The following is a 237,823-nucleotide window of genomic DNA, read 5'->3' on the forward strand; positions in this document are numbered from 1 at the left end:
TGGTTTCTTGCTGTTTACAATTATCTCTATCTATCATGAACTTGGCCCAGTAGTTACACAGGAAATATTTTTTTTTAAATTTACTTAAATTTACAAAATTTATGGGGCTATATAGGGCAATAACCCCTTGAAGGGTCAATTGACAGTTTTGGTAATGTGACTTATTTGTAGGTCTTTCTTTGCTGTACATTATTGTTGTTTACAGGTTATCCCTATCTATAGTACTTTTCAAGATAATAACCAACAAGAATGTGTCCTAAGTACACGGATGCCCCACTCGCACTCATTTTCCTTGTTCAATGGACCGTGAAATTGGGTAGAAAATCTAATTTGGCATTAAAATTAGAAAGATCATACGATATGGAACATGTGTACTAAGTTTCAAGTTGTTAGGTCTTCAGCTTCATCAAAAACTACCTTGACCAAAAACCTTAACCTGGATCGGGACGAACGAACGGACGAACGGTGGCACAGACTAGAAAACATAATGCCCCTCTACTATCGTAGGTGGGGCATAAAAACAGCAAAATATCCTTACAAATACCAATTCATGGAATAGCAACTCAACAACGGGATATCCTATTCATCTGACTATATCAGGGCAGATTGACAAGACCTGATTAACATGTCAGATTAGTTATTATCCCTTCGTAAATTTTGTGGACGCCATCACGAGTTGGTTGACCGTTATAGAATAACCGTTTCACAAATGATATCGGATATGTTCCTTACGTCGTAACTACAATCCCCTTCCCTTTCATGAATTTGACCTACCGAATTAGACTATTTACCGGATTTGTAATCACATAAGCAACACGTCGGGTGATGCATGTGGAGCAGGATCTGCTTACCCTTCCGGAGCACCTGAGATCACCCCTAGGTTTTGGTGGGGTTCGTGTTGTTTATTCTTTAGTTTTCTATGTTGTGTCATGTGTACTATTGTTTTTCTGTTTGTCTTTTTCATTTTTAGCCATGGCGTTGTCAGTTTGTTTTAGATTTATGAGTTTGACTGTCCCTTTGGTATCTTTCGTCCCTCTTTTAGTTTTTAAAGCTTTTGTTATAAAGGACAATAACTCCTTAAGAAGTCAACTGACAATTTTGGTCACGTAAACTTATTTGTAGATCTTACTTTGCTGAACATCATTTCTGTTTACAATATTCCAAATAAAAACCAAAAAAGTCAAGCCATCTGTAGAATTCTCACTATAAAAATGCTTGTTTGCTCAGATGATGACTTCAATTAAAACTCAGTTTTGTATAGATCAGACGGTTAATTTTCCTGTTTGAATGGTTTAACATCGTTTGATGTGTTTGGACTTTTGATTTTGCCTTTTGATTTTGGATTTTCCTTTTTGAATTTTCCTCGGAGTTCGGTATTTTTGTGTTTTTACTTTTTAACACTAGTAATTTACTTGGATGGAGAGTTGTCTCATTGGCATTATTATCACATCTTCCTATATCTATTGGAACCGATACGATTATCGGTGTCTTAACTCGCTAGCGACATGTTACGCCCTATGTTGTGTTCAATATCGTAGCAGCTACATATATTTTTAAAGGGGTAAGTCGGTTTTGGACAACTGAACGTGTAGCTAGTCTTGCTGCTATCTAGATCTATTTAGCAGCTTTGCTAGATACGATATTGAACGCAAACCTGGGAAAATCTATTTCATTTGATATTTTTCAGATGGTGTCCTATCTCGATTGTGACTTTTAGACTGAGCGTGCACTCGCATATTATTATATTCAAATAAATACTACTTTTACGGTAATTTTTATATCATATTTAACAGAAGTCCAAAATAAAATCCCTTAACGTTCCTTATAAAAGCCAATTTCTTACAAACGGAAAACAATATAACATAATGAGTTTGCTCATTTCTTTTGTTTGTTGTTTATGAACTAGAATGTTCTTGAAAAAAAGACCTTTCAAGAAGCATTTAAATATCATTATCTTTTGACAAAGTTTGAATAAAGAATAATATGAATATAATTACAAATTTCGCTAAATTCATTTATGAAAGTGTGAAAACAATTACGAACTTGAAAAACTGATTACATCAAGTGTGTTGTTAGCGAAAACAAGTGATTTTTTTTACTATTTTTACTTTTGTAGCTAAATGTTCTACTCGCATGTCGTCATACTTGTTTATCAATCAAATAGTAACTATCAAAATACTGGATTCCAAGTTACAATCAAAAAGGGAAAATCCTTAAAAACTGATTATTCAAAGGTTATACAATATAATTAAAAAACTATAATATCAAATTTAAAATCGAACTAACTATTATTTTCTCATACAAACAATGTATGCACATTCACAGCTTTACACACTGTCGATACCTGTATCTTTTCACTGCACAAGGGCATGTATTTATTCTGACTGGGAATGACGTCTTTACATAAAAACTGTTGGAAGTTTGATGTGGACTCATTAATATTATATTTTTAGATGCAAGATTTTATAAGTTGTTATCGGGTATGAACAACCTGTCAGTATCTGCGATTAGTGGCTTTGTAGATGTGAGGACACTTTACGGATTCTGTACTCGTTATTTCTTTCAAAACTCAACATTTTAAAATTTACAGCCTTTCTGGTGTTCTCTTATTTTTGACAAGTTCGTTTATAGTAGAAATAGATTTCTGTATGAAGTCCTTGCAAAAGGAGTAGGTCCGGTAAGGACCGGTTTTGGCCTCAAATTTCAGTTTCATCTGACGAAAGATTTTTACCACTTTTTAAACACTTAAGTGTCTATTTCATATGATTCAATTAATTTATGTAAAAGATTTTAACTTATTAAGTCACTAAAAACGATCTGATTCAAGCTCAAAAATGAAAAATCTACCAAATATGCTAAAAAATGTCACTTTTCAGATGTTTTTTGTCAAAAACGAAAGTGGCCGCATCCGTGTTCATCCTCAATCTTTATATATGTTATGTATTATCATCAAATACAACTTCGATTTCAATATTTTGGATGAACACGGATGCGGCCACTTTCGTTTTACACGGAAACCGTCTAAAATTTAAGTAAAATGCTGGAAATGTTAAGATTTCAGTAATTTAGCATGATTTAACGGTGCTAGTGCCCAATATATGTGCATTGTAATGTCAAAAACAGCCCATATTCATGTAGCAGAACCATTCTACTATCCAATAAATAACTAAAAGTTTACATTTTAACAATTTGTTTTGTAAAACGGCTATATTTTGGGGCCAAAAAGGGGTCTTACTGAACCTACTCCTTTCCTTAAAACAAGTTTAAAATAAAACAAGTACACTCATGTGTCAGTTCAAGTACACATTCTAGTTGCCCTCGGCTTTTTGTATTTCAACATTGATCAACTTTGAGTAGTCTGTGTTTTAAATTTTATTACACTAGTCTTATAAAGTCTCACTTTTTGTAAAAATCTTGAGCTTAATTTACAAGCTTAATTTCCTGACTTCATGCAGGAAATTCTTAATAAGAAAGATGAGAAGTTAGCGATACCCCTTATCTCTACTTTCCGCTATATAGATAATGTTCTTTTACTAAATAATTCAAAATTTGGTGACTATGTGGAACTCATCTATCCCATCGAACTAGAGATAAATAAACTCATCATAGATACCAGGACTAAATTTTATATATACGCCAGACGCGCGTTTCGTCTAAAAAAAGACTCATCAGTGACGCTCGAAATCAAAGAGTGTATAAAAGCCAAATAAAGTTCAAAGTTGAAGAGCATTAAGATCCAAAATTCCTAAAAGTGTTGCCAAATACAGCTAAGGTTATCTATGCCTGAGGTAGAAAAGCCTTAGTATTTCAAAAAATTCTAAATTTTGTAAACAGTTAATTTATAAATATAACATTATCAATGATAATTCATGTTAGCACACAAAAGCGCTGACTACTGGGCTTGTGATAAGGATACTACAGATACAAGTAAGTCGGCTTCATATCTTGACTAACATCTAGAAATTTACAATGAGTGACGGTTGAAAACAAAATTTCACGACAAAAGAGATGATTTCAGCTTTCTAATTGTGAACTTTTTATTTCTAAGTAGCAACTTTCCAGCAGCACCTGCAACACGACCGGTGCCATATATGGAAAAGGATCAGCTTACCCTTCCGGAGCACCCGAGATCACCCCTAGTGTTTGGAGGGGTTAGTGTTGTTTATTCTTTAGCTTTCTATGTTGTGTCATATGTATATATCACTATTGTTTATCTGTTTGTCTTTCATTTTTAGCCATGGCGTTGTCAGTTTATTTTCGATTTATGAGTTTGACTGTCCCTTTGGTATCTTTTGTCCCTTTTTAGCTCACCTGGCCCAAAGGGCCAAGTGAGCTTTTCTCATCACTTGGCGTCCGTCGTCTGTCGTCGTCCGTCGTCGTCGTTAGCATTTTACATTTGAACTTCTTCTAGCTATATATAGATAACCACTGAATGGAATGAAACCAAACATGGCATGAATGTTCCTTATGAGGTGCTAAACCAAGTGTTGTTACTTTGTAGCCGATCCATCATCCAAGATGGCCACCAGCGGGGGACTTAGTTTAACATAGGACCCTATGGGAAATGCATACAAATGACTTCTTTTAGAGAACCACTGAATGGAATTAAACCAAACATGGCATGAATGTTCCTTATGAGGTGCTGACCAAGTGTTGTTACTTTGTAGCCGATCCATCATCTAAGACGGCCGCTAGCAGGGGAATTAGTTTAACATAGGACCCTATGGGAAATGCATACAAATGACTTCTTTTAGAGAACCACTGAATGGAATGAAACCAAACATTGCATGAATGTTTCTTATGAGATGTTGACCAAGTGTTGTTACTTTGTAGCCGATCCATCATCCAAGATGGCCGCCAGCGGTGGACTAAGTTTAACATAGGACCCTATGAGAGATGCATACAAATGACTTCTTTTAGATAACCACTGAATGGAATGCAACCAAACAAGGCAAGAATGTTCCTTATGAGGTGCTGACCAAGTGTTGTTACTTTGTAGCCGATCCATCATCTAAGATGGACGCCAGCAGGGGACTTAGTTTAACATAGGACCCTATGGGAAATGCATACAAATGTCTTCTTTTAGAGAACCACTGAATGGAATGAAACCAAACATAGCATGAATGTTTCTTATCTGGTGCTGAATAAGCGTTGTTACTTTGTTGCCAAATTTTATCTTTTTTTATATGAATTCTAAAACCCAAATAGAGTCAGGTGAGCGATACAGGCTCATGAGAGCCTCTAGTTTTACAATAAAAATACAAATTTTCTCTTTAATGTATGTAACACTAGTCTGTTATAAAGACTCACTTTTTGTAAAAAAATCTAAATCTTATAACAATTTACAATAAAAATACAAATTTGCTCTTTAATGAATATTCAATTTAAAAAGGTAATTGTTATAACGTTTGCACACCTTATATCGTTGGCACTATTCATCCTGTAGTCAGTTAAACAAGCACGTCATTTTCCCCCCTCCATTTAAAGGATAAGATTTCGACATAACTTTCTTGTCGTGGCCTTCTCTTTAGTTTGTTTTTTGATCATGTAAAAAGGTCATTGTTTTTTTCTGATTGAGAAAAAAGTCTACAAATTCTATGACATAAATTGAGATGATGTTCTTTATCATGATCAGAAAATCTGTCATTTATCTTCTCAGGTACAATGTCTATTAGATATATCTGACTTATATTGGCGGAGCCGACGATTAGAATTGTGGAACGTGTATAGACTACGTTGACGTTTACATATATATATATATTAGTGATTTTTTAATTGAAATAGGTCAGTTACCAACTGCATAGTGTTGTTTTCAGGGTTGTTAAATGTAAAGTGAATGATGCACTTTAAATGTGCGTATTGTTATGCCTTTACTTTTCTGCATTGGCTAGAGGTATAAGGGGAGGGTTGAGATCTCAAACATGTTCAACCCCGCCGCTTTTTTGCGCCTCTGGCCTTTGTTAGTTTTGTATTATTTTAACTTTTAATTTCTTGTGTACAATTTTGAGTTTAGTATGGCGTTCTTTATCACTGAACTACTATATATTTGTTTAGTGGCTAGCTGAAGGACGCTTCCGGGTGCGAGAATTTCTCGTTGCATTGAGACCTGTTGGTTACCTGCTGTTGTCTGCTCTGTTGTCGGGTTGTTGTCTCTTTGGCACATTCCCCATTTCCATTCTGAATTTTACTCTCTAACAAAAGATATTTTAGGATCAACTGTTCAAATTGAATCGAGTGTGACTATGTATTTCTACATCCCGAACAACAAAACTTCAATATTTCTCATGTTTTTTCCCCTGCTGAATGAAAGAATTCCAGGTGACCATATATACATATTCGCCTAGACAACCCTGTTTTCGTGTTTACTTGTTATCAGATACCAAGAAAACCCCTAATAACCAATTTTTGGACCTGCTTGGAATTTTTAAATATACTGAATTCAGATTTTGTTACCAGTACAAAGTCATGTATTTTATGGACTATTTAATTATAGGACGATCTGGTCAGTCCATTTCCAGTTTTACTTAATTTCATTTTTATTTGTGTGAATGTAATTCCACATGAATTTTATCGAGTAACCACAACTGTTATTATTAGTTCGTCCTGTTACACTTTTATTGTATCTTATGCATTTTGTTCTTCATCATTCCTGATACTTGATATTTTTATTTGTTTTTTTTAATGAATTTTAATATGGGCATAAAAGCTTAATTTTACTCTTGGTCTTAATTCAAAAGCATTACCATTAACAAAGAAAATCAGTATTGACCTATAATGGTTGACTTTCATAAATTGTTATTTGGATGGAGAGTTGTCCTTATTGGCATTCATACCACATCTTCCTATATCTATTTAAATTGACCCCAATGGTGACCGGGGGATTGAAATATGGTCACTTGGTCTTCTCCTGACAGGCAGTAAAACGTTTACTGAAGTGGGGCGTCCGTTTGGCTGTGTGGAATGCATTTAGTTCGCAGTCACGTCCAGTCAGAATGGTGACGTTAAATCCGACGTCTCGTGTGAAAAGAGTGCCACGCTCTTTGCACGTTACGAACACTTGCAATAATTCTTTGAGGGCCCGTAGGTAGCCTGTTGCATGGCAAAATTTCTGACCCTATCCAATATACCCTATAATCTATTTAAATTGTTTCCTTATCATGCTGATCATTAATATGGATTCTTGTAATTCTGTTGTCAGTAATATACTTATAGAATATATCTTTGTAAATTGAAGGATGGTCTCATCACTGCACACACAATTTTGACTTGTTCCTAGCTCCCCCTCCCTCCCCCGAAATACTCAAAATCAAAACTGTGAAAACAAATAAACACTCATTTGTACAGCCCCCTTCCCCTCCCCTTAAAACAGACTTTTAACCATTTACTAGTGGATATTTTGTTATCGGAACTACAATATGTCGAATCTATAACACCACATCCTGCGAGTTCTGTGTTAGTTATCCTTCTAGGGATAAAAAGATGCAGGGGATATATAGGCTCTTCCCTAGTTTATGTGGGACGACAGATGGTTTTGTTGTAGTTTTGTGCCCTAAAAGCTACGAAAATGAATCGAAATGTTTCTGTTTTGTTGGGTTGTATCCTGTACTTTTGTTTGAATCAATCGTTTCTGTAAATTTCTTTTTCAAAATTTTTTATTTATTAATCACCCACAGCCTGCTTACAAAGATCCTGAAAGTTATATTTAATTGACATCTTTTTTTATATTTATCCTTATTGGTCCATCAATGTATATGCATTACGTTTTTCATCTTACGTTCAACATTTTATGTCTTCCCTTACCGCAGTGGAATTGTTCAATTTGTCATATGGTTTCTTTTTCTTTCCATGTTCTTTATCTTGGCTGTACGGGATGTATCAAGTTCGCAGTCACGCCCGGTCAGAATGAGGACGTTAAATCCGATGTCTCGTGTAAAGAGAGTGCCACGCTCTTTGTATGTTAAGATCCCTTGCAACAACTCTTTGAGGGGTCCGTTGTTTTTGTCCTGAACATGCATGAAATATTCGCAACTGGACGTTAAGCAACCAACAATCAATCAATCATCTTTAATCTCAATTTCATTTTCAACATGTTCTGTTTAAGTATCTTTTTTGATGTCATTCATACATGTATTTTCCTCTGCTACATTGTTATTACTACCGGTATCATGAATTTTCGATTGTTGAACTATTGCTTCGTAGACAGCCAATCTTGTGTGAGGATCAATAGTAAAAACAAAACGACAATGCATTAGAATTATAAATATTATAATGTCAGGAAAACCAGTTTTAAATGTGCAGCATGTTCTTGATAAGATCCTTAATCTATGTTCGTCATTAAACATCAAAACCCAGGTCTAAATGTGTCTGTAAAGTTTTGGTTCAAACATGATATGTTTTCTTTATCTCTGATTCTTACCTGACCTATTAAATATTTTGATTAATCAACATGTGGTTCGTTTGATCTCTGCTTGCCATTGGTCAAAATACAATAATGACCTAAAATTTCCCTGCTTTCCTCTGAACTTCCAATTGTTGCTTCACTAAACGTGCGTCTGGCGTATATACAAATTTTAGTCCCGGCATCTATGATGAGTTTATTTACAGCCACTGGGTTTCATTTCCCCGAGGGTATCACAATTCCAGTAGCCAGCACTTTTTGTGCTGACATGAATTGTCATTGATATGGTTATAGTTATAAATTTACCGTTTACAAATTTTATAATTTTTTGAAATACTTAGGCTTTTCTACCTCAGGCATAGATCACCGTAGCTGTATTTGGCACGACTTTTCGGAATTTTGGTCCTCAAAGCTCTTCAACTTCATAGTTTTTTTGCCTTTTTAACTTTTATGGATTCGAGCGTCACTGGTGAGTCTTTTGTAGACGAAACGCGCATCTGGCGTATATTCAAATTTTAGTCCTGGTATCTATGATGAGTTTATTTAGATGGTGTCCAAAGTTTACTAGAGAGTCGCTACCTTCCAATCCATATTACATCGTATCAGTTCTGTGTTTTTCTTAACGTATATGAATGGAGTGTTTGAAAAGAAGCAATACTGTATTCCCAATTATAAAAATAAAACCACCACACAACAGAAAAAAAATTTGTTCACATTCAGGATGCAATTAATCATTTCCTTTTCTACGTCAGAGTCCCTGAACACAGACATCCTGAACTCCGCAATAAGGAAAACCATAAATGTTTTCGAGAAATACAAACATAAAGCATGAGCACATTAAAAATAGTGAGGTTATACAGGATACAATTCAGACAATGACTGAAATTGTGAAATAATGAAGCGGATATGAAACTGACATTGCTATTAAAATTGAGAAATATGTAAGTTTTCAATGTAGCTGCTTTCGGAAAATTTGACAGTCTATTCCAGATAATATATTAGGAATGAAGACTTAAAATATGACATTTTCTATTTAAAACATGAAATTGATTATCATACTTCCTTTCACAAACTTTCTCTATAATATCAACGCACTAAAAACAATGTATGTACACAGGTGCTAAAACAAACTAAAAATTCATAGTTCTTCAATTCAATCAGTAATATTTCAGAAAATAAAAGAGAGACAATCTTTTCGATTTTCATTTATAGTATTTGTTAAATTTATTTATTGTTCAACCGTATTAATTTTACTGTTACCGTTAAATGTATGTCAAGCCTCACAGTTTTATTTTACAATTTCCATATTCTATTCCACTTTTATCATAGACGTCACATACAATTCTGTTTCCCTTTTTTTCAAATCTGTGTTCATGCCAAACTGATTTTATACAAATATATCATGCTTACAAGGGGTATTTGCCAAAAATACCGGTTGAGAGGTACAAATTTCCAGAGCCGATAGGCGAGGGAAATTTGATTACCTCGAAACCTGTTTTTTTGGCAAATACCCCTTGTAAGCATGATATAATTGTTTAATTCCATCGAATGTTCCACCTTAGTGTGTTTATTATAATCAAGTATCGTATGGAATTTCTACTTGAATGTATATTGGTTGTATACACTGCAGCTGTGCTATTTGCGCAGTTAAATTGCATTGACCGTATAATCATTTCTTATCATATTTTTATGTATAGTCACTAGGTGACCTTTTTATGATAATATGCTGGTTCTCGGCGGACTACTACACTTAGTTCATCAGTTTGAGTGAAACGTAATACTAGTGGATTCCAGTTTTATGTGACCGGTTGACAATTCATTTTCGTTGAGTTTTATTTATCACGTCATTAAAAGTACAGGTTCGCGGAATTTTTACGTCATTCAATAATGATGCTTTTCATCCTAGAATATTTCATCTGGCACCGTATATTTAGAATGACCATGAATTTGTCATATGAGAATAGAAATAATGCATTGAGTTATTTTTAGACATGGTATTCCCCTTCTGCCATGATATTTGCTAGGGTATTCCCAATCTGCCATGGTATTTGCTAGCAAATACCCCGGCACATGGAATTCCATAATGACAAATACCCCGGCAGAGAAAAGAAAATCTCAATTCATAGAAATTGGTAAAAAATACCATGTCTCTCATCCAATCAACATACAGCATTATTACATAAGGTGGAATTATGACATATATTTGCCCTAGACAAGTTTTTCAATTGTTTTAGGTGAGAAAATTTTGATAATATATAAAGGAATTTTAACTGATACCTACAGTATTGTTGTTAGTTTTGTTATTTATACTGCAATTAGTTGTGTATATTTCCTAAATATAGTAACATAGAGATGTATTTTGTATAACGTCAATTTCATCATGGAACACTTTTTCCACATTAAGGGGTACATTAAGGAATGAAAATAAGTTTGACATTTATGTTAGTTTTAGTTTAAGTTTCAATATATAAACAAAATAGGGTCAATGCCATAACAATATAAATCTTTTTGTACTCGGGAAGAGAACCTCCCCCTTCCAAAGTTTCTCTGCCTCATACAATTTGTTTTTCTTAAATTGACCTAATATTGTATATTTATTTACTTGGTGCGTCTTTATGATTCGATGAATACAATTCAGTCTTAATTGATTTTAGTAATCGTCCCTAATTAATGCTGTTAAATCATTAATAAATACAGAGGATAATGTTCATCTATATTCACGAATAAATAACAATTAACAACTAATAGAATTAGGTAGGAAAACAATGATATGGACTTGCAACTTTGTTTAAGTGTTTTTCAAATTACTTTGGTGTCTTTAACTTCAGAAATGAATGCTTGCATATATTGTGATTGTTGAAGAAATTTCTTACATATATGTCATTCAGATATAAATTTATGAATCATGTTTTAGAAAGAAAGGGCAACTTCATTAAGAAATATTGTAGTGTTTTGCGTATTCGTTTAATGCTAGATACGTTTATTAGCTCTTTGTTCATAGACTTTCAGCATATCTGAAGTGTTATCCATAATATTATTGCTACGCGTCACTAGTTCTAATATCCTGTCGTTGATGGAATATGTTCATTGTTGTTTTGGATTTGCATGTTATGTCGAATATAAGCATTTGGTTATTTGTTTGTGTGTTTCTTTGTGATAAATGTTCTTGCGTTTAATTGTGCTGTATTTCTGTCATGTAGTGTTGTCATTCTTTTCAAAATTGAAATGAAATAGGAGGTTTGGTTAGCAATCAAACCAGATTCAACCAACCATGTTTTCTTAAAATGTCGTGTACCAAGTCAGGAATATGGCAGTTGATTTACCCGGAAGTTTGTTCCCATGTATGTTGAAGTTTGTTTTGTTCCACTTCAGTGTACCTGTTGTTCATATCTCGGTTTTAGTTTGTAACCCGGATTTGGCCTCTCAGTCGGTTTATGACTTTTGAACACCAATATATTACTGTTGCCTTTATTTATATTAATGAATAGATAATTAAATGAATGTTTGTAATAAATGATGATGCAAATTTTCAAAAAGAAATATCTTTACCCACTATGTTCTTCTGTATAAAGTCGTTCCGTTAGTAACTAAAGTCTTGCGTTTCGGTTTGTCAGTCTTCTTGGAATTCCAAGCTGATCCAATGTATGTATTTTGAAATGATGTGTCTCATTTTTATTGATGTGATACTTGATCTTTGTGCTCTACTGATCAACATGTAAACAATTTCGGTTCTATTACAGCTCTATTGAAATTGATTATTGTAAGCGTCAAAATGACGACATATCAGATTTCAACATGTCTGAAGACATTCGTCTTTGAAAGTTTAATGAAAAGAAAAATGTGAAATGTATTTCTAAGCAAAACTAAATGTACTTCAATGAAGCGCCTAAAGCTTTGCTAAAAAGATCATAACAAATTGTATTTTGTATGGGAAAGCCATTTAAAGACTCAAGAAATTCAACGTTAAATTAATAAAGATTGAGAGGGCAAATCGCCAATATAAAAACATCATTAATTATTACATACATAATTTGTTGACTATGCTAAACGCATCTATCGCAGTCCTGTCATGTAATATTGTCATTTTAATGTTATATTGAACATTACTATAAAAGCGAGAGGTTTGGCATAACCAGATTTAACCAACCATTTTGTGTTGAAACGTCCTGTACTAAGTCAGGAAAAATTGCCATTGTTATATTATAGTTCGTTCCTGCGTATGTTATATTTTAATATTGTGTATTTGTTGTGTCGATGCTCCCCTCTTATATTTGATGTGTTTCCCTCAGTTTAAGTTTGTTACCCGGATTTCTTTTTTTCTCAATCAATTTATTAATTTCTATCAGCGGTATACTACTGTTGCCTTTATCAATCGAATTAGAGATAAAGGATACAGCAGATACAGTTAAGACTGTCTCACATCTTTACTTACATATAGAAATTGACAATAAGGGTCGGTTGAAAACAAAACTTAATGACAAAAGAGATAATTGTTGATGATTAGTTTAATTTATGTAGCTACATTCCAACAGCGCCTACATATGGAGTAGATATATTCTAACTGATACGATATTAACAAGTGTGTATTTCCTATCATGACTTCCTTGAAAGAGTAGAAAGAGTAGAAGCTATTAAACCAAACGTTCCAATTGTTGAAGTTGAAATCATCCATTCGTAAATTTAACGGACAACATCCAGAGATGGTTGACTGTTATAGGATATCAGTTAAAAAAAAAAATCACAACAATACTGAACTCAGAGGAAAATCAAATCGGAAAGTCCCCAATCACATTGCAAAATCGAATGACAAAACACATCAAAAACAAATGGACAAGAACTATCATATTCTTGACTTGATGATATCGGATATGTTCCTTATGTTGTAACTACTATCCCGTTCACGAATGTAATCTACCGAATAAGACTTTTAAAGGGTTCTTGATAACGTAATCAACACGAAGAGTTTCACATTTGGAGCATTGGGAAAATTCAAACGAATGAATAACGACTGTTACATTTCTCACTTCATACAAGTATTTCTAAACTGATTAAACCTGGTTTTATAGCTAGCTTAATCTCGCACTTGTATTACAATCGATATATCGCATTCGATTTCAATATTTTGCCAACAATATATGAACAGACATGGTAGTCCAAGAATGGGATACAGCAGTCACTTTGTGCTATAATTTTAATCACTAAAAAACAAACCATATGTAAAAGAAGAAGAAAAAAACCCAGACAACGCATACAAGTAAAAACGAAAGACAACAATACAAAAAAGTACAATGACACATAATCGGGATGTATAATTAAATTAAATACCAAGCCACGTGAAAAATATATTACACAAACAGACTAAACAGTAAAAGTAATAATTTACAAGAATACTATAATACATAATTAGGACGATAAACAACGTCATTACCTAAATTTATTTTGTAAGATCATCGTGTATTGTTTGTGAAGTTAATAAGGAATAGTTACCAACATGGTCTTGGCAGCTTCCCATTACTTTTTCTAGTAACAAAGGATGACACGTTTATTCACATGACTTTAGTTCATTTTCTTTCTGCTCAGACTCCTGTTACGTTTTATAAAATCTTGAGTATTAAATGTACGCTTTGAATACCAAATGTTTTGAGAAATGTATATCATATGTAGATGAAGTTGGTATATTGCTATTAAGGCGGGAGTTATTGATAAATGGCAAAATTAAAATAGTTCGTTTGTCAATGAATCTGTTACTAAAATGGTTTTTCAATTTCACATTGGGAAAAGTTGGTTGAAAAGTAAATAGTTTTGATAGAAGTCAATTCAGAGAAATATCTAGATTTGCAATTACCCAGAGTCTCTTTTGAGTTTTTTGAAACGGATACAGTGTAACGTGGTTATTTTCGACTATCTTTAGCCTCTCGTTTACACCTAGTAAAGTTCTGACTTTGGAAGAGGATATTATTCATTGAAAAACACATATTTTATTGTTTGTTGCCTTGATTGATCTTATTTATTTATTAGATTTTAACATCGGCAAACTGATCAATGTTGTCTTTTTACGTTATAATAATTTCAAATACAAATTATTTTACTGAAACTAGTGATAGGGTATACACGATGATAAGGATTATTAATAGTTATCAAAGGTACCAGGTTTATAATTTAGTACGCCAGACGCGCGTTTCGTCTACATAAGACTCATCAGTAACGCTCATATCAAAATATTTATCAAGCCAAATAAATACAAAGTTAAAGAGCGTTGAGGATCGAATGTCCCAAACAGTTGTGCAAACTACGGCTTATTAAACTATTTCTATTACAGAAAAATCGTCATTGTGAGCTTTTACGATTAAAAAATGTTTCACAACTCCGGCAGACAATACTGTAATAACTGGCCAAACGGGTGTCTTTTACTTTGCTGCCACCACCTGTGTTTACAGGTACACAGGGAACCTCAATAGACTAGAACAAGCTAGTTTAAAACAGAGAATGGTTTAAACAAGGGTGTTCTTTATATAACTAGACCAACAGGGTTAAAACACTTCTGACACATTAACTTCACTTTATATTTAACAAGAAACTCAAATAGCGAAAACAATAGGGGTAAAGAATATTCAAATACGTAATAGTCTGTGTATCTAAACGCACTTTCTATCGTGTAGTTTATAGAACAGCATGACGCTGTAAAATAGAGGCTGCACCTCTATCAACTGGAATCGCATATAAACTAACACTCAAGAAGTGGAAACTTCCAGGACAGTACCATCAGACTATTTCACAAATGAATATTATCTATCTGACAATCGAATAGTCTCTTGTCTATTCTCTCACGAGACAGTGTAGTGTCAACAACCAGAGACCAGTTGGACAACTATGGCGTATTATGTGTTTTCAGCAAGAAAAAGTAAGATAATTGTGAGCATAAAGATGTTTTATCAGTAAATTCATGAATTGTTCAGTAAACAATATTACACAGTTTTTATCTAAATTATTTGCTACAGTGTTCAATCAACTATTAAATATGCTATAACATTAAAATATATTATATCTATGCCTTCTTCTAATAAATTATACATTAAAAACAACAGTACTTTGTTATATCTAATACTATGACTTCAGCCTCCTGGAGTAAGCACAGGAAGACAACTTCAATCGCTGAGAGGGAGATTATTTAAAAAGCAGTTTAATTATTCTAGCTTCTTACAATTCCTAACCTAACAAATATTCAGGATCTACAAATATTCTCTCTGAATGCTGGAAAATCTCAGCAAACAGGATTCTTAACAAAATGTCCTTAACAAAATGAGAGGGGAATGGGGAAGGCATGTAACTTTAATCCATTTACCTCAAAGAAACAGGTTAGCAAATGAAAACTAGCCTGAATAAATAGACCAGCTATTTATATGTACATGTACAATTATCTTAAATTCATTTTTGAATCTGATCAAAGTCCTAGAATACTAAGACTTAAAGCGAACAGAAAACGTCCAAAAGTTCTAAACTGCAGTAAAACTGCTTAAACTACATGAAAATCATGAAAGAAATATGCTAAATTTCAGCTATCAACAGCATCAACTGACCACAAATCTGGCAACATCACTGTAGGTCTGACAAAGTAGGAAGAGCCCCTGACAAACAGGTGCAAGCTTTATATACCCGACGGAGCTATCGGGGTAACGAACGGTTCTTAACGGGGTAACGAACGGGTCTTAACGGGGGAACGAACGGGTAACTGGGATCGGGCCTGACAAGTACGAAAAGAATCCCCGATAGCTAGAATTAAGTACATAAAAACGTAAACAACATGTTTACGGAACATAATAATCATCTTAGTACAATTTATAATCGTAATCAATGTAGTTTTAATACAATAATCTTGTAATAATCAATCTACGGCCGCTGTAGTATTCATACACTGTTTTACGCTAGTGGTACATAAAGATCACTGAGGTTACACACAGGTCACCTTATTTGCATAATCAATACACCAAAATCATTGTGCCGGAAATGGCGACTGAAGTGAAAGTGAAAGTTTACTACAAAAGTTATCTCGTTTATACAACAATAAAAATGGTTTTACACTTGGAAAACGGATTACATAGAACACTGAAAACATAATGAATTGAATTAAAAAGGTGAGAACCGGTGTCAAACTTTAAAATAGCCAAACATCGAATCATATCCGATAACAGGTGCTTGAATGAAAATACACATGTTTTCCAAGGAATTTCACTTGGCCAAGTCATTACATTGGCTCCCTTCTTTAGTTTTCAGTGTCCTCACGAAAACACAAAACTATCGTGAATTATTATGCTCTTAGTATAAAGAAAATATAATTTCAACAATTACAAACATTAAAATTTAAAACTTCAACCTTGACTAGAATTATTTAACAATAAACAAGTTACTTGTAAGCAACAGCATTAACACACATACACAATTAATCTTTAGAAGAATACTTTGGCAAAGTACAATAAAATTACAAGATACAACTTGTAAAAATATAGCAACGCATTAACGTCACTATCAACATTTCTATAACAATATCAATATTAATTCAAAAATCTACCTATCTGAGGATTTACATTTTCATAATGTCTAATCCTACAAAACACTTAAAATACAGACTAATTAGTGTTAGATTTTTGCTAGCACTAAAAATGGCAACTATTAATACTGGACAATCTCAGTATTACAGTACCAAAACAATTACTGCAGTAATTGAAATTTAAAATACATAAAAATATATATAACAATCAATACAATTAAAACAAAAATATAATCCATCTTTTGGTTTTCTTCTGTAGGGGTCTTCGTATGCTTTGCTTCACTTTTCTGTACAAGGATACAGTTCTCCTGGGGACGAACTTCTTCTTCAGAGTGGAACAAGGACGTCTATAGGTATTGACTGGGAAAAGGGGTTTGCAGGATGTTTATGTGGAGATAGTATCTGACTTATTTCAAGTAATCGTGGTATCAAATCAAGTTCTCATCATCACAAAGTGTCGGCAGGACAAAATCTAGTAGTAAATAGAAGTTACAGCGGACAATTTCAGAGGTGAATGGTAAGCCGACAGCAAAACTAAAAGGCTAATCTGCTAATGGAGGAGGTTCAGGCTCAGGTCTCATCCTAGTTACTGATTCACTAAATGCTGGAATCTTAGGAACAGACATGGTATCTTTATGCTGATCTCGTGTAGATAATCGTCGAACACTCAAGTTTGTGGAAGTTTCATACTTAGAGTTATCTCTGACATTCACCAAATGTATAACTTTAAATCCCATTAAACGTGCAGTACCAATAACCGTGTTTCGATGTATGGTCACCTCCTTCATAAAAGGGTTTACAAGTGTAATTTTACTCATCACATGACCAGCAAGATCAACCAAACAGGTAGTAATTATTAGAGATGACTTCTCCATAAAATCAGCAGAAGGTTCTATCAAAAATTCTTGATGAGACAACCAACCGTCTAAATCTGTTTTCTCTATATATGTCTCCAAGATAAGCTCACTGTAACCGGGTACAACTTTACTGTCAGCAGCTACAACCTTTCTGACTTTACTAAATTCACCAATAAATTTAAATGGAATATTTTGTTCATTCCAATATAAAACTTGGTCAGCCAACCTTATTGCAGCAGGACCCTTTTTGCCCATCATAAGGATATCCAATCCTAGAAAAACGCTGTCACTAGAACGGGCCTGACAAGTACGAAATGAATCCCCGATAGCTAGAATTAAGTACATAAAAACATAAACAACATGTTTACGGAACATAATAATCATCTTAGTACAATTTACAATCGTAATCAGTTTTAATACAATAATCTTGTAATAATCAATCTACGGCCGCTGTAGTATTCATACACTGTTTTACGCTAGTGGTACATAAAGATCACTGAGGTTACACACAGGTCACCTTATTTGCATAAACAATACACCAAAATCATTGTGCCGGAAATGGCGACTGAATTGAAAGTAAAAGTTTACTACAAAAATTATCTCGTTTATACAACAATAAAAATGGTTTTACACTTGGAAAACGGATTACATAGAACACTGAAAACATAATGAATTGAATTAAAAAGGTGAGAACCGGTGTCAAACTTTAAAATAGCCAAACATCGAATCATAGCCGATAACAGGTGCTTGAATGAAAATACACATGTTTTCCAAGGAATTTCACTTGGCCAAGTCATTGCAATACTACATCTTAATGGTGGTTTAGGGTTACTTAGTTTAAAGATGTGTAGTAATTTCACAATAAGTCAAAATGATCGTTTTCCTACAGTCCCATAAAAATAAGTATTGTCAAGTCTACATAACGACAAACAAACACACAAAATTGACTCTTCTCAGATGAATTTTTATTGTTCTTTTTATGAGTGACAGAGTTCTCGTAATCTGATTCTCCCTATTGGTTCATAAAGAGCATTTGCTGGTCATCACCATTATTTCTATTGCAATATATCTGAATTGTGTCAGTCCTTTGCACTTGTTGTTGATTAAACCGTTGGCCCACTACTTTTTTGAGAACTCGCGCGCCGGATCGGGAATACCTACATGTACCTAATTGCCTTCAATAGCAATGTAATTTTTCAACATTCAATTATTAATGGTAACATTCTATGCAAAGCACAAAATTTCGTCATTCACATCGAAGGTTACTAAACCGTTAAACGAACTTATTGAAGGGACTGAATATATAATAAGATGTATTTTCTATTTCGTTTCAAAGTTAAATATGATGCAATCAATTTTCAAGTTATTTGCCGTTTTAATAAAAAGAGGGGCTGCATACCAAATGTTATATAGTTTTTTTTGAGAAGCAGTAAGTTACCAATGGAGCTGTATACACATGTCGAATAAACTGAGTTCTGTCAAGTTGGACATGGAATGAAGGTGCTCTTTTTTGACATATTATTAATGGTCCTTTCATTAAATTGATGTCTACTGTATACAACCACATATACTCTACAATAAAAAAAAAATTACGTAAGATGTAGAAATATGATCAGCAGTATAAGATTAACTAACATGTATTTAGACGAAACGTGCGTATGGCGTAATAAATTATAATCCTGGTACCTTTGATAACTATTTACACCACTGGGTCGATGCCACTGCTAGTTGACGTTTCGTCCCCGAGGGTACCACCAGCCCAGTAGTCACGATTTCGGAATTGACATGAATATCAATAATGTGTTCATTTTTATAAAATTTCTTGTTTACAAAACTTTAACTTTTCGAAAACTATGAAGTTTCTTATCCCAGACATAGATTTCCGTAGCCGTATTTCGCACAACTATTTTGAATTTTGAATCCTCAATGCTCTTTACTTTCGTACTTGTTTGGCTTTATAAATATTTTGATATGAGCATCAGGGATGAGTCTTGTGTAGACGAAACGTGCGTATGACGTACTAAGTTATAATCCTGGTACCTTTGATAACTATTTACTCACAGTAAAAAAAATAATAGTACATGCAGTTTAGCGTCTTTAATGATTCTATTTCCATTCCTTGAATATATTTGTCTCTTTTTTTCTAAGTTGATTGTTTAGATTATTGGATGTTTCTGTGACATTGATGCGTGTAACATTCAGGAGAAACTTTGTCAATTGAGTTATACATTTGTACTTTTTGTTTTTTTATTATTCATGACTGACATTAGAACGGGGTAATGTATCAAAAATAAAACATTGATAATATAACTGTCCTTTGTAATCTTACAAATATCGTTCATATACTGTGACATTTCATATTTTGCACAATTTGAGTGCTGTAAATTACCATATTTACTTTCATTTGATGTTTTAACAGATTTATAATAAACATGTTTTACACTGCATATTTACTTGTGGTGCTGATGTGGTTATGTTGCGTTACTGCGTTGTATATTTATAAATTAAAACTGATAAGTTTGTTATTGTTGCAGCATTGCGTTAACACTTTTCTCTTAGAATTTCTGTATTTTTTTCATATATATTCGCCATCACGATACGTAATTTAGAAATTTAAGGTGTACGTTTTTTTGGGACAGTGACATGGAAAATATATGAAGTAATTTGAGAATAAATAGAGATGAACATAGTAATTGTCAATATCGTGTTTAAGCTGTTTTGTAGGGTAATATCATAAAACATTTAAGCATCTCCTTTAGTCGTGTTATTATCAAAGATACACATCTCCGTCATTTGATGCTGTATATTAATTATTAATTATGTAGATTAAAAGATAAATATGAATAGACGGGGAGACGTTCAAGTCAGCATGTAATAATATTACATGTAATAATTTTGGGGCGGCGTCTTGAACTAAATGCACCAGCTGGTTTCTGTGTTTGAATATTTGATTACGAAAAAGGTTATATACTTAGGTACATTTTCAATGATTAGAAGTTAAAGCAACATACATATTTATATACTTGTCAATAACGAAGACTCATCAGTGACGCTCAGATCAAAATAGTTATAACGGCAAACAAGTACAAAGTTGAAGAGCATTGATGACCCAAAATTCCTAAAAGTTGTGCCAAATACGGCTAAGGTATTCTTTTCCTGGGATGAATACAAATCAATCATTTATATATATAAAATTTAGTAGCAGGAAATACTATATAATTGATATTCATGTCAACACCGAAGTGCTGACTACTGGGGTGGTGAAACCCTTGTGGACGAAACATCCACCAGCAGTGGCATCGACCCAGTGGTACAAACCTGATTTATGCTACTCTGATGTTTACAAATTCAGGTTCATGTTGACCTTGTTGCGTAGATGACTGTGTTTTCATCACAAATTATTAACAAAAAGTTGAGTTACATTGGATATGGTCACCGGTACAGAGTTTAAATCGCTAAGTATGTTCAACTATCTATTGTCTCTCTATTGGCTATGTCAAATTTATACAAATTTTGTAACCGATTTTTTGCAAGAAATTTTGAAACCTCTTTTTAACTATTTTTGGCACTATCTTGATAAAAAAAAGGGGGACAGGAAAATCAAGCTTAATTTTATTTTTTTTAAAGATCAAACGTATTTTGAATATACGTATCAAGAGCATACGAAGCCTTAAAATTTGTTCAGAGATCAGTCGTGTTTCTAAATCTTTAGTTTTTATGTTGTGTCTTCTGTGCAGTTATTTGTCTGCTTGACTTTTAAAGTTTGGCCAAAGCATTGTCAGTTTGTTTTCGATCTATAGGTTTGACTTTCCTTCTGTTATCTTCAAATTCGTCCCTCTTACATTAATAAATATATATGAGCGATCATGTCTCAATGTTTTCGATTGTAGTTTCGAGAACTCGATGTTTACAAAAAACAGTTTTTGGTCCCTGTCGATTTTTTTTTAATATTTTCTAGACTTTTTGCTAATTACAGCTTGAAATATTATGCAATTACTAGGAAATGTATTTAGATGTGTTTTTTTTGGTGTTTTGCTTGGGAACGTTCACAAATAGTAAACATCTTAATGGTCCGATTTTAAAGGAAACAATTATTTGTCAGAGAAACTACAACATATTAACTTTATAAAACAATGAAAAATGTTGCAATATGTTTTGCTAAACATTATATCTTGCTCAAATTTAAAGAAGCTGTTATATTCAGAGAGAAGAAACAAACAGTTACGACACTACATAATGTAGGGACGAAAGATACCAAAGGGACAGCCAAACTCATAAATCTAACATAATCTGACAACGCCATGGCTAAAAATGAAAAAAAAGACGACCGACAAACAATAGTACATATGACACAACATAGAAAACTAAAGAATAAACAACACGAACCCCACCAAAAACTAGGGGTGATCTCAGGTGCTCCGGAAGGGTAAGTAGATCCTGGTCCACATGTGGCACCAGTCGTGTTGCTTATGTGATAACAAAGCCGGTAAATAGTCCCACTCGGTTGGTCACATTCATAAAATCAAGAGGAATGGAGTTTACGACGTAAGGAACATATCCGATATCATTTGTGAAACGGTTATTCCCTAACAGTCAACCAACTCGTGATGGCGTCCGTAAAATATACGAAGGGATGATTTCAACTTCACCATTTGAAACTCTTGGTTAAAAAGCTTCCTTGTGACATAACATGTGCACTATTACCAAACAACTACAGAAAAATATATTGTTTCAAATTCCCATCAATTCAAAAAAGAAGGATAATAGGTGGGTGTTCAGAAGACAAAAATCTAATGAAATGAGGAAACACTATATCAATGTACTGTCTTATGTTACTGTTTATTAAAGCAATAAGTGAAAGTGTTCTTTAAAAAAAATACAAAAACGATTTAGTTTGTTACAACAATAAGTAATTAATATGGTGACTTTCATTTCAAGGGGTTTCACCTTTCGCGATAACACAGATTTTGAAGTTATATAAGTTTTAATACATTGGGGTACATGTATTAGAGATGAATTCTTGTTTGAAAAAGCGATAGCTATATACACATGTCAGTGATATTTTGATTAAAGGGGAAGGTTAGATTAAAGCATTAAAAATTTAAAGTTATAATACATCTACTGAATTAACATTTTTCAGATGCTCATTAAATGTCAGTCTGTCACACTCAATTAAGTTCTGGTATCTATCATGACTTAATTTACAACCACTGGGTCGATGTCACTGTTGGTGGAGATTCATTTTCCGTAGGGTATCACAAGCCCAGTAGTCAGCACTTTTTGTGCTGACATGAATTGTCATTGATATGGTTATATTTATAAATTTACTGTTTTACACATTTTTTAATTTTTTGAAATACTAAGGCTTTTCTACCTCAGGCATAGACCAAATTAGCTGTATTTGGCAAAACTTTTAGGAATTTCGTTCTCAATGCTCTTCAACATCGTACTTTATTTGGCCTTTTTTTTTTCTTTTTTTTTTTAACTTTTTTGGATTCGAGCGTCACTGATGTGTTTTCTGTAGACGAAACGCGTGTCTGGCGAAGATACTAAATTAGGTCCTTGTATCTATGATGAGTTGATTCACACATCATTATATATGTTTTTTAGTTTTGTCTTGCAGGTTTGCAGTAAGGGTTGAATACGGCTAAGGTATTCTTTTCCTGGGATGAATACAAATCAATCATTTAAAATTTAGTAGCAGGAAATACTATATAATTGATATTCATGTCAACACCGAAGTGCTGACTACTGGGGTGGTGAAACCCTTGTGGACGAAACATCCACCAGCAGTGGCATCGACCCAGTGGTACAAACCTGATTTATGCTACTCTGATGTTTACAAATTCAGGTTCATGTTGACCTTGTTGCGTAGATGACTGTGTTTTCATCACAAATTATTAACAAAAAGTTGAGTTACATTGGATATGGTCACCGGTACAGAGTTTAAATCGCTAAGTATGTTCAACTATCTATTGGCTCTCTATTGGCTATGTCAAATTTATACTAATTTTGTAACCGATTTTTTGCAAGAAATTTTGAAACCTCTTTTTAACTATTTTTGGCACTATCTTGATAAAAAAAAGGGGGACAGGAAAATCAAGCTTAATTTTATTTTTTTTAAAGATCAAACGTATTTTGAATATACGTATCAAGAGCATACGAAGCCTTACAATTTGTTCAGAGATCAGTCGTGTTTCTAAATCTTTAGTTTTTTTTCTTTTTTTTTTTAACTTTTTTGGATTCGAGCGTCACTGATGTGTTTTCTGTAGACGAAACGCGTGTCTGGCGAAGATACTAAATTAGGTCCTTGTATCTATGATGAGTTGATTCACACATCATTATATATGTTTTTTAGTTTTGTCTTGCAGGTTTGCAGTAAGGGTTGAAACTTCTTACATTAAGTCTAAACAGCAAAATTGACTCAATTGATATTTTAATATGAGCAACACCTGTACTAAAAATGAAATAACAAGGATGTTAATGTGTGTACAATATTGTTAAAGCTGTCGCTCGTAGTTATTGTGACCACAGTCGTTGCCTGAAATAGCCGATTTAGGTCCTTATATACTAGACAGGATGAAACTGTACTCATGCCAAGTATTTCTTTATTTGAAATAAAGATAAATTATCCACAATTTTTTTTAAAGTGCAAATTAAACAAAGGCTAATATGGGACGTTTTATATATCAGTGAAAAAGTATGTCGCATAAGGTGGATCTCAATTTGTATCCATCATGATGCTTAAAATGTGATAGAAAAAAGTAAAATCACAAAAATACTGAACTCAGAGGAAAATCAATTTGGAAAGTCCATAGTCACATGGCAAAATCAAAAAACAAAACGCATCAAAAACGAATGGACAAGAACTGTCATATTCCTGACTTGGTACAGGCATTTTCAAATGTAGAAAATGGAATAGACTTCCAAATAATTATTAAGTTTCTAGAACAATATCCCACCGCACGGTCGATCGGCTTTTTCGCAATTCTAAGGATATTCTACCCTATGAGTTAATTACCCTAGCTGTATTTGACAAATTCTTTCGAAATATTGGGTTCGCAATGTTCTTCCAACTTCGTACTTTTTTTTCTTTTTTTTTTTCTGCTTCTCAACTTATTTTGTGCGGTTTTTTTTGTTGTTGTTTTTTCTTTTCAACTTATTTAATGCAGGCAAATTCTCTTGTGTAACAAACAGAAAGTGATTTAATAGATTGTTTTAAAATACTATGATTGCTGAAGACATAACAGTTTGGTACAAATTTGTTTAGCCACAAGAATAGATGTTATGTAACTAAAGGGATGAAATAGTATGTGTTAAATCAATGAACAGTCTTTTCAAACGTTACTTTGATGTGATAGTTGTGAATTTAAGCTGTGAGAACAAACTAAAAGTGCAGTTAATTAATTTCTATTAATATGTCTTAGGTATCAAATGTAACTGGAAACAACAGTAGTACATCAATCATGTCAATAATCTCCGATGTCAATGTCTATCCTTTCAATCCTCTGGGAAGACAATTCTTATTGATAGTCAATTTCAGTGGTAAAGTAATGAATTTCAAACATCTTTTCCTATAAAAAGTAATTCAACATCCCATGATACCGCACCTATAAATTCTGGTCCTGACAGATGAAGTGTATTTTTATAGCCTTTTTTCCACCAGGACCTTCCATATTAATTTAATAGTGTAAGATATTTTATATACATGTTTCGATGTATCTATATTCTATATATATGTTAAGACCAATCACCCACGGATGCATTTCCCAGTGAAGGATATCATATTTTATCGTTTTCACTTATCATCAGTAAATTTCATGTGATTGTATTTTAATTTTGAAATTTAAAGACCTTGCTTGAGCATATGATTTACTTTTGGATGCATTGATCAATTTCTGTACTCTTTAGTATTGTCTAAAATTAACTTATTTGAGGTATTCTAGTGGTCATTGCATGAGTTTGAATCTGCAAATTTGCTTCGCCGGGATTTAAGTTCATGCACTTGAGATATCGGGACAACACGGCATGCGCTGTTTACGGCGTTCTAGACTACTTGACCACCTAGACTGAACTAAACATTAAGCTTTCGATGGCCTAGTGTTACCATTCCTATTCAGTATAATCTAAAGTTGTAACACTGTACATGACATACTAGACATGAAGTTTGAAGATTAGCTAAATATCTTTCGTAAACGATCGTAAAATGCAGTCACTGAAATATTTGTTTGAAAAGTACTTCAAACAAGACACAACTCAACTACATATCCGGTCGATTCATTAATTACATGCATGGATGAAAACAATTTATATTCATAATTTTCTAAATATCAGCAATTTTTTTAAATCACGTAATAAAATTACCAAAACCAAAGAGAAATATTTAAAAACAAATATGGAGATGGTTTAAAAATTCATATCCAAGCTCATATAAGATTCACATTTTTACAAAAAACATGTGCCGAGTCATACAGTTAGAACAATCATAAAGGTTGACATGTTGAAAAATTAGTAGTAATTAAACCAAACACCTTCCATACATTACACGCTGTTGGCCCGTTATATCGCAAGGTTATTTTTCTTTAACATGTACATCAGATGCATGATTAAAATCATTCATAAGGGTGTCACCGTCATCACTTACAAATGTATTAGCAAAATAGTGTTAGATGAGAAGACATCATATTCAGATGAAATCAATAATAAATGCAGTTTTGAATAAATCGTCAGTCAGAAATACTGTACATTTTGAATGAAAGATGACATTTGATTATACCCCCAAAAAACTGGTTGAAGTTTTAAAATCACTTTCTTCAAAAGTCAATAAAGTTCACTTAACATTCAATGTTTTATTCTAAAAAGAGGGATCGTATCTTTTACAACAAATCAATACTGTCACAACCAAGATCATTAAAGTATCCTATCATTTTTTGTACACTTTTAAAAAAATCTGCATACGTATGAATTTTGCAAAGCTTGGAAAACACTAGTAGTAAAACTATTGTAACACATAGGGCCTGAAGGTTATTAGTGAAGTTTGAATTTGATTTTGTGGTGTTTTAAAACTACTGTTTAGCACCACATTGATGCTTTTTTGTGGCAACAAGTTTTTATTGGTTGAGGAAGCTTGAAGGAAAATAGTGAAGACACTGGTCAAAAGTGTAAAATAAATCAATGTCTCCTGTATACAAACATATTCCCATCAAAAGCACAAAACAATCAATACACAAAGCCATCTCGACCAACGAATTTTCCCACTGATAATGGTATTTCTGTCGACATGACGTTATCAACATCACCATCATGGCAAGGAATAACGATGTTGGTATCATATATCAGTAAATTAGAAATAAAGAGTTTAGTATTAAATACTTTTAGCTCATTAAAACAAAAATCAATTTTACGTTTGACAGGTTTACGCCACTATTTCAACAGATCTCAATATTTTTGCAGCACAAGGCTAACTTCGGGCCACATATTTCATCCTATGATTTGATCATTGATGCATATCTCTACTTGCATCGTCATAAAATACGAAAGTTTAACACTTAAGGAGGCTCGCGGGTATAAGATTTTCCGAAAAAAAAACACTTTAATTTTACATTACAAATTTTATTCATTAGCTTTAAGTAGTTGTTACTCTATCATATGATCCAAAATATCATTCAAAAACCTAATTCGTGTTGGCCCCAGGTGACTTTTAAAATGTTGATATGATTGAAAAAGCTCCAAATTATCTCCCTTTGGTGCAAAAAGGCCATTTTTAGGCAAATTGAAATATCTTTTTTAACTTATCGGTGACCTATATTTTCTATGGTTGTTTTCGAATAAGCTGTACATAAACTAAATAATTGTAAAATTTGAGCGATTTCTGTTATTTATTTCTTTTTTTAATTCGATATTACCGATATTTCTCCTATTCGTTCAACAGAAAAAAAGGACATTAACAAAAATGTATACTTCTTTCGAAGGCAGATTGTGAGCGTAAATGAACGGTGAGCCCATTTTTTTATTCCATTTTTCTATAAAGTTTAGGATAAAGTTCGTTTATAGAAAAATATAGAGAAATCCTATATTAAATGAAAAAAATCATTTAGACCCGCGAGCCCCTTTAATTGAAGTTTTGTCATGCATTTGGTTAGTAGTGATAATAAAATATGATTAGACATAAATATCTATGTATAGGTTAATTTACAACAATACAGATTTTACGGATTTATTTTGTTTCGAGTAAAGCTGATACTATATGAAAAGAAAGATAAATCTTTCTTGATAAATTGTAATGAACAATAATAATTATTGTTTTATGTTCAAATAATGTATTTTCCCTTTTTATTGTGTACTCAATGATCGGATATTTCAATAACATACTGCAACTATTTTCATATTAATTTTACAAATATTAAAAAGAGTCAAACAAGATTAATCTTTCATATTTTTGTTAGTTGTCTAATTTCTTAGCATACATGCATGTATGTGTGTAATACTATACAATGTTGATATATCTTCCTCGCGTTATGGATGTAATTGCGTAGGGTCTTCTTGTCCTTGATTGTTCAGCAGAATACGGTTATACACAGATAAATTATGTTGACAATGCACATGTCTAGTTTGTTAATCATATATTGAGGAAAAAATATGTCACATATTCTGTTGAATCTTTTTTTCATAAACAAAAGACAACATAGAAAACCCAAAATCATATGTTCAGAAACTGCTTTTTTATTAGCTCAAGTATTTAATATTTGTACTACAATTTTTTTTCTGTATTAACGGTTTGTGTTTATTTCTTCCTTCATTTTGTCCTTTTTTTACTTCTTATTTTTTAATTTTCTTTTGCAAGTTATGTTTTGATTTTGGATGGACGTTTACAACGTCTAGGAAAAGTCGTGTCTAAAGTTGCTTTTGTTTTAAAGTTCTTTCATAAAACCCAATAGTATACTTTAACTGAACACAAGGCAACACAGAAACAAGTCAAAGGAAATTAATTGCAAAAGTTCAATTTTCAGTCCTGCAAACCTTATAGGTAACGCTTGTTTTGGGCAGTGTTTATAGACACGCATTTGTGAATTATCACCGGATTCCGACACTGTTGTAACTACTATATTACTATATCTAATAATAATAATGAGATGTATTTCAATATAGTGTTATATATTTGATCAGACATATATATATATACACAATTACATAAACAGCACAAAAAAAATTATTCAATATCCAGCCTTATGTAGACTTATGAGAAACTTGTGTACTAATATTATAATTATTCAATATCCAGCCTTATGTAGACTTATGAGAAACTTGTTTACTAATATTGCGAAAATCTAAAAGTTTAAAGAATTCACTAAACAAGTCATTTTAGTCTGTATGTGTGAAAATTCAAATTCTAAAAATCTAGAAAACAAAGAATAAAAATTTTAAACTTATCATCACACTGAGCTTAAAAATAAAAAATAAAAATAAAAAATATAATTATCACAGTTCAACTTTAAAAAAAAAGGTAAAAGGTTTATCAAAATGACTAAATTATTTGAGTTAAATCACTGTTTATAACTATAAATAGAATAATATTAAATAGTATTGCTTGATAGATTATCAGGTGCTAGATAGTTTTCGCCTCCGAAAAGATTATGAAATTGCATATATCAAAGAAGTTTATAACTTCAGAAGACATTTTTCGATAAATTTACTGTCCATATGAAGAGTATCAAAACCACCAATTAAAATTCTAGCTTTTGCAAACAATTCTAACCTAATATCCTCATATAATTGGCAAAATAACAAACAATGTTTTTCACTTTCAACATCGTTCCTATCACATAGTCAGTATAAGTATTTTATCTACTGGTGTTCGTGTTCGGGCATATTGTCCTGTCTCCATCGCCATCGGCAAAGATCCATTACTGAACAGGGAAACAGTTCGGCACAAATTTTTAGAGAGTTATAGCTTAAGGTAACGCTCAGTTTTAACGGTTGATTTGTATAAACGGTATGTCCTTAATTTATTTCCTTTTACATTGTTTTAATCGTCAAACAACTCTTGTTTGAATTTATCGTTATCAACAACATTGACACACTCCTTAATTGTTCGCATAACAGTTTTTTTTTAGATATAAATGTATCCTTAAGAAAATCAATGGCATCAAACCATAGTAGAATACAACTTGGAGTATACAGAGAGTGTCATTCAACCTGCGCTTATACATTTGCCATACAACGCACCGAGTGCTCTGCTAGCTGATGTTAATAGTTTGCGTACGTTCTTTTAACCACATGCCTACATATGTATATGATGTAGCGCTAGCATAGGTAATGTTTTGTCTGGAACAAGGAAAGTGATATTTTGAACTTTCCATTTCTAAGTAGCAACATCCCAGCAGCGCCTGCAGACGGAGTATATACCTAACACTTGATACAATATTCCCGGGCTTGTATTTCCTATCGTGCTTACCTTGATAAAGGATTGCTACTTACAAGGAAGCTAGTAACCAAGAGTTCCAAATGGTGAAGTTGAAAACATCCCTTCTTCAATTTTACGAACGCCATCACGAGTTGGTTGAACGTTTTGGAATAACCGTTTCACAGATGATATCGGATATGTCCCTTATGTCGTTACTACAATACCCTTTCCCTTTTCAAGAATGTAACCTACCGAATTAGACTATTTACATGATTTGTAATAACATAAGCAACACGACGGGTAGCACATGTGGAGCAGGATCTGCCTACCCTTCCGGAACACATGTGATCACCCCTTGTTTGTGGTGGGGTTCGTGTTGCGTAGTCTTTAGTTTTCTGTTTTGTGTCATGAATATTATTGTTTGTCTGTTTGTCCTTTTCATTTTTAGCCATGACGTTGTCAGTTCATTTTCGATTTTTTATGGGTTTGACTGTCGCTTTTGTATCTTTTGTCCCTCTTTTATTGTTATTTATTTACAGAGATGAAGAGAAAGATCACTATAAAATCCATAGCCATGTTGTTGTCAGTTTATTTTCTATCTATGAGATTAACTCTCCCTCTGGTATCTTTCGTCCCTCTTTTAAAGTTACAACGATCGATAGATGGATTTCTGAAATGCACTTCGTTACTCTTGGACAGATTAACATCAAGCTTTCACTGACTATCTAATCTGAGACAACATCCAACATGAAAATGATATTTGTATATTCTCGCAACACTTGAATGAACAGGTACATACACATGATTAAGCACACATTATAATTGATGATCTTATATTATCTACTAACATTTTTTTCTATACAATGTAAAATTGTCAAGTTAAATGTTAACTAATCGGTCGTTTAGATAAACAAATATTAAATGTATGAATTAAATGCGTAAAATTCTTTTCAGATTGCTAGGGAACATGTGTATGGTTATGTTTACCTGCAATTTATTTAATAACTATTTTTGGTTTATCAAGTTAACTTTTGCACGCAACAAAGAACATGATGTATTGACATGCATTTTAAATACTTACACAAAAGAATCGAACAATGAGAGCCACAAACGATTAAATGTCTCACTTCTAGCTTACGCAGACCAGTGATTAAAATAAAGGCTACCACCGATAAATTTAAGCCCACCTCAAATGTTGACTCGCATCTGAAAGTTGCATTACGGTTCGGGTTTCTGACTCAAATTCAAAATGTTATCCTGGTATCTATGACAAAAGTGTTCTTATTTGGTTTTTTTGTGAAGTGTCTACTTATATTTATTACCTTTTCAGCACCACAAATGGAAAATGTTATGTCAAGTAAATACAACATTCTAAAATTTGTGTTTACTATCATGATTTCCACGTTCAGCTCAGCATTTTCTATATCAGGAAATGCCTGTACCAAGATATGTATATACATAGTTGTTATTCATTCGTTTAATGGTGTTGAGCGTTTGGTTTTCTATTTGTTTAGGAACTTTCCGTTTTGAATTTTCCTCGGGGTTTAGTATTTTTGTAATTTTACTGTTTCCTTGATAGAAGAATTCTGCTAGAAAACAAGGCTTTATAGTGGTAAATATGAAGATTTCCCTTCTCAAATCTAAAGGGTTGATCTGGTTGATTTGAACCGTTATGAAAAATATGTGTCTTATGTAATATCTGTACTATGACCAACATGTGTACAACTGTTCGCACATGTGGTGTAGGATATGCTTAATCTTTCTCTTTCTCATATCGGGTTTTCGACGGTATCAATACGTAACGGAAAAGATTCTTAGAGTTGTCCATTATATAATATAAGTGATATTCCCTATTGCACAATGTAAAATGAGAACTTTTAAAAGAAAAACAATCATTTTCTCTTTATCGTAATTCATTTAATATGACATTAGCTGGTTTTGATAATGTTTAGCTGCTTAATTTAAAGAAGAAATGGGCGGCTTTTATATTTCATGATTTATTAATCTGCAAATGTAATTGTTTATATGAGTAAAGAGTGGTGTGAACAGAAATAAAACAACAACTTGATAATACGTTAATCGCAAACAAATTGTTTTTGAATATACCTGTAAATAACATGCATTACTTTTCTACATTAATTTTGAATAAATAAAAAAATCAAATAATATTATATCTGTGAAGATATTTTTTGTCTTCGGAAATATATTAAATTTGTTATCAGGTTACAAAACCAGAGAAATTGTACGACTTTATATATCTCAATTATAGTACTGTAGCTATAAAAGACATAGGCATGACAAATTATTAAACGATTCAAACGAGATATCCATCGACCTGAAATTTGTTTGTTATAGCATAAAAGTATAATGTTGGTTATTACAAATTACTTAGATGATAACTAAATATACGGCATGTACCGGTTATAAATCTTTTCAATTTAGGCCAAAGTTTGAAACATAGTAAACAATATTTTAGTCAAAATTTAAACTCTAAAAGCATCGAAGGTCGCATTTTATTGCCTCGGTGATTTGATAAAAGTTAAAAAGAATGAATTTACGTATTAAGTATAATAGATGCCATATTTGGACAATTACACTTCTCTGAGGTCAAAAGACAAATCTAACATGTAAGGGGACCTGCTACTTTTGCATAAAAAATTATACCTTTAATGGTTTTTTTTTATGTAATATTACTTTAAAACTATGTATTTGCTATTATGTTATCAAGTTTGGTATCTAGAAGCTTCAATGTCCATTCGAAATATGAAATTAATAAGGGTATAATTAGTCGAAATGAACATGAAGTTATTTTCTATTAATCGTACTTTACAACAAAGACGTGCACTGAAAAAATACATTTAAATTTTTGGTTATTATACAAAGTTAAATAAAATATCGATCAGTTAATTTTCGGAAAACCGTTAAGCTTCTGCGTAGCAAATAACAGTATATATTTGATCTAGTATACCTTTAATATCCATCCGCGTTGTATTAAATGAGCGCAATAGACAGGGAGAAATGTAACAAATGTAAGTCCAATATTTTTTTATTCGACTTTTATCAGGTCAATTTAGAGTATTTTCAAAGATACCACGCTTACAAACGTGTACGTCACACGCAAGTTAATGTATATGCATAAAAAACTACAATGTTTTTAATGAGTTTTTTTAATTTAATTTTTAGATCGATACATGTACATCTTCTTCTGTTGATAAAAGTACAATGTTTCACACTTTAGGTTTTTTTGATACTTTTTCTGTTTTATTGTACTTTAAGGAAAAGTATGAACATGTAATTTTCCCCCTTTTGACATTGGTAATCTTATAACGTATAGCGACATTCTATATAACAGTATTTGCATTTTTAACATGTATGCTAAAAAAAATAATTGAGGGCTTCAAACATGTGGTACATATACTAAGGCTAAGAGATATTGTCAAGACAATCTTGAGTCTTAGATAATTTGAATTATTCAGTAGTAGTTATTAGATTTAAAATCGATTCAAACTTCGAAAACTCTTATATCATGATTTGTGCCTATTGACTTTTAGTAAGCTGTTTTCGTGCTTTGTAACGATTTATTGCATTACGTAAGCCATTTGAAACAGATTATTTTACAATGTGTCTTTTTGTTTGGCTGTCAAACCACTGTCCCAAGTTAGGGAAAGGATTGAACGCTTTCAAACATTTTGACCCCGCCATATTTGTGATTTGCTCTTCCAAGTCGGGAGCGTTTAATCAAGTGCTCGTCGTTGGTTCATGTCTGCTGTACATTGCATTTGTTTTTATGTAAATTATATTATATAGATTAGGTCGTCAGTTTTCTGTTTTGAAAAGTCTAACATTATTCATTTGGAAATCTGTAATAGCTGACTTTAAATTATGGGTATTACACATTTTTGCAGGCTGTACAGTAACAAAGAACTGCTTATATTTTCGCCATAATAACTGTGGGGGATAGCTGTACCATTGGCAATCATGATAAATCTCCTAATATTTATACAATTTCGAAATCTTGTCATAGTATTTTACATGCAGCTTTAGTATGTCAACTTTTAAATGTTTTTAAAGAAAATCATATTCACAAGTATAGGAAAATATTGATGGCAGGCCTAGGCTGACATTTAAATAGCATGTCAATTGTAAATTATCACAAAAGAAATAATGCATTCTTTCATGTGTATATAGCAAACAAAGATAAAGTTTGAACCTGTTTTAAATTGACAATCGATTTTGGTTGCAAGTTCGGGCGCTTCAAATAGTTTGTGCATCAAAATAGAAAATGAAAAAAATATAATGCAACTGTTTGTAGGGAGCTGCAGGTTATTGATATTTAAGTCTTTTAAAAGGATAAAAATTGAATAAATTTTGCTCAGATGTTGAATGTTCCATAACAAGATGTAATTAAATTGAGAAAGGAAATGGGGAATGTGTCAAAGCGACAACAACCCGACAATAGAGCAGACAACAGCCGAAGGCCACCAATGGGTCTTCAATGTAGCGAGAAACTCCTGCACCCGCAGGCGTGCTTCAGCTGGCTCCTTAAAATTTAGTTTACTAGTACAGTGATAATGGACGTCATACTACACTCCGAATGATACACAAGAAACTTTCAAATAATATAAGTTTCAAAATTTAAAGAAAATGTGCGACTATTAAACGTGGACCTTACCGTAAGACGGGGACATGTAAGTCATTTTTTGACATGTAACCATATTACACTTTTATATTTCAAACGTTAGTAGCGTTTTTCTGGATTTACTGTAATCGAAAAGGCTTAAACCCAAGAATAGCCAAATTAATTCATGGTCAATTTTTCCTGTGGGAAACGGAATCTTTGTTTTTTTAAACACTCCTTAGCATCGACTATCAATATTGTAGATGCAATACGATAGGTGATACCGATTGTATAAACAACATATTTGTGTTTTATTATCGTATACAGCAGATGTTTAACAAATGTTTCTGATTTCCATTACATTACTAGGGATCGCAATCGTGCACAACATATATTGATAGGTGTTATTAATTGCATCAAAAACTCGTAAACATATTAATGAAAGTCGGTAATGCGGCATGTAAGTTATATCAAAATTGTAACCGGAAAATTTTAGAAACTTAAAGGAATACTATAAATTACGACGTGACGCTACCGAATAACTGCCTATTTATATGATGATAGAGCCCTCGGGTATTTATAAAAAAACCATTTAGAAATAGACAACCAATGAAGAAAAACGCAATCAAGTGCAATGCTGTTAACTACTAGACAGAATTTTTTCGGACAATTAGTTAGCGAAATTAATTTTAAGGGTCTGATATTCATATATGAAAAATGCCCAGTTATAATCTACAAAAATCAGCAAAAACTACCCTAAAATTATAACGTCTATCAATATGGTAATGAATCCAAACTTGTAATCTCAATTAATAACAAGACGTAAATAAGCGGGAGCGCAGTACCACTTTCTCAGCTGTTCAATTCTTGCTGCTAGAATTATTCTGCCACAATTAATGTGATAGTTGAAAAAAACTATATGCAATACAATTTTGAACGTGATTTATGTGTTTTACTGACAATAAGTAGTGTTTTGTTTGTTAAAATTAACTGTCAAATTAAATTAAAAGCTAAAAAAACATTCTTGAAAGTATAATTTTTTATTAAAATATAATAAAACTCATATTAAAATAGATTTATATAGACCAAATGACAAAAAAGATATGATATATCATACTTTAATGAAAGTAATTCAATATTTTAATACTTCCAACATAATTTTATTTACAAAATAGTTAAACAAATAAACTTCTAGGAAATTAAAGTAATTCAGTAAAATCGATTATAAACAGTTATATATGTCGTGTTGACATATATAGCTTCTGAGTATGAATATGTATGCATACATATTATAATATGAAGAATGAAGAGAATGTGTGTTTTTATTTTTAAACATATATGAGTTACAGCTAATTAACCACAGTAAATCTTTGGATAATAATTAATAATATAGTAATACTTTTAAAGAATGTGGACACGATACGGTTATATAAAAACCTATGAAATAAAAAGTCAAAGTCAGGCAAATTTTGGTAAATGGACAAGTACTAAATATCAAACGTAGATTCTATAAGGCATTTGAGAAACTGGAACAATTAAGTTAACATTGACTACGGAAAAAATCAAACCGAGGTCAATTTTGGATGAACGGCACATAATGTAGATCTCATCTATATAATCGTTAATTGACTGTTAGTAATTCATACGTTTTTTCCTCTTTCAGTTATTTTCAATATAAAATAAAGAGCAAAAAGAAGGATTTGACTCGATAAAAAGTCAGAGATGTTTTTCGTTTCTTTTTTTTTTTAATTTGAAATCAGACTGAATAAGATCAGAAATCATGGACAGAGTGAAGCAGATTTTATCTCTTTTTAAGAATAAGAAAAACATAGTGGCACGTGCTCCAAAACCAACCTATAGAAGGTAAGAGCGTATTCAACAGACTCTTATAATAAAACATTACCATACATTTCTTTTACAGGAAGAAAAACAGCGTTTTCGAGTACTAAACCTTATTTAGATCACCTTTAAGGAACACAATTGTGATAAGAAAAATATGGAGTAAGTATTTTAAAAATTTGTTGAACGTATGAATAGAAACATCATATAAACAAAGATAATACAACACACGGACGTTAACTATCGACATGTCTTTATACCACATCAATTTTATAGAGAAGTAGACAATGCAAAAAGAAATTGACATGTCATGGCAAAAACCTGAGCAAACTATCAAATGCTAACAAAGTCTACAAAAACTGATCCTTTAAAATTGAAAACCGAGAAACACGATCCTTAAAATAAAGCTGGAATTACCTCAGATGATCACCAATGGTTGGCAGATCGTGCTCAACATGTGGCACACAGTTCATAGCACTGAATTGCCTGCAGTTTTTAAAATCTGTCAACACATCAGAGAGACTATGCACTTTAAATCTAACATCAACATAAAATGATGAAAAGCAAAGAACTAGAAGTAAAAACTACCACTGTCAAAGTTCATTTGACTTTATCCTGCAATTTGAGTGTTCTCATATACAGAAACAGCCCTACATATATCGCTATGCTGTATCTGTATACTATACAGATATCGCTTCAAAGCTCCGCCCATTGCTGTACTGAGTATTGTATGAACCTGCGTGACCTCAGAATGTGTATTGCACTCGCATTCCAATGACGTATTGATTTCGAATTTACTTTTACTTTAACACGTTCTGTTTGTTTTCAAACATTTCTTTAAAGCAATAAGAATCACATCAATTTTCTGATAACATACACACATGAACAGCAGTCTTTTCTACGATGACAACTTTCGATTTCAAAACTTTAATGTGTATGATTGAGTAACAAAAACGACAATGTCTATTCCAGCATCAGACAATGTTTTGTTATTTGTTTTTACTGTTGAAATTAGTTGTTATGTTAAAGTAGATGATTATTCACCTTGGATGATGAATTACTGGTGACCATTCGAGATTCTTATTTTTTTGCAAAGCCGTCTTCAGCTGAATGTGTAAATATTACTATACGGGCCTCAAGGGATTTCAAAACACAAATAATATATTGAATTAATTGCAGGATAAAGACAATAACTGTTTTGTGTCTTTAGATATCAACTGTATTTTACTCGGCTCGAAACAAGTGTAGTAGCTCGCTTAAAGCTCGCATACATCTTGTTTCCTAGCCTCGTACAAATACAGATGACATCTAAATACACTAAACAGTTATTGTCTATATCTCTTTCATAACTATCAGTAGTATTCCAAAGGGAACATGTACAAAGATAATTGTTCTAATAATTGAGACATAACTTTTAAATAATCTATTATAGGCAATATAAGGTAACTCATTCTGATGAAGTTAACAGTTATCTGTTTATGTGTCAATTTGTACCAAAGACGTTTTGTATAAAACATGCAGTTCTTATTGCTCTATTCAATGGTTTAAGTCTTATCAAGAAGTATTTAGAATGTAAAATACCGTCCCTGGTTATTTTACATACATTCTTTTTAAAATTGTTAAATGATTTAATACACAAGTTTTGTATTATACCTGTCAAAGACGAGATTTAAATAAATAAAAAGCGTATTGTTCAATAGAAAAATAAAGAAGAAACTTATCATGGTCAAAAAGATATAAATAAACTTTAAATAAACAGACTTGAAAATAACGTATCCAAGGTTGACCTTAAAGTACTGTATATTTAAAACAACTCTTACAATTCAGCGCCTCTATACAATGTATTATCTCTTACTAGCTTGTGGAACAGAGCGGAATATAACAACAGGATAATTCGGATTAATTTTAGAGATGAAGAAATTATGATCACCTTAAAACCAATATCAGTCATTGTTCTTCCGATAATATTAAATATATAATGCAATAAACGTACAGAAAACATGATCTTACTCATTTTTGAATTTTTAAATATATCAACCTGTAGATATCAAATAAACATAATTTGTTTAACGTTATGTAACTAAATGATCACAATAGATCTATCTTCACCTTGAACTGGTGTACGGCCTTTAAATATGAGATAACCCATACCGTTATGTCAACTATAAAAGGCTCAGACACGTAAAATATTTAACAATTCAAACGTAGAAAATAATGGTCTAATACAATTGATGAAAACAAACTTTACAGACATCAACCAATGCTTACTCCTGAATAAGACCCCTGACTTGGGTTAGGTACATATAACATGTACCGGTGCGAGCTTGGTTGTGAACGATGAAACAAGTGAGGTCTACCTACATAACTTATTACACACTGTAAAAATTCATTGCAAATGGTTTAACTCAAAACATCGGTGAGAAGCACACAAAACCCAACTCACATAAAATGAAATGATAGACACAAAGTATTGATATAAGAATAATTGCAGCTATTAATGCTACTTGAAAACTAATTACAACCAAAAACAAGTACCTTTTCTCCAAGGCTAAAGTGTCCATTAAAATAATGTTTGGTATAATCACTTACCAATTTTCTTTTTACTGTGCCGAGATTAAGTGCTAATACATGTAAAATAACACTTAAACAACATATCATAGAAAGTTCCTTAATAAATCTTAGCTGCAAGTAGATACTGTGATGATCGGTCTTTCCGCATCCTCATGTCTTTCATTGCGCACACATACCAGTATTAGGTCACTGGACTGTGCAGCTTAAAACCACAGGCGTTGATTTTTATATATACTTTTGAAATAATTTGTTTGTAGACCTATTATTGTTAAAGTTAAAGTAACTATAGAAGATAAGAAGAAGAACAACTATGTTCCAGATTTAGACAGCACAGGTGTTCCACTTCCGTACCGGTACGATGATGAACCACAGCGTGACATATGTATAAACGCAGATGGAAATGAACAACTGTGTAGTCAGGAAAAACAGAACCATATCATTTGCAATACAGTCAAACTTATAGAAAATGAAGAGAAACAGACTGAACTACCTTCATATCCTGGACTTGTGTTGGCTGTAGTTGGAGATTCAGACAGTTTTGTTCCTCGACCCTGGAACACAGCAAAATTTACGTCGGGACTTATAGATACAGTGAATGGTGCAAATAGTACGTACTATTAAACAAATTTGGTATATCGAACAATGCACAATAGTGTGCATTAAGTTTATTAAAAACTTGGCAATAATAAATAAAGGCTCATGTTATGCCGGAATTTATTTGATGTGTTAGCATAGTTTTATTCAGACACAGTTCTTAATGCAAACATTGTAACTAAAGTATAACGTAAAAAAAAATCATGATGAATAATATTGACTCATATTCTGATAAAGACAAAATTAATCTGTTTTATACTAGTTATAAGTGTTTCAGTTTCATAATTTACACAGTACATTCTTATACAAAACAAGATACAAGTAAGAAAAGCATATTATTATATACTTTCTTTCAGAATGCTGGATTATCTATCGGGGTGGAGAAGATGGAGTCAGTTCTTACATTGACAAAGCATTCAGAATGAGTGAGCACAGTATGGATGAAGACTCGGGTTCTGAAAAGAAAGAAAATCCACTTAAGAACGAAAAATTTATTGCCATCAAACCTGTAACAGCTGACTACAAACACGATCAAGCAGTTTATAAAGTAATTTAATTATTATGTTTTTTTATCGGGTGTTTATTGAAAATGTGACACGTGACACCCTTCCGAAGCACCTGAGATCACCCCTAGTTTTTGGTGGGGTTCGTGTTGTTTATTCTTTAGTTTTCTATGTTGTGTCATATGTACTATTGTTTTTCTGTGTGTCTTTTTCATTTTTAGCCATGGCGTTGTCAGTTTGTTTTATATTTATGAGTTTGACTGTCCCTTTGGTATCTTTCGTCCCTCTTTTATAAAGCGTCAATTTGAAAAAAAAGTGTCCCGACATAAAATTGTATACAATATTAAAACTATTGAACATTTAAAGGTGATGTCACGCTTTGTAGAAGCAAATAAATGGTTATTTTAAACTAATTTATATTTGTTTGTATTAAAAGACTAGTAAGTTCAAAATTTATCTATATTTTAAAATCAATCTGTTAAACAAACAAATTTTTGTCTCGATCTCATCTTTGAATCAAACCAATCTTTTACAGTCTTAAGTGTTAAAAAACTTGACATATATTATGAGTATTCAATCGGATTAATTGATCAGCACAAATCTACTTTGCCTACGATGTGCTACTAAACATTGCAGATGTCAACAATGTATACTAATAGATTACCGTTAATTATCTCAACGAGATTGATTTTCTTTTGCTTGAGCCGGGACGGCGAAAGCGAGAATTCTAATCGATTTGAGATGATCAATGATAACCTTTTCAACGCTATTTTACTTATGACGACGTTGTTAATTTCATGTCAATTTCATTAGCAACACCACATGCCCCTTAGTTTCCAGCGATAATTTTCATATCACTTGACTATGTTTTCATTCCACTCGACTCCGCTGAGAATGAACATTATCAGTCAGTAAGATCAAAGGAAAATTTCGTAAAATAGCGATAATGTTCAGTATTGAATAAGTTTCAAATTTCAAATCGTATCGAATCGTTTTATTTGCCATAAACAGGTACATTTTGTTATAATAACTTAGTAAATTTTTCATCACTGTTGTTCTATTTTTAAGGGAGACAAAGAAAAAGGAAAGCCACTTCCACGGTGGACGTTTCTCGTCAAGCCTACATTTGACGCTTGTGAAGATGAAGATATACAGAAATATAAATGGTTTAACGAATATTCAGCCAGACTTCTTTTCTTATTGTCAAAGAAGACAACTCCCCTCTTATCAAAAAAAGAAGGAGATAAGGAACAGACAGGTGATAAGCTTGCATGTGACAACTATTGAATAGTAATATTATCACATGCTTTACTTGTAAATTATAAGACATGTATCACTTTGGTGTGGAGATTTATCCGATTTTGAGATACATACTTTGTTCCCATTGCTCACGGGAATACAGTTACCTAAATTGAACGCACGACTGTATCAATATTTCATTATTCCAAAATAGTATCTGTTCCAGAATTTGTATTAACAAATCACCTATTTTTTTTAATAACTACACATTTAATCTAAAAAAGTTGCGAACATGTTAACATGTTATAGAATGCCTTTTAATAAAAATATAAAAAATTAAAAAAAACAATTGTAGTCTTAAATAATAGGCCACATATACGCATCACAGATACCAGGGTACAATATACACAAAAAGAAAACTTCTACTTGTGACACAGACTCCAGTATCAATATTGATTACACGAGGTTTTGAACAAATACTTACTAGACACAGTTTTATATTTTCATATGATAAACAATTATTTTCAGAACTGTCAATGAAAGTTCCTGTTCTGTTGATAGTAGTAGAAGGCGATATAAGTACCATACATCAGGTGATGACCGTGTTAGAAAAAAACATTCCTGTATTACTTATTAGGGGTTCTGGTAAAGCTGCTGATTTCATAGCAGAATATCTCGCGAGCAGGTAAGTAATATAACATACCGACAATTTTAATTTATAAATGGTTTCCTACTTTTACCTTTTTAGGGACTAGCATTTAAAGTAGTGCATAAAACACACATTTGACAATTTACACACCTGAATTTAAGGTAGACAACGGAACATGTTTGTAAAGTAAAATTAAGTATCAGTTGCTACGCAAATTAATTTAGTAACATTTTTTTCGTGCTTTTCCTTGCAAGTACAAATGTACCATTAAAAATCCATTCATTTGTAATAGAGAGAAGACATATTGCGATAAATCAAATTTTAGTGTGGTAAATAAACTAACCATAGATACCAGGACTAAATGTAGTGTATACGCCAGACGCGCGTTTCGTCTACAAAAGACTCATCAGTGACGCTCGAATCCAAAAACAGTCAAAAAGGCCAAATAAAGTACGAAGTTGAAGAGCATTGAGTACCAAGATTCCTAAAAGTTTTGTCAAATACAACTAAGGTAATCTATGCCTGAGGTAGAAAAGCCTTAGTATTTCATAAAATTCAAAATTTGGTAAACATTAAATTTATAAATATAACCATATCAATGACAATTCATGTCAGCATAACAAGTGCTGACTACTGGGCTAAGTTCAATAAAAGATGAACACAGAATATTCAAAATCGAAAGACGTAAATATTGAAATTTGAGCTTACTTAATAATTTGATCAATTTTTCATTTCTTTTCCGATTTGTAGCGATACAGAATTATTGCTGAAGAGAAAAGCTCCTCTATTGTTTGGAATATATTTTAAAAAAGCAGTATTAAAATTTCTTCAAGACATTATGAAACAAATAACGAAGTATAATTACTTGGTATGTATTGTATTTTGTTGTACTTCGAATTTTTTGTATGATTGAGTAATTTGATATAGCGTTCTTTTTCTTACAATGTTTAAAACTACAGTTTTCATTATTTGAATTAGCTAAGTCAATCTTAATATATTGAATTCCTTCCTTCGTGGAGGATTGTGCCGATTAGCCAACAAAATAAAATTTAAGCGCCTTTTTACAATGGCTTCTTCCTCAAAATACAAGTAGTTTATGGAATCATTATCTGTATATAGCAGATATTTCATTGAATTATTCCATCATCCACCGAAAATGATATTATCTATAACCTCATACTTTGCTCAAGGCTGCATCTGATATTTTTTTTAAGATATTAATAGCTGCTACCGATGTTGATCAAATTGTTAATAGCTACTCCTCATATTTTTTTTAAGTTACTCATGCCTGTTCCTGATGGGTTTAGTATGGAACGCCGGAACTGTCTTATAGTGTAAATATTTAATGTGTTATGTCGCTTTGCCTTTACGTCCTGTCATTTCTTCTTTATGTTATGTGCAGATGCCTTTATGTCCTGACACGGCATCTCTGTGTTATGTCAAATTAGTAATTTGTTTGGTCAAACAAATGTATGATATGTTGTTGCTAAACTTTGTTGTGTAAAATATGCATTACATTATGCTGTAACTACTATATATTCTGTGAATACTTCGGAACTTTATGATCAACCACCTTTACATTCTCTCATATTTTATCTATGTTGTGTCTATTCTTCTTTTACGTAGGTCTGTTAATAATTGCGTCCTGTCTCAAGTGTTATTGTTATGTCAAATGTTCTAAACGTTTTGTCGTGATACACCTTTGATCTATGTAAACCTCATGATATTATAGTCTTTTTGGCGTTATGTTGTGTTTATTCAGATGTATCTCTAGTGAAAAACATAATACATCATGGTATAATTCATATGCGTTTTGCCGAAGAGTAAGGACTCTCTGTGAGCATTCATTGCGTCATGTGCAAATGCCTTTTACATTATGTGCAAACAACTAATACGTTTTGTGCAAACCTCGTTTACGTTATGTGCAAACATTGTTTACCTTATGTGCAAACATCACGTAAGTTATGTGCAAATACCTATTACATTATGTCCAAACATCTATTACGTTATATGCAAACACCTTTTACGTTATGTGCAAATACCGCTAACATTATGTGCAAACACCATGTAAGTTATGTGTAAATGCCTATTCCATTATGTCCAAACATCTATTACGTTATGTGCAAATACCTATTACTTTATGTCCAAACACATATTACGTTATGTGTAAACACCTATTACGTTATGTGCAAATACCGCTTACACCATGTGCAAACACCATGTGAGTTATTTGCAAATGCCTATTACATTATGTCCAAACATCTATTACGTTATGTGCAAAAACCTATTACGTTTTGTCCAAACACCTATTACGTTATGTGCAAATACCGCTTACATTATGTGCAAACACCATGTGAGTTATGTGCAAATGCCTATTACATTATGTCCAAACACCTATTACGTTATGTGAAAACACCTATTACGTTATGTGCAAATACCGCTTACACCATGTGCAAACACCATGTGAGTTATGTGCAAATGCCTATTACATTATGTCCAAACATCTATTACGTTATGTGCAAACACCTATTACGTTATGTGAAAACGCCTATTACGTTATGTGCAAATACCGCTTAAATTATGTGCAAACACCATGCAAGTTATGTGCAAATGCTTATTACATTATGTCCAAACATCTATTACGTTATGTGCAAACACCTATTACTTTATGTTCAAACACCTATTACGTTATGTGCTAACACCTATTACGTTCTGGTAAACGCTTTTTTGACACAGATTTAAATAAAACGCATCAATGATATGCATTTTGAAAATGAAGAAAATTCAAATTTTGACCTTTTTAACAAACTGTGGATTTTCATAATTATATTGAATGGTGTAAAAAGGCTATATACATACTATGTATTTAATTTTATTGGAAATTATTTTGCTCCACATTAAAAGTGTGCGTTATGCAAACCACATTAAAAGTTGTGCGTTATGAAATAATTATATTGAATGGTGTAAAAAGGCTATATACATACTATGTATTTAGTTTTATGGGAAATTATTTTGCTCCACATTAAAAGTGTGCGTTATGGTTTCATAACGCACACTTCAGGTGACCCGCCCCTCTTATCTGACAATTTTTTTAAAACTCACAGGGATGTTGGAAAAAATTTATCCGATTTTCGATCAGACAGGTAGACGGGTGTAACAAAAAGCTGCATTTTCTGTAAAAAAAACCCTGTTTTTTTCATATTAAAAACTGCCTTATCCTGTAATCCACAAAAATGACGCATACATATATTAATCTGAATGAAACTTTTTAAGGGTTATCAGCCTTGTTTAACCTTCACTGGCCATACTCAAAATTAAATTCCGCAACTTGAAACTCCAAATAGTGACTTTCATTTATCCGTATTTCGTCCGGTAACTTTTCGAATCGTGTCATCAAGAACGATACAAAAAAATACATAATTTAGTAAATTGTTATTGTTTTCTTCTATTATTGTTTTTTATAAGTGATGTACATATCGTTTCTTTTGTTGTCTATAAGAATAAATAGATAATTTCGTTGCTAAAATGGTCATCATAACCTAATTTTTCCTTTGAATTTCAGAAAATACTAACTATCTTTTAAAAAGGATGTGGTGTGAATGCCAATTAGACAATTTTCCACGAAATACCAAATGACATGGAAATAAATAACAATAGATCCCCTTATGGCCTCGCTTTTCGTCCTGTTTCTAAAGCTCGTACAAATAAATTTCACGTTTACCGACAAAGTACATTTATAATCAATACATTATTCCACAGTTGTTGATATGGATTTATCTATTTGTTCAATATTTCAACGAATATCGTCGTATAAATTAGAAACATAAACTTATTTTCCGAACGGAGAGTCTTAAATTCAATGAATATTACGGGATATACGGTATAAACGGTAAGCTTCGATGCGCTTAGTTATAAGCGGGAATGGTTCGATCAATATAGCTAAATACACAATTAAGCCAAATGTTCATAAAATGAATTTGCTGCACATCATTATTCTGACAAATCTTATTTAAAAAAATATAAAGTTTCATACAAATATATTCTATTGGATTTCAATGTTATCATTCTAAAATATGTTTTGTCAGTTTCTGTAAAATATTGCCATTTTTGTCGAGCCTTCGACTTTAGTCGAAAAAGCGAGACATAGCGATCCTAGATTCCGTCGTTGTCGGTGTCGTCATCGTCGTCGGCGGCGGCGTCCACAAATATTCACTTTGTGGTTAAAGCTTTTGAAATTGTAAAAACTTTCTTAAACTACCTAAATGTATACTGGATTTCTTCCAAACTTGGACAGAAGCTTGTTTATGATCATAAGATACATGTACATGTATCCTGAATTAAAATTTGTAAAAATAAAATTTAATTTTTTCCGTATTTTACTTATAAATAAACTTAGATTTTCTGCCAGGAAATAATACATTTACACTGTGAAGCAACACATTCACTCTGTGGTTAATGTTTTTAGAATTTTAATAACTTTCTTATACTCTTTTGGATTTGTACCAAACTTGGACAGACGCTTGTTTGTGATCAAAAGCTAGTATCTGGAAAGAAATTTTGTTAAGACCTGTGTTTTACTTAAGAATGGACTTCCAGTTATCATTACAGTCTGAAGTTTTTCTGTAATTTTCCTGCTACTGATTATAAATTAAGAGAGTTCACTTGTCATGTTTTGTATTATTGGAATTTTGGAACCCTGTTGTTCATCCGTTTAAAGCACCATGCAACAATTGCCAGGTAACTCCCAGTTTTCAAGAATCTTAAAATGTGCAGTATGTCATTGATACGATTCGAGCTCTCAAAATGAATCAAGATAATATAAGGACAATAAGACATTTGTAAAAAATATAAAACCCTTGTTATGTGTTGTTACTAGTTGAGAACATCTTTATGTTAAATATATGAATCAAAGCACTGAAGTACTGAACATCGGATAACCGCAAGTTCTTGTGGACAGTCACAAGCACTTGTCCCAGAAAACCAAATCACATCTCTTTACCTGAAAATGACGTTAAAGTACAGATAGATAGTTTTTTCTGCGCGTGGATGATAAATTCAACCTCATCGTAGAAGTCATAAAAATCAGTAAAGTCTGGTTTTTTTTGTTTTACATTATTTTAATATTTGTAAATTACAGTACATGTATATATAATTTTCATCCATTTGTATATCATTCTATTGCACTATATTAGTTATAGTGCTGTGCAAGTGCATGGTGGACACTCTTCTGTAATATTTCGATTTTTGTAATAGATTGCATTTGAGTTGGCATTCATATTTTCCAGCAAAACATTCAATGTCCCACGAAAGAGGAAGCAAAGACAGATAACTCTGCATGTGATATCGCAAACGTTCTTGAGATATTCTTCCGCATGCGGTAACACACTTTTTCTGTACGTGTGTATAAATATTAAAGATTTGTTTACTTTATTTATGTTTCTCTTTATTTATGTTAAAATATCTTCGTCCTCAAACAATATAATCTGAAAAGACGTATATATTATGTGTTGACCTTGTCAAAAGTCTATAATAAATAAATGTAATTTGGCGCCTCAAAAACTATATGTTATGATTATGTATGCAAGATATGGCGACCTATGAAATGCCCCGCTTGGTGCAGTTGGAAAAGAACATTACATAAATAAGGCCGTTAGTGCTCTCTTTTGAATTGTTTTGCATATTCTTTTCGGGGCCTTTTATTGTTGACTATGCGGTATGGGCTTTGTTCATTGTTGAAGGCCTTACGTTGACATAAAGTTGTTAATTTCTGCGTCATTTTGGTCTCTTGTGGAGATTTGTCTCATTGGCAATCATATCACGTCTTTTTTTTTTTTTTATATCAACTTATTTTCCGTTCACATTTTCCGTAAAGAAATGAGGTTGCATTTTGTTTTTTACATGTAGCTTTTTTTTGCTTCGAATAACAGGGCGGACCTTTTAGTTTCAGTCGACATACACGCTATCTTGAAATAATTACTTTTCACATATAAATTATGTTTGTTTGCTTCATGATGTGGCTGAAATTCAGCAACAACTATTGGCTTACATGAGATAAATATTTACAGACTGTTCTCTTCTGAGGATATTAAGCCATCAAATGCCGGAAAATTAACTGTGTGTATTACATTTCAGATCAAATGTAATTAATTCATGGTCGTTTTATTATGCATATATTACACACTGAAATTAAAAATTGAAATATCAATCATTAATACGTCTTTACTTGCATTGCTAATCTGCAATATGTAGACGTTACGAGCGATGTTCGTGTCTATAAGCGTAACATACGTTATCGCTAAAAATCGGACTTTTTTCATGGTTTAGACGCTACAAAAATACTTCTAGAATAAGTAAAGTTAATGTACCTGTCTGGTTAGGGGAGGGTTTGGACCCTGCTAACATGTTTAACCCCGCCTCACTATGTATGTATGTGCCTGTCCCTAGTCCATGTAGTCAGGAGCTCACAATTCAGTGGTTGTCGGTTGTTTGTGTGTTACATATTTGTATTTCGTTCATTTTAAATAAAATACAGCTCTTAGTTTTCCAGTTTGAATTGTTTTACATTGTCATTGCGGGGCCTCTCATAGCTGACTATGCGGCATGGGCTTTACTCATTGTTGAAGGCCGTACGGTGACCTATTATTATTAATGTCTGTGTTATTTTGGTCTCTTGTGGAGAGTTAATTGTCTCATTGGCAATCATACCACATCTTCTGCGGGACCCCAATAACGGCTTTAGTTGTTCTCGACAATTGTCGGTATGGTGGCCTTATACTTCAAATGGAATATTTATGCAGTCTTTGAAAGTACCAAACAAATAGTTTTCACAAGAATAACATGTCAGGTACGTAACTGTCAAATAAGCACCTTTCAAAGAAGAAAAAAAATTGATAAAGACTATTGATATTAGAACGATTTAAAAGATATTGTCTCACGATCTATACTCCCGAGTTCTGCCCTGTTATTCGAAGCAAAAAAAAACTACATGTAAAAAACAAAATGCACCCTCATTTCTTTACGGAAAATGTGAACGGAAATAAGTTGATAAAAAAAAAAGGAGACGTAGTATGACTGCCAATGAGACTACTCTCCACAAGAGACCAAAATGACACAGAAATTTACAATTTTAAGTCAACGAACGGCCTTCAACAATGAACAAAGCCCATACCACATAGTCAACAATAAAAGGCCCCGAAAACAATATGTAAATACAGTTACTTAGTGTCTTTCAAATGTTTTCCGCAATATTTAAAAAAAATCTACCACAGATTGTATTATTTCGTTCCCGCGAACAAAAATCTTGTCTACTTGAAAAAGCCCCCGGCTGCGTCCTAATGTCCCTTTCACGAAGTTTCGAAATATTATTTTTGAATACAAATTATATATCCGTGTTTGAAACAAATGTCGGTTTAGTAACATTCAAAACCAATTGCGTGACTTACATGTATACTGAACCGAGAATATAAAGTGATAGTACATGAAATATCCGGCAAACTTTCTACTCCGTCTACCTCTATGTCGATAAATGAAAGACACATACATAAATATCTCGTTGCGCTGAAGATAAGTTTGCAACCGTACTTTTTGGAATAGTCATGAATTATATTACAGTGCTAATATTGTATAGATAATAAGTTTTCTTTCAAACATTTAAATTGTGCATTTTGCCACTATGCACGGAACTGATGTCTAGCGAATTTGTCTTAAAGTTCTCTAAAGTAATTCAACATGTTACCCGGTCTAGTGTATTTTCGGACAAGTGTAAATTTTTTCTTAGTTTTTACAGTAATATATTTGTATCGTTTCAAAGAAACATTGGGAGCATCATCCGAAACATTTTTCGTCCGTAAATTTTAAAGAAGACTCTTTAATGCTATAAGATAGAAACGCAAACAAAAAATGCTCGTGCAATTACGCACCCAAGTTTTACTCGTTTAAATAGACAATAGACAATAGACAATATTTTATTCGCACAAACACATTTACATTAAATGGTTATGGCATACAAAATTAAGACAATAAACTTACAATAGTTAAATTGATTACAATTATATAAGAGTGACAGTGGTATTCACAGCAAAGAAGAAAAAGGCTATAAATATCAACAGTTAACACATTATTAATGTTCATGAACAATTGAAAAAAGAACACAAACAAATATTAGGTTGGCAATGCATATTAAAAGAAATACAAGTTATACAGATGTTCGTAATAAAAGACAATCATTAATATACTTTATGGTGATTTTTATAATGACTGGTAGACTGCTATTCAAAAGTACAGTCAAATGCTTAAGTGTTATAGTGGACTGCTATTTAATAAAATTGAAATTAAGATTTTTATTAATATTTTGTATATAGGTATCCCTTAATGATGTATAGCATGGACAGATTGAGAAGAAATGGTATTCATCCTCAATTTCTTGTCTGTTACAGGATAGGCAAATGCGTTTACTTCTTTCAATGTTGGTATAACGCCCTCTTTCAATTGCTAGGGAATGTGCACTTAGTTTAAATTTACTGAAAACTGATCGGTCAGTTTTGAATTTACATATATCAATATATGGGGGCCTTTTTCTAATTCTTTTAGTATGACAAAAGAAATTTAATTTTTCACATTTATTGATAGAACAATTCATAATTTGATAAACCTGGTCATAGATTCTTTGTTGGATACTATTTATGTGATATTTTTTATTTAAATTAAAAGTATCAAAAGTGAGATCACCAAAACCTAATTTATTTAACCAGTCTTTTACAATGTTAACCCATTTACTTGTTTTCTCTACATTATTATATATTTTATGGACTAAAATGTTAGGCGAGTTTACAATATGGTTTAGAAATTTTATAGCCGAAAGCTGAATTTTAAAGTACAAAGGGATTCTGTTTGTCTCAGTTAAACAGGCTACATTTGAGGTTTTGCACTGTACTCCTAAAATTTCTTTAATAAATTTAATATGTAAATGTTCAAATGGATCTGAATCTTTGAACACTTGGCTTACACCCCAAACTTCACTTCCATAAAGGGTTATTGGAACAGCTAAAGTATCAAATAATTTTTCAAGCATACTGCAGTAATTATCTAAAGAGACTGTTTTTTTAATTTTAAACCAAGCCTTTCTTCCTTTTTCCATAAGATTTTTTTTTGAATGACTTAAACTTCCTGAACAATTTATAGTTATTCCAAGGTAACAAATAGATTTAACAGTCTCAAGATGTTCTTTTTCAACTTTAAAATAATTACAGTGAGATTTTCCATTAGAATTGAATATTATAATTTTTGATTTTTGTTTGTTAACATTAAGTTTCCATAGAGAACAAAATTTAGTTAACTCATTTAGTGCATTTAGTGGGTTTCAGACAATAAAATAATGTCATCTGCATATATAATTTAACATCTCCTATAATAATTGGTTGAGTGTTTGCATGATCAAGGTCATTTACAAGGCCATTTATATAAATATTAAACAAAGTGGGGCTAAGTACATCCCCTTGTTTTACTCCACAGTTTGATATAAATTCATGGCTCATACCATTTTGAAATTTAATTCTGCATTTGTTGTCATTATACATTGATTGGATGACGTTAAAAAGCTTGCCTGGAAGTCTGTTTTGGAGTAGAATGTAGAATAAACCCTCCCTCCAGACAGTATCAAAGGCTTTTCGCAGATCTATAAATGCTGCAAAAATTTTCTTTTTTTTAGTTTTATATTTGTCTACAATAGACTTTAATGAGAAGATATGATCTGCTGTTCTAGCTTTTTTTTTAAGCCAATCTGATTTTCACTTATTAAATTATTGGTGTTAATAAACTACATTAGTCTAGTGTGTATAATTTTATTGAATAATTTTCCCAAATTAGAAGTCAATGAGATACCTCTATAATTAGAGGGGTCAGATTTGTTCCCCTTTTTATGAATTAAAGTAATCAGACTTTTGTTCCATAATTTTGGGAAGCTGATGATTTACCATTTTTAAGTGTTTTAACTGCATTTAAAATTTCAGCTGGCTGGATTTGTTTATTAAATTCGTTGTCAGAGTTGCTTGTATTTAGTGTCTTTTTTAAGGCTGTTAATTTTTCAATAATTATGTCATGGAATTTATTGTTTTGGATATTAGAAGTACTGTTCATTTTTTTAAAGTAGTTTATAAATAATTCTTGATCAAAATGGTTTTCCTCTTTTACTTCTGAAAGAGAACTTAATTTGTTAAGTAAATTCCAAAATGTCTTTGGTCTTTTTTTCATATTTAGTGAAATTTGGTCACAGATTTGACTCTTGTAACTTCTTTCTTCTTGTTTACACCTTCTTCTTAATTTAGATTTGAATGAGTAAAATGATTTAAACTTGCAAGTGTTGCACTTAATTTAAAATTTGCGAGTAAAAATAAAACATTCAATCTGTTCCGGGTTGAGGGCAACATTTATCAATATCATAGAATGATAAAAATAATCAGAAAAATCAGTAACATATAGATAAATCAATTCGTAGTTTAAAAAGTATCTCTCTATATATGTAGCACAATATATGCACCGACAATCGACTAAGGTATGCGCTTGTTCTGTGTGTTTGTATGGCACTGCGTTTTTTGTTTCGTTGACTATTCAAAACCACGCTAGGTTGCCGCGGACATTACCTTGAACAAGAACTTTCTTTAAAAAAGATATCCGACCTATTTAAATTTGAGTATATGTTTAAAACTATCATTTCGATAACCTTCAGAAGCACAATGACTTAATGATGCAGGACCTCTTTAATTAAATCTCCATCTGAATGTAACTACAAGAAATTCTATACGAAGTCTGGTTATACTAGGGCAATAATATAAAAGAATATTGTGATGACACCTAAAAAATGTATTTGTGTTCAGTATTCTTGGTCCTCGTATCTTTGTGTTTACATTCACCAAAACCCCGCGGAAATCTCACATGCGTAGGTGCGTTCTAAAAGTCATGTACGTTCGTACAACAAAGTTTACATTAAAAAAAATATAATTATCCCGAATAAACAGCTGTCATGGATGCAAAGAGCTATTGGAGAAACAATTATTTTAATAAAAATATAAATCTTTGTAAGATCTAGTTCAAATATTTATAGTTTTTTACTTGCTTTCCATCACGATATAAATAACGAGACGTGTTTTCAAACACAACCAAATCATCCACCATGAGATCATTTTGTCCAATCACAGAAAGGATTTTCTAGCATGAGTATTCTGTTGCCATAGTTAAGCGTCCTTAAGTTCAAAGGGCACAAACAGAAACTATACCGACTACGTCGGAAAAAGAATACAGCGAAGTAGTTCAGAGCTTTTTAGAAAGCTAAAACTTATAGTTTTCAAAGTGTATATCACTGATGCGTTTTGTTTTAATCTGTGTCAAAAAAGCGTTTACCAGAACGTAATAGGTGTTTGCACATAACGTAATAGGTGTTTAGACATAACGTAATAGGTGTGTGCACCTAACGTAATAGATGTTTGGACATAATGTAATAGGCATTTGCACATAACTTTCATGGTGTTTGCAAATAATGTAAGCGGTATTTGCACATAACGTAATAGTATTTGCACATAATGATGAAGTTTTTATACATAACTTAATAGGTATTTGCTGATAACGTAATATGTGTTTGCACATAAGGTAAACGATGTTTGCACATAGGGTGAACAATGTTTGCACATAAGGTAAACGAGGTTTGCACCAAACGTATTGGTTGTTTGCACATAATGTAAAAACCATTTGCACATGACGTAATGAATGCTCACAGAGAGTATCAGCTGTACGGCAAAACGCATATGAATTATACCATGATGTATTATGTTTTTCACTGGAGATACATATGTATAAACACAACATAACGCCAAAAGACTATAATATCATGAGATTTACATAGAACAAAGGTGTATCAAAACAAAACATTTAGAACATTTGACATAACAATAACACTCGAGACAGGATGCAATTATTAACTGACTTACGTAAAAGAAGAATAGACACAACATAGATAAAATATGAGAGAATGTAAAGGTGGTTGATCATAAAGTTCCGAAGTATTCACAGAATATATAGTAGTTACAGCATAATGTAATGCACATTTTACAGAACAAAGTTTAGCAATGACATATCATACAATTGTTTGACCAAACAAATTACTAATTTGACATAACACAGAGATGCCGTGTCAGGATATAAAGGCATTTGCACATAACATAAAGAAACAATAACAGGACGTAACGGCAAAGCGACAGAACACATTAAATATTTACACTATAAGACAGTTCCGGCGTTCCATAGTTTAGAGGTGATGACGACTGTCTCGGATATTTTTCTAGTTGTTTAATGCAGCTACGAAAAATGTTCCATTGCTCATCAAACATATTATTTCATTTGGTTGCTGGGTGCGTTCTCATTCTTGTCTGCATGCGATATATTTACAGTTATTCGCTGCTCATATGATTGATGTATAATAACCACCACTTTACTGTTTTCCAAAACATAATGTATCTATGCTTTCATATTTGAGCATAAACAATTACTAAGTATATCAATTCAAATCATTTTTACAGATTACTGTTTACGATATTGACGACAGCATGGAACCTAAACTAGAAGATGCTGTAGTTGAAGCAATTATCACAGGATGGTCCCTTCAAGAAATTAACGGTACCATAATAAGTATAAATGATGAAAAATAAATTGTCAACAGGAAGAAGAAAAGCATTCACTTTTAATGTTGTTACTTGTTTTATAATGTGTTGTTTTAATTTGTTTTAATTTGTGATCTTTAATATCATCAACATATAAGCCAAGAACTTATGCTGGTCGAAAAAACGTCATTTGTTTCCATGGATGAAAAGTTTCGCAACAAAAAACATACTATTTGTTTAAAATGGAGATAACAACATAGAACGTGAAATAATCTTACCTCCACATACCACTAATGTTTGAGTACACGAACTCACGAAACAACTTTTAGGAGCATCTATCGTGATTTAAAATTATATAGTTAATGATCTAAATGACTTAAGAGCTAATACACCCATTTGTTTTACATTGTATTTTGTATTGTATTTTTTTAGTTTTAATACCAAAACAAACCCAACATACAATTGACTAGTATATCATACTAGTATATTATTATCTAAAAAATTAAGGCTGATCTATGATTACATGATGTAGCAGTAATTGTGCATAATAAACTTGTTTACTATTTCGAGTCAAAAGATAATGAAGGACAGTCAGACAAAAACACCCAAGCACAGACTATCACTTCAAATGTTTTACTAAAGGGAAACAAATCATCAGGTAAGAAATTTCCAAGATTTCAACATGTTCAGATATTATGGAACACAGACAAGAGAAACAACTACGACACTTAACATTATAATTTAAAGATCATTTTATAACTTGATAAAACAAAAAAATGGGGCATTCTCCCTTTTTTTACTTTTTAAGCGCACTTCTTCAATCAATGTTGTTCAGGGATGCTTGAAACAACAAAGTTAAAAATCTAAAATATAATTCAAACGTTGAAGAGATAAAAAAAAAAAAAAAAAATTAAAAAACGCATAATCAGATATATGCAAAGGATCAAAGCTTCACATAACTGAGAACTATTCTTTAATCTTAAAATAATATCAATTTTTATATACATATATATACACAATTCCAATCACACAGAACTAATAAAAGACCCATACAACTTCATTTGGTATTACATGTTTAACACGATGGGAGTAATATGTGAAGCAAAAACACTGCAAAGTATACTGACCGACGTAAGATTTTTTTTCTTCACCTTGAGATATCTTATTTTTTTTAAAGAAAATGTGAGAAATGATTAAGGAAAGATATATAAAGTTTATAAAAAGTAACTTTATGTAAGTGTACTTTTATAGTAAACAACAAGGAGATATGGTATGATAACGATTGAATTGTTGAAAAGAGACAATTGAATAAAATCTATTAACAACAAACGGGTGGGTAAGTAAAATGATCAAATTTGCAGAATTCAATATCATAAATAGAAGAAAACATTTCATCAAATTATTTCAAAAGCATACACACTTATAATGTTATCAAATATATCACTGGAATGAATTCATAAAAAAATCCCATAGTTTTTTATATTATTTTTGTTTTGTTATCTGCGAACACATGTTGAAAAAAAATCGTTTATTCAATTTATTTGATATTTAAATTCAAAAGATCACAATATTGGAAATGGGAAGCCAGGCGAAACCATACAGACACATACTTCCTCGTCAAATGATGTAAAGATCGACAGTAAATCATACGGTTAGAAATTTCATGATTTCTTTTAGTATTAGATTATACTCAGCAATAGTTTGCTTTATTATAAATATGTTTTCGTTGCTATACATGTAGCATATATGCTTTGTTGTAATAAAGTATTCGTTCAACACGATGTGTCCTATAATTCGAGCAAATGCAGTAATCAAATTTAAGACGTTGACGATCATGGTATAACTAACTTAATATTTGTCACAATCGAGTAAAATTAAAGAGGATTTAGCCTACGACAAATAGAACAAATCTATTATCTGTGATAAAGATGTTCAAGAACGGCAAGATAAACTCGCTATGGCGATTCAAAAGGGATGCCATACACTTTTTAGCTTGAAAACCTATGATGAGATGCTTACTTGTAAGCATCTCTATATATAAACTCCTGATGGGAAAAGCAAGCTTTTGAACAACCTTTCAGACAAACGATTTGTGGTCCATATTTGTGCTCTGTAAATGATCCATTATTTTGTAAAGATATGTTTTCAGCCATCCCCTATTACAAAAATAAAACGCTCGGAAGCTGTGAAATATTTAGTTGTACGTATTATTAAAATGACAATGTTATTACGAGGAATATTGTTCAATACCGAAATGATAAAAATGTCTTTCTCAATCGCAAAAAGATTTGAAACAGTGTCTTGAAGTCAACAAAGAGGTTTTTCGTCAATAGTAAAATTTATTTAAGGCGAAGTGTACGTAATTAAACTACACAATGGATTTTTTTTAAATTTCACATACGAATTCTGCTTGTAAAATTACACCAGAATAATTGAGTATTTAACATAAAAGTACAATACATGATCCTTTCTAGATAACGAAACAAACATAACAATTTTTCAAAAACAGTTGGTGTCCGTACCAAGTACATATGTTCATAGGATAAGAATAAAACTGTTAAAATATGCAAATACACCTTGGACCTTTTACGGATTGAAAACAGTTGTTCTCGATTCAAATCTTTATTTAGTCTTGGATTGGTACGAATACATTCGTACACAATAACGTTGAACGATGTCAGTTTTACTTTGTACTAAGTCTGGTCTTCTATTTCATGTACTTATTTCTTCCACACAAATACGTGCCAGTACTGTTCGAAACACAATTGAATCCATGATTCTTCAAAGTCGTACAGTACGTTTAGACACGTAAGAACATGATTTCGTTCATTTAACTTTGAGGCTAGTGGTATTTTTCGGTCCTATTTTACAATCTTTTCCCTTTCCAACTTGGCTCGAGAACTCCAAAATATCGGACGATTCTGTATTGTCCCAGAATCTAGAGAATAAGAAAGGTCCATCTGGCGCCAATATTACGTATTGTGTTACCTGAAGAAAAATACCACTTTTGTAACTAAAATACAATGAATCCCCTTGCTGATAATAAAAGATGATTTTGATCAGCCCTGTAATAATAATAATAATAATAATAATAATAATAATGATAATAATAATAATTATAATAATAATAATAATAATAATAATAATGATAATCATTATGATAATGATAATGATAATAATAATAATAATGATAATAAAAATACATGTAGCAATGATAATAATAAAAATAGAAATAATAATAATAATAATAATAATAATAATAATAATACTACTAAAAATAGCAATGATAATAATAAAAATAGCAATAATCATAATAATTATTATATTCTTGATTGTGATAATGGCAAGTCTATATAAAAAATATTAAACTCTCGAAATTACATATATGTAGTTCAATTAACACGGTAAGCATGTAAAGGACACGGTTTTTTCCATAATTATATATAAGAATTTACAAAGTAAGCTTATCTCGACTGAATTAATTTTTTTTATATAAAACTATGTTCTTCCATAATCTTTTGAACTTTGTTTTAAATGCAATATAGAAAATTTAATCATTTTTCTACTGTTGTTTTAAAATATATCTGACAACAAAATATTAAGAAACATTTTGATCTTTGCAAATTTTAAATGCATACATAATATATCAAATTTAATTTAAAGTAAGGTCTTTCATTATTAAGGATTATTTCATTATTCTTATTATAAATAGATAAACGGAGAAAGAGTAAAAGGAGAAAAGGTCACAGGAAAAAAAGTAACAAACTAGGTATAAAAAATATTACCGATCTGAAATAAAAAAAAATAATTTGCTCAGAAATATTATTTTAATATCTTAATGATTCATAATGTCGTGTACTTTGTTGCTGGTATCAATCGGATATGGTTTCAGTCCATTTTTTGGCTCTAGAACTGGCTAACTTTCTATAAGTCATTACCTCCAAAAAATGGCTACTATTTCATAGTGGACTTATAGATGATGGATATTCATTCAGATAGAGAACTCTAATTGAAGTGTTTGCCACGGTATTTAGTTTACCATAGTTTACCTACAATTTCAGTTAACAATGTTCCAGGAGTCGTGGGACCTCTTAAAATGTACTATTATGACTTTGATTTCGAAATCTCTTTCACACCTCTGACATTAAGTTTATGAAATCATGGGTGTTTGAAATTTATCGTCTTTTTGATCCAACAGTTAATATTCATGGTAGTTATGTAGTTATATGGGACTATTACTACTCTATTGCAAGAACATCTGAAGAACCCATTTCCCAATAGTTTTTAACAAAAGTATCTTCGAAGGATTGTTTGGCATCATGTGAAGTGAACATATTTTATTTTAATTTTAAATTTTGAAGGTAGAAGTGACACTCTGTTCCGTTTGGTTTACTATAGATCCACAATGCCATCTTGTTTGACCTTTTGAAATCCTATTTTTGATTTTACATAAATACCTTGAATGCCAGTAATACCAGCAACACATACAAGAGGTTTAAATACTTATTGATATATGTTTCTACGGTACACCTTTATAAAGTCCGCAAACCTGTATTCTTCATTTAACTAATGGTCAGCAACAGAAAATGGCTATTTAACTATACCTTTATTAGTATCAAAATAACAGTAAATATATCAATTGAGGAAAGATTGAATCGAGGTCTGGTACACAAACGATAAGTATGTAAGTCTATGGTGTAAGTTATAATTTGACACAGAAACAGCAATCAGTCTGATATAAAATCAGTCACGAACAGAATACCAAGAAGAAAAAACACTAGGGAAAAACCCACTCTAATCAAATCATAAATTAAAGGCGATACCTTGCATTATGTTTGTACATTTGCTAGTCTTCATAGTTTTCATACTCATTTGTATTTTGAGTATGACCCTTGAAATTGTATATGTAAACTGAATAAATTTCACCAAAGTATATAAAGATTCTTTCATGTCTTATATACAGGTTTGATGGAACAATACCAGATAGCCTTAACACCAGGCTCTTTGTCCCTTTACTTTTACATTGCCTACCAGTATATACAGGAAAATTACAAGAATCAAAAACAGGTAATGTATGATAATGTAAATGACGATAGTATGTACACTATAACAAAAAAGAGATGGTTCTATCAGTATGTATTTCTGAATTGTAATGTTTCGAAAAGATTATTGTCTATATGGATATCTTCAGAATATACAATCAGCTCAACGCCTGATTTGTATATATTTGCGGGGAGTTATGGTACAATTCAGGAAAGAATGTTTGGGATCCAACTCAAATATAAACAAGAAATATTTCACTGCTTCATATAGTGTTCATTTTTCGTAACACACCTTCTTTGAGTTATATCCGATCCTTAACCGAAAAAGTTCGTCATTTATGCGCGCCTTTATGACGTTGCTGTTTAGATAGAGAGGATCGCCTGTATCTCTGCACTATTGTTGTTCATCAAGCGTCTTCGCAATTATGCAGGATAAACTAGAAATAATATTTTTCCGTAGGTTCTTATTCACACTTTCTTAATGACAAGCAGTGCTGATTATCAGTTCTGAAAAATTAATTTGCCGAAAACAGTATCGCAGCCTCTTTTTTTAAACCGACATGGGTGCAGAAGCGACGACATTTCTTAACGCAAATATAAGGTATGATTTATGACCGTTTTTTCGATGTATTTCCAAGCACTAAGTCCTCGCAAAAAAGTCGTTAACACTATTCCGTTGATACACTGTAAATCTCATTCAATCGTCTAGGATCACGAAGTGGTGTTCAAGGGTGAACGTAAACAAATTGTAGTGGTGTTAAAGTAGACACCGAATGCCTGATATATCGTAGTTTTATTAAGAGACTATTTTTTATGAGTTCAAATATATATTAATGTTTTCTTTTCTTACACATTAGGAACAACTGGAGTTACTCCTCTTGGAAGCAATCGTAGCCGATCGTGTTGATTATGTCTCAGCAATGATACAGAATGGTGTTAAGTTTAATCCTGCTTTCCTGGAAATTCTGTATGATGAGGTATATGTTTGTTGATTTGTACAATTTTTTCGTATCTGTCTATCTTTTTCTGTAAAACCTTTATACAAATGAGTCATATTTTATTGATTTGATTTGAACATAATGTTGACTGCTGTACACATATCGTTATCAATAAGATGGAACTGTCATATAAGTGAGACGTTAAGCTAGTTATTTTATCCACTAATTTCGTCATAAGAAAATGCCTGTACACGGCAAGGAATATGAAAGTTACTTTTCATTCGTTTTATGTGTTTGAGCTTATATTTTTGCCGTTTGATTAGGATTTTTTCATTTTTAATTGTCCTTGGAGTTTGGTTTTTTTGTTATTCTAATTTTGATGTATTTTAATTAGAATGTTTCTTTCAGACTATGATATGTCCAAGTTGTGAGGCTAAAGATTGTCGAAAAATTCATTCAATTCATTACGTGAGTATGTCTTGATCTTTTGATGCTACGTAAAACCAGTATACTTGATCGATTTATAATCATCGATGCAAACCTGGAGACGCTCAACCTGTCACCCAATTATTCAGAGTACATGCAAATGTGTGAAGTTTTATTCACCTTGATTTGTAATTTCTTAATGTATTATTCGAACTTTGATCGAATGCTTTCTATAGTTTTGTTGACTGCAAGTAATTGTTATTTTTTGACAAAAAACATGTTGTATAAACAACATATTTTTTCAATTGAGGTTCGCTCTGACATATGTATGTTATCAACATTTTTAAGTGGAACAGCACGACAGATACAACAAAAGAGCAAGAACTGCTGAAAATAATAGAACAACCAAATTCAGCTCCGTTTCTTTAATAGATTTGTGTTGCTATAAATGTTTTTTTTTCGGTAAAGGGCTGTATGAACTGATGTTTTTCAAAAATGTAGGTTTTCTTTAGCATTTATATTTTCACTACGGTTTAAACGTTCCTATTTGTCATCTCCTTTTTACCGTACTGTGACCAATAAAATAAGAGTTTTTTATATTTTAAAGAGCGCTAACTTTATACATCAATTTAATATTAACATTCATTTCAGCGTACATGCAAAAAGACATGCAAAAAGATTTGGTGTACATGCACAGAAGAATGCTCTTTAGTGAGACATGAATGTCAACGTAATGAAAACGAAAAACCATCCCATGAATATAACGTGCATGTCGAGGGCTCCAAATGTAGCTGTGTGAGACACGACCGGAAAAAAAGACTGAAATCGAATGGAAAAGATGGCAAATGCCTTGATGTCAGTAAAAGAGCAAGATATCTTTGTCAGGAACTCTTGAATCACGCGAAAGGTAAAGGAGAAATATGTGATAGTTTGATTTCAACATAAATAACACAAATGTTTAAAAGATACATGTAGTTTTCGTACACCGTTGATTTGCATTGCAATTCAGTGAAGTCTATACTAAAAATGAAACAAAACTAAAACTGTAGGAAAAAAGGCTTACCATATTTTCCTGACATTTTGTTGGCATTTTATGTTCCCTTTTAAAGTGAAGGAAGTCGAATTTCAAGTTTTTAGAATGGCTTTTTGAAATCTTTTATATGAACTTTGAGACCCGCAAAAATATTTTCTTGGATATAGAAACTATCAACAAACTCGGTAGGAAGATCGTGATTTCTTCAATTGAAGAGGTTTATAAACTACTTTGTATCACGTTTACTGGTTTTGTCCTGGTTTTAAGGGCAAGGGTTGGGATAAGGGGGAGGTAGGACGATACCAGATGGACATTCAAACTGATTGATCGAAAATAAACTGACAACGCCATGACTAAAGACGAAAAATACAAGCAGACAATTAATCGTTCACAAGACACAATATAGATTTATAAAGACAAAGTAAAACGACTACCACCATAAAAGAGGGGGTATTTTGGGAACACCGGAAGGATAAGCATATAAAACCATAGCAAAACGACCCCAATCCAAAAATGGGGATGCTCTTGGGTACACCGGAAAGGTAATCATTTTAAACTAAGAAAAAGGACCCCCACCAAAACATGGGGGTTATCTCGGGTGTTCCGGAAGGGTAAGCAGATCCTGCTCCACATGTGGCACCCGATCAATTGATGTGATTTAATTGTAACGAATATGTCATACAAAACCACTGAAATGATTGAAAAATAGCTTGAAATATAATAAAGAAATAAATCAAAAGGGTCTTTGGTCTTGCAATACTATTTCATACTAAGATTTCATTTGCTACTAAATTATTTTACTTGTTTTCTGCTTCTTCATATATTTTCAGTAAAGAAAGAAAAGCGTTCGTGCAAAGTAAAACCGAGTGATTCAGAAAGCTCAGGTAAGGAAAATTAGAAAAAATACGCGACGCACATCAATATTTAATATTTAACAAGACATACTCCTCCATGTAGACAATTGTCCTCTGTCACCTTAGATTATTTAACTTAATATAGAACTTATCCAAGCTACGATAAGTGAAAATGCTCATAAAATGTACGTAATTGATGAGGATGTTATTTAATGAATGCGCCTCATCGCTGTAACAGAACAGTAAATGTTTCAAAGTGTAGGTCAGCAAAATTTCCATGATGTTAGATTTTTCTTGATTTCAAACTCATCAATATTTAATTTGAGTAAAAACCTGAACTACATTAAAAAAAGAAAAGCATTGTACACATTTGAAGAGGATTAATATAAAAATGTTGGTACCAATTTGGCGACATATTGTAACTGTCAGATGTGCAAACACAACTGTTGGCAAATTGCTTAATAACCTCAATCAACTAATAAGCTAGAAATTCGTTGCCAAAATGATATATTGCTGTTCAATTGTAATAAATGGATTAAGCGAAAACACATTCTGGTTTCAAACCAAATCCGAGAGAAACATATCGACTAAAAGAGTAAAACAAAGGAACAACTGAAACACCGAAGTGTCCATAGAAACAAATGCGAACATACTTAGAAGAGGATTTTTTTATATATAAAAACCGCCATATTCCTGACTTGCTACAGGACATTACAATGTATAATAAAAATAAAAGCTGGTTTGAAAATGTTTGTTTGGCTAGTAAAACCTTCTGTTAGTATTAATATGGTTTAATTGCCAGCAAACCTTTCCGCTTATATAAAATGTTTGATGGTTAGAAAAACTTCCTGCTTATATAATATTGTTTTTATCGGGATTTTTTTGCATCCTAGAATTATAGATTATCGTTGATCATCTAAACGAGATTGATTTTCTCGCTTGAGCCGGTACGGCGAACGCGAGAAAAGAAATCGAGTTGAGATGACCAATGATAATCTGTTTATCGCTATTTTACCTATGACGACGTTGTTTTAAATTATGTTAATTTCATTTGCAACAGCACGTGCTTCCTTTTTTCTAGCGATAATTGTCCATCTCAAGCGAGAAGCATGGTATGAAAATTTATCACAAAAAAAGATCAAAGTAAAAATGCACAAAATAGCGATAATGAAATATATAATCAGCTGAAGGCTAAAGATATTCTTTATTTCAGATATTTATCATGATTTACTGGCTTGGGCCATATTTGGAAACAAAACAAGGCTGGCTGGAGTATTTTGGACAAAATGTTCAAGTCCACTATGTATGTTGATTACGTAGTAATCTTTATATGGCATATGCTTTTTGAATAATGGACACGATCATATTTTGACAGATATCACTGTATATGTACCCGACGATAAACATGTTTTGTTTTTAATCATGCTCAAGCACACATGAATCATGCCAAATGTGTGTCTGCACATCTTAAGCGTTTCATTGTTTTCTTTTTTTTTTATATAAAGATAGACTTAATGTTCGATTAAAGACATTCCTTTGAATTAAATATCTACTTTTGGCATTCAATAAATCTTATTGCGAAATTACTTGACCAAAGATTCATTGACTATTTTTAATAAGAACGTATTGCACTTGTCGTACTCACAAACTTCTTCGCCTCCAAAGTTTGAAATGGCAACATGACGGTTGCTACCGAAGGAGCGGAAACTGCTTTTCTTGTCGTAGTAACTTCGGGTTTACGATATAGCTCATTCATTTATTATCTGAATTGTGTACTGTTGAACTGTTTGTTCGTCTTTATATCTTTTTTCGCGATACTTGTTTTTTTTTATCGACTTCCTGTCTGCAATTGTTACATGTTCTTCTCAAATAAAACAAACACCTGTTTAATTTTACAGTAACAGCGATTATGGCGAGTAGTATTCTTAAAAACATGGCGGACAAAGTAGAATCAGCAAAAGACAGAAAACTACACGAAGAGCTAATACAGCACTCAAAGTAATTATCGTAACTATTGTTTTACAAATGACTAAGAGAGAAATATTGTAACGTAAAGGTTAAAAAGATATGTTTTCATCGACGCTTTATTTATTTAAACATCGTTATGCAAGATAACTGTTTTAAAAATCAACCTTTTACGAAAATGGGGTGGGGATCGACAAATTTATCCGTAAAGGTCATGAATTTCTATTAGCTCATCTGACCTAAGGGCCAAGTGAGCATTTCTCATCATTTGGTGTCCCTCGTCTGTTGATATCCGTTAATTTTTACAAAATTATTCTATTTAACAAAGTTTAACAAACTTGACCATAATCAGCATTGGGATATCTAGTTTAAAATGTTCCCGATGCTGCCAACCAAGATAACCGACATGGCTAAAATAGAACAAAGGGTCGAAAGCAAGTTGTGTCTTTCTTTTTGAAAAAAATAAACTGAAAAGACAAAAATGAGTCATACCAATTACTCGTTATCCTCGAGGCCCAAAACATAACAAATAGATAATAAGGTTTTGGCAGTATTTGGCCACAGCTTTATCTTGAATAAAATATAACATATATGATATATAATATGTATTTAAATTGGCAATCTTGCTCTGAAATATATTTATCAATGTCTGTATTTAATATATATGTAAATTATAATGTGGCTACCGCAAATTATGGCAGACCACTAATATAAATATATTTAAGTAATATGTCTGGTACGAGAAGTTGACTGATGAGCCCTGGTAATCAGAGGCTATCATTACTGTTCACTGAATATATGAATGTTAAATCCAGCGCAGCGAAATGTGCTCTGCCAATGTCCAACTTTTACATCTACTTTATGTTCACTAGTTGTCTCTCTCATCTCAGTACCATTAGCAGAAATAAGCTGAAATATAAACTTAAAAGCAGTATCTGGTTTCTTACTTCCATTCAGAACAAATACACATATAACACAAAATTAATTTACATTGAGAGGGTGGTGGGTTTTTTAAGAAGATTATTTTCTCGTCCAATTTTCGTCTTCTGAAACCTTGCCGTCGTATTTCGAAAAGACCAAAACGAGGTTGCGATCAAACTAATCAACACAAATGTTAAATACCCAACAGTGAACCACCACCTACCAAATTAAAATATTAGAGTTTGTACCCAATGGATAACGGGCTTTAAAATTGTAGATTTTAAATCCTTTTATCCTCGAGGCCCAAAACATAATAAATAGATAATAAGGTTTTGGCAGTATTTGGCCACAGCTTTATCTTGAATAAAATATAACATATATGATATATAATATGTATTTAAATTGGCAATCTTGCTCTGAAATATATTTATCAATGTCTGTATTTAATATATATGTAAATTATAATGTGGCTACCGCAAATTATGGCAGACCACTAATATAAATATATTTAAGTAATATGTCTGGTACGAGAAGTTGACTGATGATCCCTGGTAATCAGAGGCTATCATTACTGTTCACTGAATATATGAATGTTAAGCGTCAAACTGTCTAGTCATTTCTAATAGGAGTTATTGTCATTCAATGACAATTTTTTTAATTTGTCTTGCCCTATAAGTTATTAAAGATAAATACACTTACAAGCTTTATGTTCAGCAAGACAATATTTTCGAACAAGTAAGTATGATGGCCATTATTGTCAGTCTATTTCAAATAAGTGTTAGTGCCCTTTGATGTCGAGTTTAATCGAGTGTTAACGTTTTTGTCTTTTATCTTAAAAATTATAATAGAAAAGTTAAAACGTAAATTAGCAATATTATCAACAAGATAATATCTACATTGAAGACATTATTAATCAAATGGTCCGTCGACTTCTAATTTTTACGTTGTGCCTTATGAAATAATAAAATTACAATTATAAATCAAAAGAAACTTTATGTTACAAAACTTATCAGCACAATTTATAGAAGATAGAGAGAAACCTTTGTGCATTTCAATAACCATGTTAACTATTCTATATAAAGACTATATGTAAATTTTTATACTATTTTTAAGCAAAAAACTATTAGACTTATAATTTATAGAACAATTAAAATAATATAAATCTAAGCATACAGGTATTTGTATCTTAGATTATTTGAGGACAGAGTACTTCGTATGCAGAATACATTGTATGACGAATGTGAAGATGATGCGATGGTGCTAATGCAGCAACCAGACAGAGTATGGGGGATAAATGTATCACCAATGGCATGTGCATACGAAAACAACATGAAAGATGTAATAGGACACCCTTGCATTCAGAGACGTCTTAATAGAATATGGTACAACCACAACCCCCATGACAAATTGAAAACTGATGCAACTGCAAAAGCAGCTAAACTGACAGACTTTGGATGGGTAATATTGCTTTATTGTCACTTTCTACAGAATTTTTTGGATTGGTTAAATTGCTTTGATCGTCATTATTCGAAAATAAGTTTGATTTTTTGTTCAGAAAATCTGTGTCTGAAAATCCAACAATTTCGTTTTCCTTGATGACTTAATTAAAGCTTACTTTTATAAATAGTTAAATGTTCTTGGTCTTATTTGCCCAATTTGGTTTTTATTCGAGCGCATTATTGCTAAAAAAACAATGACAATGGGGATCAATCACCATTTATTTTTCATCTTAGAACGCCTTCTCCAGCACCACTACTGAGTATTATGTAAACAAAACATGCGTCTAGTATCATAATTTAGTTTTTGTTTTACAAGCCATATATTTCATGCAAGTTCGGGACCAGAACTAATTTACAATAAATACAATAGAGGTCCATGAAAAAGGTCAGAAAAATTAAAAATCATTATGCAAAGAGCGTGGCATTCTCTTTAAACAAGTCATGTAATGTCCCCACTCTAACAAGTTTTGGCTACGTACTTGTGCATCCCACACAACAAAAACTAGCTTCTCAAATTGACTAGTGTTTAACTGACTTACCAGGAGTGACAAATATCTATTCCCCAGTCACTCTTGTGACGTACTCCTTAAAGTTATTCTCGCAAACACATATGTCATGCACATTGAAATCTTCTTTAAGGTTTACATTTTTAAATTGCTGTTGGATATAGATACAAATTGATATTATAGATCAAACATATGAAGCATTGGACATTTTTACTATCTGGCCATGAGGTCTTGATTAAAATAATAGTTGGTTTGTTTCTATCGAACGATTGTGTTTGTGTGACGGGCTTGTACACAATATCAATAACATTAGTTTGCTACAAAGTATCTCATTACAATTATCACAAAAAAATTAGGACCAATATGTAACACTTTCTTACAATTAGTTGATACATTGTGTATCTAATCCATTTGATTGTTTGTGCACTGTAAATTTATATGGAGAATACGTAGTTTTCTTCATATTATTTTTACAAGATGCTGTGTTGATAATATTCATATCGTTTTGGGCTAAAAAAAAAAAAAAAAAAGCTTAATAAAATCAGAATTTTATATTTTTCTTTTTGTTTCAGAACTTGATCTTTTACAACGGAAAGAAAAATGCCAAAGAGGCTTGGTTTTCGCCACTAATGGTATTTGTATTCCATTACGTAAGTATTATGATTTTACGATATTTAGGAGATAACTGTATTGTATTTTAAGCTTGGCCTTCGTAAAACGTAGATTTTACTGTCGCAAATTGAGTTTACCTAGCGACGCGGAGCGGAGATAGGTAAACGGATATTTGCGACAGTAAAATCAAGTTTTACGAAGGCCAAGCTTAAAATACAATACAGTTATCTCCATTCTAATGCCACATATTAAAATAAATGTCATTTGATAAATATTTTGGCTTAAAAATGGCATAAATGAAAAAGTCCGCGAAACTGTTGCATTGTCTTTACCATCTAAACAATGTGACGTCATATGTGTACTCTGGATGTCAAACATGAATACTAAACATAATTATTTTTACTTTTCGTACGCTTCAGAATGGTTTCAATATAGACTAAAAGAAGATTTTGAGGCTCAAAATGTGAATATCTTGTTTATTTTTTGAGAAATTACATATTCCAGAATTCAAAATGGTGGCTTTCTTAGTTACGGACTGATGAACGTGGAATCTAACCCTCAAAATATTTATCAACGTCAAATGAAAATTATCGCTACAAACTAATTGCATTAGAATAATTTTTTTACATATCAGAAAGTCTGAAAATGTGTTTACTACGTTTAACCACGCCACAATATGTTTGTACCTGTCCAAAGTCAGAAACCAGTTATTGAGTGGTTGTCGTTTGTTGCTTTGTAACATACTTTTTTTCGTTAATTGTGGTGTACATAAACAAAGGTAGGCCGTTAGTTTTCTCCTTTGAAATGTTTCACATTTGTGATTTCGAAGACCTTTTTGGCGGACTATGCGTTACTGTCTTTGTTTGACATTTGGTCTCTTGTGGTGTCTTGTCTCATTGAGAATCCTACTACCACATCTCTTTATTTTTAAAAGCAAGGTTTCTAGAACCTAGACAATAAGCCATAAAATAGATAAAAAAAATGTTGTGTTTCAAATAAGATTGTTATATGTCGTGTATGTTAATTGAGATAACATTACATAAACTTTTAATCAAGTTCATGTGCTTATTACTATACATGTAGTACTGTATCTGCATATTTTTTTATGTACTAAATTATTTCAGCTTTTTGTTATGGCTGTCATTGTTGGATTCAGTGCCTTTATTCTGACGGATCTGAACATAATTGACAGTTACAAAGATATAGGAGTGTACGAATGGCTTCTGTATGGCTGGTTGGTTGCCGATATTACAGAGGAGTATTTGATACCGGTATGATTTGATATACAGCTATAAGGAAGAAGAGTAAAGGCAAATGAAATGTTAAATCACCACATAAGTCGAAAGTTGATTTTAACTACCATCTAACCCGACTCTTCTTCAATGCAATATCGATTTTAAAATTGTGCAAGGCACTTAATATTCATTCAGGTTTTAACCATATCTCAAAAGTTTCTGTTGTTTTTGTAATTGAATGAAGTTTGAGGGGGAACACTTGTTAAAATTCAGAACTGAATGGGGAATGTGTTAAAAGGACAACAATACGACAAAAGACTAGAAAACAGCCCAATGCTACCCATTGGTCTTCAATGCTGCGAGAGATCCCGCAGCCGGAGTCGGGCTTCATCTGTTGTTTGTTTTTGTTGCCGTTTTTCGTTAATTGCTATGGTTTTGTCAGTTTGTCTTCAAATATATAATTTATATTACATATCAGTGCATTCACATGTCTTTAGAATAATGAGAAGTAATTGATAATAGCCTGTAATTAACATACACGTACAGTATTATTTGAAGAGGCTGTGATAATTCGTCAATTGTATCTGTTTGTAATACTTTCTTACGTTTATTAACAATACAGTAAAGCTTTCCGTTAGAAGAATCAAATTTAACTCTTACAAATATTTTGCACTTTTTACAGCTGATTATTAGGAACCACTATTGTATAGGACGAAAACATGGCTATTGCTTCAAATTTCACAGAGCTTTCTTTAATATTTGGAATGTGTTAACCTTTATGTCATATTTGATCATTACTGCTGCAGTGTTGGTGAGAACTATTAACTCGGCTGACTTCCATAGAATGGCCCTCAGACTGTACAGTCTTGGCCTTTTCACGATGTACATGAGATTTCTTCAGTGCATGATTATTCATAACTATTTTGGTCCTAAAATAATCATGATTGGCGAAATGGTAAGTTTACAATATCAAAAGTTACAAAATGGGGCCAAAGTATAGAATGAGCGCTTAAAAGTCTTATATTAAATATAATCCTAAAAACTTAGATCTCTTGATTAGATAAAATAATAAGTGAAACTGGAAGTAACGTATATTATCACACATGTTGTACTAATATGTACGATGTTAAGGTTAGTTATTTGTCCTCGGGGGCAAATATCAATATCAGCCCTCGAAAATCAATATTGTGCTCCCGACTTTCATTTCCCTTAACGTGTCAATCAAAAACACCATCATAAACTCACAGTGATACATACTTTCGAATTTTGTCTTCAAATTTTATTTGAATTTTTGGTTGAAATCATTGAATATAATATGCTTTTTTTTCTCCAGCTGGAAAATATGTGATAAATAGATTATAACATATCATTTTTCATATTGGCTCTGGTATCAGCACTCGACTCATAGCAAACCCTCTGGCTTGATAAGGGAGTCTAGGGCCGATACCCGTGCCAAAATCGAAAATACCATTTAATAATTTATGAACAAAGTGACACTTCAACCAATTTAATATTGAAATGTACCAACCTCGAAGCAAAACTTACTTGACTGCAAAACAGTTTGGTAAAAAGTCATATATCATTTAACAAGTTACCATTTAAGAACAGAATGTAATTGAGACCTCTTAAATAAACATTTGCGTATATCAAAATAAATTGTTTAATTTTAGGAATAAACAGGCTGGTATATTTCTAACTTAACAATCATACTTTCAAACGATATCAACAATAGATAACAAAATTGTGTGTTCTATTATAAATGCATTATGTTTGATCTAAAATTATCTACAATTCTGAATTTCGTATAAAATTATGTTTCTTTCAGCTACTCGAATTGATGAAGTTTGTCTGGATTTTGATTATTTTCATGATGTGTACAGGGGTTTTGTATCATGCAAATATGTACCCAAGTCACTTCGACATGTGGTCATTGAAGGGTGTGCAATTCTGGAGAATCTGGAAAGTTATAGCTTTACCGTACTGGCAAATCTACGGAGAACTTAATCTTGAACAGCTAACAGGTAAACGGTGTATATAAATTTCGGCAACATTAATCTGGGTTTCTTTTATCAAAGACTTTATACCATTAGTCTTCTGTGTATAATTATTACTTTAAGCGAGATGTTATATGATAAAATTGATAATGGAAATGAGAAATGTGTTAAAGGGACAACAATCCGACCATAGAGCGGACAACAACCGAAGTCCGCCAAAGGGTCTTCAATGCGGCTAGAAACTTCTGCACCCATAGGCGTCCTTCAGTTGGACCTTAAACAAACATTTGTATACTAGTTGAGTGATAATGGACGTCATACTTAACTCCGAATTATACACGAGAAACTAAAATAAAAAATGATACAAGTTTAAAAAAGGCCAGATGCGCCATTACTTGGGACAGGCGCAAAAATGCGTCCGGGGTTAAACATAGTTTTTTTTAGATTTCAACCCTGTCCCTATACCTCTAGCTAATGTAGAAAAAAAAACGCACAACATTACGCACAGTAACACTCAGTTTATGAGAAGTCCGAATCCGATGTCAGATTAAGAAACAAAAGAAAATGACAATAATACATAAATAACAACAGACTACTAGCAGTTACTGACATGTCAGCTTTAGTTTTTTTTGTAAAGTTTTTTCAAAACGATGACAATTTCTTGTAGGTGACAATAATGACAATGGTACATCGTGTACTTTTATTGAGTCTGAATGGGAGGCGAATCCAGATATAGAAAGATGTGTTGAATACGACTGGGCACTGTTAATCATAGCAGCATTTTACCTTCTTGTCACCAATCTACTGTTGGTAAACCTTATAATTGCTTTATTCAGGTATGACATTATTTATTCATTGTGGTGATCTATAGTTGTTCACTTCTATGTCGCTTGTTGGAGAGCTTTCTCTTTGGCAAACAAACCACATCTTATTTAATACATATGTTGTGGGCCTCGATCATTTTGTTGTTAGGGGGACTGAGATTGACGTCACACTTTTACTTATTGCAATTTTATTTTACTACCACCGCACAACCACATATCTTGCATACGACACTACATGTAACTGTTTGCCGCAGACAAGCATAAGATAAGCAAATAGTCCCGTAAAATAACATTAACATGCTAAAATATGTCCTACATATCCGAAAACCAGAAATAATTTAAGAATTGAATGCTACTTTTTATTCTTTGGGTTGTAAAAACGTTGACCGAAGGACATTTCGTATGAAGCGCGGAAGCGCTTCATTAAAAAAATGTACGCACGGTCAACGCTTTTACAACCCTTTGAAGTTACAAAAAGAAGCATTCAATACTTATAATTAATATTTTTAGCTTTGATCATGAAAACACAAAAACACAAATTGTTTAAAATATTTTATTTAATTCACCTGTGCACCTTATTATGGGACCTCGTGTTACCATGAATGAAAAGTTTTATTGAGTGATGCGATTGCTTAAGGAATAACACATGTTGTGCAGTTAGCCAATCAGAATAGCGTATTATAATGAAATATACATCTAATGTAATTATATAACTATAATTCTGCAGTTTCTTTTTAATTTCTGTCAGTCTGTGTTTATAATACTATAATAACATACAAAATATCGTAATATTGATAAATATACAAAATGTTTATCATTTCTCTTACCGTAATTTCTGCATCTCTCTCCTTTAGTAACCAGTTTGAACAAGTGCAAGTCGACTCGGACAGACTGTGGAAATTCTGGAGATATTCAATCATTACCAAGTTCAGCACAAGGCACCCAGTACCTTTCAACTTATTGATATTCATTCCACTAAAGATCTATAGACGTTGTACACAAAAGGGTTTGTACATTTGTTACTAATTTACAATGTATATTTCTGTTCGTGAAATAAACTTTTAGTGACATGCCCGTAATTTTTTATGATGATCTGGGTCAATTATTATGTTTCCATCTCAATAAACAATTGGTATCAATTAATTAACCAATTTTTAGCTCACCTTGCCCGAAGGGCCAAGTGAGCTTTTCTCATCACTTGGCGTCCTGCGTCCGTCGTCGTCCGTCGTCGTCGTCCGTCGTCGTCCTGCGTTAACTTTTACAAAAATCTTCTCCTCTGAAACTACTGGGCCAAATTTAACCAAACTTGGCCACAATCATCATTGGGGTATCTAGTTCAAAAATTGTGTCCGGTGACCCGGTCAACCAACCAAGATGGCCGCCATGGCTAAAAATAGAACATAGGGGTAAAATGCAGTTTTTGGCTTATAACTCAAAAACCAAAGCATTTAGAGCAATCTGTCATGGGGATAAAATTGTTTATCAGGTTAAGATCTATCTGCCCTGAAATTTTAAGATGAATCTGACATTCCGTTGTTAGGTTGCTGCCCCTGAATTGGTAATTTTAAGGAAGTTTTGTTGTTTTTGGTTATTATCTTGAATATTATTTTAGATAGAGATAAACTGTAAACAGCAATAATGTTCAGCAAAGTAAGATCTACAAATAAGTCAACATGACCAAAATGGTCAGTTGACCACTTTAGGAGTTATTGCCCTTTATAGCCAATTTTTAACCATTTTTCGTAAATCTTAGTAATCTTTTAGAAAAATCTTCTCCTTTGAAACTACTGGGCAAAATTAATTGAAACTTGGCCACAATCATCATTGGGGTATCTAGTTTGAAAATTGTGTCCGATGACCTGGCCAACCAACCAAGATGGCCACCACGTCTAAAAATAGAACATAGGGGTAAAATGCAGTTTTTGGCTTATAACTCAAAAACCAAAACATTAAGAGTAAATCTGACATGAAGTAAAATTGTTGATCTGGTCAAGATCTATCTGCCCTGGAATTTTCAGATGAATTGGATTATCGGTTGTTAGGTTGCTGCCCATGAATTGGTAATTTTGAGGAAATTTTGCTGTTTTTTTTATTATCTTGAATATTATTATAGATAGTGATAAACTGTAAACAGCAATAATGTACAGCAAAGTAAGAACTAAAAATAAGTCAACATGACCAAAATAGTCAATTGACCCCCTAAGGAGTTATTGCCCTTCATAGTAAATTTTTAATAATTTTCACAAAATTTGTAGATTTTCACTAACATTTTCCACAGAAACTACTGTTATAGATAGAGATAATTGTAAGCAGCAAAAATGTTTAGTAAAGTAAGATCTACAAACACATCACCATCACCAAAACACAATTTTGTCATGAATCCATCTGTGTACAATGTTTAATATTAACATAGACCAAGGTGAGCGACACAGGCTCTTTAGAGCCTCTAGTTTTTAAAATGAACAATAACCGGTGACTGTAGCATATAAGACAGTGACCCCATGCCTTTGCTGTTTTTGTTTTTGATTTTCCTTTGTGATATATGTTTTATAAATAATCTAGATTCGTAGATTATATCATCTGATCTGTATCATGCGGAATTTAAGCAACGTTTATGTCTTTTTTTATGAAATTTGGTCGTTCACAATTTTTCATGTAACATTGTGAATGTTAAACATTAACAACACTGTTACAAGTCTGTGGTTATGTCATCACATAACATAACTTACAATAAAAAAAAAGTAAAATCACACAAATACTAACCTCCGCGGATAATTCAAAACGGAAAGTCTTCAATAAAATGGCAAAAACAAATGATAAAACAAATCAAATGAATGGACAACAACTGTCATATTCCTGACATAGTACTGGCATTGTCTTATATTTTTTTTTAACGAATTTTTATTACTATAACTGAAGATTTAATAGAATTATGATGTATTAATCTTTCGGTGCGTACTCAAAATACGCCAAAATGTATAGAAATTCAGGTGTTGATCTATAATCTTTAGGCATGTATTTTATAACAAAAACCATCCTATTGTTTGAACATCAAAATTCCCATTGACTAGATGTGGGATTGTTTTAGATTTATTACTAAACACCAGTCTGAGAACGTTCCGTTGGAATTTCTAATTCATAGCACAATTCACTGAATAGTTCTATTTTGAAGCGGGAATAAATCAATTCATCCATTTATGGAATTCTTTTTTCCCTTATTTTGTAGAAGAAAATAAAGAGAAAGTATTAGTTAAAGAACAGGAGCTGCATGCTGTCCGCTGTCTATATTACCAGGCGACAAAGAAAAAACAGTAAACATGAGAGAATTTCAAAATTTTATTGTACATGTGTTGATTACTTATTTTAAATTATTAAGCTTGTCTATATTGTAATGTAATGATGTATGTGGGTATTTTTAACAGTTCACCATGAGTCTTACTGCGAAAAAATATCTGTCAATATAACGCTTGGGTTTTTTTGTATGCACACTTGGAGTTTCCCTGCTAATGTAATATGTTATACGACGCGACGCATACATACATGTATGTAAACAGTAAACACATTGATCCTGAGAATTACTTTATTCCTGAAGGATACCAATAGCACCGTAGTAAGATCTTTAAATATTGTTTTAATTTGTACTAACTTTGTTTTTGTTTGTGATGAATTAAAATATATGCTATGCATTGTTTTAATTTTTTTTGTTTTTAAAAACCTATGAGCCTACACCGTGACCACATTATTTACTTATATATCGATACTAATTTTCTCATACTATTTATGACAGACATTCTTTCACTTAAAACAAATGATGTGCCTATGTCTTGGAAAACCTGTTGTACTTGATATTTGTAATTGGCTTTGAAATAGATACCAGTAACGGCGAGTACTCTAAGATCGTTAGTTTTGTTTCTTTTGTCTTCATTGCTTTGCATCACGGTGGGGATCTATTAGTTTCAGCAGACATACTCGTCATCTCGAAATAATAACTGATCACTGATTGTTTACTTTATGATGTGGCTGAGAATCAGCAACAGTCATTGGTGTGAATAAGATAACGAATTACAGGCTTTTCTCGTTCAGGATAAGTCATAAAAAAGACGGAAAATTAACTATGTGTATATTAGTTCCGATCAACTGGCATTAATTCTTGTTCGTTTTATTATGCATACATTGCACACTGACATTCAATATTGAAATATCAATTATCAATACGCGTTTATTTGCTTTGTCAATCTGCAATATGCACGATTTGCTTTGCTAAATATAATTCCTATTATATATACACAACGTTTTCAAAAAAACATTATCTTTATTTTATAACTTCTCCTAGTCTAAGCCTATGGACACCTCATAACGCACACTCTTAAAGTAAGTCCATTTTATATTAATCATCTATCTAAAAATACAACATGCACACGTACATGTATTACATTAATTAAGAAAAGAGCGAAGCAGTCCACAGCTTTAAGAAAGCTAAAACTTGTGTTAGTTGTGTTTGTGATTCTTGTCGATCTGAGAAGTCAAGTCAATTCAGAATAGAATTCAGGTTGTGCTGTTACACACTTTTACACACTGCCCATGGTTCGAAAGGTGATCGTTCACAAACATCTTCAAAACCGAAAGTTTCTTCATGGGACTTTCCAAAGTCAGAAGCGTGTAGTTCAGTGTGTGTGTTGTTGGTTGCTGTCCGTCTCTTTTTTTACACTTCTTTAAAAATGGTTTTTCTTTATAAATATATTCTTTAACAAATCGGACATTAATTCCAAACACCGGAGGTTAAACCACATCATATATGGGGTTCGTGTTGCTCACTTTTTAGTAATTGCTCCATTTTGTTTTTCTTTGTGCGGATTTAATTTTGGTTCCTGGTATGTTATTCGACTAATGAAGTTCATTGACTCCATATTATCTTTTAGCTCTGTTTACACCTTTTATAAGTTTCTTGATAAACTATATAAACGCTTATTCATCGTTTTCAAATTCCTACTGACCTTAAGCTTTAGATATTTATTCGCTAATTTTTGTTCTATGTTCACATGTCTTGACCGATGTGAGAGAAATATTTCACCTCACTAGTGAAAAATCCGTTCTCTGCAAATGATTGGTTGAAATTTAATTATGACGTTCAATTTTCGTGGTTTTCTTTTGAATTTTTCTCATTGTGACGTCATGAAAAATGTCGACCATGCCTGATGCCGTCACATCAAAAGTACACAACTTTCCACAAATCTTTGAAAAGGAAGGAGAAAAATCATCAGAGAAACAGATCCCACCAGTAACTCGTGTATTACGATATTTCTACAATCTCAACAGCTAAATTTGAAGAAATCAAAAAGCTCAGCAAACCTCGCGCTTGAAATATTTTAAAAAGCTATTGTGTCGAGTGGAGAAATATCGTAATAGTATACTTAGTTTTTCTCGTTTGAATACACCTTATCGCTATTTGTCCGCCATTACTGGATATCACACAGGTTCCCGTAAAATTTTGACGCCATAAAGCAAAATATCTGACGCCACAATGGAAAAGTGATTGTTGCATGCGTCAAAAGGTCAAGCGACCGGGTCGGCCGGCCGAGTAGGCTAATAGCGATAAGGCATATGGCAAAATTTGGGGTAATATGCTAATTTGCATAGCGGCCATTTTGCCTTTTCATGACGGCAGCCATTACAATAGGATTATATAAGTCCCTTAAATAAAAATACCAATATGCCAATGCCTATCTCGAATGAACAATTTGTTCGCATATAGGTGAATTGTACATGTTTTTAGGCGTCTGTCTGTATACAAATGGACATTGTTTACTCTGAAATCTTTCGGCCTTTTTAGTTTAAAAATCGGAAGCGTAGTCATAGTATATATAAGATCATATAAAATGACGGAAAATCGTAAAATAGCAAGATTCAAAACAGAAATACATATGCAAGAAGATATTGTTCATGATTTGTTCGCATATAGGGAAACACCTTGCAGGTTGAATTTTAGAGTCAAATAACTTTAAACTTACCTGCTATCCTAAGTTTTCGGCCAAATTCTTTAAAAAAAACATGATGATTTCAACCTTTCCATTTCGTAAAAAGTCAAATTTTAAGCATTTTCCCTTAGAATTACACAGCATTTTTGTAAATATCCGCCAAAGGAAGTTTTTAAATATACATTAGTTTTAGATACATGACCGAAAAGGACGTGATTATCCGCAAATCTAAAATAAATTATATTTTCAATCTTAAGCTAAGGGAGGTAATTTGATCAAAAGGGACAAAGTCACGTGGTGCAAATCATTTGAATAAAGTACCTTTGATTTTGCCATATGGTGTATTTTTGTTTTTCGTTCATTTGAAATAAGGCCGTTAGTTTTCTCGATTGAATTGTTTTACATTGTCTTATCGGGACCTTTTATAGCTGACTATGCGGTATGGGCTTAGCTAATTGTTGAAGGCCGTACGGTGACCTATAGTTGTTAATGTTTGTGTCATTTTGGTCTGTTGTGGATAGTTGTCTCAATGGCAATCATACCACATCTTCTTTTTTATAATTGTTGCAGTTGTAGAATCTATATGATTTATACGACCACATTAAACCCCAATTCTACCCATAACAATAATATAATCGATTATATATATGAAGTATTTATCAGGTTTATGCTCTTATAATATACTAGATTATGGAGTGCGTGTCCGAGCGAGAACTGCTCTAGTTCATTACTTTAGGAATGTTTATCAAAAAGTAGTATTTCAATATTCAGCCCCATTCTACTAATTGGTCAGCCATCAGTCCTACCCTGATATACACTATCTTTTTCGGGTAATTAATACTGATAGCGTTTGACATTTTCAGCCGAACAAATTTATCACTTTTACTTAACTTAATTATTGTATACTGGTTCATATTCTGGACGCCAATCTTTGCTCCTTTATTATGTAATTCACTAACAAAACAATTATGAAGCTACGAAACGGAAAAATACTAAATACTAAACTTGTTCAAAGGGTATCTACACGTCTCAATCTTCAAAATCGGTTATCTAAAAATACTACCATCGCTAACATTTTTAACAATAAAAATCGTGGTTACCCTTCTATCGATAAGTGTCATGCCAAAAAATGACTTACATGTCCCCGTCTTTCCACCAACAATACGGTAAGGTCCACGTTTAATGGTCGCACATTTTCTTTAAATTTTGAAACTGATATTACTTGAAAAACAAACAGTATTATTTATTTACTCACATGAAACAAACCGGGATGTGGTATTCAGTACGTAGGAGAAACTGGAAGATATTTATCAAAACGCACTCAAGAACATCTGTATCGTTTTAAAAGACCTAATAAATTCAAAAGTATCATTTACCAACACCTTAAGAAGCACAACCATCCTTTTAAATATTTAGCAGTTCAACCTTTAGAAGTAGTAAATAAGCAGCCTGGTGAATCGCATTCAAAGTTTGTACGATCACGGAAAATAATTGAATTAAATTGGATTAAAAAATTACAGACAGTTTACCCTCTCGGTCTTAATGATAATATCATGGGAATTGGTAATATATCTAGAACCAATTCCGTTAACATTTTGGATATTGTTTCTAAAACTGTTCGTAAAAACCGTTCTCACGGTTGTAGAACAAATCGAAATCAAAGAAAATTTCGGGCCAATCATACCAATATTTCGGACCTAATTTCTATTTCAAAAAACAACGGCAGACATTATCTGTTAACAAAACTCTGTTCGTTACCGGTTAATAAGTTAAATAAAATTTTGGAGGATTGCAACACAATTTCATATAGCAGTCCTAAGTATGAAATTGTTCAAATTATTATGGCATATTGTTATTCTAAATTATTTCCCAAAATTGATCGCCCTGAAGATCATAAAAAACATTTTATTAAAATTAAGTATGTCAATAAAGGCTTTGATTTTGTAAATATTGCCGGTATATTTAACGACCATTCTGTTAAAGAACAAATTCCTGGATATTTTGACAATACTGAACTACCTCTTATTTGTTATATTTACAAGAAATCTACCCGGAAATTTGTGTTTAATTATAGTCAATTGTGTAAAGATGTTAATATCAGTGAAAATACACCTACTTCATGTAATTGCAGTAATTCCGAATATATTTATGGACCCATTTCCCATGTTATAACAGGAAATCTTAACATCGTTCAAGACCGAGAGTTAAAATCATTTCTCAGTAAAGGACCTAAATATCGTCCCCCGTCAATTATTAATTGGAATGAGTGCCGTAATATCATCCACGACTCACTCCATACTTACTGTATGAAATGGATAAAACGGGAAAAAGCTGACAAAATATCTTTGGACTCTTTTTTTAATTCAGTAATGAAGATAGTTGATATACGTATTCAACATTTTAAAGAACATTTTACTATTAACAATAACCACAATAAACCTATTTCTCGTATCAAACATAAACTAAAAGAACTAACCAAGGAATTTGTTTTTGTCCCGGCCGATAAAGCTGCTAATAATATTATTATTGTTTGACGTAAATTTTACATTGAGGTTCTGAAAAAGGAAATCACCAATTCACCAACATTCCAACTGACTCCATTTTCAGAAAACGAAATCTGTAACAAACATAAACTTTTAGCCACCGCTTTACAAGCAGAGCCAAATACAATGAAAGTCCCAACTATGTATTGGCTTCCGAAGCTACATAAAACCCCTTACAAATATAGATTTATTTCGTCATCAAGCCATTGTTCAACTACTAAATTGTCTATTATTCTTACCAGCACACTTGGTACAATTAAAAACCTTATAATAAATTGTTCAAATAAGGCCTTCGAAAATAGTGGAATAAATTACTTTTGGAGTGTCAAGAACTCGTTGGAAGTACTTGATAAATTGCATGCTTATATTGGTGATTTTGAATCTGTTCAAAGTTTTGATTTTTCTACCCTGTATACCACATTGCCTCACATTCTCATTAAGAAAAAATTCACACACCTAATTAAATGGGCATTCAAAAAATCAGAATGTGAATATATATGTTCAAACTCTTTTAGGTCATTTTTTAGTAGCAATAAACAAAAAAACTATGTTAATTGGACATGCTTTGATACTATATATGCCCTGGAATTTTTACTAGATAACATTTTTGTTCGCTTTGGGGATTCCGTATATCGTCAGATTATCGGAATTCCAATGGGGACTAACTGTGCACCACTTATTGCGGACCTCTTTTTGTATTGTTACGAGTTACAATTTATGACAAAAATAAGCAAAGACCCATCAAAACAACATCTGATAAACAAATTTAATAATACTTTTAGATATTTGGATGATATTTTGGCTCTCAATAATGACGACTTCAGTATGTATATTAATGAAATTTATCCTGGTGAACTTACTTTAAATAAAGCTAATACTAACAATGACCACTGCCCTTTCCTCGATCTTGATATCTATATCACTAACGGAAAGCTGAATACTAAAATTTATGATAAAAGGGATGATTTTTCATTTCCTATCGTTAATTATCCGTTTTTAGATGGTGACGTTCCCTTGTCACCATCTTACGGTGTTTATATATCTCAACTTGTACGATTCGCTCGTGTATGTAACAATGTTTTAGATTTTAACGAGAGAAATTTATGTATTACTGAAAAATTATTACACCAGGGTTTTCGATATCATAAACTAGTCAAAACATTTACTAAATTTTATCATCGGTATAATGACATCATTCGTAAATATAGCTCAACATGCAGACTTTTTATACGTTCAGGTATTTCACATCCAATTTTTTATGGAAATATTCTTTATAAAGCACAAAGGTGTCAGTATTCACCTCATAAACTTACAAAACCTTTGAATAGACTTATTAAGAAGGGATATAATTACGATACTGTTGTCAAGTCATTAAAGATTGCATATTTTGGCGTTAATATTGAGTCACTGATAAGGTCTTTGCGTCGGAACTAAACACATTTATTCTAAAAACAGTTGTTGGCATGACACGGGTTATGTTCTTCTCATATATGTTATGATGGTATGATACTAAACCCCTTACGGGAAGGATTGTGTCTGATGTTCATATGATGAAATCATAATCTTTCAGTCAGTTTAATTGAAGTCTGGAGCTGGCATGTCAGTTAACTGCTAGTAGTCTGTTGTTATTTATGTATTATTGTCATTTTGTTTATTTTCTTTGGTTACATCTTCTGACATCAGACTCGGACTTCTCTTGAACTGAATTTTAATGTGCGTATTGTTATGCTTTTACTTTTCTACACTGGTTAGAGGTATAGGGGGAGGGTTGAGATCTCACAAACATGTTTAACCCCGCCGCATTTTTGCGCCTGTCCCAAGTCAGGAGCCTCTGGCCTTTGTTAGTCTTGTATTATTTAAATTTTAGTTTCTTGTGTACAATTTGGAAATTAGTATGGCGTTCATTATCACTGAACTAGTATATATTTGTTTAGGGGCCAGCTGAAGGACGCCTCCGGGTGCGGGAATTTCTCGCTACATTGAAGACCTGTTGGTGACCTTCTGCTGTTGTGTTTTTTTATTTTGGTCGGGTTGTTGTCTCTTTGACACATTCCCCATTTCCATTCTCAATTTTATTTACACATTTAATTATTGGAGTTTTTTTAAAACATTCATACGTGACGATACCTCCCAAACAGAGGCAACTTCAATACACAAGAAACAGCCTCAGAAGCAAAAAATACCTTAATTAAATGAACCCGAATAAAAAACGACAAATTCTTGAATTTAACAGCGAATGTCCCTTTAAGGAAAATTCGTTAGAAAAATCTGTCAAATATAAGAATATTCAAGGTTATTAAACTACTTTCAGTATTAATAGAAACATAGGTCTTTAAATAGTGTAATTGATTTACTAGTATTTTGTTACACATTCGTTGTTTTTTAAATATTTCTTTTTCGACAAAGAAGAAACAAATAAGCTGTTGGACCATAAATTGTATAACAAAATGTTTATTCCGGCATACTATAATATATGTATAAAGCTTATTTGCAAAACTTAATTTTTCGGAAATCAACGATTTGTTTAGCGAATTTGTTTGTATTGTGAGAATCAGAGCGAAGGATTATTGTTTATTTAAACAGCTTAGTTAGTTCTGTATACATTTTTGAGAGCGAAACAATTACAATAAAATGATTCTTTATAAGTCAGAATGACTGATAATTTGTAAGTATATTATTCTTATTACTAGTATTACTGAAACAAATATTGATGTACCATTGGCATTGCTCTTCATTATTTTACTTTATGGTCATTACTTCATGTAAAAATTGAATATGTTGTTTTAAGTACATGTAGATGCGGTGATGTATTTACAATATGACAGGAAATTCGATTTTACGTCTATATCATTTCAAAATTGAATGAAATTGTCCATCATCAAGTGTTATGTCAACAAATCAAGAAAAAACAATTTATATAATAGACAATATACAGAGAAGCAAGAGAAGACAGCTGAGAGGGACAAACTGTGAGACTCTGAAATATAATAGGATATATATTCAAAAACTAAAATAATATTAAATGATCATGAACTGTAGGTGTTTTTTTTCCATTTCTGGGGTAATCCGAAAGTAGTGTTTAATATCTTTAACGTGCCCAAATCAGAAGACATACCTCATCAGACCCATCCTTCTAAAAATATATAATTGGCTAATTCTCTGTGTTTTGCGTTATACTATTGACAACGATGCGTGAACAAACCAAACAGACATAATAGGTAAAAAGGTTACTTTGATAGTGATTGTGTTCTGTACAGGAAATAATTAAATTAAAAATATGGAACGAAATGTTCGACGAACGGCTATACTGTTGCATACACACTTTTATGATGAAGATAACATCATTAAGTCTTCTTAAATAATTGTAAATTTGAACATTTTCATAATTCTAAATAATTGAAAATCCCTTATCCGCTAGCGGTTATTAACCAAATCGACGACGGTGACAAGTTAAACTGTCGATGCCTGTATAATATAGTGAACACATTAATGCGAAGAAGAATTTTTCAAAGGAATATTCAAACCCAGAAGTCGACAACACACTGACAACTTCATTGAAAATAAAGCACTAACTATTGAACAACACAAATCCCTTCAAAAACCGTGGGGGATATCAGGTACTCTGTTAGGGTAAGCAAATACTGCTACAGTTGTAACACCCATTCAAAGTTCACTAGTAGTTTTAAACCATGTGGTTACTTATGAACCCTTTCATAGCTGCCAAAAGTTGATGTTATTTTCTTGTGATGTTCAGTTTCCATCGACACGTCCAATATTTTAGTTTCGACCGTCTTGTGTATGCTATCACAGTTGGAAATCTAGCGAAACGACGAAAACTGACACCTTAACTTATTTGTGACCCTAAAATAAATTGTAACTGAAAACATTTCAACAAATTAAATAGAAAAACAATAAGAGGTTTGTATTTAAAGGTATTCGCGCGAAACAAATTTAAAGATAATAATATTGGTTCTTAGGTCATACAGCGTGATACTAAAATAATGTATATAGAGGATAAATAGAAAGATTCAAGGTGTGCGATTCATGGTTCGTAAATGTTTGCTAACATAATTAAAATGTATGCAACTTTGATTTCCCGAATTAATAAACTTTTTTAAACACATAAATTTATCTTACAGAATACAGGTTGAAGCAATTTATGTCGAGAAAAGAAATGATGAAGTTATATTCGAGTGTGACAGTGAAATATGGAACGAAATCTTTGAATTAGAAAAAGAAACGGGATGTACCAAAATTCTAAAAGAAAAGGCGATAGATTTTAGAAAACAATTCCCAGGACTTGTTTTGGCAGTAGTGGGGGACTCGGAAAGTTTTGTACCCAGACCTTGGAATGCAACAGCGTTTACTGCAGATCTCATTAATACACTGAAAAAAGTGGAAGGTATGTCAATGTTATGTCACTTGAATACTTAGAGCTGTGAGTTTTTGACAACAGTAAAAATGAAAGTTAATAAAAATCAAACATATCAGAGAACCTAGAACTGTTTTTTTTTTTTTTTAATTAGGTTATATATAGATAACTTGTCAAATTAACTTTGTGTGAATGTCTCGTGGTTTTCGATAACTCTTTTTCTAATTGTCCGACATTTATCTTATGATGCTAAAAGAGGGACGAAAGATACCAAAGGGACAGTCAATCTCATAAATCTGAAACAAACTGACAACGCCATGGCTGAACTAGTCCATGCAGTATGTTAACAACGTGGGTGATCTGTACTCATGTAATACTGGCGGGAAATTTCCAAGATGGAGTTGGAAATTTCAAAAACTGTTGTTTTGTCGCGTAAACGATGGGCGAAATTTTGCAAATGTAACCTGGAGGTCAAAATATAACTACCTGTCGAAAGATGTGCTAGGGATCATAATTTGTCGGCGTACGTATGTCAAATGCGACTAAAGGGTTTGTCACTTATTGTTTAATGGCTATCAATTACTGGACTGGTCAGGTTGTTTTGTGTTACATTTTATTTATTTTATCTTATCTTGATTTCAGAGGCACTGACCTCTTACAAAATACTTTAAGACATTAATTATCGTTTTATATGCCTCTTTTTCAGAACTGTCAGCCTTTTGATGTAATATTAGGGGAATTCAAATATTATCAAAAAGTCATAAATAAATATTAATGTTTGAAAATATTTTTAGAACTACAACTTGAATGTCGAAATTTCAAACACCAGCTGATTACTGTTGTTGTTATGTCAAAAAACTCTTTCTGAGAAAGATTGTTCAAACAACATTTAAAAAAGGGCAGGCTAATGTCGCTACAAGGCAGCACTCGCACCTAAAAGGTAGAAAGGGATTAATATAAGTTGAAATAACTTGCTTCCCGATCCACTATAAATAAATTTGTTTAAACTAAACAAACATTGTACGTTCCTCCTAAAAAAACAAATATACCTATTGAATTTAACCGATTGATCTAAGTTTTATAAATTTATATCGATAAAGTTTGAATACCTGGGAAGCAAGGTTTGGGTTGTAGACGTATTATTAAATTACATTCAAAGGAGTACTAGGTTCGGTAAGGGCCGATTTTGGCCTCAGATTTCAGGTTCAACTAACAAAAGATTTTAGACACTTTTTAGGCGTTTATTTCAATTGATTCAATAAGTTTATGTGAAAGATTTTAACTGATTTAGTGTTTAAAAACGCTCCGATTTAAGCTTAAATATGAAAAATCTATCAAATATGCAAAAAAACGTAACTTTTGAGATAGTTTTTGTCAAAAATGAAAGTGACCTCATCGGTGTTCATCCTCAACCTTTATGTATATCTGTTATGTATTATCATCAAATACTACTTACATTTCAATATTATGAATGAACACGAATGCGGCCACTTTCATTTAAGACCGAAACCGTCTAAAATTTAAAAAAAAATGCAAAAATTGTGAAGATTTCAGTATTTAAATTAGCATGCCTTAATGATGCTAGTACCCGATATATGTGCATTGTAATGTCAAAAACAGCCCATATTTATATAGCAGAAGTATTATACTTTTCAGTAAATAGCTTAAAGTTTACATGTTCACAATTTTATAAAACTGCTATACTTTGGGACCAAAAAAGGACCTTACTGATCCTATTCCTTTATAAGATTTGTAAAAGAGAGTTATTGCATATAACTTATTTCACAGAAAGTTGGTTGATTTATCGTGGGAAAGATGTTGGTATTAGTTCTTTTATTTACAACGCATTTGAAGAGGACATTAGAACGCATGAAACAGTAGCAACTAAATTACTTGCAGTCAAGCCAAAGGTAATATATGTACAGTCATTTGTCTACGCGTTTAGAGGCATTCGGGTCTTTACAGAATGTTTTAAAGAACGTACATGTATATCACTCTGATCAATAGTTCTTGACTTTGATTAAGTTAATATTAAAAAACGTCTTGATTCAATATCCTTCAAATATGTAAGGTTTTTTTATGAATTGTTATAGATTTATGGATTTTTCACTTATATCTTATATGGAACTGTATTGTTGAGTCTTTTAATTTACCTTTTTTTTTTTATTTAAACATTTAATGCAGGATGAGAAAACTCAGGAGAATCCAATTGAACAGACGCAAACACCAATCGACAAATCAAAAGCATCAAATAATCAGTTATCATTTAAACTACCATCCGGGAAAGAGAAAGACTGGTTTAACATTGGTTTGATTGAGCTTTTGAAGAGTTTATCAGAGAAAACAACACCTCTTCTATCGTTCATTACCGAAAGTGAGGATGGCAAGCAGTATCATAACGGTAAGTTCATCATAATATAAATGGTACATTGTTTATCTCATTTAATAACTATGAAACTGAACAAACATCCTTACAATCTTAAAAAAAAACTAATCTTGATCTATAACTATTAACCATAACTGTTAATGCATATTAAAATGTGCATAGACAAATCATGAGATGAATTGGGTTAACTTGCACATGTTTAAGTATCACATGGTATTTTAAATTTAAATTCAAAGAATGTAATACACATTTTTTTTACAGATAAATGCCATGAAAGCTTCATAATAATGCAAGTTTTAGCGTTTTGTTTTCCTTACAAAATCACAAAAATTCATTCTGCTAAATTTGGTTGAATACTATGATAAGAGACAATAACAATCAAAACCAAGGAGAAAAAAAGAGACTCGTAGAACCAAAACACATATACATCAACAGTTATTAATAACAAAAAGAACTTTACTAAAATAATCTTTATAGAAACCAAAGTACATTAGAGAAATGTTGGTAAAACAGTATGGTGGGCTTCAAATAAGATAATAGATTAAAACTAAACTATGTTGTCTGTATTTAAGTCATACATTTCTAATTATACAGAATTACCGATGGAGATTCCAGTTTTATTGGTGGTAGCAGAAGGCAATATAGAGACAATTCATCAAGTGGAGACATCTGTTGAATCTAACATTCCTGTTCTTCTGGTAAAGGGGTCGGGAAAAGCTGCAGATTTATTAGCTGACTTCCTTACTAGCAGGTATAAGTAGATTAAACAAAAAGATCTAATCTCTGTAAGCTTTCCATTAGTTGTTGACCATTAAAGATTAAATTATTGTTCCCTAGTTAGATGAAAAATATGACAAAGTCAGAACCAACAATGCATATGGTACATATGTGCTTTATTATCTATTATATTACATTTAAATGTAGAATTGTTATAATCTGTACAAACCATATATATTTTAACGAAACGATGTTAAATTGTTCATCCTCCTTTTCGTGTTTTTTGCCAGATAATTTTCGATTAAAGATCTAGACTGATTCAGCTGTTCTTTAATTTCAGCAATTTAATATATTTCTACATTAAATAACTTTACGTAGAATTATATATTTATAACACTAAAATAAAATTAACGGTACCAATTTTCTTGCACCAGATGCGCATTTCGACAATACATGTCTCTTCAGTGATGCTCGTGGGCAAAATATTTGAAATCCAAAGCTTATATAAAAGATGAAGAGCTATAATCCAAAAGGTCCAAAAAGTATAGCCAAATCCGTGAAAGAAATCAGAGCTTTGCATGAGGGAGATACATTCATTAATTTATAATAATTTCGAATATTTGTAACAATAAATTTTAATAGCACAAAAAATTCCGTATATTCATGTCAGTACCGAAGTACTGGCTACTGGGCTGGTGATACTGTCGGGGACTAATAGTCCACTAGCAGAGGCATCGACCCAGTGGTAGTAATAACATTAACGGTTCCAATTTTCTTGCACCAGATGCGCATTTCGACAATACATGTCTCTGCAGTGATGCTTGCGGCTAAAATATTTGAAATCCAAAGCTGATATAAAAGATGAAGAGCTATAATCCAAAAAGGTCCAAAAAGTATAGCCAAATCCGTGAATGAATTAAGAGCTTTGCATGAGGGAGATACATTCCTTAATTTGTAATAATTTCTAATATTTGTAACAGCAAACTTAATAACACAAAAAAATCCGTATATTCATGCAAGTACCGAAGTACTGGCTACTGGGCTGGTGAAACCATAGGAGACTAATAGTCCACCAGCAGAGGCATTGCCCCAGTGGTAGTAATAAAATTAAAGGTACAAATTTTCTTGCACCAGATGCGCTTTTCGACAATACATGCCTCTTCAGTGATGCTCGTGGCCAAAATATTTGAAATCCAAAGCTTATATAAAAGATGAAGAGCTATAATCCAAAAGGTCCAAAAAGTATAGCCAAATCCGTGAAAGAAATCAGAGCTTTGCATGAGGGAGATACATTCCTTAATTTATAATAATTTATAATATTTGTAACAGCAAATTTGAATAACACAAAAACATCCGTATATTCATGCCAGTACCGAAGTACTGGCTACTGGGCTGGTGATACCCTAAGGGACTTAAAGTCCACCAGCAGAGGCATCGACCAAGTGGTAGTAATAAAATTAACGATACCAATTTTCTTGCACCAGATGCGCATTTCGACAATACATGTCTCTTCAGTGATGCTCGTGGACAAAATATGTGAATATAAAGCTTATATAAAAGATGAAGAGCTATAATTCAAAAGGTCTAAAAAGTATAGCCAAATCTGTGAAAGAAATCAGAGCTTTGCATGAGGGAGATACATTTCTTAATTTATAATAATTTCTAATATTTGTAACAGCAAATTTTAATAACACAAAAAATTCCGTATATTCATGTCAGTACCGAAGTACTGGCTACTGGGCTGGTGATACTCTCGGGGACTAATAGTCCACTAGCAGAGGCATCGACCCAGTGGTAGTAATAACATTAACGGTTCCAATTTTCTTGCACCAGATGCACATTTCGACAATACATGTCTCTTCAGTGATGCTCGTGGGCAAAATATTTGAAATCCAAAGCTTATATAAAAGATGAAGAGCTATAATCCAAAAGGTCCAAAAAGTATAGCCAAATCCGTGAAAGAAATCAGAGCTTTGCATGAGGGAGATACATTCATTAATTTATAATAATTTCGAATATTTGTAACAATAAATTTTAATAGCACAAAAAATTCCGTATATTCATGTCAGTACCGAAGTACTGGCTACTGGGCTGGTGATACTGTCGGGGACTAATAGTCCACTAGCAGAGGCATCGACCCAGTGGTAGTAATAACATTAACGGTTCCAATTTTCTTGCACCAGATGCGCATTTCGACAATACATGTCTCTTCAGTGATGCTTGCGGCCAAAATATTTGAAATCCAAAGCTGATATAAAAGATGAAGAGCTATAATCCAAAAGGTCCAAAAAGTATAGCCAAATCCGTGAATGAATTAAGAGCTTTGCATGAGGGAGATACATTCCTTAATTTGTAATAATTTCTAATATTTGTAACAGCAAACTTAATAACACAAAAAAATCCGTATATTCATGCAAGTACCGAAGTACTGGCTACTGGGCTGGTGAAACCATAGGAGACTAATAGTCCACCAGCAGAGGCATTGCCCCAGTGGTAGTAATAAATTTAAAGGTACAAATTTTCTTGCACCAGATGCGCTTTTCGACAATACATGCCTCTTCAGTGATGCTCGTGGCCAAAATATTTGAAATCCAAAGCTTATATAAAAGATGAAGAGCTATAATCCAAAAGGTCCAAAAAGTATAGCCAAATCCGTGAAAGAAATCAGAGCTTTGCACGAGGGAGATACATTCCTTAATTTATAATAATTTATAATATTTGTAACAGCAAATTTTAATAACACAAAAACATCCGTATATTCATGCCAGTACCGAAGTACTGGCTACTGGGCTGGTGATACCCTAAGGGACTAAAAGTCCACCAGCAGAGGCATCGACCAAGTGGTAGTAATAAAATTAACGATACCAATTTTCTTGCACCAGATGCGCATTTCGACAATACATGTCTCTTCAGTGATGCTCGTGGACAAAATATGTGAATTCCAAAGCTTATATAAAAGATGAAGAGCTATAATTCAAAAGGTCTAAAAAGTATAGCCAAATCTGTGAAAGAAATCAGAGCTTTGCATGAGGGAGATACATTTCTTAATTTATAATAATTTCTAATATTTGTAACAGCAAATTTTAATAACACAAAAAATTCCGTATATTCATGTCAGTACCGAAGTACTGGCTACTGGGCTGGTGATACTCTCGGGGACTAATAGTCCACTAGCAGAGGCATCGACCCAGTGGTAGTAATAACATTAACGGTTCCAATTTTCTTGCACCAGATGCACATTTCGACAATACATGTCTCTTCAGTGATGCTTGCGGCCAAAATATTTGAAATCCAAAGCTGATATAAAAGATGAAGAGCTATAATCCAAAAGGTCCAAAAAGTATAGCCAAATCCGTGAATGAATTAAGAGCTTTGCATGAGGGAGATACATTCCTTAATTGGTAATAATTTCTAATATTTGTAACAGCAAACTTAATAACACAAACAAATCCGTATATTCATGCCAGTACCGAAGTACTGGCTACTGGGCTGGTGAAACCATAGGGGACTAATATTCCACCAGCAGAGGCATTGCCCCAGTGGAAGTAATAAAATTAAAGGTACAAATTTTCTTGCACCAGATGCGCTTTTCGACAATACATGCCTCTTCAGTGATGCTCGTGGCCAAAATATTTGAAATCCAAAGCTTATATAAAAGATGAAGAGCTATAATCCAAAAGGTCCAAAAAGTATAGCCAAAATCCGTGAAAGAAATCAGAGCTTTGCATGAGGGAGATACATTTCTTAATTTATAATAATTTCTAATATTTGTAACAGCAAATTTTAATAACACAAAAACATCCGTATATTCATGCCAGTACCGAAGTACTGGCTACTGGGCTGGTGATACCCTAGGGGACTAATAGTCCACCAGCAGAGGCATCGACCAAGTGGTAGTAATAAAATTAACGATACCAATTTTCTTGCACCAGATGCGCATTTCGACAATACATGTCTCTTCAGTGATGCTCGTGGACAAAATATGTGAATTCCAAAGCTTATATAAAAGATGAAGAGCTATAATTCAAAAGGTCTAAAAAGTATAGCCAAATCTGTGAAAGAAATCAGAGCTTTGCATGAGGGAGATACATTTCTTAATTTATAATAATTTCTAATATTTGTAACAGCAAATTTTAATAACACAAAAAAATCCGTATATTCATGCCAGTACCGAAGTACTGGCTACTGGGCTGGTGATACCATAGGGGACTAATAGTCCACCAGCAGAGGCAACGACCCAGCGGTAGTAATAACATTAATGGTACAAATTTTCTTGCACCAGATGCGCATTTCGACAATACATGTTTCTTCAGTGATGCTCGCGGCAAAAATATTTGAAATCCAAAATTTATATAAAAGATGAAGAGCTATAATTCAAAAGGTCTAAAAAGTATAGCCAAATCCGTAAAAGATATAGAGCTTTGCATGAGGGAGATACATTCCTTAATTTATAATAATTTCTAATATTTGTAACAGCAAATTTTAATAACACAAAAACATCCGTATATTCATGCCAATACCGAAGTACTGGCTAATAGGCTTGTGATACCCTCGAGGACTTATAGTCCACCAGCAGAGGCATCGTCCCAGTGGTAGTAATACAATTAACGGTTCCAATTTTCTTGCACCAACTGCGCAGTTCGACAATACATGCCTCTTCAGTGATGCTCGTGGCCAAAATATTTGAAATCTAAAGCTTATATAAAAGATGAAGAGCTTTAATCCAAATGGTCCAAAAAGTGTAGCCAAATCCGTGAAAGAATTAGGAGCTTTACATGAGGGAGATACATTCCTTAATTTATAATAATTTCTAATATTTGTAACAGCAAATTTTAATAACACAAAAAAATCCGTATATTCATGCCAGTACCGAAGTACTGGCTACTGGGCTGGTGATACCATTGGGGACTAATAGTCCACCAGCAGAGGCAACGACCCAGCGGTAGTAATAACATAAATGGTACAAATTTTCTTGCACCAGATGCGCATTTCGACAACACATGTCTCTTCAGTGATGCTCGCGGCAAAAATATTTGAGATCCAAAGCTTATATAAAAGATGAAGAGCTATAATTCAAAAGGTCTAAAAAGTATAGCCAAATCCGTGAAAGATATAGAGCTTTGCATGAGGGAGATACATTCCTTAATTTATAATAATTTCTAATATTTGTAACAGCAAATTTTAATAACACAAAAAAATCCGTATATTCATGCAAGTTCCGAAGTACTGGCTACTGGGCTAATGATACCCTAGGGGACTAATAGTCCACCAGCAGAGGCATCGACCAAGTGGTAGTAATAAAATTAACGATACCAATTTTCTTGCACCAGATGATCATTTCGACAATACATGTCTCTTCAGTGATGCTCGTGGCCAAACTATGTGAATTCCAAAGCTTATATAAAAGATGAAGAGCTATAATTCAAAAGGTCAAAAAGCATAGCCAAATCTGTGAAAGAAATCAGAGCTTTGCATGAGGGAGATACATTTCTTAATTTATAATAATTTCTAATATTTGTAACAGCAAATTTTAATAACACAAAAAAATCCGCATATTCATGCCAGTACCGAAGTACTGGCTACTTGGCTGGTGATACCCTCGGGACTTATAGTCTACCAGCAAAGGCATCGACCCAGTGGTAGTAATAACATTAACGGTACCAATTGTCTTGCACCAGATGTGCATTTCGACAATACATGTCTCTTCAGTGATGCTCGTGGCCAAAATATTTGAAATCCAAAGCTTATATAAAAGATGAAGAGCTATAATCCAAAAGGTCCAAACAGTATAGCCAAATCCCTAAAAGATTTCAGAGCTTTGCATGAGGGAGATACATTCCTTAATTTATAATAATTTCTAATATTTGTAACAGCAAATTTTAATAACATAAAAACATCCGTATATTCATGCCAGTACCGAAGTACTGGCTACTGGGCTTGTGATACCCTCGGGGACTAATAGTCCACCAGCAGAGGCATCGCCCCAGTGGTAGTAATAAAATTAACGGTTCCAATTTTCTTGCACCAAATGCGCAGTTTGACAATACATGCCTCTTCAGTGATGCTCGTGGCCAAAATATTTGAAATCCAAAGCTTATATAAAAGATGAAGAGCTTTAATCTAAAAGGTCCAAAAAGTATAGCCAAATCCGTGAAAGAATTAAGAGCTTTGCATGAGGGAGATACATTCCTTAATTTATAATAATTTCTAATATTTGTAACAGCAAATTTTAATAACACAAAAAAATCCGTATATTCATGCCAGTACCGAAGTACTGGCTACTGGGCTGGTGATACCATAGGGGACTAATAGTCCACCAGCAGAGGCAACGACCCAGCGGTAGTAATAACATTAATGGTACAAATTTTCTTGCACCAGATGCGCATTTCGACAATACATGTCTCTTCAGTGATGCTCGCGGCAAAAATATTTGAAATCCAAAATTTATATAAAAGATGAAGAGCTATAATTCAAAAGGTCTAAAAAGTATAGCCAAATCCGTAAAAGATATAGAGCTTTGCATGAGGGAGATACATTCCTTAATTTATAATAATTTCTAATATTTGTAACAGCAAATTTTAATAACACAAAAACATCCGTATATTCATGCCAATACCGAAGTACTGGCTAATAGGCTTGTGATACCCTCGAGGACTTATAGTCCACCAGCAGAGGCATCGTCCCAGTGGTAGTAATACAATTAACGGTTCCAATTTTCTTGCACCAACTGCGCAGTTCGACAATACATGCCTCTTCAGTGATGCTCGTGGCCAAAATATTTGAAATCTAAAGCTTATATAAAAGATGAAGAGCTTTAATCCAAATGGTCCAAAAAGTGTAGCCAAATCCGTGAAAGAATTAGGAGCTTTACATGAGGGAGATACATTCCTTAATTTATAATAATTTCTAATATTTGTAACAGCAAATTTTAATAACACAAAAAAATCCGTATATTCATGCCAGTACCGAAGTACTGGCTACTGGGCTGGTGATACCATTGGGGACTAATAGTCCATCAGCAGAGGCAACGACCCAGCGGTAGTAATAACATTAATGGTACAAATTTTCTTGCACCAGATGCGCATTTCGACAATACATGTCTCTTCAGTGATGCTCGCGGCAAAAATATTTGAGATCCAAAGCTTATATAAAAGATGAAGAGCTATAATTCAAAAGGTCTAAAAAATATAGCCAAATCCGTGAAAGATATAGAGCTTTGCATGAGGGAGATACATTCCTTAATTTATAATAATTTCTAATATTTGTAACAGCAAATTTTAATAACACAAAAAAATCCGTATATTCATGCAAGTTCCGAAGTACTGGCTACTGGGCTAATGATACCCTAGGGGACTAATAGTCCACCAGCAGAGGCATCGACCAAGTGGTAGTAATAAAATTAACGATACCAATTTTCTTGCACCAGATGATCATTTCGACAATACATGTCTCTTCAATGATGCTCGTGGCCAAACTATGTGAATTCCAAAGCTTATATAAAAGATGAAGAGCTATAATTCAAAAGGTCAAAAAGCATAGCCAAATCTGTGAAAGAAATCAGAGCTTTGCATGAGGGAGATACATTTCTTAATTTATAATAATTTCTAATATTTGTAACAGCAAATTTTAATAACACAAAAAAATCCGCATATTCATGCCAGTACCGAAGTACTGGCTACTTGGCTGGTGATACCCTCGGGACTTATAGTCTACCAGCAAAGGCATCGACCCAGTGGTAGTAATAACATTAACGGTACCAATTGTCTTGCACCAGATGTGCATTTCGACAATACATGTCTCTTCAGTGATGCTCGTGGCCAAAATATTTGAAATCCAAAGCTTATATAAAAGATGAAGAGCTATATTCCAAAAGGTCCAAACAGTATAGCCAAATCCCTAAAAGATTTCAGAGCTTTGCATGAGGGAGATACATTCCTTAATTTATAATAATTTATAATATTTGTAACAGCAAATTTTAATAACATAAAAACATCCGTATATTCATGCCAGTACCGAAGTACTGGCTACTGGGCTTGTGATACCCTCGGGGACTAATAGTCCACCAGCAGAGGCATCGCCCCAGTGGTAGTAATAAAATTAACGGTTCCAATTTTCTTGCACCAAATGCGCAGTTTGACAATACATGCCTCTTCAGTGATGCTCGTGGCCAAAATATTTGAAATCCAAAGCTTATATAAAAGATGAAGAGCTTTAATCCAAAAGGTCCAAAAAGTATAGCCAAATCCGTAAAAGAATTAAGAGCTTTGCATGAGGGAGATACATTCCTTAATTTATAATAATTTCTAATATTTGTAACAGCAAATTTCAATAACACAAAAAAATCCGTATATTCATGCCAGTACCGAAGTACTGGCTACTGGGCTGGTGATACAATAGGGGACTAATAGTCCACCAGCAGAGGCAACGACCCAGCGGTAGTAATAACAATAATGGTACAAATGTTCTTGCACCAGATGCACATTTCGACAATACATGTCTCTTCAGAGATGCTCGCGGCAAAAATATTTGAAATCCAAAGTTTATATAAAAGATGAAGAGCTATAATTCAAAAGGTCTAAAACGTATAGCCAAATCCGTGAAAGATATAGAGCTTTGCATGAGGGAGATACATTCCTTAATTTATAATAATTTCTAATATTTGTAACAGCAAATTTCAATAACACATAAAAAACCGTATATTCATGCCAGTATCGAAGACCTGTCTACTGGGCTGGTGATACCCTAGGGGACTTATAGTCCACCAGCAGAGGCATCGACCTAGTGGTAGTAATAAAATTAACGGAACCAATTTTCTTGCACCAGATGCGCATTTCGACAATATATGTCTCTTCAGTGATGCTCTTTGCCAAAATATTTTAAATCCAAAGCTTATATAAAAGATGAAGAACTATAATCCAAAAGGTCCAAAAAGCATAGCCAAATCTGCGAAAGAAATCAGAGCTTTGCATGAGGGAGATACATTTCTTTATTTATAATGATTTCTAATATTTGTAACAGCAAATTTCAATAACACAAAAAAATCAGCATATTCATGCCAGTACGGAAGTACTGGCTACTGGGCTTGTGATACCTTCGGGACTTATAGTCCACCAGCAGAGGCATTGCCCCAGTGGTAGTAATAAAATTAACGGTACAATTATTCTTGCACCAGATGCGCATTTCTAAAATACATGTCTCTTCAGTGATGCTCGTGGCCAAAATATTTGAAATCCAAAGCTTATATAAAAGATGAAGAGCTATAATCCAAAAGGTCCAAAAAGTATAGCCAAATCCGTGAAAGAAATCAGAGCTTTGCATGAGGGAGATACATTCCTTAATTTATAATAATTTCTAATATTTGTAACAGCAAATTTTAATAACACAAAAAAATCAGCATATTCATGCCAGTACCGAAGTACTGGCTACTGGGCTGGTGATACCCTAGGGTACTAATAGTCCACCAGCAGAGGCATCGACCAAGTGGTAGTAATAAAATTAACGATACCAATTTTCTTGCACCAGATGCGCATTTCGACAATACATGTCTCTTCAGTGATGCTCGTGGCCAAAATATTTGAAATCCAAAGCTTATATAAAAGATGAAGAGCTATAATCCGAAAGGTCCAAAAAGTATAGCCAAATCCGTGAAAGAAATCAGAGCTTTGCATGAGGGAGATACATTCCTTAATTTATGATTATTTCTAATGTTTGTAACAGCAAATTTTTATAACACAAAAAAATCCGTATATTCATGCCAGCATAATAGTCGTAGTCTTATTCTTATGATGAACTATGTACAAATAATTATCCTATATCAAAAAGGCCAATTACCTTATGGTGTATAAACAGAACCAGCAAAACTTTTATGAGGCAAACGCGTAGCCTGCAAAGTGCCATGTTTTTACAAGTTTTACAATGTGATTAATATAGCTGCAAACAGCAATCTTGCTTTTAGTGAAATATAATTTTAACATGAAACTGAGTATGGGTATTTTTGCAAGTGATTATTTCATTATTTGATGTTCCTACTTTTGTGCATTCAGAGAGCTATTGAGTGAGAAAACAGGACTTTTGAAAAACCAAGCTCCAACATTATTTGGAACAATATTTACGAAGAGTTCATTGAACAACCTTGAGCAAAGGATGAAAAAGATACAAGAACACAAACATCTTGTGAGTTTAAAAAATAATGATAATTTAAATAAACATCAAATGCCATTTTTTAATTGATTTATAAACAGTCAATATAAATTTTGATGATCAAGTATAATTCTTTAGAGCTCAAAAGCTTCATGGTTATACAGTACACATTTTGGCAAAAACCAATAAATATTTAAGCATAACTACACATTTGTAAATCTTACACATCCAATTATCATAGAAAATCCGGACAAAGAGGTATTTTTTATGTAAAGATATACATCGAGGACTACAACTTTTAACCCTCATGAGGAAGATGATTCGACTCTACTGTAAATCACTATTGCTGATAATCTTGTCCTATATTGCTTTGAAAAAAAATGTGATAATGATGCTGCAGGCCAAAATTAAAAACAAAACAAAAAAGTTTATTTGATATTTTCACAGTTTGCGTACATTTCTTAATGAGACTTGTATTCTATGAGGTGATTTCTATTTTCTTCAAGATAACTGTTTACGATATAGACAGATCAGATGGAAATAACTTAGAAGATACAATAGTAGATGCAATCATTAAAGGATGGTCTTTAAAACATATAAAAGATGATAAAGACGGTAATTACGTATCTTATATTACATATTCACAATGAATACATAGAAAATAGATGAAAATAGAATTTATTTCACGAAACACGACCTGGTTACTATAAATATATAAACTGTAGTAAACCTTGTTATTTATCATTGATAAGCTAAAAAAATCGTTTATAGTCAAATTGAATGTTTTCACAAGTAATATAGGAAATTGATTATATGTTGTTTGACAGTATGAAAACCGAGCAGGCATCTAAAAACAGTTAAAGGACATGCTGACAATCGTATGTTGGCAATTCATTTTCTTCATTTGATAAAAAAAAATGTAATGTAGAATTGGAATATGCTACGTGGTATATTAATTATCACAAATTGAGCTTTCCTAAAACTATTGACAACAAAAACAATTAGGAACAGCATAGTAGACAGTAAACATACATACATATTTGTTTAATCTTTGTTTAATCCTTAAACAAAGAGATGGCTAATTTTGAAGCGTTATCAAACCAGTGTCTACTATACATATTTTTTAAAATGCATTTCATCTTCTATATAAAAAGATGATGTGGTATGATTGCCAATGAGACAACTGTCCACTAGAGACCAAAACGACACCGACATTACCAACTAAAGGTCACCGCACGCATTTCAACAATGAGTAAATAAAATTGAAAATGGAAATGGGGAATGTGTCAAAGAGACAACAACCCGACCAAATAAAAAAAACAACAGCAGAAGGTGACCAACAGGTCTTCAATGTAGCGAGAAATTCCCGCACCCGGAGGCGTCCTTCAGCTGGCCCCTAAACAAATATATACTAGTTCAGTGATAATGAACGCCATACTAATTTCCAAATTGTACACAAGAAACTAAAATTAAAATAATACAAGACTAACAAAGACCAGAGGCTCCTGACTTGGGACAGGCGTAAAAATGCGGCGGGGTTAAAAATGTTTATGAGATCTCAACCCTCTCCCTATACCTCTAACCAATGTAGAAAAGTAAACGCATAACAATACGCACAATAAAATTCAGTTCAAGAGAAGTACGAGTCTGATGTCAGAAAATGTAACCAAAGAAAATAAACAAAATGACAATAATACATAAATAACAACAGACTACTAGCAGTTAACTGACATGCCAGCTCCAGACTTCAATTAAACTGACTGAAAGATTATGATTTCATCATATGAACATCAGGCAAAATCCTTCCCGTTAGGGGTTTAGTATCATACCATCATAACATATATGAGAAGAACATAACCCGTGTCATGCCAACAACTGTTTTTAGAATAAATGTGTTTAGTTCCGACGCAAAGACCTTATCAGGGACTCAATATTAACGCCAAAATATGCAATCTTTAATGACTTGACAACAGTATCGTAATTATATCCCTTCTTAATAAGTCTATTCAAAGGTTTTGTAAGTTTCTGAGGTGAATATTGACACCTTTGTGCTTTATAAAGAATATTTCCATAAAAAAGTGGATGTGAAATACCTGAACGTATAAGAAGTCTGCATGTTGAGCTATATTTACGAATGATGTCTTTATACCGATGATAAAATTTAGTAAATGTTTTGACTAGTTTGTGATATCGAAAACCCTGGTGTAATAATTTTTCAGTAATACATAAATTTCTCTCGTTAAAATCTAAGACATTGTTACATACACGAGCGAATCGTACAAGTTGAGATGTATAAACACCGTAAGAAGGTGACAAGGGAACGTCACCATCTAAAAACGGATAATTAACGATAGGAAATGAAAAATCATCCCTTTTATCATAAATTTTAGTATTCAGCTTTCCGTTAGTGATATAGATATCAAGATCGAGGAAAGGGCAGTGGTCATTGTTAGTATTAGATTTATTTAAAGTAAGTTCAGCAGGATAAATTTCATTAATATACATACTGAAGTCGTCATTATTGAGAGCCAAAATATCATCCAAATATCTAAAAGTTTTATAAATTTGACGATATACGGAATCCCCAAAGCGAACAAAAATGTTATCTAGTAAAAATTCAAGGGCATATATAGTATCAAAGCATGTCCAATTAACATAGTTTTTTTGTTTATTGCTACTAAAAAATGTCCTAAAAGAGTTTGAACATATATATATTCACATTCTGATTTTTTGAATGCCCATTTAATTAGGTGTGTGAATTTTTTCTTAATGAGAATGTGAGGCAATGTGGTATACACGGTAGAAAAATCAAAACTTTGAACAGATTCAAAATCACCAATATAAGCATGCAATTTATCAAGTACTTCCAACGAGTTCTTGACACTCCAAAAGTAATTTATTCCACTATTTTCGAAGGCCTTATTTGAACAATTTATTATAAGGTTTTTGATTGTACCAAGTGTGCTGGTAAGAAGAATAGACAATTTAGTAGTTGAACAATGGCTTGGAGACGAAATAAATCTATATTTATAAGGGGTTTTGTGTAGCTTCGGAAGCCAATACATAGTTGGGACTTTCATTGTATTTGGCTCTGTTTGTAAAGCGGTGGCTAAAAGTTTATGTTTGTTACAGTTTTCGTTTTCTGAAAGCCCATATCGCATAGTCAGCTATAAAAGGCCCTGATACGACAATGTAAAACAATTCAAACGAGAAAACTAACGGTCTTATTTATATGAAACAAATGAACGAAAACAAATATGTAACACATAAACAAACGTCAACCACTGAATTACAGGCTCCTGGCCTGGGACAGGCACATACATAAATAATGTGGCGGGGTGAAACATGATAGCGGGATCCCAACCCTCTCTAATCTGGTACAGTGATATAACAGTACAACATAAGAATAGGTGTTATTAACTGCATCCAAAACTCGTACAAATTAATGAAAGTTATATATATGTTGCGTACAAGTTATCATTTTCAGAATCAATAACAATAATTATTACGAATTGGAAGCGTATTCCATTAACAAAATGAGACCGAATCACATCAGATAAATCTTGTAAAGTGTTTGACCTATATTGAAGGTCCATATTTCCGATTACTCTAACCTACTTATTGCTAACATTTTTGTAGATGCAAATGAGACATCTCTCAAGTTAGTACCGATAATGTCAGAAGTGTTGAAGGATCTTCATACTAATCAAGGTAAATATCTGACTCAAACCAAAACAGAACGTTATACTTATGTTGAAGATCGGAACCTATCAACCATAACCGTAATCGCCACGTTGAAAATGTTGAATGTGTTATCTAAAAAATATTGAAAAATAACATAAAATTTCATTAATGATTATGGTAAATGGTTAAAAAAAATGTCGTCAAATAATAGAGCGACACAAGAAAATGTATATACTCCATCAATGTTACAATATTTACGGGGTATGATAGTTTTACAATTATAATTACCAAACACTTTAAAAGAAAGATGAAAACAAAAAACATTGGTTATTTTAATTAGTATTACAGCTTAAAATGAACTCGTCAGTAATTTCTTTTATCTTTCGACTGATTTCATGTACCAGTAGAGAAATATTGACTCTGGTTTAAGAACTATTTACTGTCTTTTATTAACTGTTTAAGATAGTAGTTGTTATATGGATCATATGAATTGCATTTCTTTTCTATTTTATTTTTTATTTTTAAAAGAAACACTTCATTGCTTAGTTAAGAGAATATGTCCCTCTTGTTTTATAACCTTGTTTGGTGTTTATTTTGTTTTAGTATTAGTTGAACCCTTTTTAAATGGACCACAAATGACAGAGGACGACGAAGTCCAATTATCAAAAGTTGATTATACGCTATCTGAGGACAGCACTACTACTGATGTCAAAACTTCTTTATACCATGACGATTTGATATCAAGAACTCCCGAACCTACAACTGAAATAACATTAAAGAATGACACATTTGGGGCATTGCCAGAAACCGATGCAAATATGGACAACAATGGAACACCAAAAGCAGCAATAGGCACTACTGATGAAACATCTACAATTGCTGACAAAACGACAGCAGGTAAACATGTTTTGATATGTCTAACTTTGCTGAAGGCTTAGGTTGTTAGAAAATTGTGTCAAACATTCGAATTTAACGTTCTTCTTTTTCTTTGGAAAGAAAGTCATGTTCTTATTCGAATACAACATGGGCTGCAAAATATGTCTTGTCTGAAATAAATTATGAATGACGTTTAAATTGCAACAAATAAATTGAATGACTTTTTATCGTGGTGTATAGTTCCGCTTCAGAGGATTACAGTTTTGAATTACCTATTAGAATCAAAACAATTCCTACTTGTCATGCTCTATGCTTATGATTTCATGGTAAGGCAATGTATTTGTCAACTAGGCCTTGAATTTGTCAATATTTTACACCTTGTTTACGCTCAGTTTGAAAATAATGACAAATTTAATGCCTACCCATGTAATCAAAGAGCATTGCATGATTGATTAAACCACTTTCAATCTGCATATCATGTGAATGTATGTAATGCTCTTCTCAGCATTCATTACATGCAATAAGATTATCCATATAAGCATACCAACCGTCTTTAATAACATTATGGTTAATTCTCTAATGTGTAACTGAAGCACGTTTCGTACCAATCGACAAGACGGTATACTGAAATTAACCGTTTGGTGTGACAAAATCTATTACTTCACGAGCTCTGAGCCAGTTCGCTATCAATGCAATAAATGAATTTTGCTCACACATTTTACTACAACATTGCCGACAGCTGACATTTAATATGTGTAACCAAATCTACTTTGATAAGATACTGCAACAAAGTTACAATAAAGCTATCTGAAAAATCCTTCGTCATGACCTTGTTAGAGGGTCTTTTAAAATTAAGAAAAACCTACTATTAAAGATACAAGTATGAACAGATATAAACACATCGTACTTTGTTAAAGGCTATAGACTGTAGCAGAAATCATTGTATTACTAGAAGTAATAAATTGAGAGTTGATAAAGACAAACACTGCAAGCATCAATAATGTTCTTAAAATTGTTAATTGTTCCATTCCGATAAAAGAAATTGCAATCATCCAATTATGTATTTCAGGTAAAAAATCTAACGAGCTGATGGAAATTTTGCAGTTTTCCCTTGAACCTGGATCTTTGTCATTGTATTTTTATATTGCTTATCAGTACAGTCAAGACCCAAACAGAGAAAAATATAAAACTAAGGTACTTTGTAAGAAATGTATTCATAGAACACCAGCAATGAGATATGGATAACATCAAGTTGTTTACGGAATATTCGCCACATATATAGAAACCGAAAGACATGCAAAACCAAATTATCCTTCTATATAACTTCTACTTCTTTCAAATTTGTTTGAAGGGCAACTTTAATTTCATTAGGATTCAAATGTTAAATCAGTCATTTCATTATGAAACTACAATCAATTAATCAATCAATCATGTTTTGAAGGACAATACACATTGGAAATAATTATGGAATAAATAATCGAAGAATTGAACTAGAGAAAAATATGCAACGAGTGGCCTAACAACACATTATTTCACGAATGCGCTTAGCGGTTGAGTTAATTATCGGTATTTTTCGGTCACAAATTGAATATTTTTCGATATTTGAATTCTTTAATTAGTTATTCTTTTTATTACATTAGTTAATGACTTTATGAAATAAATGTAGAAAATATAAGGTACTATATCTTTTTTATACGCATTGAAAATTTGTGTTGATCCAACCTTATCGACGTCTTGATAACGCCTTTTGTTGTATGACGTCATATAGTGAAACAACCACAATTATTTCACATTTGAAATTATCGAGTTTTATTTAAATGGGAAATCAATGTTATTTACTGCAACCGTTGTAAAATATATATATATATGTTTCATAATTTATCTTTTTTTTTTTTTTAAAGAATACCCAAATACTCTTGTTGGAGGCAATCATCGCAAATCGTGTTGATTATGTGTCAGCCATGCTGCAACATGGAGTTGTATTCAACAAGGAACACTTTGAGGGTCTGTATGATGAGGTATATATATAATTCATTTATGTTTAGAATGGAGAATGGATATGTAAAACTAACGAGCAGAAAACAGCCCATGGCCACTTTGAGTCTTCAACACAGTGGCAAAATCTGAAACCGGAAGTTGACTTCATGTGGCCCCTACGGATAAAAGGTGTATTTGTTTAGTCGAAATTGACGTCACACTAAACTTCGAAACTTATAAATAAAATCAAACTAAACAAAACACACACAAGAGTAACAAAGGCAAGCACCTCCTGTATTGAGACTTGAGTAAGACATCTTCTATATACGTTTTAGGATGTTCGTTGTTATTTTGTGGTTTACATGTCGAAATGCACTTGTACGTTGTAAATATACCCAATTTGCATTTCTTTGTCCTGAAAGTTCTTGCATTTATTTGTACTGTGTAACTTATGCTGTCATTTTGACGGTATTTTGTCGTTTTGTATTTTGAGCATTGTCATAAGCGGATGGTTTTACTAGCCGTAAAACCTGGTTCACTCCACCATTATTTCGTAACATGTCCTATACCAAGCCAGATATATGGCATTTGTTATTAAATAGTAATATGAATATATAAAATATATGTATATGAATGTTGGTGTTTGTCTTTTATGAATGTTACACTTATTGTTTCTGTTCTACCGTTGTTTTTGTCTTTGATTTATTTTCCTTGGTTTTACTTCGTAACCCGGATTTGCTTTCTCTCAATCGATTTATGACTTTTGATCAGCGGCATACTACTGTTTCCTTTTTTTAGATGAAAAGTATCGTTTACGCAACCGTAACTGGCATGTTGAATGACACATTTACATTTCATTTAACGTTTTTACTGTTTTCTCCAGGCATTCAATACAACATTTTGTATATTTGTTAATGCAGTGTCGAATTAGTAAAACAATGTTGTAGTAAACACCAATATGACTTGTTATGTTTTAATGTTAACCTTATGAAGTTTGAAGACCAATTTTATGTCTTATCATTTTACTTCACAAGACGTTGAAGTGTGAAGATTGCAAGGCAAAAGATTGTCGGTCAATGCACGCTATTCACCATGTAAGTACCGAGTTTAGTTTGTTAATTTTAATATGTTTCTCATTGTCAATAATACTGTTGTGTAAAATTTGTTCACCAATGGACCGAAATACCATGAACCAAACTAAAAAATAAAGTTAGGTTTAAATATAATAGGGATTTTAAATCTGTCTATGAAATCATTCTATAATTATTGTTTTCATAATCATAACGTTTTCCACCATGACAAATATGTTGTTGTCCCTATATACAAAGACCGCAAAAAATACTGTTTATGTTTATAAAATCGCATTACATAGAAATAACAACAATCCAAATTGACAAACCATTTAGAAACCAATATATTACTTCTAGACATTTACCAAAAAACAAGTCATGAATCGTAATAAGAATTGTTCCTTAAGGAATTATAACTTAGGAGGAAAAGAAAGAATTTACCTGCCCATACTGGATACATCTTGACTAATAAGCATGCTATCATTAACAAAAAGCAGGATATGTTAGGCGCTCTTTATGTCAATACAATTTATGCCTCGTAAATGGGGTCTTATTTTTTAAGCATGGACACATTTCACATAATTAAAATACTTTGTTTACATAATTAACCAAATAAATGTGTATACAAGTAAAGAATTCGACATTTATTCATGCTGTAGATATTAAAAAGATGCCCATCGGTACATACTTTTTAGAATTTAAAAGTACCTCCTCGCCCACAAAAAACAGCAATGTAATAAAAAATACCTGAGACATGTCATTATTTCATTTTCAAAAATCATATGTTTACTTCTAGTTCATCAGACTTAATTCAATCGCACATGCCTTTTTATCCCATAAGTAGAGTAGAATATAGAATAGGCTTGTGAAATAAGCATTACTAAGTTGCAGTAGATTTTGTTTGTACCAACATTTGTTTTTGGTTGAGAACCATGAACTTTCTTTCCTTGGTCCCTGCAATCCTTGAATTCAAATTTTAAAATAAAATACAGTTCTCGTAAGATTTGCATTTCTGAAGTTTAACAAATATCAATGTAGCAATTACATGCAATCGGTTATGTTAAAAATATTCTGTACTTTTTTCAGCGATGTGACAAATTTTTATGTAATTCTATCTGGTGCACATGTCTGACGGACTGTAAAAAGTGTAACAAAAAAGCTTCCAGGGACAACCATAGTACACATTGTATTAGACATACAAAACAAACATACGCAGTTGGCCTGGAACAAAAAGTTGATGTATGCATACGTGCAAGATTTCTATGCCAGGAGTTGCTTAATTTTAGTAAGTTTTTACAAGAATATGATATTTATAGTACAAGTACAAATGCCTTTAGCTTGTCAAATCATCAAAATCTGTCATCATAAAGGTATAATATTTATTTTAACATGACTAACCATGTATCTGATATCTGAGTCATGCATAGCTAGAGAAGCTTTTTTTTATATTCAATGCCCGTCTTGCTCCCCGTGGATTTCTTGCGATTTCGTCAGTTTTTATATGTTACTTTTTTTTTGTATTCTCAATCAAGTACCAATGTTTGAACATTGTTAAGATCCATTTGCATTTAATTAACATGAGACATTATTAGTGTGACCAGACATATATGTACTTTTGGTCCAAGGCTTTCTTTTATAAGCAGATATTAATAGTATGTTTTCATTTTAATATACCTACTATCAAGCAGTGATAACATTGCCAGATAAAGGTAATAAATTCAAACTATGAAGTTGTAAGTATAATGCAGTGTGAAATAATATAAATGTTAACCATATTGCAAGTTATAAAAATCCTCCATTTGCATGCATTTACTTCAAGTATTGATGGTTATTAGTTTATTCTGAAAGAAAACAAATCATTAAACAACTACTATTGTTAAGAAAAAGCATGAAACGCGTGGGGTGATGTTTAAACAAACAAACATTGCTTTTTAATCACACTTATGTAACTACTCAGCATTTGAGTTGTAAACATACGAGAATGCAATGCATGAGGTTTTGTCAGTCTTAACATTTGGAGTCATTTCGTCTAGTCAACTATCCCACTGAGTACCAAAATCTTCTTACGATTTTTCCTTCAGTTTAGGGTGAAAAAATTCCAAAAAGAAACAAAAACAAGCACAACAAACTTAAAAAATATATAAAATATATAACAGTTTCAAAATCATGTTTGTGTAATTTTACAATTAAAAAAAAACCGCCAAAAAGATCAATCGGTAAATCTGTGAACGTGTGAACCGTGAACAATTATTGTCAAAGTTTTAACAAAATATTATTAAAAGTACATTTGTTGGTTTCGTCACAATAAAAAAAGTAATCATATCCTTTCAAATCCGTTATATTTATAATACGTTTAAAAAATCAAATTCGTACAGTTGTATTCACCTTTAGCTAATGATATGAATAGGTTCGGAAGTATTTTTTTCTTAATCATATATCCAACAAGTTGCATTGAACCATTCTGGAGGCAATTCAATACGCTAATTTGTTTGAAATTTGTCCTTTATTTACACGTTAGGTACATGTACAGCTTCTCAGATCGAACGTTTTTTAAGTTGCTCCTAGAACAAGTTAAATTGAAAGTATAATTATATTTGATTTAATATATTTCATTGCAGATCAAATCGATATTGATGCAGCAGATACAAATGAAGACGGTAAAGAAAACGGTAAATCACAATATAAAACCCGCAAACAACTGTGGTTGTTATAGATTATCGTTGATTATCTCAACGAGATGTCAATGTCAATTTCGTTAGCAACGCCACGAGGCCTCCTTATTTTCTAGTGATATTTTTTCCATCTCAAGCGAGAAGCATGATATGAAAATTATCACACAAAAAGATCAAAGGAAAAATGCACAAAATAGCGATAATTAGTAATTAATGTCTTGTGTTTGACAAACGTCTTTTTGTGAATGCAATGCATTGACAAAAATTCATGACCATTGGCAAGAGTTGAATGGGTATGGGATTTTTTCTGTTGTCGTTGATCATGAATTACACAACTAGTTAAAACATATGTATCTACAAAAAGCGAGAACAGCAGTGGTATTCATCACTGTAACTTTGCATTTACATTTAGAAATACATATTATTGATAACAATTCTGTTTTTGATAACGACATTATCCTCGAACACAGCATATTAGTTTATTATAGGATTAAACTCCGTTATATAGGAATTTATGGTGTATAAACAAATTATCTAGCAGACAAAAAAGAAATTGGTTCAATATCCTTTGGTTTTTGTGAGTCTTTGTTTACTCCTTGGTTTTGATAGTTATCAAAGATACCAGGATTGTAATTTATTACGCCAGAAGCGCGTTTCGTCTACATAATACTCATCAGAGACGCTCATATTTAAAACAAAAACAAACAAGTACAAAGTTGGAGAGCATTGAGGATCCAAAATTCAAAAAGTTGTGCCAAATACCGCTAAGGTAATCTATGCCTGGGATAGGAAAATCCTTATTTTTTCGAAAGATTCAAAGTTTTGTAAACAGGAAATTTATAAAAATGACCGTATTATTGATATTAATGTCAACACCGAAGTGTTGACTACTGGGATAGTGATTGTTATTGTCTATTGAAAAACAAATGTCAAATTGAACTACCGGAAAACCTATCGACCACAGTATGAATATGAAATAATCATACAAGGATTTTGAGTCTCAAATGGCCGTTTTAGATTAAAATATTGCGATTGCTTGCCTAAATCCTAGACGGTCATGTTTATCGAATCATTTTCTGATTGTAAATATATCGATTTAATATTCATTTCGTCCAAGTTTAACAAATTGCACACCGAAAGATCCAGTTCTCCATCTAGGTAAGACTTCCAATCATACTTACAACAAACCTATGAATTTCGTCACATTCCGTGTATTATTAATGATACAATGAATTGTCCATGTGATGCAAAGAGGACCCCCAAAGAAATTTTACCAAAAAACTAGATGCCCATTACTGCTTGAGCATCATGGAAGTTGGTCAACGGGAGTTATTATTTGTTCAAGTACAAGCTATACGTGTACTGCTAACTGTACCATACTTGGCTTATACCAGGATAAAGAGTACTATCTTTCACGTTTCATCCATATTTTTCAAAATTATGGACAAAACATTATCATTTACAAAAGGAGAGGAGAAAGATACCACAGGAACATTTAAACTTATAAATTAGAAATAAACCGACAACGCAAAGGCTTAAAAAGCTGCTTTTCATTTCTTGTTATTTTTCTATCTAACAGCACTCACTTATGTAACGAAATACATGTTCAATGTACAAGTTATAAACTAATTATATTTGTTTAATTATTAGCAATAGGGTACAGGTTTTGTTTTTCAAATGTCTTTTATATAGATATTCGCAGTTTATGTAATCTAGTTTTAATAAATTGTCTAATAACTAGTAGAAAAATATCAATGCATATTGGTCAAAGTTCTGTTTTTTTATAAAATGTATAATCATTAATTTTGACAAAACAAGCTAAATACATATATTGTTTCCAGTATACTACAACCTTCTAGCATGGGCTCTTCTCAAAAATAAAGTTGAACTAGCTACCGTCTTCTGGTCCAAGTGTAATAATCAGTTGTGTAAGTACATTAATTGTATTTTTGCTTCATTGAACATTATTAGTGACGATAAATTCTCAGAAGAAGGTATTTTTTTATGCCACCCAGCTTTTTAAATCTCTTTATATCTTTTTTGTTCGTGGAAGGTTCTAAGATTATGGTTGTTGCGTATGAACATAATAAGATATGATATAATGGCATTGTGACAACTCTTCACAAGAAATCAAATTACATATACGTTATCAACTTTAGTTCACCGAACAATACTTGGAAATGAGCGAAACCCAAACCGCATATTAAGGTATTTTAAAGCCTAGAAATGACAAAAATGAAACCATTCAAATAAAGCAATTGACGGCTTTATTAATGAACAACACAATGAACGAAAAACAAATTTTATATACAGCAACAATCGACAGCCATGGAATGAAAGGGTCCTGACCTGGAACAGTCACATACAGAGTGTGGCGGGTTAAACTTAAATGTCTTGTATGTTGGCGACAAATCCCCCATACCTATGGCAGTGGTGTTAAAGTAAAACATAAGAATAACCTATAAATCCTTTGAAAAGGGCTAAGCTCATCAAATCAACATAAAGCAGAAAAACATTAAAAAATAAAACACACAGACCAATCGTGGCACTTATTTGGCCTTAATTAATTCTGCTATATACTTTTAAAGTTAGAAGACGGATGTGTCTTTTATGTCGAAATAAATGGAATGATTTCGGGGATTCAATTAGAGAAAGTAGTTTACCTAGTCTTAGATTAGTTTTGCATTACTTATAGTTATTGTTATGGATCAACTGTTTTTTAAGTGTTACGTGTTTTTGATGACTAATTTATGCGGTTTGCCATGTCTATCTGAGTCTAATTATTTTTTAGAGTCCAATATATGGTTTAATACAACCTCTTAAAATATCTTCACTGAACAGTATGAATTATGTTTTTAAAAAATAGTGTACTCTGTTGAGGAATGCAAAGAAAACCCAAATCATGTCTTCTGTAAATCATCTTTCGTAATTTTATGCTAATGCTAAAAGGTGATAAAAAAATGTTGTCAAGCTTGGTTTGTTAATAAAGATGCAAAATCAAAAGGATATTCAATTTACTTAATCAGCACTGACTATTGTCTTTTTTAGTGACTGCTATTATGGCAAGTAGTATCTTGAAATCTATGGCCGGCAATGTCGAATCTACAAAAGACAAGAAACTTTACGGCGAATTAATGGCACATTCAAAGTAAGCTTTTCTATTATCTGCTAACATAATTATCAATATTAAATTGCTTAAAGTCCAACAAAAGACATTGTTTCTCTTCCTAAGAAAACAATTTTAACAAGGCATGTACCTTCTTGCTATCATGGATATTAGATAACAGAGCACAAACAGTTACGATGTGTCATATGTTTGTTAAAAACTACATCACATGATATCTTGTACTCTATTGATTCCAACATTAATGGTTGTAAGGAACCGTTATCAACCAGAATCGAAGTGGAAACGATGGCGATTGATACCAAAGGTACATTCAAAATTATGAGTGGATCATTAACTGACAACACCATTGATAAAACGATGCAGAAAAACAGACAGAAAAGAGTAAAAAAATCTCAAACAAAAACTAGACTGAGCAACACAAACTTAAATCAAAAATGTGGGTGATCGGTACCGTAAAATGTACGAAAGGATGACTGCATTTTCACCATTTAGAAACCTTGGTTTGTTAGCTTCCTTGTGAGTAGCAACACTCTACCAAAGAAATCATGATGGAATGTGGTAGCAACAGGGAAATATATACGCCCAGAGAATGTGGCTACATAGAATGAAATATTTGTGAACAAAAACTCAATTTAAAAGCTCTAATCGTCATTTTTGTCGTAAACTATTATTTTCATTCGACCTTCATAATGTCCAGATATAAGTCAGAATATGAGGCAGAAATAACTGTTTCTACTGTATCAAGTATCTCATAATGAAATAAATCATAATAAATACAGTAAGTATTGAATTGCTGGTTTAAGGACATTAATTTTACTGTGGTTTTGTAGGTTATTCGAGAGCAGAGTAATCGAAATGCAAAATACATTGTATGAAGAAATGGAAACTGAGACGATGGATTTGATGGAGATTGAAGATGAAATTTTGGGAATGAAAGTTTCGCCAATGGTTTTGGCATTTGAAAATAAAATGATGGATGTCATTGGACATCCCTGTATACAGCGTCGTCTGAACAGGATTTGGTATAATTTTGAACCACAGGATTCTACTTTTACGTCCTCAGGTAGCTAAATATTATAAGTACAAAACATCAATAATCCTATAGTTTAGATAAGAAAAATGTAAAACAAATGTAATGAACTCCTGGATTGATTTCGATAGAGGAAAATCCATGAAAATTGACAAAATAAAACAAATATAAAAAAACTGAAAAATTGGAAACTCGAAAACAACTTTAATTTTCACGAGAAGACAAAGTCTGTTTGCTAAAAACATTGAAACAAGAATAAGAGAAATAAAAGCATCAACTATGCATACTTGAAAATATCTGATTTGAGTTTATTGAACATTTCAATTGGCATTTTCTCCTTTGGTAACATAAAAATAAACTAAAAATGATAAAGTACCAAACTCCGAGGAAAATTGAAAACGGAAAGTCCCTTATCAATTGGCATAATAAAAATCAAACACATCGATCGAATGATACAACTGTCATATTCCTGACTTCGCACAGGCATTTTCCTATTCATTAAGAATTTATTAATTAGTCTTCTTTATTTCTTGTATTGTATACAGCTCTCTGATAGAAGTTCAAAGACAATAAAAAATTATAATGAAGTTTTTACTTTCTTACCTCATGGACGCTATATGATTCAATGAATGATTGATTACAGTGACCCCTATTTCACTTTAGGCCGTGTTATATCACAGATTGTAATTATCAGTACATGCTTTTGTAACCAATAAAACATGTGCGTATAAAAACAAATACATTTCTAGCTCAATTTTCAGCACAGGTCTTTCAAGTCTCAAATCTCGAAAAAAACGGTTTCCAAATATGCTAAATTACAAGTATAATAACTTAATGACGTATTACAAGAATAATTACTTAATGACGTTAAAGTTTAACTTTTATTGGTTAATTTAAAATTTGTCTCGCAGTAAAAACTTAAGAAAAAACTCATAGATACCCGGATTAAAAGAAGAAAATCATGATCATATATAGTTAAAGGAAATTAATACTATATATTTGTCTAAAAATTAATGGAAATAGAATACGTAAGAGATAGCGAAAATAACTTTTTTGTAATAAAGAATACATACTCAGAAAGAGTTGTGTAGATACAGAACGTGATAACTTGCCGTCATTAGTTCTTATTCTTTAATCAAGATAAAGTGACCCACAACTACTCAATTACAAATACGATTTCAAATTAAGACATGCTCAGGGTACAACGTGGAAAAGTTTGAAGCGTTTATTGTTTTAGCGAAATGTTCGTTGATTCAGTTCATGAGGGTTTCATGTTGTAGATAGTCCAAACAGTCACAAACTTCCGGTGTCTGGTGCGGCCGCTAAATGGACAGATTGGTTTCAGGTACATAGACTTTAAATATTTTTTTCAACAATAATTTTAAAAATGCATTTTAATTTTGTATTTTTCCATTGGTTTATAATTTTTACATACATTTAAGAATGTAATACAATTCATGCGAAAAACTATCGGCCTTATTTATAACAATACAATGTAAAAAAAGGGATCCATGACAGAATTAACGACAACTGCTGATTAATAGGCTCTTGTGTTGCTCTTTTTAGTATAATTATAATCTGCATCATCGTGTATGTTTGTCCACTTAACACGTACATTCAGTACTTTTATATACATATCATTACAAGGTCTCTATATATGTATATATTCCCAGGACTAAGTGCCTGTGCGCAATAAAGTAGACTAATTAATTTTTTTTAAATATTAGTCAAATAAATAAATGGGTTTAATCTACCAATAATAAACCTAATGATATTTGCGTGTACATGTATGGCAACGAGACAAACAATACGGGTCTACGAATACTGAAACGTAGAGTTATTTAATGGTAAGACAAATATAAAGCAATTGCAAATCATTCACAAATCATGTATCCGAAACAAAAAATCGATCGGTACACATCCAATGAATTGAGTCTTTAAATATCATCAGTCATCTGCGAAAACCATGACCATGTGTAATGCCAAATATCGACAGAATGTAGGACCGTTGGTAAAAATCTATATTACGATAGTTATTAAGTGATCATTTGATTCATTGATAATCGAAATCAATGTATTTTTTGTTTGATGTTTTATTGACTGCATTTGTCGTGAATACCATCTTTTTGAATTTGCATTTTACAGAACTTGTGTCGATGTTCCGAACGTGAATGGGTTGCACAGGCATGGCTATCACCATTGATGGTTTTCGCAGTACACTACGTAAGCTATCAATTGCTTAATTTGCATGATTATACTAAAGGAGTAGGTCCGGTAAGGGTCGATTTTGGCCTCAATTTTAAAGTTCATCTGACGAAATATTTTGGACTCTTTTAAAACACTTAAGTGTCTATTTCAATTGATTTAATTAGTTTTTGTGAAAGATTTTATCTGATTAAGTCATGGAAAACGCTCCGATTCAAGCTGAAATATGAAAAATCTAACACATTTGCCAAAAATCGTCACTTTTTAGATGGTTTTTGTCAAAAGTGAAAGTGGCCGCATCCGTGTTCATTCTCAACCTTTATATATATTATGTATTATCGTCAAATACAACTTGCATTTCAATATTGTGAATAACACGAATGCGGCCACTTTCATTTTAGACAGAATCCGTCGAAAATTTAACTAAAATGCTTATTTTGTGAAGATTTCATTAATTTAGCATGACTTTATGATGCTAGTACCCGATATAAGTGCATTGTTTTGTCAAAAACAGCCCATATTTATGTAGCAGAATCATTCTACTTTTTAATAAATTGCTTCATGATTACATTTTCACAATTTTGTAAAACTGCTATATTTTGGGGCCAAAAAAGGGTCTTACTGAACCTACTCCTTTAGTCCTGGTATCTATGATGAGTTTATTTAATTTGTATATGTATGTCATACAATTGTCTTCATATAAATTATTTAAATTACATGCTAACAAAACTACATTGTATCTGTTTTGAAATATATGTTATTTAGCCAGTTAGGATTTTGCTGTTCGAAGTTGTATATCCAACAGGCTACTAGCCGAAAGTTTGACTTTCAAATTTATTTAGTCGTCGAAACTAAACTGACAATGCCATGTCTGAAAAAGAAAACAGAAAAATAATGCGTTGCAGTACCCAAAAATCAACACAGAAAACTAATTTGAAAGATAAGCAACACGAGTCCGATAAAGTAGTGTGGATGATCGTAGGGGCTTCAGAAGGGTAAGCAGATCCTGATCAACATTTGACACCCGTCATGTTGATCATGTTAGTACACACCCGGTAATAAGTCTTATTCAGTAGGTAAAATTCTGGAAAAGGAGACGGGATTGTAGTTACAACATAAGGAACAAAGCCGATATCATCGTTGAAAACAGACATTTCTTACCAGTCAACCAACTCGTGAAATTTGAGAAGAGGTGATTTCAACCTCATCCTTTGCAACACTTTGTTTAATTACTTCCTTGTGAGCAGCATCTCTTTATCAAAGAAATCGTGATAGAAAATACAAGCCCTTCGTTTCAATTATTACATATATATATTGCGTATTCAGGCGATGCTCGAATGTTGTAACATAGAAATAGAAAGTTCACAATTAGGATGCTGGAATCATATTTTTTGTCGTTAAGTTTTGGTTTGCAATTCAATGTTTTCGTTTTCAAGGCTTTCCAGAATAACATTCATTTTTGTTTCACATTTACAGATATTTGTCCTAGCTGTCATCGTTGTGTTTAGCGCATTTTTACTCACAGATCTTGATGTAATAGACAGTGTTTTAGATATAGGAATCTACGAGTGGCTTTTGTACATTTGGTTATTTGCTGACTTCTGTGAGGAAATCATTATACCGGTATGTATAGCGAACACGAGTATAAGAAACAAACAGGAACAAATTTTTCCCATGAAGTTTTTTCTCCCTACATATTATTTGTGCCCATCCTGCTAATAACTGCAGTATATATCACAATTTACGACGATTGATGTTTAGAAAGTATGTTATAAATAAAAAAGGAAACTAATAAGCCTGGCAATGTTCCCGAATATAATATATTATAATTACAAAAAATACAAGTTCATTTTATAATATCAACAGGTTTTTGTCTGTAAATTACAGAGGATGGAAATTCTACGATTCCGTTGCTCGTGGATTATTAACCTTAAAAGGTTAATAATTCTTTTTAGGACTCAGCAGAAGTTTGCAAAACATTTTAATTGTGAGTTTCCAGTACATTGTTGCATTTCTCTCGTCCCCGCATTTGTTTCGCCCTGACATTCCCTTTTGGTTGATCTCTAATAAGATCGGATTTTTTTACTGTATCTAGTTTTGTCAAAAATGGTTTGTTTCACCTCGAACATACGAGAGGTTAGTATCCATGTATATAAGTAAAACCTCCCGTCACATATGTTATTCGCCTATTCCAACCCTAGAATATGTTGTTTTATATGCCTTTCTCGGAAGAATTGTTTACTTACAAAATTTTGTTGCTGATTGTTAATGATATGGTATGAGTCCCAACGAGATATCCCTCCATCCAAGTCACAATTTGCCCCCAAAAAAACAAACATTTTAGGTCAAAGTACGGTATGTTTTATGTGTCGCATTGTGTGATTTTATGCTTTCTTCGTGCCATGTCCATTACCCGTGTCAGCCTTTTCTCAATATTATAAAAGTTTGTTCTGTGCTTTAGGAATTAAAAACAAAATCTAACTAAACTACAAAATAGGACATTTGCTTTATCTTTTCCTAAAATGTCCTCTACTAAGTGTGGAAAATAGCAGTTATTATCTGATAGTTCGTTCTGTGTGTGTAGCATTGTCGTTTGTTTTTTGTTACACTTAAGTGTTTCTGTTCTTTCGTTATGTTCTTCTTATAGGTGTTGTGTTTCCTCGGTTTTAGTTCGTAACACGGATTTGTGTTCTCTCAATCGATTTATGACTTTTGAAAAGCGTTATACTCATGTTGCCCTTTTTGAACTAGATATTTTGTACAAATTGTCACTGAACACAGATTTAAATTGAACATAAGTAAATAAAAGAACTTGTATTTACTGTATATAAAGTGCATTACGACGGAATCTGAGACAAATATGATTTGGACTTTGCATACACATGTGCCGCAATTGTCAAAGGCCATAAAATGAGTTTTCGGTTTGAATACTAACTACTTAATTTTGTTTCTATTTGGTACTTTGAAATAGCTTGAATGCCTTCTTTTCTATGTTCACTATTGAACAGCATATTAACAATCTCCTCTCCGTCTGGAAGAGGTACCTCAATTCTGTATTTTATCGTTTCAAACCATTTTCCTTTATAATTTGGCTCATTCCCCCCTTTTTTCATAATTTATGTTTCAGATTATTTTTGTATAACCTTATCCTCCTTCACAACAATGCATTTTCAATCGAAAAAAAACGCCGCATATTTGTAAAGTGTTTCATTATTTTATATATTTCGTATGAGCCTAAAAGGGTGATATACATTACGGCGTTTGATCAGTAGTGGGCTGATATGGTTTTTTGTTTTAAATGATGTGGCCTAAAACAAACAAAAGGAACCACATTATCTTATTTTGAACCTTGATATTTTGTTCCAGCTAATAATAAGAACACAGTATAAGAGAAGTAAACATACAGTGAGGTTCAAGCTGAAAAGATTTGTTCTCAATGTTTGGAAAGATCTTACAATCCTGTCGTATCTGATAATTTTGAATGCTGTTTGCCTGAGAATCGAGAATTCCTCTTCTAACCACAGAATAACCCTTAGATTATACAGCCTGGGTCTGTTCACAATGTATATGAGATTTCTTCAATGTATGGTTGTTCATAGCTACTTCGGTCCCAAAATCATAATGATTGGTGAAATGGTGAGTTTGTATAGCTTATATAGTATTATTATAGCTTATATATATAGCAATTAAATCCGAAAAAGATGCATGATATTCAACTCAACGATAAACAATATACACTCAGAATTATTTCTTTTTTCATAGACATGGATTACAATGGGGATTACATACTTTTATATATTATGTTTTAAAGTCAAATTCGTTTCACTCTTCACTTGTACGCACATACAAATAATAAACACAATAAAGACACATTGGAAGTGTGATAGAATTGATTCATTTCGGTATGAGCAGTTAAAAATATAAAATATACGCATAAATGAAAAAAAGAAGAAAGACACATATACAAAGGTAATTACATGTTGTGATCAAATGAACATAAAATGTGAAAAACAAGACCATTCACTCCCTATTCTGGATAGAACCGAGCAGCTGCTGCGCATATTTCAGTAGTATGAAAAGAGAAAAAATTCTTCCAGAGTGTGAGTGATGAAGATAAAAAAATGTATATGAAATTATTTATTTGTCACCCTGCCACCTTCAACGATTTGTTTTTTTGTATAAACGGCTAGATGTATAAGGCCCGACATGAAAAATGTTAAAGAAATAAAATATGAAAACTAACATCATAATAAGAAGTTCATTTAACACCGTTATAATGATAATTCGAACTTTAAACGATAAGACGATAACTAAATAAAAACAAATGTTCTGAAACCCATTAATAAATAAAACTTGTATTTAGAATACCTTTAGAGTACAAGGACGAAAGTTAACATTAATAGACACATATAGAGTAACATATCTTATATGAACAACATTTTCAGCTGCTAGAGTTGATAAAGTTCGTGTGGATTTTTATTGTTTTCATGATGTGTACAGGAGTGCTTTACCATGCTAATATGTATCCAAGTCATTACGACATGTGGTCACAGAAAAGTGTAACATATTGGAGAATCTGGAAAATTATATCCTTACCGTATTGGCAACTTTATGGTGAACTGTTTTTAGATGAAATACATGGTAAATAGCAAAGCACCATTATCTTTTAGTTTTGATATAAAACATAGAACACTTCTGAAGGAAAGCAACACATAAGGCGTATCTTAAATTGTATAATAGCGTATCGGTCGACACAATTTAGTATTTTTATTCAATATGATTCAACGTTTATATATTCATATTGTCTTGATCATGTTCACTCTTTTTTCGCTAAGTTAAACAAAAGAATAAAAACTATGACAAGTCGGAGACGGATTGTCTTTTTCAAAAGAAAGAAACATTCGCAATGCATTTCTCATATTAATAGTAATTGAACTTTTGTAACAAGCATGACATTTGATGAGAGGGGCTTGCTTTTTTTTTGCCACACACGTACAGCTAATATCAGACTTCTGCTTATTAATGATGATAAGAATTCGACATCATTGAATTACAACACCTGCTTCTCCTCTTCGAAAACATGCGAAAAGTTCGAATCTCCCTACGCAACACATCGTATTTAACTTCTCATTTAGACCAAATATGCCTGTGTTTTTACGCATTCTGCTCAACCACGGATCCGGAATGCTGAATAATTTGACTAATGTATGTGCCTAAACGGTAAATTTGGTAGACTTCTTTTCCGATTTTAACTACCATGACTAAAAAACTATGCAATAAAGCATGACAACAATTTATTTTCGTATAAAAACGGGGTTTATGTTTAAATTCATATTAAAAGATGGATAAACACGTTCAGTTTTTACATTCTCATTTTTATTTCAAGGTGACAATAATGCTAATGGATCATGTACGTTTGTGGAAGCAGAGTGGGAACAAAATCCAGATATTGAACGTTGTGTTGACTATGACTGGGTAGTACTACTGATTGCTGCTTTATACATGCTGTTCACAAACCTCTTGTTGGTTAACCTCATCATTGCATTATTTACGTGAGTAATCACTGTACATTTTAGTCACTGATCTCTGTATGTGGTTTTGGAAAATTTGGAAAATGGGTTAATGTCCAAAAAAATATGATAATTTCATTTTTAAAGGATACGGTGATCACAAAAAGCTCCACCTGGTGGTTTCTTAAAAGGAAAGTACAATTGTACAACCGATTTTTATGATCAATGTATGGGCATTATGTTTTCTGATCTGATCGTCCGTTCGTCCGTCTGTCTATCCCGCTTCAGGTTAAAGTTTTTGGTCGAGGTAGTTTTTGATGAAGTTGAAGTCCAATCAACTTGAAAGTTAGTACACATGTTCCAGATGATATGATCCTCTGATTTGAATGCGAAATTAGAGATTTTCCACCATTTTCACGGTCTACTAAACATAAAAAATAAGAGTGAGGATGGGACATCCGTGTGCTGGGGACACATTCTTGTTAGTATAAAATTGAGAATGGAAATGGGGAATGTTAAATTTGGTAGACTTCTTTTCCGATTTTAACTACCATGACTAAAACACTATGCAATAAAGCATGACAGCAATTTATTTTCGTATTAAAACGGGTTCTCAGCCTACATAAGCAAGGACCATATATTGTATGGTGTAGTTATATGAAAACAAACTTTAGAATTTCAGTTTAAAGAACAAGTTGAATAAATCTGAAATAGGTTAATGTCCCCGTGCTTGTAGTGTATGCCCTTATATATTTCAGTTATTGGTTGTTTGCCTGTGAGAGAGCTTTCACATGTTTATATCTTTATTGTTTACGATGTTGGGATGTATTGATACTCATCCACGCCTGCTATTTTTTATTATTGCCCCCTGCTATGGTTTTTATTAGATTTCTTACAACCACTGTTTTTGCCCTGTGTTTGTTATACATGTCAGTTTTGTTATATTTAAGTCCATACGTCGGGCCTTTTATTACAGTTTTTGTAAGAGTTCTTTACTGCACTTCTAATTACTCCCTATTCCGTAACTGTGATCCTCATTCAATGTTACAACCTCCGGTCTTTTGTATTTATCCTATACCCCTATTAAATAATCATGATTTTACGGAATGGAAAAAATATTATCAACAACACAATTTCTAGGTTATCTACGTGCATAAATAAACGTATTGGTAATGCCACTACAGCCAGATTATTTAACAAAAATGCACGTGGATATCCACAAATTTTCCCGTGCAATGCCAAAAAATGACTAACCTGTTTTAGATTAACTTCTCAAAATACTAAAAGTGAACGGGAGAACCTTTTCGCTCTCCTTTTCCTGTGATATTACCTGAAAAACTCAAAAACCTAATATATGTGGTAACTTGAACCCAACCTAAGTGTGGTATTCAATATGTGGGACAGACGGGACGAGAGTATTTCAGAAGAAATCAAGAACATCTGTACCGCTTTCGTAGACCCCAAAAAATTCAAAAGTTTAGTATATCAGCATTTAGATAAGCATAATCATAATCTGAAATATATAAAATTCCAACCGCTCGAAACCGTTCAAAAACAACAAGGAGAATCGCACAAGCAATTTGAAAAATCACGCGAAGTTCGCGAATTGTTTTGGATAAAAAGACTTCAAACAGCTTATCCTCTCGGTCTAAATGATAAAATATTAGGGCAGGGGAACATATCTAAAACTCATATCGATGTCATAAATATTGTTGATAAACGACTTAGAATTAATAGGTCTCATGGTAAACGCAAGAACCACAATCAACGTATTAAACATCGTATAAATTATACACTTGCTGATCTGTTATCTATAATAAAGAATAATGGCAGACATCAAGTATTATGCAAACTGGGTCAGATACCTATAAGTAAATTATATGCTATTTTTCTGGAGTGTGATAAAATTTCTAATTTTAGCCCATTTTATGAATACACCCGTATTATTACAGCCTTTTGTCATCACAGGCTTTTTCCTATTATTGATAAACCTGAAAATCATAAACGACATTTTCTCAAATTAAAATATATAAATAGAGGTATTGATTTTATTAATTTGTCTAGCATATTCAATGACTCTTCTCTCTATAGCTTAATACCTCCATATTTTGATAATATAGAACAACCCATTATTTCGTATTCTTATAAAAAACCGAGCAGAAATTTCATGAATTTGATTTTCAATTATACGTCAATTACAACAGACGTCAATATAGAAAATAATGTTCCTTCCACTTGAGATTGCGAAACATCTAGTTTTAAATATGTTCCCTATGGTCATGTTATCACAGGAGACCTCAACATAGTCGATGACCGTGAAGTCATAACTTTTCTAAAGAAAGGACCGAAATACCGTCCTCCATCTACAATAGATTGGAAACAGTGTCGTCAGGTCATTAAAGACGCTCTGTCTGCCTATTGTAAAAATTGGTGCAAACGTGAAAAATCCGATAAAAAATCTTTAGACATTTATTTGAATAAAATTATGAATACTGTTGATATTCGAATATCTCATTTAGAAAACAATTCTGAAATTAATAATAGGAACCATGATATACCCATTTCTAGAATAAAAAACAAACTCAAGGTACTCGCAGAGCGGTTTGTGTTCGTACCGGCAGACAAGGCAGCAAATAATGTAGTGGTGGTGTGACGCATATACTACACGAAAGTTCTTCAAAACGAAATTATCAATTCCTCTACATTCAGGTCAGTGCGCACCACAGAGAGTCAAATCGTTAACAAGCATACCACTGCCACTGCCCAGCTTAAAGCATCTTCCGAACATTTGAAAGTCCCTACCATGTACTGGTTACCGAAATTACACAAAAAAACATTTAAATTCCGTTTCATCTCCGCTTCGAGTAAGTGTTCTACTACTAATCTATCAGTGCTTCTAACCACCTCCCTTACTACTATCAAAGAACTGGTTATTAACTTTTGTAATAAAGCTTATGAAAATAATGGTATTAATTATTTTTGGAGTGTTAAAAATTCTTTAGAGGTTTTAGATAAAATACATGCTTTCAATGGTCCTTACAATTCTGTTGACAGTAATGATTTTTCTACTCTGTACACTACACTTCCACACAATCTTATAAAGAAAAAGTTTTTGTATTTGATAAAATGGTCTTTCGAAAAATCTCATTGTAATTTAATTTGCTGTAACTCGTTTAAGGTCTTTTTTTGTAACGAAAAAGGAAAGTATGCTAGATACACTTACTGGAAATGTGAGGATATGATTGAAGCTTTAAACTTTCTGCTTGATAACATTTATGTACGTTTCGGCGATAAAGTGTATCGTCAGGTAGTAGGTATTCATGTGGGCACCAACTGTGCCCCTTTAATAGCAGATGTATTTCTATATTGCTATGAATCTCAGTTTATGACCAAACTCAGTAAAGACCCATCATTGTTACATTTGGTTGATACATTCAAAAATACCTACCGTTATCTGGATGATATTTTTTCGTTGAATAATCCCGAGTTCTCTAAATATACTTCAGAAATTTACCCAAACGAACTTACTTTAACTAAATCTAACATAAACATCAGCAGTTGTCCTTTTCTAGATTTAGACATTTCAATTTCAAACGGGAAACTTCACACTAAAATTTACGACAAAAGAGACGATTTTTCGTTTCCAATTGTTAATTTTTCTTTTTTAGACGGCGATGTGCCTTTGGCTCCATCATACGGTGTTTATATATCGCAACTCGTTCGGTTTGCCCGTGTGTGTTCTGATGTCATAGATTTTAACGAACGTAATCAATGCATCACTGGTAAATTGTTGTGTCAGGGATTTCGATACCATAAATTACTTAAAACTTTTACTAAATTCTTTCATAGATACAAAGTAAATTTGGCTATACCTGTAGAAAGCTTATTAAAAATGGTATTTCACATCCTAAATTTTATGGTAATATTGTACTTAAAGCGAGGAAATCACTATGTTATCCTTGTAAACTCATCGAACCTTTAAACAAACTTATAAGTAAGGGTTATCGTACCAATATTGTAATTAGATCTCTGAATATAGTTCACATTGGCACTAATATTGATTTTGTCATTAGCAAATTAAAACATAACTAAATTTCATTATCTTTTGAGGCGAGATGTATAGAGACACAGACACGTTAACTTTTATTTCAATAGAAGTCGCTCTTCACTATACTACTACCTGTCGATACATTTATTTTTGGCATTGCACAAGTCATGTCTTCTTTGACTATTAATGACGTTAAAATACTAAATCCCTGTGATGTGTTTTAGTCGATTTTAGTCTCTGATACATGATTTTTTACTATTAATTGGTTTTGGCTTTTAACTAGCTGTCAGTAACTGCGAGTACTCTCAAATCGTATTTTCTTGTTAATTCGACCTGTTGATACTGTTTATAATGCTTTTTTGTTATTTTTTATTTATATGGATCTTGTCTGTACACCAGCTTTGATTATTTGTAATATCTTCAATTTTTCACTTATTCTTACAACATTTGTATAAACTTCCAAGATTATAAAAAACCGGTTTTTTTCTAAAGTGAACATTGATTGGTTAAATATTTCTCAGTGTGTTTGAATTTGTTTGTTAGCTTTTTGGTCATGAATGTTTGTCTCTAATATTTCATTAACTGTGCATTTGTATTCAGATATCGCAGATCAAATTTATTCGTTCATTGTGTAATCATACGTTTTTTGATTGAGTTAAGTCTGCCAATTGATATTTTATCGTATGTTTTTCTATGTTGTGATGTTATGCTATTGTTTCAGAAAAAGGGAGAAGGTTTGGATCCATTAAAACGTTTAATCCCGCTGCAAATGTTTGCACCTGTCCTAAGTCAGGAATCTGATGTACAGTAGTTGTCGTTTGTTTATGTAATATATACGTGTTTCTTGTTTCTCGTTTTTTTTATGTAGATTAGACCGTTGGTTTTCACGTTTGAATGGTTTTACACTTGTAATTTTGGGGCCCTTTATAGCTTGTTGTTCGGTGTGAGCCAAGGCTCCGTGTTGAAGGCCGTACTTTAACCTATAATGGTTTACTTTTTGAATTGTTGTTTGAATGGAGAGTTGTCTCATTGGCACTCACACCACATCTTCCTATATCTAACAACACATTGATATCAAACGAAAACATATATTTCAAGCTATCATATGTATACTGGCTAATGTTGTTTATCTTGATTGACCAAATCCGCATACAAGAAAAGATTGGAATATTGGTGATATATTATCTTGGTCCAGCAATTGATAAATGTTCATAATTTAATCTCATTTTGTTCTTAATCATAAATTTGTACATAGTTTAATAGAAATGATATCAACGAAAACGAAAAAAACACACAATAAAAAAGACATCCAAGACATACAGTCAGAAACTGATAATATAGTTTTGTTACACAATAAAACTATATAAAACAAGAATGTGTCCATAGTACACGGATGCCCCACTCGCACTATCATTTTACATGTTCACTGGACCGTGAAATTGGGGTCAATACTTTAATTTGGCATTAAAATTAGAAAGATTATTTCATAGTTAACATGTGTGCTAAGTTTCAAGTTGATTGGACTATAACTTCATCAAAAACTACCTTGACCAAAAACTTTAACCTGAGCTTCACACTATCTTTTTCTTTGTTCAGTGGACCATGAAATTGGGGTCAATACTTTAATTTGACATTAAAATTAGAAAGATCATATCATAGTTAACATGTGTACTAAGTTTCAAATTGATTGGACTTCAACTTCATCAAAAACTACCTAGACCAAAAACTTTAACCTGAAGCGGGACGAACGAACGAACGGACGCACAGACCAGAAAACATAATGCCCCTCTACTATCGTAGATGGGGCATAATAAATAGTAATACGCGGTAGAATATTATAATAATAACCACATACGGAATGTCACACAAACTAAAAAAAAAATGGGTTAGACAAACAATTTAAAACCACACCCAGAAGCACTCAATTAACACAAGTGGTGATAATAGGCGAGCTTATACAGCCTAGCTATAGGACCCCAGCATTGGTCGAAATCGGCAATTGAAACAAATAATTATTATAAATTTGCAAAAATCTTTTCTTCCAGATTTCGTTTTGAAGAAGTTCAGCAAAATTCAGATCGATTGTGGAAATTTTGGAGATATTCAATCATAACTGACTTCAAAAGACGTTATCCTGTTCCCTTGAACCTGATTTTGTTGCCGTTGAGAATAGTAAAACTCTGTCGTCGCAGAAATGTGAACTGTTGTAAGAAACCAAAAGGTTGGTATGTCATAAATGTATAAAGATGGCACTGTAAATTCCTTAAAACACGGAACTTGAAATGATAGTCAAATAGGTGATTTTATGCTCTCTGTAAAATGTGGCATTGTATCCTATATATAAACTTGTTGTTTGTTATCTTACTTAGTATACATTTATTGCCTTTTGATTTATAGAAAAAAAACTCTAATTTAAATGGAAGGAACAGTAGATATACAGTGTTACTGATGATTTACTTATTTTGTGTTTTTGCAAATTAAAATAAGATATATAGGTAATTACTATTTTTGTTTTTATTTTCTGAAGTAGAAAAAATGTAAAGAAATCAAGCTGTTCCTTTTGCATGTAAATTTTATACTCTTTAGTCTATCTTTTCACTTTTATTATTTTTATATACCAAAATCTGAAGTTAAGATATTGTGCACATCATAGCATTTTCGTATTATCTTCATATATGATAATACCATGCCAACATAGACACTGACAAAGCATGGACAACAAGCAATCACCATGTCTTAAATTTTGTACGAAAAACGGATGGAGACATTGTGGAAATAGTATTGTCCTCAGTTTAACATTTTTCAATTCAAAGTAGTTATTTCTCAGTTGGAAGAAATGTCACATTATTTATTATTGAATATAACAAAGGATAAGGGCCGATTTAGGCCTCAACTTTCATGTTCTTCGAACGAAAGATTTTTGACACTTTTTAAACACTTAAGTGTCTATTTAGATTTTGATTCAATTAGTTCATGTGTAAGATTGTAACTGGTTAAGTCATTAAAAATGCTCCGATTCAAGCTTCAATATGAAAAATCTATCAAATATGCCAAAAAAACGTAACTTGTCAGATGGTGTTTGTCAAAAATGAAAGTGGTCGAATCCGTGTTCATCCTCAACCTTCATTTATGTTATGTATTATCATAAAAAAACAGCCCATATTTATGTAGCAGAAGCATTCTACTTTTGAGTAAAAAGCTAAAAGATTACATTTGCACAATTTTGTAAAACTACTATATTTTGAGGCCACAAAGGGGTCTTACTGAACCTACTCCTTTCATAAGACTAGAACAATTATTGTTTTGCCACACATTTTGATTATGGAATTTTAAACTGCTACATTTCTTTCGCTTTCATTGTCATATATGAAAATAAGGAAATGTTATAATCTTCTATTGCCAATGTGACAAGTATACATTAAGGCCAGACAATGATATGAACAATTCCAGGCTTCGACTTTGATTAAAACTAATACCGTATGGTAGCATATAACATGTATAAAAGAAAGTGATGAATTGAAAAATACCGAGCTCCTATAAAAATCAAAAAAATCATCAAATGGCAAAATTAAAAGCTAAATCGAATGGATAACAACAGTTATAGTCCTTGGTTCAGACAAAAGGCACCAGGGTTTCTTATTGTGAAACACAATTCAACTTAGTGCATTAAGTATGAAAAAATAAAGTTTCTTTGTATGATGTTGGAACAACCCAAGATCGATAAAGTATCAAACTGAACTAAAAGATAACACTAACAGCCTAATATACTACAACAACAAAAAACAAAAAAGCATTAAACTTTGACAGACAGCAACTCATTACAAACGCTTAAGACACCTGTTTTTACATTTGACCAATTAATTTGTTAAAACATGTTTTATTGTTAAAAAAAACAACAAGGTAGTTAAATACGAGGTCTTGGTCACATTAAGTGCAAATTTAGCGCATAGATTTATAAATACTGTATCAAATAAACTGGACAAACAGTATTGTGTATTGATTATATTTATTTTAACAGTGCACTGTACATCTCATACAGAAAGAGACAAGACACGAAATTCTGGTACACATATATTTATACTTAATGCTCTAAGAAATGTTTAAATATTAGATTGTAATCAGATAAGTTAATTGAGTTATATAATGTGATATAATACGTTTCACTATACAGAAGAAACATGATACAATGAACGGTTTTATTTATTTTCACAGCTGTCTTTATATTTAACCTTAAGTTTAATTTCAGAAGCGCATATATATCTTGACATCACGCTTCATCTTTCAATGTATGAATTGTCAAACAATGTTAAATGTTTGTTGTAACAATAACCTTCTAAAGACACCTATTCTGAAAAATTCCTCTGGTCTGGGAAAGTCTTTGAAAAACTGTACTCAGTAGCAAGTATCTCAATTATAGCAAAGTATATACTAGTAGTTATGTGCTAAAATGGTACAAAAATGAATTATCGTTTATTTTACGAAATTTCATGAGAATTCCCGACTTGGTATAGACATTTCCTGAAGTAGAAAATGGAAATGCCCTTTTTGTCGTCTCCTGTCTCTTTGCTACGGCGTGATCATCATTTTCATCTGGGTGTATAAGATTGAAATATCCCCATGGTAACGTTATTATTGCGTTTGTCATTTTGTCATTTTGTGCTTGTTTTGAAGGACTTATTCTTTATTGATCATTATAATAAAAAAAAACCATATTTATGAAATTTAAACAGTTTTACTTTAATTATTAAAATAGTTACTAGTTGTGATCCAGTAAACATATAACACATACAGTTATAATTTCTGTTCGATGTGGGTGACATAGGACTTCTGTTTTTTTTTTAATATGGGATTTAACTCCTTTTCAGGTGGAAAAAAGCAGACACTTTACAGAATTCAACCATTACAAACATTACATGCTAACAGATGTCTTTATTCTCCATTGAAAGATATACTTCAGAAACACTAATGATTCGTAAATGTAACCAAGTAACAAATTTGGTATTGTATACATTGAAACATTCTAGAGCAATGAAACAGTGATTTAAACCGTACATGTACGTCAAGGAAAAAGAAATAAACTAATGTCGTAAAATTATTTATTATTTTTTTTTACTAATCTTAACTCTGCAGCTGGCGCATAGTTTGGGCATCAATTATCTTTATTTTAAGCATAGTATTTCAACAAATATTTCATATAAATGAAATTTTAGTTGCTTTTGACAAATTTAGGCACCCGGTTGCCTGGTTATTTCTTCGTCGTTTACAAAATAAAAATATGAATATCATGAGGTGCCTACAGACAACATGAATTGCAATTTTTTCAGAACAGTTTGTGAGGTGGTCAAAATCGTTTGAACTATATTTTCTTCACATAACAGTTAAACAAGTGAAAATCAAGTCTTTTTTTGGGGGGTTCTCAGTTGTCTTTTGAAAAGAGAATTTAAGTTATGATTCATAAAACTTTTCGTTGAAAAAAAATATCATTTTTAAATATGCTATCATAGTATAACATTTGCACGTATACCTATATATATATATATATAGCTATTACATTTAAGCACGTTATATTTACTGTCAAATACTAGTAATTTAATATAAATAAAGAAGATGTGGTGTGATTGCCAATTAGACAACTATCCACAAAAGACCGAAATGACACAAACATTAACAACTATAGGTAGATTTTTAATATATATAATTATGTAGACCCAGGTAGAAAGGGATATGTTGCTTTAGTGATTGAGGGGATAATACATTGTTTCAATATATATAATTCGTCTTAACATTATGCTAACAATGTTATATCTGTAAATTTGCGTTAGTAAATTGTTTTGTAATTCCCTCGCCTTAATTTCTACTTTGTACATATGTTTGGTTTGACTATACTAATTAGGATTTTTTTGTCCCAGGAATAGATTACCTTTACCGTATTTGGCACAACTATTTGGAATTTTGGATCCTCAATGCTCTTATACTTTGTACTTGTTTGGCTTTATAACTATTTTGATAAGAGCGTCACTGATGAGTCTTATGTAGACGAAACGCGCGTCTGGCGTACTAAATTATAATCATGGTACTTTTGATAACAATTTGTGTAAATTGTTGTGTATGACGTTAACATACTGTATTTTGAATTATATCTTGCATAATAAAGAACTTGTAACGGTTTTACAGAATAAAATCCGATGCGTAAACATAAACAATTATAATTTCAAATTAAAAGAGGAATTTCGGAATTTAAATAACGTATGAAATTTCACATATGATAAACTGGAGCATGTGTAGTATGTACAAAATTCTATAAATGGGGATTACCATTTGCTTTGTGTTTTCTTATTTCCAATTGTCTAGTGATATAGCAGGAGGGTGGAGATATAACAAAAGAACATGATTAACCACGACATTTGTGTGTCTTTCCTAAGTTAGAACCTTAATCCTTTCCTTTCCTTGTCTTTTTCTTTAAAAAATGTGGTCCTTTTATATGTTTCATAGTTTAGTGTGACGTCTATTCAGCTCAACCGGTATACATTGCTTTTAAAGGCTCCAGATTTTATATATAAGAATTTGTTCCATCTTGTTTAAAAAATCTTATGCATTTCTTAGAACCACCAAAAACAATTTTATCCAAAATTTAGCGTTGAATTTCATAGTTTTTTTTATCAAAAATAAAAACTCCCTCCTGAGAAGAAAAAAAGATTATTTCGATCTATATTATGCATGTCTGTTTTAGATCCATTTCATAAGACCAATGATTTTTACTGAAATCATTGATTGGATCCATTACAAATACATTTTTTTTGTCGAACAATTTCAAGACAGTATTCAAATGTCAGGAAATTGTAAAGAATTTTTCAGACCTAACTCAGAATTTTAAGCATATGTCGAGTAAATTTCATACAAATTTGATATCAATGAGAATTTGTCAAGGAAAATTAAGACAGAAATCATACTTTTGGAGAATGTCGAATAAACATTCATCAAATTAAGACAAAAATTAATCTTTTCGGACTTTTAGACTTTTGTAGTGTATTTGCTCTATGTCTGTCTATTTGACACATTTCCCATTCTCTTTCCTCTACTATATAATGAATTCTAATGTGACGTCCTTATTACGCTTTGTAAACAAAGCCGTGTTCTAATGAGTACAACATATGTTTGACACATGCGCACGAACTTACTGTGTATATTAATGTTATTCCACCGTTATTATATAAAATATTTACATTTAAGCAGCTAGTATAATATTATATATTTCTATAAACAACATATATTTACCCTGCTCGCAATTTTTAAACTTATCAAACATGAAATGTAATGCAAATACTTCTCATGGAGGAAACGGGAAAAGTCAAACTTTTTTAGGGAATTTTCGTACGATCCGACCTATAAAAATACTGTATTTGTCATATTAGAATAGAAATAATTTCTTCGTGGCATGCTCTATGCTCATTTTTGCATGGGTAGGCATTATATTTGACCACATTTTACACCTCGCTAACGCTCAGTGTAAAATACCGACAAATATAATGCCTACCCATGTTAAAATGAGCATAGAGCATGACATTAAGGAATTATTTCTTAATTCTAGCATGCATCACACCTATATCATTGTCATGTGATGTATATAGTTAAGATAAAGTTGCTAGTGATTTTTTTATCTATAAGAATGCCGTATACATTGAATGATGTTTTATTTTGTTTTCGATCAATAAATCTTGTACAATTTTTCAATTTTATTGTCTTTCTATTATCACAAGCGATATTGGAGCATCAATGTTGAAATGAATATCCAGTAAATGACAATGAGTTAGGAAAACACTGTTGTCAGCACGAAATAGGAGAGATAGGGAACAAACCTATCTGCACAATTTGTCATTTAGATAGATAGGACACAAATAAAATAAAAACTCGTCCAAATACAAATAGAATGATCACCAACTTGAACAAGGAAATAAAAGATGCATATAATTTAAAATAAAGGGTCAGAACGTTTTCTCTACATGTACTTCTAGAACAAGAAAATAGTGCCACATATGTCGGTTGGATACGGCTAAATCCCGAAAGAAATAATTAAAACGTAGCGCCTTCAATCTTAACTTTGATAGATGTCAGAATTTTCTGCTTTAAAGTCCTAATTTAAAAGTTTTATTTCATACTACATAATCAATACCACACATGTAACAGATTTGTAATATTGTATACAAATCTACCGTTGGAAAAGCTGGTGATAAACTTCAATATTGATTTAATTAATCATCAATATTAATGCATCGAATTCGTCGTCATTTCGCTATAAAGACGACTGGTGGCGTACTTTGCTTGTAACTGCACTAGTGTTTCAGGTTCGAGTGAACAAGCGTCTATGCATTTTCCTGAAAAGGAAAAAAAAAATATCTTAATTAACAATAATTAAATGTTTTTCAAAAAGATTTATCATACCAATGAACATAAAAGTAGCCTTGCCATCTATCATTATCACATCTTAGACAATTCTCGTATAAAAGAGGGACGAAAGATACCAGAGGGACAGTCAAACTCATATATCGAAAATAACTGACAACGCCATGGGGAAAAATGAAAAGGACAAACAGACAAACAATAGCACACATGACACAACATAGAAAACTAAAGAATAAACAACACGAACCCCATCAGATCCTGCTCCAAATGTGAAATATTAGGTGCATGTTAATTGTAGCATCATTATTTATAGTTTAAAATTTAAAAAAAACCAGTTTCTAATTATCTAGAAAAGATTTATCCATAGTACGTACATTTTGTAGTTTAAAAACCTAAGGTATCATACAATCAACAAAAAATGTCGCTTCGATTTTGAGATATATCAGTTTCAACAACAACAACAACATCAACAACAACAACAAAAATACTTTATTTTAAGAGGGTAACACAGTTAGCTATATAACTCTCAAGCGGTTAACGTAAACTTCATACAAAATTTAACGACAAGAGAGACATTTTTTTGTTCCCTATTTATAATCTTTGTTCGTGATGTTCATTTTTGCCCTTCTAAAGTTGTAGACACATGTACTTTTTACAATTTTTTCGCTATGCCTGTGTCTGAAGTCGCATTTTAAAATTTTCATGAACGTACTAAATTGGTAAAACCGTGACAACAAAGTATTAAAAACTTTTTCATAATTCTTTCATCAATACGAATATTTGGTTATACACTTTGGATGTATCTGTTTAATTCTTATTGAACATGGGATAAAGATCCCAATTCTTACAGAAAAGAAGAAGTGAACGATATAGGAGGGAGAGTCAAATTCAGAGATCGAAACAAACGGACAAAGTAAAGGCTAAAAACTAAAAAAAGACAAATCTAAATACAAAAGACACAACATAGAAAACTAAAGACTAAGCAATACGAACCCGACCAAAAAAGAAGAGAGTTGTGCTGTCACAAGCATATTTTACCTCGCCACATCCTTTATGTGTCTGTCCCAAGACATGCGCCAGTGAATCAGTGGTTGTCCCTGACTCATGTTTGTCGTATTCGGTTTTTAGTTTAAATTAGCGCTCTTAATTATATCTCATTTGATTTATTCTATAGGTTTTATGTTGATGAAGAGCTTACTTAACGGTAGGGATTGTCTTGGTGAAGGGGGCATGTAATTGCTTATATCCATGTCATTTCATCTCTTGATCTAGTTGATGTCTTGCTTATTGACAATCATACCACATCTTTTCATATTATTGTTAATAAAATAATTGGTTTTTTTAAGGGTAAAATAAACATATTTTGTATTTTATTTTTATGTCTATATGAATATATACGCTCATGATATGTTTTAAGATGATCGGTAACAAACCATACAATATACACATTTATATTGTACTGACAATAAATGACAGTACAACATTATCTCTGAGTTTGGCAAGGATAAAGGTAAACAAGGCATCCAAAAATACAAAACATATAGACATTGTAGAGGTCATCACTAGGTTTCAACAAAAACTTAGTAAAACTACTACATATTCAAATATGTCTGATACTGAAAAACAAGCAGCCCTGCTATATCCTACAAATATAAACCAAGTAAAACAAAAAGGTTCTTTTACATAAAAGTCTAGAGTCTAGTTATTTGTGCTTGAATATACATACACGTGTTCATGTCAATTGTTGTTTTGTTGTTGTTATTCGTTTGTTTTATATCACAAGTATCATTTTACGTATATGACAATAAAGAAATATTAGCATATGATCGATAAAGCAAACGAACAAATGTTATGTTATAATTAATTGAAGTTAAACTTTTACAATAGTACGACCTTCTAGTAATCACATGTAAAATAACAATTACTACAAATATAAAATAAATAGTTTAGGACATACTTGATACACTTTTTTGCTCTCGAATATTTCCTGTTTTACCGTTCTGTCGTTGTCTTTCTGAAACAAGACAAATTATTACATTTAAAGTTTCGAAAAAATCAGGCATTGTTTTAAAAGTTAATGTTAGAGTAAATTAAAATAATCATCTGGAACTGTTTTTTCTCTTAAACACTTAAGAGTATATCTTGAAATTTTGCGACCTTAGTTTTAAGACCATTTGAACAAGAGTTCATTTGAGCGGTATGCACATTTCACTTACATGAGTTCTTATAATGTCATACAGAGCAACGCAACACGAGCGCGTTCTATTTTCGGTTACTATTGTAAGCAATAGCTTAAACACTTTGGTCGTATTCCAGCTAAATCTGGTATACATATTATTTAACAACTTTTCTGGCGATAATATAAAATTAAAATCCTGGTATTTATGAGCTTATCCACAAGGCTTTTTGGGACAAAACTGTAGTTAAGAGTATCATTTTTGTGTTTATATGGTCGAGTATATTTTCAGGTTAGACAAGTTATTGTCGTAATCCTTTTTTTAGTTTAAAATTGCACTAGCAGTTCTTTGTAAGCCATTTCTTATATAACTTACTGCATACAATAACTATGCCATTGACAACATGTAACAACACATTGATAGGCACTGGAAATCTTGTGCTGTAATCTTTGATGATTGCATATCTCCAGTACTTCCACAATCGGTCAGAATTGTTCTGCACCTCTTCAAACCGATAGCTGGAAATGATTACAGTAACAAAAATACATATATAACAAAGGACATAAGGTAAGGTTTCATACAAAAAATCAACTATAGTATACCGAAGTTCAAAAGTAGTAAATTGATTAAAAGAAAACAAATCAGTGTTACAAAGTGGTGCCAGTCGAATAACAAAACATAGTAACCGTACGAAGACACGGATAGACACTTTTTGTTGTAACGTAATTGAACTAATAAATGTTTACCTAAACAATGCAATGATTAAGTTAATCAATAGGAGGTTTGATATCAGTAAATACATGGCGGCTATAACCATAATGGCCCAGTCGTATTCAACACATCTCTCCATGTTGGTGTTACTTTCCCATTCTGATTCAACTGATGTACAAGAAGTTCCATTACCATTGTTTTCTCCTAAATAAAACGTTACTTTAAAGTATAGAAAAAGACTGACTTGTTTTTCTCTATAAAACCAGATGTAATTATGTTGCATACTCCACTAGAAAGTGAAGGTATTATACCTAGTAAAAGGTAAAAGAACAAATACATATTAAAAGTATTTTAGACTTTAAAATGCCTTCTATAGGTATGTTTTTCGTATGCTAGTACAGTTTTAAAAGAGGTCTTTGTGTTCTGTGTTTCTTTTTCGGAATAATTGAAGTACCATTTTCGAGAACGCACTTGGTATTCTACCAGCTACTGTTATCTTTATTTGTCTCACGTTCTATACATTTCTAGGAATACGATTGGTTTAAAGCAACCGTGCGGAGACCTTGTATATTCCATAATAGATCAGGAGCCTGTAATTCAGTGGTTGTCGTTTGTTTATGTGTTACATATTTGTTTTCGTTCATTTATTTACATAAATAATGCCGTTAGTTTTCTCGTTTGAATTGTTTTACATTGTCTTATCGGGCCCTTTGATAGCTGACTATATGCGGTATGGGCTTTGCACATTGTTGAAGGCTGTACGGTGACCTATAATTGTTAATGTTTGTGTCATTTTGGTTGTGGATAGTTGTCTCATTGGCAATCATACCACATCTTCTTTTTTTATATTGAAGTCGGGGCTTATTTCAATACACAGTTAGTAGTGATGATATTTCCCTTTGTACAAACAACACGGTGTTGAGAAAAAATCTTAACGGTTTCAACAAACGATGAAACAAATATATATAACACGTTTAAAACTAACAAGTTATTATTGTATATACCCCAATGGCAGTAGGTTCCTAATACTAGCGGTATTGAAGACTTCATCACTTTTATATATAAGTCATTGGTCAAAATACCAAATGATAAGATAGTCGGTGAGATTAATTCGTTACACAGTGTGCTAATGACTTAATACGACATGTAAGGGCTCAGTAAATTCCATATGAGGATACCAGTTTAGCTCTCATCCCGTATGGAATATACTGACCCCATACATTGATTACCTCTTAACTGGTCTAGCGACAATTCACCGTAAAGTTGCCAATAAGGTAATGACACGATCTTCCATATTCGCCAATTTTCTAAGTCAGCTCCAAATTTCGGCCACATATCACGATGGTTAGGATACATATTCGAATGGTACATTACACCAGCACACACAATAAAAACAAACAAGATCCAACTAAATTGAAGCAGCTCCTTAAGCTACAAGGTATGTTAGAAGGTATTATGCAATTATTCATTTCAAATTAATGGTATAGAATCAAAATGATACAGCAAAACTTTGATAAAACAAAATAAAATGCATCAAGTTCGAATGGATGTTTTTGCAATACATGCATCTCAGTACTGAGCATTTGGTGCAGCTCAAATGGTACCGTTAATGTAATATATATTTTCAGTTTATTGAAAAACTTAGTACTAAGTCTTACTAACTATAGACAAGCTGACATTTACGTATATTCTACTTTAATTGTATTTTACTTCGGGACGAATGTCATATGTACTATGGTTTGTCGCTATAATGGCTCGAGTCGGGGAATGGGAGTGGTGCAACTTTATTTTGTTACACGGGTGCCATTTGTATTACAAAAATATCCCGATTCACAAGATGACTATGTCCATAAATTCGGTTTATTTGTACGGGTTGCATGCAAATTTATTCCCATTTCTATTTACAACGGATGATAAAAATACTATTGCAAAAAAAGAAGATTTACACTTTAATATGTGTTTATCAATGGGTTCAAGACTAGTTTTATGACTATCGCACCTATTCTTCGTCACTGCTACTGGTTTTTGTCTTTTTTATTAGTGTACGTGTTACGTAATACGATTTAACAGAGTAAAATATAAAGATTATTTTAAGATATTAACTTACCATTTTGCCAATCATTATGAGCTTTAGACCGAAATATTTCAGAACCATCAAACTATGAAAGAATCTCATATAAATTATGAACAATCCAAGACTATAAATTCTGATTTCCATGCGCTGGCCAACATTGAAAATACGAACAAGTATTGCAGATACTATAACAATGTACATCAGCAATGCTAAAACATTCCAAAAATTTGTCAGGTAACAATATAACCGAAATAGTTTACGAGATTGGTTGTGTGTTCTCTGTCTTTGTACTGTTATCACAATGTTTCTCTGAAATCAAACAAATACATTTTGTTTTACTTTTGTAGCATGCAGTAAACGAATATCATCATTGGGTCATGACAGTATCATATGGATGTGCAGGTTCAAAAGCGGGTCGACTACGGAAAAGACTCAGTTTGATCATGTTTGTCGGCAAATCAATCATTTTCTGCGTACTTGTAGCTTGTTGACTGTTTGTTCCGACTTTTCTCTACCTATTATTAGTTATAATTCACTACGCTTTTTCGGTTTTTTATTTACAAATGTATGTAAAATATCAAATATCTTAATTAAATTATCACGACAACAAAAGCAACCATACCTGATGACGTCATGTTGTTATGTACTATTCTATTATTTATATGTGTATTGTTCCATCCTGGGTGTTTTTGAGCCTCGTATTTTAAAATTTGAAAAAATCAAGAAGTCTCCAGCGGACAAATATCGTATGTGGTGATAGTATTGATATTTAAATGACGATGCTGCAGTGATAATCCTGATGAATGTTTTGCTGCGCGTGATTTCATAACGAATAGTACCATATCATTAGCGAATATTTTTATATTACGATGTGAATCTTATATTATAGTAGATGAAGAAAAACATTAGACCTTATAAGGATTGAAGTTTTGAAGTATTCATTTGAATTGTAACTATTGGCTCCAATACATTATTATTTAAACAAAATAGTCTTTAATTAATACGTACGACTATTTCTTCAACAGCATCTGCAATGATCCAGAAATACAGCAACATCTCATAAAATCCAATACCACTATCATTTACGTTTGATAAGAGGAATGCACTGTAAGCTATCAGTATTCCAAACATTAAAAGCTAAAGAACGGAAGTTAATAATTGGAAGTAAAGAAAATTCTATCTAAGACATAATTGTTGCATACAGTAAATTTGTTAGAGGAAAATTTCACAGTGTTATCAATATCTTGATACGACAATTAAAACACAGATGTAGTAGTAACAACGGCATATCGAAATTATATCTATTATCTAATATGTAAAAACGATATATTAGATAATTTCGTTGGGTGTTCATTTGTTTAAATGACATCATACGCATGAGAGTTCTCACAAGAGATCAATCATCTCTGTTTATGCGTTCAGTTTATTTTGTTGGGTTGTATAGAATATGTTATATACAATAGCGCGGTCTCTCATTTTTTGCTTGTTTTGTTATATTCCTTGTCGTGTCTTTTGGTTACATATATTTGTTTATAAAGATTATATTACAAGGATGACTGTTGAACCCCTAAGTCGACATTTTTACCTATTATGCTTGTTTGTTTTGGTAATACATCGTTGACATTAACATAGAATTGTATGCGAGTGTCAAAGTAAGTGAGAGGCTTAGCTAGCTATAAAACCAAGATTAACCCCCCATTTTATACATAAGAAAAAACGGTACTGACTCTGGAACATGACAGTTTTTATCCATTCGTTTTGCTTGTTTGAGCTTTCGATTATTGATTTTGATTATGAAATGTTTGTTTTGAATTTTCCTAGTATTTCAGTAATTATGTGATCTTTTTGCATTCAAAGAAAAAAAAAATTTATTTATTTTATCTTACATAATGGACCATAAACATCATAGCTGGTGATGTCCATGCAGCACCAGACAGACGAACCACATTCTGTAATTTAAAATAATATTCTGTTTTTTTTAAATGTTTAACATTCAGAAAAAAAGTAATCAAGATAATATGTGAAACAATAGCTAACTTAATTTATATAACATAAAAACAATTCAAAACTAAATATTGATTCAGGAAGTTTGTCTTCGGATCGATAATGCATTGAAATTCTGATAATACTTTGTGCTACAAAATGTTAAGAAAGTGTTTAAGACTACCACCTGTGAAGTTATTGGTTAAATCGCGGCCTTTGCTTTAAAAGTCTTGGCTGAAAAAACGGACGAACAATATTACCTTCATCCAATCACGCCACATCGCTGCTGTATCTTTATACCAAATTCTGTTTAATAATCTCTGTACGCATGGATGTCCAACAACATCAATCATACCATTATCAAATGCACATTCCACTGGAGCAACACGAATTCCCCAAACTTTGTCTTCTGTGTTCACCAAACTCATACAGCCTATTTCATTTTCTTCATATAAAGAGTCCATCAGGAAGAGCGCTCGTTTTTCAAACAGTCTGAATTGAATAGTGCATTTATTTAATTTTCTTTTGAATATAGAAGTAAAAACTATCAGAGATTTAAGTATTTTTGTTATTAAAACAGTTATTATAAATATTATTTACAAGAGATATATTTTAATCAATCTGACGTTTTGTTAGATCAGTGTCGAGTGCATACATCCGGGTTCACATATCATCCTTTATTCAAACTAAGTATTTACCAATCGAACACTATCATAAAATCTGTTATCATTGTTTTTATTGGTATTACTATTGATGTTTTTATTAGGTAACAGCAAACAGAATATCATTGATATATACATATGCAAATTTGTGGATCAATAATCTGTTGATTCCAGTATTTTGGAATATTGCACAAGGTCATATTTTTTTTTCTGACGGTTTATAAAGTCTTTTTTCTAAATTGACATCGATTTTGTTGTTTTTGGGATTAAAAAGATTCCGTCCACGTCTTCTGTGTGTTATCGCTAATTGTATTTCTATTTGTATCCTTATTATGAGTTAAGCCTTTGTCAAGTGTATTGTGTGGTTTGTTCTTATGTTGTACTCTAACACCACTTTTCCGGTTACGGGGAGGGTTGGGCCTACGCTTACACGTTTAATCTAATCGCATTCTGTGTGAGTTTGTCCAAAGTCAGAAACCTGTTATTAAGTGGTTGATGTTTATTGCTGTGGTACATATTTGATTTCCGTTCATTATGTCGTACATAAATTAGACCGTTCGTTTTCTTTTTTTAATTGTTTAACATTTGTTTTTTCGTGGTCTTTGAATGCTGACTATGCAGTATGGACTTTGCTCATTGTTCTTGGTCGTACAAAGACCTATAGTTGTTAACATCCGTGCCCTTTGGTCAGTTGTGTCTTATTGGCATACACTTTGTACTAAATCTTCTTTTTTTTTTGTATTGTAGTGTCCATGTTTACAAAACTTTTTTTCGAAAAACTAAGGATTTTTTTTTAATCCCAGGCATAGATTACCTTAGCTGTTTTTGACACAACGATTTGGAATTGTGGATCCTTAATGTTCTTCAACTTTGTATTTGTTTGGCTTTATAACTTTTTTGATATGAGCGTCACTGATGAGTCGTAACGTAGGCTAAATTATAATCCTGGTACCTTTGAAAACTAATTAATGAGTAATGCTTTAAAAGACACCGTATACATTTTCATAATTCAAAAGTATTTTTATATACTGTAACAGCAACCCTCTAAATGAGAAATAATCGAAAGGCAACGCAAGCTCTGGGAGAACATGCAATATTGATACATATACTTCATTTGCAGACGTACATTGCATAAAAATTCAAAATCTGAACCTTAAAGTATATAAAGCTAAATGATTCTAGCTTAATTTTACCTGGAGTGTTTTAATAGATCATTGTTGAGTTTTAAATCTTTCGCACTGTTAACCATTTCAGCCATAGTGTTCAGTATGCTGCTAGCCATTATTGCTGCTACTATAACAGACAGTAGATAATTGATCAGTAAATATGTCATAATATCAAAAGAAGAAAATGTGGTATGATTGCATATGATACTGGTCTCCACCGGAGATCAATTGACAAAGATTTATAGATCACCAAATGACCTTCAACGTTGACGACAAACCCATACCAGGTACATTTGTAGTAAGTTATATAGAAGGCGCCAAAATGGAAATGTAAAACGATGCAAGCGAGAAAACTAACGGGCTCATTTATGTAAAAAAAAAAGAAACGAAAAACATAATGCATTAAGATGTTGTACAATTGTATTTCAAGAAATGTGTACATTCATACAAACAGCTGACTACTCACTTGGGTAATCAGTGAAATATTACAAGATATATTAAGAAAAGTGTTGTTTCTTTAAGTAACAATATAACAAGCATCTTTGGTGAATAAACATATAATGTCGTTAAAAACAACAACAACAAAACAAATAACATGTTGTATTTATAGAGGAGTAGTAGATCAGGTTGCAAATGTAAACGAAAGTTCGAATTAGAAAAAAATAATCTGCAAGCATAGTAATCGTAATACGTTGAGAGTAGGCTAATTCACTTAATTTAAATCAAGGTAAAATAACCTGCAAAATGGCAGTGTTTAGTTAAAAATAATATATACTTATAACTATATACTTGAACAACAAACGTACAATTCCAAATTTTTCTCCAGGGTGGACTGTAAAATAGTTGACGGCGGAAACACTCGAGAACAGCTTTTGAAATATTAGCGTCTATGACCTTTCAGTCTCGCAATGACTACTAATGGTAGGTTAAACACCAAAATTTATGACAAACGCGATGATTTTAATTTTCCTATAGTCAGCCTTCCATTTCTGTGTAGCAACATACCAGCAGGACCAGTATCTGAAGTATATGTGTCTCAATTGATATGCTAGCTCAAAGTACGTTGATTTTGCTGAACGAGGACTGCGTTCTCAAACGTTGCAAAGACAGGGCTATGAATGAATCCAAATAAGGTCACCACTCAAGAAATTTTACGGTCGCCATCATAAGCTGATTGGCCATTATGACTAAAGTGTTTCAGAGATCATATCTGATGTTCTTCCTCATTCATAATAACCTCCAATTATTACCGAACTGAATAAAGAAATAACACGACGGGTGCCGTATACAGTGAAGGAAATGCTTTCCATTCCGGAGCACCTAATTTAACTCCCGGTTTTTAGTGGAGTTCGTGGTGTTTCTTATTTATTATAAATAACTGTTTATGCAAACGTCCCTTGGTTTTTTGCGTCTTTGTTTTTTCCTTGGTTATGATTGCTATTGTCTTGTGTACGTTAGAAACCAAAGAATTCGCACAGGACATTTCAAATAATTTTCTAAATTTTCGCGAAACTAATATCCTTCTTTTAACCGAATAAAATAAATTTGTTTGATGTGCTTTTTTTTGCATCAAATATTATATATACATATATACAAACCTATGAAATCAAATTTCCATCATACCATACTTACATAATGGGTTTTCACATTTTGACCAAAAAATTAAAGCTAAGTCTTCCTTCTGTGCAAATATTGCCCATGCTAACAATACATGATACAAGACAGTCTTTTCTAGTTGAAAGAAAAACAAGAAATTAATATATCAAAACAGGTGTCTACTGTTTAGGCCATCATCAGAATTATAAACAAATGCTTACCTAATAAAATTGAGAATGGAAATGGGGAATGTGTCAAAGAGACAACAACCCGACCAAATAAAAAAAAACAACAGCAGAAGGTCACCAACATGTCTTCAATGTAGCGAGAAATTCCCGCACCCGGAGGCGTCCTTCAGCTGGCCCCTAATGTCTGTGTACAAATAGTCACATTATTTAAACTTGTTTTTCATTTTTTTTAAAAATAGGTATGGATACATAATAAACTTTAAAGTTAACATTTAGGCTATGCAAGGTTTGAAACATGATCAGGAAATTTAGACCGGAGTGAATGTACCGATGAGATAAGTTTTTTAATAAGTTTAGAATACTATCGCCGAACTTGTTCATCTATTATACATATGTTTAATAGGGACTCCGTTTGGAGACAACAAAAATCTAAGGACGATAACTATGTTCTCGGAACATATGCACACCCGTTTATAAAGTTATAAAACTAGCACATGATTATAATAATAAATACAATGAAACAATAATAAAAAATTGATTATGGAAAGTTACAGCTGTATCCGAATAAAAATATTGAGAAAACTCGAGTAAAATAATAAATGCCTAGCAAAATTGCTTTACTGGGATAATAAATATTCATAAGTAAATTAATTAAACTGAATACATTAGAATAATAGATAAATATATTTGGTCTATAAATTAGATAAATATCTATATGAATAGATACAAAGCTGTCTTGTTCATGAAACAATAATAGCCCCTTATATGATTGGGTTCAGGCTTCGCGGTCTACGAGTTATGTACTCTTTTTATTTGAAATGGCAAAGTCAGTTTAATATATTCTACCTCTCTTACCCGATGTTCACATTTCATAAATCTAAACATCATCAGACGATACAGAAACTAATGTGTTGGCATGGTAATCGTATCTGATTGACATATCTATGTTAGACATATCATTATCAAAATCAGGTTTAGGATGGAATTCACAACGTCTGCTCTAGGGTAAGACAATTCGTGTTGATATAGAATAGCAATGTCTAAAACTGTTACAAACAGATTTAAAATGTCCAAACACTTTTCTAAAGGTAGAACCGATTCTGTCAGAACCTGTTGTTAATGTGTCAGGAGGTCTATTCTAGAACAATTCTCCGCGCAGTGTCCAAACAATTATACAGTACCTACAAAATTGTACAACTGAGGCGCATTTGAAATTGATAATATAAATGAGAATAATTATATTACCATCTGTCATCTTTTCACTGAAACTCTTGGAGTTTTGTTCTTGTACAGACTTTCGCATCGGTGCTTGTCCCACTGGTATGTAAGCAGCTTCTGTAAATTTGAACGATATGTTATTTGATACAGTAATTGATAATATTGATAACGTCAAGTGTGTTGACAATGCAAACAACGTATTGTTCCAATAGTTTTCTATAATTTAATATATACCTCAATATATAGCTGTTCACAACTGTGAGACCTTTACTATATTAATACTGCTTCAAATGATTATGTTAAGACGTCTTAGGTCAGCCAACAAAAACACATTGAAATATGCAGTCTGAAAAGATTGATTCTTTATACGCTATATCTAGTCTTCTCTTTTCGTTTTTTTGGAGTCTAAAGTCTTCCCAGGTTGTTGTCTAAATTCATTCTACTCATGATTGGTATATGACCACTCTTAAATATATGTGCATATCTCTCTTTTGTTTCCCTTTAAAGCATTACTTTGTTACCCTGTAACAGGTTACAATAGTAGCGACGTTTCGTAGTTCTAGTGTTATAGAATAGTGACAAAGAAATTGAATTACTGAAATACCTCCGCCTACGAGATCTTCAAAATGGAATATTCGGCGTGATTCAATTGTAATCCCCTCCCCCTTCTCCCCAACTTATAAAGCTAAAATAAAGTCTAGATAGCACGAATTTGCACTAACACAACATGTAGAAGTGGGGTAAGACCAGGTTTACGTGTGCAAAACGGTAATTAAGGTATCTGGATGATTCGTTCCAACTCCGATTCGTCCCAACAAATTCGTCCCAAATTGCTCGGACAATTCGTTCCAACTTTTTCCAAAACTTGCCAGTTCGTTCCAACTTATTCAAGAACAGTATTAAACAATAATAACCATTTGCATAGCCTTATTATTTCAATTTATAATGCTGTACTTATATATATAATGTAAATAAATACTTAAAATTAGCTTTAAAAGAAATCTATGATTTATTAATCGGGAAGAACGGACGTTGGGTATGATATATTGGTAATAATTAATTATTAAGTATATATTTCATATTTCTGTTTAAAGTAGACAGAAAGTATATGCTCTCGTCGTAATGCTTATATAAATTTTATCAATGATTAGCTTACCTTTAGGATAATGAAGCAGTTTTTGACATATCTTTCGCACATTCTGGCGTAAATCATGCAATGCTTGACTTATTGTTTTATTCTTATCGTCTTTATGTCGACTACATTTTTGACATTTTTTGGTTCTGCTACTAGCCGGATTCTGTTTTTTGCATTCTTCATATTTGCAGTGCATTTTGCACTCCTTGCAATTTCCATTGCAAGTGCACCATACTCCATCACAACATTTTGTAGACACTCGCTAAAAAGTAAAACAACATTGTTTCCCCTTCAATGACTGTTCATACTTCGTACGTATACCTAATTACTTTATCGTCTATGTGTATGCAACCAATCATGGTGTATCTAACTTTAAGATTATTTGAGAAACTTACTCTTTCTAATTTTGTTTATCATTGTTCATTGATACTGAAAAAAAGAATGTCGCAGGCTATTTGGTTTATCAGCTGAATGCATTGACAGTTAGTTAGATTTGTTTTTATTCGCCTCAACTTGTTTGCTTCAATACTATATTGTGTCATCGACCACAAAGCATGTCACTGCATACTTCCTTCCCCACTTTGTGTCAAAATTGTTATGTATTCGTTTAACGTGCTTGATCGTTTGATTTTGACTTTGAGACATCATATGAACATAACCTGTACCGTATATTATTTGTCAATGAAATGAAATTAAGAAGTTAAGGATCTTGAAGGATCCTAAAATGATCCTTACACTGTGTTATATCAATAAAATATAAAGGTTTGCTTATGTGATCGCTAATAGTTGTTTTAATGACAATCTTCTTAGTTTCATACAGCTATTAAACAAATGTTGCGCAATATATATATGCATAACAGCGACAAAGCTTTTAGATATAAAACCATGCTTCACAACCACTCTTCATTGGATCTAATACACAAACAAAATACTCTTCAATCAATATAAAAATATCAGTACATAAATGAAGTGCAATTTTTGTTCTATAATTCATTGAAATAGGAAGTATATATCTATTTTGGAATTATAATCGTTAACTTAGAATAAAATATAAATTCCGTAGAACGGTAGTTTTTTTTGTTGTTTTTGTTTTCAATTTTACAAAGAAAAGATAAACGACAATGAAATTAATCAGTAAATATCAACAACGTATATCATGAATTGAACAAATCTAATCTGTATTCGATAGTTTGATATCTTACGAAATGTATAGCATGAATCCTCCTGCAGTCTTTTGCGTCACATCCGTCACATTTCAAAGTCTAAAATTACATAACAACACATATAGTATTCAATGTAAAACCCAATGATATAACTGTTTATATTTTGCCTGTACAAAATGCTTTTCGTGAAAGTTGATTCAAGAGAGATTAACAGTAGGACATGTTTAATAAGACAGCATTTCAGTCAGCAATCAGTATAAAAGAAACACTAGCTACGAGATATATAAAAAAATCTAAAGTTTGATTTTTTCCTGTTCAATCAATAATGAAAGTGAAATAGTGAAATAACAATTCGCTTTTTGCAGCCAAAAAGGTTCAATTTTGTCAAATTACGCTAAGAAACATTGATAATTAGTTATTCACTTGCAAGTGAATGAGTCCACCTCTTTAAATCCGTATCCATGTGAACTTCAATTTAACCCCTAGCTAGAAGCTAGAAATTGACAACGCATGCATTGTAAGTAGTAGTGATGGTGATATTTTATGCACCCCAAAAACGCGTGGCGGCTGTGGCGCACCCAAATATGGTCAAACCCCGCCTCCGGAAGTGACGTCACGGGTGAAAGGTTAAACAATGAATCACGCGTAGGGACGCCGGAAGTCCTAATAAGGCCATGACACTCGTAACCTATGACTCATACCATGCGACCATGAATCATCAGGATGCAAGATCAGGACATGACTCACTACATGACAATACCACGATATACGTATGAAAATTCGAGAAGTATTTTTTTCTGTTCGTGATGATGTTTTATGCAATCACAAAAACGCAAGGCGCTAAGGTGCTGACGTCATATGAACAGTAGAACTCACGTAGATCTTTGCCAATTCTAGTATGAAGGGCTATATATCAAAACGGAAGCACCTGATGTCGGATTACGACTCTTGGACCACCATATGATGAATCCCATATATGGAAAACGACCACAATACCCTATGACCATATATGGAAATTATGACCAAATTTGGTAAAAACCGTATTTTCACTCGAAATAAACATACACGACCATATCTAAAAATCGACAAAACAACCTATGACCATATATGGAAATCATGACCAAATTTGGTAAAAAACTTATTTTCACTCAAAAATCAAAATAAAATACATGATCATATATGGAAATCGACAAAACAACCTATAACCATATATGGAAATCATGACCAAATTTGGTAAAAAACTTATTTTCACTCAAAAATCAAAATAAAATACACGATCATATATGGAAACCGACCAGATACCATATGACCATATATGGAAATGATGACCAAATTTGGTAAAAACTTTATTTTCACTCAAACATCAAAATAAAACACATGTCCATATATGGACAACAGGTCACGTGATCGTATCGAGGAACGTTAACTCTTGTACAAAACAAGGAAGTAACTCTGTATATATCTCTCTCGTGGAGTGACAATTCAACGTTCGAGGCAAGGTCACATGATCACATCGAAGAACTCTGGTACAAAAAAAGGGAGGCAACTCTTCAAGGTGTGAACGTCAATCACCGATTAATCGTATCGTGTTCGGGGCAAATAGAAAAAAAAATACCAACGCAGATGTCAGTTTCATATCTATTTATTACATGCATTCGTACAATGCAAGCAGTTTGTCGTCGTTACTCATCAAGTCACTAGGGGAAAAATCTTTCACGATGTCTTCCATGCTAATGTTTTTATATCTCATCTTCACGAAATGTACACAATAGAGTCCGCACGTATCGGATGATCCCGGTTGCACTTGAGTCGTACTGAATCTGTATTGAGGTCCATTGGCGATGAGCACGTTCCTGAAGCGACGATGGTAATACTCCGGAGAACGTCCGAGTGAATCGAAGAATTCTGCCGGTCCCGTGGATGGAAAGTGAAACGCCACCCAATGCTTCCCCGGTCCATCGCAGGTATCCGTGTTGACGACATAGGTCATCGGTCGGTGCGAGATGTCTGTGTCTCCTTATACACACACTTGTCAAACTTATCCCCATATAAAACTGCTTTATATTTTTTTAGGGCTTATTTCAGACACTTATTCTGAGCTTTTATTCGGGGCTACATTTTTTTCTTTTAAAATTATAAATATTGCCGTATTAACCATATTGATTTCTATACATGTAAAACATATAATCAAAGCTATTACGGACTTTTAACACATCTTTAGCGGCTATGGAAAACAAATTTTAAATCTATCCAAATTTAATTTATTTTATCGTTTTTTTATTTTAGAATAGTTCAATATTAACTCGACTTTGTACTGTATATTCTTCATATTGTACGGAATGGTCAATGAGTTCAATTGTAATTGATACACATGATACATATAAATAGCACGTCAGCATTCACGATTGAGGTGAACAAATATTATCACTCGCGAGAAAAAATCATATTTTCACCGGATTTTCGCAAACAATTTACCATACATATTTTGTAAATACTAGTAGATGGACATACTGTTCATACAAGACCCGACAAAATAACTAGCGCAAGTGAAAGTTCAAATGTTCAAAACAAGAAAACTCGCATTGTTTCAGACAGGAAAATCAAATCTTCTTTTATGTTTTTTTCACATCATGGTTTATAACTTGATGTATTTGGTCAATTCTAAAGACTGACATCGGATTCTCTTACGTGGTTTCAGTTGATCAGATGTCGTACTAATTACGTTTATCCAAAATATTTTCCCATTTCAATTGTTCAACTTCAAATTATTTAATCTTGTAAATGCTTGTACAATAATGACATACTATTTAATTAGTAAAGAAAACTAACAATGTTACTAGATGTAGACAATATTCTGGGTCCCTTAATATTTTTTTTGTTCGGTGTGAGCCGAGGCTCCGTGTGGAAGGCCTTACATTGACCTATAATGGTTTACTATTATAAATTGTTATTTGAATGGAGAGTTGTCTCATTGGCACACACACCCAATCTTCCTTTATCTATGACAGTACAGTAATGGAAATTTTAAAAATGGTCACATTTATAAATTACGAAAATGGGTCCCATATTCTGAATTCATATATACACCTTAGAAAAAACAAGTGAAACTGCGAGCTACTGCTCACTGATGATACCCCGCCGCAAGTGGATAATATAAATAGTGTAAACATATATGCAAGTGTTCGCATATCCAACTAAGTAGGACATCACGTGACTTTTGTGACGTATAATAGCCGCCATTTTGTATTATATTTCCCCATATAAAATGCATATATGCTTCAATAAAATTTGATTTTCTCTTAAACCTGGCCCGTTTTCTTACTTTTGCAAATCAATCCTTGATATTCAAACATATTTCTATCAAACAATATTGGTCTTAACAGTTTAATTTTTGATTAAATTCGGTCAAATCGGAATCGTAAAACATGCACCTTTTCTCGTCATTTCTCCGTTGACTCTATGCTAAATTACCGATACCCATGTCTACTTTTATAACAAATAAAGAAATTCTGTAAATAAAAAACAAACTTTGCAAATCGATTAAGTATATTCAAACATATAGCTGGCGAAGAATACTACTTATAACAGTTTAATTTCAGGGCAAATTCGGTCAAACATCGATTTAAAAAAGGGAATTTTCCGAGATTTTTCAAATAGTTATCAAAAGTACCAGGATTATAATCTCATACGCCAGACGCGCGTTTCGTCTACATAAGACTCATCATTGACGCTCAGATCAAAATAGTTAAAAAGCCAAACAAATACAAAGTTGAAGAGCATTGAGGACCCAAATTTCCAAAAAGTTGTGCCAAATACGGCTAAGGTAATCTACTCCTACAAAATGGCGGCTGATGTATCATATGGAAATGATGCATCAAATCAATGATTTCTGTAGTATTAAGACTTTCCTAGATTATATTTAATTCTTCATAAAGAATCTCTGATGTTTCTGTTATTTTACTTAATTAGTTATCTATATTACGATATCATTGATTTTAATTTTTTTTGATAAAAAAAAAGATATTTTAAGTGTGACACGGGAACATTTATTTTGACAGATATCCATCTAGGAGATACTGTTTCCAGAAAAAAAGTTTACAATATCTATAATAAAAAATGTTCTCTTCTTTTTTTAAAGGTGGTTTTTAAGTTTTCTGTATGTTTTATCTTTCTTTAGAAATATATTTTTACATTCCTCTTAGAACAAAAAAAAATGTTTTTCATCCTAGGAGAAAAAAAAATGTCCAATTATAATAGATAAATATTCTATACCTTTAAAATTTCATTCCCTGACCAAACAGGTGAAATCTAACTTGGGTTTTAATGTTACATCATAATATATTGTCAGGTAGACGTACGAACCAAAAGCAACCAGGTGACATCTAACATCCTGTCAGTGTGTATACATGTATTACCAGAGTTTAAATTTTGTGATATACAAAAGTTTTCCTAAATGTACAAATAATTATCTTCTCTTTCCCGTGTCAAATCAGAAGTATGTTTCATAATAAACTTTAGGAACATATGAATATTATGAAAATTTCTTAAAAAAAAATATTTTTTGCTTAAAAGGCATTCAAATATTTATATATTTCCATAATTATTTAAAAGAAATATTCTGATTCAAATTTTATTTAAATGAATTTCGATCATTGAATATGATTTTATTGTTATTTATTTTTTAATTCAATATTTAGAGCTAAATCCAGGCAATGATTCGATATAAAGTTTAAATTGTGTAAGAAAAGAGTAATTGTATACATTCCAACAGAGACGTATAATACGATTGGTCTGGTTTTTCCAATATTGTGTACCCGATAATATCTATCGACAGAGTTATCTTTCCTGATTAGGACTGATATAGTTGGGTATGGTAAACAGGAAATTGTCGAGTGATGAATCTGAAAACGCATCGCACGGTATAGCTGACTGATATAAATCCTGAAACCAAATTTCAGAAATCATTATATTGTAGTTCCTGAGAAAAGTGTGACGAAAATTTTCAACTTGGCTTTCATGTGTCATACCCAACTATATCAGTCCTATTCAGGACCGATAACTCTGTCGATAGATATTATCGGGTATACAATATTGTTAAAACCAGACCAATCGTATTACTGTGAAAGTACTTTTATTCGTGGGGTACCAATTTTCGTGGTTTTCGTGGATGATGTTATCCACGAATTTAAGTGTCCAACGAAATAAAACAATCATTGTCCAAATCAAGACATGGAAAGATCCCCATTGGTAGGTTTGACTATAGTCCAAATAATTATGACGTCTGGCAAGGCTATTTTAATTTTTTTTCTGGGACGCCGTCGTAGGAAGGCGTCCCGGAAAAAAAAATAGCCTTGCCAGACGTCATAATTATTTGGACTAGTTTGACTACAGATATGATCGAGAGAATATCTTGAATAACGCCAAATCTGAGAATACTTTAATAGCAGTCACAGAACTACAACCGCATGTAGGATTATACCCATTTAATCTTTAATCTTTGATAATCTAAACTGTACAACTTTTGATCTTTTATTTCTCTTCAAAATATTTTTGATCGATGAAAGTCAGATTTCCGGTATTGATATGCTAGTATGATACAGTGTTCATTTTATATCCTCATAGTTCTCGTACATATGGAAAATTATAATTTTATGCTGTGCTTGATTTTGATAAGAATTATTTGACAATTCAAGATGCGTTTATAGCATTTGTTTCTGTTTTCTTTATATGACATGGTTATGGCCTAATTAACACCTTTCATGGTCTGTAATCTTTTGATCACTTTATCGTGGGTTAATTAGTGTAATCACTACGATTTACACGGGTCAATGTTTCCTTTGCAGTTTCCTCAATCCAGAATATTTGTAACCTAGATTCCTAAAGGTTAATTTTACAATTTTTAAATTTTTTTTTAAAATTAAAATCCACGAATTTAAAAACCCACGAACATGTAAATATTGCTCAAACCACGAAAATTGATACCAACGAATTAAAGTACTTTCACAGTAAACGTCTCTGTTGGAATGTATATAATAAATCTTTTGTTTTACACAATTTAAACTATAAATCGATTCATTGCCTGGATTTAGCTTTAAATATTGAATTAAAAGATAAATAACAATAAAATCATATTCAATGATCGAAATTCATTTAAATTAAAATTTAATTCAGAATATTTCTTTGAAATAATTATAGAAACATATAAATATTTGAATGCCTTTTAAGCAAAAAATATTGTTTTAAAGAAATTTTCATAATATTCATATTTTCCTAAAGTATTTTCCTAAAGTTTATAAACATACTTCTTCTGATTTGACACGGGAAGGAGAAGATATTTATTTGAACATTTATGAAAACTTTTGTATATCACAAAATTTAAACTCTGGTAATACATGTATACACACTGACAGGATGTTTAATGTCAGCTGGTTGCTTTTGGTTTTCACGTCTACCTGACAATATATTATGATGTAACATTATAACCCATGTCAGATTTCACCTGTTTGGTCAAGGAATGAAAGGTATAGAATATTTATCTATTATAATTGGACATTGTTTTTTTTCTCTTAGGATGAAAAGATTTTTGTTTTTGTTTTAAAAGAAATGAATAAATATATTTCTAAAAAAAGATAAAATATACAGAAAACTTGAAAAACACCTTTAAAAAAGAAGAGATTTTTTTTATTATAGATATTGTAAAGTATTTTCTGGTAACAGTATATCTCCTGGATGAATATCTGTCAAAATAAATGTTCCGCTGTGTCACACTTAAAATATTTTTTTTTTATTAAGACATTTTGAAATCAATGATATCGAAATATCACTAAAGGAAAATAACAGAAACATCAGAGATTCTTTATGAAAACTTAAATATAATCTAGGAAAGTCTACTATAGAAATCATTGAATTGATGCAACATTTTCATGATACATCAGCCGCCATTTTGAAAATCTCGGAAAATTCCCATTTTTAAATCGATGTTTGACCGAAATTGCCCTGAAATTAAACTGTTTTAAGTAGTATTTCTCCCCAGCTATATGTTTGAATATACTTAATCGATTTGCAAAGTTTGTTTTTTATTGACAGAATTTCTTTATTTGTTGTAAAAGTAGACATGGGTATCGGTAATTTAGCATTGAGTCAACGGAGAAATGATGAGAAAAAGTGCATGTTTTACGATTCCGATTTGACCGAATTTATTCAAAAATTAAACTGTTAGGACCAACATTGATTGATAGAAATATGTTTGAATATCAAGGATTGATTTGCAAAAGTAAGAAAACGGATTAGGTTTAAGAGAAAATTAAACTTTATTGAAGCATATATGCATTTTATATGGGGAAATATAAAACAAAATGGCGGCTAATATACGTCACAAAAGTCACGTGATGTCCAACTTAGTTGGATATGAAAATCATTACAAGTGTTCAGTTAACAGGAAGTTGTCAAGTGATGAATCTGAAAACGCATCACACTGTATAGCTGACTAAGATAAACCCTGAAACCAAATTTCAGAAATCCTTGTATTGTAGTTCCTAAGAAAATTGCAACGAAAAAATAAATAGTGTAAAATTATGCAAGTGTTTGGTAAACAGGAAGTTGTCAAGTGATGAATCTGAAAATGCATCACACGGTATAGCTGACTTCGTTAAACCCTAAAACCAAATTTCAGAAATCCTTGAATTGTAGTTCCTGAGAAAAGTGTGACGAAAATTTTCAACTTGGCTATCATGTGTAAAATCGTACAAATGTTCGGTAAACAGAAAGTTGTCAAGTGATCAATCTGAAAACGCATCACACGATATAGCTAACTTAGATAAACCCTGAAACCAAACTTCAGAAATCCTTGTATTGTAGTTCCTGAGATAAATGCGACGAAAAATATTCATGGGAGGGACTGACTGACGGACGGACTGATGGACAGACAGAGGTAAAACAGTATACCCCCCTTTTTTTAAAGTGGGGGTATACAAATACACAGATTCAGTGACTTGTGACTCGTTTCATCCCGGATGGCAACTATTAAAGAACCTACCAAGTGTATTCATTGTAAATTGTTTTTGTCATGAACATGCATGTAATATTTGCTACTGGACAATAGCAAATTAAAACCCCAAAAATATGCTTCCAAACATAAATATTATAATTAAATTACAACAAACAGCTCACTATTAGTGCATTATACATGTATGACTTTGTAATGCTTATTGTGTTTATGGACCCTTACAGAAATGAAAAGTTTGCTGCAATATTGCAACAATATAGCGGCAATATTGCGGCAAACAAATTTGTTTGCAAGAAGTGTTTGCAAGAAAGTTGCAGGTTGTTGCAGCTACCTGCAATATTCCCGCAATGTTACTGCAACAAAATTTGTTTGCAAGAAAATTGCAGCAAGTTTGCTGCAATGTTGCAAGAAAGAATTTGTTTGCCAGAAAGTTGCAGGAACCTTTTCTTTTATTATTTAAGGAAAGACTATTTGCAACAACTTTGCAAGAAAAATTTCTTTAATAATGTCAGACATGTAGTAATGCACCAATATTTCAAGCATTTTAAAATATTACATTTTTAAAGATTTAAGGTTCAAATAATACACAACGTATGGTTTCTTTGAACATTCAGTTATGGAATTACTTCAAATTATCTAAATTGGTTATGGTCATACTTTATTTTACTCAGATAAATCTGGATATTTGAATAATTTATTTGAAATAATCTTCAAATAACAATTAATGCTTATAAAGAATTCCTAAACTGCACGTTTATCACAATTTTAGATATTTTGTAAGGAAAGAATACTTTGGTATTCATTTCAACAAATTTAATCTAAATAATTGAGTCATAATACTTTTTGTTCTATATGTATTATTATGCCTTTTTGTCACTTTTTTGTGACATTTTTCTATAAACAATATTTTTAATTCTAATATTTTCCATGAATTTAGCCTCACCTGCAGTTTAATTTCTAGTATCATTATTTTAAAATTATTTATACACAAATTATCTTTCTCATCTCAATTAGTAATATGAGCTGGTGATAGAAATGTAATGTGCACATCTGGTTTTCATTATCTGTGGAGCTGTAGAGACAGGAAGTACCATAAATTAATGTACACAGAGTTTGAGGCCGAATTAAGGGCAGAGCATTTCTTGTTTGTATATATTTCCATTATAACTTATAAAACCAAAGATAAAAAAGATGTATTTATAATTATTTATATATTATAATAAATAACAAATATTCAAGATTTAGGCAATGGATATTTATAATTATGGGCAAATTTCAAAGGGATCACATTGAAACAATACCCTAAGCAACCTTGATCAATGTATATTCAAAATTTGAACTGGACATCAACAAACAAAGATGTCTTCTATCAGGAACAAAGTAATATGAATTTTACAATGGATTTAGACATGTTAGATCCAAAAGATCCAATTGATTCTATTGACACTGGGTAATGCAGATGCTAGCCTTCAGTTGACATGACTCTTGGATTCAGGAAGATTGGTGTTTACACACAATATTTGGACAACATCTTTTGGTAAGTAAAATGGAGTTGAATGTCCACCATTTTGAATAAGTGCATGCTCTTTAACAGTTCAAATAGTGATAAATAAAGAGTCTTCTTAATTTAATAGAGTTGGCAAAAGTATTAGACAATAGATTTATGCACATGAATATTATCAATATTGTGTAAGACAGGAGATATTTTTTTAAATCTTTTAATTACTGTATGTTTTAGAAATAACATTACTTATATTGAAACAAGAAATCTTCTAATAAAAGCAGTTTGGTATTAAATTAGAGATCTGTGATTTAACTGTGCCAATAAGAGGTTTGTCAACAAATGGCAACAATGTATAGCTTTCATATATATATATATACACAACTTATCACAAAAATTAACACTTTAAAGAATAGAATAGACCAATTATGTTATAGTTCAATGAAAAACAAATATTCAAAAAAAACAATAACAACCTAGTACTGACATGAGGTTAAATGTATTCTATAGTTATATGCAATTTCTAGAAGGACTTGATCACTTTTAGACTTTGGCGCTTTAAGTGAAACAAATTCATGCGTAGCGAGTCATTTAACAGTGAGCACCAAATTTGTTATGTTATTTTGAATAGACAGAAAAAATATTACAGTCATTTCTTATAATTTAATACTAAATTCCATTTTAAACCGTAAAAAGCTATGATAAAACGTTGATGATATCACGGTCACAAGACTAAATTATGTATATGGGCTGATAACAAAATAACGTCAGCCAATCAGAAGACAAGTTACATCCAAAATTAAACCATATAGTAGTAACTTATATCTGTGTATCTTTATAATTTAAGTTATTTTTTTTATGTCTACTAATTAAAATTCTTCAACTTTTATTTTGCAGTATTTTTGAAATCAGAAAATTCAACTTTAAGGACAGTGAGAATTATAGAGAAACAGAACTGAAAGCTACACAGATGTAACACGACAACCTATAGAGGACAGAGACCATTTTCAACCTACAGAGGACAGAGACATTTTTTTTTTATTATTAAATCATAAATTATTAAATGTTTAGTTTTTAATTCCAAATTTTACACCTGAATTGTTGAAAGATTTGCTGCAATGTTGCCGCAATATTGCAAGAAATTAATTTTCCTGCAATATTGCTGCAACATTGCAGCTAATGAACTTGCCGCAATATTGCTGCAACAATCACAGCTACTGATTTTCCCGCAAACATTTGCTGCAATATTGTCGCAATTTGTTGCGGCAATGTTGCAGCAACTGTTTGCAAGAAAACTAATTTGCATACGAAAAATGAATATTTGCAGCAATATTGCCGCAACTATTTGCAGCAACATTGCCGCAAATATTTGCAAGAAGCCTTATTTTTCTGTAAGGGGAAACCAATGGGAAAATGTTGCTTAACATCTTGGGTCATATATTTAGAAGGCATTTATTCAAAAGCAGATAGAATGGATTTGAAGACAAAAACATGAATAAGGGCAGAAAATCACCTATTTAAAGTACAAGTCTTTGGTTAACCACAATATATGTGTCATCATTGGTGTATCAATGTTGCTTTTGTGTACATGGTATAAAAATCAAACTTGCATGGGTTTCTCATCTAAACTTGTTTACATTGTGTATTACATCATCCAATATGGCTAGGTTTTTCATTATCACACTTATGCGGAACTGATTTTGCTCATTGTTGAAGGATGTATAGTTACTAACAATTACATCACTTGGCTTACGATTGATGGTCGTCTTATTGAAATTCATACCACGTCTCCTTATTCTGGTTATCTAGTCCGAGATTACTCTGACGTCCGACAGCTGTTTAGCCAGACAAGCTGGGGCCGTGGGACGTCAGAGCTTGTCCCATATCAAAAAGTGGATATTTGCCCACCCAAAATAGATGCGCTACTTCCTCGCTTCTGGAGCCGACTGAGGGCCTTGGAATTATATAAATCGGGCATCAATCTCTTCAGTTTTCATTTATCTCTTCATTATTGTAAGTTTCACCTACCTGCCAAACCTTTAATTTTCTATATTTTAACATTTTTCACAGAGACCCATGATTTCTCCATTTTTGACTTTCACTTTCAAATGGATGTCAAGTTACGAGAGATTTCGTGGCCTCGAGACTCAAATATGCAAATATTTATATTTTGTTACCTCCTTTATAGGAGATTGATGAATAACGTTTAGAAGCAACCACGTTTTTTCACCTCCTTTTACAGGAGATCGATAACTAGCATTTAGTTCCGACCACGATAACAATCGGTAGCTCTCGGACATTTAGGTAACTTACAGCGTAAATGAACGAGGTGTTACATTATGGTCATTTGCACTGTTTTCTCGTGGTCACGTGATAATCTTTGAAAATGAAAGGCAACATGGAGAAATCATGGGTCTCTTTGAAAATTGTTAAAATATAGAAAATTAAAGGTTTGGCAGGTAGGTGAAACTTACATAAATGAAGAGATAAATGAAAACTGAAGAGATTGATGCCCGATTTATATAATTCCAAGGCCCTCAGTCGGCTCCAGAAGCGAGGAAGTAGCGCATCTATTTTGGGTGGGCAAATATCCACTTTTTGATATGGGACAAGCTCTGACGTCCCACGGCCCCAGCTTGTCTGGCTAAACAGCCGTCGGACGTCAGAGTAATCTCGGACTACTGGTTATCATACAGTATTCATGTTATACAATACCTAGTATTATCAAATGAATTATAACAATTGTTAATAGTTGTCAGACTTTTGTTATCAAAAAGCAGCTACATGTGTATAATCTTGCTTTTCCTACATGTATGAAGGTTTTAGTACATTGTACATGTACAGGTATCACACAAACTTTCCATTATAAATAACCTTTGAAAAAGAATTTAAGTCACAGTAAAATTAACCATGCCAGACAGATGATGTACACCCATTCCATACACAAAATTTACTGATTTATACTGTCTATGGAATAGAATTAACATTCTTATTATCCAAACCATGAAAATTAAACATTGCCCAATGAAACATGAAATGAGGTCATCAGGGGCGGATTTAGGCGGGGGCGTGCGCCCCCCCTAAAATTTGCAAAGCATGGGTTGACTTCAACATAGTTAACTAAGTATCAGAAGAGAGTCACACCATTCAATCTTTTTTAACATTCAAAGTATGATATAAAACAGTCAGTTTAACAGAATCAACGTGATTACTACTCAACTGACCTACTGCTTTATTTAAGTTCTATAAAAAAAAAAAAAACGCGGAGCTGCGTTTGATGACAAATTATGTAAAATGTTTTTAGCAGTTAAAGTAAAAACAAATGTTAGATTGTATTTGCGGTTTTTATAATCAATTTGTTAGATAATCGAAGTTCCAAAACATCCCTTACTCACTTTCACAATTTCATTATGACACGGTTAAGAAAACAGTGATATTCTTTTATAGTATCCGTAATGAAAGATAGAAATACTGTTAGCTTAAAAGGTTAGTTTATTATTTTGTTTCTCTGTGTCTATATTATTTATTTCTCACTTACATGTACAACCTAAATATTTAGCCGAATTCTGTATCGTATTACTGTATGTTTGTGTTTGGAATCTCAAGAAAATAAATATAACTGGGTAAATGCATCTCATTCTGATTTTAGTTGTTTGTGGCGAACACAGTGAAGTCTGGCACGACCTCCGAAAATCAAAAAAATTAAAAAACAGATAGTATGAAAGGACAATTAAAAATCGCTGGTTAAAGTAGAAATTTTCGTTTGAAAAATATATTGGTCAGGTGAGCAATTGTGTTCTGTCTCGTCTCACTTTGCGTCCGTCTGTCTGCCCGTCTATCTGTAGATTGTTGTCAGGTGTGGATTAAGGCGGTTTCACCTTGAAACTGTAATTTCTCGCTATTTTTACCACACAATAGTTGGAGATATCTACATTTCACCCCTTTAGAAGAATATTTCAATAGTTTTACCTAAAAAAAACCTCCAAAAATTTGTCGCCTCGCTCCGCTCGGCCAAAATAAAACTTTGCGCCCCCCCTAACTGGAAATCCTGGATCCGCCCCTGGTCATGGTCAGATGTAAAGCCTGCCAATCAAACTTGTACACCTTATGAATATATATCCAATAATATGCCCAAAAATAGTGATCCTATACATGTCATGCATGTACATGTAGTTTATACTGTAGCATCTGAGAAACATTTGGAAATAGATCAAACAACAAAAACTAAGCATTGTTCAATGAACCATGATATTTTCATTGAGGTCAAAGTCTGATGTAAGTCTTGCAATTAAGACATTTTTTCACCGCACTCATTTCATACACCAAATATATATAATTGACCTACTTTTCCTACTGCTTGTAGTATTTAAGGAGGCTCGAGGGTATAAAAATTTCAGAAAAAAATAAACATTGGGTTTTCATTACAAATTTTATGTGTTACCTTTTGTAATTGTTACTTTATCATATGGTACAAAAATCATTCAAAACAGATAATTCCCGTTGGCCCAAAATTCGTTTTAAAATGTATACATCATTGAAAAAGTTCCAAATTATCTCCCTTTGGTGGAAAAATGCCATATTTTGGCTTTAAAATTTAAATATCTTTTTCAACTCATCGGTGACCTATATTTTTTAATAAAATTTCCATATAAGCTGTACTTTAACTAAATTATTGTAAAATTTGAGCGATTTCTGTAATAAATTTCTTTTTTTATTTCGATATTAACTTTATTTCTACTATTACTTCAACAGAAAAAAACACTTTTACACAAATGTTTGCTTCTTTTAAAGGCAGATTGTGAGCGCAAATGAACGGTGACCCCACTTTTTTATTTTATTTTTCTATTAACTTTAAGATAAAGTTCATTAATAGAAAAATGTAAAGAAATCCTATATAAATGATTTAGACCCGCGAACCCCCTTAACATGTGTGATAAACAAACTTGACAAATTACATGTAACTGAAGTAACCTTAATCACTGATCCATGAAATGAAGTCAGGATCAGGCCAACCTTGCCTGACAGACAATGAGACATACAATGAAAACCTTTCAAGATACCTACATGTATATATATAAATGGGTTTACCTAAAATAAATCCATGTTATACATGTAAGACTTAGAGTGTATTCCACTGTGACTGTTCAAACAGTAATATTTTTTTCCAAACAGTTACATGTTCATGTAGCATGATGTAGTGTACCATGCAAACTAGGTTACGTGCAAGGGACAAGTCACTAACAGAAATGTCATAACATAAGGAAGTACCCAGGCCTTTCAGCTTCTAAAATGTATCTGCTGAAGCTCAAATACAAAACGGTACGTTGTAGTCAGATTGTAATACCAATTTCTTGCATGCATGTACTTCAACTTTTGTTGCAGGTGGAATAATAAAATTATACTTTAAAGTACATGCATGGTTTATTTGTTTCAAATACTTGGCAACTAATCATGCTAATTAAGATTTTTATTTAATTCTAATTCAGACTTAAATAATTTAAGTACAGCAAGCAGTCATTTGACACTAAACAATTGACACAGACTGCACGAGACCCTCATAGTTGGTTAAGATCTTTTTACACACCCTGGACACGCTGGTGGTAGTTAACAATTGCAATGCCAACATAAACTTCAGATGTGATATACATGTACTGTTTTGTAAATTTCACTGAAGCTAGAAATTCACATTATCCATATTCATGATATTGTTATTATAATAAATCCACTAATTAAAAGTATTCATGAATTCAGATATGATGCACTATTATTAGTAGTATTCACTGAAACTATGAATTTTCATTATTCCAAATTGCTATTTCAAATGAATAATTATCCTGGGTATTCATGGAACTCAGAAACAATGTACATGTATGATTGCAGTATTAATATGCACTACAACTATGGAATTTTGTTATTCCAAATTCACAATTGATCATGATTGATGATAATCCCAGGTATTTGGTCCTCCAGTAATGTGGCCCTCCATTTTATACAATATATTAAGTTTCCTATTTGTACAAGGCACAATTTTCTTCTTGTTCAATTTAATCAGAACATCACATCATCATCATTGAATAATGCTGCAAGCCCTATTCTTTATTTCAAAAACAATAGATAACTAGTATAAAATAATGAATTAATCCATTGTTTCACAATTTACAGCTATGAGAGCGACTCAGTGACGTCTACATTTCCTATGCATCAAAGTGCACATGTTTCCTATGCATCAAAGTGCACATGTACTAGCAGGCATCATATTCTAAGTGGGAATCATGGTCAAACCAATATATTTTCAGTATGATTCTACAAAATAAAATATACATTAAGACTCAAGTACAGTAAATGTTTAACTAATAATAAATATATATAATACTACATGTACATGTATATATACATTGTGCAATAATAAGAAAGTTAATTTCAATAACTGTATTTACCTAAAACTATGGCACTCATTGACTGAAAAATTCTAGCACTAATACAATTCTATTTTCAAGTCACTATTAACAAGAAATATAAATCTGTTAAGGGGGTCTAAATTCTTTATAGTGTTGTCTTTTTTTCCTGCATTAATGATTTTTTAAGTGTGATTGTGTACTTTCATTGAAGGGTTACTGTCTTATTGAGGCTCACACCATACTGTAATTCATCAATTCTTTAAAACACAACAGGTTATTTCTTTTGTTCATTTTAATTATGTTTATAATTTAATATGAAATATATTGATACTACAAACATGACAAAGAAAAGTTTAAGGAATGAAAAAATAAAATAAATAAACATCTTTACACTGTTACTATATACATGCACTAGATAATATTGACTTTACCTTTGTCCATATAATGAATAAACCTTTGTGATGTAAATATATTGTTCCAAGACTTAACCATCCCAGTTAATGTTTTAAATCCTTGAGTTTAATATTGTTTATACATCTTTTGTGTTACCCTGAATACTTTTTACTTATTCATTTCTTATTACAGCTTGCATTAAATAATGCTTTGCAGCTCAGACAACACTTTTTGTTTATTTAATTAAGTCATTTACCCAATTTTATTTTAATAAATCAATATTGAAATTACTTTTAAAATTTGAATTTTTATATCCAAAATAATAGTATATCCTGCGGTTTCATATTATTTAAAATTATAATTTGTTTTGAAAAAGTTATCAAAATTTTAATCATGATTATTTGTGAAGATTATCATAAAATTATATCATTACACCAATGACAGATTAAATATCATCCCCAGGGCAATAAACTATTGTGTCTTAATTTGTATATTAGCTACATCATGTATATAATAATTTCTTATTAATACCTATCAGATATCCAGTGTTAACATCCTGATTATTACCTATTTTAATGTCACATTTGCATGGTCATATTCAGTAAATACAAAGATTTTATTTTTTTATTTTTTTTAAAATATTTTGAGCTTTATAAAATACTTTAAAAAGGTTTATACCATGTTAACATAAAAAAAAAATGCATACAGACATGACAGATAGATTGTTTTGTTATGTTTTCCTGACATATTGAATTTTAACATAAAATAATTATCATGATTATGTAGAAAATGCAAAAAATCAGCAATTGTTTGTGAATGCACATAATCAAAGGAGATGTGGGATATATCAATGATGCATCAACCCAACAGTTAGGCAACAATAAAGTAACCAAAACACAATTGAATGCGTGTCAAAAAATATGACTCATGATTAGAAGGTTCTTAATAATTGTGGGAATAATAAAAAGACCATTGAATGTTACTACTTGTAAGTTACATTACATGTATTGCACAAATGAATTTTTAAAAACAATGCTAACAGGGCACAGTTTATATAAAAATTTCACATGAAAATATATAGTTTAGGTTCAAATTATTAACAAATTATAGTGATTTAATATAAATTCTATGTTAAATCTAAAAAGAATAAAATTATGATGCTAGCTTTGCTCTTTTAATATTTGCTTTTTAAACAATGCAGTACATGATAAAACAATTACTAATTGAATAAGCACAATTTGTTTAATGAACAGTGTTTAAATGGCAACTGTTTATGACTCTGTGCCTTGTTTCAGGAACATTAATTTAATAATATTGTTTTATTTTGATGATTAATGCTATTTTAAACCATTTCTGAAATACCTATTCACTTTCAATGCCTGCTATCATGTATTATCAAAAATATATATTAATGTTTTGTTGTCCATGATTTGAGAATTATTTAAAATCTAAATGAAAGTGGACACTTGCTAAATAAGTCACTATTTAATCTTAAAGTTAATAGTTTTCATAACATTTTATGATCAAATCATATGTTTTTGTACTATGCATGTTTTTTTATGGAAATTGTGACATCACAATGCATACCTAATTGAACAAAAACTATCAGCTGATAAAGCAAAATCAGGGAAATACTAGTAATCCTGCATAAGCATGATAAGAAACACATTTATATGGATACTTACATGTAAAGATCGGTTGGTTGTTGGTTATAAAATGTCCAGTGACAAGTATTTCATGCAAATTTATGACCCGAGTTAGCAATACTTTAACATTCAATATGTACGATACATGATGTATAGGTCAGTGGCACATCCAGAACTTTTCATAAGGGACAGGGTTGCTGACTGCCCTTAGGGGCACAGATCCAGTCATGCTTGAGTGATTCCCTATATATTCAACCAAATTTTTCCCACAAAAAAGGGGAAGATATAGAGTAACCTTTTCTGTATTCCACTCAGGGTGATGTATGCAAAATAATTAAGGTAATAAATGGCATACTGTTCACACATGATAATAGGGGGAGGGGAACAGTGTCCTTTATGACTTTCAATGATTTATTATGATGCTCAACTTTAACATTGAAGCTCAAAGCCTATATTTTCCCTGGAATATGCAACTTTGCACAAGTGTGTTAATATAGAACATTGATTCATAGCTATAGCCTATCGGAGTATCTAAATACATAGATTCCGCAGGATCAGTTGCGGATCCAGACATTCTAAAAAGGGGGGGGGGGGTCCAACCCAGGACAAAATAGTGGGGGTCCAAATATATGTCCCCATTCAAATGCATTGAGCGGCCAAAAAAAAGGAATAGGTTCGAACCCTCTCCCCCCCCCCCCCACCCCCCTTTTGATCCGCCAATGGGAACAAATTGTAAGGTCTGTAAGCCGACAAATGTGCACATTTTCCCTTCAAAATTATGAATCCATGATTATTCGATAGACATGCTATAAAATATTGATAATTTCTACTCACCGATTGTAATTTCCAGCTAAGATTATTGAACATGTGGTCTAACATCTGTAGTTTATACCTGTGTAAAAATATAGTTTGCCGACCTGAGGTCCAAGGTTTTTTGCCGACAAAAAATTAAAGAGGGTAAATCGTTTACGGTGAAGAATTGTTTTCCGTTTTTAATGAAACTTGACAGATTTTGCTAATTATTTTTTTAATCATCGGAAATGTCCTTCTTGGTGAAATTCGAATTAAAACTGTTTTGTTATGCTGTACAATATTGGTAACTGAGTCATAATCTTTAAATTTATTTCAAGTACACCCTTGTACATTTTTCTATTGCGCAGAATTTATCAAAACTTTTTTAAGTATAAATTTGAATGAATTCATTGTCATCTTCTTATTCTTCTGCAATAATATTAAAACTCTATTTTAAACGAAAGCTGCTGGTTTTTAAAACCAGTCATGAACGAAAATGTTATAAAACAGATATTATAAAATAAAAAGTAAGGATATCAGAAGGATTATTTAAAGTCAAACGCACATGACTGTCAAAAATGAACGGACAATGCTACGGCAATAAATAGAAAACGACAAAAGACAAACAGCGATCGCAAAATAAATGAATAAACAGCAAAACAAGTTAGCAATCGCACAATAGACGATAGTAGTATAAGTAAAGACTATTTCATCACAAAATCAAATCTTGAGAGCCGGGTGAGACGTGATTTTTTTTACACTGATGGCCGACTACCGTTACGCTAAAATATTTGTATTAAAAAATTTACCGACTGTATCAACCTATGAAGTGTTTGTTTTAAACATTTAACGACTGTGTCAACCTTTTATAAGTTGTTATAAACATTTAATGACTGTGCCAACCCTTAGAAAGTTGTAACAAACATTTAACGACTGTCCCAACTCTAAAAACGTTGTGACAAACATTTTTTGACTGCATCAACGTCTGAATAGTTGACACAAACAAATTTTAACTGTCTCAACTATGAAAAGGTTGGGACGGACATTATGCAACTGCCACAACTATTAGAAAGACTGTAATAAATAGATTTTGACTGTGACAACACCGTAAACCACTGCAACAGTTCTGAAATGACTGATGGTAGCATTTTTTGACTTTCACAACCCGTAAAAAAGTTGGGACAGACATAAATAAACTGTTGCAACGAAATATGACAGATTTGACAGTCATTACTGGCCTTTTACAGACTAAAACAGTCGTACAATGACTGTTACTGGTATAGACAGTTGTTTTTTCGTCCAGTAGTGATATATGGAAATTATGACCAAATTTGGTAAAAACCGTATTTTCACTCGAAATAAACATACACGACCATATCTAAAAATCGACAAAACAACCTATGACCATATATGGAAATCATGACCAAATTTGGTAAAAAACTTATTTTCACTCAAAAATCAAAATAAAATACATGATCATATATGGAAATCGACAAAACAACCTATAACCATATATGGAAATCATGACCAAATTTGGTAAAAAACTTATTTTCACTCAGAAATCAAAATAAAATACACGATCATATATGGAAACCGACCAGATACCCTATGACCATATATGGAAATGATGACCAAATTTGGTAAAAACTTTATTTTCACTCAAACATCAAAATAAAACACATGTCCATATATGGACAACAGGTCACGTGATCGTATCGAGGAACGTTAACTCTGGTACAAAACAAGGAAGTAACTCTGTATATATCTCTCTCGTGGAGTGACAATTCAACGTTCGAGGCAAGGTCACATGATCATATCGAAGAACTCTGGTACAAAAAAAGGGAGGCAACTCTTCATGGTGTGAACGTCAATCACCGATTAATCGTATCGTGTTCGGCGCAAATAGAAAAAAAAATACCAACGCAGATGTCAGTTTCATATATATTTATTACATTCATTCGTACAATGCAAGCAGTTTGTCGTCGTTACTCATCAAGTCACTAGGGGAAAAATCTTTCACAATGTCTTCCATGCTAATGTTTTTATATCTCATCTTCACGAAATGTACACAATAGAGTCCGCACGTATCGGATGATCCCGGTTGCACTTGAGTCGTACTGAATCTGTATTGAGGTCCATTGGCGATGAGCACGTTCCTGAAGCGACGATGGTAATACTCCGGAGAACGTCCGAGTGAATCGAAGAATTCTGCCGGTCCCGTGGATGGAAAGTGAAACGCCACCCAATGCTTCCCCGGTCCATCGCAGGTATCCGTGTTGACGACATAGGTCATCGGTCGGTGCGAGATGTCTGCAGGTAACTCTTCGGCACAACGTACGTCCACCGGTAACCCTTCCAACGCTTCTTCTAGTTCTGCGTCGCTCATGGGAAGTATGTCTTACCGAAGAGTTACCTGCAGACATCTCGCACCGACCGATGACCTATGTCGTCAACACGGATACCTGCGATGGACCGGGGAAGCATTGGGTGGCGTTTCATTTTCCATCCACGGGACCGGCAGAATTCTTCGATTCACTCGGACGTTCTCCGGAGTATTACCATCGTCGCTTCAGGAACGTGCTCATCGCCAATGGACCTCAATACAGATTCAGTACGACTCAAGTGCAACCGGGATCATCCGATACGTGCGGACTCTATTGTGTACATTTCGTGAAGATGAGATATAAAAACATTAGCATGGAAGACATTGTGAAAGATTTTTCCCCTAGTGACTTGATGAGTAACGACGACAAACTGCTTGCATTGTACGAATGAATGTAATAAATATATATGAAACTGACATCTGCGTTGGTATTTTTTTTTCTATTTGCGCCGAACACGATACGATTAATCGGTGATTGACGTTCACACCATGAAGAGTTGCCTCCCTTTTTTTGTACCAGAGTTCTTCGATATGATCATGTGACCTTGCCTCGAACGTTGAATTGTCACTCCACGAGAGAGATATATACAGAGTTACTTCCTTGTTTTGTACCAGAGTTAACGTTCCTCGATACGATCACGTGACCTGTTGTCCATATATGGACATGTGTTTTATTTTGATGTTTGAGTGAAAATAAAGTTTTTACCAAATTTGGTCATCATTTCCATATATGGTCATAGGGTATCTGGTCGGTTTCCATATATGATCGTGTATTTTATTTTGATTTCTGAGTGAAAATAAGTTTTTTACCAAATTTGGTCATGATTTCCATATATGGTTATAGGTTGTTTTGTCGATTTCTATATATGATCATGTATTTTATTTCGATTTTTGAGTGAAAATAAGTTTTTTACCAAATTTGGTCATGATTTCCATATATGGTCATAGGTTGTTTTGTCGATTTTTATATATGGTCGTGTATGTTTATTTCGAGTGAAAATACGGTTTTTACCAAATTTGGTCATAATTTCCATATATGGTCATAGGGTATTGTGGTCGTTTTCCATATATGGGATTCATCATATGGTGGTCCAAGAGTCGTAATCCGACATCAGGTGCTTCCGTTTTGATATATAGCCCTTCATACTAGAATTGGCAAAGATCTACGTGAGTTCTACTGTTCATATGCCGTCAGCACCTTAGCGCCTTGCGTTTTTGTGATTGCATAAAACATCATCACGAACAGAAAAAAATACTTCTCGAATTTTCATACGTATATCGTGGTATTGTCATGTAGTGAGTCATGTCCTGATCTTGCATCCTGATGATTCATGGTCGCATGGTTTGAGTCATAGGTTACGAGTGCCATGGCCTTATTAGGACTTCCGGCGTCCCTACGCGTGATTCATTGTTTAACCTTTCACCCGTGACGTCACTTCCGGAGGCGGGGTTTGACCATATTTGGGTGCGCCACAGCCGCCACGCGTTTTTGGGGTGCATAAAAGATCACCATCACTACTACTATTGTACGTGTACTAGTTATTTAAAGAAAAAGAATGTCAACAATGAAAGTGAAACTACGGTAAATCATTTGATAATTAATTCGATGCACATAAAATCATTTCTATACGGTTAAAAACAATGAGAACCATCTATTTTTAATCTATAAAATAAAATCAAACAGACCTATAAAATCCAATTGCACATGTTGGTTTAATCTATTCATATCTTTATTTATGTTTACATCGCTTATATGGTCATCTGAGATCAAATCGGTAGTTAATTAGATGGGGTCTGGACTAAAATACACACGAAACGAACCTATATATTTGCTACCCCCTGCTCAGTAAACGTTATCATCTCGATTTAATGAAGTTTTTATACAGCTCGACACAATGTAAAACTTTTTAGCTCGTTCGCTACGCTCACTTGCAAAAAAGGTTCACATTGTGGCTCGCGGCTGATATTTTACGATATCAATGTGTAGAAAACCAGATAATCTATACATATCGAATTTCAAATGAAAAGAATGTCAACATGCGAACAAATTACAAATATCAAAAGTATGGAAAAATGCATCGAAATAAGTCAAATAAGCAAAATACTAAGAAGAGCTGTCATAATAAAATATTTGTGGAAGCAACTTTCAAGCAGCAGAGTTCATTTTAATGTAAAACATATCAGTCTGAAAGGTGTTGTAATATTCAATTCAAATACACTATCATATCTTGTCAGAAATCAAATGGAAATATGGCTGTTTATATAATGTTTACTTTATAGTCAATAAAAAAAATATCATTTGAATAGTGTATATTTCTTACCTCATCAAACAGTCGGCACATATAATTCCGATCAAATGTTACCCCATGTTGAATAAGTGTGGATACATAGTCTACTCTATTGGCAATGATTGCCTCCAACAAGAATAATTCTAATTCCTTTTTTAACAAAAAATAAAATCATAAGTTTTTGTTTATTTATTCATACCCCTTTACTTGGGCGTTGATATTCAGTCGATTGTTTTTTCAAGAAGTGTAAATATATTTATCGGAAGATGTTAAATTGAAAGAAAAACATAAAGTATAACACTATCAGTCATGTATGTGATCATTTATAATTATCAAAAATATGAGTTTCGTTCCCTCGCAAAAATGCATTTGCAACTAATTATTTAAGTACAGTAGTTAAGTCATAACACATATGCATATATATTTGTATATTTATACATTATATATAATATTAACCTTTTCCTTGTTTTCTATTTCACAGCTTTCTAGAATGTACTGGTATGCAATGTAGAAATAAAGTGACAATGAGCCAGGTGCTACATGAAAGTGTTCCATCAGACAACCAGCAGCACCTGTAAAAAACACAGCGTGTTCCAATCACATGATGTAACCATGACATGAGGCTTTCATATTATCAATTTCATAATTTAGTTTTAGTTACATATCATGGAATCACAAAATGTAAAACGACTTAATCAACAAAACATACAAACAACACAACATTCAACTTTCAAGAATGTTAAATTTATGACGAAAACAAAATTCTAGTAGACAACAAAAAACGACAACTGATAGAATTCAGAACGATAGATTGGACTTGCTTTCAATATGAATTTGATCATGCAAATATATGTAGCGTTAACAATTCAATATCAACTCATGCCTCCTCATACACTTGTAAATACATGTTGCCACTAGAATTTCATGTTAATTTCGGAGACATGCATGAAGTCTAAATTGAAAACTACCTTCAAACTTATGGTTGCGTTGGATAAAAACCGCAATTTTTATACGTGTGCATGTAAAAAAAATTTCGTTGTAGAAGGGTCTAAATACAGCACAAACAATATTTTCCAACAGACCAAAAAAGTGAAAAGGTATATTTAAACAAAACGTATTTGACCTGCAGGTCGAACAACTATATATATATCTTATTTCAAATGACCCCTTCATTACATTGTCACTTGCTCTTTACTGAATAATAAAGTATAAACATATATATGTGCCTGTCCCAAGTCAGGACCCTGTAATTCAGTGGTTGTCGTTTTTCAATTTGTAACATATTTATTTTTCGTTCATTGTTTTATATAAATAAGGCCGTTAGTTTTCTCGTTTGAATTGTTTTACATTGTCATTTTGGTGACTTTTATAGCTTACTATGCGGTATGGGTTTTGCTCGTTTTGCCGTACGGTGACCTATAGTTGTTAATTTATGAGAAATTTTGGTCTCTTCTGGAGAGTTGTCTCATTTGCAATCCTACCACATCTCTTTTAAATACATCAAGATATCATAGTTCATTATGTGGTGTAAATGTTTATTATCAGTTGAACTGCATTCATAGTAGAAAACTTAATAAAAAATGATGCAAAAGATAGTCTGAAAAAATTATTTGTGTGAATAATAGTCACAAATAAGAAATTGACATACGTTCTATTTCAACGTTGTTCATTACAACTGAAATTTTCTTTTTGTCATTAGGATTTGCAGATGAATCTGAAATGAAAGTAATCATTCAAATGATATATTTGATGTTTAACTAACGTAATCGCAGGTAAAAAAAAGTCCGAATAATCAAGTCATGGTATATTTACCAATAAATCAAATAACTATACTTTGCAATAATATATATATATATGCGTTTAGTTTTGGAAACTTATGTCTGTCAGTTAACTGTTTCACATGCTACAGGACTTTTATCACAAGTCCAGTAGTCAGAAAGTGCTTACACGAATTGTCATTTATATGGCTATATTTATAAATAAACCATTTACCAATTATTTTTTTTTAAATACTAAGGCTTTTCTACCTCTGACATAGTTTTTCTTAGCTGTATTTGGCCAAACTTTGAGAAATTGTGGTCCTCAATGCTTCGTACTTTATTTGGCCTTTTTATTTTTTTTGGGGGATTCGACCGTCACTGATGAGTCTTTTGTAGACGAAACGCGCGTCTGGCGTGTATACAAAATGTTGTTCTGGTATCTATGATGAGTTTATTTGTAATAAGTAACATGAATGATATGCTTTTATTAGTAATTGAAATAGCACAAACCAGATACCCATTATTTCTTTCATATATAAGTATACGCTTCTTATCATAACTACTAGAATTTATCAGGGACATCACAATTTCAGAATGTTATATTTTAACATTATTTACTAGCGCTTTGGTTTGGATTACACATTGCAATTTAAAAAAATATAATAACCTCTTGCAACGACCAATAGATATACGATCGTAAACTATGGTACTTGAATATGAGTAGTGGGATTAGAATTTATCCTTGATAAAAAAAAAAAAAAAATATTTTCTACGTATCGAAAATATATTTAAAATGCGCAATTGCAAGATTATCAATTATAGCTTCTATTTGTTTAAACTTAAAGGACTTGGTAGATTTATCCATCGTAAAATTTATCTAATCAATAATTCACTACCACAATTTTTTGTTAAATGGCGTCTTCAATGTTACCTATTAGTTTAACAGAAAAAAATACCTTTACAAAAATGCATGCTTCTTTCGAAGGCTGTGATCTTAAATGAACGGTGACTTTTAGACTTTTAGTTTATTTTTCCATTTAGTTGAGGATAAAAGTTATTCATAGAAAGAAACAGCTAAATCCTATATTTAAAAAGAACTGACGAACATGTACACACAGTCACACATACAATCAAAAACTATTGTAGATTGAGAAGGGCATATATTATTTCGGAAATACAAATCTATTTAATCTATTAAATTTATTTCTTTAATCAATTACAAAGATCGATTGAAATTTAAGCTTTGCAAAGTCAAAAGCATGTTAAGTTATCAAAACAGCAGATAGACAGGATAACAGTCGGACGGACGCACAGACCAGAAAACATAATGTCCACAAATGGAGCATAAAAATAAATATAATACTGACTTACTTTTTATCTCCTTTAATGACCATCCTTTGATGATAGCTTTCACTACAAAATCTTCAAGCTTGTAATTTTTGTTGTTGTTTAAATCAAAAATTGTAATCTACAAATAAACAGAATTTTATACCCTACACTTCAGTGCATTGTTACATCCACTTCATTTGAACTTTGAGACAAGTATTGCTATTTGAAAATGTGTTTATCTTATGCATATATTTTGGACGTTTTAATCTGGAAATTATATTGTAAAGCTAACTAGATAAGAATTGTCTGATTTTTTTTTATCAATGATACGATCAGATTCAAACTTCAGTTTTACCGACAAATGTTACCGTTCACATAATCTTAATGATAAAGTTTTGCATGCACATAAACACGAGGGGCAAAATACCAAAGGAACATGTCATATAATAAGTCAAACAAAAACTGACAAAGCCATGCTAAAGAAAACATAATTCAAAAGACAAACAACAGTATACAAAAAACAATCTCGAAAAGTGAAGACGAAACCAGGATGATAAATATTAGGATCCTGCTATACGTGTTTGTAATTGAGAACTTTAGCTTAAATATAAAATACAAAAAGCTTTGAGAAACTGTCTCGGGCATTAAAACTGACAATTATAAATGGCGTTTTCCTTCTGAAAGCTCATTGAAGACTAAAAAAACAAAAACAATTAATGAATGGCTATTATTTATTTTGAATTTATTGAACCATAAAACTAATTTTTGACTCTTCACATTGAATAATCCGCGAAGCGGATTATGTTAAATGTGAAGAGTCAAAAATTAGTTTTATGGTTCAATAAAATCAAAATAAATTATTGCCATTCATTATAAATAAATTTCTAGCAAAAATAAGTTTCAAAGAACTTTTTATATTATTCATAATAACAACAATAACGTTACCCACCTGTTGGCGTATGAATACACAATGTCAGAGTGGGCGTGTCGCCATCAAAATTGACAACATTGAAAATAAAACTAATAATTTAAACCAATCAGAAGATAGTAAATACACCAAATTTATTTATTACAAAACAAACAAAAACTCAAAATGGACGTAAATATTGATTATAGTTAACAAATACTAGTACTAATGAAAACACGTACATCAAGTTTTTCTTGGAAACGTCTAAAAGTGGTAAACATATATATAATACTAGTATTTTGTTTTGGAATATTTGTATACAACACGTAAACGTTTCGTTGAACATCAATATAGTTTTAAGGCTATGAAGCTTTTAGAGTTTTTCAATTTTTCACTTTAAAAATATCTTCTTAAAGAACATGAAGAAGGGTAAAAATTCTAAATAGAAAAAATATATGATTTCATTTAAAAGAGAATTATAATATTGCCAATCATATTGCAAATTTATATGTATCTGATCTTCCTTCTTTAATCAATCAACTGGATGTATTGTAAACTAGCTGCTGAAAGAAAGGGAGAACTGAAAAACATATTCACACAAACACACACACATTCAGACACTATTGTAGATGGAGAAAGACATACATTATTTCGGACATACAACTCTGATGGATTTATCTCTTTAATCATTTAAGTTTAAGCTTTGCAAAGGCAAAAGCATGTTAATTTATCAAAATAACAAAGAGACAGATTAACAGTTTTGGTAATAACACAACCGGGATAAAAAGCCAAACAGGTTACTGTGACTGTAAGACTGTGAAAGATTTGTCTGATTGACACTTATACCACATCTTCTTATATCTATCAAACTGCTATATAAACTTACAATGTGACTGTGTTTCTGTATGATTTTCAGTCTTCTCTTTAACTTTGTGTACTCTTCGGAACGCATATAAATACCTAATAGCAGAGGAGCATTTTCTTTCAGTACTTTTTCTTTCTCACTAAACAAAGGATGTAATATTTTTTTTTTAATTAAAAAAAAAGAACAACAAGATACAAAAGGTTAACAACGAAAACAACTAATTTGGCTAGAAAAGTTTTTGTTCCAGATGTTTTGAAACACGGAGAGAATATAACAAGTTATGTACGTAAAAAGGTAGTCAAAGGCATACTTTATATTTTATCATCGTTTGCGAATCCTCAACAGATGTATATATGAACTGATCGTACACGAGAAGGCTGTCATAGGTGGAAGCAGAATAGTGAGATATACTATAAATTGAGTTACTACGGTTTTGAATTGATTGGTGTTGTTCAAATCTATAGTTTTCTTATCTTGTCTTTTGGTCTTTTGGCAATCGTCCTTATCTGCGACTATATAATTTGTATTATCTTTGGTATAAACCTATAATAGAAGGACACTTATTACTATCAACTAACTACTAGTAACTACTATTAAAAGTAATACATGTGTAGCAGGAATTGTTTACCCTGTCAATGTTTATTGTTCTTGAAATTTACTATAAACATATTGCAATCATCAAAAATCACCCTAAACGACCATTCGTATTTTTATTTTGCCGTCTCAAGCAGTTGTATAGTGGTTTATTGATTATCAAAATTATATGTCATCAATTTCTGTATTTAATATTTCAAAACTATAGAGTAACAAAGTATAGCAAATAAAACAGAAAAAGAAACTAACAGTGGTCTTGACTCTTCCAAGTAATCGACGATGACGTCTACTGCCTTTCCTGAACCTTTCGTCAATAAAACTGGAACATTTCGTCTTAGAGCTGATTTAATCTGGTGGATAGTACTTATATCACCTTCAACCGCAATCATCAAAACCGGAACTCTCATATTAATCAAAGCTGACAGTTGTTGAAAAATGAAGAAAAACTTTGTTCAATTTAAAATACATTTCGAATCAAACAAAAACAAATAGACTGTGCAGTGTTGATATACAGCTCTATAGTATAACGATAATAACTTAAAAAACCTTCTCAATTAAGGTAAGACTATTTTATGTTCAAAATTAATACAAATAAAAGGAATGGACAAAAACAATCTGACAAAACATGCATTATCCCGGTTAAATGGTACTTGGATTAATTGGACACATATATATTAGTCATATAATACTTCAAAGACGAATATGACTCCCCATATTCTATTGATAGCCTCGGAAAATATATTCGAATTCATATCAACATGATCAAGGTCAGATTTCTTTTGAAACACTTGTGTATTTTATTTTTAATATCATTTGAACAAAAACAACATTTTGACATAACACTTTTTCATACTAAGCGTATAATTGGATTAAAAGAGGTCTTGGTACATAGAAAATAATTGGATATACAATTTCGTGTTGATCAAGATTAAACTTTGCATTTACATTTTACTTCTGGAAAAAAACATATTATTGACAAGATGTCAAATTAGACCTATGATTGCCCGATTGGCAAATTCACAACTTTTTTTATTTCTGTTTTGAATTATCTGTTTGTTTAATCCTTGATCAATATGAACAGATAAAGTTTCCCCTTTATATTCACATTAATTACTTTATTTTGAATTAGAAATTGACAAAATTTAGCCAAAGCCAAATTTCGTCGTATTAAATTCTGATTAGGACCTTTAAAAGGACACTAGCTACGAGATATATAAAAAATCAAAAGTATATAAAAAAGAAGATGTATGCTTTCTTTTGTTCAATCATTAATGAAAGTGAAAAAGTAAAATAATAATTTGCTTTTATCAGCTGAAATGGTTCAATTTTGTCAAATAAAGCTAATAAACATTGATATCGACTTATTCACTTGCAAGTGAATAATTCAACCTCATTAAAACCATATTCATATGAAATCCAATTTAACCCTGTAGAAAGTGATAGAATAACGCATGCATTGTCCGTGTACGGGTATTTAAAGGGAAAAAATGTCAACATTGAAAGTGAAAGAAAGGTAAATAATTTGACTAACTGATTCGATCGACAAAAAATCATTCTTAGAAAGGTAAAAACGGCGATCAACATATATTTTTAATCTGTAATATAAATTTGACAGACCTATAAAAAAATCAAATTACACGAGTTGCTTAATCTATTTACATCTGTGTTTATGTTTACATCGCTTATATGGTCATAGAAGGTCAACTCGATAGTAAATTATATGGCGTCTTGGCTAAATTTTACACGAAACGAAGCAACATTTCATTGAGATCATGTCCGGTAAATTGTTTATTGGATTTTTTTGATAGTTTGGAAAAATGTTTTACATTGTTATATATAAATTATGAGAATTTGGGTCAAATCGGTGAATATGAATATGGTAGCTAGTGCCCTATAATAAGTTTTCAATTTACTTGGACTTTACAATTACGTTTGTTAAATTAGTTATGAATGAATCTCAAACACTTATGACGTTTAACAAAGTGTGAGTAGCAGCTGAAAGCTGTTAAATACCGATGATTTTGAAAATGCGTATTCAATATGCAGTTGAAATTAATTTACGCGGAGTTTTTTTTTTTTTTTTTTATCTAACGTTTTGCTACTAGGATGGAGATTTTGAACGTTTAAAAATTGATATCGTTTCGTTTGCCATATATTCTGGTACTCAGATAACCGCCTACTTTTGTTATTAACAAGTGTCTGAAAGAAACTCCGATTCATATGAACATAAAACAAGTCTGGTGGTGAGAGGTTAAAATTAATTAGTTTGTTTTTGATGAAGGCAAATCGAAAAATGTGGTTGAGTTGCATAAAATTAATAACTTATCTGAATTTTTTAAAACCATGCAAGACTGTTGCTTGTGTACAACATCGAAACAAGAAAAACATTGAACTAATTGTATCAATCACGTGACACCAATTGCACCATTATATGTACGACACATACATACATGATAGCGATAATGATGTAATCCAATTCAATACTGTCAATAAGTTCTTCTGACAACGGTTAATTAATTCCGTTAAAATCAAGTTATGATTTAACCATCAAAGTTTGTTATTTGCATTTCAAACATCAAGGAGGACAAAAACCTTTCAATTGTACAAAAAAAATCGGAATTTATAAACAGTTCAATCAAAATGAACGATTATAAATACAATTTCTAAATCATCTCTCGATAAATAATGAAAAAATAATGTTTTAAGAAGGGCCATGATGTAGAGGTAAGCGTATCGGCCTACACACACAAAGGTTACTGGTTTGGTCCCTGTTCCACGGCGAAAATTTCAGAGACTTAATTTTCGGCTCTTCGTTGTGATCACCGCGCATTTACGATTTGCGAGTATGGTCTTGAGAAAACGATGACAATGCACGTAAAAGACACTCTTGCAGATTTTTAAAAAAAACAGGATAATGCCGCTACAAGGCATCACGCGAAAGGGATAAAGGGATTAATACAAGGTGTAATTACTTTGTCTCCAAATTCATCATAATGGAATTTATTAAAACGAAATAAAAAAAAATACGAAACCATCTAACTGTAGGACGTAATTAAATGTGACCGAATGTATGTGTTGATTTTTTTTATTTTGATTTAATTTTTCAATGCTTGTAGATTGCTGCTGTCATTATATAGGAAAAAAAATATATTATACCTAGTTCTCCCTCTTGTTCCTTCTCCTTTGATAATAATGGAGTATACTCTTCTGAAAGATTCTTCAAAAAATGGGACAAGTACCGGTTGAACCATCTGTATTTCCTTTCTTTCTGAACATCTGTGAAGACTGGTCTGATAGAGAGAATCAAATCAGGTTCATTGACTTTGTTGTTTCCTTCCTTTTCAAGTAAAAACAATTTGTAATGTTTATTTGAACTGAATCTTTTAAAAATATATATTTGTACACTCTTCCACCAGTGTGTTCTGTTGTAACTGATATATATTCTTCAACATCCACGGTTTTGCGTATAGATCGAAACTGATAGAAGGTCAAATTTATAATGGTGTGTATTGAAAAAGTGACATAAAATGACGCAAACATGCCTGAAGTGGTGTTCAGAAGTCTGCAATTATATGTGATAAACACACATGATAAAGAACTTAAACAGTATGGGATGCATTCAAAGTAAGATCGTTAAATGCTGTGTGTCATCTTTTATGGGCATGAAAATCACTGCAACTGCTTAGGGGAATAACAAATGCCAATGGGAATACTGATCAGTTTAATACATGTATGTAGATGATGAAGAAATTTCGGAGTAGAAAGCGCATTGCTCGGAATAAGAACTGAATACTTTCGTCATGAATTACCAAACAATGCGCATTGAAATTTGTAATGTTTTTTATATGGATATGGCATTTAATTATTGTTATACATCATTCTAACTGTCATTACTAATCATTTTTAAACTAAAAGAAAAAAATATGCTCTGCATTGTTATATTCATCAGCCATTAATCTATTGGTCGTAAATTAAACTCAACATACACATATGTTGTTTCGTGCAAATTCAGAGGGAATGTCATTATCATTGTCACAACGTCTTAATGATTAAGAACAAATCCATCGTTGAGGGAAGCAGAGGCTTAGATATATAAAATCATTAGATTTCTATCTAATATATACCTGATCCATTTTTGTCCATGGTCGAATTGCAATTAATGTGTTTCCTTTGATCTTCGAATTTAATGCATTTTGTTGAGTAGTTGCCAATTTGGTGTCTGCAGTTTCCCTAAATGCATTATGTATCAGTGCGCTAACACCATCTTTATTACCACGATAAATTACCCAACTCTCTGAAAATCATTTAAAGTCATCAGTTTATTTATTTATAAATTTGAGCGATAACTGTATTGTAAAACTCCGACGGCATCAATAAATTGGTGATTTGATGGTGTCAAATAAAGTTTACTGGGAACGCGTTATAATGTCATAACATCAACTGACTATATAAGGGTCTCAGTAACCGATTGTTCTAAGTAGTCACTACAGTTACTGTAATCACTTGTCAGTTAACACTGATGTTGTAAGTTCGAACCCCGGTCGTGCAAGTGCACTTGACTCCAATTTGAACTGACTAGGAATGTCAGTTTCCTATCAAAGGCAGGGGTTTTTATCCGGACACTCCGACTTTATCCACCAGTAAAAACTGGCCGCCACGAAATAGCCTAAATGCGGTGATTAAAACACAAAAAATCTAAATAAAATCCTCTGACTATAAATCGTATAGTAAATGTATTCAGAAGTTACCAGAATTATAATTTAGTACGCCAGACGCGCGTTTCGTCTACATAAGACTCATCAGTGACGCTCAAATAAAAATATTTATAAAGCCAAACAATTTCAAAGTTGAAGAGCATTGAGGATCCAAAATTCCCAAAAATTGTGTCAAATACGGTTAAGGAAATCTATGCCTGGAGAAAGAACATCCTTAGTTTTTTTAAATGCTTTGGTTTTACATTTTGATAACCGATTTATGGTAAAAAAATAAAATAAAAAAAAGCATAAGTTTCATACGTTTTGGCCATTACTGCCTTGTCTCCATTGGAATAAATAAGAACATTGAAACAACAATCACATCGGTTCGATACATTGCGTTAATATGACTTCTCTGACTTTGAGTTACCGCGCTCTTTCTCTTTTACTATATATATATATATAATTACTACATCGTTGGGACATAGTGTTTACTCCGACTTGCTTCAACGTATTTATTTGTCTTAATGCAAAAGGATGCATGAACAAGGTTAGTAGATTTGCATTATGAAGATTTCTAAAATTGTTATATACCTTTTACTTGCAGAGAATGTTCTAAAGTTATGCGATAACTTTATAACGATCTATCTGAATAGTCTGAAATTATATACAATCTCGTAACCATTGTACATTCAATAACATTCCTTTCTGTGTTGATTTGTGCATGACGTATCGATTTTTGCGCGCAAATGTAATGGTAATGCGCGCAAACGTAATGCACCGGCTTCGGTGGTGTATAAAGTTGTACAATTATATCCGTTTATCTTGCATTGTATTTCAAAAATTCTTGTCATTTCATTCTCGATAGATTGCTTTTGCTGGGCAACTTTTGTTACCCTTCACAAATAAATAAACAAATAAAAAATATTGACGAATGTTACGATTATCGAAATGCAAATGATAAGATGAGGTCTCAGATTTATTTTCTCGTGAGGTTTTAGTAGTTAATTTCCTTACTTTTGACTCCTTGAATAGACTGCAAAAGTCCAGATGTAAAGGCTGTTGTATTCCATGGTTTTGGAACATAACTCTCCGAGTCACCAATTACTGCCAACACCAGACCTGGTAAGCTATTGTCGTGTCCTTTCGCGGCTATGTATACTGATCGTCTCAGAGTACTATAAATTTCACTTAAATCGTCTTTGCGTATTTTTGATTGTGTAACCTGTATTTCTTTATACCTAGATATAAATATCAACACATATTTCAGCTTACATTATGCAGACTGTAGTTTTGTTAATGTGACAACTATTGGTAAGAACCATCGCAATAAATTCGATTGGTAAAACAATTTAATAATCAAATTACAATACTATTAACGGTACTTTTTTTCTCTATATATCCCATATGTATTTCGACCCTTTAAAATGTCTTTTCAGTGAAGCTAAAAAAAAAAAAAAATGAAAAGTCCTTTTTTTATCTTTTTATCAAATACAATATATCAGCAAATTGAAATTATTAACTGCAGTTCGAATATAGGTTTTCGACCCCAGCATATTCTGTTTGAGCGTACATTTTATTTGTAATACTCCTCAACTTAATATTTGATTTGAGAATCATTTACATTAATTCGAGATTCATTTACTTTGATTTGAGCGCCACTGATAAGTATAATGTAGACAATAAACACATCTGAATTACAAGCCTACTATCTTTTAATTTTCCATTAATAGCGTATGTTGTTGGATGAAGATATTGAAATATAATCTTGCCTATTTTGAAAAATTGGTTCGTTACAGGATATCTTATTTGCTAACGTTTTGTTAATTGTGTGATATAAAAATACTGCACTTACCTTGTTGGAGGCAAAAGTTTGTAACTCATTGCCGTAGTGCGTCGGTTCACTAGTATTACTACTATATGAATACGTGAGAGCATAAACTGAAGGTCGAATGAACAATATGTAGAGTATAAATCAACGCTTTGATCATGAGTTGAAATTCCATGAACACGATAAGTACTTCCGTGTTTGTGCAAAGGTACTTGTAGTCTTGTAAAATTCACCATTAAAATGTAACCTTTTCAGAAATAAAACTTCATTAAGTCGAAGTGTTTACCTTTAAAACTACAAGATCATATTTTTTTAAATGCATTTAAAAAATCCTTTTTAAGTTTATATATTATCGTTGATCGCGAACTTGTCAACACTAGTTTAAAAAAATAATGTAATCTTACATGCACTAATTATGTATAAAAACTAAAAAATATCACACAAACCAATTACTCAAGCCATATTATTGGGACAATATTTGAAAACTATGGTATGTTCGAAATGTGTTCTTAAGGACAATAACAATCAAAACCAAGGAGTAAACAAAGACTCGAAAAACCAAAAGACATTAACATCAAGAGTTAACAATAATAAACAATAAACAACACGAACTCCACTAAAAACCGGGAGTGAAATCAGGTGCCCCGGAAGGGTAAGAATTTCCTGTACCGTATACGTCACCCGTATACTTTTTTCCAAATAATTGTTTGTATAAATATCTATAGACGATTCATTTATGCATGATCTTATGTCAGTTCATATGCAGCCTACATTTCTATTTGCAATTTTGAAACTGGACACGTTTCAATGTTTTGGTAATTTTTAATCCACTGTCAACGCAAATGATTATTAAGATAAAAAAAATAGTAATATTTACTTTAAAGTTGATTATTTATAAACGTCATTAAGATATTAAACAAAACAAACAACTAGATGTAAATATGGATATGAATGCATACACTGGACTACCTGTACAATACCATGCGCAACGGAACAGCACATTACTCGCAAATTAACTTTTCAATTGCAAACTCCTAGTGCGACCGCAAACATAAAACATCTTCTCAACCAGCAGTTCACACCCCGAAGCAACGGTTTGATTTGACCTTTTTCGGTTGATGTTTGATTTGACCTTTTTCGGTTGATGTCTTTACGTAACAATTGGTACACAGACACAGCTGTCTAATACCGACATATTTTTTGTGATGTCGTTACAGGATAAAAATACGTGAAGCGACGTCGTTGGTGGCATAAACGTATCAATCATAGACAAAAGAACAAACTGAATATAAATATCAGGAAAACAAACTAATTATAAGACAATAAAGAAATGGTATTACCAATCTGATTTTTTAACTCATCAGGGGTATCATAAATACATATGTAACAATTTCAAATAATTTTGGAAAAAAAGAGTACCATGCTTTTATTTTTGTTTTCCCAAATTACCTGTATAAAATAATTACAAAGGAAAGTCTTGTGATAAATCGTTACAAGATCAAAGTAAGGCTAAAACGTTTTTCTTTTCTTGCATGAAACCTGAACTTACCGTGGTCAATGTGTTTGTGATGACTGTGAAGTTTTAATTAAAAGATACATACAAGACAAAAAAAAAACAACCTTATATTCATGTTAAACCTTTGAATTAATTTTATTCAAACTCTATTTAGAATTAAAGGATATTATGAGAATATTATCCTTTCAAATGAAGGTTGGGTTTTTTTTCAATAGAATTTGGTGTGAATCAGTTTATATTTTCAGTAAGATTACACATTCATGCACGATAATACGAATACTTTGATTATGTTGAAGATACCGACAACATCTCTTTATCAAGATACAGTCGACATGATTGATAAAAACCGTCATTTGAGTTTTCGAGAATCAGAACAAAGAAGGACGAAACGGTAGTCATACGGTCTTTAAAACTAACAAATTCTACCTTTTCCTCGGATGTGTGTGAATTGCGTTACACTTTTTTAATCTTAATTCACAAAGGTTATCACTTATGATTTTAAGTCATAATTGGCACCAATGTAAGATAAGATATTCATGTCGAGTTTAAGAACTTCGTAGGTTTAGTGAGCAAAATAAAGTATATTTGTATGACTCAAATATTGTATTGAATTATTGATAATATGACATATTTTAAAAGTTGTGTTGACATGCAATCGAATAAATAAATACCGATAAGTCAAATTCATAACATTCTTTTTTTTATATATTTTAACGCGTTTAGGACAGCTAAACCTTAGATATCTAATAGCATTTGTTTTTCTTTAATGAAAACTTTAAGATTGATTGATCCTTGGTTTTTAACGCTAATTTCAGTCCTATTGATTACGGCGGCAGCCTGTTTTTATTTGTTGGATCTCAAAATGCCGGAAGTTAAAGACTTAAACTAAATATGATGTTGCTGTTTAGTTTATCTTTTATCTGTTTTTTCTGATATACCGCGTACCGATATTAATTTCGTAACTAGGCTAAAGACATTTTAAAGAAATTATTGTCTTTTTGATTTTCCAAAATCGCGCATATTTAGTACAGTATGAGAGAATATAGGTTAAGAAAAAAAGTTTCTAAAACTTGATTCAATTATCACTATCACGATTATCTATAATAATGTTTAAGGAAGAAAGCTAAAAAGTTAACAACATTCTTTAAATTTACTTTCCGCTATATAGATAAATTCATGAAAGATACCAGGACTAAATTTTGTATATACGGCAGTTGCGTGTTTCGTCTCCTAAAGACTCATGAGTGACTCTCGAACCAAAAAAGTTAAAAGGCCAAATAAAGAACGAAGTTGAAGAGCATTGAGGACCAAAATTCCTAAAAGTTTTGCTAAATACAGCTAAGATAATCTATGCCTGAGGTAGAAAATAATCTCTCACTGAATTACTCACAATTTGTTGACTATGTTGAACGCATCTATCCAATAGAACTGAAGATATAGGATACGACAAATACAGTTAAGTCGGTCTTACATCTTGACTAACATCTACAAATTGACAATGAGGGTCGGTTTTAAACAGAACTTTCCATTTCCAATTAGTAACATTCCAGCAGCACCTGCATACGGGGTATATATCTCTTAATTGATACGATATTCCCGTGCTTGTATTTTCTATCATGATTTTCTTGATAGAGGGTTGCTGCTCTCTAGAAAGCTATTAAACCAAGAGTTCTAAATGATGTAGTTTGAATCATCTCTTCGTAAATTTTACGAACACCATCACGAGTTGGTTGATCATTTTGTTATAACTGTTTCACAGATGATAATGGATATGTTCCTTATGTCGTGACTACAATTCACTTCCCGTTCATGAATGTGAACTACCGAATTAGATTATATAACGTATTTTTTATAATAGGAACAACACGACGGGTGCAACATGTTGAGCAATAGCTGCTTACCCTTTCGGAGTACCTGAGATCACCCCTAATTTTTGGTGGGGTTCGTGTTGCTAATTTTGAGTTTTCTATATTCTGTTATGTACACCTTTTTTTGTCTGTTTGTTTTTTTCATTTTTAGTCATGGCGTTGTCAGTTTATTTTCGATCCATGTGTTTGAGTGTCCCTCTGGTATCTTTCGTCCCTCTTTTTTTTTCTCGAAAATTAGTCTTTAATAACACCAGCAAGATTATTTGTAGACAGGTTACCGAAATGTCATTATTAACATAATTATGAGCGTTGAATGTTCCTGCTATGTAAGATAATTTTGAGTGCTCTTTTGTTTTTTATACAGACTAATAAGCTCTTTAAAACACAGAAAATACAATGAAACACATATTAAACTATAAAGTATCATTCAAGAATACATATAAATAAGACGTACTTATTAATATAATTATTTTCTGTGACTGTATCTTGCATTAATTTGTAGGATCCTTTGCTATAGATAATTGAGCGGAACGGCTGCAGTGCAGGCGATTTGGTGTCACGTATCTCAGTAGCATGGATTCGAATCCCGGGAAGGGAAAAACAAAAAATTTGCGAAAGCAAATTTACAGATCTAACATTGTTGGGTTGATGTTTAGACGAATTATATATAACATATATATATACATCTGTTGTAGAGTTGTCACTGACTCAGACGTACTTATAAATATAATTATTTTCTGTGACTGTATATTACATTAATTTGTAGGATCCTTTACTATTGATAATTTAGCTGATCTGTAACAATAACATCTTCATGCCTTATATATCATGTACTGTAGTACGCCGCTAGAATAAACCTGACGTGGGAAGGTAACATACGGCCAGCGAAAGCTCTTTTTTTAGAGCCCAGGTGGTCGTGTGGTCTAGTGGGACGGCTGCAGTGCAGGCGATTTGGTGTCACGATATCACAGTAGCATGGGTTCGAATCCCGGCGAGGGAAGAACCAAAAATTTGCGAAAGCAAATTTACAGTTCTAACATTGTTTGGTTGATGTTTAGACGAGTTGTATATACATTATGTACACAGCCATGTATCACCATCATTGATGGCGATCCAATGGATACATCTGTTGTAGAGTTGTCACTGACTCAGACGTACTTATATATATGAAGAGACACTGAAGAGACATATATTGTCGAAATCTAGATCTGGTGTACTAAAGAAATATTGGCACCGAATGTTTGTGGCACAACATCGTAGCCACAAGTTAACAATTTTTTTTTCTGTGACGTATTAAATTTATATTCAGATCCATTTTGTTACATCTTGTGATCAATTTTATTTGGCAATCGTCAATGGCAGTCAGCAGGGTTAAAGAACATCAGTTGTTCGACCTGTTAGTCAAATGCGTTTTGTTTAAATATACTTGTTCACTTTTTTGGTCTTTTGGAAAATGTTGTTTGTGCTGTTTTTAGACCCTTCTACAACGAAATTTGTTTGACATACACACGTATCAAAATAGCGGTTTTTATCCAACGCAATCATAGGTTTGAACGTAGTTTTCAATTTAGACTCGTTTATATTTTTTGTTTGGGCATGTATCATATTTTCCCTCCGGCTTATATGATCCGTTCCTCCTATATTGTCTCTTAAAATTTAAGAGTCAATCTTAAATTGAGAGTAAATTATATGGCCTTCCAAATACCGTGTCGATCCCTAACATCACTGAAGAGACATATATTGTCGAAATCTAGATCTGGTGTACTAAAGAAATATTGACACCGAATGTTTGTGGCACAACATCGTAGCCACAAGTTAACAATTTTTTTTTCTGTGACGTATTAAATTTATATTCAGATCCATTTTGTTACATCTTGTGATCAATTTTATTTGGCAATCGTCAATGGCAGTCAGCAGGGTTAAAGAACATCAGTTGTTCGACCTGTTAGTCAAATGCGTTTTGTTTAAATATACTTGTTCACTTTTTTGGTCTTTTGGAAAATGTTGTTTGTGCTGTTTTTAGACCCTTCTACAACGAAATTTGTTTGACATGCAAACGTATAAAAATTGCGGTTTTTATCCAACGCAATCATAGGTTTGAACGTTGTTTTCAATTTAGACTCGTATATATATATATATACTCGTAGTTCGCCGTGCATGTATCATCCATTGTGCTTTCATCGTGCATGAATTCACATTCTTTGTGTTTTATTCGTGCATATGTTCACATGATTATGTGCTTTTATTGTGCATGTTTTGTATTTTATCAAATGGTATTAAAAATAAAAACTAGAAGTAAAATTCCTTCTGAAAAGTATTAATCATATCTATAACATATAGCCTTATAATCCATCTGAATATGATGAGGATTATAAAACTTCTTGTGCGTGGGCAAGTATTTTTTGGGAATATGAATTGATAAAGAATAAAAGCACTATAAAATATACTTCAATCGCTTCTCTATTTGCTATTTATTTTAATTAAAACGTGTAAGCAACTTAAAATGTTTATACATAATATAAGAAAAGTAGACATAAAATTGGCTTAAAACATGGACTTATTTATTACTATGCACCACTCTTTTAATTTTCTTGTGACTTAAATTCTGTCTGGTTTACTTTGCTAAATTCAGTTAATTAAACTGAATGAAAATGAAGAATAAAATCATAATCATAGAAGCTAGGGACTAATTTATTTTGTAAACCTACATGTATTGTTTTGTGAAAATTTCAGATACTCCTTCTTAACTATTTTAATTAAAAATTATTGATTATAAGTTAGATTACGTTTGATTTACTGATTTTACAAACCAAGGTCAATGTTATTTAAATAAATCTATAAACTTGAATATAAAGAGGCCGTGCGAAAAAGTAAAATCACAAAAATACTGAACTTAGAGGAAAATCAATTCAGAAAGTCCATAATCACATGGCGAATTCAAATAACAAAACGCATCAAAAACGAATGGACAAGAACCGTCATATTCCTGACTTGGTACATTCAGGCATTTTCAAATGTAGAAAATCACAATTTGTGAAAGCTGTATCTGTTTATACCAGAATTTGGAAATTAAAAAAAAATGGATTGTTTATGGCCGGGTCTTACAAATTTGACACAGAATCAATATTTGTGATATTGTAATACTTCGTTGTCTACCTCACATTTTAAATCTGTCAGTGATTTTTGTCAAATTAATAGTATACAAAATAACTTTTATTAGTTATGTCTGTTTTACATGGGAAAGAAATACAAGCCATTTACTATAAATTAACGTCAAACTGAATTCACTCTATTAATATAATGCATTAACACTAGCCGAGAAAATTAAATGTGATAGTTGAACATTAACAATTGATATACGAATTAGTGATTCCAATGAGTACTCAAATACTCCAGATATGAATATCGAATAAGAACATAATATTTGACTAATCGATTTCCTGTGACAACAGTGGTCCTTTCTTTTCATTAAACAGATTCTCTTTGGAATACATAGGTAAAGTATCATTAAAATACATTTTGAATGTGTAAATAGATATTTTTTCTCATATCTATTAAAATAAAAGGTATAAGTGCCAATGAGACAACTCTCCACCCAAGTCTCAATTTATAAAAGTAAACCATTATAGAACTAAGTTTGATCTTCAACACATAGCCCTGACTCACACTAAACAGCAATATATAACGGGCTCCAAAATTATTAGTGTAAACCCATTTGTCAAGTCAACCAACGGTCTAATCTATAAAAAAAAAAAAAACGAAAAACTAGAAACACTTACGAACGACATCAACAAACGACAACCACTGAACATTAGGTTTCTAATTTGGCCAAATGCAAACAAATACAGCAGGTTTGAACGTGTTAGCTTGCACCAACATTCAACCTAACCTGAGACAGTGGTGTAACAATTCGACATAAAAGGACGCGTGTGTTTTTTCTCAATAAATGAATAGATAATATACTACAGTGGAACATGAATAGACATTATATAATATACAAACGTTATGCAAAGTTAAGTTCTAAGTCAGCCGTTTAGGCTTACGAAGCACAGTCATTATTGTAAACGTAATTATACATGCAACTACATTTGATTTTATATAAAAAATGAAGTTATACAGTTTGTTATGATTTTGTGCCTAGATGCCACTACAACCGTCTGTTTGAACATGGTAACAAATCCAAGATATTAACACTTGAATGTGGTTTACTACACACATATACATCCTTGAAAAAATACTGCCGCAACAATGTAAATATATCTATTGTTTTGTCATTTCGCTGTAGAGACGACTGTTGGCGTATTTTGATTGCAGCTTTGTAAGAGTTTCAGGTTCCAGAGAACATGCTTCGATACATTTTTCTGAAAAGAGAACTCTTTAAATTAACATACATAGAAAATAACAGATTTTTGTTTGAAAATTTAAAAAAATGATTTGCATTTCAAAATCCAACCTTGGTTTAACTGATTCTTTCAAAAAGAATATTCAAACCAACGGCTAATATTTTAATGCAGGGTATCAAACATATAACAGCTGACTAAACAACATATACTTGATGTAAAGGTTTATACCTAAAGTTTCTCTACAAAGGATGGAAAGCAAATGCCTTAAATTTCAAACGTTTACCGCTAACAAATGTTGTGATATATTTGTGCGCATGGAAGAAAAGAATATTACTTGGTTCAAATATATTCAATCATTTTAAATTGATAACAGAATACTTCAATGTGTAAACTCCTATTAAAGATTCCTGAACCATACACATATGTACGAAGCTAGATTACTTATGTTTCAAATCTTCCTGTATCGTTTTTAATGTATTTTCGCAGAAAGTGTATTTCAATACCGATACCTTGTTTATCCATGTTATCGTATCGATTAAATGAACGATAAATAGACATGAATGCATGCATAGGACAAAATCTACAATGATGTCCAATCCAACATTTCAAAGTTGTGAAAAATTTAGGTTCACGTTCGAAAATTAAACCATCTGTAAAACATTTAAGAAATACTTTAAAGTATTTAAGATGTTATAGACCATACAAACCATAAAAACCTGACACAAGCGAGAAAAAACATGAAATCATTCTAAAGTCAAATAGTAATGACTAACATATATCATAGATAAATGAAAGTAATAGTTATAAGATATTGAGGGGTAACCTAAGTTTAACTGTCACAAGATCAAAAATCCATGTTCAATTGCAACTTTTCAACTTTCAACGTCATATGTCGTAAACATTAGAAAAAGAATACAACATTTTTAACAACAAGTTATCAACGGGAAACTTTAACATTAACAAGGAACTGGAAGCTAGCAATTGAACAGCGTTCTTTGCATACGGTTGAGTTGCTGTGGACTACGTCTAACCATAAATAATAGCACTTCATATTGACGTTATACAACCTCGACAATTTAATGCAATATCTACAAGTGTAGATCAGGTAAACCTTTTCCATGAGAAGAGAGTTATTCAAACTCCAAGAGGGTTTAGTTCCGTCATAAGTCATAGTCCAATCGAAAAAGAGATATGGCTCTCTATATGCAGACTGACACAATACAATACACGGAGTGATACTTTAAATGGGTAGCATTACCTCTGGACATCTTAAAAGAAGTAGATCAACACATACGTGTAAACACAAACAAACACACATACACACAACAAAAAACTGTCTTAAAATGAAAACCAATATACTGAGTTATCAATGGTACCAGGTTTATAATTTTATACGCCAGACGCGCTTCATGTCAACATATGACTAATTAGTGACCGTCAGATCAAACACGTCAGAAAGCCAAACAAATTTGAAGAGCAGTGACGACCAAAATTCTAAAAAGTATTGCCGAATGCGGCTATGAAATCTATGTCTGGCATAAGAAAAAATAATCAATAGTATTTCGAAAAATTAATACTTTTGTAGTAAACAGAAAATTTATAAAAATGACCATATAATTGATCTTTATGTCAATACTGAAGTGTTGAATACTGGGCTGGTGATACTCTCGGGAACAAACCGTCCACCAACATGTGACATCGACCTAGTGATTTAAATATTTATCAAAGGTACCAGACTTATCATTTAATACTCCACACGAGCGTTTCGTCTACCAAAAACTCACCAGTGACGCTCAGTACAAAATACTTATAAAGCCAATCAAATACAAAGTTGAAGAGCAATATTGAGAAGCCAAAATTCTAAAAAGTTGTGTATAATAAAGCTAATGTAATTTATGCCTGGGGTAAGAATAAACATATTTCTTAATATGAACATACTTAATCGATTATTCTTCTCTTTTTTGGTTTCATTTTGCTTATCAGAATCTGTTCGTTTTCTCTCTGAAACTAAAAAAAAAACACTTTATCAGATCTTTTGATAATTGCATAGAAATTCAGTCTTGAAAATTTGCCATATGACGCAATATGATTCAACTGGGAAAATTAATATATGAAAAATATCTGTTTGACATAGAATAGAAGAAATTAAAATGAAAACCAATATATTTAGTTATCAATAGTACCAGGCTTATAATTTAATACGACAGACGCGCTCCATGTCTACATATGACTAATCAGTGACTGTTAGATCAAACACGTCAGAAAGCCAAACACGTATGGTCGGACCATATGAGTATACGCATATGGTCATGACCATACGCGTATGGTCCCAATACTCATATTTTCCGGAACATATATACGACGAGAGTTTAGTCTGTAAAACAATCGACTGTAAAGCGCAATTCGAAAGAAATCCATAGAAAATTTAAGGGCCACGTAAGGTAAATCAATCATGCGTAATATCCGGAAATTACTTCTTTTAATGAATTATTCAGATATATCATGTTATGGAGGGGTGTTTGAGAAAAATACCAGTCAAGGAACGCTATTATTTCCCTACCCGCTTTTTAGTTCCACATTTTGATTTTAAATATCCTTTAAAACATGATATTTCTGTTTAGTAACAACGAAAAGACTTTAATTGAGACTCTGTATTGGGAAAGGGAAATCATTTTTATCTTTTGTGAGCTGTAATCCATAAATCCATAAACGTGGGGAAAAGTAGATTCTATCATAGTACCGCGGTAATTATACATGTATGCATAGGCGTTTTTATACATCAAATCCGAATAATTCTCAGGCTCGCGAGAGTCAGAATATATAGAAACAGAGTCAATCGAAATGACATTGGTTAAATAATATGTAAACCGTGTGTAATATGAACAAAAACATAATAGTACTTTATACTTTGTAACAGGAACTTTAAGGTTTACATTAAATGCAACAAATAAATTGTGTTTATCATTATCACTATTTTCAGATAACGATATAATATTCAACTATTCGTAAAACACTCCAATATAACCAACTGTTAATGTTATTAATGTCTAAGCTGGGTATATTGCGTCTGCCTTTCATATTGGTATTCACCACAAGCCATTTAATTCTACTCCTTCCTTACACCAGTCGGCGTAACTTATTGTAACCAGATCTTTGTACAATTCTTGTACCATAAGAGCCCTTAATTCTAGAATATTTGCACATGTTTGTTGTTTTAAGGAAAATAAAGTCCCATTCATGTTCCATGGCGTTATATCAGGTGTATCTGTCGGCCAATGCAAAGTGTCGGTTGCCTCCGACGCCAGGTGAGCGTTGGCAATTCGTAAGTGTTGATGTATTGAAAAATGTCCATTCCTCTTGAATAGCTTTCAAAACGAGTCGATACTAAAATGTGCAGGGTGTTTTCCCGGTATCATAATCTATTCGTCAATAACATGCAACTGACTATGCGGTATGGGCTTTGCTCAATGTTGAAAACCGTGTGGTGACTTATAGCTATTAATTTCTGTGTCATGTGGTTTATTGTAGAAAGTTGTCACACAGGCGGTTTTAGACAGCGAGTTCGTAGACGGTCACGTGCTAAAAACTAATTCGTATTTAGTTAAAGACAGTCAAGTGAAAAACAAACAAATTAGGTAATCAAATAACATTAACATGAATCCAAAAGTTACCTAGTGTTTGCAGTTTAGATAGTATTTTTTTTTTTATAAAAAAGGTTTTTAAGATAAAAATCAAGTTGAGTCGTGTCTTACTCGTGGCGAAACGTATAATATCAACATCTAAAAACTTACCACCTCCTGCATTTTTGATTGAAAAATTATCTGCAAAAAAAGAATTTTGGAACACAAATATAATTATTTAGAAAATAATATGATAGACATGTTAATATAAAATCTGCTTACTCGAGCTTCGAATTGCATCGTAGAGGGAATAAGTTTGTCAGTTTGCTGAAGTTTGATTATAGCTGAGGCATTATTTGAAACTTTTTATTTATGCTTACATTTTGTCATATTATTAATGAATCAATTTGCCGGTTAGAAAAAATTCCGTTCCCTATTTTTTTTCATTTAAGAAATACTCTTTTACTCTGTTATGTTTTATATAATATACCTACTGTAACACTTATATATGCTATTGAAGACATGCAAAAAAATATTGAATGGCACAGGAAATCTTGTGCTATAATCTTTGATGGTTGAAAATCTCCAGTACTTCCACAATCTGTCAGAATTGTTTTGCACCTCCTTGAATCGATAGCTGGAATAAAAACAAAGTTGTAGAAAAGAATATAACTAGAGGCTCTAAAGAGCCTGTGTCGCTCACCATGGTATATATGTGAATATTAAACAAAAGAAGCAGATTGATTCATGACAAAATTGTGTTTTGGTGATGGTGATATGTTTGTAAATCTTACTTTATTGAACATTCTTGCTGCTTACAGTTATCTCTATCGATAATGAACTTGGCGCAGTAGTTTCAGTGAAAAATGTTATTAAAGTTTACAAATTTTATGAAAATTGTTAAAAATTGACTATAAAGGACAATAACTCCTTAGAGGGTCAATTTACCATTGCAGTCATGTTGACTTATTTGTAAATCTTACTTTTCTGAACATTATTGCTGTTTACAGGTTATCTCTATCTATAATTGTATTCAAGATAATAACCAAAAACAGCAAAATTTCCTTAAAATTACCAATTTAGGGGCAGCAACCCAACAACAGGTATGATTCATCTGGAAATTTAGGGACAGATAGATCTTGACCTGATAAACAATTTTATCGTCAGTCAGGTTTGCTCTAAATGCTTTGGTTTTTGAGTTATAAGCCAAAAACTGCATTTTACTCCTATATTCTATTTTAAGCCGTGGCGGCCATCTTGGTTGTATGGCCAGGTCACCGCACACATTTTTAAAACTAAATACCACAAAAATGATTGTGGCCAAGTTTGGAATAATTTGGTCTAGTAGTTTCAGAGAAGATTTTTTGTAAACGATTACCAAGATTTACGAAAAATGGTTAAAAATGTCTATAAAGGGCAATAACTTCTTAAGGGGTCAACTGTCCATTTCGGTCATGTTGACTTATTTGTGAATCTTACTATGCTTAACATTATTGCTGTTTACAGTTTAACTCTATCTATAATAATATTCAAGATTCTAACCAAAAACAGTAAAATTTCTGTAAAATTACCAATTCAGGGGCAGCAATCCAACAACTGGTTGTTTGATATATCTGAAAATTTTAGTGCAGATAGATCTTGACCTGATGAACGTTTTAACCCTCTGTCAGATTTGCTATAAATGCTTTGGTTTTTGAGTTATAAGCCAAAAACCGCATTTTACCCCTTTGTTCTATTTTAAGCCGTGGCGGCCATCTTGGTTGGATGACCGGGTCACCGCACACATTTTTTAAACTAGATACCCCAAAGATGATTGTGGCCAAGTTTGGATTAATTTGGCCTAGTAGTTTCAGAGGAGAAGATTTTTGTAAAAGATTACTACGATTTACCAAAAAATTGGTAAAAAAATGACTATAAAGGGCAATAACTCCTAAAGGGGTCAACTGACCATTTCGGTCATTTGATTTTTTTGTAAATCTTACTTCGCTGAACATTATTGCTCTTTACAGTTTATCTCTATCTATAATAATATTCAAGATAATAAACCAAAACAGTAAAATTTCCATAAAATTACCAATTCAGGGGCAGCAACCCAACCACGGATTGTCTGATTAATCTGAAAATCTCAGTGCAGATAGATCTTGACCTGATGAACAATTTAACCTACTGTCAGATTTGCCCTAAATGCTTTGGTTTTTGAGTTATAAGCCAAAAACCGCATTTTACCCCTATGTTCTATTTTTAGCTGTGGCGGCCATCTTGGTTGGTTGACCGAATCACCGGACACATTTTTTAAACTAGATACCCCAATGATGATTGTGGCCAAGTTAAGTAAAATTTGGCCCAGTAGTTTCAGGGGAGAAGATTTTTGTAAAAGTTAACGACGACAGACGCAGGGCGACGACGGACGGCGGACGACGGACGCCAAGTGATGAGAAAAGCTCACTTGGCCCTGTGGGCCAGGTGAGCTAAACATATGATTTAGAGTTAAAATTCTTTAAACGAGTGGCAAAGTGTTTTATTTATATTTTGTGAGGGAGATGAATCCAAATTTTATACTATATTTTTGGAAGTAAAACATTTATTTCTAATAATCAGATCGAAAACGAGTTCTACATTCAAGAAAATATCTTACATAATTACATAGTTAGTTTACAATGAAGCCTATTTTGGTGTTGTCGGCTTGTCGTCCTGTCTACCTCTGATTTCAGGAAAAGTTAATTTGTCAACCAACAATTTTGTAAACGTTAAATTGTTGACCTGTCGTCCTGTGAATGTATACATTTTTTTAAATTCTACTGTCAACCTGTTAATCATTAAAATGTAGACGACCGTAAATAAAGGCAACAGTAGTATACCGCTGTTCAAAACTCATAAATCCTTGGACATAAAACAAAATCGGGGTATCAAACTAAAACCGAGGGAAACGCATTAAATATAAGAGGAGAACAACGACATAACACCGAAACGTAACACACACAGAAACGGACCAAGCATCAGACAAAACACCACGAGAATAACAAATATAACATAAAAACCAAATACATAAAACTTATTAAACAAAAGAAAAAAGCCCACGAGGTACAATGTACTACATATCCGTATACTCCAGTTGATGTTTAGCCATTGTCATGTCTTCTTGTCATGGAGAATATTCGACTTTGTCCTTCAGTACCAATTGCAAGGGTCTATGGACTTCAAATGTTTTGACCAGTTCCCGTGTGACTAATTTGTGTTTGAGTAATGAGTAAATGTTAATTAATGTTATTTTAATGATATTTGGTTCTATGAATTTTCATAGCGACTATACGACCCCGTCTCTTCATTCATTTTTCATTCCCCTTGAAAATTGTATATAGTTTACGTATTTACTTTTGTGTTTAGGTTGATTTTAAGAAAGTCGCTGGTGATAATTAAATGTATTATTGTACGAGTTTTATAAAAATTACCAATTTTCGTTTTATTGTTGATATTTTGGTTGTGCATCTTCATTTAAATTAATGTTTTGCATATTTTACGTGCTGAAATATCGCCATTCTAATAACAACATTTAAATTCTACTATTATAATTGTCTGCGTCAACAGTTTGTTAAAGTAAATTTATTCTTTCGAAATAACTGCAAATAAAATGCCACACACCATCGTAATGCTAGCTATGGTTTACTCCACTTTCGTCTCTTTAACTCAATTTCTATTACTTTTTTCGAACAAAATGCTACAAAAAAAAAACTTACTACTTGTAACTTTCACAGAAAAGATGTGCTAAATGGTACTTACGTAAACAGAGCAATGATTAAGTTGAACAACAGGAGGTTTGATATCAACATATACATGGCGGCTACTACCATAATGGCCCAGTCGTATTCAACACATCTCTCAACATCTGGGTTACTTTCCCATTCGGATTCAACAAATGTACAAGTACCATTGCTATTTGTGTCTCCTACATAAAACATAAACTTTGATTACACATAACTCGTATTCTTGATAATTTAAATTAAGATGTAGACCTCGCATAGCTTGGTCATGCCTTTTTTCCCAATATATTTCACCTTTCTTTAGGAATATTTCTTTGTATTTCCTTGTTCTGTCAAATGTCTAGAAAATGATTCGTTTGTTAGGAAAATATTCAAACGGTATGCAGCAGATTGCATTTTGAAGAAATTTTCATTGCTTCGCATCACGCCATCTTGAAATCATTTCTTGTCACATTTAGATTCTGATTTGTTGCTTTATGATGCGGCTGATATACAGCAACAACTATTGACTTGAATTAAATAAAGAATTACCGTCTTTTCACATTTAAGGATAAGACACCGAAATGTTTATTTCAGTTCCGATCAAATGTCGTTATTCATGTTCGTTTCATTATACACATATCGCACACTGAAATTCAATGTTAATCTGCAATATGCTCGATTTGTTTTGCTAAACAATGTTTCTATACAATGTGTACAAAAATGCATAATTTGTATTTTATAACTTATGTCAATCTATGCACACCTCAACAGAGGCCCACATCCAGATTCGTTTTTATTTGAAAATGTTTTAATTAGAAACAAGTTAAGTGAGCAAAGGAGTAAGTCAAGTAAGACCCCTTGTTGGCCCTAAAATATAGCAGTTTAACAAAATTGTTCAAATGTTAACTTTTAGTTATTTATCTGACAGTAGAATGCTTCTGCTACATAAATATGGGCTGTGTTTGACAATACAATGCACATATATCGGGTACTAGCACCATAAAGTCATGCGTAATTACTGAAATCTTCACAATTCTAGCATTTTAGTTAAATTTTAAACGGTTTTCGTGTAAAACGACAGTGGCCGCATTCGTGTTCATCCTTAATAATGAAATTTAAGTTGTATTTTATGATAATACATAACGTATATAAAGGTTGAGGATGAACACGGATGCGGCCACTTTCATTTTTGACAAAAACCATCTGAAAATTGAAATTTTTCGGCATATTTGGTAGATTTTTCATATTTGAACTTGAATCGAGTCGTTTTTAATGAATACATCAGTTTAAATTTTTCACATAAACTAAATGATTCAAATGAAATAGACACTTAAGTGTTTACAAAGTGGTCAAAATCTTTCGTCAGATGAACCTGAAATTTGAGGCCAAAATTGGTCCTTACCGGACCTACTTCTTTCAGAAAAACATGGCATTGGCTGTATGATCAACACTTTTACAGTAAATCAATTTCATATTAATCCATAACTTAAAATACAATATGTCCAATACTAAATCAACAACCGAATGCACCCATAAGAAACATGCATACACATAAGTGTATATAATATGCTCTGCACACCTATTAAGCTTAATTGGTAATTTTTTGGGGAAATTGAAAAGAACATTTTGTTTTTAGAAATCATAAACGACAATAATCATAACTTTGAGCAACTTTGACTAGAAATGTTTTTCGAAAACTAAGGATTCTCTTATCACAGGCATAGATAACCCTAAGCCGTATTTGGCACCACTTTTTGGAATTTTTTATCCTCAATGCTTTTTTTTTTTTTTTTTTTTTTTTTAAATTGATACTTGTTTATTCCAAATATTTCCTGTTTACAATTTCCTCAGTTGCCCAGGATGCAAACTGTGGATTCCCGTTTACATTTAAACCAACTGTCTGGGAAGCAGGAGGCTGAAAAATGTGCACTATATTATCCAAAAAAAATAGCATACATGTAATAATACTTATATTCTTTTATGCTTTTCATTTTTTGACTTCTTTGACTTTATGAATATTTTGATATGAGCTTCACGGATGAGTCTTATTAAGACGAAACGCACGTCTGGTGTACTAAATTATAATCTTGGTACATTTGATAATTATGTACGAGTTAGTTCATTGTGTCACTTGAACATCATATTATGAGGAGGAAAAGGTGAAAAATGATCAACATTCAAAGCCTGGTCAGACTGAAAAAGATTTGCTTATTCAAAGTTTTGAAATGCTAGTTAAGAGCCGGTATATACTCGTCTTTACTGTAACATTCAGCCATAAAAAATACAAAAATATATAGGAAAGGGTGGCACGATAATCTCAAATACACTCTATTATATACACATGCATTGGTAAAGTGCTTCAGACATTGTCTTTGTAAATAAACTGTTAGCTATCGACGTTCCATAAATTACAACTTGATATGGAAATTCCTATATAAATCTTAAATTATCTTGTCGTAGTGACATTACATATTTACAGATAAGTTAATCATATAGTTATTAATCTCCTTCAAACAGACACAACAATATACTTGTGTATAAGGTGTAGGGCGAACATGATTACGAAGGTCTATACATTTTGATTGTAGAATTTCTATGTCATTCAAAAATGTGTTATTAGAAATAATTACAAAGGAATAGTTCTTTCCAAAAAATAAATATAAATGCTGCGCCGTCTCTATGTTGATGTTGTTTCAAACACAAATTGTAATGCATAGTTTCTGTTATGATTAATGATATCATATCAAATCAAACCGTTAATAGTGTCGTTACCTTTCAATTCATCAATAAATAGTTCACCATAAAGTTGCCAATAAGGTAATGCCATTATCTTCCATATTCGCCAATGCGCTGTATCGGCTCCTAGATTAGGCCACATGTCCCGATGCTTAGGATACATATTAGAATGATACAGCACGCCAGCACACATAATAAAAACAAACAGGATCCAGCTAAATTGAAGCAATTCTTTCAGCTACAAGGTATAAAGAAGGCAGTGTCAAAATTTGATTTAAAAGACTGTTAAAACATGATTATGGTAAATCTTTTACGTCATTTTCCTTTTGTAAAACACTGCAGAATTAATCTGGCTTTATCTTAAAATGAATATCAATGTATTGATACGTAAACGCAACATTGTTATAGTTATAGAACTTACAGAATCCGTAGCTTACTTTCAAGTATGTCTCTTACTCAGTGTTAAAGACCGTATTGTGAACTATTGTTGCTAACTTCTATGTCATCTATGTTAAAAAAAAGACTTGTTAAGTATAACACATCGTATTTATCAACCATAAAAGTAATCAGTATTGAACAGTAAGGTTGTTCGCCAATTGAACAATTGTATCTAAAAACGAACATACATGTTTAGCTGTGTTTAATTTATATTTTTCTTATATACTAATACCTAATTTGATATTGCAACGATTGTACCAAGTAATTAGCTTTGAACTAATATGGGGGTATTAAATATCAACTTACCATTTTGCCAATCATGATTAGTTTTGGACCAAAATATTTTAAAACCATTAAGCTATGAAAAAATCTCATATATGCTATAAACAATCCAAAGCTGTAGAGTCTGATTTCAATGCGCAGGCCACCGTTGAATATACCAACTAATACTGCCGATATAAGTACATCATAAGAGATTAATGCTAAAACATTCCATAAGTTTGTCAGATAACAATACAATCGAAACCTTTTACGTGAGATATATTTCTATATACCGTCATTATAATGTTTCTCTGAAAAGAAAGGAAAAACAATGAAAATTCAAATTATAATACAAATCGATTGAGGCATGACTATCAAACCTCAAATATACGACATGAAAATTGTTAAGACTTTTACCGTTTAATAATGCGAATATTTTTTTTTCTACTGGACAGATAGTATGATTTCATGTTATGACAATTAGACGTGTTCGGTTACAAATTGTTGTTGTTTATAAAATTTCTTAATTCACATGATATTTTTTATATTAAAATATTACAAACTTTTTTTTTGTCTTTAAATTTACGAAAAATTGTTTTAATCTATAATATATACCGGCGTTTTACGTTTCCGCAAATGGGCATTACTTTTCCACAAAAAAAAAGATGATGTTTCGGAAAAAAAAAATTACGTTTCTGCAAATAAATATCTTACTTTTCCGGAAAAAAATAAATCATTACTTTTCCGAAAATAATTAAAGAATACCCGTTGATCGAAAACAAAGTCGTAATACAAAATAAATATTTAATAAGTTAAAGGTCATCATAACATACAAATAAAATTCATATTTAAAATGTATGAAAACATATGTATAAAAGTCAGTGCTCACTTATCAGATATATCTTGATATGAATTCAAAAATCAGTTCTGGCAGAATATTTGTAGCCAACACGTCGTACTGTGTACAAAGTCCACAGTTGTACATTCACCGTTTACAAGTTTTGTATTTTGTTCAAGAAGGAAGTCCATCTATCTTTCCTTTTCATATTTCCGAACATATGCTTTTACAGTTAAAGTTTTCATCTTTATGTAAGATGTTGTTTGCACTTTCAATAACACAACGACAAAGACAAATATGTTAGGATGGCTAGCGTAAAACTGCTTGTTCAGGTGGATATGAAAAGACTCGGCACCATTCGTTGTTCTCTTTTCCTCGGTGTCAGGAGGGGATGTCCAAATAGTTGATGGATATCTCAAATTGCAATTGCCATCTTTATAAAATTCGTCTGGCGTATAAATAAAGGCAACAGTAGTATACCGCTGTTTAAAATTCATAAATCGATAGAGAAAAACGCAAATCTGGGTTACAAACTGAAACCGAGGGAAACTTATCAAACATAGGAGAACTACGACACAACAGAGCACAACAAAGATTGTTACATACACAGAAATTAACTATAATGTAACGATGGCCATTGGTATAGAATTATAATCCTGGTACCTTTGAGAACTATTTAACTTTCTTTAACAGCGTATTTCTTCAATCCAATACAATTTCTTTAACGTGAAATAAATTTTGCTTTACGCACCACAATTATAATTTTTTATCTTTAACATGAAATATATATTGCTTTACGTACAACAATTAATTTTGTTTTTATCTCTAACGAGTGGAAGTTTTTAACGACCTTGACTGGATAAACAGCCCTCGCACGGTGGGCTCGGTGCCCGAAGGCGATTGATGAGCGTTTAAATAATAGACAACTTTCGAGTTCATCCGTCACCGGCAAAAACTCGTCAATTATGCACGCCTATATGACGTCATTTACCAGATAGAGGGGCTCGCCTGTATCCCTGCACTATTTACTTTCATCAAGCGTCTTTGTGATCGTCTTTGTGCAGGATAAACTAGAAATAATGGTTGCTCTGTAGGTACTTACTGACAATTCCCTAATGACAGCAGTGTTGATTGTCAATTTTGAGAATTCAATTTGCCGAATAATTTGTACAATATAGAATTATAGTTTTCCAACCACTCGCTCAACATTGGAAGGGAAGTGACAACGCCCATAAACGCACAAATGACGGTGATAAAGGCGCGTATAATTGACGAGTTTTTTCCGGTGACGGATGAACTCGAAAGTGGTCTATTACGTGCCATCGGTCAGGAACAAGTGGTCGGCGTCATTTTGGAGGTCGCCATCTTGGTTTTGTGAGTTCTTTATGTTTGTTTACTATTTTTTTGTAATTTTTTCACAACGGCTGCTTTCAGGGTCAGCTTGGTAGCGTTATCATGACCAAAGCCGTGAGGCAGTGAAATGAAGGTCAATCATCTAACACCTAGGATACATCCCTTGGACGTTAATCGGTATAACACTCCCCATCAACAATGGGTTTTGGTGTGCATATTAACGCGGGAATGCGCTTACTACAACGTTTACTGTACAGCGTTGGATTGGTTTCTGTCCTCTCAATTACAAATTCGTTGATCATCTAAACGTAAATCCTCACCGATAAAGGAGAGCTGGACGAGCACGTTCGTACAGCTGTAATAACCGATACGTGACTGGATTGAATGATGATGATAATGAAAATATATTTTACTTTACGCACCACAATTATTTTTTTTTTATCTTTAACGTGAAATATGTTTTATTTTTATGCACCACAATTATAATTTTTGATCTTTTACGTAAATTATATTTTGTTTTACGCACCAAAATTATAATTTTCATCGAAAGGTACCAAGATCTTGTTGATAAATATGCCTTATCAACTTCACAAATAATACATGATGGTCTTGATGTCTTTGTTCTATTATTAATATTACTTTTACTGTTGGATAGTTTTCTGTGATATCCATTTAACCTTGCTCGGTACCTAATCATCCCGTCACTTAGTTTGTATTGTCTTTTTTTTTTGCTGGTGTGTTTTGTATATGCGACCTTTTGTATTTCGTCTGTTCTTATAACGTGACTTTAAAAGATCCCGTCAGTATGATATTGATCTATTTTATGTCATTATGATATATTTCTATTAATAGTTACAAAACTACGTTGAACCACTAACGTCAAAATTATTCAATCGCGTAGTTGAATGAACTATTTGTGGATTCTTATAAATTCTATTTAACTTTTGGACTGTTTAATATCTCAGTCTATTTCTGAAACTAATTCTTACATACTTTTGATTTTTCAACCCTATATGCTAACATTGCATATTTGAAACTTTAAAATTGTTTGTATATACATTGAACGACAAATAAAATTTTCTGACGTCACACACGCGAATCAATGAATGCGTTTGTAGATAGATGTTTTTGTGTTCTGTTGAATTATTCCTTTTGAAATTGTTGCACGATAACCATGTACCCATGTTTTGACTATTTTATTTATTATGTCGGTTTAGTTCACGCATTATCAAAAATATAACGGAATTTGATGGGACTGTCGTCAAAGTGAGAGGGTTAACGTTATAAAACCAGGGTTAATCTACCATTTTCTCCATTTGAAAATGCATCTACCAAGTCCGGAATGTGACAGTTCAGGCCCATTCGTTTTAGATGTGTTTTGTAATTTGAATTTGCCATGTGATTATGAACTTTCCGATTTGATTTTCCTCAGTATATTTGTGATTATACTTTTTTTTTATCCTTCACGTGAAATATTTTTTGTTTTACGCACCACAAATATAATTTTGATCTTTAACGTAAAATATTTTTTGTTTTACGCATCACAATTATATTTTTTTATCTTTAGCGTGAAATACATTTTGTTTAAGGTTGCATTTCTGTGAAAATTGACAATGCAATTTCCCATAGGAACTCCTTTAACGGCTAAAACTGTACCACTTTTACTATGAAGTTTTGAAAAAAAATATTATCTATAATTGAAAGATCATATTAACCACAATTGTTTTTGAAAGGTCAAAATATAGGGCTGTGCGGCATATTTTCAACATTTATATGCCCTGAACTTCTCAAAGTTTAAACCAACACTAAGTTTCCTAACTACCCTTACCTCGAATGAAAGATTACCACAGATTTCAATGTAAACAACATGCACATGTACATTTACTGGTAATATTCCCAAGTTATATTTGTGAGATGGAACACAGAGAGCATAACAGGAAACAAGTATGTAAACAAACCTAATTGTCAATGAATATGCAAGATCTCCCAAAGACAGGCGTGGTATACAAAACAGCTGTATTTACAAAGTGCAACCTTTACGCACCACAATTTTTAATTTCGAACTTTAACGTGAAATACATTTTTTTACGCACCACAATTATAATTTTTGACCAAAATATTCAATTAAATAACAATATAAAAATAAAAAAACGAGCCTTCGGCGAGTTTGTTACAACTGTTAAAGGTCTGTCATCTAACACGTATCCACTCATATCAGATACTTGGACGGTAACGTGTATGGACAACAAAATAAAATATTTGATCACCTGTGTTAGTCTGCGTCTCAAAACTCTTTATTCTATTCAATATTTAGAAACATTCAGTTAAAGAATGATACATTATACTAGATTGGCAATGATGTTAATTGCGAAAAAGAATGGGTTCTATCATTAGCAAAATCAGGCGTGTGCAAAAAAAAACAGCATAAATTGGGAAATAATTTGTTGATAGTAACAATTCTGGTCGCCTGGCAAATGCAATTCAACTTATTTTTCTATTTAAGTTTCGCAATTGTGTATTCATTTAGGTGAAGTACATGCACTTTTCGTTTTGACACAATTGACTTCATTTTGTGATCTCAACCTGTTATGTTTTTTTCATGCCTGTTTTAATGTTTTTTTTGGGTTTTTTTCAACAACAAATAAATATTCTTTATTTATCAAATTGCTTGTTACAACTTTACCTCATTGTCCAAGCTTCAATAAAGTATCCCTGTGAAATACTTTCTGAGTATCCAGGAAAATACACAGAATATAATAAAATATAAACATAATTTTTTTTCCATCAATTATATCAATCTTTTTAACTTTATGCAAAATACATTTTGAGATACTGTTTTGTTATCATTCATAAACCTTCGTAGTTCCTTTATAAACATAGCATACACATCTAAAAAATTTAGTTTTTGCTCTGACACATAGTACGACTTTTAATTACAAAAAACTATAATTGTCAAGAAATAATTTAAACCGTTATATCCTTGATCTGATATTTTGTATGCAAATACTATATGTTTTACCAATACCTTGTTTTAAAAAATTCATTTTTGCTAGAAGATAATGTACTTTCTCCCAAAAATCTTTCAAAAATGAACATGTAATAAAGAAATGCTAATAAACTTCTTCTTTTGTTTTACAAAAGTTGCATTTATCGTTCTCAGATATTTTCCACTTTAATAGTAGCTGCTTTGTAGGAATAATATATTGAAGCAGTATACATCTGAAAATGTTTAACTGATTTTCCTTTAAAATTTTAAATATAAAATCGTATACAAATGGCATCTGTGGTACGTATTCTAATTTTAAATATCTTGTCCAAATGTTGATACCGATTGGCTTTGTATATTTTTTATCTACTAAAGTTTTATAGAGTATTTTATTATTGATATCTTTTGTTTCAATCTGTTTATTTTGCCATCTTAATTTAACCTTACATATATTAATTTTACTCTTAACGGAGTTTTCCTTTTTTAAAACTTGCATCCATTCTTTTGGGATGCATGATTTTAACATCTTAAACTCTGCAATCCAGTTTGTTTTTATAATGAACTTTTTTAAGATAAAACTTTCGGATAAATTTCCTTTACCATATATCCAGAGACATATATACACATGTGTATAGATGTATATATATATAAAATGACTGAATAAATAGTCAACGATAAATCTTACGGGGCGATGGATCATATAAACATGATGCAGTACACTACATAATATAATATATAACAAGTCTAAAAGAATACAACATCACCAAAAACACAATAAAACGAACAATATGTTAGATATTTCGGATAACAGATATCCTTCTTCGGTAATTGCACGATGAAAAATGAATCATGTCAATTCAAATTAAGACTCTATCAAAATCTTGATTTATACAATTTAAGCGAACGCTGGAACAATTTTAAAATTTTCAAACACACCGCAAAGTCTACAAAAATATGCCAAAAATAAAAAGTTATTTCCGATGTGAACTGGCACAACTCTAAATTCCCAAAGGTGTTGACAGTTGAGATGTTAAACAACTGCGTGGAAATACAGTCCCAATAAACAGTTCTGACCGATCTAAACTGGTATGATATTTAAAATATGACAACGGTAGGGCAGTTGCATCAGAGACTGCGTATTTAAACATCTAAAAATATAGTAATTTGATGATAAGAAAATTGAGTAATAAATGTTTACTAAGGTTAAGTAATAGAACGTGGCTGCGTACTTACACATCTTTGCCAACTGTAATCAAAACTAATATAATTCAAAAATTCCTGAAAAGTGTAAGAGTCCAGTACGGAAGCCGTAGTAACTGGCCACAAGTGATGACAGGAAATTAGTGATGGTAGGAAAAATGAGTGACTCTTCTATGTTTTTTCATTAATGCCCTCTGGGGAAACTGTCCTCAGCTTTCTTATCCAAAAACTTTTCCGAGCAAGTCTGTCGGCCTTTGACCAATCCTCGTTGTGATCTATGATAGTGATGGTAAGTTTTTTTAGATCAGCTTGGGCGTGCCCATGTGATCTTAAATGACGACTTACGGGGAGGTCGGGCTTGCATGTGTAGTCGCTACGATGACCATTCATGCGTTTGTTGAATGGCTGTTCTGTCTCGCCAACATACTGCATGCCACATCGACACTGAAGAATGTATATATATATATATATGTATATACATGTATGGTGTATCCAACATGTCGTTTATATAAACCAATCCACTTTTAACCCAGTTCGGGAAAAACAAGCATTTGTTGCGATATTTAATATATTTATTTCCCCAAATAATCTGTTTTCTAATATTAGAAGAGTGATTAGAAAATTAGAAAATGTTGATAAACCTCCTCCTGTTTTAACCCAACTTGAAATTACTTGTAAATAAAAGTCGGATATTTTTCCAAGTCCATCTATTGATTTAATATTATCTAAATTCATGTTAAAAACAAGAAAGTTTTTACCAAGATTGTTAAAATATTTAGTAGAAATAATCTTACAATTCGGCATATTGGTTGTTTTGAATTTTGAGACCCATGAGGCTTTCAGTGCTGTAAAGCTGTAAAATAACTGTCAAAATCGATCATTCTTAAACCCCCTTTTTGGTTTTCTCCAATAAGTCAGTTTCTTTTTACTTTGTCATTTTTTCCTTCCCAAATGTATTCGAAACAGCAGCTTTCAATTTCTTTCAAGTAAATATCTGGCACTTTACACAAAGTAGCCAAAAATGTAAATTTTGGTAATACTTAAGATTTTATGATACATATTTTCCCAACTATTGTTAATTTTCTTGTTTCCCATGTTAAAATTAATGATTTCATGTTATCTATTTTAGGTTCCCAATTTAACTCTTCACATTGAAGTCTACCGTGACCAAAATAAATGCCTAAAGCTTTGACGGGTTTGTCTTTCCAGCGTATGCCCTCAATCTTATCTACGCTGTTTTTAAGAACCCCAATCCAAATTCCTTCTGTTTTATTACGATATAGCTTTAACCCTGAGAAAGAGCCAAATGTTTCCATTATATTCATAGCTTTAGATATATCTCATTTTGAACTACAACACAGAGTTGTATCATCAGCTAATTGTGATATTTTAATGCTATGTGTTTTATTATCTATAGTAACACGAAAATATTTAATGTCTGAGGTTTGCCTCAATCGCTCGGCCATAATTTCGACTGATAAAACAAAAAGTAAAGCCGATAAAGGACACCCTTGACGGATTCCTCTGGAGTTTTCAAAAATTTCGGATACCCATCCATTATTTATTACACACGTCTGTATTCCCTTATATGATGTTTCCATCCATGATATGAATGATTCATTAAAACCAAAATGCTTTAGAACACTTAACATAAATTCCCATTCCAAAGAATCAAAAGCTTTTGTAAAATCAACAAATATTATAGCCTCATCTATTCCGTTTGATCCTGCATAGTCCATTATATCTTGGATTTGCCGTAAATTCAATCCAATAAAACGATTTTTTACATATCCGGTTTGATCTTCATTAATTAATTTAGGAAGAAGTGTGTTTACTCTCTGTGCTAAAACATGAGATAGTATTTTCAAATCTACATTTAATAATGATATTGGACGATAATTGTCTAAAGATAATGGATCATTTTTCTTGAATAATAAAGAAAGAACACCTGTTCGTTGTGTATATGAAAGAAGTTTTTCCTCATGTCCCTTATTTAGAACTTTTACCAGCATTGTTTTACATTTTTCCAAGAATGTCTTATACAATTCTAATGTTAAACAATCTAAACCAGGTGATTTATTTAGCTTCATCGTGTTAATAGCTTTAGTACATTCATCTATAGTAACCTCCCTATAACAAATTTTAAAGTCATTTACATTTATCTCCCTTTCCATAATAGTATCACCTCCATATGTATGCAGTAGATCTTTATCTGGAGCCGTGGTTGTATATAATATTTTATAATAGTTTTTAATCATTTCTAAAATGTGTTCTTGATTTGTTGTTACCTCGTTATTTTCATTTCTGAGTTTGTTAATAGATTTTTTGATTTATCGCTGTTTTTCTAAACCCAGAAAATAAGAATTATTCTTTTCCCCTAGTTCTATTCATTTCTCCCTTTATTTAATTTGAGCCCCCTTTGCTTTATATTCATAAATTGTGTCTAATTGTAATTCTAATTGTTTTATATTGTTTTTTAGTGTTTCATCTTCTTATGTCGTTTTATGTTTTTTACCGTTTCAGATAAGGAGCTAAATTTGCTTCATTTCCTAATCTGGCCAAACTTTATATTAAGAAACGTACCATTTTGAAATCTGCATTACCCAATTAGAAAGGCTGTATTTGTGTCACATTTTAGTGTCACATTCCTCCGTGCAGGGTGATAAGAGAAAAAATGTATTCACGCGTGACATAGTTAACAGGCCACAATTATACAGAATCTTTAATCTTCGTTGAATATGATTTATTATTTTTTTGTCTTTTGATACATCATCATTGATCCCAGGTCAATATCGAAAGTAATTAACTTTAGGTAGTATATCCTCATGATTACACGGACATCAAAAATGATATACAATTGATAACTATTCAAATGAGGGGCGAAGATACGAGAGGGGCGAAAGATACTAGAGGGACACTCAAACTCGTAAATCGAAAACAAACTGACAACGTCATGGCTAAAAAAAAATAACAACATTGGTACGATATCTGTACTAATAAGTGTGTTAAAAGGTTTGATAGTTTACACATTTCACATAGTGATTTCATACCTTTTAGTACAATACCGTTTTTAATAACTTTACTTCTGGTACAGCCAATACATACCACTATTTCCTCTGCAGTATCTGCAATGAACCATAGATAAACCAACAGTTCATAAACTCCAATATCACTAAATGTGTTAATTCCTTTTACGTTAGATAAGAGGAATGCACTGTAAGCTACAAGCATACCCAACATAATCAGCTGCAAAAAGAAATTCGTACAGTTTAAAGTCAAAATACTGAAATATGAAACGACTGTGATTAGTATTTAGTAATGGTGTTCTATGTGTTAACGTACAGGCTTTAAGGTTTCTATCTTTAATTTTAATAAATTATGAAACGATGTAATATTGATATAAAATTATATACCTAACTAAAGTGGCGTCAAATCACATAAAAAATCTAGACATAAATATCAGTACATATTAAAACAATAGACTGAGTGTGTTTGCTTTACGTTAGTGCTAGGGACTTAAGACTTCAATTTGTATGTATTACTGGTGTTTAGAAAATATAAAAGGCAAATTATAAATAATATTGTAATATATGGCTATGTTATAGTTTTTAATGAGGTTGTTGTTTTATTTATATGTATTTAAATATAAAGTCATACATTTTTTAAAATAAAAACATGACTAAAATTTTCCCCTTTTTCTAAATACATTAGAGTGTAGAACCCGGTTTTTAAAAATGAATTGTCTTATGTTTATTCCTTTATAATACAAAAAATGAATATAACAGCTGTTGAGTTGAATTTTGAAATGTAGTTGTATTCTTACATAGTGGATTAAAAACATCATTGCTGGTGATCTCCATGCTTGAAAACAAACTGTTCCCGGTACACCCATGCAAAACACACTCTGTAAAATAAAAATGTCAGATTTTAATATTGTTGTAATAGAAAGATTCATTTGTTTTAAAGTGTACAATCTTTATATGAAATATCCTTTGACCAATATCTCCTGAACTCATTTCATATTTACATGTAAGGACTAGTTTTCTAATTTTACTGAAATTCACATTATGAGAGAGGTAATATCTAACTTTTATAAACTATACACTAACATTTATGTCTTTGTAAGAGACTTTGCACCTTATAAGACTTTTTTGAACAGGGAGGAGTCACTTGAGTATGCGGAATTTATAACACTTTTGGGTCACTTGATTGCATCTCCGGTATTTCGAGGTGATTGTTTGTTTTGTCGTCGTTTTTTTCTATTCAATTTTGATGGACTTTAACTTCTTTTATGACACAATGGTTTCTACCCTTTCTTTTATTATAATATTCATTCATGTATAGTGACAATGTTAAAATATACAAATTGATATCGTTTATGTAAATATTATCGATTGCTCAAAATATTTCGACATTTTTGTAGTATTCATCCACAAAAATGATAAAAACAAAGGACAGTTAGTGAAGAACTTTTCTAATACAATTTAAATATTCTGGTTATTGATAAAATTTATCAATGAGTTAATTTGAAGTAATATATAATACCATGTCATTCAAACCCACATCACTTTGATAAAAACAAAGCAAAATGTCAGGCAGTGTTAACGTGGATGTGTATTTCTTACTTTGTGACATATACTTCACTGATTAACTATCCACAAGACCAACGATTGAATAATGTTTCATAATATTAAAATTTTCCAGTCAAATAATACAAATAGTGGGAAGTGCATGATCATGCGCTATCCTAGAAAGCCATATATCCTTTTGCTGATAGAGGAATTGCAAATAGCGTTGATGAAAATGTTATGATACGATGAAAGACCATATAAAACTTTATTTTCTGACACGTTAACGCGTTGTCCAGATTCTGATATAACCTCTTGTCAGGTGTATCTGTAGGATAACGTATATGTTCTGATTATCAGGTTGTCTATATTATGATATTGTAAAATATCAACTGCAGATTATGAAAATTTGTGGCGAGTGAATGCACCGAAAGTCTTCAAACCAGTTTCCTATTTTGTCGAGTAGCTAATATTTTATAATGAATATAACGAATATCTGTAAATGGATGTTTGCGTAAAAGAAACTAGTTATTCTCTTTCCTACATCAACAAACCGGAACTTGACTCAATTAATTCGGATAAAACTTACAATGTATCAACATCGATTCATTCATTACGACTTCGGTGATACGTTATTCAGTATGGGTTAACGTTCTTGACGACACAAAGACGTGATAAGCAATTGTACAAGATGCTGAGCAGAGTGATACAGACAGTTGGAACACGGAAACATATATAGTTCCGAAACAATCTTACTTTACATGAATACTCGTTTTGTTCTTACCAGAAAACGTAACGAAAATTAGTGACATTGTTACCACCTTTTTGAAATATTGTATAGCAAATAAATGCAGATTAGATTCAATGTACACCAAAAAGCAATATTTCATTTAATCAATTAAACTTCTGGAAATAAAATCTTTAGTAGATACTTATTACGTACATATATGCACATATACGTCACAAACTGTAGGGTTTATTTGTAAGAAAGCATGGAAAGAGGGATAGTAAATTTTATCAGGGTAATTTTTTTTTATCAATTTAACCTACTTGTATATTGCTTCCTTAACAACACGATGGATGTTAGATGTAAAGCGGGATCTGCTCACCCTTCCGGTGCATTTGAGATCGACTCCGGGCCTTGAAGTCACAAAATTTTGCTCAGTGCTCAGAGCACAAAAATCATACTCGAAACACCAAATCCTGTATTTTGATTGGTTGATTCTCGAGTCTGAGTACAAAAATCATGCTCAAAAGTTTTATGACCGTGAGGCCTGGTATTGTTGATGTTCGTGTTGATTTGGGTTTTTTTTTTTTTTATTTGTGTACTGTTGTCTGTTAAGTTGTTTTTAAGTCATCATGACACTGTCAGTTTAATTTTTTACTACTAGTTACAAGTTTCAACTTGCCTTGGTATCATTCGCCTCTCTTTGCAAGTTGAATGATGGAGAAATGATTAGGATACTTAATAATATCAATTTTCTAAAGAGACAGGAGGAACCATTTCCTAAAACCTGATGTTGTAGACCCCCAGAACACAGTTTGTTTTTCAATACTGGTCGAAAAATAAAGATAAGAAAAAACTTCTTGTAAATACTCGTACTTTAATTGACATGTTTGAAAATTTTTTATACAAAATAATTGACAATAACCTGAAGCCAACCACGCCATATCGCTGTTGTATCTTTGTACCAAACTCTATTTAATAATCTCTGTACACATGGATGTCCTACCACATCAATCATTCCATTTTCAAAGGCACATTCTACTGGAGCAACGCGAATTCCCCATACTGTGTCCTCCGTATTCATCAAGCTCATACAGCCTTCATCATTCTCTTCATATAAAGAATTCATCAGGAAGAGCGCTCGCTTTTCCAACAGTCTGCAATAAGAACTGTGAGTTACGGCCCTTGACTAAGGTAGCGGGTTGTAATCAGACAAGAGAAAAATTGTAAAATTCGAAGCAAACTAAAGATTAACTGCAACATATTGATGTGTAAGGTGTATCAAAATCATTTCTTTTGACAATTTGCATGATCTTAATATACCAGAATATTCTTAAACTCTTGGAAAATGGCAAAATCTAACGAGGAGAGCCAAGGTGAAGAAAAAATGGCGTCGTATGCCGACGCAACCAAAACTGATCCAAAGACAACAAGCTCTTCGACAATGACTGGAGTCAAACCAGTCTTCGTTCAAGAAATAGATGTATTTGGTTCACTGACAGATCGAGTCACAACAAAAGCATTGTACCTTACAAATGTTGAAATGTACCAAACCCTAGGTTATTCAGTTGAGGCACGTTCCATCATAGGACTTCAACGAATAAGAGGACTCTGGCGTATATACCTCGATTGTGAGTCCGCTAGAGACCACCTTATCTGTAAGGGAGTAGAAATTCGGGGTAAACAAATCAATATTTACTCTAGAAACCCTAGGGTAACCACACATGAGAACATAGACACTGTCCGATTTAGAGTGAAAGATGTTCCACTGTCTGCCGATGATGGCCAAATATTAAGAGCTCTAGAAGAACGGAACTGTGTAATTATGAACCACTTTAGAGAACGTCTCAGGTATGAGAATGAGATCACTAACTGTCTCACTGGTGATAGAATTATCATATGTCAGGGTCCTTTATCCCAAGACATTCCTCGCTCTATTACTATAGGCAAATACAGAGCCACAGTCATGTACCGTGATCAACCATCTACAAGCAGTCGTCCAAAAAAGTGCTCGAAATGTCTAGCTGATGGGCATAATTTTAGCAATTGTCCTAATGACTGGGTTTGCAAATCATGTGGTAAGGAAGGTCATAAACAAATTGACTGTGTAGAAAATGACCTCTCTGACAACACTCAACACCCTAATGAACAACAAAGCACAAATGAAAACACAAATGATGCTGAAGGCACCACTGAAGAAAATGATACAACACAGCAACCAAATCACACAGATGATCCATCTACAAATAGTGAACATGAATCAACGAGTGTACATGAAGAAGACATTGATATGTCCCAATTAGTAACATCTCTGGGGGCAGAACAACGAAAGAAAAAAAAGTCAAAGAAAGAGAGAAAAACAAAACAAACTCAAATCACCTCATTTGTATCGGAGCAACAGGAGTCTGTATCAACTCCAGCTAAACAAAAAACCAACAGAAACGTGGAGAGGTCTCCAGTTACCCCGACCCATGTTTTGCATGACAACGAAGGTGATACCACAGCTAAACGGTCAAAAACTTTGGCAACTTAATGACACCAACTGAAACCAAATGGCATTTATCAGTACTGTATATGTAGCAACAAACAGTTTACAGAACCTTTATATGAAAACAAATAAATGTAAAACTAGTTTAAAATTATACTGTAATACATGTTTAGTGATATTTATTTTGTTTATAATCATGATGACATGTGTAACAAAACTCATTTACAGTAGAGTTGAATTTAGTATAGTTTCACAATTTATATCTTTGGTAAATTGCATATTTTATATAAATTTCGCACTTCTCTCATCACAGTTCCAATTAATCCAGATGTGCCTCAAAATTCTTCTCCTTATATCACAAAATGAACACACATATATTTTGTTAACTCTGTACACAAATTTGCAACAGACATACTTTTCCACACAAAAATTCTTAAGTGAATTGACAACAGATGTTCCCATACAGATTCACACTTATAGCTCCGTGTATGCTGATACTTCATATCTATATTATGTGCAAAACTTTGAGTCCAAATTGGAAAACAGATATAATCCACTTCATAATGCAAACCATTACATATATCTCCTGGAAAAAATAATAAATCTTTTAGCACTCAATAGCTATAAAAAACAATTTAGCAAAATAAAAGCAAAGAAGAATGGGAATAACAAAACATTACGAATAAGACCTGACAAAAGAAACACGTATAGTACTGATAAAAATAAATGTACATATTTACATAAAGAACTCATTATCTTTATCTACTGTAAACTATGTAAATACATCTTTTGTATAATATATTCATGTAAATGTTTTTATTTTTATATTTCTTTAAAGAATTATTGTAGTATTTATATTATTTTTGTATTGAGTAAAATTTATTTCTCAGTTATTGTCTTCACAAACTGTGTGTGGCATATGTTTGTCATAGCTCAGTCTGTAAACAAAGTCACGTTGTTGACCCAAATAATGACCCGTAAGGCGAGGTCATCATGTGTAGAAACTGTATGTTTTGTCAATTTGAGAACAACATTGTGTAATTTTCTTTTACATAATACGGTAAAGATAAACATTAATGATACTGTGTATCTAATTATTGTGATTAAATTTTATCACTATTTAATATGTTTTTATGTAGGATCACTTCTTACAGTAAAACAATTTGCACTTTGTATAAAGTATAAAGAATTAAATGCTAAAAGTACAGCAAAATTGACCACAATTATTTACCTGTTGAATAAAGTAAATACTCGTGAACTGGTAACAGAAAGAATAAAATCGATAATTGATACTATAAATAGATGGGGGTTCCCCAATCATAAACTTACCTTTTACATTAACAATTATGGCTGATCAAAACCTTCACATCTGTACAGTTAATGCTAAGGGATTACAGCAAGCTGAAAAAAGAAAAAGACTAATTGAATGGACAAAACAACAAAAATGTGATATTCTCCTAATACAAGAAACACACTTTACTGACAACTTAGAAGAATCTTTAAAAAAAGAGTTTGAAGGTGAATTATTCTTCAGTAATGGTCAGAGCAATGCTAGAGGGGTATCTATATGGTTAAAAAAGTAGGCTCAACTATAAATTTATTGACTTTTATAAAGATAAAGAAGGAAGACTTCTTCTCGTAAATATAGAAATTGACGAAAGCATACTTACAATTGCAAACGTTTATGCACCAAATAATGCTAAGCTAAGAAACACTTTTTTTAAAACGGTTAAAACTTTTATAGATAATTATAGTCTTGGACAACTAATAATCGGAGGAGACTTTAACGATATTTTATCTGAAAACGATACTAAAAATAAAAATAAAAGAATAAAATTTGATAAACCAGTCTGCGGACTTAAAACTTTAATTAAATCTTTGAAATTAACAGATATATGGCGTGAAAAAAACAGAGATAAAAGTCATTTTACATGGTGTAAGAGAAATAAAACTGAAGCCACTAGAATTGATTACTTCCTTGTTAGTACTGAAATTAAAAAAAATTGCTCCTCTTGTGATATTAGACCAATTGTTATTCAATACACTGACCATAATAGTGTATCTTTAAAAGTACATATATCAAGAAATAATAAAGGACGTGGATACTGGAAATTAAATAGTAGCGTTTTAAACGATGAAATCTACCAAAAAATAATATACAATCTAATTAACAACTATAAAATTAAAGCAAATGATTCAAAAAATCTAGATACTTTATGGGACACTTTTAAAATAGAGGTTCGAGATTGTACAATTCAATTCTGTAAATTAAAAGCCCTCAACAAAAAAGATTCAATCAATGTGTTAGAAAATCAACTTAGACAACTTAATAATGAAATTCATACAACTAACATCAGAGTTAATGATTATGAAACAAATACCTCCCTGATTGAAAAAATAGAGAAACTAGAACAAGAGTTAGGAAATCTTTATAATGAAAAAGTAAAAGGTAACCAAATAAGATCAAGGGTAAAATGGATTGAAGAAGGAGAAAAAAATACTTCCTACTTCTTAGGTCTTGAAAAAGCCAGGCAGTGCAAAAAAACCATCACTAGATTGTATGATGTAAACAATAATATAATTATTGATCAAGAAAAAATACTTAACATTGAAGTTAACTATTATAAAACATTATACTCCTCAACTAAGCCTGATGTGGAAGATACTAAAAAGTACTTTAACAATATTAAAAAATGTCCAAAATTGAGTGATACTGAAAGTGATTTATGTGAAGGAAAAATAACAGTGCAGGAATGCACAGATGCAATATTTAAAATGAAATTAAATAAAGCCCCAGGTCTAGATGGACTTAATGTTGAATTTTACAGAAAATTCTGGGAAAAAATAAAAGATTTAATTGTATCAGTATTTAATTTTTGCTATAAAAAAGGAGAATTATCATCTTCACAGAAAATTGGAGCAATATCGTTAATATACAAAAAAGAAGATCCACTTTCTTTAAATAATTATCGCCCAATAACTCTGTTAAATTATGATGTAAAATTGTTGGCTTATGCACTTGCTCAAAGATTAAAACAAGTATTACCAAAAATAATTCATACTGATCAAAAAGGTTATATAAAAAATAGATACATAGGCTTCAATATAAGGCAAATACAAGATATTATTGATTACTCAGAGAACTTTAAAGTAGATGGCGCTATACTTTTTGTTGATTTCTCTAAGGCATTTGACTCCCTCGAATGGAACTTTATGTCAGAAACTTTGGTAAAATTTGGCTTTAAAAGTAGTTTTATAAGATGGATTAAAACAATGTACACAGACATAAAAGGTTGTATACTCAACAATGGTTGGGTGTCCAGCAGTTTTAACATTTTTCGGGGAATTCGACAAGGATGTCCAATTTCTTCGTTAGCCTTCGTATTAGTGGTTGAAATTATGGCACTAAAACTAAGAGAAGATAATAATCTTAAAGGTTTAGAGGTGAAACTAGATGGTAAAAATTGCTCACTTAAAATATGTCAACTTGCAGATGATACAACACTATTTCTTAAATCACCAAAAGATGTTAGTTTAGCAATGAATATAATTGAAACTTTTGGAAGTTTATCAGGACTACAACTAAACAGAAATAAAACAGAGGGATTTTGGTTGGGAAAACTTAAACATAGCAGAGACAAATTTGAAAACATAAATTGGAAAACAGATAATATTAAAAGTCTTGGCTTTTATTTTGGTTATAACAATCAAGACTGTCAAAAACTAAACACTGATAAGCAGCTTAAAAAGTGTGAAAAAATAATATCAAACTGGATGAAAAGAAATTTAACATTAATAGGTAAAATAATAGTAGTAAAATCATTAATTCTACCAAATTTAACTTATATTGCATCAAATATGTACATACCAAAGGAAATAATACAAAAGTTTAAAACTCTAGTATATAATTTCATATGGAATGGGAAAAAAGATAAAGTTAAACGTACAACTCTTTGTAAAAACTATCTAGAAGGTGGGTTAAAAATGATCGACATAGACCTATATCTCAAAGCTCTTCAATTGCGATGGATTTTAAAACTTAAACAAAATTCTGGTGATAATTGGACAATCATACCCCAAGCTTACTTAAACAAATTTGGTAAAAACCTCTTGATATTTCAAATGAATATTAAAAATGTTAATATGTTAGACAAAAAAATATTTAAATCCCTTCCTGAGTTCTATCAGCAATTGATTAAAACTTGGATAAATGTTAAGGGAGGACAGACAAAGATCCCACAATCGTTTCTAGACATAAGAAAGCAGATTTTATGGGGCAATCATAACATACAAACAAAAGGAAAACACTTATTATTTACTAAATGGATTGAACATAATATTCTGTATGTAAATGACATACTTGATGAAAAAGGTTGTATATCAGAAAATAAAATTTTATTTAAATTAAAAGATAAACGGGATTGGATTAGAGAATTATCATTATTAAAGAAAGCTATTCCAAAACATTGGCAGAATATTTTAAAACAAGAAAGCTCATTTAAAACAAAAGTAAATATAAAGAAAACAAAAAATCTGCAAATACTAATCAATCATAATATCCATCCAGAAATGAGTAATAAAGAAATATATTCAATACTAATTGCCCCCTATAAGCAAGAAAAACCTGTAGGTATTCTGAAGTGGGAAAGAATTCTTGAAGAAAATTTAAATATAAAATTTAAAAGCACTCTTAATTTTATATTCAATTACCTAGAAAACAACAAATTTAAGATGTTCAAATGGAAACTTCTCAACTTCATCCTTCCATGCAACGACTTATTAGTACAGTGGAAAGTACTAGAAAACAATTCTTGCAATTTTTGCAAAGAAATTGACAACTATAAACATTTTTTTATTACTTGCCCTTATAATAATACTTACTGGCAAGAAATATACAAGTTATTACTTTATCTTAAAATAGATAGACATATTTTAAGGCTAGAAAATTTAATAACTGGCTATAAAATAGCAGATGTAAAATATTTTGATATAAACACCCTGATAACAGTTATATTCTTCTCCATATATAAAGCACATTTTGTTTCAAACAAAAAAGAATCAAAGATAGAAATCTTTAAAATTTTCAAAAAAGAAATATATGACATTATAAGATTAAATTCGATAAGAAATATAGAAACCGGGAATACGTTATTAAAAACTTCAGCATACTGTAACCTGTAAGTAAAGGTATAGTTTGTTTTTAACAGATAAACAGATGCTAACTTCCCTTGGCCTTGTATAAATATTTCACCACGAGGTGCCAAGATAAACCCGCACAGCAAATAACCTTTTGAATTGAATTTAAAATTATTTCATAAACTTACCTAGTTATGTTTTACTAACATAGTCAAGCAAGTAAGCTTAGACAAAGTAAATCCTTCAAAACAAAGAATATTAAAGTAACTCCAATACACAGGTAACCACCTGTGAGAAAGTAAACACATATAATAAACACAAAACGATACGGTGTAGATCCGTTATTTTTCCCGACTTGTAAGAAGACTAAATCAATGTATATTGATGTTAATTTAATTTATGTATTATGTCTTATTGTATAATACTAACAATTATAAAATATTTTATTATATATTCTCCCTGGATGTATAATAACTGATATACAGGGATACTTAGCCTAATGCTGTAAGCTAGGTAAATTGTTAAACAGCATGTAGTGCAATAAAGATGATTTAATTGTTTCAAAAAAAAAAAAAAAAAAAAACAGTCTGCAATAATGTGTATTGCTTAAGTGTATAAGCATATGAATATTTGTATTCTTGAAAATCTGACGGTTATGAATCGAATGCATGTGTATTAGGTATATTTTCGATACATTTCATGACTAGTTAGTTTATTCAGCTTGTACTAGAAAAGCCCCAGTTAATACTAGCATTACATCAATTATCCATTATCAGGTAATTTGTTCAAAATTACTAAGACAAAATATTATATTTTCTGTATACTTCGACTTTTATTTGTACTATCTTTAACTTACCAGGCTACTATCATTATGATATTAATACCATATGGAGTTATCAACTATCATGCGCGCTTTGATTCCGATTCATTTTTCATCCAATTTGTGTACTTGCATCCTATTGTCTGTGTTTAACATGTTTAAGTACGATATACTATCTTGCTTATAATAGAGAATATATCAAATAAATAGATAATTCTATCAATTAACCAAAAGTATATAATCTGCATCTTCGGGGATGCTTTCGTGTGGCCTGGCACAAAAAAAAATTAAAGTTAAAGTTAATGCTTCGATTTTGAGCGACAAAATTACAATATAGCAAAAAAAGGAAATAATAAAACAAAATGTTATCTACTTTCAAATTATTTATAAGCGAAAGATTGTTTTGTCCACACAAAAACAACAAGAGACACCTATAAATTATTTAAATACTATAGTTAAAATTGTTTAATACGAGTATATGCGGAATAAGTATGAGTGCGAATATCACTTAGATTTAATCTTCTATTTATATTTATCATGATAATAAAATTGAGAATAGAAATAGGGAATGTGTCAAAGAGACAACAACCCGACCATTAAATAGATAACAGCAGAAGGTCACCAACAGGTCTTCAATGGAGCGAGAAATTCCCACACCCGTAGGTATCCTTCAACTGACCCCATAACAAATATATATACTAGTTCAGTGATAATGAACGCCATACTTAACTTCAAATTATACACAAGAAATTAAACCTAAAAATAATACAAGACTAACAAAGGCCAGAGGCTCCTGACTTGGGACAGGCGCAAACATGGGGTTAAACATGTTTATGATATCTCAACCCTCCCCTCTCGATTGTCAACATACTTGTCATGTTCGAAGGACGTGTTTTTCAACAGACTGTCGGCATTCCAATGGGAATAAACTGTGCCCCTCTACTAGCCGACTTATTTCTTTATAACTATGAGGCTGACTTCATGCAGGAACTTCTTATGAAGAAAAATAAGAAGTTAGCAATATCCTTTAACTCTACTTTCCACTATATAGATGATGTTCTTTCACTAAATAATTCAAAATTTGGTGACCATGTGAAACGCATCTATCCCATTGAACTAGAGATAAAGGATACTACAGATACAGTCAAGTCGGTTTCATATCTTGACTTACATCTAAAAATTGACAACGAGGGTCGATTGAAAACAAAACTTTACGACAAAAGAAATGATTTCAGCTTTCCAATTGTGAACTTTCCATTTCTAAGTAGCAACATTCCTGCAGCACCTGCATACGGAGTATATGTTTCCCAATTGATTCGATATTACCGTGCTTGCATTTCCTATCATGATTTTCTTGATAGATGGTTGCTGCTCACAAAGAAGCTTTTAAACCAAGAGTTCCAATTGATGAAGTTGAAATCATCCCAACGTAAATTTTACGGACGCCATCACGTGCACGAGTTGGTTGACCGTTATGGAATAACCGTTTCAAAAATGATATTGGATATGTTCCTTACGTCGTAACTACAATCCCCTTCCCGTTTATGAATGTAACCTACCGATTTAGACTTTTTACCGGATTTGTTATCACATAAGCAACACGACGGGTGCCACATGTGGAGCAGAATCTGCCTACCCTTCCGGAGCACCTGAGATCACCCCTAGTTTTTTGTGGGGTCAGTGTTGTTTATTCTTTAATTTCTAAGTTGTGTCATGTGTAATATTGTTTGTATTTTTGTCTTTTTCATTTTTAGCAATGGTGTTGTCAGTTTGTTTTAGATTTATGAGTTTGACTGTCCCTTTGGTATCTTTGGTCCCTCTTTTATTACCAAGTTTACCCCTTATGTAAACCCGTTAGGAAATATGTTCTGCTTAGAATTAAAAGAGTCGTTGTGATACTATTTATAATGTTACTAATGGAATTAGGTTTGGGAAAGAGTAGATAATAACAAATTTATTTTTGCATGGCAGTACCTTTCCAATAACTATTTATTTGTTGCGTATTATCTATGATTTTAACACTTTATAGTGACTGGAAAGGGTAGGAAAATTCATCAGATGAAAAGATGTAGAACACACCTGGATCAACAGCACCAGATCATTTGATATTTTATCTTATAAAAAAAAACTGAGATTTTGGATAGTTCCACCTCAAGTTAAAAAAAGGTTTATTATATCTTGTGAATTGTGAAATAAAAAAATAAAAGTAATAAGGTAACACTGTAGTTAATTAATAAAGATACTGTTACGTGTATTTCTGTATTGGCCTTGTTATTGGTCCCCGGCCAGCTGTATTAGCCTGCGGCTTCGCCTCAGGCCAAAACAGCAAGCCTCGGACCAATAACATGGCCAAAACAAAAATACTCACGTAATATTATCATAATATAATAGCAATACAATAGTACTGATTAAAAATTAATTCAAGATTTTAACACGGTGTTATATGGATAACCACCAAGAAAAGATATGCTCATTGGATAAAATGAATTGTATTTTATTTTCCTGCATTAGAATGTAACGATTACATAATTTTTTCTTTGTCCTAAGAGTATAGAAAGAAAAGAGTTGTAAAATATATAAATTATAATCAAAACCATACTTCATAAGTGTCTGTCAATGGCTTTTTTGCAATCAATGTGTTTCCGTGGGTCATTTTGATTGGATTTTCTTTTGCTGATTGAATGTCTGTTGTTATTCTGAATGCGTTATAAATAAATGTGCTAATACCATCATTGTTACCACGGTAAATAATCCAACTCTCTGAAATTAATTTTGAATTACATACGTAAATAAAGGCAACAGTAGTATACCGCTTTTCAAAACTCATAAATCAATAGACAAAAAACAAAATCGGGGTAACAAACTAAAACCAAGGGAAACCATTAAATATAAGAGGAGAACAACGACATAACACTAAAATGTAACACGCACAGAAACGGACCGAGCATCAGACAAAATACCACGTTATCAAATATAACATCAAAACCAAATACATGATTTGGGATAGACAAGTACCGTGACACGTCTTATCGTAATGTGAATTTACACTAAAAAATGAGAGAAAACAAACGACACAACGTTAAAATGTAATACACACAAAAACGAACTATTATATAACATTGGCCATATTCCTGACTTGGTACAGGGTATTTTTAAAGGACAAAATGGTGGGTTGAACATGGTTTTGTGGCATGCCAAACCTCGCACTTTCATGGACATGTGAAATATAACATCAACATTTTTCGAGGTGATCACCTTTGTTAGGACTGCTTTGCGACATATCCTAGACTCTCAACTTATGGTGGATGTTATTCGCGTCCCTACTAACAGATATGTGCTTTACTATTACAATGAATAAGATAGATATACCGTAAAGAGGGCGGATAGAGTAAAATCGCTAAAATAAATTCCGCCAATTTAAAAGTGCAGATGCAAACGTATCGATATAAGTTTTGGATCCGGCAAAATAATAACCGCCAAAATATTTCGTATACCTAATTCAATGAAAATCGCGATATATTACATCCGCGAAAATAACCCGCTATACGATACCTGTTTATGTAATAATGTTATTTAAATGCGGAATTTTAATATGAGGTGCTTCTTTCGCTTTGTGAATAAACCCATACTCTAAATCTAATAAAATTTGTGTGTGTATGTTTACTATTGCAGAATTATGATTTTTTTCAAATTAGTATGCATTTAATATATTTCATCATCTCAAAATACTTCCAAACTCTTAAATGTTGCACATGTTGTTACTAATTCATTTATAATGACTGCAATGTCAATGATATTCGTGTTATTTTAGCCCTCACTTTCGCTCGGGCAAAAATAATCACGAATATGATGCCTAACTATGTTAAAACTACAATAACGTATAGCTTGCATCAATCATTTCTCAAATAATGTGTTGATCAATGTAAGCTTACTATATAAACTGATATAAAACTACCGCTGGAAAAAGTAAAATAGTATATGAAATGGTGGATCAAACCTGGTTTTTTAGCTTAGTCAAGGAATTTCAATTTGAAAACACAATACAATAGCTTTAATTCGTTCTCGTGTCTTGCTACAATAATGTAACATCGTATTAACAACATAGTATCATTGTTATTATATAATATGATTTGTTACATATTATACAGGCAGCAGTAGTATACCGCTGTTCAAAATTCATAAATCGATAGTGAAAAAAACTAGTCCGGGTTACAAACTGAAACTGAGGGAAACGTTTCAAATATAAAAGAATTACGACACAACAGAGACATAACACCGAAACGTAACACCCACAGGAACGAACTATAATGTAACAATGGCCATTTGCCTCACTCAGTACAGGGCATTTTTTTATAAATAGTGGGTTGAACCTGGTTTTGTTGCATGCGAAACCTCCCACTTGGCAGTGTTAATTATAACATTAAAATGACAACATTACACGACAGAGTTACAATAAATAAACAAATAAATGGTAAACTTTCATGTACTTTTTTGAAGCCATATATAGTTAATAAAATAGTTTAAAACACTAATGATTTGACATTATGACAATTAAAAGTGTGTCAATGTTCATGGTATAAAGTGTAGAACTTTTAAAATATATTAAATAGGTACATGTGTATTTTAAAAGTAGTGCAGTTAAAAGGCGTTGAAATCAACCGGAGAGGAAGAATTTATCTAAAGGTACGAAGTCAAGATAAACATTTTAATAGCATTTCCAATATTTATTTCTATTCCAAATACTAATTACAGCGCTGAAACTTAATGATGTAATATATGTTTATATTTTCGACAAGAATAAAAGGAAAAACAGTTTTTCCATGTTTTTTTAGGAGGTAAAAGTGCCAGGGTAATAACATATATAACTTTTACAACATGTATAAATTTGATATATCATCGATCAGGGAGGGGATAAAATGTTGTGGTATCGTGTTCAAGATGGACCTTTTGTTTCTCTTACTTTTTGAATACTATTGCTGATGTAAAAACAGTTGAAAGTATAGCTAGTACATGTTCGATAGAACACTGTGAAAACAAATGGCTGTTTTTAAAACTAATAACAAAATTTCGACAATAGTGTCTACACCATGATATAATGACCTATCCTACAATGATCAAAATTTATCTCATAATTTGGAATCAAAACTATATTGAATTGATATAGGAAGATTTGGTAGGAGTGCCAATGATACAACTCTCCATCCAAGTAACAATTTATAGAAGTAACCATTATAGGTCAAGATAGGGCCTTTAACACGGAGCTTGTGTTTGCTTTACCCAGAACAGTAGGCTTGAACATGTTTAAAGTGCCCCCATATACTTTTCACATCAGTAAAAGTATTCAAAAAGTAAGAGAAACAAAAGATCCATCTTGAACACGAAACAAACTACTTAAATTTAACTCTGAAGGATAGTTGTGTCATTGTTAACATACCACATACCGTTATAATAATCATTAGGTAAGGTATGCGATACATTTCACTTATAACGTTACTATATGACAAAGTATTCTGCCATTCAAATGATAGTTTTAATCTGGTAACAACTATGACACTTTTTCTAAGCTGTTATACTTTGACTCTTTACCATGATTAATGGTCAAATAACTTGGTACAGCCCTTGGATGGTGTAAACTTAAAAACAAACGTGTATGGTGTAATGGTGTATGGCATATGGTGCAATGGTGCTATATAGTGCCATGGTGTAATGGGAATGGTGTAACGTGCACTCGGTAATGCTGTGGATTAATGGTAAACGAAATTTAAAACTATGCAAAAGAACTGATTTTGAATTTTGTACATTGTGATCCGAAGCATGCTTTCTTTTGAAATTAAAATGCATTATCATGTAATGTGTAAGGTGTATTGGGCAAAGATGTTACGTGTATGATGAAATGGCAAAGATTGTATTGTGTAATGGTGTATGGTGAACGATTTAAGTTTACACCATTCAAGGACTGTATCAAGGAATAATTTAATTTTCCATGTAACGCGTCTTCTGATTGGATAACGTTATTTTGTTATGAGCCCATAGACATAATTTAGTCATGTGACCGTGACGTCATCAACGTTTTTTCATGGTTTTCTACGGTTTAAAATGGAATTTAGAATTAAATTATAAGAAATGACTGTAATATTTTTTCTGTCTATTCGAAATAACATAAAAATGCTACGCGCGTTATTCAGTGTGCACCAATTTTTTTTATTTTATTTCTGCATAGACAGAACAAATATTACAGTCATTCCATAAATAAAAACAATGTATTGAAAAAGATTTTTCATTTTACATTTGTATTTGACTGCCTACAATTAAATTTAATCCCCTAGGCTTCAAAGGGCAAACTCTGAAAAAAACCATTAGAAAACTGTGTCCTTGTCTGTGATATCCAAAATACAACACGTATATTCTTCAATGATTGTCTCAATAGCAAAAAAAGAATATATTGACCATATAGAATATCAAACAATTCAAAGAAAGCACTTATTTTCCATACTTTTGACTCCTTGTACAGCTTGCAAAAGTCCTGATGTGAAGGCTGTTGTATTCCATGGTTTGGGAACGTAACTCTCCGAGTCACCAATTACTGCCAAAACGAGAACTGGTAGGGTGTTGTGTTTCTTAGCTAAGTATCGTAGAAGATTACATAAAATCTCATTTAAATCTTCACTTCTACTGTTCGATTCTTTTACTTGTATTTCTTTTTTTTTATGAACAGTCCTAAAATTGAATTGCAGTAATAATCAAATTCAGTGAATTAAGCTTTATTTAGTTAGGGGATGATTGAATTCCGCTAACATGTTTAACCCCACCACATTATTTATGTATGTGCCTATCCCAAGTCAGGAGTCTGTTATTCAGTGGAAGGCGTGTGTCGATGTGTTACATATTTGTTTTCGTTCATTTTTTGTACATAAATTAGGCTGCTATTTTTTTGTTAGAATTGTTTTACATTTGTCATTTCGGTGCGTTTTATTTATTGTGTCTGTTTATTTAACGCATAAATGTAAATAATTGCATCATTTGCAATTATACCACCTCGAATTCAATATGAATACAGTAAAAAAAAAAGCAACCGCATTTCTTTTTCAGGATTAGAATTGAATTTCCGAAAGATCCTATATTAATGTTTTGGTTAAACTCCTTGAATTTGGTATATTAACGAAGTCTTGGTGGGTTGCATCTATTGCTCTTTGGACACAAAACCTGTTTATATGTAAAATGTTTGTATATGTATATTTAGATATAATTTGTGTGTCGGTAGTTTCTCTCTTATTTGTTTTCTTGCTTAGAAACTGTTGAATATATCAAGCCATTCGTTACAGATGTTTTCATTCGATTTTAGTGGTTATTTCGTGATGATAGACGAATGTTCTAGATAATATGCAGGATTAGCTCTCAGAAAATAATCTAACCGCGGTAAACTTTATATGTCTTAACCATGTCAGTAACAATAAATCCATGTGGTTCTTAGGTGGTTTTAGTTTGTCACGAAAGAGAAGATACATCAAGGGTCGTAATAGAAAACATAATAAGATATCATTATTACATTAAAGATGTATGTTATCTAGGTTGTATGACCCATATTCCTTCTTCTATATCAGTTTTATTTTGATCGTATGAAAAATATGATTGCTGATTGCTTTAAGTTGCATCACCAAACAGGTATATTCTGCACCTTACAAAAAATATGCCTTACAAAGGCCTAAACAATGAAATCTTGCAACATGTAAATCACTGTTTGAATATTTATACATATTTTGAAAGTGTCAGTTTATTAACGAACTGTAGACGAGCAAACAGGTATAAGATTGCAACATTTCTATAAATCGTTTTTATGATATTATAAAATTCGATTTTAACAGCCTACTTTAATAAAGGGTCGTGCCATACTGAGAACCGAAATGAATAAAAACAAAAAGAAACAAAATATCATTTTAAGCTTTAGATTCGAATGACAGCCGTGCAGTAACCAGTTTTCATCATCATTGAAATTCGGTCTTTGATAAATATTTGTCCAATTGCCGATCATATCATAACTCTTCTTCAGATTTATATTGCTGCATGCCTGTTTTGATGATGTCACTGGGGTCTATGACACGTACATTTTACCTTGTGCTTTGCATATTTTCGCCACTCATTAATATGGTAAATCTGTACAACTAGTACGGTGCCTTGTACCTGTAACTACACCCTGTGCTTTGTAATGTTTTGCCACTAATTGCGATAGCAAAGCTGTACGAATAGTACTGTTGTTGGTACCTGTAAGTACATAATTCAGATAATTACAACAGGTAGATTCAAAGTTATCAGATATTACATGATTATCGAACAAATTTATCTTCAATAAATGAAAAAGATGGACGTGTATCATTAAATATCTTTTTAATCTGATTAAGGTAGCACTACAGTCTAACAATGTTTTTTTTAAGATATTTTTTTTATCACATTATTTTGAAGTTAGTACTATTCTGCACAGTTTGTAAAAATCCCAAAGTCATTATCATATTGCAACAGGGAGTAAATTGATAATTGACTTATGTAAATAAAAGCACATGGTAATTAATCTAAATATATAGGCATTTGGGAGGGGCTAATATGTCAATCATCTGTTGATGCCAGTGTCCAGCTGTTAATCCCTGACCACAAGAGAAATATTGTAGTCGTATCTCATTGTTTTGCAACAAAAATAATTTATATAACAGTGAAGTGAACAGAGAAAAAGAAAAAATCTAAAGGGAAAAAAATCTACCAAAAATAAAAATAAAATACTATGGAAAAGAGTGGGAAAGTATTAAAAGCCTCTGACTGCCTGTATAAATTTATTCCCTTGGTCTTCTTCATTTGAATACAGTTTTATGCATTTTAACTAATTTCAGTTTAAGTGTAATTTTTCAGTTCCATTAAATTAAAAAAAAAATCTGAGGAATAGTTATCAAAGGTACCAGGATTATAAAAGTGTATTTTCAAGAAGAGGATGGTCTAACTCTTGATCTTTTTATGAACATGTTTTTTATGCACACTTCTCTTAATGTTCTAGTTTATTTCAGACTTAGTTTATTTCTTTTTTTAAATTCAAATGCAAATTATTCTTTATGTATAGAAAATAATGATGTTAAACATTGATTAATGCAGCTGGTCCAATCATGTTATTCTCTTATCTTAGCTATAGACTGTCTGGAAAGAGGCGGAGCTTTGTCTATATTTAATTACTACATTATAGTTGTTGGTCAAATCTGTGACGTCAAACTCCCGCCAAATGCCAAGTTAGTGTTGGACAGTTCACATATAATGCAAAATTTACAGCATTAGAGCATCAAAGACACAAAGTGTGTGGTTCTATTGAAATAGTAATGGTATCAGAACACTCCTGGGGTGTTCCCAGTGGAATTTGTGTATTTATATTGACTTTATAGAGGTAATAAGGGGGAAATTCAGTTTTTAGGTCATTTCCCTGAACAATTTTTCATGAGAATTGTAATGAAAAAATGAAAATAGAACCTTTATGGGTACCCCCTTTGGCTTGACTTTGATATATATGATTAAAGGGTGTATTTTCTACTATACCATGTCCCAGTTTTGGGAGAATATGCTTCTAAATGAATTTATAGGTCTCCAAAGATGAAAGGTGAAATGAGGTTTGGAACCCAGCAGTTAAATCAATATATCTTCTTACTGGAGGCATATATCAATAATCTAAGACACGGTTTTGTTGATTTTATATGGTTGATTAAAGGGATGAAAACAAATTTTCACTACCATTTGACATAAATGTGCCATTTTGATCCAAGTTGGAAGACCACTTTTTTGGCAATTAATGAGCTATATTTTGAGATTAATCAAACTAAAAATAATTTTTTAAATAGATTAAGAAAGAGTTATATTTCAGCTTTAAAATGAGTTAAAGATTTAAAAATCCATCGAGTAGTTTTAGAGAAATTAATCTTTAAAGACTGTTGATTGGAGTCAGAAAATTCTGACTGTAGTGCTACCTTAAGACGAGATTGTTTTACTATGATTTAAACATTTAAAAATCCTGTCCCAAATTTCATTAACACTAGTTCTTGTATTTACAAACGGAGAAAATGACAAGGAAATTATGTATTCAAGATATATGTACATCTTCCAGGAAAAACTACCAAACAGATCTGTATGGTACAAAAGAGGTGCGAAAGATACCAGAGGGTCAGTCAAACTCATAGATCGAAGACAAACTGACAACGCCATTGCTAAAAATGAAAAAGACAAATAGACAAATAATGGGGATAGCGTCCGTAAAAATTACGAACGGGTTATTTCAACTTTACCATTTGGAACTTGGTTAAATTGCTTCCTTATTAGCAGCAATCCTCCATCAAGGAAATCATGATATGAAATACAAGCACGGGAATATGGTATCAATTGGGAGATATATACTCCGTATGCAGACGCTGCAGGAATGTTGCTAATGAATCAAATCAATGAATGTGTTTGTAGATAGATGTTTTTGTGTTCTGTTAAATTTTTCCTTTTAAAATTGTTACACGATAATGACTGCTGTACCCATATTTTGACTATTTTATCTATTGTGTCTTTTTAGGTAACGCATCATTGTCAATATAATGAAATTTGATGAGACTGTCATCAAATTGAGAGGGTTAGCGCTATAAAACCAGGTTAAATCCACCATGTTTTACATTTGAAAATGTCTGTACCAAGTCAGGAATATGAAAGTTTTTGTCCATTTGTTTAAATGTGTTTTGTTATTTGATTTTGCCATGTGATTATTAACTTTCCGAATTGATTTTCCTCTAAGTTCAGTATTTTTGTGATTTTGCTTTAGGCTACTTATAAATGGAGTCTAACTTGGGAAGCTAAAATTACCTCTTTTGTCGTAAAGTTTTGTTTTCATCCGGCCCTCATTGTCCTTCAAATGTAACAAAGATGTTGCCAATCAAGAAATGAAGCATCCTAATAATGTAAGTTTCAAAGAATGATTTGTTTGAATCAGAGTGATTCTTTACAAAGTGGAATTTATCCCTCTCTAAGACAAGATACTTGTATTTACGTTGGTCATTCATTTTTTTTAAAGAAAGCAATTCCAACTCTTTCAATTTGTCTTTTAGTTTGGAATGGGGAATACTTGTGTAAAGTGTAGAAAAGTAAAACGTTTTAATACTATTGCAAATCAACCATAATCGTTGCTTAAATTGACGTTATAATGACTTAATTGGGTATATGCCTCGTCCCCTAATTCCTAATTTAATTAAAATAATGATAATCAAATGTTAAGAATGTTTGTTCAATGTCATGCAGTTCCAATGATGGTCATTGTTAATGATGTTCTATAGTGACAGTTAATGCAAAATTTAAAAGGCATGTACAACAAATAAGGAAATGTTTGCCAGGATGGTAAGACAATCATGTGCAATACATCTTCAATAATAGCTTAAAAATCTACTTTTTATCTATCTAAAAGTAGGACAAACCTGAGGAAAAAAACTATTCATTGCGCACAAAAATAATAATGGCAATACTTTTCTAAGAATATATAACGACACACAAGATGATCAGAATATCTATGATTAGGAAACTAACATATAACCTGGGACCCAGCTTGTGTAATTTTGTGTGAGGCACATAAACAATTACAAGTATTAAATACATTACCTTCAAGCAGCTTCATTGTACCATCTTTATATCATTCTGGAGTCAATGGATTAACAGATTTTCAAAAATTATAATTTTTGTTTTAATGTTTTGATAGACATAATATACCGCAAAGTTAACTTTCCTCATTTACTGAATATATTATATTTGTGCAATTTATAGCCTACGTGTTGGACGCATGTGTATACAAGTGAGATATGAATACATTTATTCTTCTACAAAACATTGCCCGAAATGAAAGAACATGTTCGTTGTGTAGTTCCGGTGAGATAGGCGACGAATTTCATTATTTGTTTTGCTGTTCGCATTTGAAGAACGAAAGACAATTATTTCTACAAATTAAGTTTTCAAAAAATCCAAATATAATTTCATTTTGCACGTTATTTATTAGTAAAAACAATCTGTCTTAAGAAAACTGTGTTTATCTATTAAGTGTATTAATAAAAAAAAAAGTGTGTTCCTCCATGTAAATGTAATCGCATAAGCATCTTACCGATCATTTTTCCTTCTTATATCATTAATTCTACATGTTACTAAACATGTATGTCATCATAATTACTGTATTTGTTTATATTGTGTCTGTATTCATATTGTATGTTTCTCTGTAAACTTGTATCTAGTTTTTAGAGAATAAAGTATCTATCCATCTATCTAATAGGATCATGATAGACTTACATGTTATACACAATATAGGTGAAAACCCATGACAAATGTTAACATCAATATCTATACAAGTTTGTAAGTAATAGTTGGGCAGTTCAATCCAAACAAAAGTTACAATGATATTCGTGACGTCCTCTCAATATACACAAATAAACACAAAATACATTCGATAATGACAAACTATATAGCAGGAATGTATGTAATATAAACAACAAACACAAACAATAAAAGAACAGTGTTCCAACGTCACCTGCGAGGCACATACTTTATACTTCCAAGGATCATAACTCTTTAAAATAAAGGGCTGCGCTTTAGCGCATGATACGTCCGTTGCTCTTCAACTTGTCTTTAAATGAATTTATATGATCAACTAGAAATAGTGTGAGCCCTGTCAAATACCCCCCCCCCCCCACCCCACCCCCAAATAATAAATAAAAATGCATAAAAAAATTGGCACTATTAAGGCTACCTCAGACCTAAGTTTGTTGTCTTAATTTTTCATCCATACTTTCTATCTTGTTCACAACACAGTTTCTGAGTACCAAGTACCTTTTATATTTATAAAATGGAAAGGGAGCTTATGTGAGTTATTGTCTGAAGTGTGGACGACGGACGAACAGACGGACGGACAGACGGACGGACGGACAATGGTATACCATAATACGTCCCGTCTGAAAGACGACGGGCGTATAAAAATGGCAAAAGAAACTACAATGACAATGAGGAGCAGCAAGAAGATAACAGGGAGAGTGAATATGGTGAAAGTGACTCTACTGAAAGTTATGATCTAAATGAGGAAGTAGGTGATGAAAGTAAGGATTTCATTGATGATGAAGATTAAGATTACATTGATGATGGAGATGAGGATTTCATTGATGATGAGTATGAGGATTTCATTGATGATGAGAATGCCTCTTCTAAGAATGAAAATGAGGATTTTTCTGATGATGAGGACAGTAATTACAGTGAAGAAGACACTGATAATTAAACCTAGTTCAGCTTTTCAATATTTAGCATAAAAAAAAATATCATTAACATTGGCATATAACATAGAAGTCTTCAATGCAATATAAGGAAAGTGATATATGATTATGAGTTTTAGTAATTCTATGGCTAATTTCCAAATTTTATAGTAGTTTGAAAGGAGGTAATTTTCTTGTGGTATATTGATTGAACCTTTTTATTGTTTAGAATATTCACAAGATGGTCATATTGATAAATGTTTAGGAGACTTGATTTCCTTATTTTTTTCATAAAATGACACCCTTTAAAATTTAAGGAATATTTAGTCACATTTTTATGTTGTCACTTGTTCACTTATTATGTGCTATTGTAGACTAGTTATGTTTTATTGCGCTCAACCCTTCCACCGAAACCTAACTCTATAAAAAAGCTGCGATGCTAAAGTATCATTTGTGATTTCAATTGCAACCAATTTTAACAAGAGGAAAACATCCTATATGCAAAAACAGTATTTGATTTTTATTCATAGCTTAGATAGTAAAAATGTTATCATAAAATGATATATGCCTCAGGGAACAGTAAGTACCTCAGGGACTTCTAATGTGCTTTCATCCTTGCAACCATTCAATAATAGTACAAACGTATGACATTCATGGAACCTATTTTTTTACAAGAAATTTAATGTTTTAAATTGACCTAAAGATTTTACAAATTTTATGTTTTCATCAGATTTTATTAAGTATTATTTGTTACACCAATAGATATAAACAATTCATCAAAGTTTCATGGACATTAGTGAAAGCCTTTTTGAGTTATTGTCCGAAGTGTAAAAAATACCCCTTTTTTATGAATAAAGCCCCATAAATCCCAAACTTAAAATCTGAAATTTATAAAAATTGAAAGGAAGCTTACATCAATAGATATAAACAATTCACTAAAGTTTCATGGACATTGGTGAAAGCCTTTTTGAGTTATTGTCCGAAGTGTTAAAAATTCCCCTTTTTTTTTATGAAAAAAGCCCCATAAATTCAAATCTTAAAATCTGAAATTTATAAAAACTGAAAGGAAGCTTACATCAATAGATATAAACAATTCACTAAAGTTTCATGGACATTGGTGAAAGCCTTTTTGAGTTATTGTCCGAAGTGTTAAAAATTCCCCTTTTTTTTTATGAAAAAAGCCCCATAAATCCAAAACTTAAAATCTGAAATTTAAAAAAACAAAAGGGAGCTTACTTCAATAGATACAAACAATTCACCAAAGTTTCATGGACATTGCAATTGGTGAAAGCCTTTTTGAGTTATTGTCCGAAGTGTTGAAAATCTCCCCTTTTTTTATGAATAAAGCCACATAAATCCAAAACTTAAAATCGGATATTTAAAAAAAACGAAAGGGAGCTTACGTCAATAGATATAAACAATTCACCAAAGTTTCATGGACATTAGTGAAAGCCTTTTTGAGTTATTGTCCGAAGTGATGAAAATCCCCCCTTTTTTTATGAATAAAGCCCCATAAATCCAAAACTTAAAATCTGAAATTTAAAAAAAAACGAAAGGGAGCTTACGTCAATAGATATAAACAATTCACTGAAGTTTCATGGAAATTGGTGAAAGTGTTTTTGAGTTATTGTCCAAAGTGTTGACGACGGACAAACGGACGGACAATGGTATACCATAATACGTCCCATCCCGGGCGTATAAAAAAGGGATAGTCTGTTATTGTAGAACTTTCCATGCTGTCAGAGATACTGCTGATATTGATAGATTATTGTTGATCATTTCAACCAGATTGTTTATCTCGCTTGAGCCGGTACTGCGAAAGAGAGAAAAGCAATAAAATTGAGATGACCAATGATATTCTGTTTATCGCTATTTTACCTATGACGACGTTGTTTATGTCATGCCAATTTCCACGTGCCACGTGCCCCCTTAGTTTCTAACGATAAATTGTCATATCACTCGACTCCGCTGTGAACGGAAATTATCAGTCAGCAAGAACAAAGGACAATTTCGTAAAATAGCGATAAGAACATACATCATAAGTTACAAAAAAACTCTGGCAAGAATTGGTATAAGTTTTACATCTGATAAGAATTGTACTTGTGCGAGCACTCACAAGACCAGACAGATACACGGACGGATGAACGCCTGGTATTTCCATGTCCCCTCAACGCATTTTGCGGGGTACATTCTGAAGTTTGAGAAAGTAGGAATTCAGAATTATTATTTAACGATCTTTTTTTTTTGTACTATCCTGATAACAGATTGTACAGACTAAAACTTTTTTTATTTGCTGTAATGAAAGCACACTGTCACCATCCAGCACAAGCTAAAGTGATGAAGCATATTTAAATAGTGAAATTATATTTTTAGGATGAAAAATCGGCTGTTATCGTAGTACTTGATAATTTCTTTAGAATGCAGAGATCATTAATTGTTAATATCAACTGTTCGGGTTTTTTTTTTCTTTGTTGTCCGGTTTGTTTGTTTTTATAATGATTAAGACTATAAAACAATGCACCCTATTTTGACATTTGACCTATTATGTTGCGTGCTTCGTTCACACAATGTTGTCAATATAATGGCTTTTTTATGTTATTGAGAGGATTGGCTAGCTAAACAAACAGGTTTGGTCCACCATTTTCTATTAAGGAAATGTCTGTACCAAGTCAGGAATATGACAGTTGTTTTCCATTCGTTTGATATATTCAAGATTTTGATTTTGCCATTTGATTATAGACATACCGACACGATTATTTTCTGGTTAACCCATCGTTGTCATAATATTGGAATCTTATTCGACTTTTATGCAAGCTAGAGGTTTATCTAGTTTTAAAATCCATCATTTTTTACATGAGAAAATGCATGTATCAAATAAGTAATATGACAGTTGTTATTTATTATTCGTTTGATGAGATGTGAGCTTTAAGTTTTGTCATTTGCTCGGGAACTTTCCGTTTAGAATTTTCCTACAGTTCGGTATGTTTGTTACTTTACCTTTTGGTTAAAAG

General features: G+C 32.0%; 5 protein-coding genes across 6 annotated transcripts; 2 read left to right on the top strand and 3 right to left on the bottom strand.

The window, feature by feature from the left end:
* The first annotated feature begins 33,146 nt into the window (after nucleotides 1-33,146).
* On the top strand, nucleotides 33,147-76,407 carry LOC134714736 (transient receptor potential cation channel subfamily M member 2-like). 2 transcript variants are annotated; one of them, XM_063576242.1, is made up of 25 exons: nucleotides 33,147-33,232; nucleotides 36,743-36,822; nucleotides 39,489-39,838; nucleotides 40,182-40,372; nucleotides 41,397-41,586; nucleotides 42,096-42,252; nucleotides 42,967-43,084; nucleotides 54,783-54,879; nucleotides 55,441-55,521; nucleotides 56,422-56,514; nucleotides 59,827-59,930; nucleotides 60,763-60,882; nucleotides 61,252-61,311; nucleotides 61,921-62,176; nucleotides 63,133-63,186; nucleotides 64,370-64,459; nucleotides 65,055-65,154; nucleotides 67,233-67,500; nucleotides 68,620-68,697; nucleotides 69,784-69,930; nucleotides 70,577-70,849; nucleotides 71,720-71,915; nucleotides 72,556-72,724; nucleotides 73,567-73,718; nucleotides 75,939-76,407. In XM_063576242.1, exons 2-25 carry the CDS (start codon nucleotides 36,818-36,820, stop codon nucleotides 76,025-76,027), a joined length of 3,438 nt encoding a protein of 1,145 aa, XP_063432312.1. In that variant the 5' UTR covers nucleotides 33,147-33,232; nucleotides 36,743-36,817; the 3' UTR covers nucleotides 76,028-76,407. The 2 variants fall into 2 exon arrangements, with proteins under 2 accessions (XP_063432312.1, XP_063432313.1); XM_063576243.1 differs by having other exon boundaries at nucleotides 56,425-56,514.
* A 7,417-nt stretch (nucleotides 76,408-83,824) lies between these two features.
* LOC134716432 (uncharacterized) lies at nucleotides 83,825-130,195 on the top strand. The gene is made up of 26 exons (XM_063579428.1): nucleotides 83,825-83,895; nucleotides 85,370-85,632; nucleotides 87,391-87,512; nucleotides 87,787-88,003; nucleotides 88,583-88,739; nucleotides 98,749-98,878; nucleotides 99,352-99,460; nucleotides 102,485-102,556; nucleotides 103,133-103,426; nucleotides 104,475-104,599; nucleotides 105,307-105,423; nucleotides 106,417-106,476; nucleotides 107,539-107,737; nucleotides 109,071-109,121; nucleotides 110,966-111,052; nucleotides 112,173-112,272; nucleotides 113,082-113,314; nucleotides 114,562-114,626; nucleotides 115,427-115,504; nucleotides 116,963-117,109; nucleotides 118,853-119,122; nucleotides 119,932-120,127; nucleotides 120,873-121,038; nucleotides 127,090-127,265; nucleotides 129,063-129,107; nucleotides 129,910-130,195. Exons 1-26 carry the CDS (start codon nucleotides 83,882-83,884, stop codon nucleotides 130,008-130,010), a joined length of 3,594 nt encoding a protein of 1,197 aa, XP_063435498.1. The 5' UTR covers nucleotides 83,825-83,881; the 3' UTR covers nucleotides 130,011-130,195.
* A 2,612-nt stretch (nucleotides 130,196-132,807) lies between these two features.
* On the bottom strand, nucleotides 132,808-143,943 carry LOC134713744 (transient receptor potential cation channel subfamily M member-like 2). Its single transcript, XM_063575031.1, has 11 exons — nucleotides 143,850-143,943; nucleotides 142,245-142,344; nucleotides 140,650-140,881; nucleotides 140,293-140,355; nucleotides 139,415-139,543; nucleotides 138,440-138,715; nucleotides 137,562-137,763; nucleotides 136,368-136,536; nucleotides 135,997-136,139; nucleotides 135,402-135,458; nucleotides 132,808-133,416 (listed from the first exon to the last, which is right to left on the bottom strand). Exons 2-11 carry the CDS (start codon nucleotides 142,331-142,333, stop codon nucleotides 133,307-133,309), a joined length of 1,470 nt encoding a protein of 489 aa, XP_063431101.1. The 5' UTR covers nucleotides 142,334-142,344; nucleotides 143,850-143,943; the 3' UTR covers nucleotides 132,808-133,306.
* Nucleotides 143,944-147,508: 3,565 nt separating this feature from the next.
* On the bottom strand, nucleotides 147,509-182,956 carry LOC134716433 (transient receptor potential cation channel subfamily M member 3-like). The gene is made up of 11 exons (XM_063579429.1): nucleotides 182,928-182,956; nucleotides 182,090-182,313; nucleotides 180,503-180,672; nucleotides 179,535-179,715; nucleotides 176,628-176,796; nucleotides 175,806-175,923; nucleotides 174,055-174,151; nucleotides 172,572-172,637; nucleotides 171,380-171,495; nucleotides 170,957-171,073; nucleotides 147,509-147,616 (listed from the first exon to the last, which is right to left on the bottom strand). Exons 1-11 carry the CDS (start codon nucleotides 182,954-182,956, stop codon nucleotides 147,509-147,511), a joined length of 1,395 nt encoding a protein of 464 aa, XP_063435499.1.
* A 10,760-nt stretch (nucleotides 182,957-193,716) lies between these two features.
* Nucleotides 193,717-200,890, bottom strand: LOC134716434 (transient receptor potential cation channel subfamily M member-like 2). Its single transcript, XM_063579431.1, has 5 exons — nucleotides 200,763-200,890; nucleotides 198,028-198,193; nucleotides 194,745-194,887; nucleotides 194,422-194,451; nucleotides 193,717-193,817 (listed from the first exon to the last, which is right to left on the bottom strand). The coding sequence occupies exons 1-5, from the start codon at nucleotides 200,887-200,889 to the stop codon at nucleotides 193,717-193,719; spliced, it is 567 nt and encodes a 188-aa protein (XP_063435501.1). The 5' UTR covers nucleotide 200,890.
* Nucleotides 200,891-237,823: the final 36,933 nt, after the last annotated feature.

Source organism: Mytilus trossulus, chromosome 4 (assembly GCF_036588685.1).
Source record: "Mytilus trossulus isolate FHL-02 chromosome 4, PNRI_Mtr1.1.1.hap1, whole genome shotgun sequence".
Classification (NCBI taxonomy): domain Eukaryota; kingdom Metazoa; phylum Mollusca; class Bivalvia; order Mytilida; family Mytilidae; genus Mytilus; species Mytilus trossulus.

What these genes read in the sequence shown, in the direction of transcription:
- LOC134716434 (XM_063579431.1), bottom strand. Translation starts at nt 200,889, where the DNA reads ATGTATCCTAAGCATCGGGACATGTGGCCTAATCTAGGAGCCGATACA. An exon ending in ATTTATTGATGAATTGAAAG is followed by an intron (nt 198,194 to 200,762) that starts GTAACGACACTA and finishes TGTTTTATGTAG; the next exon opens with GAGACACAAATAGCAATGGT. An exon ending in TTAATCATTGCTCTGTTTAC is followed by an intron (nt 194,888 to 198,027) that starts GTAAGTACCATT and finishes TTTTTATTCCAG; the next exon opens with CTATCGATTCAAGGAGGTGC.
- LOC134716432 (XM_063579428.1), top strand. An exon ending in TGGCAAGCAGTATCATAACG is followed by an intron (nt 88,004 to 88,582) that starts GTAAGTTCATCA and finishes CTAATTATACAG; the next exon opens with AATTACCGATGGAGATTCCA. An exon ending in TTGAGGGTCTGTATGATGAG is followed by an intron (nt 105,424 to 106,416) that starts GTATATATATAA and finishes TTACTTCACAAG; the next exon opens with ACGTTGAAGTGTGAAGATTG.
- LOC134713744 (XM_063575031.1), bottom strand. Translation starts at nt 142,333, where the DNA reads ATGGCTAGCAGCATACTGAACACTATGGCTGAAATGGTTAACAGTGCG. An exon ending in TCATAATGATTGGCAAAATG is followed by an intron (nt 137,764 to 138,439) that starts GTAAGTTAATAT and finishes CATACCTTGTAG; the next exon opens with CTTAAGGAGCTGCTTCAATT. An exon ending in AGAGCAAAAAAGTGTATCAA is followed by an intron (nt 133,417 to 135,401) that starts GTATGTCCTAAA and finishes TTTCCTTTTCAG; the next exon opens with GAAAATGCATAGACGCTTGT.
- LOC134714736 (XM_063576242.1), top strand. An exon ending in TGGAAATTCTGTATGATGAG is followed by an intron (nt 60,883 to 61,251) that starts GTATATGTTTGT and finishes TGTTTCTTTCAG; the next exon opens with ACTATGATATGTCCAAGTTG. An exon ending in CTTATAATTGCTTTATTCAG is followed by an intron (nt 72,725 to 73,566) that starts GTATGACATTAT and finishes TCTCTCCTTTAG; the next exon opens with TAACCAGTTTGAACAAGTGC.
- LOC134716433 (XM_063579429.1), bottom strand. Translation starts at nt 182,956, where the DNA reads ATGAGTTACAAACTTTTGCCTCCAACAAG. An exon ending in GAACAACGTTGAAATAGAAC is followed by an intron (nt 171,496 to 172,571) that starts GTATGTCAATTT and finishes TGTTTTTTACAG; the next exon opens with GTGCTGCTGGTTGTCTGATG. An exon ending in TGTGCCGACTGTTTGATGAG is followed by an intron (nt 147,617 to 170,956) that starts GTAAGAAATATA and finishes ATGTAATTTTAG; the next exon opens with ACTTTGAAATGTGACGGATG.